This window comes from Capricornis sumatraensis, chromosome 4, assembly GCF_032405125.1.
Source record: "Capricornis sumatraensis isolate serow.1 chromosome 4, serow.2, whole genome shotgun sequence".
In the NCBI taxonomy this organism is placed as follows: domain Eukaryota; kingdom Metazoa; phylum Chordata; class Mammalia; order Artiodactyla; family Bovidae; genus Capricornis; species Capricornis sumatraensis.
Window position 1 is genome coordinate 16,088,893 of NC_091072.1, and position 288,358 is coordinate 16,377,250.

Below are 288,358 nucleotides of genomic sequence, written 5' to 3' on the forward strand. Positions count from 1 at the left end.
AGCACGCCAGGCCTCCCTGTCCATCACCAACTCCCGGAGTTCAGTCAGACTCACGTCCATCGAGTCAGTGATACCATCCAGCCATCTCATCCTCTATCATCCCCTTCTCCTCCTGCCCCCAATCCCTCCCAGCATCAGGGTCTTTTCCAATGAGTCAACTCTTCCCATGAGGTGGCCAAAGTACTGGAGTTTTGGTTTTAGCATCATTCCTTCCAAAGAAATCCCAGGGCTGATCTCCTTCAGAATGGACTGGTTCGATCTCCTTGCAGTCCAAGGGACTCTCAAGAGTCTTCTCCAACACCACAGTTCAAAAGCATCAATTCTTCAGCGCTCAGCTTTCTTCACAGTCCAACTCTCACATCCATACATGATACTGGTGTGTTTTTCCTCTCCATTTCTACAGGTTTAAAATATACTCACACAAAGTATTTTGCAACGTCCACCTCAAAGGATGCTGTCGTTGTTTAGTCGCTAAGCCCTGTCCAACTCTTGAGACCCCAGGTACTGGAGTCCTCTGTCCATGGGATTTCCCAGGCAAGAATTTTCTCCAGGGGATTTTCCCAACCCAGGGATCAAACCTGAGTTTCCTGCATTGCGGGCAGATTCTTTACCACTAGCGCCACCTGGGACGACATGTCAAAGGATAAAGAGCTTCTGCTGCTGTTGCTACTGCTAAATCACTTCAGTCGTGTCCGACTCTGTGCAACCCCATAGACGGCAGCCCACCAGGCTCCTCCATCCCTGGGATTCTCCAGGCAAGAACACTGGAGTGGGTTGCCATTTCCTTCTCCAATGCATGAAAGTGAAAAATGAAAGTGAAGTTGCTCAGTTGTGTCTGACTCTTAGTGACCCCATGAACTGCCACGTACCAGGCTCCTCCATCCATGGGATTTCCCAGGCAAGAGTACTGGAGTGGGGTGCCATGCTCCTGTAAATCACAAAGAATAAACAGAAGATCTCATTAATAATAATTACTGATATTTATGAAAACCTTACTGGATGCCAGGCATAGCCTAAAAGCTTTCAATTGTTCTTATTGGCATTCAAGTTGCTAAGTCATGTCCAACTCTTTGCGACCCCATGGACTGCAGCATGCCAGGCTCCCTTGTCCTCCACTTTGCTCAAAGGCATCTCCACTGAGTAGATGCTGCCATCTAACCAACTCATCCTCTACAGCCCCCTTCTTCTTTTGCCTTCAATCTTTCACAGCATCAGGGTCTTTCAAATGAGTCAGTTCACATCAGGTGGCCAAAGTATTGGAGCTTCAGTATCAGTCCTTCCAATGAATATTCAGGGTTGATTTTCTTTAGAATTAACTGATTTGATCTCCTTGCAGTCTAAGGGACTCTCAAGAGTCTACCAGCACCACAATTCAAAAGCATCACTTCTTCAGCCCTCAATCTTCTTTATGGTCTGAATCTCACACCCATAGATGACTTCTGGAAAAACCATAGCTTTGTCTGTATGGATCTTTGTTGGCAAGGTGATGTCTCTGCTTTTTAATATGCTGTCTAGGTTTGTGATAGCTTTTCTTCCAAGGAGCAATCTTCTTTTAATTTCATGGCTGCAGTCACTGTCCACAGTGATTTTGGAACCCCAAAAAAGAAAATCTGTCATCGCTTCCACTTTTTCCCTTCTATTTGCCATGAAGCGATGGGACCTGATGCCATGTTCCTCATTTTTTGAATGTTGAGTTTCAAGCCAACTTTTTCACTCTCTTCTTTCACCCTTATCAAGAGGCTCTTTAGTTCCTCTTCACTTTCTGCCATTAGAATGGTATCATCCACATATCTGAGGTTGTTGATATTTCTCCCAGTATTCAGTTACCTCCCTTAAATCTCTCAGATACCTTAGGAGGTAAATAATGTTACACTCATTTGACAGGTGGAAAAATTGAGGCTTAGACGATTTGAGTAAGTTGCTCAAGCTCTCACAACTAACAGATGATGAAGCAGTGATTCAGACCAGGTTTGTCTGTTCAAAGTCTATACTTCAATACTATGTCAAATCAATTTTTCACAGGCAGCCCATGAAGAAAGAAATACGAGTGACCAAGAAGCATTTTTTAAAAAATTTCATTGTGATAGTAACCAGAAAGTCAAAACCAAAAGAATAATGATGCATTTATCTAATTTTTTTTTTACTTATCAGGTAGACAAAGACTAAGATTAACAAAGCCTAGTGATAATGACTTTACAGAAACACTGACTCATTCAGGCAGTGTTGCTGAGAATGTAAGTTATCAAACCATCCTGGAAGGTATTTTTTTCAAAATATATAAAAATGTAATTTATGCATACTCCTTGAACATCTCCACTCCCAGAAATTACCTGTATAGGATATTTAAATGAGTATGATAAGATAAAAAGGCACTAATCACAGCATTGTTTTTAAGAGCTAAATAGTGTAAAAAACATAAATGTCCATTTATAAGAACTGCTTCAAGAAATTATGAAATATCCATACAATTGAATAGTACTCAGTCACCTAAAATAATGGGGTTGATCTATATTTACTGACACAAAGATATCTATGAAAAATTGTCCAGTCAAGAAAGCAATTACAGAAATGTATATAAAATATAAATATTTATCATACACACATGCAAAACAGATTTTCTAGAAGGACATTTGTGAAAATGGTGGTAGTGCTTGCTGATTTTTAGGTTATGCAGTCTCCGGGAGTTTTTACTTTATTTTGTGCATATTTATGTATTGTTTGGCTCTCTTTGAAGAAGCTTTATTGTTTTTTTCAACAATAAGTTTATTTCCAAAGGAAAAACAAACCCACATCTTCTATTTTCTAATTTAACATAGTGTAGGATAGTCCTGAACCTGGAACATTTTAAAATATGAAACATTATATAATGGCGAGAACACAGGCTTTGTAATATGACCTCGGGTACAACCTTGCCTTTTACTAGCTTTGTGACTACCTGAACTTTCCTGTTGCCATAACAAATTATCACAAACTCAGCAGTTTGAACAACACAAATTTAGGGACTTCCCTCACGGTCCGGTAGTTAAGACTCACACTTCCACTGGGGGGGACATGGGTTTTGATCCCTGGTTGAGGAACTAAGATACCCCATGCCTCGCAGCCAAATACACACACATATACACACAAATGCATTATCTTACAATTCTGTAAGTCACACCTACAGACTCATTGAGTTAAAATCAAGGTGTTGGCAAGGCTGTTTCTTCCCATAAGTTCTAGGGGAGGGTACATTTCCAGTTATTGGCAGAGCTCAGTTCCATGTGACCACAGAGCTGGCTTCCTTGTCATCTGAAGCTAAGAACAGCTCACAGCTTCTAGAGGCTTCTAGAGGCTGCCATATTTCTTGAAAGCCAGCAATACGGAGTCAAGTCCTCACTCACATCTGACCCACCTTCTGCTTCCCTCTTCCACTTTGAAGGACTCGTGTGATTTGACTGGACCACTCAAATAATAATCCAGAATTATTAACCCACTTAATCCAGAGTCACTCTCCCGTTAAGTCCTTCTGCAGATTCCCTCGTGCTGTACATAGTAACACACTCAAAACTGCCAGGGATAAGGGCATCTTTGTGGAGCCACTGCTGTTATATTGTAGACTACACAGAAGGATTCCGGCATATAAAGCATGCAAGATGGCGCAAGGCATAGAGTGATCAACAGAGACATGTTTCATAGATGTTTAAAAGGCAATGAAGCTCCAGTTCACACCCATTAAAATGGTTATTATCAAAAATAACTTCTAGTAAGGGGAAACTGGAACTCTTGGGCATAGCTAGTGGGAACATAAAACGGCAGAGCCAATATGGAGAAGTGGTCAGTGGCTCCTCAAAGAGGTAAACATAGATTTTAACAATTCCACTCTCAAAAAATTAAAAGTTGGGACTCAAACAAAAAAAAAGTTGGGACTAAAACACTTAGACACCCATGTTCACAGCAGCATTATATAGAATAAGCAAAAGAGAAACAACCCAAGTCTCCATCAACAGATATAAACAAAATGAGATACACACACACACATGCACACACACACACACACTCATGAATATTTTATAGCCTTCAAAAGAAAGGAAATTCTGATATGTATGATAACATGAAAGACCCTTGAGGATATAATGCTAAGTAAAATAAATCAGGCACAGAAGAACAAATATTATGTGCTTCCACTTATATGTTGTACCTACTCAAAGCAAATTCATAAAAGCAGAAGAAATAAGTGAGGTTACCAAAGGTTAAAGGGAATAAGTAGTTTAGTATTTAATGGATACAGAGTTTCTGTTTGGGATAATGAAAACATTCTGGAGACAGACGGTTGCACAACAGTGTGTAAGTACTTAATGCCACTGAACTTAATTATTAACATGATTGCTTGTATGTTGTGTACACTTTACCGCAATTTTTTAAAGCAAGAAAAGGAAATTTTCATTCTACGAGAATGAAATTTAAGAGAGCACTGGTAACAAAAGTTACTGAGAAATCATTATGTGTGATTTGGGCTTTGAAGGGTGAATAGGAGTTCACTGGACAGTGAGTCAGAAGTCTGATTTTATGTCCTAGAACCACAACTTCCTTTGATGTGGCTCTTTTTCTTCATCTGTAAAAGTAAGAAAAGTTCTACCATACACTTGTGGGGAGGATCTCATAACATGCCTGAAGTAGTTTTACAAACTACAGGCTGATTTTTCCAGTATAAATTTACTGATGACAAGTGTTATGAAGTACAATGATGGAAGGCAAGATCTTCGTGTTTCCATTTTCTCAGTTTTGGCCAGCCCAGGATATTTTCTAAAGTTTAAACATGATACGTACTTCTTCCTGTCCATGTGGGATGAAGTCAAGAAAGATATTAGGGCAGAGAAGAAATAATGGTTAAAGAGCAAGGTTTTGAAAGTATGTTCTTATTTTAACAGATGAATAGTATCTAGCCATTACAACTGAGAAACAGGAAGATAGGAAGAAGAAATAGGAGAAGGGATTTAGTATTCGGCTACCAACATATAATATAATACAAATTACATCACTGATGTAGAACTGTGTAACTATACACAAGAACCAGAGTCAATGTGCAAAAGTGAAAATAGTTGTATAGAGATGTAGGGCTGGGGGTCATGCTTTTCTATTTTTTTATTTCATTTTACATTGTTGGATTGCTTTTGCCATAACAAATGAGGACAAGAGAAAAAGTCATACGTTCTTTTGTAAACATTTATCAGCTTGTTTCTCTGCTGACTATTTACCCACCATCCCTGCCTCACCAGCTTCCAAGACGCTCACAGGCCCTGTACCTTTAAGCTCTGGGGGCCCCGAGGGTAGCATTCGCTTCTAGCAATGACAGAAGCTTCCACAGAACTGGAGGATGCTCCAAGGCCCCTTCAGGGTAAAGAGCTGCCGCCTTCTACAGATTTGTGAGTCGGGGCTCCAGGGGATGCTGAGGGCACAGGCAAGGCCATCATGTTGTGTTTGGCTCTGGGCTCTGATTGAAAGGCTGCGGTTTCCAAGGCCCTCGCCCTTGCTGTTCTGAAAGAAAAGGCACTGACTTCAGAAGCCTATGACCCTCTTTTTTGATTTGCTCAGATGCTGGCTGAGTTAATACAAGGACATTATTTCTCAGAGCAGGGTTCCCCCAACAACCTCTGCAGACAGGAGCAGGCCATAAACTACTTTGGCCCCTAAGCTCACGATGAGATCAAGAGGAGAGACGAGGACTAGCAGGTTGATTTGATGCCCTTGTGCCATCTCCCCAGTCTATCAACTTGGAGAACAAAAGAGTATTAGCACCCCCAACATACATGAGAAGCCACAGCCTATAAACAGGAGGCTCAGAATCAGGGAGACGACTCAATTCCACTCTGCAGGCAGAAGGCCACCTGCATAGATAGAGGACCCTTAACCCTGTAGCAACACGGGCTAAGCCTTTGATTCTTCCGACATCGGGACCCCTGTTCCCAAGGTGGCGGCGTTGCAGGTGGGCATGCAGGTTAAATATAAACATGAGGGTGTCCGACTAAGCAGGAAAGTGGAGACCAGACCCACACATCCGGTCTTGTCCCGGTCATGTGGACCACTGCTGCTGGGAAGGATCACCTCTCTCTCAAACACAGGATCTGCTCCCAAGCCACATTCCTCAGGAGCGGTGCCTGCCCCTGGGGGGCCCTTTCCCAAATGCACAAACTTCTACAAAGCTCCCCGAATGCAACAACACTGGTCCTACCTCTGCAAAATGAGAGAGCCATCCAGCACGTATTTGTGCCCTGAATCCCAACAGCACAGAAATCTGCCTAAAAACTGAGCATCAACTGTCCAGGCAGAGAAGCCTAGCATTTTATTTTATTTGACTCAATTATATTCTTTTAGTTTATTCTATTCCATTCTATTCTATTCCAAAAACTCTTTAGACACCAACAAACTGCCCTAGACGTCATTTAACTTTTAGATCAGATTTCCCATTTAAGTCCCCCCGTCCACCATATTTCTCACGTTCAGTCATTTTCCCTTCCGAGTTTCACTGTGTCTGACCCCGGACGGACGCCAGCCTTTCTCCTTGACTCTCCCCATCAGAGCCGAGTCTCAACTTCCTTGCCTCACACCTTCTTTCCTCCAACCCTGGCGACTCTCAGAATAATGTCATGATGTTTCTAACCAGGCCCTCTGTCTGAAATTCACAATTTTAGAACTATGTTATGGAGCCTCTGAAACTGTATGAGAATTTAGGAAGGTGTCTAAAATGATTCATTCCATAGAATTAAAAATCTAGTTTCTGGAAGGAGTCTTCATCTCATGCAATTCATCTCATGCAATTTTATCTTCAAAAAAGAAAATGAACCATGACTCAGCAATTCCACTCCTGGGTTTATATCCAAAAAACCCAAAAACACTAATTTAAAAAGATGTGATGTGCTGTGCTGTGCTATGCTAAGTCGCTTAAGTCATGTCCGACTCTTTGCAGTCTTACGGACTATAGCCCGCCAGGCTCCTCTGTCCATGGGATTCTCCAGGCAAGAAGACTGAAGCCGGTTTTTGGTGCCTTCCTCCAGAGGATCTTCCATACACAGGGGTCAAACCCACATCTGCATATCTCCTGCACTGGCAGGCAGGTTCTTTACCACCTGGGAAGCCCTTTAAAAAGGTACATGTATCCTAATACTCATAGCATTATTTATAATAGTCAGATATGAAAGCAACATAAGTGCTCATCAACAGATGAATGGATAAAGATGTGGTATATATGTATATATATTTATACAATGCAATATTACTCAGCCATAAACATGAAATTTTGCCATTTGCAGCAACATGGATGGACTTGGAACTTGTGAATATAACAAAAAAAGAAGCAGACTCACAGACACAGAGAGCAAACTTGTGGTTACCAGTGGGGAGAGGGAAGCAGGGAGGGTCAACACAGGGGTGGGGGAGTGGGAGAGACAAACCACTGAGTGTAAGACAGACTCAAGGATGCATTAAACAACACGGGGAATACAGCCAATATTTTGTAGTAACTGCAAATGAAAAGTAAGCTTTTAAATTGTCTATTTTTAAAAAGGAAGCAACTGAGGCTAGAAATATTAAGTGACTTACCCCAAATCAGACAAATGTTTGTGCAAAACTAGAAGGAGAGAGCAGTCCTTGCAATCTGTCCCTCCCCAGAGCCTGCATTTACCCATCTACCAGAAAGAGACCAAGCTTCAATACAGAGAAAGTGCCTCTGATATTCTCAAGGCAGTACCCAACAGACTGGGGTGATGAAGGTATTGTGCTTTCAGGAGTGACTGTTAGCACACGGCCCCTAGGGGCCTTTGCTAGAGAACACAGGAAGGAAAGAGCCATTGGATGTGGACTTCAGAGTCCACTAGCTGGGTTCAAACCCCTCCTCTGCCATTTCCTAGCTTTGTGAGCTTGGGCAAGTGCTTTAGTTTCCTGATCTGTAAAAATGGGAAAAGTAATAATCTGATCCCAGAGTGTTGAGGTGAGGATTAAATGAGACAGCTCAAGGAAGAAGTGTTTAATGTGATACTGACACGTAACTTAAAAGAAGTCCTTCTGCCTTCTGCTAATAACCTCCCAATCCCAAAGTGTATTATAGCATATTTATTTTATACACATGCCAAGCCAAGGCTAGTCAGGCTAATGTAAAAGTCTAAGATTCTATCTGATTTTCATGACCACCGGCATCACTCAGTATATTCACAAATGTTCCAGGAAGAAAACATGCACGGGGCACAGCCAATAAGTATAAAAATTGCTAAGTCAAGTTCATTGAAAAATCACATGGTAATTCCCTAGTAATTCTGGGTTAATTGCATATTAATTACCATCTTGTTATAGCATCAATGAGCCATATATTTGATGTGGGAACCTACAGCAGAGATTAAACACTAAAACGAACCTTCTCCGACTGCTGCAGGAAATGATCTCTGATCACTCCATATAGTCCACGTTTTTCAGAAAAACTTTCTATGTTACTGCTTTTTTTGTTTTCTTTTTGGGGGGGCTGCGTTGGGTCTTAGTTGCAGCACACAAGATCTTCATTGCATCATGCAGGATCTTTAGTTTTGGTGCGTGGGCTTCAGAGTGTGTGGGCTCCATAACCACTGGGCAACCAGGGAAATCCCTACGTTACTATCTTTTTTTTTCTTTTTTAAGAGGTCAGTCATTACCCTAAGTGGTAAAGAAACCACCAATGCATGGATTGGCAGACATAAGAGATACAATTTTGATCCCTGGGCCAGAAAGAGCCCCTAGAGTAAGAAATAGCTACCCACTCCAGTATTCTTCGCTAGAAAATTCCATGGACAGAGAAGCCTGGTGGGGTCCATGGGGTTGCAAAAAGCTGGACACGACTGAGCTACTGAGTGCACACACATACACCTTTCAACTAGAGTTTCTTCTAGTGTAAGCATGCAAAGGGTAGCCAATAATATCCACCACCTGAAACCAACTGTTCTCCCCCAAATCCACTGGATTAAAGTCCTTTATGATGAACGCTCTACCCTACTGACTTCTACGGGGGTGATGGTTTAGCAGCTGCAAGTATCTTGGTCCATGCCCCCACCTCCTTCCTGGGCTTGTTCATGTTTTCTGCATTGAAATACGAATCCAAAAAGTAAGTCACATGAGCCCAGCTGGATTTCTTGGGAGAGGAATTATGTATAACAAGACAGTTGGCAAGGTTATATCACTCCATGAAAGCTGTGATTTCCCTGCAATTGATTTCCTAAAGATAACTCACTGTTTGCGTGCAGTGAAAGCTAATTTAACCAGAAAGATGAGTCTCTTCAGAACACCTTGATTGGCAATTGTGATAAATTTCTATAATTACTATTGACTCAGACGAGGATTTTCATTTGTTAAGATGTTGCTGAAATGACAGCCTGGCGATGGTTTAAGAAGAGGAAATGGGAACACCACGTGCTGTTCCCATCGTCACAAAAGAAAACACTGGGGACTCAACACAGGTACAGACTTTAGAGAGTCCTTGAAGACCCCACTGAGTCTCAGAGAGACTTCCACATCCTCCAAAATGGAAAATTCTCATAGAAACCATAGTTCTTAGACCCAGAGAATCTGGCTCGTTCTCTTAAGAAAGAAACAAAGTCGAGGCTGCATCACTACTTCCATAATGAGGGTAATGAAGAGTTAGCATTCAGTCGTGTCCAACTCTTTGCAGCCCCATGGACTATAGCCCACCAGGCTCCTCAGTCCATGCGATTCTCTAGGCAAGAATACTGGAGTGGGTTGCCATTTCCTTCTCCAGGGGATCTTTCTGACCCAGGGATCGAACCTGGGTCTCCTCCATTGCAGGCACATTCTTTCGTTTAAAATTGAATAATATTAACAGTCCAATGTTAGACAATTGGTGAAATGAACTAGTATAAATCCAAGTGACGTCATATTATGCAGCCATTGGTGTGATTTTATGGAGAGTTAAAGACACAGGAAAATGACTGCAGTACGTTTTTCACTTGGCTACACCATGCAGCATGTGGGATCTTAGTTTCCTGACCAGGGATTGAACCTGAGCTCTCTGCACTGAAAGCACAGAGCCTTAACCAAGGAACCACCAGCCAGGGAAGTCCCTACAATCTGCTTTTCAATACAAAAAGTAAAACGCAAAATTACACCTCCAGCGTGAGCTCAGCCATGTGAAAATCTGCATAAAAAAGAACAGGAAGGAAGTTTGCCCCAGAATGTTGACAGTGATGGGGTGGGGAGAGGAGTGAAACAATAAGGAAAAAAAAGAAATTCTACTTTTTAAAAAGTCCACGCTTATAATAAGGGGTTGTCTTAAGTAAGTGGGCTTACTGAAGACAGTCAAATTACCAATTTATCTCCTTCCTAAGTAAAACTGTCTCTTGCTGTTGGGACTATCATCCAAGACCATCTTAACCAGCACTGTCAGCACCACCAAAGAGCTCGCTCATAAATTTGCTGTGTTTCTACATGACACATTCAAAAACCAGACAAGCACCACTCTTCACCTTCTATCATTTCACAAGCTAAGATAATCTGCACGTGTGCTAAATCGCTTCAGTCATGTCCAAATTCTTGTGACTCTACTGACTGTAGCCCTCCAGGCTCCTCTGTCCATGGGATTCCCCAGGCAAGAATACTGGAGTGGGGTGCCATGCCCTCCTCCAGGGGATCTTCCCGACCCTGGGATCGAACCCCCATCTCTTATCTCTCTTGCACTGGCAGGCAGGTTCTTTACCACTAGCGCCACCTGGGTCTACTCTGACATAAAGCATAGACTTCTATATAATTTGACATATAAATATAAGGCATTACCACTATGATCATAATTTCATAATTATAATCATTAATATTCCTAAGTGTGCTTTTGTCATTAATTCATCCAATCCACTCAATAATTCTAGGAGACACAAAGGATTATTATCCTCATTAAAAATGACAAAACTATGGCTCAGAGAGGTCACAGAGCAAAATAATTATTTAAATCCGAATCTCCCATTTCAAAGACCAGGATTCTTTCTACTTCACCGTACTCATGGTGGCTTTACCAACTAGAAGTCCATGTTAAATTGACACATTGTACTGGGATCAACACTTTATGTCTCTATTTAAAAACTGTTTACCGAGGACTTTCTGGGTGGGCTAGTGGTTAAGAATATTTTGATCCCTGGTCCAGGAAGATTCCTCATGCCCATGGAGCAACTAATCCCATGAGCTGCAACTACGGAGCCCATGCTCCAGAGTCCATGCCCTGCAACAAGAGAAACCCACACAATGCAACCAGAGAAAGTCCAAGCGCAACAACAAAGGCTCAGTGCAGCCAAAGATAAAACCAAATAAATTTTTTAAGCTGTTTACCCAATACCCATAGTACCCAGAGCAATCCATGGATTCAATGCAATTGCTGTCAAAATCCCAATGGCACTTTTTCAGAAGTAGAACCATCCTAAAACTCGTAAGGAATCTCAAGAAACCCTGAATAGCTGAAACAGTTTTGAAAAAGGAGGACAAAGTTGGAGGTGTCACAAAACCTACTACAAATGACAGTAATTAAGACAGTATGGTAAAGACAGATTATAGACCAATGGAATAGAAGAGAGAGCCCAGAAATAAATTCTTGCATGTATAGCAAATGATTTTCAACAAAGGTGCCAAGACTGCACAAGGGGAAAGGGACAGTCCCTTCAACAAATGCTGCTCAGAAAACTGGACATCCACATGCAAATGAATGAAGTTGGACCCTTACCTTATACCTTATACAAAAATTAATTCAGAATGAACTGAAGACTTAAATGGAAGACCCAAAACTATAAAACTACAAGAAAACATTGTGGGGAAACGTTGGGACACTGGATGTGTGATGGTTTCTTGGATATGACACCAAAAGCACCATAATAAAAGCTAAAAAAGACAAATTAAAAACTTCTGCACACGAAAGGAAAAAATCAGCAAAGGAAAAATGGCAACCTAAGGAATGAAAGAAAATGTTTGCAAATCATATATCTCATGGAGTTAGTATCCCAAAGATATAAGGAACTTCACCAATGCAACAATTGAAAAAAACAAAACACAATTTTTAAATGGGCGAAGGATTTGAGTAGGCAGCTTTTCAAAGTAGATAAATGAATGGCCATATAAAAGACATTCAGCATCTCTAATCACAAGAGAAATACAAATCAAAACCGCAGGGACTTCCCTGGTGGTTCAGTGGCTAAGACTCCACTTTTCCAATGCAGGGGGCCCAGGTTCGATCCCTGGTCAGGGAACTAGATCCCACATGCTGCAGCTGAGACCTGGCACAGTAAGTAAATAAAATGCCTCTAAAATGAAAATAAAAACCACAATGAGTTATCACCTCATACCGATCAGGATGGTCACTACCAAAAGAACAAAAAATAACAAATGATGGCCAAGATGTGGAAAAAATGGAAATCTTGTTGATGGCAATGTAAAATGGTGCAACCATTATGGAAAACAGAACAGAGGTCCCTCAAAAACCTTAAATTACCACATGATCCAACATTCCCATTTTGGAGGTATACATCCAAAAGAATTCAAAGCAAGATCTTGAAGAGATATCTACACACACATGTTTATCTCAGCATCATTCACAATAGCCAGGAAATAAAAGTAGCACAAATAGCCAAGAGGTCAATCAGCAGATGAATAGATATGGAAAATGTGGTATATGCATACAATGGAATGGGGAGGGGCACAGTAAATTAGTGTTTAGTGGGAATAGAGTTTCAGTGTTGCAAGACGAAAAAGTTGTAGAAATCTGTTGCACTATGATATAAATACACTTAACAGAACATTCACTTAAAAATGGTTTAAATGGTAAATTTAGTGCTGTGTTTTTTACCACACACACACAAAACGCGTGCTTACCATTAATGCTCTTATCAAGGGCTTTTGGTATTTCAATGGGTTTTCTTTGAGTGTTCATTGTTAGAAACATTAAAAGAACTGAAGCAAACAAGCTATTTTGCTTCCTGGTCCAACAAATATGATTTTAATGTGTTAAGAGTTGCAATTGAAATTTTAATTAACTACAAGCTGAATCTACTACATAATGACAAAATATGGGGTTTTATTTGTCCCTCTTGGACAGTTACTTTTTAAAAAAAAATTCTTAACTGTGCTAAAAATATAACACAAAATTCACCATCTTAACAATTTTTGAGTGTACAGTTCAGTAGCATTAAGTATATTCCCATTGATTTGCTGACAGATCTCCAGAATTTTTTTGTTTGTTTGTTTTGCAAAGCTATGATTCTATATCTATTTAAAAATTTCCCATTTCTCCTTTGCTCCAGACACTGGCAATCACCATTCTGCCTCTTCTATCTATGAATTTGACTACTCTAGGTACCGCCTACAAGTGGAATCACACAATATTTGCATAAAGGGCAAATACAATTTTTAAAATATGTGAAATGCTGCCTTGCATCAACTTTTAAGGAACTCACACATTTAGCACTCTGAGGGAAACCAAACGAAAAAAAAATATTTTTTTCAGAAACCAGAAAATATCCAAGGTTATCATATTCTGGAAACTTTCTAGAGGTTTAACCTCTCTGTGCTTGTATTTCCTCATCTATAAAATAGAGACAATACTATTGGATATTATTGGGGATACCTCTGAGGAATACCTCAGAGCACTGTGATGAGAATTAAATGTGTTAATACACATAAAGTGTCTGGAACAGAGGCTAGCACAGAGTGTAAGGTATAGTTCTGGCCGAGGCAGAAAGAGGAAAGACGACCTCAATAGAAGTAGGGTACCTTTATTCAGGCAAGGAGGGGCGGCAGTCGGCCTAAGGACCAGGCTAAGCGCAGAGAGGGATCAGGGAGGCTCCATATTTATAGGGAGGTTTGTGTAAGCAATAACGGAAACAGTAATCAGGTGAGATGTTTTGGGTATACTTTAGTTAAGATGGCATTTGTAGTTGGGCAGGGGGTGATAAGTCTTCTGGGCAGGTGTAGGGGGTGGAAGGTTTCTGGACAGGGCTTGGTAAGTCCCAGATAGATGTAACCAGCCTGGAGAATCAGGGCGGGACCTAAAGTTCTGTTTTGTTTTGTCTGAAGTTAGATGATTCAGCAAGGGCCTTTGAAACTGTTGTTTTCTTTCCTAGGCCCCAAAGACTCCTTCACAGAGTAGGCACTCAACTTATATGAAATATCATGGTTTTTACATATATTCTATCAGTATTGATAATACACCATAATTAAGACACAATACTCTCAAGAAGCTGATAATCTAAGAATTTAAATGTTCTGCATAAAAGTCAGAAAGTGGGAGGAATTTGCCAATTACTATTGTTTAAGAAGGCATTCTTCAAAATATGAACAGAATCAGGAAAATAAAATAAGTAAAAGAATAATTTCTCCAGCTGACAACTGAGTTGGTCTTCAGTAACACAATGATTATTTTCAGATTGCAGCCTGGCCAAGATGTAGGCACTAATATTATTTTGTAGATACAATTAAAAGCAGATCTATTTTCACTGAGGGCAAGAAGTTAACAAATTCTTATCTCTGATTTTGAAATAGCCACACAGGAGCTTGTAACACAACTACCTTATTTGCCTGGTCTAGAGACATACTGAAAATGTTAAATGATTGTAAAGCAATAAGAGTAGTCTTTCTCTTCCTAATGAAATTCTAAAAAGCTACAGTCTGTTGTAATGCAAACAAGCATCTCTGCCTTGGCAGATTCATCACACAGTCAGCCAACCATGGCTGAGAAGCGCTTGCGGCCGGCAATGCTGCCACCTGCTGTACGGAAGTGAAATCGCTTTCCGTGGACGGAAAGAAGAAAAAGATTGCGGATGTCCTGGCAATCTGGAGAAGGCAAGGGCAGCTCACTCCAGTGTTCTTGACTAGAGAATCCTGTGGACGGAAGAGCCTGGTGGGCTGCCGTCTATGGGGCCGCACAGAGTCGGACATGACTGAAGCGACTTAGCAGCAGCAGCTGCAGCCAGGGCAACCGGGAGCTCCTTGATTTGGGTAAAGAGTTCTATGATCCCAGTAGCTCCGCACATTATTGAAGCAGATTATCCTTCTACCTACCTAAACTCACCTGGTGGTTTTGCAAACTTACCCCAACTTCCATGTTTTACTAACTTTGCCTCAAATACAACAACTCGACTTTCAGTTTTTCTTTCATTAACTCAAGATGGGTTATTTAATGTTGAAACACTGTAGCGTCAGAATTTACAATGATAAGCCGCATCTCCTCATATCCCAGGTACAGCCTGTGTACCATTCAGTTCAGTTCAGTCGTGTCCGACTGTTTGCGACCCCATGAATCGCAGCACGCCAGGCCTCCCTGTCCATCACCAACTCCTGGAGTTCACTCAAACTCATGTCCGCTGACCCAGTGATGCCATCCAGCCATCTCATCCTCTGTCGTCCCCTTCTCCTCCTGCTATTATATATAAAATAGATAACCAGCAAGCACTTACTATATATAGCACAGAGACTCTGCTCATTATTCTATAATAACCTAAATAGGAAAAGAATTTGAAAAGATTAGAAATACAAACATATGTGAATAGCTGAGTCACTTTTCTGTACACCTGAAAGGAACACAGCATTTGTAAATCAGCTGTGTGCTGTGCTTAGTCGCTCAGCCGTGCCCGACTCTTTGCCACCCCATGGACTGTAGCCCACCAGGCTCTTCTGTCCATGGAGATTCTCCGGGCAAGAACACTGGACTGGGTTGCTATGCCCTCCTCAGAATCAACTATACTTCAATTAAAAAAAAAAAATAGCAGAGACTTCCCTTGTGATCCAGAGGTTAAGACTCTGTGCTTCCAAAGCAAAGGGCACCGGTTTGATCTCTGGTCATGGAACTAACAGCCCACATGCCATGCAATGCAACCAAAAGATTAAAAAAAAAATAACCTGTGTACACGGGAGTAAGATAAGAAGTGCGTAGCAAACTTCTTCCTCTGGGAATACAAATACGCACTTATTACATATCTCCTTTTAAGTTGTATATATGTATACACCTAGGCATATTGAGTGAGAGACTATTTGTTTAATATGTAGGCAGCAAAAAATAGTTAGGGGACTTCTCTAGTGGTCCAGTGGTTAAGAACTTGCCTTGCAATGCAGAGGATGAGGATTCGATCCTAGGCCGGACAACTAATACCCTACATACCAGGGAGCAACTAAGCCTGCAAACCACAACCCCACGTGCTGCCACTAAGACCTGAAGCAGCCAAATAAGTAAATAAATATTTTTAATCATTTGTTAAATATAGAATGGTCAGATCCTCTTATTGCATCTGAAATGTACACACACTGACCCTTAACTACAATGGACCAAATCAGAGATAGAGACAGGTTTCAGAAAACATATGATATAAGCCAAGTTGATCTTCAGGATTCTAGTCACCTTTTGGAGATGTATTGTCCCCTCTCTCCTCCCTTCCATGCCCATGACCTTCTGATGAGCCTTAGTCGTCCAAGTTGTCTTTCTGAGACACTCAACAAGGCACATTATAAAATCTGGGACCTCTCAAACTCAGTCAGACCTTTCCAGATTCCTCCTCAAGCACCACCCACTACCACCTCATCAAAACTTACTACTCTGGGAACTTCCCTGGTGGACATGTGCTGTGCTATGCTAAGTCACTTCAGTCGTGTCCGACTCTTTGAGACCCCATGGACTGCAGAACACCAGGCCTCCTTGTTCATCACCAACTCCTGGAGTTTACCCAAACTCTTGCCCACTGAGTCGGTGATGCCATCCAACCATCTCACCCTCTGTCATCCCCTTCTCCTCCCGCCTTCAATCTTTCCCTGCATCAGGGTCTTTTCAAATGAGTCAGCTCTTCGCATCAGATGGCCAAAGTATTGGAGTTTCAGCTTCAGCATCAGTCCTTCCAATGAACACCCAGGACTGATCCCCTTTAGGATGGACTGGTTGGATCTCCTTGCAGTCCAAGGGACTCTCAAGAGTCTTCTCCAACACCACAGTTCAAAAGCATCCATTCTTCGGCACTCAGCTCTCTTTATAGTCCAACTCTCACATCCATACATGACCACTGGAAAAACCATTGCCTTGACTAGATGGATCTTTGTTGGCAAAGTAATGTCTCTGCTTTTTAATTTGCTGTCTAGGTTGGTCATAACTTTTCTTCCAAGGAGTAAGCGTCTTTTAATTTCATGGCTGCAATCACCATCTGCAGTGAGTTTGGAGCCCCCCAAAATAAAGTCTGCCACTGTTTACACTGTTTCTCCATCTATTTGCCATGAAGTGATGGGACAAGATGCATGATCTTAGTTTTTTGAGTGTTGAGATTTAAGCCAACTCTTTACTCTCCTCTTTTACTTTCATCAAGAGGCTCTTTAGTTCTTCACTTTCTGCCATAAGGGTGGTGTCATCTGCATATCTGAGGTTATTGATATTTCTCCCTGTAATCTTGATTCTAGCTTGTGCTTCATCCAGCCCAGCGTTTCTCATGATGTACTCTGCATATAAGTTAAATAAGCAAGATGACAAAATACAGGCTTGACATACTCCTTTTCCTATTTGGAACCAGTCTGTTGTTCCATGTCCAGTTCTAACTGTTGCTTCCTGACCTGCAGACAGATTTCTCAGGAAGCAGGTCAGGTGGTCTGGTATTCCCATCTCTTTCAGAATTTTCCACAGTTTGTTGTGATCCACACAGTCAAAGGCTTTGGCATAGTCAATAAAGCAGAAATAGTAGTATTTTTGGAACTCTCTTGCTTTTTTGATGATCCAGCAGATGTTGGCAATTTGATCTCTGGTTCCTCTGCCTTTTCTAAAACCAGCTTGAACATCTCGAAGTTCATGGTTCATGTATTGCTGAAGCCTGGCTTGGAGAATTTTGAGCATTACTTTACTAGCATGTGAGATGAGTGCAATTGTGTGGTAGTTTGAGCAATCTTTGGCATTGCCTTTCTTTGGGATTGGAATGAAAACTGACCTTTTCCAGTCCTGTGGCCACTGCTGAGTTTTCCAAATTTGCTGGCATATTGAGGGCAGCACTTTCACAGCATCATCTTTTAGGATTTGATATAGCTCCATATAGTTCCATCCCTGGTCAGGGAATTAGATCTCATGTGTCTCAACTAACAGTTTGCATGCCACAACTAAAACCTGCCTGCATGCATGCTAAGTCAATTCAGGCATGACTCTGTGCCACCCTGTGGACCCCAGGGGACCTTCCCAACCCAGGGATCGAACCCACATCTCTTATATCTCCTGCATTGACAGGTGGGTTCTTTACCACTAGCACAACCTGGGAAGCCCAACTAAGACCTGCCTGAGAAACCAAATAAATAAATATTAAAAAAAAGAAAAGAAAAAAGAAAGAAAACCTCACACACATACACACACACTAGTCCTTTTGTTTAAAAAAAAAATTCCCCGGTTTTTAATTGCTGAATGATCTGTTTAATTGTTTCTGGCAAATCACATAAACCAAAAGCCAAGTTACTGTAGCTAATTACTTGATACATTAGCTACCCTCAAATATTTGTATGTTGACAAAGGCCTCTGTCAGTCCCATCACTTAATTAAAGGCATGAATAACCGGCAGGATTTTAGGCGCCATGAATACTGACAAAGCCAGCAGGGAAAATACATAGATGGATCAGATGGGGAAAAGCTTTCAGTGACAGCCTTTAAGTCATAGAATATAGACAATGGCCAACTGTCTTACCTATGTCTAGGGGTTTTTAAACACATACACCTGTTTATGCTGTATACCTATATACACATACACACCCACACCTCTAAACACGCGGAGACTCCCCAAAGGAAAGAACACGCCATCCGCCTGTAAACACAAACATCTGTAAGTGTCTGTAGACACTAATCATGCAAGAGATGAGAGGCAGTACCTGGTGGAGTTCGCATGCTCTTTCAAAAACACGATAGCTGCCCTTCACCCACAGTGGAGGGGCCCTGGTAGCAAAGTGAAACATACATCATTTTGGGCATGAAGCATCAGGCAAGTGCCTTCATCACATTGGGTTAATGTTCCATAACTTTTGCTCTGAGCTTCCGCGCTGAAAGCAGGAGGCTGTCCCTATATGTCAACATGGTTCTTTGAAAAGACTTAGATGAAGCAACCCCTCTAAAAAAGAAACCCAGGGACTTCCCTGGTGGTCTAGTGGCTGAGACTCCATGCTCCCTCTGCAGAGGACCTGGGTTCAATCCCTGGTTGGAGAACTAGATCCCTGGGAAATGCCTCAACGAAGATCAAAGATCCCGCATGCCATAACTAAAATCCAGCACCTTGACATAAATAAATAAAAATAAATTAAAAAAAATTTTAATGGATAACTATGTAGAAGGACCCTTTGCCAGATGAGTTTTCTTTACAGTTCCAGCAAAGCCCAGATTAAATGGCATCTCTTATCAGATTCGTATGGTGCTGAGTAATTTCTGAATTTGTTTTCCTAAGCTCAGAGATGGATATTATTCACATATTACCACTCACTATTTGGCCCTGGTAAATAACAATTTGCTCACTAACTTGGAATATATGAGATAGAAATCCTATAATGTCGGTTATGCACTTAAAATAAAATTGTGTGCTCTGAGCTACAAACAAGGTATCTCTGGGGCCCCACAGGAAAATATCACTCTGCACACAGAAATATTTCAGACAACAACAGCATGAACCCCAAAAGCATAAACTCCAAGGTGGAGATCTGGGCCATCATCTGTAACATTATTTACCTGCTACTTACATTTTCTTTGGTTTGGCTGCTGAATTCAAAAGAGCAGGAGAATCCATTTTGGTACGTACATGGCATTTATTATACATCTGCATTTCATTCGGGGAACACAAAGGAAAAGGAACAGGATGCTTGACTTTGAAACACTTAGCCTTGGTATGGTAACTTATTTCTCCAGTCCCCATCAGGCTAAAATGTAACAGTCCAGATTCATACCTTACAGTCGCAGTAAATGTGGGCTCCTAGCACCCACCAGAGACATCACAGCCTGCTGATAGCATTTCTCCTTCAGGGGTGCCCCAGATTTTAAAATTCAGCCTTGACTAAAAAATGTAACTGAAGCCAAAGGCTACAAAACCTAATTAGCAGGATAATGAGCACCCTTGAAAAGAACTGGAAGACAGTTGAATGGGAATTTTGAAAAGACAAAGTATTCTATTGGATACTCCATCTTGTTTAGGCTCCAGGAAAAGCTTGGTGAATATTTACAGGCAACCCATGATAAAACTCTAAGTTAAATGTAGACTTTTGCTGTGACCTGTCAGCATAAAGTTGAGTTTCTATCTGAGAATTTTTCCTAAGAATATCAAAGAACATTCCTATGATATTGAGAGATTTGTTTTAATAGTCCTGGGCAATAAATATTTGTTACAGTATTTCCTACAGAAAACTATTAGAACACTAGATTGCAAAATATTTTTCTCACAGAAGGTTTATTTTAACCATCTACCTGTGACAATCTACTTTCTATGATGTCACTGTTTTCTTACTTCATTTATATATAATTGCATTAGCAGGTCTTGTGACTCCAAGAAAATCATCTCTTTTCAGCCTTTTTCCCTTTTTAAATAAATCTTCTGTATTCTAAAAGTTTTATCTCTCTAAAATAGATTTTAAATTATTTATATTTTAAGTTTTCTATTTTTATTTTGTTTGTTTTCTTCTTATCACAGCTTTGGTAATATTTCTTTTAGTCCTCAAACTAATGAAGAGATATACCTCAACCCAAAAGACTAGGTAACTCAAATTTTTGTTGGACACTAAATATATTGTCAAATATGAATCAAATCCCTTATGATTATATAGTAGAAGTGAGAAATAGATTCAAAGGATTAGATCTTATTGACAGAGTGCCTGAAGAGCTATGGATGGAGATTCGTACTATTGTATAGAAGACAGGAATCAAGACCATCCCCTTGAAAAAGAAATGCAAAAAAGCAAAATGGCTGTCTGAGGAAGACTTACAAATAGCTATGAAAAGAAGAGAAGCAAAATGCAAAGGAGAAAAGGAAAGATATACCCATTTGAATGCAGAGTTCCAAAGAATAGCTAGGAGAGGTAAGAAAGCCTTCCTCAGTGATCAGTGCAAAGAAATAGTGGAAAACAATAGAATGGGAAAGACTAGAGATCTCTTCAAGAAAATTAGAGATACCAAGGGAACATTTCATGCAAAGATGGACACAATAAAGAACAGAAACGGTATGGACCTAACAGAAGCAGAAGCTATTAAAAAGAGGTAGCAAGAATACACAGAAGAACTATACAAAAAAGATCTTCACAACCCAGATAATCATGATGGTATGATCACACTCACCTAGAGCTAGACATCCTGGAATGCAAAGTCAAGTGGGCCTTAGGAAGGATCACTACAAACAAAGGTAGTGGAGGTGATGGAATTCCAATTGAGCTATTTCAAATCCTAAAAGATGATGCTGTGAAAGTGCTGCATTTAATATGCCAGCAAATTTGGAAAGCTCAGCAGTGGCCACGGGACTGGAAAAGGTCACTTTTCATTTCAATCCCAAAGAAAGGCAATGCCAAAGAATGTTCAAACTACTGAACAGTTGCACTCATCTCACATGCTAGTAAAGTAATGCTCAAAATTCTCCAAGCCAGGCTTCAGCAATACGTGAACCATGAACTTCGAGATGTTCAAGCTGGTTTTAGAAAAGGCAGAGGAACCAGAGATCAAATTGTCAACATCTGCTGGATCATCAAAAAAGCAAGAGACTTCCAAAAATACTTCTATTTCTGCTTCATTGACTATGCCAAAGCCTTTGACTGTGTGGATCACAACAAACTGTGGAAAATTCTGAAAGAGATGGGAATACCAGACCACCTGACCTGCTTCCTGAGAAATCTGTCTGCAGGTCAGGAAGCAACAGTTAGAACTGGACATGGAACAGACTGGTTCCAAATAGGAAAAGGAGTATGTCAAGTCTGTATATTGTCACCCTGCTTATTTAACTTATATGCAGAGTACATCATGAGAAACGTTGGGCTGGATGAAACACAAGCTAGAATCAAGATTCCTGGGAGAAATATCAAAAACCTTAGATATGCAGATGACACCACCCTTATGGCAGAAAATGAAGAAGAACTAAAGAGCCTCTCGATGAAAGTGAAAGAGGAGAGTGAAAAAGTTGGCTTAAAGCTCAACATTCAGAAAATGAAGATCATGGCATCTGGTCCCATCACTTCATGGCAAATAGATGGAGAAACAGTGTAAACAGTGGCCGACTTTATTTTGGGGGGCTCCAAAATCACTGAAGATGGTGATTGCAGCCATAAAATTAAAAGATGCTTACTCCTTGGAAGAAAAGTTATGACCAACCTAGACAGCAAATTAAAAAGCAGAGACATTACTTTGCCAATAAAGATCCGTCTAGTCAAGGCAATGGTTTTTCCAGTGGTCATGTATGGATGTGAGAGCTGGACTATAAAGAAAGCGGAGCACTGAAGAATGGATGCTTTTGAACTGTGGTGTTGGAGAAGACTCTTGAGAGTCCCTTGGACTGCAAGGAGATCCAACCAGTCCATCTTAAAAGAGATCAGTCCTGGGTGTTCATTGGAAGGACTGATGCTGAAGCTGAAACTCCAATACTTTGGCCACCTGATACGAAGAGCTGACTTATTTGAAAAAACCCTGATGCTGGGAAAGATTGAAGGTGGGAGGAGAAGGGGACGACAGAGGATGAGATGGTTGGATGGCATCACTGACCCAGTGGATGTGAGTTAGGATAAACTCCGGGAGTTGCGGATGGATAGGGAGGCCTGGCGTGCTGCAGTCCATGGGGTCGCAAAGTGTCAGACACGACTGAGCAACTGAACTGAACTGAACTAAAATATATTGTATGAATATTTGTTATGGTAAAAGCAAATTTTTTTTAAATTTTAGACTCATGTCCCAAGAGTTAATTTAACCGTATTCTTCATGGCCCACTGTCATAATTATCTGTAAAAAGTTCCTTATTTATTTTATATTTACTTTTATTCCCATCCTCCACATAGCAAACAAATTAGTCCCTCTCCACCTCTTGGCTTTATGGTGGTGGATTAGTCATTCAGTCGTGTCTGACTCTTGCAACCCAAGGGCTATAGCTTGCCAAAATCCATGGGATTTTCCAGGCAAGAATACTGGAGTGATTTGCCATTTCCTTCTCCAGGGGATCTTCCCAACCCAGGCTGAGATTCCAGCGAAGCCCTTGGCTTTATAGTGGTGGTTTTTAAGCTGCTTCCCTGGAGAGATTCAGATTGCCTTCAACTCCTGATCTGCGCCTGTTACCAATGGATTGCCTGCTCAGCAAAAGGGAATATGGGCCCTTTTTAATGTTTTTTTTCTGTCAGCTGACACAATATTAAGCCTCATCAGTAAAGGGAGGAAGATGGAGAAGCCATTCAGGAGGAAGGGGTTTCTTTCCCGGCTCTGCTCTTTCATCAGGGGTCTGAGCACAGGCGGGTCCCACGTGAGGGGCTCCTGCAGTGCGCAGTGCTCAACAACACCCTGAGACCAACAGTTTTCCCCAGAACTGTCCCTGGGGACAGTCAGGCAGTTCTGCAGCAGCAGGCCTCCAGCACCCAGCAGACTTCAGGAGGACTGAAGAGTTCGCTAGCACCCTCCTCCATGCAGTTGTGTTGTTTTTTTTTTTAATGTGTTTTTAAATTTAATTTATTTTTTAATTGGTGGAAAATTGCTTTACAATGCTGTGTTGGTTTCCTGTTATACATCAATGCGAATCAGTCATAATTCTATAAATATATATTTCCCCTCCCTCGTGAGCGTCCCGCCCCTCCTGCCTTCCCACCCCTCTAGGTCACCACAGAGCGCTGGGCTGGGACACCTGAGTTATACAGCAGCTTCCTGCTAACTATCCATCTTATACACAGCAGTATATATATGTCAAGGCTACTTTGACAATCTGTCCCACCCTCACCTTCCCCCACTGTGTCAAAAGTCAGTTCTCTACTAGGTTCATCTAGATTCCATATGTATATATACATACACGATACTTGTTAACATGCGATACTTGTTTTTCTCTTTCTGACTTACTTCCCTCTGTATAAGAGGCTCTAGTTCATCCACCACATGAGAACTGACTCAAATTCATTCCTTTGTATGGCTGAGTAATATTCCTTTGTGAAATATATATATATACCACATCTTCTTTACCCATTCATCTGTCAATGGGCATCTAGGTTGCTTCCATTCCAGGCTATTGTAAACATTGCTACAATCAACACTGGGATACATGCGTCTTTGTTAGAATTGAGGTTTTCTCAGGGTATATGCTCAGTAGTGGGAGTGCTGGGCTTTATTCCAAGCAGTTTTGCAGTGGAGAGTTGGCAGTAAGACACCTCCCACCAACAGCTTTGCCCAGCACCCTTGAGGGTAGATTTCTGGAAAACTCTAGAGGACAGATTTCCAAGTTACACTGTCCAGGCCCCACAGTGACTTCTCTGCCATCTGTGAGCCACAGGCATGCCCTCTCCAACAAGGTCTAGACCCCAACCCTGAAAGAGGGCAGGCCCCTCCCCTGGGCTCCTAATCTCAGGGAGCGGGTACGGCTACTCCTTACATCTGCTGCTCCTATGCTCTTTAGTGTTCTCCTTACTTCCCACTAACGAACATCACATTACTCCAATACCCTATCAAAACCAATCCTTTATATTCAATATTCCTGCTCAAATTATTATGTGATTTCTCCTCATTCCCTTGCCACAGCAATTGGTTCAGTCACCTCGAAGTGGTCCAATCACAGTTCATCCCAGGGTATAAATAGGAACCGCAGGAAAGGGATCCATTCTCTCTTTCTCCTCCTTCTCCTCCCTCTCTCCGTCTTTCTTTTCTTCTATTAAACTTAACCTTGAAGTGAGAGTGAAAGTCACTCAGTCATGTCCAACTCTTTGGGACCCCATGCACTATACAGTCCATGGAATTCTCCAGGCCAGAGTACTGGAGTGGGTAGCCTTTCCCTCCTCCAGGGGATCTTCCCAACCGAGGGATCAAACCCAGGTCTCCCGCATTGAGGGCAGATTCTTTACCAGCTGAGCCACAAGGGAAGCCCAGCTTAACCTTGGGTAGATATTAGCCTGCAGTTGCTAAAGACTACTGTAGGAAGCCTGCCAGTAAATCTGACTATAAAGCCAGGAGACAGAGAGAAACCAATTTCTGATGACATTACCTAAAGCCAGCTTTACGCTGGGAGTTTTCAGCAAGATGAGCTAAAAGTCTCCCTTTGGCTTCAGTCAGATGGAGATGGATATCGTGTTATTCACAACATAACTTACCATTTAGAAGTCAGATAGGGGCATAATTTACCAGTCTTGCCAGCTGAGAAACAGCACAGTGAGAAATGATTCAGCAGAGAGGGAGGGACTCAGCTCTCCCTTGGAGTGAATTCTAACCCTCCACATAACCAGACCCGACCTTGGCCTCACCACCTGTCCCTCACCACCCAGGGCAGAGTGTCCCCAGACTTGGACCGGGCAGGATCTAAGCGCATCAGACTTGGAAAAAGTGTAAACATTCACTTCAAAGTCTTCCTTAGGTTTTAAACTTCTCTCTCTCTTTTCTCCATCTCCCTTCCCTTGCTTGAAAATAAAAAAGTAAAAGAGCCGCTGCCAAGAAGGACATTAAATCAAGCAAAACAGAAAAAGGCAAAGAGAGGGAAATCAAAGGGAGAAATTCTGAGCACCCACAAAGGCTTCATTAGGCTCACCACAAAGACAAGCTCAATTTCTTGCTTATTGACACTAACGAGTTTGATGAAAGTCCAACAGCAAAGCCAAGCAAAGCTGCTTGCTCTTACTGGGGGCAGGGGGTGGTAGGGGGTGGTCCCAGGATATCTGCAGCTGCTTGCAAATTGCTGAATTCCACGAAAGGTCATCTTTCTTGATTGGTGTTCATTCCTTTCTATATGCCACCAATCAAGTGCTGGCCAAGCGGATGGCTGCCGCCGGTCCTGACCCGCCATGTCTGCAGCTGCTGCCTCATCCCGGAACTGGTCCACCCTCCCCTGCCTTGAAAATCCTCCCTCCAGGGGTGGCTCTTTAGCTAGAAACCACAGGGGCCCAATGGGTACTTCCTGAATAAATCTATGTGACTGATAAACTGCGCATAGCGCTATGGGAGGGGCTGGGCGAGAAACAAAGAAATGTAACTTAAGGAACAAAATAAAAACAGCTTACACGGTACAAGAACATAGCAAATACAGACAGCGGCAGAGCTTAGATTCAAACTCCCATCTTTATATCCAGAGTTATGTATTCCATCAACATGCTGGCTCTCTGGGGACTTCCCAGGTCCAGTGGCTAAGACTCCAAGTTCCCAGTGAAAGGTGCATGGTTTCCATCCCTGGTCCTAGAAGATCTCGCATCCCTGTGTGGCATGACCAAATAAATGAATTAATTTTTTAAAACCTTGATATCTGCCAAGAAGGGAGGAATCAAGCAAAGAGACTAAGAATTTGGGGAGAAAGAATTAACCATAGCATTGTTTGTTGGTTTTCTCCCACATGGCAAGCATTCAACAAGACATCTCATGTTATATTTCACCTTACTCCTTACAACAGTCTGAGTGAGTGAGTGAAAGTTACTCAGTCGTGTCCAATTCTTTGCAACCCCATGGACTATACAGTCCATGGAATTCTCCAGGCCAGAATACTGGAATGGGCAGCCTTTCCCTTCTCCAGGGGATCTTCCCAACCCAGGGAGTGAACCCAATCTAAGAGTACTCACTTCTACTGACAAGGATTCCAAAGTTCAAAGAGGTGAAACAATTTCACTGAGGTTGTAAGACTTACAAATGTCAGTGAAAGTAGACGTCGCTCAGTTGCGTCTGACTCTTTGTGACCCATGGACTGTAACCCACAAGGTTCTCCTGTCCATGAGATTCTCCAGACAAGAATACTGGGCTGGGTAGCCATTCCCTTCTCCAGAGGATCTTCCCAACCCAGGGTTCAAACCTGGGTCTTCTGCATTGCAGGCAGATTCTTTACCATCTGAGCCACCAGGGAAGCCCTATAAATGTCAGAATCAGAATTAAAACACATTTCTATCCAAAATCCATACCCCTCCAATGCCAAGTAAGATCATCTCTTTCCACTCAAGTGCACCAGAGACTTTAGGGTTGCTTTTGTTTTATGAAAAAAATCCTGACATTGTGCCCGTTTACATTTTTTATATTTTAGAAACCTTGATGTAAATATGATTTAATCCTAGAGAAATGGATATGTCTTTAAAATCTGTTTTATTCTGGATGCATGTTTGGTAATTCAACATACATTTACTGAGAGCCAGGCACTCTGGTAGGTCCTAGAAATGCAAAGACAATTAAGACATAGTTCATTTCTTCAAAGAGTCTGAGACTATGGGAGAAAATGGACAGAAGTGAAGTAAAGGTCACTCAGTCATGTCCGACTCTTTGGGACCCCATGGACTATACAGTCCATGGAATTCTCCAGGCCAGAATACTGGAGTGGGTAGCCTTTCCCTTCTCCAGGGAATCTTCCCAATCCAGGGATCGAACCCAGGTCTCCCACAACGCAGGCGGATTCTTTACCAGCTGAGCCACAAAATGGACAGAGAAATAGACAATTACAAAATAGTGTGCCTACTGCCCTTTAGTTTACAAGTCTATACAGGTCGTCAGGGCAGCCCAGAGGGAGGGAAATTAGCCTGAACTGGGTGATGAGGAAAGTCAGGAAGTATTTCTGGCAAGAAGTGATGTATGAATGGAGGCAATTTGTATGAATCCAGGGTAGCACTATGTTTCATAATCAGACTCCCTATAGCCTTAGCTGACCTTCTTCATTTCCTCCTTTCTGATGCCTGGAATCACACAATGGCAGGATCTCTGCAGCTGTCTTAGACCATGAGGTGACCCTGATGACAGAAAGCATGTTCTATAACATTAGGTCAGAAAGATAGATGTAATCCAAGTGTGTGGAAATAAGAAGCCATCACACCAGCCTGAATTAGCCTGGTTATGAATTTTCTCTTGTGGGAAAGCCCAACATCTTTTTTTAATGCACTGTTATTTGGGGTTTATTCGATCCTAATCCTAGCTAATTCAGAGTAATGTTGATGCTATTCTCAATTAGACACTCTAAGAGGAGACTTCAGCCTAGTAAAGGAGAGAGAAAAGATGGCTTCGATGTAAGACAAGTTCTTCTTAAAGTGTCTGTGAGACCAAGGAGAGGATAAATGCTCAGTAAGTAATAATGGCCATGGAGCTATAGATAAAGAGTTTGAAGGGGATCAGGATTGGTCACCCCAAAACAGGCCACACTGGCATACGGATTATTTTGACTGGAGGAAGTTGATAATCAACAGATGAAAGAGAAATTCTCTGTCCTCCCTTCATCTGCCTAAAAGCAGGGCATGAATTTGCCTCGTGAAGGTGGACGCTCTCCCAGACAAGGCAGAAGACAGCAGCTCGCATCACTGAAGCTGGCAGTGGAGGTGAGTCTGCAGCAACAGACCTCTCAAATAGTCTTTGTCTTCCATTAGTTTCTAAAGCAAGGTGCGCTAAGCTGCTTCAGTCATGTCCAACTCTTTATGACCCTATGGACTGTATCCCTCCAGGCTTCTCTGTCCATGGGGTTCTCCAGGCAAAAATACTGGAATGAGTTGTCATTTCCTCCTCCAGGGGATCCTCCCAGCCCAGGGATCAAACCCACATCTGTTTTGTCTATCTGCATTGGCAGGCAGGTTCTTTGCCACTGGCACCACCTGAGAAGCCCTCCAAAGAACTTACTGGAAAAATCCACTCTAACACGCTACCCCAGAAGATTTACTTCATCAGGAATTCTGGGGATGGGGCCTGATCTGTTTAATAAATTCCACAGACAATCTTGATACATGCACAAGTCTGAGAATTAAAGAGACAAGCTCATTTGCTAAGACTGGGAAGGAAGTGGTGAGGCTAGAGACTTCAAAAGGATGGGAAACTTTGAAAGAACTACTGGGAAGAAAAAGAGAGATTGATTGAGAACTTACAAAAGGATAGCCTGAGATACATTCTGCCAAACTCCAGGTGCTGAATTCTAGTACTGGGTGTAAAGATGGAGTGGGAGGTCCAGTAGGATTTTGACCAAAAAAAAAAAAAACAACAGTGTAATATAATCAATTGCAATAGGGATTCTTTGACAGCATGTATAGGGCCATAGGAATAACTGATGACAAGAAGGCATCCCTGAAGGGAGAGAGAACACTGCTTTTATTTATTTGTTTAAGCCCTTTATTTCTTTTTTTTTTTTTTGGCTGTGCTGGGTCTTTGTTGCTGTGTTCGGGCTTTCTCTAGTTGCTGCCAGCCAGGGCCACTCTCTGAGTGTGGTGTCTCCTCTTACTGCAGAGCATCGGCTCTAGCACGTGAGCTTCAGTAGCTACAGCACACGAGCTCAGTAGCTCAGTAGTTGGGGCGCATGGGCTTAGTTGCTCTGCAGCATGTGAGATCTTTCCGACAAGAGATCCAACCTGTGTCCCCTGCACTGGAAGGCAGATTCTTATCCGCCGTACCACCAGGGAAGTCCAGAACACTGCTTTCAGAGTCCACATAACCTGGATTCACTTCTTAGCTCTGCCACAACCAGCCATGGGAGTTCAAGCAACTTACTTAATCCCTCTGAGCCTGTTTCCTCAACATGGGACTGGAAGCACAACAGCAATATGGAAGCTCCACCTACATTAAATACGGCACATGGAAATTCCTAGCTCAAAACCTGACACGAGAGAGCTAATGTTATGCATTTGTGTGTCAGATTGTGTCATATTAATGTGTGAACCCTGTAACATTTGTTCCTCGATCTTGTCACTTTCTTGGTTCTTCTGGGCTAAGCTGGACTCTACTTAGGTTCTCATTTCAGGACCCAGGTCAGTGAAGAGATCCCAGGATACCCCATAGGCTCTTGGCAGAGAGTGGAACAAAGAGAGTAACCCCATTGAAAGCTTCGGTTTGGGGGCTTCCTTAGCAGTCCAGTAGTTAAGAATCTACCTGCCGATGGAGGAGACACAGGTTCAGTCCTTGGTCTGGGAAGATCATACCTCGGAGCAGCTAAGCCCATGCACCACATCTGCTGAGCCTGCATGTCTACAGCCTGTGCGCCGCAACAAAAGAAGCCACTGCAACGAGAAACCTGCACCGTGACAAAGAGTAGCCCCTACTCGCTGCAACTAGAGAAAGCCTGTGAGCAGCAATGAAGACTCAGTGCATCCATTAAAAAAAAAAAACAAGTTTCTGTTTGGCAGAGAGTGGAAGCTGTTACATCCACCCACACTCCACTGGCAACTCAAGTTATAAGGCCCAAACCAAAGCCAGTCAAACAGGCATGAGACTTCTCAGGAAGACGTGGATGTGTGGAGAAAGAATAAGCAATGCAAAGAATACATTCTATTACCTATTATAATGACTCTGAGGAACTTCTAATGGGATCTGTGGGGCTCTAGTTAAAAGCAAAAGTCAGAGAGCAGCCAGAAGGCAACGTGGTCCCCGCCAAGATGGTAAAGGTTTGCCACGATTCTGGAAACTTAATTCCTTTTGCTATGTCTACATGTTGGTTCTTTCTGATTGGTGACCACCGAAGGTCAGTGTATTCATTTGCTGCCATAGCATCTCACCATTCTGGAGGCTGGAAGTCCAAGGTCAATATCCAAGGTCAAGAAGTCAGGAGGTTGGTTTCTACCGAGGACCGAGGGAAGGTCTGTTCCAGGCCTCACTCCTTGGTTTACAGGTGGGCAACTTCATGTTCACATGGCATTCTCCCTGTATGACTGTCTGTATCCAAATTTCCTTTTTATTAAGGACTTAATAAAAGATCTCTTTTTATTAAAGGACCACCCTACTCCAGCAGGGCTAAGTCGTAATTAATTATGTCTGCAAAGACATCGCTTCCAAAAAAGGTCCTATTCACAAGACTTTAAATGTGAAATCTAAAAAAAAAAAAAAATGGTACAAATGAACTTATCTACAAAACAGAAGTGGAGTTAAAGAAGCTGAAAACAATCTTATGGTTACCAAGAGGGGAAGGCAAGAAGGGATGAATGAGAGATTGGGATAGACACATACACACTACTACATTTAAAATAGATAATTAATTTAAGACCTACTATACAACACAGGGAACTCTACTCAGTACTCTGTAATGACCTATATGGAAAAGAATCTAAAAAAGAAGGGATATATGCATATGTGTAACTGACTCACTTTGTTGTACAGCAGAGAGTAATATAACATTATAAACAAGCTATACTCCAATAAAAAAAAATTTAAGTCCTATCCTAGGCTATTGGGGGTGAGATTTTAATGTATGAGTTTGGAGAAACATAATTCAACCCATAAGAGGCAACAATAAAACCCTCACAAGACCTGGCTTGTTTTCCAGAAACAACAAGAAATTGGACAGCAGTTCTTTCACTCGACAGACTTTCTGGCTGAGAAGCAAACTCCAAAAGTAGCAAATTTTAGCAGCTCACAAAGGGGAATCGTGAACTGAGTCCCCTTAGCACCCTAAACTGGGAACTGCCGTCCCCGGTTCACTGGTGCAAACAGGGCACAGAACACCTTTTGAATGAACTGGTTCTGCAGAGACATGCAGTATTAGTGAGGATTGTCAGCCCAGCGGAATTCACTGTCTGAGATGCATACGTATAATTACCTAAGTTCCTTCTCCCAGAGACCGGGGAGAATCCAGGCTGCCTATTTCAGACCAAATGTGTGCTTGGCTGGTTATCCATCCCAAAGAGACTGAGTGGGAAGGTGGGGGGCGGGTTCCCCACCGTCCTCATGTGTGGTGGTGGCCACAGGAGTCACAGCCGACAGGTGAGACCTCTGCTTGGGGCACCTGAACGTCTCCGTTAGAACTCTGCCTGCTCTCAACACCTGTCTTCCCCCAACCTTTCTTATTTTAATAAAAGCCACAGTCCTTTTTGCACGGCCAAGAACAATGCCTCCGCATCTCCTTCCCTCTCTAGAAAGGTTACTCCTTTCACCGGCAGACAATGGGAGCTCTCAGATGAGGCCTTCTGCCCTTTGGCAGAGTAAATTACCATTTTTCGTTCAGGTGGGATTCACGGCTTCCCCAGTTCTGTCTCTCTCCCATCCTGGTGATTCTTTCTGCTTTCTTTATGAACTCGTGCCCATCTCCTATGCCCACTTGCCTCCTTTCTATACACACACACACACACACACACACACACACACACACACACACGCACGTTCGCATATTATGACCTGTATAAAAAGACATAACCAGGCCGCTCAGAAAGGAGCGACTGCAGCTGCCACGTGCCCCGTGAAAGTCATGCACTGACTGTAATAGACATGGGGGTCAAATTCCAAGCCCCGCCTGGGGGCTGAGCACACACACCTTCTCTTGTTACAGCTCTTCTCAGCATCACGGTCCCCCGACCCAGCCATAGGCACAGGCAGGGGCTCAGGCTGGTCTGCAGGGAAGGAACCGGGCCGGGATCGGGGTGGGGGGGAGGTGATGATCGTCACTCACAGGTTAGATTCAGGCTCCAGACAGGAGAGGGAAGCTCCTGGCCCAGAGACGTGCACCCATCAGTGCTCACAACCTAGAACCACACTGGGCTGTACAGACAGCAGCGTCTGGACAGTGCCTCCCACAGCCAGGGCTGAGGGCCTGGCCTAGAATCCCGCATCATAAAGACAGCATGATAACATAGTCAAGTAATTCTCATTAGAGAACGAGCTTGGGGTTACCAGAGGGGATGGGCGCCCCTTAATAAGAGGGAACCTCAAGCTTTCTTAAGATTTTCTAAAATTATTTCACCTTCTTACTTAATCTATGATATCCAAGCAATTTCATATAGAAAAAATATTATTTTAGATCTATATGCTTTGAAAGATTATTATTATAAATTGATTTAATACACCCTTAACAATATATATTCATTTATTCAGTAAATATAGATTGAGGTTCTGATATGAGCCACACCCTGTGCTAACTCATAAAGATGCATTTTAGCTGATCTCATTTAGTAAATCTGTCATTTATCCCTCAAATTTTTTATATAGAAAAAATATTTGGGGGATGGACATACACACACTGCTATATATAAGACAGATTACCAGCAAGGACCTACTGTATAGCACAGGAAGCTATAGTCAATATTCTGTGATAACCTATATGAGAAAAGAATCTAACAAAGAATAAATTCATGTGGATGGATAACTGAATCACTGTGCTGTACAACTGAAACTAACTCAGCATTGTAAATCAACTATACTCCAATAAAATTAAAATAAAAAATAAAAGTATGTCCTGAGTAAACAAGTTCCCACTGCATAGCACAGGGAACTATATTCAAAATCCTGTGATAAACCATTATGGAAAAGAATATAAAAAAGTATGTGTATATATATATATACACATTTGAATCACTTTGTTGTATAGCAGAAATTAATACTGTGAAGAAAGCTGAGCACCGAAGAATTGATGCTTTTGAACTGCGGTGTTGGAGAAGACTGTTGAGAGTCCCTTGGACTGCAAGGAGATCCAGTCAGTCCATCCTAAAAGAGATCAGTCCTGGGTGTTCATCGGAAGGACTGATGCTAAAGCTGAAACTCCAATACTTTGGCCACCTCATGCAGAGAGTTGACTCATTGGAAAAGACCCTGATGCTGGGAGGGGTTGGGGGCAGGAGGAGAAGGGGACAACAGAGGATGAGATGGCTGGATGGCATCACCAACTTGATGGACATGGGTTTGGGTGGACTCTGGGAGTTGGTGATGGACAGGGAGGCCTGGCGTGCAAAGAGCCGGATTCGACTGAGCGACTGAACTGAACTGAACTGAAATCAATGATACTCCAATAAAATTAAAGAATAAAAGTATGTCCTGGATAAACAACAAGGTTCCTAGCACGGGGAACTATATTCAATATCCTATGATAAACCATTATGAAAAGAATATAAGAAAGTATGTGTGTATATAAATATATATATACATATAAATGTATAAATCACTTTGTTGTATAGCAGAAATTAATACAACATTGTAAATCAACTATACTTCAATGAAACAAGTAATTTTTTTAAGTTAAAAAAAGAAAAATATTTTTGTTGTCAAAATGCTAAACTGGCAACATATCACACTGAAAACTGAATTTATATCAAAATATGTATTCAGATCAGCCCTATGTTAAGCTATTAAATACAGGCAGAATCTGCCTACACTGCCTAAACGTCTGAATTCATTATTTTGCATTAGCATTTGGAGGGGTTTAATATTTGTATGTTTTATTTCTAATTGTCAAGATGAGAGAACGTGATATTTGCAAGTGTTGTTGGCCCTTGAACAGCTCGTGGGTTAGAAGCACCAACCCTACTCAAGTCAAAAACCTGTGTACAATTTCTAGTGGGTCCTCTGCATCCATGTTTCCTCCATACTATCTGACATCCTGCATCCTCAGATTTAAACAACCCAGGATCTTGCAGTAGTGTTGCATTTCTATTTTAAAAAGTCCAAGTACACGTGGGCCCACACAGTTCAAACCCACACTGCTCAAGTGTCAACTGCACTTTTCTGCAAACAACATTTTGAGTATGAAAAGCATTTACTCCCATTGAATGAAAAGGAAAATTGGTATATACCCACCACTCTATTTTCTCTGTTTAACCTATGTTTTAAGCCAGAGACATTTAATGTATCTCTAAAACATTTGATCAGTAATGGAAGAGAACTCAGACTGATGATAAAGATCTACTGGAAAGGAATTTGCAGAAATATTTTCAATTTCTACTCCTAACTTGCAATGTTTTAAAATCTGTGTTCCTTACATTTCCTTTCTTCAACCAATGGCACATTCTAGGAATAGAGTGAATGATAATTGAGACTGAAATCGCCAAGGGCATTCAACTAAGGAATGACCCGTTTGGCCAAGTGGGGAAAAACATAAGGTACTCATTTACCACACACTCAGAAGACCTCATATTGTCCCCCTTTTAAAGGGAAAAGACTGTCCAAATACTATTATGTGTATTTGCTCATAGAAAGTGAAATCTTCTGCTGCCTTTAGTGAGGAGGTCACTGGAGAAGACCTTTGGAAACCAAGCACCTGGAACACTCGGGACGTGGTAACTCACTGGTCCTTTCAGTCCTTCTATAAATGTTTTGAGCACATCCCGTTATATTCCATCCATTATAAGATCTAAATGTGATACTATGGGTCTTGCTTGACACCTTTTGTGATCTTCGCAGAGATTTGGATATGAAATTCAAATCCCTTTGCAAGAAATTCACAACACCCCGCAACGCGAGTGCAATCATTCCAGCAGGCTTTTTGCGGACAGCATTTTCACGTGTAATTCTCTACTTTTGCTGGGATGTATCCCCCAACCCTCTGTTGGGGTGTTTCCCCTTATTTTTTCACTTCATTAACACCTTTATATTCTTCTGAAAGTTCAAAGTTCCCTCTTACTAGGAACCTCCCTGATCACAATAGCTCCTTCCTCCACCCATGCACACTTCCTTTTCTGGAAATGCATTCACAACACTGCCGTAATTCTTGCCTCCCCTCTTACCATAACGACGATGTGATAAGGGATGGCTCCATCCTCATCTTCCCCTCATCTCCACTTAGTTATGGATTTCTGTGGGAAAACCAACCCCAGAATCTCAAAGGCTGAGAACCACAGAGATTGTTCTTACTATTTCTTAGAAGGAGGGCTGGCTGTGGCTTCCCTCCTTGTCTCTGGTTAGGGGTAGAGGAGGCAAGGGAGGTGGCAGGTCAAAGGAACGGTCCCCAGGGGGAACCTACTTATCCCTTGTTAGAACAAGAGAAGTGGGAAAGCAGGAGAAACATTCTGATGGTTCCGAAAGCTTCTCCAGGGGACTGGCACACTGCCCTTTCCAGTCATATTGGCAGAATCAAATCACACGCTAAGCCTGACACAGGTAAGGTGAGAAAGCACTCTCCTCCCAAAGTCACGCACAGTAAACTCCATGACAACAAGCAGAGATGGAGACTCTTCTTACAGGAATGGGGAGAGAAAATCAACAATAATGCTACAGACCAATAGCTTCCTTCTTCCATCTTCACCAGTAGGAATTAAGTCTGTTCGTGGTTGTCTGGTGGAGAAGGCAATGGCACCCCACTCGAGTTCTCTTGCCTGGAAAATCCCATGGACAGAGGAGCCTGGTAGGCTGCAGTCCATGGGGTCGCGAAGAGTCCGCACGACTGAGCGACTTCACTTTCGCTTTTCACTTTCATGCATTGGAGAAGGAAATGGCAACCCACTCCAGTGTTCTTGCCTGGAGAATCCCAGAGACAGAGGAGCCTAGTAGGCTGCCATCTGTGGGGTCGCACAGAGTCGGACATGACTGAAGCGACTTAGCAGCAGCAGCAGCAGCAACATCGTTGTCTGGTGTGTTTTTTTTTTAATTTTGTTGAGGTGGAATTGATTTATAATGTTGTGTTAATTTCTTCTGTACAGCAAAGTGACTCAATTATACGCATAGATGTATACATAAATATAGTCTATCTATATTCTATATATACATATATATTCTTTTTCATATTCTTTTCAATTATGGTTTGTCACGGGCTATCGAATATAGTTCCCTGTGCCATATAGTAAGACCTTGTTTTTTGTTCAGTCACTCAGTCGTGTCCAACTTCTTGCGATCCCACAGACTACAGCCCGCCAGGCTTCTCTGTCCTCCACTGTCTCCTGGAGTTTGCTCAAACTCAGGTCCATTGAGTTGGAGATGCTACTGTTGCTAATCCACCCTATATATAATACATACAGTTTGCCTCTGCTAATCCCATGCTCCCAGTCCCAGATTTCCCATTTTCTTGTGTTGAGTCCCCAGAGACTTATATTCTTTTTCCAGTCCCTCTTCAAAGTGCCACTTTGATTTTATTTCATAGGATTATATTCCTACTTCTCCCGAGACTGGCCATATGAAAGAATTCAGTGTTCCAGCACCTCCTTTACAGTCTCTACAGCCCTTGTATTCCTGCTAAAGTGAGCAGGACAGTTAGAGAAACGGCCAATCGTGGGGAACCGAGCAATCTCAAAGAGCCCCCACCACCCAACCCAGGGTCAACACAGTCATAACCTGACTGCCTTTCTTAGCAGATATGTGGAATCTTCAAAATATCTTTCTGAAGATGAAGTCCCTGGCCCCCGCAACCTTCAGTCTTCTGTCCCAAACCCTAAAATATCAGAACAGTTGGGTTTGGTATGAAGCTAACAAAACTGAAGCTTCAGGGTTGTATTATTTTCCTATGTGGCTGGAACAAATGACCACAAACTTGGAAGCTTAAACCAATGCAGATTTACTCTCTCCCCATTCTGGAGGCCACAAGTCTCAGGTTGGAGTCACTGGGTTCACATGATAGTGTCTGCCGGACCACACTTCCTCTGGAAGACAAGAGGATATCTGTTCTTGCCCCTCCCAGTTTCTGGTGGCTTCCAGCACTCCTTGACTTGTGGCCACTTCCCTCCAGTCTCTGCCTCCATGGGCACATTGCCGTATCTTGTGTCAAATTTCCCTTTGCCTCCCTCTTCTTTTGAAAAAATAATTTTTACTGCCTCATCAATAAGATTTTTTTTTTCATTTGACTGTGCTGGGTCTTAGTTGTGACATAAGGGATCAAGTTCCCTGACCAGGGATCGAACCTGGGTTCCCTGCATTGGGAGCTCGGAATCTTAACCACTGGACTATCAGAGAAGTCCCTGCCTTCCCCTTATGAAAATACATGGGACTGCATTTAAGGCCCACTCAGTTAATCTAGAATAATCTCTCCATCTCACAATCCCTTTTCCATACAAGAGATCAGTTTCTGTGGAATAGATCTTTGGAAGGACCACTTTCAGCCTACCCAAGGGCCCTCACATACACAGGCTGTTCTCCATAACTGGAAGAGAGGATTCCCAGAGGCTCCCCTGGCACCTTGGGTACCTGCTGGAACCCAAGAAGGGGCCCAGTCAAGCAGGACTTGAGAAGCTGAAAGGAACTTTTCTAAATGATCAGCCAAAGACGACTCACTGGGACCACCTGTGCTGGAAGAAATGCTGAAATAATTTTCTATCCATGCTATAGAACTTATAGCATCATTCTTGCCATATAAAGAGGCAACTGAAGCACAAGAGCCAAGCCTGGGAAGACATTTCCAGTCTGTCGCTTAGTTACATTCATAAACGTATCATTTATACTCTGGGTTTGTGAATTGTTTCAACAGCAGTTTTGTGATGATCTGGGCCAGATTGTGATTATTCTTCTCTGGATGGTCCATAGCATCCTGTCTCCCGGTTAGCCAGCCAAATCTTACTGGAGATGCAGCTGTGAAGGGATTGGCAGATGTAAACAAGGGATCCCAAATCCTCAGGTTAATCACAAGGGGTAAGGTGCAAGTTGGGCATGACTGAATCAAGTGGGAGCCCTTCAAACACCCCATGATGGTTCTCCAAGGCTCAGAACTGCGGGGAATAGAAGGCAAAGAACTGGAAAAAGCAGTCCTACATGTTCTGATGCTCAGCTCAGTTCACTCTAGGGACTTCCCTGGCGGTGCTGTGGTTAGGACTGGTTCCTCCAAAGCAGGGGGCGCGGGATTTGATCCCTAGTTAGGGAACTAAGATCCCACATGCTGCACAACCCGGCCAAAAAACGCAAAAACAAACAAACAAACAAACAAACAGGCAGCCTACATGTGGGAAATGAAAAGAAACGAAATAGTCCTCTGATCGCTGGAAGCTGACTGAGCCAAGACTGAGTTGGATCAGAAGATAAAGGAAGCTGAGAAAGAACCTCACAAAGGAAAGAAGCCAGGAGAATCACTCTCGGCCCATTTTTCTCATCAGAAACCCTGCTCCATCCTCAAACTGTTGCATCAGCGCAAAGCCATCCTCCGAGGACCGGATGAATGCAGTTTGAAAAGAGGCCCTGCAGATCCAAGCCTGACTGCCAAGTGGAAAGCACTCAGTCCCAAGAATGCGTGTGTCCCAATGTGTCCGGAGGCTGGGATGCAGTCTGCATCTGGATCTGGAAGCAGTCGCATCTCCCGAGTTCTCCGAAGCCCGCAGGAAGCGGGCGGGATGGCGGAGAGTGTGCCTTGTGGCTGCGGCACCTATTCCGACAGATGTCGCTGTGGTTGGATTATCGCGTCACCCTGGCCTCTGAAGTCTAGGAAAGCACGGCGCTGCACAATGACTCTGCTCTCCTGAATGCTATCTACTCTGAGGACATCAGGGATCGGCCGCGGGTGCTCTGAATCCGGAGCCCTCCGTGGTCCAGTCCACTCCCATTTCCTGCACTTCCAACACCCAGTCCCACCCCGCCTCCTCCAGCAGTAGGGGTGGATGCCTCAGAACCAAATCTAGAACTTCAGGACAACTGGAACCTGGATCTCATTTGAAAGACAAAAAGATATCACAATTCCACGTGCTTATGACTCCATCCTTTTCCTAAATCCAATGTCATGAACACAAAATTGAAAAAAAAAAAAAAAAAACACACAGTCGCCAGAAAGAAAATACCGATTCTTGCCATCTTGTGGTACTTCAAGTGCAGAAAGACAGCAAGGGATGGGACTTGGAGCAAAGGTCATCTTTCAGTTCAGTCGTTCAGTCGTGTCCGACTCTTTGCGACCTCATGGACTCAGCACACCAGGCTTCCCTGACCATCGCCAACTCCCGGAGTTTACCCAGACTCATGTCCATTGAGTCGGTGATGCCATCCAACCATCTCATCCTCTGTCGTCCCCTTCTCCTGCCTTCAATCTTTCCCAGCATCGGGGTCTTTTCAAATGAGTAAGTTCTTCGCATCAGGTGGCCAAAGTATTGGAGTTTCAGCTTCACCATCAGTTCTTCCAAAGAATATTCAGGGCTGATTTCCTTTAGAATGGACGGGTTGGATCTCCTTACAGTCCAAGGGACTCACAAGAGTCTTCTCCAACACCACAATTCAAAAGCATCATCAGTCATTTTAAAGGGAGGAAAAACGCAGTCTTGCGTTTTCAGAATCTTGCCACCAGGTGGCGTGTGCCGAGCTTTTGAAAAAAGAAAAATCCACGATTTTGCAAAAGCGGCATGTATTTTCTTCCAAGTGCAAATAGGAACTTTGCTTTCTAGGAATGTAAGACTAAGCCCAGAAGAAAGGAATTTGAATTCAGGTCCAAGATTATGGAAGCTTTTTTTTTTTTTTTTTTTTTTTTGGCCAGACTTCTGCCTTCTGTTTGCTCTCTGGAACTGTCAGCACTGAATGGAAATCAGTGGTTATACCTGATCCTTCCTGATCAATAAATGGTTACATTTTTCAGTGATAAGTCACCTGTGTTCTCCATGACCTTGAGTGTGGGTAGTGGAAACTACTGTCCACTCTTAAGAGACGAAAGGGTACTGCTTTTCATGTGCCCAGAATATTCATGCTTCAAACAGAAAGCTTTGGCCAGAACTGTGACTTGTGCCTTGCCATGTAAAAAAAGCATTAAGGTTGCCTTGCATTGTAAGATGTTTAAAAATTTACGGAACAAGAAGGGACACTGGAGTCAGAAGTCCTGAATATCCTTTCAGGTTCTGACTCTTAAAACTGTGTAACTTTAGTCAAGTCACAAGATATAAAAGCCTCAGTTTCAATTGGAATTTGCTTATTCTAGGTACCTCATATAATGGAATGATGATACTCATTTTTGTTTGAGAAACCAGGTGAGAAAATGTTTGTGAATCCCCAAGATCTAAGATGCTCAACTTCACTAGTCATTAGGGAATGCCAATCAGAATCCCAATAAGATACTGCTTTACACCTATTGAAAGTGAAAGTGAATGTCGCTCAGTCATGTCTGACTCTTTGCAACCCCATGGACTATACAATCCATGGAATTCTCCAGGCCAGAATACTAGAGTGGGTAGCCGTTCCCTTCTCCAGCGGATCTTCCCAAGCCAGGGATAGAACCCAGGCCTCCTGCATTGCAGGCAGATTCTTTACCAGCTGAGCCACAAGGGAAGCCATCAAAATCCCAGTAAGATACTGCTTGACACCTATTGACACCTATTAGGATGGTGATTTTATATATATATATAAAACAGGAAAATAACAAACATTGCTGAGGATGGAGAGAAATTTTAACCTTTGGGCATTGCTGGTGGGAGTGCAGAATTGGGTGACTGTTGTGGAAAACACTTTGGCAGTTGCTCAGAAAGCAAGACATAGAATTATCATTTGACCCAGTCATTTCTACTCCTCAGAAAAATTGAAAGCAGGAATTCAAAGAGACCCTTGCACATGAATGTTCACCAGCATTATTCACAACCACCAAAAGATGGAGGCAATCCACGTGTCCACCGACAGGTGAATGGATAAACAGAATGTGGTGAATTCATATAATGGAATATTATTCAACCATTAAAAAGGAATGGATTTGGGTTGTGTCATAGCAGAAGTGAACTCTGAAAACATTATGTTGAGTGAAACAAGCCAGTCAGGCACAAAAGGACAAATACTGTATGGTTCCATTATATGAGGTGCCTAGAATAAGCAAATTCCTAGAAACAGAAGGTAGATTAGAGGTTACCAGAGGCTGAGGAAGGAGAAATGGGAAATTATTGCTTGATTATTACAGAGTTTCTATTTGAGGGTAACAAAAAGTTTTGGAAATAGATACTGGTGATGGCTGCATAACATTGAATGTTAATTAATGCCTCTCAATTTTACATGTAAAATGGTTAAAATTTTACACGTAAAATTGTATATATATATTTATTTACCACAATAAAGAAAGTTTTAAAATAATAATTGGGTGAACTTAGGCCAATTTACCATTCAAAATCAAGAAAAGAGTTGGGGATGGTAACTGGTTTCCCTAAAGCAAGTTTTCTGAGAAAATAAGGCAGAAGCTGCCGTTCCCTTTATGACCTAGCCTCAGAAGTCATACACCATCACTTCTACCGCATTCTTTTCTGAAAAATTGGTAAATACAGACCACATCCAAGGAGAGGATAAATATCAAAAAATAAACAAAAAAAAAGGAAAAATATCAAAAAAAATTATGGATAGCTAAAAAAAATATGGCTATATTTTAGTACCACTGCACCTATCAACTCAAGAAAGAATTAATTTAAAAACACAAACTGCTTCCTTCCACTTGGTGAGGATCTTTCCTTTCTCAGTGAAGTGCTCCGAGCAGTCCTAGGTCCTGAGACATTCCCAACATCAGTTATGCTTGACTTTAACAACGTTTATGAGCGGTGTGAGCCCTTTCTCAGCTAGAGGGAAGTGCAAACAGCATTCCTGGCTCAGATGGCCCGGAGTTGAATGTAAGTGAGAAATAAGTAACCAGGTATTACAATGCAGTGTGATGGGTACCATGATAGAACTGTGCTTCTGGGGGCTACAAAAGCACATAAAAGAGATAGCTACACCAGATTGGATAGTAAGAAGACAGAGAAAAACACTTACTGAGTGAGCTCACCTTGGAGTCAGGTTTTAAATGATGAGTAGCTGCTGCCAAGTAAAAAGGCAGGGAAAATAGGCTAAGAGATCCCAGACTCTTTCAATGGTATGAAGATGGGGGGGTGGGGGACAGATATTTTGGAACTTGCACATAATTCCTTGGAACTGGTATACAATAGGATTCAGAGTGTAAAACAGGAAATAAGGATAGACAGGGGCTGGTTTTTTATTTGTTTGTTTTTAGATTTTTTGCTAAAGCTGGTGGGAAATGAGAAGCCACTTTAAGCAAGGGAGACGAATTAAATGTGCACTTAAAGTCACTCTTAGGACTTCCCTGGCAGTCCAGTAGTTAAGCCTCCACACTTCCGCTGCAGGGGGCACAGGTTCAGTCCCTGGTTAGGGAACTAAGATCTTATATATGAGATGATACAGCCAAAAAAAGGGGGAGAGGCACTACTCAATTAGCAATGTAAAACTATGGTTGAAGTTACAGGCAAGGAGAATTTGCCACTCCACCTTGCCTCTTCAGCATGTAGGTTAATAATTCAAGCTGAAAACAATCAAGGCCCTCAACAACAACAACAACAACAAAATTAATCAATAGTTGATCTAAGAAAGAAATGGGAAATTTTAATCAAACCCACCTGAGGATTATAACCAGGGAGACAGTCTTTCAGAAAGCTCTGAGGACTGTTTCATCCATCAGAGGTCAAAGCACAGTTTTGGAGACAAAGGGCTCTGCATCAAATGACACAATGACAGTTTACACAATCCATAGCTGCAGGTGCAAGGCAAGAGTGCGTCATCACAACCTCTTACAAGATTCAGGAAGGGTGTTATCTCCTAAGGAGTTCTGATTAATGCAGGAAGGAGGCCCCAACAAGCAGAGAAAATGTTTATGTTTAAATTTTTCTGACCTTGCCATAAAATATGAACTTTCTTTCATCAGCCCGAATGACTCAGGAATAAACTTTGACCTTCCCTCTTAGCTGCTTAAAGAATTTAAATAGAGGATCTGTTCCTGGACTAAAGTGATCACCAGAGACATCGGCAAAGAATATGAACCAAGTGTGGTGGGGTAAACCCCTAGAGATCAGAGTCCACTCTGGGTCCCACCATCACTACAAGCCCAGCAAACATTATGAACCAAACATCAGCTTTTCCATCTCCATGTGAATCACCTTCCTCCCTTTTGAAGTCCCAAACCACTACCCCCAACAGCCTCCTTTGTCTTTGGTTGTAGATGGTATTTAAGGTGAGAGCTTAGGCCATTTTAGTGAGTTACTCAGTTTCCCTGGATCTCTCACATACATACATGTTATTCAGCTTTTGTTTGACTTTCTCCTGTTTGCCTCATGTCCATTTAATTCTTGGACCAGTCAGAGCATCTGGAAGGGTGGAGAAAAGTTTCTTCCTCCCCAACAGGATAAAGTAGAGGGCATTAGAGTCGTGTGGAGGCTGTTGGGGTCCAAGTAAGAAATAAGGGGGACCTACCCACAGAGTGACAGCGACGGCAGAGAGGAGAGGCGATTTGAAAGATTAACAATACAGAAGTGATGCAATTTGGTGACCTGTAGAGTCAGGTGTGGATGGGAAAAGAACCAAGACAGTCTGAGGAGTGTAGGTTTCAGGATTAGGGACCAAAAGGTAGCCTCATACTAATAAGACAGGAAACAGAACAGGAAGAGAGGGAAGAAGGAAGAAATTAGTTTGGTTTGGAGTATATCGGGTTTGATTGTCCACCTAGTCAAGGCTATGGGTTTTCCTGTGGTCATGTATGGATGTGAGAGTTGGACTGTGAAGAAGGCTGAGCGCCGAAGAATTGACGCGTTTGAACTGTGGTGTTGGAGAAGACTCTTGAGGGTCCCTTGGACTGCAAGGAGATCCAACCAGTCCATTCTGAAGGAGATCAGCCCTGGGATTTCCTTGGAAGGAATGATGCTAAAGCTGAAGCTCCAGTACTTTGGCCACCTCATGCGAAGAGTTGACTCATTGAAAAAGACTCTGATGCTGGGGGGGATTGGGGGCAGGAGGAGAAGGGGATGACCCAGGATGAGATGGCTGGATGGCATCATGGACTCGATGGACGTGAGTCTGAGTGAACTCCGGGAGATGGTGATGGACAGGGAGGCCTGGCATGCTGCGATTCATGGGGTCGCAAAGAGTCGGACACGACTGAGCGACTGAACTGAACTGAAGATAAACACTAATTTGAAAAAGCCCCTCATTAGTTTGGGCTCACTGGGCAGAGACTAATTTGGATTAACAGAAAACTAAATTATGGACTTTATGTGAAAAGTTATGATTGTGTTTTCATTCGGATTTGCTTTATTTTCTTATGATGATGATTTTTAAATTTTGCTTTATTTTGTTTTTATTTCTACTATCTCCAATTTAACCTGCCCTATGGAATCTTCTTTTGTAAACATGTAAGAATTTTAGAATTGTTTGGATTGAAATGGTTATTTCCAAAATGCTTGAAGGTAGTAGAAAACTTCTTTTCCTGCATATTTTTAAAATGTCTCTTTCTAATTGGTTACACAATGATGCATGCACACAGTAAAGTACTGTGCAGCCATTTTAAATGATTTGTATTTTTAAAAAATATTTAATGAATGAAGAAAAAATCATGAAAACACTCAAGACAAAAAGAACCATTTACAAAATAATAGATGCAATATGATTCTACTTTTCATAAAAATATATGTGTACCTATACACAGGGATAACATGGAATGCAAAACAGTAAAATATTATTCAGCCTGTCTCTGAGAGTTGGGATTTTGGACTGATTTTTTATTTTATTATTGTGCCTTTATGCATTTGCCAAATTCAAGGTGATAAATATTTAATATACTAGAGTTTAAAAATTAATATCATTTCCCAAATGTTTGGTCTTATGAATTTATTCTATCCTTACAGTGGCAAACCTTAGAACAAAATAAATTCACTTAATCAGCGGAAGTTACCTTTGGATGAAGGGAATAAGAGTAATACATTTTCTTTACAGTCTTTGGCACTTATTTCCCCATAATGAAAAAGTTCATAATTGCAAACAAATCTTTAAGAGGAAATACTTCTATTTCCTTTCTGTCTCACCAAAGCTTGCTGTCAGGAAAGAATCTGATGTTGTTCAGTGTGAATTTGACACTTCTGCCCCAGAGATATTTGCATTCCCATTATGTTCTCTAATCAAGAAGAAATCCAGAGTTCTATAAAGTTTAGATGTCATGTAGCTTTGCTAACGTACCTCCCCACCAGATTTTCAAAAAACCGTTTTATCCTCAAAGGAGATCGTCTCTTCATGAAGTGACCCTCTGCTTTGAGGGACTAATAGTTCTGTGTCCGTGGTTTTCCCTTTTGTTCACACTTCCTTCCTCTGTTGAGTCTTCCGTGCTCAGTGTGAGATTCCTTGGCTGGTAAAGCCTGTTGGCTGCATGGAGCTACTTATAAGAAAAACCAGAGCAGCCTCCAGTGGTTGAAGACGTGAATTCCTCCCAGGTCTTTTTTCTTTCTGCCAACCCTAAACCCTGCTTTTTGCCTTTTTTTAGTCCCAGTTACTTTACCCTCTCCCAGATTTTCTGAGGCAACCAATTGCAAGACTCCTGATCTATGATGCCCTAGGTCACACATGCTTCGTCAGATCATACATTCTGATTCTTGGTTCAGAAAATGTGGACCCCATGGAAGATCTCCTTCAGTGATTCCAAAATCTGTTTGTGCTTCTTTGTCCCCACTTAAATGAGAGAAGACACACACACACATACACATGAAACATAAATAAGGGAATCAGTGAACTGATCAATTCTCTACAGGCTCAATGCCTGGATGGGAGGGGAGTTTATGGGAGAAGAGATACATGTATACGTCTGGCTCAGTCCCTTTGCTGTCCACCTGAAACTATCCCAACATTGTTAATTGGCTATACTCCAATATAAAATAAAAAGTTAATTTTAATTAAAATAAATTAGTTCTCTATGGTAAGTACGTGCTTGACTCAGGGTGGAATAATGATGTTTATTTGCTGAGCGCTTACTGTGAACGGATGCTAAGTAAGTGCTTTGCGAGCTTTACCTCATTCAATCCTTACAACCAACAAGTCGCAGTATAAATGAGCAAACTGAGACTTCACGAATTTTGAAGTAACTTGTCTACATCTCTGAGGCAGAAAGCCAGGGTGCACGCCGGGTGTCTGAGGCCAATGGAAGCCCCTGGTCTCCCTTTGAAAATATGCTCTTGGCCCTCATGGGATGATTGTGGGGGAGTCTGGAAAAAGCTTCTTGTGCCTCAGGATTCAACTTGAAAATAACCCCTTCAAAACCTGGGAGGCAGAGACCAACTTTGGTCCAGGGAGCATATATGGGGTTAAGGGGAATCGGACAGTTTTAGTCAAAAACATTGCTTTAAAACATTAAGATTTAAAAAAAAAAAAAAAAAAAAACCCGCCTGTTAAGTCTTTGGTTCTTTGTTAATCTATTACATTCAGAGGGGTGAATTGTTATTTCATATATATGTGTGAAATAATGCTGAATGGCAGCTTTGAAAAAAGAACCCCTTCGATTTGCATCTCACTGTGTGTGTACGTGTTTATTCGTGCATGGTATCTGTGTGATATCTGTGAGCCTCACAGTAGCTCTATGAGGTCAACAGAGATTGAAGGCGATATTCATCTGCACCTACAGGTCAGGCACTAAGGCTCCATAGGATTAAGTGATTTGCACAGACAGCAGGAAAAGCCCTTCGAATTGGAACCAGTATTCAAACCCTGCATCCCTTTATTTCCTCCTGCTTGACTATGCTCTGAAAGTCCCCACTGGACACAGGGCCTTTCCTTCCGTCCTTAGGAACAAGTCCTTGATGCCAGCTGAACTGGAAGGAAGTGTCTCAGTGTGAACCACTGAGCTTTGTAGAAGGCCAAGGGTCAGTCTGCTTCCCTCTCACAGATTTTCACACCTTCCTCTTTTTGCTAACCCCCTTTTCCTCCTCTGTTCCCCCCAGCTGCTTTTAAACCATTTGGGAGAGTCCACATATGGCTGCCTTCCAAGGTCCATACAGAAGCTGTACCCACCCGGGCACGTTCCCAAGCAGAACCCTCTACGTACATAAGTTATACCAATGTAGGTGCGGGGAGAAGAGAAAAACCGAGTTCACTTTTCTCAACCACACAAGGGAAGCGCTGAGGTTTCATTACCTCCTTCAGCTGTTCATCCAACACAGTCTATTGCAAAATGTCTTGTCTTCCTAGAAATAACAGCTGAATTTTCCCTTTGAGTGACAACACAAGAGTACCCTGATCCATCTAACAATAGCTAACATTTATTCAAAGCTTGCCACATGCCAGATACTGTTTTAATTGCTTTACAGACATGAATTCATTCATCATTATCAACTCATTCCCTCAATTATTTTGCAATGCTGTGAAACAGCCATGCCCAAGAGGCTGTTGAAGTATGGGGGACAGTTTGCCTCTGCTTTTTAATTCTTGGATTTGTCCCTTTTCCTGTATCTCCATTTAAGTTATTAAGTAGCACCACTCTAGATTTCTGATTTGCTTTTTTTTAATTCCCTGTGGATTTAGAAGCATATGCCGATCATATTGGAATTATATCCAGAGAAAGGTAAACTTGCTTGATAAAGGCATAAAAGTAAATGTATTAACAATAATGCAGGTACCTAGACAAAAATATACTCAGTAGAACTATTTCATTCATTTTAGGCACCAGAGCCCTTATTTTTAACTCTTTTTGTGGAAATAATTTCAAATTTATAGAAGACTCACAAGAATAGTATAAAAAAAATTGTATACATGCTTCATCAAGCTTTCACTAACTCTAGCTGGAATTCCCAGTAAATTCACTGAATATAATTTCTCAGGATCATTGGTAAAGACTGTGGCATTATAAGTGTGTAGTCTGTCATACAGTAAATCTCTCAACTTTCCTCCCCCCATGGATGATTAAGATTCAGCTAAATTAATTTCTGTTATCTTTCCTGAACCTGCCATCAGAAGTACAGTTCAGTTCAGTTCAATAGCTCAGTTGTGTCCGACTCTTTGTGACTCCATGAATCGCAGCATGCCAGGCCTCCCTGTCCATCACCAACTCCTGGAGTTCACTCAGACTCACATCCATTGAGTCAGTGATGCCATCCAGCCATCTTATCCTCTGTTGTCCCCTTCTCCTCCTGCCCACAATCCCTCCCAGCATCAGAGTCTTTTCCAATGAATCAACTCTTCGCATGAGGTAGCCAAAGTACTGGAGTTTCAGCTTTAGCATCAGTCCTTCCAAAGAAATCCCAGGGCTGATCTCCTTCAGAATGGACTGGTTAGATCTCCTTGCAGTCCAAGGGACTCTCAAGAGTCTTCTCCAACACCACAGTTCAAAAGCATCAATTCTTCGGCGCTCAACCTTCTTCACAGTCCAACTCTCATATCCATACATGACCACTGGAAAAACCATAGCCTTGACTAGACGGACTTTAGACGGCAAAGTAATATCTCTGCTTTTGAATATGCTGTCTAGGTCGGTCATAACTTTTCTTCCAAGGAGTAAACGTCTTTTAATTTCATGGCTGCAATCACCATCAGCAGTGATTTGGGAGCCCAAAAATTAAAGTCTGACACGGTGCCACTGTTTCCCCCATCTATTTCCCATGAAGTGATGGGACCAGATGCCATGATCTTCGTTTTCTGAATGTTGAGTTCTAAGCCAACTTTTTCACTCTCCACTTTCACTTTCATCAAGAGGCTCTTTAGTTCCTCTTCACTTTCTGCCATAAAGGTGGTGTCATCTGCATATCTGAGGTTATTGATATTTCTCCCGGCAATCGTGATTCCAGCTTGTGTTTCTTCCAGTCCAGTGTTTCTCATGGTGTACCTCTGCATATAAGTTAAATAAGCAGGGTGACAATATGCAGCCTTGACATACTCCTTTTCTTATTTGGAACCAGTCTGTTTTTCTATGTCCAGTTCTAACTGTTGCTTCCTGACCTGCAGTCAGATTTCTCAAGAGGTAGGTCAGGTGGTCTGGTATTTCCATCTCTTGAAGAATTTTCCACAGTTGATTGTGATCCACACAGTCAAAGGCTTTGGCATAGTCAATAAAGCAGAAATAGAAGTATTTTTGGAACTCTCTTGCTTTTTCCATGATCCAGCGGATGTTGGAAAGTACAGAAATCATTAAAAATGTCACTGAGATGATCAACGTGATATACTATAGAAGTTAACTTAGACCATTTTAGGTGGAAGAAAATTAATCCTGGCTTAAAACTATACTATTCATTTATTCATTACAAGTATTTATTGCTGGCAACATTTGGTAATAGACACACATGATTAGCAGTCCCTTTTTATCTACTTGTATGCTGTAATATGGAGGCACATATTAAGCACATCTTTGACTTCATCAAGGATGGAGGATTCTTCAGTAAACTAAAAGAAAAAAAAAAACCTCTGAATTTCCCTCCGATCTTCCCTCCTGCAGCCAAATTACAGATCATTTAAGATTTTTTTTCAGTGATTGTACTTCATCTTTGGAATCTGTGCTGCTAAAACGAATAAAGAAGATTGACAGGTAAGCATTGTACCCTGCACACAACAGACTTTCAGTGTTTAAGCTAATACTGAATTAACACCAGGCTGATCTAAATTAAATGCTAACTTAAACACCAGGAGGGTTTGACCACTGGTGAGAAAAATGTCAAGACGATCCTCCTCGTTGTGTCTCTCAACCACAGTCCCCTTCGTTCAGCCCAGCACTGGGCATAGCTTTTAAATTTGTATTTATTCATTTATTCACTCAATATTTAGATTGCCAGTCTATTTTCAGAGTGTGGGACTAACAGACACAAACTACTCTACATAAAATAGATAAGCAATAAGGATTTACTATGTAGCACAGGAAATTATACCCAATATCTTATAATAACCTATAATGGAATATAAACTGCAAAAAGCATTTTTTTAATTTTAAATTGAAACAGAAAAAAACCACTGTGTTGTGACAATAAATGATGATTTGAGTACATGCTAAAATCATATCATCCTATCCACCTGAAACTACATTAAGATGTTTAATAAAATAGGAATATAAAGTTATACTTGAAAAGCATCGTGCCATCCCTAATGTGCTATGATTTGCATAGTGCCATGTATGAGTGTTCTTGTCAAAATGTTTACAGACTATCTGCAGCTTCTGGCAGAATTCTAAGTTTATAGAAAATACAGGAATAAAGGAAAAATTCGAATGATACTATGATAAAAGCAAGTCTAGTATGTGGGACATCCTTTAAGACAACTGTGACCCCATGGACCGTAGCCCACCAGGCTCCTCTGTCCATGGGATTTCCCAGGGAAGAAAACTGGAATGGGTTGCCATGCACTCCTCCAGGGGATCTTCCTATCCCAGGGATCAAACCCTCCTCTCCTGCATTGTAGGCAGATTCTTTACTGCTGAAGCCCAAAGACCATAATAAACAAAAGGAATCCATAAACCTTAGTTGGGCCACTGGTTAAACAAATAAGCTATTAAAATTTCTCCTCAGTTGGAGAAAATTGAATATAGACTGTGTACTAAAAGATATTAAAATATCATCAAACTCACCAGGTCTCATAATAGCACTGTGGTTATATATGAGAGTGTCCTTACTTTTAGGGGATATACACTAAAGTATCTGAGTTGAAAGTATTTTGCAGGTCAGTAAATTAGCGAGATAAATGTAAACATATGATTATAAATACTTTATATATTATCTATATAACTATATATAATAGGAACAGGAAATAAAACACATACATATAAATATACGTTTATAATATATACATACAAAAACAAGTAGAAAAGGTAAAAGTGGCAAAATGTTCACAATTGTTCAATTTAAATGGTGGATGAATAGTATTATTTCATTGTAGTTCTCTTTCTTCCTTTTTTTAATGAATAAGTTGCCCCAGATCACAACTGATAACAGACTGCTGCTGCTGCTGCTGCTGCTGCTGCTGCTGCTGCTGCTGCTAAGTCACTGGGGTTGAAACTAAGACAGCACGCTTCCTTTTTCTTTTTCTTAACAATAATATTTTATTTTGTTTATTTATTTTTTTGGCCATGCCACGTGGCATGTGGGATCGTAGTTCCCCAACCAGGGATCAAACCCATGACCCCTGAAGTGGAACTGCGGAGTCTTAACCACTGGACTGCCAGGGAAGTCCCTCATTTTCAAATTTTCTGTAAGTCTGCAGTTTTTTCCGCATAAAATGTTGATGAGAAAAATAGAAAGGGAAACCTCGACCTACCAGAAACTAGAAGGGTGGCACAAAGTAGCTGAAACAGAAGCTCCCACGGGGGTACCGAGATGAGATTTGGACCCTATGAGCTGAGTTTTCAGTGTCTGAGCAGAGACAAGAGCTGAGAGAGAGGCGTGGTAGAGAGCCAGGGGCGGGGAGTAAACTTCCTACCGATCAACAGAACTCGCCACCTCACGTCTGAAGCCAGAATGATCCCCTGACCCATGGCTGTTGCCATCAACAGGAGGATCCCCACAAGACAAGAGCCCTGAGTCTTCATAACACGTTGGGCCTGGACTCAGACGTGAACTGTCTTCTGAAAACAAAACACTGAGACAGGGTTTTGGCTCAACCGAACTAAGCTACCATTCCACAGTTCGATGAGCTAAAACCCACTGTCCAGAATTTGTAATAATGTCAGAAGAATATTCATTGCAGCACTATTCATGGTAAAAAAGAGATTGAAAACCAACCATATGTCCATCAACAGACTGTTGATTGAATATCCTGTGGTATCACTACACAGTGAAATGAGGAGATTATATTTTAAAAGGGAGCCATAATATAACCTAATATTAGAAGAGATGTTCCATCACTTCTGCTGTATTCTATTTACTGTGGAGAGAGTCACTAAGTCCAGTGTGCACTGAATGGCTCAGGAAGATCTCCTGGAGAAGGGAATGTCAACCCACTGCAGTATTCTTGCCTGGAGAATCCCATGGACATGGGAGCCTGAAGGGCTACAGCCCATGGGGTCGCAAAGAGTCGGACACGACCGACCAACTAACAGTTACTCTAATAAGCAATAAACTCAGTTTTGGGAAACCAAGAAGTTATTTGGATACTAATTTGGAAGCCAGCATTCAAAGAGAAGTTAAAGCCAACAAAGAGAAAGGCCAGATTACAGTAAAGGAATGGCAAGAAGACTGGAGAAAAAAGACTTCTCATCAGCAAAAATAAATGCAGAAAGACAATAAAGTAATATCTTTAATGTGCTGAAGAAACATAATTGGGAACCTAAATTTCTAAAGTCAAGCAAAATATCATTTACAAATCAAGGCAAATTAGAAATTTTTTTGACATTCAAGCACTTAGAAATTTACTACTAACTGTCTCTTACAAAAAGAACTACTAAACGAGAAACAACAACAAAAAAAGAATCTAGAAAAGATGAACAGGATAAAGAAGCAAGAGTTGGCAAAAGAATTAAATATGCTGGCAAATCTAGATAAATATTGCATGTGAAAAAAATTAGAATATCAATCATTTTTTGTGTGTTTTCAAAAGCCAGCTGGCATTCCCAGTTAAAACAAGCATTTAATTCTGCTTCTTCCTGAAACCCCACAAAATTGATAGTTGAAAGATTTCTTTAAAAAGAAAAAAAACAACAAAAAACATAAAACCCACCAGAATGAAAAGAACAGGAACTATTTCAGCAGCGACAAAATATTGGATGTGGAAGAGCAGAAGGCAAGTCGGTTGGGGAATATTGGTCATCAATCTGATTTACACATCAGAGCAACCAAAAGGCCAAGGAACAGCAACTCCATATATCTCTGGAAGATGAATTAAAAGCACAGAATGGATTGGAAGTCTTTTTAAGTTAAACTCCACAGACCTCGTATCAATGAAGTCCAGGCAACTGTGCCTTCCCAGAAGAAGTCAAGCTTATTCTTTAAAGTAAAACAGAGGGTCTCTTGATTGCGCAGGTATCAGGCATGTTTGAGCATGGTGGCAGCATACTAAGAACAGACAATGCCCAGGAAACAGGACATTGAATTCCCAGCATGAGAGTAAAAGGAAATCAGTCCCAGAGGAACAGGCTTTCCCTAGTGTTGAGAGCAGCCTAACCAGATGGGGATCCACCAGAAGTCTCCAGAAGGCACTTATGGGACTTGCCTGGGGGCACAGTGGTTAGGGATCCACCTGCCAATGCAGGGCGACAGGGGTTTGACCCCTGGCCCAGGAAGATCCCATATGCTGCAGAGCAGCTAAGCCCCTGAGCCAGGTACTGAAGCCCAAGTGCCCAGAGCCTGTGTCCTCCAACAAGAGAAGCCTCTGCAATGAGAAGCCCTCATACCACACTGCTCAGCCACATCTAGAGGAAGCCTGCATGCAGCAACAAAGACCCAGCATGGTCAAAAATAAAAATAAATAAATGATTTTTAAAAGAAGAAAAGACTTATGAAAAAAAATAATACTGAGAAAATATGCTTACTGACAAGAAATTCAGGCACTTGGAGAAAAGTATGGGGCCAAACTAGTGAGATATCCATTGAAAATTAAGCGATAAAGCAAAAAAATAATTATTAACTGAAGGGAAAACAAAGTGATGCAAGAAAAAAAAGCAATCATAGCAAACAACATGGTTCCCCCATTCTTGGGGGAATGAAATAGCAGAGAAATAAACCCTCAACATTCATAGTGAGAAATAATAGATAATGCCCAAAACTGGAAAATCAAGACACAGCAATATAAACATAATGAGAGATACAAAAATTTAATACTTGAAATTGTTCAGTGTGCTTCCTTAGGATATGGATGGCGGACAATAAGCAGGAGGTTGTTATTTTTGTATGAGTATTGCAGAGTGTGTTGATTCTTTAAATTATGTGCCTTATGTGATTGATGATGAAAACAAAGGAATGTTTTAAAGCTGTATTCAAAGTAGTGGATAATAATAATAAAGAAGATAGGAGAGAAAATGTTTCTAAGGGAAATTAAAATCAAAATCCTTGTGTTATTCAGGGAGGGCACAAAAGTACCAATTAAATTTAGACATTAACTTTCAAATCCACTGAGCTCAATAATGTGAATAATGAACACTAGATAAATTTGCCCAAAGAAAGAAAAGGGGTAAAGAAGAAAGAGAAAGCACAAGAGTTAGAAAACACAAAATAAGATGGTGGAAATCATTTTTTAAATACTATAAATATATAAACAAAAAAATTAAAAATAATGTAAAACACAATTAATATAAAAAGAGTCATTGATTAAAATACAGTTTAATTTTTAATCTAGCTAAAGAGAGTTTATGAGTTAAACCCAAACAGAAGAATTATATGTAAAGATACATTATTCCAAAAAAGATAGATTTTTTTAACTCTTAGAGAAACTGCTCATTGACTAAAACATTTTAAAAATAATAACAATATGTCAAAAATAAAGAAAAAAATCACAAAAAAATAATAACAATGAATTTTTAAAACCCTGTGAACCTTATGTACCTAATAATACAGACTGATACTATACCCCCATAAAACTGACAGAATTAGAAAAAGATATTAAGAAACCCACAAACACGTGGCAGAAAATCATAGTAAACTATTTTTTTTACTAAAAATTCCCTCCCTCAAAAGCTGGTAAAGGGGCTTCCCTGATGGTCCAGTGGTTAAGACTCTTGCCTTCCAATACAGGGGCCATGGGTTCAATCCCTAGTCGGGGAAGTAAGGTCCCACATGCCTTGGGGTGGGGCCAAAAATTAAAAAAAAACAAAGCAGCTGGTAAGAACAAGAGAGGAAATTAAGAATTTAGAATATTTAAAACCTTATATAGAAAGGAAATAAAGAAACCTGTGACCCCAAGCAGAGATTGAGTATTCTCTTCAAGCACTAGTGGGACATTCATTTCCAGTACAAAAGTCTGGACTGATTTCATAGAACTGACATTTTAAATTAATTCACACTGATGGTAGAAAACGCAGAAAATGTAGACAGTTTAAAGAGCAAGACAAAAGTTATCTATAGTCTCACTCTGAGTTCTTTTATTGTTTGGCATATTTCCTTTCAGGCTTTTTCGAAATGTGTTTTCATACATGCTTTTCTTTTTCTTTTTTCTTCTTTTTTTGGTAATAGTGATGTTTACTGTGTATTCCTTTTATATCGTTTGGTTTGCAACTAATGATGCCGTAATTTACCGCTCTAGGACCTATCAGTCTCCCCAGAGTTTCTTTTCATCACAAAATCAGGCTAACGGAACGCACATCCACTCTTCGGGATAAATGTGTGGTCCTTAGAAAAAGGGACTATTCATAGTGATAAGACGTGTCCACCTCTAGGTAAGTCAGCGAACCGGGCTACAGGACACTTTGGTGGACCGATGGAGAAGGAGGGTTTTAGAGTTGAAGCGAAAACCAGATTCTCACGACCCTGAAAGGACCTACTTACTAGCCCTCCTCCCCAGTTCAGAGCCAGCAGCAGCCCTGGGGCAGGGGAAACCAGCCGGTTCATCCCTGGCTAATGCCTGGGAGAACTAACGCCTGGGAGAACTGACACGCCGATCACACGCCGGGACCTGGGGAAGACTGGTGCCAGATCGGGCGGAGAAAGATGCTGAAACAGGAAGGGGGCTGGGAGGATGGAGATCTGGAAGAATAAGCCAGCATCCTTACGGGGCATCTTTCCTCCACTCCGTTCCCTGCCCCGCCTCCCCTCACCGCACACCCATCGCTAAACGCGGTCATACCTGTTGGTGCTCTGTGGCCTGAACCTATCCACGAAAGGGGCTGTTTAAACCTGCAGCCGAGCCCGGGACTGACAGGCGTGGCAGTGCGGAGGGCGTGGGTGGGGGAAGCCAGGTCCGTCTCGACCTGCATTTCTCCACTTACGGCAAAGGATTACAGGGCGTCGAGTGACCCCCGGGGGACTAAAGGCCGCTACCCCCAACCTCCAAAAGCTGCAGAGCCTGCCACCCGGGAGCCACGCCCTCTGAGGGACCAGTGGGGGCGGGGTGCTTGAGAATGCCTTGCTCTGGCTTCCAGCGGGTAATTCCTGTAAGTTCTGCTACATTCTTGGCACAAAATAGGGCTTGATACACTAACTCCTGGGCTTCTCAGATGGCCCTAGTGGTAAAGAACCTGCCTGCAAGGCGGGAGACTTGCACTCTGTCCCACTTGTAGGGAAGACCCCTTGGAGGAAGGCATGGCAACCCACTCCAGTTGTCTTGCCTGGAAAATCCCATGGACAGAGGAGCCTGGTGGGCTACAGTCCATGCGGCTGCAAAGAGTCAGACACGACTGAAGTGACTTAGCACACATGCACACTATTACCATGATTTTTCCTTATGCTACAGTGCTTTGAGGCCCAGGTTTTGGTTTGAAACAGTTCTAGGTTTAAAACCATGCCCAAATCCCACTGATTAGCTATTTGGCTGCTTCAGAAACATATTTCCTCAACTAGGAAATGGAATTAATAATATCTATGTTATGGGATTAAATTAGCTAACAGATGGAAAGCTTTTAACCCAGTAGCACAGAGTCCATAGTTAAACTGTAGCAGTTAGAACTACCATTTAACATATATTTCCTAGTCTTGCTTGTTTTTCCTCCTCTTTGCTCATACTGAACTCTTTCTCCCTCTTTCTCTCTATGTGACTATTTTTTTAGAAGAAGTATTTCTTTAGAAACCACTTGGAAATATATTTCTATCTGCTTTATCATCTCTGTTCTTTTCATCCCAGTGTGGTGAATCCATTCATAACTTCTAATAATGGGAACAGACATTTAAATAAATGTAGCAAATCATGAAGTTACTAGCCCATATGTCCTTTGCTAGAAGTCATTATGAGCACAAAGAAGGAAAAGAACAAATAGAAGTAGATCAAGAAAGGCTTTTGTAGAAGAAGTGACACTTCAATCTCGAAATATAAAATTTTGGCATCAGATAGTCCTGGGATTGAACCCCTGTTCTGGCATTAATTAGCTGTGGGTGAGTTAACTAATCTGGCCAAGTATCAGTCTTCTCATGTATTCTATGAAGATAATAACACCCACCTCAAAGGGAAGTGGGATTAAATGAGTTCATAAATGTGGGAATCCAAGGAATTGATGATAATAAGTTATTGATACATGCTTATTCTCTTTCCTTCCACTCATTACCTGTTGAAACCTCTCCATTACCTTCTTACTAACTCTTTCTTCCATTCTCCACCCCCCCCCCTCCATCTTTAGTTCAGCTGGGTGTCACCTGGAAACATAATAAGCCTTCTAAGAAGTTACCAAGGAAAGTATGAAGCCACTTGAGTTGTAGGTTGACCCCGTCCTCATGAAGATCTTGATCTATGGACAATTTCTATGCTTACATCTGGCCAAATTGTCTATAGTATGCTTTAAAGCATATTTTCCCAGCTTTCTGAGAAAAGTGCAATGCAGGGTTGAAAGATTTAGATCTCAACTAAAGACTGAGATGAAGTTTATCATCTATAACATCTTCTCAACCTACCAACCCTAAAGTCTCTGTCACTTCTAATGAGGTTAGTGTATGACATATGCTCTTTAACAGTTTGATTCAGAACCATTTCTTCGTTTTAATGTTTACTTTTTGTCAACACCATGTGGCATATGGGATCTTAATTCCCCAGCTGAGTGATTGAACCCATACCCCCTGCATTGGACATGAGGAATCTTAACAACTGGACCACCAGGGAAGTCCCCTGTGACCATTCTTTACCAAAGTTGTCCTGAATTGACAAATCCCAATTTCCCAGGAGAGTTTTTGTTTGCAGTGATGAAGATTTCATTTCTTCATGTAAACTTCCATACAAAGAAGGCACAAGGAAAAGGAAGAGGAATTGCTTTTGCTTCTCTAGAGCAGGAAAGACTGCGTAGAAGGGGAATTACCGGCATCCCATGATGGAGCTGACCTGGGGACTGTGTCGCTTTCTTTGACTCAGATTTCAAAGCCTGATCTACTCTCCCTCCAGGAATGGAGTCCGTCCTGGTTTCAGCCAGTAGGTATACCATCTACTCATCTCCAGCCAGGTCCAGCCTAACCTTGTCTTCTTCCTGCCTTCCTCCCACCAGGCAGCTTGCCTGGAGTCTGAGTCTTTTTAAAGCATCACCTGATAACATTCATTACTGCCCCCACCCCCACCCCCATCACACAGTGAGCCAGGTGCTGGGGGCCACAATACAGTCCTTGCCTTCGAAGTGTTTACAATAAGGGGAGCCAACAAGGTACTTAGGGTAGAAAAGCAAGTGAAGCTAAGTATCACCAGAAAGCAAGATGTGAATTTCTTCAGGAACAGAGGAAAAGGAAATTCACAAGGAGCTGAGCTGGTGAGAAAGTTTTCCTGATAAAAAGCCACTGGTGGTTCAGTAGTTAAGACTTCACATTCCCAATGCAGAGGGACTGGGTTCCATCCTGGTCCAGGAACTAGATCCCACACCCCACAACTAAGACCCGGAGCAGCCAGATAAATACCTTTTCAAAAAAAAGAAATCCACTGTACCTTCTCCATTGTGTGTGTGTTGGGGTGTGGGGAGAGCAGGTGGATGAAGGTGCTGCCACCTGTCCAGAAAGCCCTTAAGGACTTGAACTTCCCAGGCAGGCAACCAGGCTGGAACCTTCAGCTCTGGCATGCCTAGGGAGTGCCCTGGGCAAATTACTTAGCCTCTGGATGCCTCCATCTCCTCCTCCCTAAAATGGGTACAATAACAATATCCTCTCCTCTCTCAGAGACTGTGATGAAGATAAAATGAGTTAAGATCTGTGAAACACAGGGTACACCATGCTTAGTAAATATGAATCAGGGTTGGGGACAAGAGTTATTTATGCCATAGTGTTCTGGCGCAGGAGACATGTACAAGTGAGTGGGCATCGTCCTGGAGTCTGTGTAATTAATGCTGCCTGGGGAGGAGCGTGTGTGCTCAAGACACCGTCTGGGACGCCTTACATAATGTCAGCTTTAGGCAGAGTGCCTGTCATTGGCGCAGCTCCGAAAATACACATACACACGAGCATGCCCGCGAGGCGGGGCCGCAGGGGGTGCGGGCTGCGTGGCCCACGCCGCCTGTCCGCTCGGGCCCCCGGGTGCGAGACCGGGTCCCTGCGTGTCGCCGACACACGCGCACACAGACACCAGCCCCGCTTCGACGTGTGTGTCATGGCTTAAAAATAGATGCTAATCCGTCAACCGGTCTGCCAAGCCAGACCGAGGCGGCGGCGGAGTCATGGCCGTGGGGCTGCCTGCGCCTGCGATCCGCCTCCGGGACTGAGACCCGCGCCGCCTCCCAAGGTAGCGGGGCCGCGGCGGGTGGGCTAGGCGCCGGGGATTGGGGCTGGGGGGCGCCGGGCGGGGGACGGGGGCGCTTAAAAGGGGCCTGGGAGCCCGCCGGCGGGGCCCTGCCGGGGCCCCCTCCCTCCGCGCCCTGGCTGTCTCGGTTGGCGAGGGCTGGGCGACAGCCACGAACCTGTTACAACCACAGCAGGGGGAGGGGGCCGCGGGCCCGGGCCCCAGAAGCTGGCGGATGGGGTTGGAGCGTGTCCAGGGACGGAATGGGGAGAAAGCGAGTGCCACGGAGCTCCGGCTACACCTGGGCGGCTTCCCGCTTCCTTTCCACCATTCAGCATCACACAGGCAGCAGCATTCTGTCCCCAGAAAAGGTTGTTTGGGAGCCAAGTGGTGAGGTCTTTAGGCCTGCGGAGCGAAAGTCGATGATGGTAATGGTGATGCTGATGATGAAGATGTCGATCCTGGGGGTGATGGCAGTGATAGTGGCGGTGGGAATGATGGGCATGATGGTGATAGCGCTGATGGAGGTGGCCGTGACTGCTATGGTGTTCTCTTTCTACACTCCTTCCGATCAGCCATTGGGGGGAAAAAACTCTCTCTTCCTAAACAACCCTTCAACAGCCTAAGATCCAGCCTCCCCTCGCCAGTCTTGATCCTAAGACCCCTGCTTCTTATGCCTTGTGAGTGCTGGAGCTCTCCTGGCCCTGGGGGACAGGGGGATTGGGGAAAACTGGGCCCCTGTTGAGACTGTGGGGGAGGGGTGGGGAGGGCAGGGCGAAGATGGCCTCTCACTGGGGCCCTTGCCTTGAGTCCCTGGGGCAGAAGACAGGAAAAGGAGCGGGAGGGGAATTCTTCAGAGCGCCCCACCTTTGCTGAGGGCCAGGATCACCATGCGAGAGGAGGAGGGGTTGGAAGAAGAGATAAGAGGCACTGGAGTAGGGGGCTGTTGCTCCAAGCCCCCCTGCCTGCAGCTCCCAGGGCAAGTTTCAAAGGCTGGCCCTTCCCAGCTCCACAGCTCAGTGCGTGGTCCCACTGTTCACAGAGAGTCAGGCACATCTTCTCGGGCCCTTCACTGAGGACCCCTGTGTGCTAAATAGGGTCACTTGATTTCACCAGCAACACAGGCGCTAATTCCACACTCTGAGCCCCTGGGCCAGGCAGGAGCCCCCATTTCTTCCCTTTCCTGCCTCCTCCAGCCCCTCACCCTCTGCCTCTTCCCACCCACACACCCACACCCACACACACACACACAGTACTCCAGCCCTGCCTGGACCCGGAGAGATGAGGTTTAATCAGTGATACCTGTCATGTTGACCAAGGGAGGCTGCTTTGCCTGTGGCGCACAGATAACTGGCGCTTCTTTCCATGAACCTGGGTCTTCAGCGAGTGTTTTTCAAAAACTTCAGCTTCCTCTTTACTACTCTTCCCCACGCGCCCCATGCCCCCAGCTGGAGTTCTCAGAGCAGGCTGAGGGCTGAGGCGGCAGGAGGGCAGGAAGGGGTTAAAGCAGCCCATCTCCACCACCACCCCACCCTTTGAGGCCGGCAGGGCTGTGTCACGGCCCCAGCTGCTGCTGGCTTCAGACCAACTCCTTCTGGATGGATCCAGAACCTCCCCCCAAACCCCCCTCCCAGCTCCCCAGCCTGTCTGCTTGCAGCCCCAGGCAGATGAGACCCAGACGCGGGCTGGCAAGGCTTCCAGCACTGGGCCCTGCCACCCAGGTGCCAAATGTGTGTGCATGTGTGTGCGTGCGTGTGTGCATGTTGACTGTGTGTGCGGAGTGGGGGCGGGGTGGTGGAGCAGACGCCCAGCAGCTGGGCCGCTGCCTCGGCCCGTAAACAAGAACATGTGACGCTCCCACCTCCTTGCCTGGCGGAGCCAAAGAGCAGGGCGACAGGAGCTGCTGCCGCTCAAAGGAGACGACCGTCCAGAGCGCCCGCCAGACTTCACCGTCCTCCCCCAGAACCTTCTCCCCGGGGGCGGGAAGGGACCCCGCCGCCCCGGACCCGCTCGGGCGTCACTCACACCCCCGCCTCTGCCGGCAGCTGCCACCTGGACACCCGCCCCGCCTCACCTCGCGCACCCCGGGGGCTGCCAGGCCTCCTGCCACCTCTAAGATGTGTCCCGGCAACTGGCTCTGGGCTTCGGTGACATTCATGGCCCGCTTCTCCCGGAGCGGCTCGAGGTCTCCGGTCCGCGTGAGAGGCGCCCTGGAGGAGCCGCCCGCCGTCCAGCACCCCTTCCTCAATGTCTTCGAGTTGGAGAGGCTGCTCTACACCGGCAAGACCGCCTGTAACCACGCCGACGAGGTCTGGCCAGGCCTCTACCTCGGAGACCAGTAGGTACCGGGCCGACTGGGGCCGCGGCTGTGTGTGTGTGCGCGCGCGTGTGTGCAAGAAGAAAGGAGAAGGGTGGCAGAGAGGCGTGGAGTTGTGCTGTTGGTTTCACATTGAGGGTGGAAACGAGGGGGTACCTGGGTAGAGTGGAGGCCGGAGGATTGGGGAGAGTGGACAGAATTACCTACGTGCTAAGTCACTTCAGTCGAGTTGGACTCTTTGCGACCCCATGAACTGTATAGCTCACAAGGCTCCTCTGTCCATGGGATTCTCCAGGCAAGAATGCTGGAGTGGGTTGCCATGCCCTCCTCCAGGGGATCTTCCCAGCCCAAGAATCGAACCCACGTCTCTTAGGTGGGACAGGATTACTGATAGACCCAATTCTGGACAGACAGGCTCTGTTCAAGTAATCGTGTCATTCATTTAGCACAATGCATTAGCATTTTCATATGCCCGTGCTGTGGGCTGGACATCATAGATGACTTATCTGACCTTCCATCTTTGTGCCCTGAAGAAAAGCTATCACAGGGGCCAGGAAAAGTGGATGGTAAGGCGAGGGGTGCCCCAGGTGACATTAATGGTAAAGAACCTGCCTGGCAATGCAGAACGTGTAAGAGACATGGGTTCGATCCCTGGGTCGGGAAGATCCCCTGGAGGAGGGCATGGCAGCCCACTTCAGTATTCTTGCCTGGAGAAGCCCATGGACAGAGGAGCCTGGGTTACAGTCCACAGGGTCACAAAGAGTTGGACTAAAGCGACTAAGCTCATATAACAAAAAGGGGAGGGGTGGACCAAGCCAAGCCACAGTGTATGCAGAGGCTCTGCCAGATGGGGGCGACAGAGAGATGGGAGTCAAAGAGAAAGGAGGCCCTACAGGTCTTTTCCGAGAGCTTTAGAGCCTACAAGGAGTTTTCACAGGCTTTTTCTCTATTAATCTTCACAATAGCCTTGTGAGGTAGGTACCACTATCCCCAGGTTACATAGGAGGAATTGGAAGCTCAGAGAAGCTGGGACTGGCCCAAGGTCCCACAGGTCGTAAGTAGCAGAGCCCAGGACTTAAGAGGTTCAAGTTCAGGGTGTTTTCTGCTCCAGGAGTTGGCACTAGACAGGGCATTCGATATGACCTTGTTGGCATGAGCTGAGGGCTGTGAACCACAGAAACCCTTGCAGGTGACATCCACAGGGTAACCATGGGCTTGGAGTAACTAGCAAAACACAAGAAGATTCTGGGCATCAGAGAGAGTCTAAACGGGAAAGGGACTTCCTGTCCAGTGTTTAGGACTCCCTGCTTCCACTTCAGTGTGCATAGGTTCGATCCCTGGTCGAGGAACTAAGATCCTGCAGGCCTCATGGGACAGCCAGAAAAAAAAAAAAAGAAAAAGTTTTACAAAAATAAAAATAAAGTAATGGGGGAGTGGTGAAAACCGTAGCAATTCAAGGTTACCAGGTTAAATGTGAGCTGCTCCAACAAGCCGTCCGGTGTCCAGATCCTTCCTGCCACGTCCAGACCCATCCACTGATCTCTCTATACCTGAAAGCCTTGGTGTGAAGAAAACCCCTCTCTCCTGAGACGCCCCAATCTTTCTCCAGCTAGATTCCACTGTTGGCAGGTACTTCCTTCCATGAAGTACAAACCCTGTTGATCTTTCTCACAGATCAAGTATTAATAAAATCCTGTGGCCTCCGAGCATCTTTCAATATGTTATCAGGGCTGTGGTTTGCCTGTCTCTCCGTCTTCTCTCCCCCAGGCCAAAAATCTCTCCAGGACTCCCCAGGTTTGCTCCAGGACAAGACTCAGAGTCTTTGCACATCTCAGGTCCTCAGGAAGTGAAGGGAAGGCCTGGAGCCAGTGATGTTGGCCTGGCGGTGATCAGAGTACTGACCGGGGTGTCTGGTCCCACCGTCCAGCCTCACCCCCTCTAACCTCTGCTCCTCAATGCAGGGAAATAGCCAACAACCACCGGGAGCTGCGTCGCCTGGGCATCACGCACGTCCTCAACGCCTCTCACAGCCGGTGGCGAGGGACGCCCGAAGCCTACGAGGGGCTGGGCATCCGCTACCTGGGTGTCGAGGCCCACGACTCGCCAGCCTTCGACATGAGCGTCCACTTCCAGGCAGCCGCTGACTTCATCCACCGGGCGCTGAGCCAGCCAGGAGGTAGGAAGGGAGGGGAGCGAGGTGGAGGGATGGACCCACGGACACTGAGTTAGAGCAAAGCCCAGGGCTCTGGATGTGGGAAAAGAAAGAGAGTTGAATGATGTAATAAGATGCTCAGGAAAGAAAACTCTTCTCTCAACCATCTTTTCAATGCAATCTGTAAAAAGAAGGAAATAATCCCAAATGTCGGGAGAGTGGCAAATTGCCCCTGGGCGGGAAGATTATGGGAGATATATTTTTTAACTGTTGTCTTCTTTACATATTTCTAGACTTTCTAACGATTCTTGCTTTGCCTGTTTTGCTTTAGTGATTAGAAAAAATATATATATATATATTTAAGATATAAAAATATTTTATTTTTTAAAGTAAAGAGGATTTTATTTTAAAAATGTAAGATGTATTGGGACTTCCCCAGTGGCCTGAGACTTTACTCTTCCAATGCAGGGGTGTGGGTTCAGTCCTCAGTTGGAGAACTAAGATTCCCACATGCTGTTCATCGCAGCGAAAAAATAAGAAGATTTTTTTAAATAGGAAAAAAATATATACTGATCACCCACACACACCCCCTCCCCCCAGAATGGATGGGAACCTGAGGAAGGGCCAGGTTAGACACACAGGATTTTCCATGAATGCACTCAGCGAGCTTCTAGCAGAAACTCTACTTGGTACAAAGCTCAGTTTTACATTAATCTTGAGTCTCTCCCTTCAAGCTCTTTTTTTTTTTTTTACACTCTATGTTAGTTATGTTTTAAATATTTATTTATTTATTTGGCTGTTCTGGGTCTTAACTGTGGCATGCAGGATCTAGTTCCCTGATCAGGTCTTGAACCGGGGCCCCGTGCATTGAGAGCTTGGAGTCTTAGCTGCTGGACCACCAAGCACATCCCTCTTCAAGCCCATTTTGGGTTTATAGATGCTGAACTGCTGCAGGTTTTCTGTGTCTTCCCATCTGTGTGCCCCTGTTTGTTGGGATTCAGATTCTTACCATCTCCCCATCTGTGCCTCCAAGCATCTCTGCTTACCTGTCTTCCTCCACGGTCCCCCAGCCGCCTCTCTCCGACTGTCTGTGTTCACAGGGAGGATCCTGGTGCACTGCGCCGTGGGAGTGAGCCGCTCGGCCACCCTGGTGCTGGCCTACCTCATGCTGTACCACCGCCTCACCCTCGTGGAGGCCATCAAGAAAGTCAAGGACCACCGAGGCATCATCCCCAACCGGGGCTTCCTGAGGCAGCTCCTGGCCTTGGACCGCAGGCTGCGGCAGGGGCTGGAGGCATGAGGGGTGGGGGAGGGAGGTCAGGCCAGGCCTGTGGGTCCCTGGATCCCAGCTGGACAGCAGAGGCCCAGGGGACAGGTGGTGGGGAGACCGAATGAACCCATTCTCTCCTTAGAGGGCTGGGACATGGCCCCAGACCACAGCTGCTATCTACTGCGAGGGGGTGGGGAGGGGTTAGCTGGGCAGGGTGACAGTCACCTAGCAGGGAGCTGGCCAGGGAGGAAGGCAGCTAGGGTCCTGGATTCTAGGCAGGGTGGCCCCAGAGATTCAAGGCCCCTTCCCCTCTTTGTGCTCAAGTGTTCCCCTCCCTCTCTAATATGGATCCGCTCTGCCCTGTGCCCCTGCGGGGAGAGTCAGGGAGGCGGCAGGCACGGCTGTGATGATGTCGAGTTGTGTGGGGCCAGGAGCAGAGAGACAGACAGTGATGAGATGGTGAGAAAAGCTAAGAGAGAAGCCTACAGACTTGTTACTCCAAACACGGCAGGAAGAGGTGTGGGAGGCTTGGCACCATGCCCGTGGGTGCTGGTCGTGGCCCAAAAACGGCAGAGGTGCATGACTGCGAGTCTGTCACTGATCACTCGCTTACTGGATCCAAGCGTCTGCAGGAAAAATAAAAATGGTGAAAACGACGCGAGCCTCTTGAATCACTGGCTTGTCTGAGTCTGCAGCTCTCTTCCTGAGGGCAGTCCCTGGCTCCCTCCTAAGGGTCATGGGCCCCCACCAGCCCTAATGCCTCCAGCGGTTTTTAAGGGGGATCATCCCTGGTGGCTCGGACAGTAAAAAATCCTCCTGCAATGCAGGAGACCAGGGTTCGATCCCTGGGTCTGGAAGATCCCCTGGAGAAGGACATGGCAACCCACTCCAGTCTTCTTGCCTCGAGGATTTTATGGACAGAGGGGCCTGACGGGCTACAGTCCATGGGATCACAAGGACTCGGACACGACTGAGCAGCTAACGTTTCCAGTTTTTAAGGGAGTTTTCTCCCAAGTCCGATTCCACATGCCAGCTGTAAGGGATATCTTGTTATTTCCATTTACGTCCACACGGGGACAGCAGAGGACCAAAAAGTCACAGTTGCAACCTGGATTGGGACTCGGCACACTGCTATCTTCGAAGCTTAAAATAGGTCTCTGTTCATAAACTCCAGTGTGTAAGAAATACTGGGGTGGTCCAAAAATCCCGAACGAGGTTTTTGGAAGACACAATATAACTTATTTTCAAAAAGGCAGCTTGCTTTCTATATCAAGTCCCCCATTCTCGTGGAAGAGCAGAATATTAATCTTAAATCAATCCCAGCCCTAAATCATGGGTTGGGTTTTTGCCTCGTGCCAAGAAATTGGAGACGAGGGGAGGAGAGGTGATGTGATTGCTTCCTCTTCTAATCTTTCCAGGCTTTCCTCCGAAGAGGGTAACATAATCCCCCTAGTAAATCTAGTCCAAAAATAGAGCGAACCACCAGAGCGAATAGTATGGTCTTTTTTTAATATTCCGACTGCCAAACTGCCAGCCACCACAGCCTTCTCTTTTTTTTTTTTTTTCCCACCACATCCTTCTTTTTAAAGGGTGTGTTTCCCAGAAATTCCCTGGCAGTCCAGTGCTTAGGACTCTGCGCTTTCACTGACAGAAGACACAGGTTCAATCCCTGGTCAGAAAACTAAGATTCCCATGGCCAAAACAAACAAACAAAAATGGGCGGTGTGTTCCCAGAACATCTGCATGAGTGGAAGAAGGGGATGGAATGTGAAAGGAAGTGAAAAGTACAGGAGAAAAATCACTTAATATAACTAAAGTGTAGACTCTACTCCAAAGTACAGAAACTCAGAATCTCAAAGCTCAAAGACGCCTTCACAGATGAACGATTTCCACTCTCCACAGGCATAAATAAATTGTCTTTTCAATAAGTCACTTGATGATAGTTATCAAGCATTTATTTGCTTGGCCATTTTTTTTTTCTTTTTAACTGAAGCAAAGAGAGATTATTTTGATTTATTTATTGACCACAATGCAAGGCAGATGGGATTTTAGTTCCCTGACCAGGGATTGAAGCCATACCCCCTGCCGTGGAGTCTTAACCACTGGCCCACCCAGGAAGTCCCTTACTTGGCCATTTTTGACGGTTGGGAATCATTACATGTTACTAGCTCTTAGTGTTAGAAAGCTCTTGTTTGACACTTGCATCCCATAACCACATTACAATAGTGGGAAGATGGGGCCAAAAGATCTGACAGCTAGGACCCTTGGCCCCAGCACACAGCCATGAGGGTGTTGGTGACATTAATTTACCTCTCTCCCCTGGCTCTTCTGTCCATGGGAATTCCCAGGTGAGAATAATGGAGTGGGTTGCCATTTCCAGGGGATCTTCCTGACAGATGGACCCAACCCAGGTTTCTTAGGCCTCCTGAATTGGCAGGCAGATTCTTTAACACTAACACCACCTAGGAAGCCATATATATATATATATATATATATACACACACACATATCTCCCATATATGTGTATATATATGCATATGTATATATATCTCCCATATATATACATATATATATTATTATTTCACAAAAGCCATATCGTGGCTCTGGCCCAGGCACTCTTCTGTCTTTGCAGATATTAGGTCATTTAATCCTCATTAAAAATCGTGTGAAGTGATCGCCTTGTCAATGTGTAGAAACAAGGAAATTGAGGTTAAGTAATTTTCCTAAGGATAAAAAATTTGCGTACCAGTGCAGGAGATGCGAGAGACATGGGTTTGATCCCTGGGCCAGGAACCAGATCCCATGAGCTGCAGCTAAGGATGCCACATGCCAAAACTTAGACCCCGCACAGCCAAAGAAAAAACATTAAAAACCTCCTGCATCCAGTTCTCGCACAATGGACCTGTTGGACCCAAGCATAAAACTTGAAAATGAACAGGAATAAACGTGTTCTTGTTAGACACAGCCTGTTCCTCTAACTGGCAGAGCCTCCTGCCCCCGGGGAACGGTGACTCAAGCCTAAGTCATCATCCTCCCAGCCTGCCCCATCCAGTGTCGACTCAAACCCTTGGGGCTGGCCCCAGGGCCCTTGGCGACTCTCGGGAGAAGGAGGAATGTTTGCCTGGTCCTTCACCCTGTGACTAATCCCAGCTGAGAAGCTGCTAAGGGAGCGGCAGTGAAGAGAGAGCTTCTGTTTCTGCGTGCCACGGCAGCAGATGGAGCCAGAAAGCAGACTGGCAGCTGAAAATATCACTGCTGGAGAGCATGCAGCCACACCTCACTGAAGGGCCCCCTGCAAACAGATCCCTTAGAAAAAGGAAGCTTCATGCACTGTTGGTGGGAATGTAAATTGGTGCTGCATTGGAAACCAGTATGGGTGATTTCTTCAAAAAAATGGAACTACTGTATGATCCAGCAATCCTACTCCTCTGTATTTACTGGGGGGAAAAAATGAAAGCATTAATTAAAAAAGACACATGCACCCCAATGTTCACAGCAGCATTGTTTACAATAGCCAAGATATGGAGACAAACTAAGTGCCCATCAACAGATAAATAGATAAAGAAGATGTGGTGTATATACCCAATGGAATGTTGCTGTTGTTTAGTCGCTAAGTCATGTCTGACTCTTTTGTGAACCCATGGACTGTAGCCTGCCAGGCCCCTCTATCCATGGGATTTCCCAAGCAAGACTACTGGAGTGGCTTTGCCAGGCCCCTCTATCCATGGGATTTCCCAAGCAAGACTACTGGAGTGGCTTGCCATCTCCTTCTCTAGAGGATTTTCCTGACCCAGGGATCGAACCCGAGTCTCCTGCATTGCAGGCAGATTCTTTACTGCTGAGCCACCAGGGAAGCCCAATTAAACACTCAGCCATTAAAAACGAATAAAATTTTTCCATTCACAACAACGTGGATGGACTTGCAAGGTATTTTGCTAAGTGAAATAAGTCGGACAGAGACAAACAGTGTATGATATCACTTACATGGGAAATCTAAAAAATAAAGCTACATAGTGAATATAACAAAGCAGAAACAGACTCACAGATCTAGAGAGCAAATTAGTGATTACCAGTGGGGAGGGGAAAGTGGAAAGGAGCACAGTAGGGCAGGGACTAGGAGGCACAAACTACTATATATAAAATAACTGAGTTACAAGGATATATTGTATAGCACAGGGAATATAGCCAATGTTTTATTATAACTATAAATGGAACATAACCTTTAGAAATCGTGAACCCCTATGTTGTACACCTGAGATTTATGTGATATTGTAAATCAACTATGCCTCAACTAGAAAGAAAATAGAAAAAAAAAACATATTTTAAGGAAAAGGAAGCCTGAACAGTAAAAGAGTGGGCTAGATTATGCAGAAAGATAAACCCTATTTATCATAAGTTTCTGTCCTCAGAACTTTTTTATCTTTTTTTTGCAGAAGAAGAAATGAGCAAACAATGGAAAAATTTAGGGAAGAGCCCTATTGATTCTCTAAACCCCAGAATCTCTGAATATATTACCTCTGTGGCAAAGGGTATCTTGCACATGTAATTAAAACCAAAACCTTGGGATCTCCCTGGTGGTCCAGGGGTTAAGAACCTGCCTGCCGATGCAGCGGATATGGGTTCGATCCCCAGTCTGGGAAGATCCCACGTGCTATGAAGCAACTAACCTCTTGTGCCACAACTACTGAGCCTGTGCTCTAGAGGCCTCCGACTGCAACAAGAGAAGTCAGAGCAACGAGAAGCCCGAGTACCAAGACTAGGGAGTAGCTGTGCTCTCCCTGCTCACCACAACAACAGAAAGCCTGTGCGCAGCAACCAAGACCCAGCACAGTCTTTAATTACTTTTAAAAACCCCGCAGCCTCACGGTGGGAAGATTCCACCGAAGTATCCAGTGAGGCCCGATCACATGAGTCCTTAAAAAGCACAGAACCTTTTCAAACTGAGCTGAGAGATTTGTTCTGAGGACCCATTGCTGTCTTTGAAGACAAGGATGGGAGCTGTGGTGTAAAGAATGCGGGCACTTCTAGAAGCTGGAATAGACAAGAAAATGGATTCTCTCCTAGAGCCTCCAGAACAGAAGGTAGCCGGCTGACTGCTTGATTTTAGCCCAGTGAGTCCCATGCCCGTTTTCTGTAAGATAATAAATGTGCATTGTTCAAGCCGTGAAGTTAGCGGCAATTTGTTACAACACCAGTGGGAAACTGATCAAAGCCCTTTGACATGCCGTGAACTCCGCTTGCAAATGCCAGCACTCATCTCTGATTTGGATTAAAAACTGGGAACTAGTAGGATGTCCCTGGTCGTCCAGTAGTTGGGACTTTGCCTTCCAGTGCAGGGGGGTGCAGGTTTGATCCTGGGTCAAGGAGCTAAGACCTCTCATGCCTGGGGGCCAAAACACCAAAACATAAAACAGAAGCAATGTTGTAACAAATTCAACAAAGGGTTCACATTTTTTAAAAAATCGTTAAAAGAAAAACTAAGAATTGGTGACACACAGTCAGGGAGGAAGATGTGTTGGGCAAGGGCACTGCATCACTGAGCAAAACCCACCAGCACAGGGTATTTTGTTTTCCATGCAACTTCTCGATAACCAGGAAATGTTGCACAACATTCAGATTTCCAGTTTCTCTTAAAATGTGGAAAGGCACTGTGGGCCCAAGTCTGCACATGGTGAGTCTGAGCAGGGGCAGTCCCAATGGGACAAGGACAAGCCTGCCCTCCAGTCCTTGCTGCCCATAGCCTTTTTCTCACACTGGATCTGCCTCCCCCCCCCACCCCCCCCACCCCCACCCCCTGCCCTGGAGATTGTTTGCCTCCAACCCTGGGGGTAAATCAACCTTCTATCACTGTGTCCTAACGTCTTACCCAGAAATGTAAGAAGCCTAAGAAGCCTGGGAAAGTCCACTGGCCCTCATCTTCTCCCAATCTCCACCCTACCCCAGCCATTTGGGTTTATTTCTTAAGTAGATGTCTATTTTTTTAATTTTAATTTTATTGGAGTGTAGTTGATATACATTGTTTTATTACCTTCAGGTGTACAGCAAAGTAACTCAGGTATACATATACATGTATTCATTCTTTTTCAGCTTCTTTCCTCACGTAGAGTATGAGTATACTCTTTCCAGAGTGCTGAGTCGAGTGCCATCCAATAGGTCCTTATTGGGTATCTATTTCCTATCTAGTGGTATGTGTGTTTATGCCGAGCTCCTGATTTATTCCTCCCTGCCACACCTTTGGTAACCATACATTTGTTTTTGATATCCGGAAGTCTGTCTCTGCTTTGTAAGTAAGTTCGTTTGTATATATCTTTTAGATTTCACATATATGCGATCTCATATATTGTTTTTCTTTGTCTGACTCATTTCACTCTGTATGATGGTCTCAAGGCCCATCCCTGCTGCAAATGGAATGGTTCACTCTTATCTATTTATTTGGCTGTGCTGGGGCTTAGTTGCGTAGCGAGCAGGGTCTTTAATTGTGGCGTGAGAACTCTTAGTTGCGGTATGTGGGATCTAGTTGCCTCATCAGGGATCACAGCTGGGCCCCCTGCACTGGGAGCGTGTAGTCTTGAGAGCCACTGGACCACCAGGGAAGTCCCTCATTCTTTTTTATGACTGAGTACCATCCCAGAGGTCTGTCTAGTCAAGACTATAGTTTTTCCAGTGGTCATGTATGGATGTGAGAGTTGGACTATAAAGAAAGCTGAGCACTGAAGAATTGATGCTTTTGAACTGTGGTGTTGGAGAAGACTCTTGAGAGTCCCTTGGACAGCAAGGAGATCCAACCAGTCCATCCTAAAGGAAATCAGTCCTGAACATTCATTGGAAGGATTGATGCTGAAGCTGAAACTCTAATACTTTGGCCACCTGATTCAAAAAACTGACTCATTGGAAAAGACCTTGATGCTGGGAAAGATTGAAGGCAGAAGGAGAGCGGACGACAGAGGATGGGATGATTGGATAGCATCACCAACTCGATGGACATGAGTTTGAGTAAACTCCAGAAGATGGTGATCAGGACAGGGCAGCCTGGTGTGCTGCAGTCCATGGGGTCGTAAAGAGTTGGACGCGACTGACCGACTGAACTGAACTGAACATTCCACTGTATATTTGTCCCACATCTTCTTTATCCACTCATCCATCAATGGACATTTAGGTTGCTTCCATGTCTTGGCTATTGTAAAGAGTGCTGCAGTGAACACAGGGCTGTGTGGGTCTTTGGATTATGGTTTTCTTCGGATATATGCCCAGGAGTGGGACTGCCCTGGCCATTCTTAGAATGCTGTTTGTGGGCAGTGGTTACCAGCCTTCTGAATGCACTGGGATTGTTCCTTAAGGTCTCTGCCAAATTCCACTTCTTCTTCTGCAGCCAGCCTGGGAGAAGGTGGCTGACATCCCCAGATCTCTCTGGAAAGAACCTAGGAAGCAGGGAGGGGAATATTTACCCATGCAGGAGCCAGCTTTTGATGGCCATGGACTAAAAGAAAGGACCTCTCTTCTCCCTAGGTAACTTTCCCTATGGCAGTCTGTATTCTTGAGAATTCTGCGAATTAGGGTAGGGAAAAATCAGAGCGGAGAGGCCTGTCCCCTTCCAATCACTGAGGGTCACTCACAAACCAGACCAAAGCTGAGCAAGTGAGAGCCTGAGCTCCTAATCCAGTTGAAGCCAGTGACAACCCAGAAGAGGACAAGAGGGTTAGAAAAAGGGTCAGCCTGGGACGGGAGGCTGCTTGCTCTGAGAATTTCCATGTCTCCATCTGAGGGGTGGACCTCAAGGCTATCTGTGGTATGCTGGCCTTCTGGATCATGCCTTCAGAGCTCCTCTCTTAGACCCCTGGTCCAAGGGTGGGGTGGGGTGGGGGGACCCTCACTTGCCTTAGGAGAAAGGAGAGATACATCACAAGGTCAGAAAAGGGATGAAGTGAAGTGAGGCTGGAGACCCAGGGCAAAGGCTCATTTCATCTTCCTCCACCAATACCTGCCAGATACGAGCCCCCAGCTGCCCAGAAAGACGGAGCTGTGATCCAGCCCAGGGCAGGGAACACAGGTGAGTGATCAGAGCCTCAGAAATAAAAGAACTGGAAGGAGACCAGGAGAACATCTCACCTGGGGGCTTTCTGATCATGCCTTACAGACCTCTAGCGCTTGAAACAGTTTTCTGTGTGCCCACTGATGGGATGGGGGAAAATCAGAGAGAAAACTCCACATGATTCAGACAGATCAGTTCTGTTTTTATATCTCTATTGCATGCAGTGTCTGCTTTTAAATATTACTTAACAAACATTCTGGCATACACACACACACAAATTGAAAACCACCAAGCTTATCCAATCCTTCGTTTTATTTTTAATTTTTAAAGAATAGGTTAGCTAATTGGGAAAAGAATTTGAAAAGAATAGAGACAGGTACCTGTATAACTGAATCACTTTATTGTACACCTGAAACTAAAGCAACATTGTTAATCAACTACTGTTGCTGTTTAGAAGCTAAGTGGTATCCAATTCTTTGAGACCCTGTGGACTGTAACCCACCAGGCTACTCTGTCCATGGTTTTTTGCAGGCAAGAATACTGGAGTGAGTTGCCATTTCCTCCTTCAGGGAATCTTCCCAACCCAGGGATCAAACCCGAGTCTCCTGCACTAAGCAGGTGGGTTCTTTACTGATGAGCCACCATAGTACAATATAAAATAAAAAGTTAAAAATAAAAACAGTTAGCAAACATCATGTGCAATCATCTTCATTTTTGTTTTTAGTTTATTTATTTTGGCCCAGCCATGTGGCATGCAGGATCTTAGTTCCCCAACCAGGAACTGAACCCCTGCCCTTGGCAGTGGAAGCACAGAGTCTTAACCACCAGCCTTGGAAAAGTGTCACTACAAGTCACAGAGAAGGTGCCAGCACTGGGTCGGGCATGGGCAGGGTAGGTTGCTGGGCCTCCATCCACGCAATTCCATCCTTCATGTCCTCCTGTTACTACAGATCTGCCCAGAGCTTCAGGGCGATTGTCTAGCCTGAGACTCCGTTCTTCAGGCTTCTTTGCAAATAGGTGTGACCCAGTGACTAAGCTCTCACCCAATGGAATGGGAACAAAAGTAAAACTTGAATTCCTACAAAGAAAATGCCGTCTTTCCGCTCTTTCGTCCCCTCCCACAGGGTTAGAACATAAGCTACGTGACTGGTCAGTTGGCTTGTCACAGATGAACAAGGAACATATCCTAGCGCGGGGTGGAACAGCGAGAGCGTGGAACCTGGGTCTCTGCATGGTTTTGTGAAACAGAATTCACCTCCTCTCTTTGGAATATTCCTGACACAGAAATAAACAGGAGGGTCAGAGCCCCTGCACTCTCACATCTGTTCCTGACGGTGGCTGTCGTATTTGTCTCTGGCTCAATAACAAATTACCCCTCAGACTCAGTGGCTTAGAACAGCAAACACTGGGTGTTTCCCAGTTCCTGTGGGTCAGGAATTCAGGAGCAGCTGAACTGTGTGGTTTTGCCTCAGGGTCTCCCAAGAGTCTGCAGCCAGGACATGGGCAAAGGCACAATGTCCTTTCACACAGCTGCTAGAGAGACCTCCGTTCCCTGCCGTGGGACGTCTCCACAGGTAAGTGTTCGTGAGACATGAGTTCTGGCCTCCCCAGAGCAAGTGACCAGAGGGAGACAGACAGACAGACAGACAGACAAAGGCAGGAAGAGAAGAAGCAAGAGAGAAAGAAAGCACAGTGGTTTTATGACCCAGTCTCCGGAATCAACGACTGACATCTCTACTTCACACAGCTTGTTTCTAACAAGTACAAGTAAGTCCAGCCCAATCTCAAGACAATGGGAAGTAGGCTCTCTGTTCTGCTGTTGCTTTGTTCTGCCATTTTATTTTATTCATTGGGCTGCGCCGGGTCTCAGCTGTGACATGCAGGATCGTCTTAGTTGCCACAGGTAGGATGTAGTTCGCTGACCAGGGATCGAACCCAGGCCCCCTGCATTGGGAGCATGTAGTCTACGCCACTGCACCACCAGGAAAGCCTCAGGTTCCCCATTTTTAAGGGAGGAGTATTTTAAAATGAATGGATGGGAGTATTTTAAAATGACTGGGCCCTGGTGGTCCAGTGGTTGAGACCTCAGTTTCTAATGCAGGGGGTGAGGGTTTGATCCCTGATCAGGGAATTAGATTCCAAATGTCTCATGATGCAGCCAGGAAAAAAAAAAGAAAAAGTAAAAAATAACCTTACCCTGCAGGTTCTGGTGAAGAATCCATGAAAAACTGTGAAGTGCTGAGTCCCGGGCGTGGCACACCGCAGGTGCTCTGGCAACGGTGCTTGTTTCTCATCCTCTGTTTCATTCTCCAGTCTCCACTCTCACATGTGGGATGATGGTTCCGCTCTGGCCTAGAAGATTCCTTCGTTCCAGAAATCCTAATTCACAGCAGGGCTGTGAAGGATCCCTGGGAAACCAAGCTAGCCTGTTTCCTTCCAGCCTTCTCTGGCACCTAGAAACTTCATCAGGAATGCTTAGGAGAAACCTGGGGAGAGCGTGGGCATCACCCCAGAACTGACAATCCTCTAAGAGAGAGAAAGGAAGCTTTGCTTCCAGGGTCACACCAAAGCCTTATTCTCTCTCTCTCTCTCTCTCTCTCTCTCTCTTTTTTTCTGTTTGGCTGTGCTGCAAAGCATGTGGGATCTCGGATCCCTCACCAGGGATCAAACCTGAGTCCCCTGTACTGGGAGCTCGAAGTCGTAACCACTGAACCACCAAGGAAGTTCCCTTATTCACTTTATTGGATTTCCCAGGTGAGTTGGGAGCTAGGGGCAGCATGTGGGTGCGTGCAAAGTCACTTCAATCGTGTCTGACTCTTTGCGACCCCATGGACTGTAGCCCACCAAGCACCTCTGTCCATGGGATTCTCCAGGCAAGAATACTGGAGTGGGTTGCCATTCCCTTCTCCAGGGAGTCTTCCTGAACCAGGGATCAAACCCAAATCTCTTATGTCTTCCGCAGTGGCAGGTTCTTTACCACTAGCGTCACCTGGGAAGTAGGAGTGAGTGAGTGAAAGTTGCTCAGTTGTGTCTGACTCTTGGCGACCCCATGGACTATAGAATCCATGGAATTTTCCAGGCAAGAATACTGGAGTGGGTAGCCATTCTCTTCTCCAGGGGATCTTCCCAACCCAGGGATCGAACCCAGGGGCAGGGACAAATTGCTGCTCCTGTACTACAGCTAAAGAGTGGACCCCACTTGTTGCAACGAAAGGAAAGCCTGTGCAGCAATGAAAACCTAACACAGCCAAAAATAAATAAATAAAAGGGAAAAAAAGTTGCATCAATCATCCTAAAAACATTCTGGTACGGAGACTTTCAGAGGAAGGCTGGATCTTTTAAGAATTAAATAAGGGAAAGGCCTCGTTAGCCTGAATATATAATAAATAACTCTAAACTGCCTCAAAGAATTAAATATTCTTATGAAAATTGTTCTCTTAAAAAATGAAAAGACTTGGGGAAATATGACAATGTGTCTAATTGTGAAGTATGACCTGTTTATTTGTGGTCAATTATCACTTTTTACTGGGTTTCCCCAGTTTAAAAAAAATAATCTGCCTGCAATGCGGGAGACATGAGAGACTCGGGCTTAATCCCCGGGTTGGAAAGAATCCCTGGAGAAAGACATGGCAACCCACTGCAGTATTCTTGCTTGGAGAATTCCTTGGATAGAGGAGCCTGGCATGCTACAGCCCATGGGGTCACAAAGAATCAGACACGACTGAAGTGACTTAGCCTGAGGACAAATCTTTTTATAACCAGCCATGGTTAGCATTCTCTTCCACATTTTAGGGCTGGACATAGAGGCGGGTTGGAGAAGGCAATGGCACCCACTCCAGTACTCCTGCCTGGAAAATCCCATGGACAGAGAAGCCTGGTAGGCTTCAGTCCATGGGGTCACTGAGTCAGACATGACTGAGCGACTTCACTTTCACTTTTCACTTTCATGCATTGGAGAAGGAAATAGCAACCCACTCCAGCGTTCTTGCCTGAAGAATCCCAAGGATGGGGGAGCCTGGTGGGCTGCTGTCTATGGGGTCACACAGAGTTGGACACGACTGACGTGACTTAGCAAAAAAAAAAAAAAATGGAGGTGGGTGAAAGAGTCTTAGTAAAAGGCGAAATGATGGGATCAAGGTTTCTGGTCTCATGTTCCTCCACAGAATTAGCACTCTCTCCAAAATGCATTTCTCTAGTGCTCACAAGGCCATAAAGTGAACGGGCTTCTAGGGTTTGTAAGAGGATGCTGAAGTGGAACCCTGGAAATGAAGAGTCCCTGACTCCTCAGAAGATTTTCTGGAAGTTCAGTCTTTAGTATTACCTTTCTTTCTTGCTATGGAAGTTTTAGAAACAATTCTACTTCAGACTTCTTCAGACAGACTTGGATGTATTAGCTATCATCTTCTTTACTGTCTCCATTTCATCATCATGAAGTAACCAGACTTCTCTCCTGATTCACAAGAGGCTGGGGCATCATTGGTTGAGGTTGGGGGAAAGGTGAGTTATCTAAACTATACTGATACAATGTGAGAAATCAACTCTTTATGCTTTTTTAAAAAATTAATTTATTTACTTTAATTGGCGGCTAATTAGTTTACAATATTGTGGTGGTCTTGGCCATGCATTGACATGAATCAGCCACAGGGGTACATGTGTCTCCCATCCTGAATCCCCACCCCCCTCCCCCCCACCCCATCCCTCTGGGTTGTCCCAGGGCACTGGCTTTAAATGCCCTGCTTCATGCATTGAACGTGCGCTGGTCATCTATTTTACATATGGTAATATACATGTTTCAATGCTATCCTCTCAAACCATCCCACCCTCGCCTTCTCCCACAGAGTCTGAAAGTCTGTTCATATCTGTGTTTCTTTCGCTGTCTTGTATATAGGCTCATCATTACCATCTTTCTAAATTCCATATATACGCTATATTGGTGTTTCTCTTTATGACTTACTTCACTCTGTATAATAGGCTCCAGTTTCATTCACCTCATTAGAACTGACTCCAACGCATTCTTTTTTATAACTGAGTAATACTCCATTGTGTATATGTACCACAACTTCCTTATCCATTCGTCTGCCGATGGACATCTAGGTTGCTTCCATGTCCTGGCTATTGTAAACAGTGTTGCAATGAACACTGGGGTACACGTGTCTCTTTCAGTTCTGGTTTCCTCAGTGTATATGCCCTGCAGTGGGATTGCTGGGTCATATGGCAGTTCTACTTACAGTTTTTAAAGAAAATCACACTTTTCTCCATGGTGGCTGTACTAGTTTGCATTACCAACAGTGTAAGAGGGTTCCTTTTTCTCCACACCCTCTCCAGCATTTATTGTTTGTAGACTTTTTGATGGCAGCCATTCTGACCAGCGTGAGATGGTGAGATGGTACCTCATTGTGGTTTTGACTTGCAGAAATCAACTGTAAAAAATATTTATTTATTTATTTATTTTTTGCTACATCAGGCCTTAGTTGTAGGAATCTTTCCTTGTGACTTGCCAGCTTAGTTGCCCAGTGGTGTGTGGGATCTTAATTCCCCAACCAGAGACGGAACCCACATCCCCTGCATTGGAAGGTGGATTTTTTTTTTTAAACAACAGATTTATTATATTACCAGTTTCCCTTGTGGCTCAGCTGGTAAAGAATCCACCTGCAGTACAGGAGACCTGGGTTCTATCCCTGGGTTTGGAAGATCCCCCTGGAGAAAGGAAAGGCTACCCACTTAAGTATTCTGGCCTGGAGAATTCCATGGACTATATAGTCCATGGGGTCACAAAGAGTCAGACACGATTGAGCAATTTTCACTTTCACTTTATCATATTACAACTCTGTAGGTCAGAAGACTGACACAGGTCTCCCTGGGCTAACATCAGGGTGTCAGATGGGCTGTCTTCCTTTCTGGAGGGTCTAGCGAGAAACTTGTTTTCCCATCTGGGTTCTTAGGAAGGGAAGAGATATTCCTTACTTCCAGTCAGTTTCCCATTCATAGGCTTGCCCTTCACAGGTGTGCCCTAGAGGCGCCTAGCAGATTTCCTCAATCCATCAGCTCACCTATCAACACCTTTCCCCTGAACCATTAAATAGAACTACTGGGTAAGTAACAACACAACTGTTCTGTCTTTTCAAATCCTCTGCACTCTGCCAAGATGGAGAAAGAAATGGCAACCCACTCCAGTATTCTTGCCTGGGAAATCCCATGGACAGAGGAGCGGGCTACAGTCCATGGAGCCACAAAGGGTCGGACACAGCAGAGAATATGCACGTTCATGTTCAGAGACCAAGACCAATTAGGAAGTTTTTGTAGATGTCCAATTAGGAGATGAAGTCAGCTGGATTTGTACATGATGCCCTTCCAGAATAGCTCAGAAGGAAAAAAAGATCGTTTTCAGACAACTGCAATAAGTAAGTGCTAACCTATTTTTGCAGACTGCTAAGTAATCTTGGCCAGATCCTTTGCTACCATAACCATCATTAAATGCTATTAAATGGCAGAAGACTCATTTGCATAGTCTTATTTAAGTGTTACAAACTCTCAAGAGTCAGGGAAAGTATTTTTCACCTTCCAATAGGACATTAAGTTGAATACAAAGATAAGATTGAGTCATTCTTCTTTGTTTCCTTGCTTGCTCACTGTTTATCTTCTTATGCGATGTAAATCCCAGAACAGGCTTGAGAACATTGATTGATGGCTTTCCAGGGAAACAGTGCTTGTCCCAGAGTAGGCTCTTGGTGAATATATTCTGAGTAAATGAAAGAGAAAGACAGACAAAGTAAGGAAAAAGGAAGCAGAGGAAGAGAGAAATGAGAGGAGAAAGGGGGAAGAAAAGAAAGAAAAAAAAAGGGAGGAAGGAAAAAGGGAGGGAGGGAGGAAAAGAAAGGCAGGCAGGAAGGGAAAGAGTGAGAGAGAAACAGAAAGAAATGATGGAATGTCCGGTAAAAGAAACCATCACATTGGACAGGGAATTAACAGATTCAGTCTTTCTTCTAACTTCTGTTTATTCAACACCTGTGCAGTGCTAAATGCCGAAGATGCTGCCCTTATGATATTGCCAGTGTTGATGTCTGGGTTTGATTCTGCTATTCAGGAGCCTAGAGCCCTGACAAGTCTACCTTAAGCTTAAACTGATGGTGGTTGAGGGGTGGGGGTGGGGGGCAGGCGGAGAGGATAAGATGACAACTAAAGCACTTTTCAGATTCACCTGCTTTAAATCTTGGCTTCAGTCCCTCTTTCTCTTTTTGTTTATTTTGTTTTTAAAACCTTTATTTTTAATAGTCCCAAACTGGAAATAACCCAAAACACCCAACAACAGGTGAACAAAGAAGTTGTGATGCATTCACATAGTGGAATTCTATTCAGCAACTTTATTACTAACTTAATGATTTTATTGGAGTGCAGTTGATTTACAATGTTGTTACTTTCAGATATACAGCAAAGTGATTCAAATATATATGTATGTATATACTCTTTTTCAGATTGTTTTTCCATCATAGGTTATTACAAGATAGTGAGTATAGATCCTTGTACTATACAGATCCTTCTTGTTTATCTAGTTCAGGTATAGCAGCATGTTTCTGTTCATCCCAAAATTATAATTTATCCTTCCCTCCCCCTTTTCCTTTGGTTACCATAACTTTGTTTCTGTGAGTCTGTTTTATAAATAAGTTCATTTGTATTAAATTTTTTTTTTACAGCCGGCATATAAGGGATATGGTATGATATTTGTCTTTCCCACTTCACTTGGTAGGACAATCTCGAGCTGCAATGCTCCCTCTTTCAGAGCGAGCAAAGAAACGTGAGAGCCCGCCACCTAAGACCGCGTCCTTGCCCTCTGGACAGAAATGGGACCACTCCCTCGAACTGGCTTTCTCAAAGAGCCAGAGAAATGCTAAACAGTAACCGATCTGGAGGACGAAAACAAGGTGGCACTAATTGTTCACCTTCCTCCAGGTCCCGAGCGGAGGAGGCTGGCTCGGGGCTGCTCGGGCCCGCGCGCCGCCCGATCTTCTCCGGACTGAAGGTGAAGGGGAGGCGCCCAAGCCTCAGAGATGCTCTCCACACTCGGATGGGGCGGGTCTGCAAGCAATGCCAGGGGCCGGAGGAAGGCTCCCATTGGCTGAGGGCCGGTGACGGGAGGGGGACGGGGGCAGTATAAGGGAGGGGGTGTGCGTGCCCCGTGTCAGTTTCGGAGTCCCTGGCGTCTCACCTCCGTGCGGCGGCGTCCAGGGCGCGCCTGTGCCTAGGGCTATTTCCTCTCCTCTGCCCACCCGGCGCCCCGCAGCAGCCCCCAGCCCCCGGGCCCTTCCTGCCTTCCCTCCGCGGTCCTTAAAGCCGGGAGACTTTTCTGTCTCTTTTCTCTTCTTTCCCCTTTGTGGCTCCAAAAACCCATCGCTGCGAAGCTCCCGACTCCGGAGGGAGTTCCACTTGCAGGGGAAGGGCGGCCGCCCGCGCAGCGCACCGGCCCCTCCGGCGACCCCACAGGCCGGCGCGCCCACCCCGCCTTCCCGCCCCGCACCTGCCTTCGTTCGCCCGAGGAAGCCAGCCGAGAGTTCATTGATGCACCCATTCCAGTGGTGTAACGGTGAGTACCGGGCTTTGGAGGGGTGGGGGGAGCGGGGGCGCAAGGGACGTGGGGCTGGCTGGAGACGAGGATTGGAGGGGGCGCCAGGTTTCAGATCGGAGGGCTCCTTCTCCCTCTCGAGCCAAGTTTTTACTGCAGTGGGACCGACGAGGAGGCGTCCTGGCGCTCAACTCGGCTCTGCGCAGCGCGGAATTTGAAAGGGGGGGGAGGTGTGGAATCCAGGTTTCCCTGGAGGGCCGAGAGGGATCTCTCCGGAGGGCGGGGGTCGTGGGAGCCGAGGGGTTCCCGGCCTCTATGTGGCGGCTTCGCACTCATACCCGCCTCCCTCCTCGCCTTTGTGAGCTCAAACTCTTGCTCTTTGTTGTGGTCGTCGGCGGAGAATTAAATCCGCGCTCGGGCTCGGATCTCCTAGAGGGAGCTCAAGTTCCTGGTCTGAAACTTTGCAGGCTATTTTAAATATGTATACAGTGCAGCGTGCAGGACCCGGCGTGGGGGCGGCTTCCCTTGCGCCTTTGTTAGCTTCGCACCGGCTGCTCGGGGGCTTTGTGCCCGGGGATGACGCCGGATTAATGAGCGTGCCTTTATTGGATTGATAAAGCCGGGTAGATCTTCTGGCGCCTGGCTACCCTTGAATGCAAGGCTTGCCTGGGGATCTGTGCTCACTGGCCCCAAGGCCAGACCACGGTACAAGCTCCTGTGCCTCGGTGGTGTCCGCGCCTCCAGACCCAGTCTCCCCTCCCTCCCCAGCCTGGTTGATGCTAAATGCAACTCACATTTAGGCTTTTTAGCAGTTTCCGTGACTACAGGTTGGGCTTAGGGCTGATTCCTTGTCCAGGCTACCTGAAGAGACGCCCTTCTAAGCGGGTCAGTTCAAAACTTTGGCTGCTAATACCCTCCAGTGACCCTGGGATCTTGACTGCCTTGTTCTAAAGCTTGGAGACTTTCTGGAGAAAGGGGGGAAGGGCGGGCAGGGGCCGGGGGCAGGGAGAAAGAAGCAGCTGGCCTTATCTCTGAGTAGGGTAGGCTGGCTAGTTAGTGGGGTTGGGGGGGGAGGGGCGGAAGAAATCCATTCTTGAGAGCAGACTCTTGCCAGATCTTGCATTAATTATTTCAAGAGGCTTTTGTTTTAAGGCAGGGTTTGGGCAGCCTGTGTATGAGGGGCTCCCATCCCCCTCTTCCTCTAGCTGGTAGGATCTAATTTCCTGAAAATGAACCTAGCTGTGTGTGTGATCGGAGGCCTAGCTGGAGTGGGGGCGGGGGTGGGGGTGGGGGAGGACAGTGAACCCCCGCATCTGGGAAAGATTCCCGTTGGCTGGGAAAGAGAAGCATTTCCCAGATCCCCTGGTCGTTCTTGGCCAGCCCTTCTCTTGACGTCACTCCAGCTCCCAGCCTGCGAGCTGGGGGATGAGACATTCTGATGTCAAGGCTTTCATAGGTCGAGGGAAACAATGGAACAGACTTCAGGAGAAGAACCAAGGTAGCTAGCTGTCAGTGAACAGTAGCCCTGTTTCTGGGCCGCCCCCTTTCATAGATTTTTAGACCAGCAGAGCACTTGCTACTTCATCTTTCCACTTTTTAAAACACTTATTTATTTTTTGTTGATTTATAGTTGACTTGGGCTTCCCAGGTGACTCAGTTGTAAAGAATAATCACCCTGCCAATGCAGGAGACATGTGTGTCATCCCTGGATCAAGAAGATTCCCCTGGAGAAGGAAATGGCAACCCACTCCAGTATTCTTGCCTGGAGAGTTCCATGGATAAAGGAGCCTGGCGGGCTACAGTCCATGGGGTCGCAAAAGAGTTGGACACGGCTCAGTGACTAAACAACAACACAGTTGACTTACTATGTTGTGTTTCTTTTTACTTCTTAAAGTGATGGAGAAAGGACTGTTCTCTGACTCCAGGGAAGAAGCAATCCCTCCCCAAACACCTTTGTGATAAATAATTCTTTCCTTATAAGTTTAGAGAAAAAGCTACACCACTGTCAGCTTTTAACCCAGTGTGTTTTTGTCTACTTCTTTGATCAGAATGCAAGCAAATGGGCCATCTCCTCTTAGCCATGAAGCTCTTCTCACCCACACCTCTTTATCATAGAAAGTCCCAACTCGCTGACTCAGTCCTGGAAAGTGAAAGTGAAGTCACTCAGTCGTGTCTGACTCTTTGCAACCCTATGGACTGTAGCCTATCAAGCTCCTCCATCCATAGGATTCTCCAGGCAAGAATACTGGAGTGGGTTGCCATTTCCTTCTCCAGGGGATCTTCCCGACCCAGGGATCAAACCCGGGTTTCCCACATTGGAGGCAGACGCTTTAACCTCTGAGCCACCAGGGAAGCCCATGACTCAATCCTGGAGCCCCAGAAAGCCTCTTGGCAAGATCAGATGATCAATAAACTGATACACTGCTGAGGCCAGAGTGCCTTCAGAGTGCATACATGCAAACCCTCTGCGTTATCTATGGTTATTGCCATGCAAGGGAACCAAATGAGGTTCTCTGGGACCCTATGGATGCCAGCATACAGCTGAGGAAAGGTACATGGTGGAATTTCCCTGGTGATCCAGTGGTCAACAGTTTGACTTCCAATGCAGTGGATGTGAGTTCAGTCCCTGCCAAGGAACTGAGATCCCACTTGCCTCCTAGCGAAAAAACCAAAACATAAAAGCAATACTGTAACAAATTTCAGTAAAGACTCTTAAAAAAAATAAAAAAGGTACATGGAGAGTCAAGGCAGATGGAGGATTAGACTCTTACAGCATCAGCTGTGGATGAGACAGGGCTGGGGGAGATGTGCCTGGTGGGGAAGAAGCCTCTTTGGGATGGAGGACAGAGTTACCTGGAAGACAATGCCAAACACCGTTTTCCAGAGTAGACAGAAAGTTGTTCCTGCCTGGCCAGTCCACCATGGTGCCTTCACGGAAAAATCAATCTCCTTTGGCCCACAGAGATCAAATATTTGAGCGGAGGGTGAAGAGGTGGTGAGAACTTTCTAACCCATGCCGGAGGCTAAGAAGCAGGGGGTTAGCAAAGTTTAGTAGCTAATTAATTTTTTTCCCAACTTGAACCCAAAAGTCTCTCTGGACAAGAACTACTTTTACTTTTTGTTTCCCCACAATGTCTGCTGCTGCTGCTGCTAAGTCGCTTCAGTCATATCTGACTCTATGCGACCCCATAGACAGCAGCCCACCAGGCTCCTCAGTCCCTGGGATTCTCCAGGCTAGAATACTGGAGTGGGTTGCCATTTCCTTTTCCAATGCATAAAAGTGAAAGTGAAGTCATTCAGCCGTGTCTGACTCCTAGGGACCCCATGGACTGCAGCCTACCAGGTTCCTCTGCCCATGGGATTTTCCAGGCAAGAGTACTGGAGTGGATTGCCATTGCCTTCTCCCCCACAATGTCTAGATCAGTGTATAAGTCAAGTCAGCAAGCAGTGCTTGTTGGTTGACTGGTCACCCGTCAGCTGAGGGCAGTTTCTGGGCAATTTTCCCAAACTTCAGTTTCCTTACTTTGAAGTGGGAGCTTTTGCCAAGAGGACTAGGTCGCCTTGAGAAAAATCAGGAATTACTTATCTGTTAACCAGTTACTAAAAAAAAGCCAAACGTGAGGGTAAGTGAAGTTGCTCAGTCGTGTCCTACTCTTTGCAACCCCATGGACTGTAGCCTATCAGGCTCCTCCGTCCATGGGATTCTCCAGGCAAGAATGCTGGAGTGGGTTGCCATTTCAGTCAAAGTACGAAAGTTTGCTATCCTCAGACCTAGGAGTGCTCAGGTGGGTTAGAACTCTCTGTCTCTAATCTCAGAATTCTATGTTGGTGTTCAGTCGCTCAGTCGTGTCCGACTCTTTGCGACCCCATGGCCTGCAGCATGCCAGGCTTCCCTGTCCATCACTATCTCCCTGAGTTTGCTCAGATTCTTGTCCATTAAGTCGATGATGCCATCCAACCATCTCATCAGTCACACATCTACTATATACCACACTTTCCACAATGGAAATCTTTGTGTCTGTCTTCTTCCCTAGACTGTAATATCATCTAGTCTTTCCTTTTTCTTCAGTGTCTGTCATGGTACTTGTCGTGTAACCAGTGTGTAATGCATGTTTGAGTTAAATGAAGCTGATTCTAGGAACCGTAGGGTAACCTAAGACAGTCAACTGAGACTGCTGGAGCCAGAACATGGGATTCAGGCTGTGAGCGCTATAGAATTCCAGCTGGGGTCTGGCGGCTGGGGGAGGGTGGAGGGTGTGGGGGAGGGTGGGTGGTGAATATCACAAAGACCAGCCTTGGGGGACTTTGGGAAGGGAGAGAGAGTTTCAGGCAGAGAAAGCTGCATGAGCAAAAGTTTGGAGGCAGGTGAAGACCGGGTTGGGCAAGAAATAGAGAGGAGACTCGCTCACCTTGGGTGATGCTGGGGGATACTAAGTTGGGGAGGGAGAGAGAGGACCCAGCACATTCTTGTTTGGGAGGACTAGAAGCCTGAGTTTGGTAGATCATAGTAGAAAAACGGAGTGGGAGGATATGCCAGACATGTGGGCTAAATTAGAGGAGGGACTAGACATCAATTAATAGGGACTTGGAGTAGAACTGGGCTCCAAGTGTGTTTGGAATAGAGACTTGGCAGCAGAGTTGGCATACAGTCTGAAAGAGGTTTGGAGAGGGCTTGTTATATTGGTCACTAGATTGATCTCGGGAATGAAGAGGGTGGAGATGTGTGAGGTCAGAGATGACTACGGTCTTTCAAGTCTTTTGCGGAGTTGGGGTCGCAGCCCTAATTATGGTATAGCGTTCCAAAGTATATCAATGGCTCCTAACCACAATGTCAGGAAAGCACAGGAACCCGTATTGAAGGCCTGAGTCCTCCTCCCCACTCTCGCCACCCACCCACCCCTCCACGGCTTGTGAGATCTTCGTCCCCACCTCCCCACTCCCTTCACCCCTACCAGGGACTGAACCTGTGCCCTCAGCAGTGAAAGTGCAGAGTGCTAACCACTCAACTGCCAGGGAAGTCCCCATAGGTCTTTGAAGCCAGGCCTTCTTAGCTGTTTGACTATTCGTGTTATTTAATGATTGAGTCTTTTTTTTCAAACCCTGTGGAGAGGGCGGGGAGAGTACATTTCATGGTGATGATATTACGAAGGTTCAGTTGGTAGCATGAGATGTGTTTGGCTGGTAGCGTGCGTAAGGGCTTCCCAAGTGGCTCATCGGTAAAGAATCCGCCTGCCAATGCAGGAAACTCGAGACCTTCGATCCCTGAGTTGGGAAGATCCCTGGAGAGGGAAATGGCAACCCAGCATTCTTGCCTGGAGAATCCCATAGACAGAGGAGCCTGGCATGCTGCAATCCGTAGAGTTGCACAGTTGGAAACAACTGAGTGAATGAATGCACACACACACACACACACACAAACGTATGGTGAAGTTTAGCCTTCCTGTCCCAACACTTTCTGAAATTCAAGACTCTGAGGCTTACCTTTCAGATCACTGATATTTGCCTGCTAGCAAGAAAAACCACTCACCTGATTTATGGTTAATTCCTTTTTCTTTTTCCCACTTATAACCATAATAGACAATGTTCTAACCCTCAGGACCAATGGTCCCATGAAGTAGTACGATTGATTTTTCCAGCCCCTTGACAGACAACATCTTTCATTCCTCCTCTTTCCTTGTCTTCTCTGCCACCAGCTTCATATTGAACTTCCCTCTTCCCAGCTGTAACTTGGCTTCCACCATTCCAAATGCTTTGGAGAGATGTGACCCAAGAAAGGAAAATCTTGTCTTTATAGCAGATGTTCTTTGTTTTTCTTCAGCCAGAACCTAATCACATGCCTTTGTTGGTGGTGTTGTCATTTAGTCTCTGTGACCCCATGGACTGTAGCCCACCAGGCTCCTCTGTCCACGGAATTTCCCAGGCAAGGATACTGGAGTGGGTTGCCATTTCCCTCTCTTCTCCAGGGGATCTTCCCTACCCAAGGATCGAACCCCCATCTCCTTCTTTGACAAGCGGATTCTTACCGCTGAGCCACCAGGGAAGCCCAATCACATACTACCCCAACACCAAACCCTGGCAAAAGCGAGGTGATTGTCACCTTCAGATCAATCAAGATTTGCTTCTGAGTCACATGAATGAAGCTTCTAGAGGCCACCTGTGCTTCCCACACTGAAGGGACCTTGTTAAAACGGATTCTGATTCGCTTTGATGGCGGCTGGCCTAAGATTCTGTGTTCTGCAAGCTCTGGGGACGCCACTGCCATTAGCAGACCGCATGGTGAGGCTTTGAGTAGAAAAGGGGAGGGTGGCCAGGAAAAGTGAGCAGTGGCTCCCCCTCCCCCACCCCCGCCACATTCTGGAACGCGGGCCCAGACTCAGAGTGAACAATTTCTATTCTGGTCTGGGTGCAGCCTGGCTTCTGGAGCAGGTGGCTTAATAATGACAAATGACCTTTGCAACTTCGCTTTGCAATTTACAAAGCATATTTCTTACACCATAGTCTTGGGTTGCCTCTGCACTTTGCTTGTTTTCCTGTGACAAAGGGGAGCTTTTCAGCAAGGTAATTTCTCAAAGGTCGCGTAGCTAGGGAGCGGTGGGATTGGAGCCCAGATGGATGTTTCCTCACCTGAGGCTCTTCGTCTTGCTAGTGCACCCTAGGGGCTTCTACCAGACGGAAGTGAGTTTTCCACTTCCACCCATTGCCCGATTCCTTGATCCCCTAGAAGGAGGTGCAGGTTGAAGTATCATGTGTAGGATCCTATTTCCTAGATTGATTAAATCATTTACCCAAGATCATGTCACTAGTGTTAGGACGAGGTTGTAAATGTAAGTCCCTGGAATGTTAATTGGTGCACCCAGTGTGGAAAACAGTGTAGAGGTTCCTTAAAAAACTCAAAGTAGAACTGCCACTTAATCTCGCAGTCCCACTTCTGGGTATTTACCCCCCAAAAAAACATGCATTCAAAAAGATAGTTGCACCCCAGCGTTCATAGCAGCACTACTGACAGTAGCCAGGACATGGAAGCAGCCTGAATGTTCACCAACACATGAATGGATAAAGATGTGGTTCACACACACATACACACACACATATATACACACATACACAGAGACATACACACACACAGACAGACACACAGAGAGACATACATACATACGTAGAGACATGCACACACACAGAGAGATACACACATGCACACACATACACACACACAGAGACATACACACAAAGAGAGACACACATATATACACACACATATACACATACATACACATACATAGAGACACACAGAGAGAGATACACACATGCACACACATATACATACATATACACACAGAGAGATACATACACATACAATACACACACACATACACATATGCACACATACACAGAGAGACAGAGACATACACACATACATACACACACATGCACACACACATACATAGAGACATACACATGCACACACATACATACACACAGAGATACACACGTACACATACAGAGAGACACACAGAGACATACACACACATACACATACATAGAGACATACACACATACGCACACATACATACACACACATACTAACAGGATATTGGGTTGGTCCAAAAGTTCATTTGGGTTTTTCCATACAATGTTTCAGGAAATACCCAAACGAACTCTGGCCAATCCAATATAATCATGGAAAACTACTCAGCCATAAAAAGAGAAGAATGAAATAATGCTCTTTGCAGCAACCTAGATGGACCTAGAGATTATCATACTAAGTGCAGTGAGAAAGACAGATACCATACAGTATCACTTATATGTGGAATCTAAAATATGACACAGCTTGTTTACAAAACAGAAACAGGCACACAGACATAGAAACATAGAAAACAAGCTTATAGTTCCCAAAGGAGGAAAGGAATGAGGGAGGGGTAAATTACAAGTTTGGGATTAACAGATACCAACTACTGTGTATAAAATCAATAGCAAGGACCTACTGCAAAGCACAGTATATTCTATAATAAGCCATCATGGAAAAGAATATGAACAAGAATACATATACGTATATGGATATCTGAATCACTTTGCTGAACATCCGCAGTGAACACAACATTGTAAATCAATTATGCTTCAGTTAGAAAAAAGTAAGTCCCTGAGTCAGAGGCTTGCCATTTCTCGCTGCATCCTTGCTCACGCAGAGTGGCATCAGCCTCAGTAGTAAATTTCCCACTATTGTAACACTTGCCCTCTCCTGTTCTCTGCAGGGTGTTTCTGTGGCCTGGGACTGGTGAGCACCAACAAGTCCTGCTCAATGCCCCCCATCAGTTTCCAAGACCTTCCCCTCAACATCTACATGGTCATCTTCGGCACGGGCATCTTCGTCTTCATGCTGAGCCTCATCTTCTGCTGCTATTTTATCAGGTGGGTGGCTCACTGTCTGACCTGGGGTCTCGGGGAGGGGGAGGTCCAGGAGGTGGCGGCCATAGGTAGGGTGAACCGAACGAGCCTCCTGTTGCAGAGTCACCAGCCTCCAGCCAGGGCTCCTTGCTTTGAGGACAAGACTTAGCCTGCTGTTAGCTGGGCCCCTGAGGCCTGCTGTTTCTGTTTCCATCAGCCTATCAAGTTGTCCAGCACATACAAGGTCAGCATGGATCAGCCTGCATCCCGCCTGCTGGCCAGTTCCTCTCATGTTGCCTAGAATGACTAAGTAGTATCATCAGTGGACCCTCGCCATCTCTCTCCACCCACTCACACCCTCTGGGTGGCCAGGGCTAAGGGGGTATCATTCCACCAGTGGCATGACCCTCTGCCCTCCTGGGAAATCCTGTTATCATCCTTCCAGATGCTAATATTAGCAAGCTGGTGTCTACAGAGCTGCCTGTTTGTACTGCCTCTTATGTTTGAAGGAATAAAAACTGAAAACCATCACTTCTTATCGCATAGGGGTCCAGGGAAGGATTGGAGCTTAGCAGGGCGAGCCAAGCTCCAGGAACTGTTTTCTTTGCTTCTAGACAAGGGAATTGGTGGCTATCTTCTATCAAAAATGTAGGGCATGCCTGGTATTCAGGGTGGAAAATACAGTAGTGTTTCTGAACTAGGGCACCCTATGGGTATTAACAATTCCCCATTGTATGGGTCTGTCCTGTGAACTGGGGAACATTGCGCACCCCTGACCAGTAGAATGTCATGGTTCCTTGAGCCATTGTGATAAAACCAAGCCACACGCCCACACACAGACACACACACAAGCATATGATTACCCAATGCCTGGGTAGACGGACATCAGCTGGGGTGTCTAGTATCTGATCAGATCATCTAAACAGATTAAATTAAGATGAAGGCCAAAAGAGTTTGCATTCCCCACGGAGATATCCTGGTGGGTTTGAGTGGCTCGCCTGGCGGGAGGCTAGAGGGTTAGCAGACGCTTGTTTAGATTCCTCAGGCCAAGGAGCCCCTTCCTAAGAAGGGGAAGTGCCCTGGGGCCCTGCTCTCCTTTGCTTCTTATCCACTGCCTCAGCCCTCCTTTTTTTCTCCAGACTTTAAAAAGTCCCTGGGACTGGAATTTTCCACTTACAAGGCTTTTTGCAGAGAAGGTAGTGGTTTATTTTCCCCTCTTGTACCACTGAGTCTGAAATTTGCATCTCATTAGTAAAGTGAGGGTGTGGGTAGATTTCCGGTATCTCAACACCCCCTTGCACACCCGCCCGCCCCTTTCCCCCAGCTGAAGTTTTCTTCCTCAAACTTTTCGTCTTCCTGACCAACAACCACCTCGCTCTCAGCATATGAAGCAATATATGCAACTCCCCGGAGACGGAAGATGGAGGCATACCCAAGATTTATGTGCGATGCTGGCAGGAGGCTGTAAAACCAGGCTGTGTCTGGCCCCTACACACACAAACACATGCATGCATGTACATCCCTGCCAGGCTGCAGAGGTGGTCAAGAGAGGAAATTCTACAAAATCACTCTGAGCCAGTAGGTGGGAGACCCAGCTTCGTTTCCCAGTTCTGCAACTAATAGGTGTGATCTTGGGGTTTAACCTCCTCTTTGCCCAGGACTTCCTGGTGTGCCAGGCACCGTGCTGACCACCTTGTGAAATGTTCATCTTCTTAGTCCTCAGAACTGCCCTCCAGTTTCAGTATTAGTCTGCTTCATAAATGAGGAAACTTGTGCTCAGGCGGTTAAAGAGCTGCCTGAAGTCCTATATCCGGAAAGATGGTGAGATGGGCTTGTCTGATGACGGTTAGCGAGGGTCTTTCGGATTCCAGATGTTGGCCTTCCCAGATTCTTATTCCTTGAACGGGATCATCTGGGGCTCCCGTGGCCACCCGCTTGCAGCCAGACACCGTGGTGCTGCAGAAGAATGGGCTGGGAGCTCTGGGTACGGAGGGTTTATTTATTTATTTTTGCTTGGCTGGAGTTGGTGACCACATGATACCAGAAGCTTTCCCCCCGCTGCGGGGCTGCTTGGCGCCACCTGTTTTCCTTCTGCAGTCATCTGCCCCTTCGCCACCCCGCCCTCAGTCCTACAGCCCAAAGCCGGTGTGACCCTGGTGTCTCATAGTTCCCCAGCCTTGCTGGTATGTGGCAGCCTGGGAGCGCCTATATATAGAAAGACACACAAGCACAGAAGCCACTTCCTCTGCCTGCGTCTCGGTTTCCTCCTCAGCCAAAATAGGCCTGTGACCCCCCGCTCCCGACCTGCTGAGCTCATCGGCCCAACTCCCCCTCGCTCCATCTTCCCTGAACCCCCCCCCCGCCGCCCGACCCACCAGGAGCTAATCTCTGCCCTACACAGGATGGAAGGGGCCCCGTGAAGTACAAATCGGGCAGGAAAGAAATGACTCTTTGCAGGACTTGCCCGCATTGTTTGTTGCAAAAGGGGAAAAGCCAGGAAGCGCCCACTGGCAGTGGCTTGAAATGGGCTCATTGAATTCAGGGTATTTTTAGCTGCTTCGCTCACCCCAGCAGCTGAGAAGGCCACCTGTCCCTAGTTGTTGGCGCTCCCTCCCTGCTGGGATGGCCCAAGATCTCTGCTTTTTTGCTCTCGTTTTCCTTGCAACCCTTTTGGCCCCGTTTCATCCCAACCTCTACCTTCCTGAGATGGAAATCTACAGGCAGAGTGAATCTAGAGCGTGACTCTGAAGCCTTCAATGTTCCAATTGATGGTCCGGGACTCTCAGAGTCAGCTTCTGGAGAATCCTTGGGTAAGACCATTAAATGGAGCCAGACAGACAGAAGGGCCCCCCAGGCATCTTTCGACAGAGCAAGCAGAAAGGCACTGCGCCTACTGCGTAAGTACTGCATAAGGGTAGCCATGCTGCAGGCGAAGTAGGCGAGGCTCCGGAGATGTGACATCCCCTCTTTCTGAGCCAAGAAGCCGGCAGGCTCCTCGCCACTTCCTTATTCACTCTGTACATACCAGCTAAAAGAGCAGCAGTCTCTCCCTCAGAAGGCAGCTCTGGGCAGCCTGACAACAAGAGCACGCTTCTTCTTCCCCAGATGAACCCAGTGTCAGGCAGGTGGCCCTTGATCTTTTAAGTGCATCCTTCGTTTTGAGTGCATCCTTCCCTGCCCCTCTCATTTAGAAGCAGGGACGCAGATGCAGATGTGTACAGGAACGTGTGCAGGTAGGGGTGGAACAGTGGGAGCTCTGGTTAGACCGTCAGCCCGTCCCTCCAAGGACCAGAAACCCCCCTGCCCATGAGGGCGGAGGTTAGGGTCAGGGGCCAGGCAGCGGCGGTGCTGCCTTGACCTCAGCCCTGAGGCAGAGGAACACTGGCCTCACCTGTCCCCTGACCTCCTGTTAGGAGCCGTGGAGGTGGAGGCTGCCGGATCTTATCTGCCCCCAGCCTGTGCACCAGGCTTTCTGCATCCTCCTTTGCTCTGGTTCCAGCATCTCTGCGTTGCTCTTGGAGCATCTTACCTTGTACCCTCCCTTCAATTAAGGCTAGTCATCGAAGAGTCTCTTCCTCTAAATCAGGCCAGCATTTTTTTTTTTTTTCATAAAATGCCAGCTATTACAGGCTTTGTGAGTCATATGATATCTGTCTGAACCACCCAGCCCTTCTGTACAGAAGCAGTCATAAAGTATAAGTGTGGCTGTGCTCCAGTAAAATTTTATGGCAAGCACTGAAAGTTGATTTTCATATAATTTCCACATGGCATGAAATATTCTTTCAATTCCTGCTTTCAACCATTTATGAGTAAGCACAGTTCTGTAACCAACAAGGCCAGCACACAGAACTCTGCTCAGTGTAACGTGGCAGCCTGGATGGGAGGGGAGTTTGGGGGAGAATGGGTCCGTGGATATATATGGCTCAGTCCCTTCGCAGTCCACCTGAAGCTATCACAACATTTGTTTGTTAATCTGCTATACCCCACAACACACTAAAAAGTTTAGTTTTTGTAAAAAAAAGAAAAAATACAGAGCTTCCCTGGTGGCTCAGTGGTAAAGAACCTACCTGCCAGTGCAGAAGACACGGGTTTGGTCCCTGAGCCGGGAAGTTCCCACGTGCCGCGGAGCAGCTAAGCCCGTGCACCGCAACTACTGAGTCTGTGCTCTAGAGCCTGAAAGCCGCAACTACTGAATCCACGTGCTACAGTTGCTGAAGCCCACGCACCCCAGAGCCCATGCTCCACAACAGAAGCCTGAGCATCCAACCAAAGAGTAGCCCCCGCTTTCCCGCAACTAGATAAAAGCCCTCGAGCAGCAACAGAGCACAGCCAAAAATTTAAAATAAATAAAAGTGTATATATAGGAAAGAACACTTCTTCACTTCTGGGCCTTATGAAACAAATGGTTAGCTGGCTTTGACCCTCAGGAAACCATGATTGGCCCACGTGGTCTTAACCTGGTGGTTCTCTGATGTCTTCTTCCAATAACACAAATCTTTGGTAGAAATGATTCCTGGGAGAGAAAACTCTATCTGGTCCCCAGGTACAGGAGACCATAGAGCTCCCTGCACAGTGCAGAAGGTTTCTCTCACTGAAAATAAAACAGAAAAAAAAAAAAAAAGTTATCAGTGCATCATCTTGGTCTTGGCCATTGGCACAGTAAGCCATTCAGAAAGTTGGTGGCTTGTTGATTGAAAGGGTGTTTCCCAAAACCCCATCCTATGCCCAGGAGCAGGGTGTGTGCCCCCTGAATGTGAGGCTGGCCACAGTTTGTGGTAAAGAGCTCAGGCTGTGTCATCAGGTCGAATTTGGTGAGAATCCAGGCTCTGCTGCCAGGCAGCTCTGAAGTTTGAGCAAGTTACTTAGCTTCTTTGGACTCCGTGTTCTTTGTCTGCCAAGAAGCACGTCTCTCCCTCTGGAAGGTGTTTGAAATCGATGAGCACGGATATGGATCTATATTGCTAGATATCAGATACGGATCTATATCTGTAGAGATCGACGCCTAGCAAATCCCCCATCACAGTTATGCTCCTGCCATTAGTAACGGCATGTTCTGGCCATTGTGTTCTGGCCATTGAGAGTCCGGCTGTATGCAGGCCACCAGCTTGAAACAAAAAGAGGAAAACAAAGAAGGGATTGCCTGTGTTGCCCTGGTGCTGTGAAGGGGGAAGCGTGTGCTCTGCCTCCAGAATACTTGTGTTCTCCTGGTGGAAAATTCCCCAGGCTCAACAGATGTTTTCCTGCTGCCCAGGCTTGGTGGAAATAGCCCTCTTAAGAGTGTCTACCTTCTGGGACTTCCCTGGAAGTTGAGTGGTTAGGGCTCCTCGCTTTCGCTGCTGAAGGGGGCAGGTTTGTCCCTGGTCAGGAACTAAGATCCCACAAACCACGTGGTATGACCAAAAAACAAAAACAAAACTAACTTTTGCACACTCAGCAAGCAGATGGTTGATCTGTCTAGTTGGGGAGCCCAAAGGAAGTGACCTGCCAGGAAGGAAGGTGAATGAACTTTTAGGGTGTTCTGTCAGAACCCCCACCCCCAGTTGAGGGTAGGTGACAGTGAGTTTTGAGGCAGTTGAACCTAAGAGTCTGAGTCCTTACCCCACGCTGGTGACCTGCAAAGACTTCTATGCATATTCCGTGTCTACGGGACGCATCTCCCCACCCCTAGAAGGAAGTCCCAAGCCACCGGCCTGTCTCCTGCTCTGAATGGCTGTTTGTGCAAAGACATAATGGCTTCTTCTCTTCCCTCTTTCTTGCTCCCCCCAGCAAACTCCGGAACCAGGCACAGAGCGAACGATATGGATATAAAGAGGTAAATAAAGTCCTTATTTTGTCCTGAGACCTCTCCCCGCTCCACCACTACTAGCCCAGATAGAGATGGCCGGGGGAGGTGGAGGGAACAGGGAGGGGGCAAGATGAAGCTGGCCTGTTCTCCCCTCGTGTCTAGGGAGAGCGAGGGTCTCCCTCGGTGGAGCTGGGGGCTCCCTTCCTCGGCTGATACCACCTGGCCCCATGTTTGGTTTCTTCTGACCCCAGGTCTCCCCTCTTTTTTCCAAGGTGGTGCTTAAAGGAGATGCCAAGAAGTTGCAGTTATATGGGGTGAGTGCCCTGGGATAGCACACGGGGTGCCCATCGGGTAAGGCAAACCTTCTCCAGGTCTGAAGACCTTTTTAGGAACCTTCTTAGTCCCTGCCTTCTGGTCTCCTTGGGCCAAATTGAAGACACATCCCAGGAGGTGATCAATATGCAGAATCTGTTATGTCTGGGACTGGCGCAGGCAGAAAACAAAGGGGGTCACCAAAGGGTTTGGGTACATGGTGACCTGTGACCTCAGGAGTCCTGCTAGACGTGATCTTAACAGGGAGGGCAGTCTGACCACCCTGGGCCAGACTTCTCTAACTTTCCCAGCTCAGTGCCCCCATCTGGGTCCGAAAGGGGTCCCCTTTGTGTGTGCTCTGTCCTGGCGACTGTGGGTCCAACCCTCTAGTTCTCCCCTCTTCCCCTCCATTCCCCTGCACCCCATCACACCCACTTTCTGGGGCCCCTCAACTCCCAACTCTTTTAGGACTAGACCGTTTCTTCTTCCTTTCCCACCTGCACCTTTGGGGTCACCTAACTCATGTCCCTAGACTTCTGTCCATAACCACAGGCACTCGTGCAGAGAGCGTGTGTGTGGTTGTCTGTGTGTGGGAAGAATCACAGGTCCCATCACGCACAAGACTAGCCTGGATATGGCCTCATTTCATCTGTCTCTTTGGGGTCCATAGTCATGATGTCCCCAAGTTCTGATATTTCTTAAGCTCTCCTCCAGAAGAGGAAATTCAGCTGGGATTGAGGGGCTAATATATTAGGATGCAAGGCTGGCTTTAAAGAATGGAAACCATACACCAGACCCCCCTCCTTACCTCTAGTTATGGATAAGTGCCCCCTGGTCGAAAGTCCTCGGCTAGAAAGACTATTAAAAAAAGGATGAAATAATGCTATTCACAGTAACGTGGGTGGACCTAGAGATTGTCATGCTAAGTGAAGTCAGACAGAGAGATAAATACCATGTGATAACACTTACATGTGGAATGTAAAATATGGCACAAATGAACTTATCTACGAAAGACAAACAGACTCACAGACACAGAGGACAGATTTGTTGTTGCCAAGGGAAAGAGGGGTAGAGGGGCGGATTGAGAGTTTGGGATGAGCAGATGCAAACTGTTATATGTAGGATGGATAAACAACGAAGTTGTATTATATAGCACCGGGAATTATATTCAGTACGCTAAAATAAACCATAATGGAAAAGAATATGAAAAATAACATGAGTCACTCTGCTGCACAACAGAAATTAACACATTAATAACAATTAAATGCTTTTTATCTGTATTCTCTGGCTTGGGAGCCACTAGCCACACTGTGGTTGTTGAGCACTTAAAATGTGGCTGCTGTGACCGAGGAACTAACCATTTAATTTCATCTACTTGGGTCAGTTTGACCCTGAAGCAGTCCGCCGTGGATTGTGGCTGCCACACGTGTCAGGGTTAGCTCTCTCTTGGGTGCAGATGGGGTGATGTGACTGAGGATTTGGGCGGGGGAGGCTTCTCCCCATCTCCTCTCACACGGCTCTCTCTTCCCACAGCAGACCTGTGCCGTCTGTCTGGAAGACTTCAAGGGCAAGGACGAGCTAGGTGTGCTCCCGTGCCAACACGCCTTTCACCGCAAGTAAGTGTCCAGGTGCCCTGGAGCAAAGAAAGCAGGGAGCATCTTCTAGAGGGGGGCTTCCCAGGCGATACAGTGGTAAAGAACCTGCCTGCCAAGAAGGAGACTTGGGTTCGATCCCTGGGTCGGGAAGATCCCCTGGAGAAGGACATGGCAACCCACTCCAGTTTTCTTGCCTGGAGAATCCCATGGTTGGAGGACCCTGGCGGGTTACAGTCCATGGGGTTGCAGAGTCGGTCATGACTTGGAGACGGAACAATAACAACAGTCTTCTAGAGGCTGAAGTCCCTGCCCTTCCCACACACCCCTTGCTGATGCCCTGCATCCTGTCTGCACACCAGGCAAGCCGGAAGGGTTAGACCAGGGCAGGGATGGAGAGGTTCTTGTCTTGAGAAGCGGCGGGGCTCTATGAAGGGGCAGCCGGAGCATGCTGGTATCTTCTTCTTAGGGAGTAACAGGTCGGCTTTTGCCCGCAGGTGTCTGGTGAAGTGGCTGGAGGTGCGCTGTGTCTGCCCCATGTGTAACAAGCCCATCGCTGGCCCCTCCGAGGCCTCCCAGAGCATCGGGATCCTATTGGATGAGCTGGTGTGAGCGCTGCCTCCGTACCAGGCTTGAAGGAGACCTCTAGCTTCGTGGGTGCCTGGTCCTTCCTTGCATCCATGGTGAACAAGACTGACGGGTGGTGAGGGTCCCGGTCACCTGCAGGGGAGGGGATGCCGGGCTGGTCTTCCACCGTCAGGGTGAGACCAGACTCACCCACTTCTGCCTCCCGAAGCCTTCCTCCCTGTTACCCCGTGCCGATGGCCTTGCCTTGCCGGGACCGGACTCTGCCTGCGTTGTCCCTGCTCTGGGAACAGAAATCCACTCCTGTTTGGCCAAGAACTTGGAGCTCGCCCTGCCTTGAGGGCTTCCCCAAGGAGGATGAGCTGCCCTGACCTCGAAGAAGGGGTGCGATGAGCTGTGCCCCGCCTGTGATCCCCCCCACCTCCTTGCCACAGCTTCCCGAGGAAGGTTAGAAGGCAAGGGGGGAGAGACGGAGGAACCAGGTGCCTCCAGTAGAAGCCAAGGAGGCTTTGTAGGAAATGGGGAAGTGCGTGGACATGCAGAAGAGTCAATGTTTACACGGGACCTGCAGAAACAAAGGCTGGCTGGCCTGCCTGCTGACTACAGCGGGAGTGGGGGGGTGCTGGGGGGCAGCCCCAGCCCTCTCTTAGCATCTGAGGTGCTTAATCCATTCACTGTTCCTCGGTTGATCTCAGAGCTTCCTATTCCATGTTGGGGTTTGAGCGCCCCTCCCCACCCCTCCCAGAGGAAGGGCTTTTTCTACACCCAGGTGGATTCCCCAAGGGTTTTTTTTTTTTTTCTAAAGGAGCAAAAAAGGGCCTGGGGATGAGGGGCTGTCTGAAGGTTAAGGTTGCAACGGACACCCTCTTTTCCTTTGTAAATAGTATTTTTATACTTCATCCTCACCATCTCAGGCTTTATACATGGAATCCCCCAAATGGAAGGACTGGGGGCTTTCTCTGTTCCTCCCCCCAAGTGGGTGAGGGTGGGGAAAAGGTATGTATTTAAAGAAAATTAAATTTAATAACAAGTTTCTCTAACCTCCTGCCTGTGGTTGTGGCTTGTGTCTGTTGGCCCTTTGCTTCCAACAGAGGAAACAGAATCCTCCAGCAGCGCCTTCCCGCTTCCCCTGTGCTCAGAGCAGATGCACACACAGAGGTTCCTAATCCTTGCCAAGGAGAATTGGTATTAGGTTAGTATCTGTCTGGGCTTCCCAGGTGGCTCTGTGGTAAAGAATCTGCCTGACAATGCAGGAGAGATCCCTGGGGCAGGAAGATCCCCTGCAGGAGGAAATGGCATCCCACTCCAGTATTCTTGCCTGGGAAACCCCATGGACAGAGGAGCCTGGCGGCCTACAGGCCATGGGGTCCCAAAGAGTTGAAAATGATTGAGCAACTGAACAAGCATGTAGTATCTATCTTTTTAGCATAGGTTAAGACTAACATCCGGAGAAGGCAGTGGCACCCCTCTCTGGTACTCTTGCCTGGAAAATCCCATGGATGGAGGAGCCTGGTAGGCTGCAGCCCATGGAGTCACTAGGAGTTAGACACGACTGAGTGACTTCACTTTCACTTTTCACTTTCATGCATTGGAGAAGAAAATGGCAACCCACTCCAGTGTTCTTGCCTGGAGAATCCCAAGGATGGGGGAGCCTGGTGGGCTGCCGTCTCTGGGCTCGCACAGAGTCGGACACGACTGGAGCGACTTAGCAGCAGCAGCAGCAGCAGGACTAACATCAATGTGCTTGAAAACCTGACTGAGCCAGGCTCACTCAAGTGATCTCTAGTATTTTTTTTTAAGCTGGTGTATGGCACCAGAGCATTCCAGCTACCAAGACTTGTCATTCATAGAATAGTGCTTGTAACTCACTGAGCTCTTTAGAAAAAAAAAAACAAAGCCTCTATGCTACCATAAAGGCTTGATTTCTTTTGCTGGTAAGACTGGCTCAGACGGTAAAGTGTCTGCCTACAATGTGGGAGACCTGGGTTCGATCCTTGGGTCGGGAATATCCTCTGGAGAAGGAAATGGCAACCCACTCCAGTACTCTTGCCTGGAAAATCCCACAGATGGAAGAGCCTGGTAGGCTACAGTCCATGCGGTCACAAAGAGTCCGACACGACTGAGCAACTTCACCTTAGCTGAGAATCACTGACCCATCCCAGCCTGCACCACATCTAGAAATACTACGTTGTTAACTTTTTAACAAATTTTATTTATTTTTGGCTACGCGGGGTCTTTGTTGCTGCACGTGGGCTTTCTCCAGCTGCAGCAAATGGGGCCTGCTCTTCATCGCAGTGTGTGACCTTCATTAGCTGCAGGCTCGGTAGTTGTGACGCATGGGCTTAGTTGCCCTGAGCCATGTGGGATCTTAGTTATCCAACCAGGGATGGATTCCGAGGCCCTGCATTGGAAGGGTGGAGTTTTAACCACTGGACCGCTCCCTTGCCACTTCTTGCTTCACACTCAGGGTAACCACTGCTCCTTAGAGCCTCTACCTGCTGCTCATTGCTACCACACTCTACGGGGTTGGATCTTTTCTTCATTGAGAGCATCACTTTCTCTAGTTCCGCCCACTTGCTGTAGTACCGTGAATACAATGTATTTCTGGAGCAAAACAGGAGTCCTCCCCCTCACTCTTGCCTTAGCCTCCAGGTGGATGCATCAAGAGAAGGAGGTGGGAAACGAAGTCTCCAGGTAAGGGGTGGAGGGCAGTCTTGACCTCTCCTGCTCCTCTCTCCCCACCCTGGCTTCATCTCAAGGAAAGCTCGTCAGGGTTGAAGTAAAACTGGAGTGCCAACACGGGAGTGTCTGTGTTGCCGATTTGCATAGCATTGTCCTGAAGTCAAAACAATGCTAGGAATGGTGAGGTATGACCTTCATGGGTTCCACGCAGCTTGGTAGGATGGTGCTGCAGCAGACAGATGGGAACGCTGGCTAGTTTTTAGCTGATCAGATGGGATGTGATCAGTAGCTGATCACCAGCTAAAATAGTCGCAGGTCCCAAATCCATAGTCATAAGTGTGATCTTGTTAGTTCAGCATTTCTAGAAGATGTACTGCCTGGGCCAGGCACTGTGTCAGATGTTGCCGGAAGACAGAACAGCCCTGGCCTTGGGGGAGGGCATAAGTGCACTGTAATTTGGGTCAGGAGCTCGTCTGATAGACCCTTAGCTTAGACCCTGGTATGGAAGTCAGTACAGAGGTGCCTGCAAGGAAACGGTCCTCAAAGTGGGGCTTGCCAGTAACGTGGAGAAAAGAATACAAGGGTTAACCACCTGTGGGTGCCGGAGACCACACCATCCATGTGAAGTTGGGGTGAGGGAAGGCTGGGGGTGAGAAAGGTCTCTGTGCTAGAAATCTGGGACTCGATAGCCGAAGAATCCTGAAGTTTCTTTATTTTTTTTTTTTTTTTTTTTTTTTTGTTTTTTGAGTAAAAAACATCTATGAGTTATCATGCTCTTTATTTCTTACAGTTGGAAAATGCTTCCTAATCAGGATTCAACATTGTATACAGTTTTTAAAAATGTTTCTAGATACATATTAGTAAAAGAATCTGGCCAAACATTTCTTGTCAGAATAATCCTAAGAGTTGGAACTAAAAAAAAAGAAAAAAAAACTGGTAAAAAAGGAAGAAATACTCAGACTCTACAAATATCTTCAGATTTTGTCTTTAAATGGGAGAAAAATTTTAAAACAAACAAAACAAACATGGAGCTTTCTGAAAGATCTTTAATAAGGTACCTTGGAAACTCAATTAAAAAAAAAAAAAAAAGAAAACCAGGTTGGTTTAACTATTACAGATGTTTCAGTGCAGCTCCAAAAGTCTTTATAAATACAGTCATTTGGAGAGGTGGTCCTGGTCCTGGATCAGTTTATTCCTTGTGTTTCTGAGAACAGTAAGAAGGGGAAGAATTGTGATGTTGGGAATACGCTGCTACTCTACTGCTAAGTCACCTCAGTCGTGTCCGACTCTGTGCGACCCCATGGACTGCAGCCTACCAGGCTCCTCCATCCATGGGATTTTCCAGGCAAGAGTACTGGAGTGGGTTGCCATTACCTTCTCCGCTGAAGTTTCTTTAAAAATCTGGGCATGGGGCTTTCCCTGGCAGTCCAGTGGTTAAGACTCCTCCCTTCCAACCTGGGATCCGTGGGTTCAATCCCTGGTCGAGAAACTAAGATCTCCAATGCCGTGTGGCATAGCCAAGAAAAAAAAAAACCTGGACATCAGTTGGCAGCAAAGTCAATGGTTTTCTAATCTGAGCACAAAATATTCATGGGAATTACTGTGCTGAGTAGTTCCCATTACTGAAAATTTGTACCCTAGATGTGTTTCAAGGAGTTAAAATAAAGAAATGAAGCTGAGTGATACATACCAGGATTATGACTTCAGTGAGTGTATGTATCTATGGTGAGCAAATACCATCCATCAGTCAAAAGATAAGGAGCACTTACCTACCAAGTTCTTTCACAAAATACGTTTTGCTTTTCTTTCAACGTATACCCCTTTGAGTTTGGGATCAGGAAAGGAATGTTGAAAGTACATAATTTCGTACTCATAATTACATAGATACAAGCATCAAAACCAAGACACAGACTTGAATCCTGCATATCTAAGCATCCTTGATTTTCATGCTCTGCATAACTTTGGTAGCAGATTGCTTGCTATGAAGATACTCAAAAGGAGCAGGTGTTTTTAGCTCCTGGGCTGATGCAGTCGTGGAGGACAGCAACTCCAGGTCACCATCAAATGGTTTGTGGATGTTTTGAAACTCTGCAATGGATTGCTTCTTTTACAGAAATCTTATAGATCCACCATTGATAAAATGCATAATTAAACTCGGAGCAGAATTTGAAAAACACTGACTTGGATGGGATGTCCTTGCATGGGCTGACTGATGTTGATGAATTGTGCCCTCCCATCCCCCTCTCTCCCATCAGTTCTCCCATCCGCACTGGCCCTTTCTGCCTTCTCACTGGGTCCTTTGATGCCTGCTCAATTGCGCCATGTTTCCCCTATAAACCTAACATAACCCCTGCCTTTCACTCTGCCACTCTATTCTGTCTCTCTGGGCATCAAAATAACACCTGGAGTGCCCTTGACCATTATCACTCACAGGTAAAGCTTCTTTTAAAGCCATACACATGGTTTCAGAGGGACAGATGTGACCGAATTGGGGGCAAAAGGATAAACGGATGACTAGTCATCAAGCTTGTACAGGAAAGTCATTCATGGGAAAAGAGGCAAGCTGTGTACCGTGCCCCAGGCCAACAATGGCATTCGATTCCCACTGATCTGATTTTATAAAGCATCATAGGCTTCCTCCTTGATAAACTGGCAGACTCTAGACAGGGAGGATGCCATCGATGTCACCTTCGTGCTTTGTCATAGCCCTGGATCCTGTCTCCATATGACAGTCTCAGCTGCAAACCAGAGCCTGTCCTGGGCAGACAAAGGGGAAACAAACAGCACCCGGAGGCCCAAGATGACGGCCTCTGACCAGTCACCACCACCTGTCAGCTCCCCACTGGTACTGCAGCCCAGCCCAGCACATTTCTTTTTGTCCATGCCTCTCAGCTTATGGGATCTTAGTTCCCAGACCAGGGATCCAACCCGACCCCTTGGCTGTGAAAGTGCAGAGACCTAACCACTGGACCCCAAGGGAATCCCCAGCACATTTTTCTTATCCATCCTCTCTTCTCTCTCTTTCCTTTCTTTCTCCCTCTTCCTCTGTTTGAGGCTTCCCTGGTGGCTCAGATGGTAAAGAATCTGCCCGCAATGCGGGAGGCAGATTCAATTCTTGGATCAGGAAGATCCCCTGGAGAAGGGAATGGCAACCCACTCCAGTATTCTTGCCTGGGAAATCCCATGGACAGAGGAGCCGGGCGGGCTGCCGTCCATGAGGTCACAAAGAGTCAGATCTGACTGAGTGACTAACACTTTCCTCTCTTTCCCCTCTTTTTCTCCATCCCAGCCTCTTCTCTGGCATGACACAGAGCCCCAGAGCCATCACAGAAGCCTCATGATGGGCCATCATTGTCATCAGTGGTTCAAAAGATATACCAGTTCTGAGGGGTTGATAGCCAAATGGTTGTGTGAGCAACCCCAGGGACCAGCTCTGAGTTTCTATATATTTAATATTACATGTGTTCATTAAGTCTCAAGAAGGCAGCTGATAGCCTCAAAGATCCATGGTGATGCTGATAAATTAAGGACATAATGCAATGTGAGAGAAGCCAAGAAATCCAAACCCCAAAAAAGGAAAAACCAGGCTTGCTTCAGTGGGAGACCTGGATCTGGAAACACAGTGGCTGTCAAGTTGGGCATGTCAGAAAAAAAAAAAAAAATCCTTACAAATCCAAAATGCAATAGTGAAGCTGTACACAGTCCGGGACTCATCCTCCCAGCCTTCTTCAGTATTGAGCAAATCTCTCTGGGATTACTTTGCTCATATTTTATGTCTGCGCAAAACCAAAAAAGCTATAAAAAGGACCATGAGAAAAAAGCTGGAGTATTTTAAGTGTGGATGGATAAAGACCAAGGGGCAAGAACTTAGTGGTGACATTCAATATTATGTTGCAACTATGCATCTCTATCATGGACTCTGATGTTCCAGAAATGTATTGTTTTAAGTTATCCTTGACCCCGAGCCACCAATTTTCTCCCCATCTGCAGTGCTTGCCTTCCTCCCCAAATTATTCATGAATCAGTCTCACACAGATCAACCCCTTCCCTCCATCCTTCTGAAAAGATGATTTAACCACAGAGATGTCCATTCTCCGGTCCCCAGAGACCCTGCCTCCATCACTATCGGTGTCCAGTTTGTTGCATGTGAAGCTTGTTGGGATGTTGAGAGCACCGTTTGTCCAAGTCCCACATAGCGGCCTTCACGGGCACCATCTCTGGAAGCTACCTGGGAACGAAGAGGCAGGTTCCAAGTAACCTTGGAACTGGCCACTTTGATCCTTTCCAGGCTGAAGAGTCAGTTGTAGAATGAGTCACCTGCATTCCACAACAAACATTTTGCTGTTTCTGTTTTATCCCATATCTATCCGTCTAGCCTTTGTTCATGTGCTATTCAATTGCATTTCAAAGCAAGCTTCAAATACCAGTACACTTTAACTAGAAAAAATTTTGACCACACCCTGTGGCATGTGGGTTCTTAGCTCCCCAACCAGGGATCGAACTCTTGTACCCTGCATTGAAAACAGAGCCTTAACCATCAGACCACCAGGAAGTCCTCAGATAGCAGCATACTTATATTAAGTTGTATAGCCAACTTTTTTTTAAAACAAGTGAACTGAGTATAATCAGAAATCTGCCTTGCATATGAAGAAGATAAGCATTTTCTGAAAACTGGTAGATACATGGTGGTGAATGACTCTGACTCAGGCTGGTTTGAGAAACAACTCAGATATGAAATGATTTTATATTGAAAATGTGATCGTGGCCATAAAGGACCTTTCACTGCCTCAGGTAACATCTCACCTTGCTAAATTATACTCTGGGTGTCCAGGCAGAAAGAGAGACAGGACTATGCATCCAAAGTGTGAGACATCCTTCTCCTCCTTCACATGTTAACCTTGCTTGCACAGTTACCCATGGAATATTCTCATTTTGGACTTTTTCCACACCCTAAATTTAGCAAGCTAGAATTATCTTTAAGGCGCCACTTGAAGCAACTCTTTTGAAAGGAAGAAGCTAGGGGGTTGGGGGGTGCGGAATTCTGCATTTCCTTGTGGTTAAGATGCCGTGGTCTCAATTTAATTCTTCGGCCAAGACTCAGACTCCTCCTTTATTGTATGCTGAGGATAGAGCAAAAACAGTCTTGCAGCAAATTCATTACAGGTTTGTAAGATTAAAAACGTATACATTCAGATTAAGAAACAGGCCATGCATTCTAGGCTTTGTGTGTTCTGGCCACGGTGCACACTGAATTGAATAATTGCCTTAAGTGTGCCAGGCAGATTTCATTATTTAAAAGGAATTCTCTGTCTGAGTTTTTAATGCCTAAGAAAGTCTTTAAAAGGAGATCTAAGGACTTTTTCATTCATATACTTTGAAACACAAAAATCTTCATATAAAATCTGTTTGTTTTTTTTTTTTTTCTGAAGTGCGACGTGCCTATAGAATAAAATAAATTAGAAGAAATTTCTTATAGCCTGGCTGACAATGCAGGAAGCTAGCACAAATCAAGAAAGAGCCGTTTTGAAGGAATGAGTTTTGCTCATAGTGATTTGTTTTAAAAGGGGTGAGGGCTCAGGGGTTGAGAAACAAATGGTTGCCTGGCAAGAGTCAGTGATGAACTGGGGCTGTGTTTTAGGAAACCAGGGGTCCTCTCCCTTCTGCTCCTCATTATGAGGTTAATTTGTTGAGTGGAATAAACAGAGCCAGCACCGGAATTCAAAGAATGGGTTTTAAACCCAACTCTGCCTCTAATTAGCTGGGAGGCATTGGCCTTATTTCTTACTCTCTTTAAGCCTCGCTTTTCTCCTCTGTAAAATGGAGAGCGTGGAAAATGCCTGGGAGTGTGCTTAGGAAGAGTACACAAAAGAACGTGTAATGAGGCTCAAAGTCACTTTCAAATGTAAGCTCTTTATGTTTCTAAAGTCAAGTTTCCAGATAAGGGGACCAAGAGATAGATCTCTCAGAAATGAGAAAGTCTTGTGGATTTCTCCGAGTTGTCCTGATGATACAGCATCCTTTACAGAGCATAGACTGTTGCAGGTGCTGCATTCATTTTTTAAAAATCGGGGTATATTGCTTTACAATGTCGTGTTAGTTTCTGCTCTACAGTGAAGCGAATCAGCTCTTCGTATATATATATCCCCTCCCTCTTGGACCTCCCCCTACCACTGCCTGCCCCATGCCGCCCCTCTAGGTCATCACATAGCTGAGCTCCCAGTACTATACAACAGGTTCCCACTAGCTAGCTATTTACTCGTGGTAGAGAATCCCAGGGATGGGAGAGCCTGGTGGGCTGCCGTCTATGGGGTCACAGAGAGTCGGACACGACTGAAGCGACTTAGCAGCAGCAGCGGCAGCAGTGTGTATGTGTCAACCCTAATCCCCCAGTTCACCCCACCCTCCCCTTCCTCACTGTGTCCATATGTCTGTGTTTCTATTCTTGCCCTGCAAATAGGTTCAAGGGTTCCATTTTTCTAGATTCCACATATATGCGTTGATATACGATATTTGTTTTTCTGCACTCATTTTGTATAGAGAAGATTTGCTTTACTTCACTGGGCATAGCTGAGACCTATTGAATGTGCCACTTATAGAGAAGTCATATGGATAATTGTACTTAGAGTCACATGTTGAAAAGTACATAGATCAAAATTTTCCTCTTTATTCAACTGCCAGTGCATATTGAGTGCCTCCCATGTGCCAGCCATTGTACCCTGCGCCAGCCCACAAAACCAATACGGTCCCTACTCCTAAGACACTTACAGTCTAACGGGAAAGACAGAGACAAGGCAAACAGAATAGACACACACAGCAACCAGGACAAAGTGTGCGGTGCCTTCCCAGATGAAATGGGCCCGGGGTGTGGAGGGGAGTCCAGGAAGGCCTTTCTGAGCCCAGAAGAATGACAAGAGGGAGAGAAAGACCAGACAGAAGAGGGTACGCAAGGACTTGGAGGTTAAACAGGGCTTGAGTTATTAGCAAATCCAGTGTGGTTGGAGCTTCATGAAAAGTCGGGGAAGACAGTATAAAATGAGGTTGAAGGGACTCAGGGGTCAGATCACGTCAGGGCCCGGGTGAGGAGTCTTAATTTGTGATCATGGGATTTAAGCGCAGAAGTGACTGACTTGAGGTAATGGTTCAATGGAGATGCGGTGCTGCATGAACGAACGCCAGCGGCCAGATGGGAGGGAGGGAACAAGCCAGGATGACCGCCAGGTTTCGGCCTAAAGGACTTGGTGGGTGGAGGGTTATTCAAAAGGAGCGAGATGATGGAAAGAAAAGCTTTGGAGAGGAGGATTCAAATTTTAATTTAGAAATGTTAAGTTTAGGAAATTCCCTGGCGGTTTAGTGGTTAGGACGCTCCACTGTAGAGGTCACAGGTTCTATCCCTGGTCGGGGAATTAAGGTCTCCCAGGCCTCCCGGCCGAAAAAACCAAAACACAAAAACAGGAGCAGTGCTGTAACAAACTCAATAAAGACTTTAAAAGTGGTTCACATTTGAAAAAAAAAGAGTCTGCGCTTCCACTCTAGGGGGCATGGGCTGGCTCTCTGGTCAGGAAACTAAGATCCTGCAGGCTCTGCAGTCCAGACAAACAAGAAAGAAAGAAATATGTTTTTTAAACAAATTTTAAATTTACCCACGAGACCTACAAAAGGAGATAGAAGGAGGTAGAGATTTGAGTGTGTGATTCTGAAGGTCAGCGGTGGGTATGGACATCCACAGTGGGGTTTGGACACTCTAACCCTAACCCACTGTGTTGGAGGTTGTGGGCAATATGAGATCACCTGGGGAGAGAGGGTCGGTGATGAAAAAAAAAAAGATACCTGATGAATTCTGAGAAACTGGAGACTGTCAAGACCAGGAAAAAGCAGATGATCCTGGAAAGGAGTGACAGAGAGACAGGAGGAGGAACAGGAGGGGTGGGCTCCCCATAAGCAAGAGAAGACGGTGCTAAGGAGAGGAAGGTCAAGAGCTGGGTGTTTCTTAGGAATCAGGTAAGAGGGATGTGAAAGTGTTCACTGAATCTGCCCGTGAAGGGGATGCTGATAGCCTGAACAAAAGCAGTTTTGCTGGATTTAGGGGGGTGCAGGCTTGGGTGAGCATCTTGAAAAGTGAATTGAGAAGCAAGAAAGAAGCTATTGTTAAAAAAACGGAAAAGAAATAAGCGGATCTAAATGTATATCAAGTTGGTCACATAGCCATAAAGAAAAGGAAATTTATTCCAAGTGACTGGCATCTTGATGGCAGCTGATTGATCAGGGTGGTGGTGGCTGAAGGTTGTGGTGCCTGTGGAAATTTCTTAAAATAAGACATCAGTGAAGTGGGCCACATCGATTGACTTCCTTTCATGAATCATTTCTCTCTAGCAGGCACAGCTGTTTGATAGCAATCTATCCACAGTAGCACCTCTTTCAGTACTGGAATCCGTCCTCTCAAACTCTGTCCAACTAAGTTTATGTTGTGTTTTAAATCCTTCGTTGTCACTTCAAGTTTTCACGGCATCTTCACCAGGAGTAGCTTCTATCTCAAGAAACCATTTTCTTTCCTCATCCATAAGGAAGCAACTCCTCAACCATTAAAGTTTTTTTTTTTTTTTTTTCATGAGATTGCAGCAATTCAGTCCCACCTTCAGGCTTCACTTCTAATTCTTTGAGAATCACCAAAAGGGGATGCGGAGAGACAAAGGGAACAAACGCTGTTAGAAAAACAGGACCGATGGGCTTGCTTGACGCAAGCTTGCCACAAACCTTCAATTTGTAAACAAAGATACTATCTTCAAAGTGAAATTAGAAATTAGAAATAAAACTAGAAAATTACCATTTTGCAAGCCCTAATAAAGCAGAGATCATCTATGGCTGCTAATGCCACCAAGGGAGAGGCTGATAAGGAACTTTATGTCAGATATTTCTCTCTTATCAATAATAGTGGGAAGTGACGTGCCTCCTGCAATACAGTCAGGACACAGCCCTGCCCCCCAAGACTGATCCTGGCTGTAGTCCTGCCTCTAGGTCTAACTAGCTCTTCACAGGAAATGGGGGCGATAGAGGAACAATTTAAAAGACGCCAAACAGAAGCAGTCTGCCAAATTCAGAGCTCTGGTCCCTTTACAGGAAGAAATGGTCCTTCTTCCTCAATGGCTTTTTATTTTTTGTAAAGAGAGACAAGTATTATAAAGTAGTAAAAACTTAAGGGAGACAACCAGATGTGAACTTTTCATAATTAAAAAAAAAAAATCTGAGTGAATGTTCAGTGGGGAGTTGGCGACAACAGGAATAGGTTTGTTGTTTTCTTTTTTTTTGTAAGGTATTTTGCTGAGGGACTTTCCCGGTGGTTCAGTGGTTAAGACTCCACCTTAAGACCACCTTACCCACTGAAGGGGATGCAGGTTTGACCCCTGGTAGGGGAACTAAGATCCCACGTGCCATGGAACAACGAAGCTCACGCGCCGCAACTACTGAGGTGGTGAGCCCCAGCTAGAGTCTGTGCACAGCAACGAATGATCCCACAGACGCAACGAGGATCCTGAGTGCCCCAACTAAGACCTGGTGCAGACAATAAACAGACCTTTTGCTAAGCAGAGAAAGAGGGTAGCTCCAGGGGAATATGGCGTCAGGGAGGACGGTTTAGCAGTGGAATAGAGTGAGCCTTTTGGAAACTAATGGTAATGATGGAGTAGGGAACATAGGAAGGTCATGCCATTGGAACGAGGTCCTCGAGGAAAAAGAAGTGAGCGGGATCCACACCCTTGTGGAAGGAACAGCACGTGGGGAAGGTGTTCTTTGATCACATACCGCCTTAACAAAAGAAATGATTGTAGACATATTATACTGAGAGCACAGGAACAAAAAGGAGGCCAAGTGAACCTAAAATTTTAGGAGGGAGAAAGGTATATAATTGGAGATGCTGTGGGCTCATATCATAGTGAAAGTCAATTCACTTAGTCACATTTTCAACGTGGCTACAACTGTTACTTTGATGGATGTTCCATGTTTATGGGCTTCCCTGGTGGCTCAGACAGTAAAGACTCTGCCTGCAATGCCAGAGACCTGGGTTCAATCCATATTTACAAGACTCTTTTGCTTTATAGTTCTCTGTAATGTTATGTTATGTTTTTTTCAGTAGTCATGTATGGATGTGAGTTGGACTATAAAGAAAGCTGAGTGCCAAAGAATTGATGCTTTTGAATTGTGGTGTTGGAGAAGACTCTTGAGAGTCCCTTGAACTGCAAGAAGATCCAACCAGTCCATCCTAAAGGAGATCAGTCCTGAATATTCATTGGAAGGATTGGTGCTGAAGCTGAAACGTCAAGACTTTGGCCACCTGATGTGAAGAGCCGACTCACTGGAAAAGACTCTGATGCTGGAAAGACTGAAGGCAGGAGGAGAAGGAGACGACAGAGGATGAGATGGTTGGATGGCATCACCAACTCAGTTGTCATGAGTTTGAGCAAGCTCTGAGAGTTGGTGAAGGACAGAGAAACCTGGCATGCTGCAGTCCATGGGGTCAAAAAGAGTTGGGCATGACTGAGCGACTGAACTGAACTGAACTGATACTACTTCAAAAGAATTTTTGTTCATTAAGAGCCATTTGGTGCTTGTTCTACAGGTTTTATGAACATATGAACTTTCAAAATAATTAGTATATTCTTAGTCCAAGAGTTATAGTCATAACCAATGTTAAAATTTTTATAACCTTATATGCAAAAGGATATAGTGGTTGCCTCACTCTCCGTGGGTATTCAAGGGTTTAAATATTATATTATCATTTTCTATTTGGCCCTATAAGCAGAAAAGTTTCTCTGCACAAGCAGTAATTATCTTACAGTGTGTTTCAGAATCCTATTATTAACCATGTTTAGACCATCCGAGCCTTGAAAGACATAGTTGGAATACAGTCAAGCTGTAATCACATCAGCTTTTCAGTTCAGTTCAGTCGCTCAGTCGTGTCCAGCTCTTTGCGACCCCATGAATCACAGCTCGCCAGGCCTCCCTGTCCATCACCAACTCCCGGAGTCCACCCAAACCCATGTCCATCGAGGCGGTGATGCCATCCAGCCATCTCATCCTCTGTCATCCCCTTCTCCTCCTGCCCCCAATCCCTCCCAGCATCAGGGTCTTTTCCAATGAGTCGACTCATCACATGAGGTGGCTAAAGTATTAGAGTTTCAGCTTCAGCATCAGTCCTTCCAGTGAACACCCAGGACTGATCTCCTTTAGGATGGACTGATTGGATCTTCTTGTAGTCCAAGGGACTCTCAAGAGTCTTCTCCAACACCACAGTTCAAAAGCATCAATTCTTCGGCACTCAGCTTTCTTCACAGTCTAACTCTCATATCCATACATGACCACTGGAAAAACCATAGCCTTAATTAGATGGACCTTTGTTGGCAAAGTAATGTCTCTGCTTTTGAATATACTATCTAGGTTGGTCATAACTTTCCTTCCAAGGAGTAAGCATTTTTTAATTTCATGGCCGCAGTCACCATCTGCAGTGATTTTGGAGCCCAAAAAAATAAAGTCTGACACTGTTTCCACTGTTTCCCCATCTATTTCCCATGAAGTGATGGGACTGGATGCCATGATCTTCATTTTCTGAATGTTGAGCTTTAAGCCAACTTTTTCACTCTCCTCTTTCACTTTCATCAAGAGGCTTTTTAGTTCCTTTTCACTTTCTGACATCAGCTTTTACACTTAGTTTAATAAACGGGAGCAAAAACTTCATTTTCACTTCAAGTCATCAGACCTATGGTCCTGGAAAACCTGAGAGGCACTACTAAATGTTTAGCCACAAAATCCCTGGAATTTACTGCATTCTTCCATTTCTCTTTAAAAGAAAGGTTTAAAACTCGAATCTCTTTATATACATAACCACATTCATACATAATTTTACTTAAGTATATAAATATAATCACATATATGCTTTGTAAAAAGATGTGGTCATTTTTTCCCCTTTCTGTTTTGGTTTTCTTAAGCTCATGCATTTTCCTCTGCTCCTTCTTTACCCCATGTCAGCATCCATGGTCATCTGTGCAGAGACTCTGGGATATAGACTGGCATATGTCTTCCTTATGCAAGCATTCTAAGACCTAAAGGCATTAACTTTAATGCACCGTCTGATAACTGGGAGATCATGCCATCTCTTGCATCTTACACTCGCCACTGCACAACACCTTGTGGAAACCCCTCCTGCCTGGTCCTCTAGTTTAGCTCTAATTCATTCTTTTAATAAATGGCTGGGGAATTCCCCAGTGGGGATGTATCTTGACAAACGTTCATTTTGTCTTCAGGGTTTTGCCTTACAAACAGTCACACAAGGAACCTACTTGTTCCTTTGTGGTCTTAAACCCATATCCTTATATAGAGTTATTTATATTTGATGGAGTCTCAAGACTACCGTTGCCACTGAATTCAGTTAGTCTTTCAAGGGGTGTTGCCAGATTGCTTTCCAAAAGCTGGGGGAGGAGAAAGAGTTGAGGAGAGGGAGGCAACGTGGACAGCATACCTACTCCAAGGAGTTAAGTTGTATAGATTGAATGAGGGGACAGGTGGAGAGTAAAGACCAGCCCAGTTGACATTATTAGTTCTTTCCCTAGAGACTGGGGGCTCCCCACATCACCACCTGGGCTTCTGTCGAGGGGGCCCATTCACAAGGTACACAGTAGTAGTGACGTTCCAGGATTGGATACCACCTCCCAGAGTGGGGGTCTACAGAGGAAAGGAAGAGCCAGGAAGAGCAAAGGCTTGGGGATTTATCAGATCCAGTTTTAATCGCATTTTACCACTTTCCACTGCGAGATCTTGGGTAAGTTTCTAAACTTTGAAGTTTCAAAGCTTCAGTTTCCTCATCTGCAGGACGGGGATAATGATGCCAGCCTCATAGGGTGACTGTGAGGAGGAAACATCGGACTTGAGGCCCCGAGCAGAATGGCTGGTGCCCCCTAAAGGCGCCACTTTTTCTCAAATGCCTTCCTTATAGCTCATCCTCCAGCAGATGAAAAGCTGTTGAAGGCAAGAACTTCCTCAAATTCACCTCTGTATCCTTTTTTAAAAAGTGTCTATTTCTATTTTTTAACCGAATGGCATGTGGGATCTTAGTTCCCTGACCAGGGATCAAACCTTCATCCCTTGCATTGGAAGCACAGAGTCTTAGCCACTGGACCACCAGGGAAGTCCCAAAATTTTTTATTTTTCAAATGTGCACCACTTTTTAAAGTCTTTATTGAATTTGTTTCAATATTGTTCTTTGGTGTTTTGGTTTTTTGGCCGAGAGGCATATAAGTTCTTAGTGCCCCGTGTGTGTGTGTATGGGTGTGTGTTCAGTTGTGTCGACCCTTTGCAACCTCACGGATTGTAGCCCACCAGGCTCCTCTATCCCTGTAATTCTTCAGGCAAGGATACCCGAGTGGGTTGCCATTTCCTATTCAAGGGGATCGTCCCGATGCAGGGATCAAACCCATGTCTCTTGCGTTTCCTGCACTGGCAGGTGGCTTCTTTACCACTGAGCCATCCGGGAAGCCCTTGACCAGGGATCAAACTCACACCCTCTGCTTTGGAAGGCAAAGTCGTAACCACTGGACTGCCAGGCAAGTCCCACATCTTTGCATCTTTACCTATCCAATCCTTCACTTGGTTTTCTCTCCTACCAACTTCTTTAAGGTCTTTTGCTCAGTAGTGTGTATGTGTGTGTGTGTGTGCGTGCATGCACACTCACGCTCAGTTGCGCCTGACTCTTTGTGACCCCATGAATTGTAGCCTGCCAGTCCCCTCAGTCTGTGGGATTTCCCAGGTAAGAATACTGGAGTGGGTTGCCATTTCCTACTCCAAGGAATCTTAATGACCCAGGAATCAAACCCAAGTCTCTTGCGTCTCCTGCATTAGCAGGCAGATTCTTTACCTCTAGGGCCACCTGGGAAGCCCCTAAACCAACACTGATTAAAATAGGAGCAACAGCACATCTTTTATGGAAAATTTCAGACTTACATTAGAGAGGCTGGTAAGAACACCCACGATCCACTACCCAGATTCAACATGTTGGTAATCTTGTTTCATCTCTCTCTCAATCACTTCTGCCCACCACCCCTCTTTCTGAAGTATTTCAGTGTGAATCCTAGATATCAACTGATATCAGTTGTTCATGCACGCATGCTCAGTCGCCTCAGTTGTGTCCGACTCTTGTGTGAATTTCCAGGTGCTGTTCTCAGAGTATGATCTGGAGCCCCCTGAGGGTTCCCAAGACTCTATTAGGAGGTCTGCCAGGTCAAAACTATTTTTATAATAATATTAATATATTGTCTATCTTTTTCATTCTTATTCTTTCATGAAAGTATGATGGAGTTTTTCAACAGACTGGATGTAGCAGCAGATCTGAGAATCCAGCTTTCTCCTATTAAACCAGATATAACAGCTGAAAATATTTACAGAAATGTTTACCTAAAAATGTGGGTTTCCCTGGGGGCTCAGACAGTAAAGAATCTGCCTGCCACGCAGGAGAGGAGACATGGGTTTGATCCCAGGGCTGGGAAGATCCCCTGGAGAAGGAAATGGCAACCCACTTCAGGATTCTTGTCTGGAGAATCCCATGGACAGAGGAGCCTGGCAGGCTGCAGTTCATGGGGTTGCAAAGAGTCAGACATGACTGATCAACTGGCACTTTCACACTTTTTCACTTTTTACAAAAAGGTAAAGATTTCTACTCTTCTTGATTTTCGTTTTATCTTGACAAATAGAATTGATTTTCATGAAAATAAATTTTAGTTAACTTATAATGAATGGGGTTATTATTGCCATATTTTAAGCAATTCAATGGATATATGAAAATTTTGTCAGTTTTCATTTCTTGCATAGAAAAATATATCTATCAAAATACTATCTAACATAAAGAAAAGCAACGTGGAATCCTCAATACTTTTTAAAATTAGTTTTTAAATTGATATTTAATTCACATACCATGTTGCTCAGTTGCTTCAGTCGTGTCTGACTCTTTGCAACCCCGTGGACTATAGCCTGCCAGGCTCCCCTGTCCAGGTGATTCTCCAGGCTAGAATACTGGAGTGGGTTGCTATCTCCTCCTCCATCACATACCATAGGACTGGCCATTTAGAGTATATAATTCAGTAGATTTTAGTATATTTACAAGTTGGGCAACCATTACCACTAGTTAATTTTCGAACATTATTATCACTCTAAAAAGAAACCCCATGGCTCTTAACAGCCACTGTCAACTCTCTGTTCTCCTCAACCAGACTTTTTTTCTTTTTTTCTTGGCTGCACTTAAGAGGCATGTGAGATCTTAGTTCCCCCATCAGGGATCAAATCTGTGCACTCTGCATTAGAAGCACAAAGTCTTAACCCCTGGACCACCAGGGAAGTTCCTCCTCAATCCCTTTATGACTTCACTGATGTGTCTACCCTGGACATTTCATATAAATGAAATCCATCAGTTCAGTTTAGTCGCTCAGTCATGTCCGACTCTTTGCGACCCCATGAACCGCAGCACGCCAGGCCTCCCTGTCCATCACCAATTCCCAGAGTTCATTCAGACCCACGTCCATAGAGTCAGTGATGCCATCCAGCCATCTCATCCTCTGTCGTCCCCTTCTCCTCCTGCCCCCAATCCCTCCCAGCATCAGGGTCTTTTCCAATGAGTCAACTCTTCGCATGAGGTGGTCAAAGTACTGGAGTTTCAGCTTCAGCATCAGTCCTTCCAATGAACACCCAGGACTGATTTCCTTTAGGGTGGACTGTTTGGATCTCCTTGCAGTCTAAGGGACTCTCAAGAGTCTTCTCCAAAAGCGCAGTTCAAAAGCATCAATTCTTCGGCGTCTGGCTAATTTCATTTAACATAATGTCTTTAAAGTTCACTCATATTGCAGCAGATATCAAAACCTCATTCTTTTTTATGGTTGAATTGTGTTTCATTGCATGTACATACCATGTTTTGCCAGTGGATGGGCTTTTGTTTTCATTTTTGGCTATTATGAATAATGTTGCTAGGAACATTTATTTGCATCTCAGGTTTTGAATGAATACATGTTTTTAGTTCTCTCGGCTACATACCTAGGAATAGAGTTTCTGGGTCTCATATGATTACTTCTTTGCTATTCTATATATAGGGGGCTTCCCAGGTAGTGCTAGTAGTAAAGAACCTGCCTGCCAATGCAGGAGATGTAAGAGATGTGGGTTCAATCTCAGGTCAGGAAGATCCCCTGGAGGAGGGCATGGCAATCCACTCCAGTATTCTTGCCTAGAGAATCTCATGGACAGAGGAGCGTGGCAGGCTACAGTCCATAGGGTCATGAAGAGTCAAGACACAACTGAAGCGACTTGGCATGCACGCATGCATGCAATCTAACCATCAAACTGCTTTCCACAACAGCTGCACCATTTTACATTTCAACCACCACTCTGTGAGTGTTTCACCATCTCCACATCCTTACCAAAATTTATTTTCAGTCTTTTAGATTCCAGTTATCTTTGTGAGTATGACTCAATAATTTTTAAAGCGTGTAAAGGCTTCTGACGCTAAAAAATTTGAGCACTGCTTTACTAACAAATAATTTTTAAAAAAACATGAAAGCATTTTTATAAATAACAAGTTCATAGAAACAGGACAGATGGGTGATTGCCAGAGGCGGAGAAGGGGGCAAACGAAATGGGTGAAGGCGGTCAAACGGCATAAACTTCTAGCTTTGAAATAAATATGTCCTGGGCATGTAATGTACAGCATGGCGACTATAATTAATAAACATTGTATTATCTATTTGAAAGTTGCTAAGAGAGTACATCTTAAAAGTTATCACAAGAAAAAACATTTAACTGTGTGGTGATGGACATTAACCAGACTTCTTGTGGTGATTATTTTGCAATACATATATTGAATCATAATGTTGTATAGCTGAAACTAATATGTTAAAAAACAAACATAATAACACTATCAAATTAACAATAATTCCACAAAGTTGTGTATACTAGGATAATCAAATTTGCCTGGGACAGACCCAGTTTACACCTTTGTACCAGCATAACTATTAGCAGTGTCTCCTTTAACTTCAAGATACCCTGTTTAGATGACAAATTATATGAACGCCCTGTTACAGAACTATGCTCAAATTTCCCCAATTGTCTTAAATATATTTTTTACAATATGTTTATTGAAAAGAAGATACAACATTGCATTTGATTGAAGTGTCTCTAAAAACTATATCAATTCTCTCTTCTATATAATTTCCTTTGTGCTAGTTATTTATTGAAGAAACTAGATAATTTATGAAATTTCCCGTATCCTTAGTTCTGCTGCTCATATTGACTTGGTGTTTTGATCTATTTCTGTGTCCTCCATGTTTTTTGCCATTTCACGAAGTTAGATCTAGAAGTTTGATTAGATTTAGGGTCAGTTTTTGTGCAAGAATATTTCATAGACCATGTGTATTTCCTGTTGCATTGCATCGAGGCACATAGCATCTGGTTGTCTCCCTTTCAATGATGTTAAGATAATCAGTGGGTTCAGGTTTTGTTAGCTTGATCCAGCCATTATAAGTTTCCCATCAGTGTTCCTCTTCATAATTCCAATAGCCACGAATGATTGTTGCCTAGTCCCAGAGTTTCATTAGGAGCTGTGAACAGCAACTTCCTAATTCTACTAGTTCTGTGACATTTGCTGCCCTTACAAACTATCTGGGTACCCTGAAATCTGTAGTAGAATGAACGCTTGCTTTTTTCCCCTTTTACCAATTTTAAAATAAATATTTAGTTCCTTAGGTGATATAAGCATGAATGATGAGAGATTTTTATTTTACTTTTTAGTATTACTATAAGTGAATTCATGGACTTGTGGATATTAGATGTGTTTCAATCCATTAGTCATTATTATTTTTTAAGTCCAAGTTGTTCCATCTTTGGCCAAAGGGTCCCCCTTCATCCTTGCTCTTGGGTTCTTTTCACATAACTTCAGTAGTATTTGATGGCTACCTTGCTTTCTGTCATTATAAAATACCTCAAGCTCATCTTACAATCCTTGCCCCAGTTCTAACATCAGTCATTTCCTCAAGGAATCCTGGCTACTCTTAGTGGACAATGGCCTTTAAATTGTGAATCTGGACACAAGAGCTGCTCATAACCGTTGGATTATCATTACTTATTGACCTTTTCAGTGAACACAGGATATATTTATTTTATAGAATAAGAAAAATTAATGATTAATCATACTACCATTGGCGATTCAAATATTCACTTATGAAATTTACACCTAACTTCATTGATTTCATACTTGCATATCTTTATCTTTCACCAAAGATCTGGTTTCTAACAACATTGACTTCTTTGCTACTTTATATGCACAAAATATGTAAAATATACATGCAACAGCATCTAAATAACGATACCAGTATTATTACTAACAACTACTGTTACTGAATGCAACTTGTTTTTTTTGCCATTCTTTTCTGTTCTTAGCTATATCACACTAAGGATATACAGCCAAAATCATCAGTTTTAAAGTCAGTTTCTTATTTTTTCATGTGGTTATGCCAGTAACTTGGAATATACTTTGATTCATGGCGTTTTTTCCCTTTGTAGGAAGTGCTTTGTCATTTTCTTTTAAAAATAATTACGTATTTACAAGATCCCAAAGTCAAAACTGAGTATAAGACCTGAGTAGATCAAAAGAAGTCTAGCTTCCACATCGATGGTTTTCACCTTGTCCTTTTAAGTAGCCCTTTTTAAAAATTAGTGTGCAGTTTCTTCTTCCATTGCTGCTTTTAAAAAATGTCAGCAAACGCACCACATCTCTTTTAGGAAATAGGCAACATATACGTGATGCATGCTTTTGTTTTTTGACCGAACTGCACAGCATGTGGAATTTTAGTTCCCCCACCCAGGATGGAACCCACTCCCCCTGCGTTGGACATGCAGTCTTAACCAATGGACCCCAGGGAAGTCCCTCAGCCTTGATTTTTTTCACTTAACAATAAATCCTAGGGTTCGGTGGCCTCCACAGAGATGGTCTTCATTCCTTTGTTCAGCTGCACAGACCTGCATTGTGTGGATGTAAGGTGCTTTATTCAGCCAGTCCTCTGCGGATGAACTTGTGGGTTCAACAAACATTCATTGCATGACTAAATTGTGCCAGGCACTGGAGATAAAGCCATGGTCTCTGGCCTCCGGAAACTCAGTGTGCAGAGAGGGTGAGCTCTTGCAATACAAGTACTTTCCTCATAAGGAATTAACTTGGATCCACTTAACACAAGGGGAATGTGGAACAGAGCAGACAGGGTCTAGCAAAGGAGGGGTACAATAATGGTCTGTGGATTGCCATCTTGCTCCCATAGGGCCAGGATCTGATATGGGAGAATCCCCTTGGGAGGACTTTTTAATCAATGTTGGATATTGCTAAGAAAACCATCAGTGCCACCAATTGGTCAGAGAAAAGAAGGTCGGGTGAAAGGGAGAGTGCAAGGGTCCTAACCATAAAGTTCCCCTAAAAGGAGGAAATAAAAGTTAATACAGAAGCTGTGGTTTAACAATAAGAACTGACACCTGTATTAAATTTACAAGAGACTAGGGATTGCTCTGAGCCGCGTATATTTAACTTCTTTATTTCTCATAACATTCCTAAGAAGTAGGCAGTATTACAACCCACAGAGAAGTTACTGAAATTTTGGCCAAGGTCAGGGGTGGCGGTTGGGGGAGGAGGGGGTTGGAAGCAGGAAAGAACTGCAGACAAGATCTACAGATAGGGTGTTCGGTGCTTTTGAACTGCGGTGTTGGAGAAGACTCCTGAGAGTCCCTTAGACTGCAAAAAGATTAAACCAGTCCATCCTAAAGGAAATCAATCCTGAGTATTCATTGAAAGAACTGATGCTGAAGCTCCAATACTTTGGCCACCTGATGCGAAGAACGGACTCACTGTAAAAGACCCTGATGTTGGGAAAGACTGAAGGCCGGAAGAGAAGGAGAGAACAGGGTTGGCATGGTTGCATGTCCTCACCTGCTGGATGCACGTGAGTTTGAGCAAGCTCTGGGAGTTGGTGATGGACAGATACCTGGCGTGCTGCAGTCCATGCGGTAGCAGAGCCGGTCAAGACTGAGCGATGGCACGACAAGTAGTGCCCTGTCCACGGCGGAATGAAAGTCCTTCGTTTCCCCTCATCCTAATCACGCTCTGGGGATCGGAACCTGCCCTTGACACCGTCCCACGCCCCAAGATCTGCCTCAGGACGGCCTAGGGGCTCAGAACCCAGAGGAATCCGAGAGACCGGAGGCGACCTGATGGGCACACCGCGGAGACTAAGCCGGCCCTCGGGGCTGTGTGGGTTTGCGCAGCGACCCGAGGCCTCCCTCTAGAGGCGGCCCAGGAGGCTCTCCGACACCCCCCCCCGGGTGTCCGCGGCGCGTTTTTCCGTGCGCGCTCCCTCCCCCGCCTGGGCACAAACGGAGTGTGCTTCCCCGGATTCCTACTGCACGATGGAAGTTACGGGAAATCACCCGGCAAATTCCCAGACCGGCCCCTGAGAAACGCGGGAATCAACTTTCACGCCGGGAACCCACTGCGTCAGTGGCCGGCGCTTTTCCGGCAACTTCGGGTGGCGGCCCCGCCCCGACAGTCGCGGGGACACAGGCGGGCTTGCGACAGATGCCCTACCCTCGCAACCCTTCAACGTTCCCTGCGGGTGAGTTTCCCCAGAGAACTGCGACTACGCGCGCTAAATGTCTCTCAAAAGTGGACGTCAAACCAGAATAAAAACAACAGTGCGCGTACTAAATATCTAAAAAGCATCAACCACAAAGACACAACTAGCTCATAAGACTTTCTTGCAATTATAAATGATCCTCTTAGTTCACGTCAGACGGGTAATGTGCCGGTGTCGTAACAAGGTTTGTGGGGAGGCACATGTCACGCAGTAGCGTGAACACCCAATCATCACGCTCATGAACTACAAAAGGATCGGCTTCAGTAGTCGATTAAGGCGCTCCAGGGACGGGCCCACTAACTTTTCACGAAGGATGACAGATGTAGGGATTATTTATTTATACTTGCATATAAAATCCTGTACATTTTATCACCGTCACCGACATTCCGTGTTATTTCTTTTGTTTCTACCAGTAGGCGGGAACAGAAAGAAAAGATCTAAGGGGGGTTATTCCCCATGCAAAAATCCTCCTCACGGCTCCACCCTTTTTGACCCTGGGACGCCATTGCTTTACGATCGTCGGTCGTGAAATGACGGAGCGTTGCCGCGGTAATGGCGGAAGCTAGACTTCTGCTTTGCGGCAATGATGTTGGCTGAGTCGGATCTTGACACGCCCAGGCGCGCTGGAAGGGCTTCAGGTAACGGTGGCCGTGTGAATATCATGCGTATAGGGTTTATTTCTTAAACTTTTTTTTTTTTTTAAGTCTTCAGAAAGGCAAGAGTAACTTCCGTTTTCCATTTTGGGAATCAGACTCTGTTACTTCCAGAGAGACCTCTTCCCCTCATCTTTTCCTTTATATCTTTACTCTTCCGCCCGTTAGACCGTCTCTCCCCGCGGTCCTCCTAGACGTCTCACCGTTTTATTTGATTTTTTTTTTTTTTTCTGTGCTTTTCGAGAATCCTAGCCCCCGAGGTGATCTTTCCTCCCGCTCTGTAGCGGATCCCCGGCCGCCTCCGTCCGCGTTCTCGGTCTGAGGGATGGAGCCTCACGGCCCTCGGGAATCCCCACCTTGGGAGGGTTCTTCCTTGCCCGGAGCATGGCCTTCCTCCGCCCTCGGGCAGGCCTTCTCCCAGATCTTGCACCAGTTTGCCGGCCAGGAATCCCGACGGGGCAAGGCCAGAAGTGCAGCTCTTGAGGACCTCGCTGCTCTGCTTGAAGCTAAAGAATGTGATCGGTTATTTGAGGGGAGTGACGCCTCGCTCCGTGGAATGCCCGAAATGCTGGGGCACGTGGCAAAAGCCCTAGGGAAGTATGCAGCCCCTGCGGAGGAGCCGGAAGGGAGAGGTGACCGCCACTCCGAAGTGGCGGAGAAAGCGGTGGCAGTTGCGTTACTGTTTCTTCAGCTCTTGAGGAAGGTCGAGGCCGCCAAGAATTCCTTGGTTTGCCCTGCGTGGAAGACAAGCCTCCGTCCCTTGGCAGGACCCATCTATGTTTTTGCGGTCACACACAGCTTGGAGCAACCGTGGACCAGCCCAAGATCTCAAGAGGTCGCTGGACAGGTGCTCGCCTTATTGCTTCAGGTCACTGAGTGTAGTTCTGTGGCTGGATTCCTCCACGGAGAAAATGAAGACGAGAAGGGGAGATTTACTGTGATCATGGGGCTTCTCAAACCCGATTTGAATAAGTGAGTACTCTTGCCAGTAAATGCCATCAGCCTAATATTTTAGAAGGCTGGAGTTCAAAGGAGTCTTGTTTTTTCATCACTAAGATGAGGTAGTTTAATAGCAGGTCTCTTAAGGCCCAGAAAGATTGTGATTTGCTATAAAGGACATTAAGTAGGTAGTGGCAAATTCGACATTAGAACCCAGGTCTTCGAACTCGATTTTCCAGTCCTGACAACTGCCCAGCAATTGGAAGTTCTGTCCCATTTATTTAGAGTTAACTTTCTTTAGTTAGGTGGGGTTAGGGAGTTGGAGATTTAAAGGTAAGGTTTTAATTTAAACTGAGGGCTATTGAAACTCATCGCTGTTTATTAGATGTAGTAGTGATGTTTGGTGGCTCAGCGGTAAAGAATCCGCCTGCCAGTGCAGGAGACGCAGAAGACACAGGTTCGATCCCTGGGTGGGAAAGATCTCCTGGAGAAGGAAATGTCAGCCCACTCCTGCATTCTCGCCTAGGAAGTCCCATGGACAGAGGAGCCTGGCGGGCTACAGTCCGTGGAGTTGCAGAGTCGGACACAACAACTAAACAACAACAATGGAGTTAAAAGACAGTTTTGAGGCAGTCTAGTGCTGGTTTTTATTGCTTTGGAATAGGACCGGTTTCATTGTTTGTAATATAAAGATAACATTACTTGTTACACTGTGTTTGAAGATTGGTTGAGTAATGTGTTACTTTATAAGTTATAAATTACTGTTTGAATGTTGAATCATTTGCTCCCTTATAGTAATAATAATGTTACCGAAGGCGTTTTCTTTCCACCTCTCTCCCTTCTGAAGACTTTCTCACTATAACCACCACCACCACCACCACCATCACCACAGATTCTTTACATAGCTGTGGCTGTAACTGGCTCCTTCTCCTTGGATATGCTTTAGGCCCAGAGCCCTGGTAATAAATGTATTTAGTGTAAGTTCTGTAAGTTACTTTGATTTAAATCTTAAAAATGTATGTTATAACATCAAGTTACCTTATGTGGGACATTTTTTTTTCAAGTCCAAGAAAATATATTGAGCTTCACCGGGACACCATGTCACTTAATGTGGTTTCACATTTCCATTTAGGGACTCCTGGAAGAATAACCCAGCCACCAAATACGTTTTCTCATGGACTCTGCAAAAGGTCACTCGACCCTGGCTGAGCCAACATCTGGAAAGAATACTTCCTCCATCATTGCTCATCTCAGATGACTATCAGACTGAAAACAAAATCCTGGGTGTCCATTGCATCCATCATATTGTGCTTAATGTGGTGAGTGACCTCCGCTCTCTGGCGTGTGTATTGACGGCACAGACTGAGTCTTCTTGGCCATTCCTCATTCATGATATCACCATTTTATTGTTGCTTGTATTTATATCTTTTATTCACTATTAATGCTGTTATGTGACTCAATTCAATAATTTATATTTTTGCCTATATTTTCCTCTACCAACCTAGTAGCTTGTGAGGTGAAGTGAAAGTCTGTCAGTTGTGTCCAACTCTTTGTGACCCCCATATACCATAGCCTGGCAGGCTCCTCTGTCCACGGGATTTCCCAGGCAAGAATACAAGTAGTTTGTATCTCAGAGGTGATATATATAAGAAACATAGACCATTGTCAGACTGAAGAACCAGACTTTGACTAATTAACAACTGACTTTCAAGGAACAAAAAATTGAGAAGCTGAAAGGCATTATACCCAAATGTGTAACCTATTACTCAAGGAAACTTTTTTCTTCTGTGTATTATGGAGCTTTTGAAATATACACAGAAATAGAGTAGTGTAATGAATCCCATGTACCATGTTCAGTCTCAAAATTTATCAACATTTTGCCAGCCTTGGGAAGCTTTAATTGGGTAATTTGTCTGATTGCAGCCAGCTGCTGACTTGCTGCAGTACAACAGGGCTCAGGTCCTCTACCATGCCCTTTTCAACCACCTGTACGCACGGGAACACCACCTCATTCAGGTAATTGTAAGATTTGCTCATAACGCTAAGTCTAAGCTTTCAAATTTGAGTAGAAAGTGGCATTATGTGAATAAGAATAGTTGGTAGCATTTTTCTCTTTTTGGAAGGTGGGGATGATAACTGAGAGCCAGTAACAAGTTGAAAGTACAGGGATAGCTGGACTTCCCTGTTGGTACAGTGGTCAGGAGTCTGCCTGCCAATGGAGGGGACACAGGTTCAATCCCTGGCCCAGGAAGATCCCACATGCTGCAGAGCACCTAAGCCCATGCCACAGTCTCTGAGCCTGTGCTCTAGAGCCCTTGGGCTGCAACTACTGAAGTCAGTATACCTAGAGCCCGCGCTCCGCAACAAGAGAACGCAACCTGATTGAAAAGTGAGTTCACTGCAATGAAGAGTAGCCTTGGCAGTCTGCAACTAGAGAAAGCCCTTGAGCAGCAACAAAGGTCCAGCACAGGCAAAAATACATACATTTAAAGAAAGAAAATGGGGATAGCAAATAGCTAGTGAAAATGGCTCAGTACCAAAGAGGCATCCATGTTTCTGAGCCTGCACAGAAAAGCCAGTGTTTTGTCTTCATCTGGGTCAATTATATATCACTTGGGGGCAGTTTTATGTCTGAAAAAGTTCTAGTTTTAAAAAAGATTTCTTTTTTTGGTAGTCTCTCACCTATTTATGAACAAGAGAGAAAGACGGGTTCTTTTCCTCCCTCTGCCCTCTGCTTCCTTTTTTTTTCTTTTTAGCCACATGGCTTTTAGGATCTTAGTTCCCCCCACCAGGGCTTAGACCCTGGCCCCAGCAGTGGAAGTGCAGAATCCTAACCACTGGACCACCAGGGAACTCCCGAGTAAGTTCTATTTTTATTAAGTGTCCTTCCTTCTGGGCTGCTTTTATATCAGTACAGACATGGGGAACTCTGTAAGTTGGGTAAGTGTCATTTGCTGTTTCATCCAGTAGACACTGAGTACCTATTGTGTGCCAGTAACCATTGTAGGTTCCAAGATTGAACGAGTCAGGCAAGGTTTCTGGCTTTAAGAAATCCTTTGCAGACACATTTATGTAAATATATACACTGTAAATATAAACGCAGTAGAGAGTAATCAAGGTCTGTATAAAATGCAGTAGGTGTTTAGCAATAGGCAGCTAACGAGGTTTGGTGGTATTCGGGTGTTTTAAGAGGATCTGGTAAGGAGGTGATACTTGCTTATAAAGAATGAGTTAGAATTTCTGGGGGATATTGTGTGGGGAGAGGTGCCGAGACCATTCTGAAGTCAAGAAACAAGTTACATAAAATTAGAGTTAGAAATAACCTTGTTTCTTATTTTAGGCCAGATAGTCTCCCTCCTCCTACCTCAGCCTGCCCCTTTCTTTTTAAAATATTGTTTTAGGTTTTGAGAATCTAGACTATCCTAAAAGCCAGGAAGGTTAGGGCTCTTGGAATGGTGGTTAAAAAGTAAGAGAAAAAGCAAAGATCCTGGGAGAGCTAAAAGGGATTGCATGGATACTGAAACTTCAGATAGGTTGGTCAAAACTGGATACAAATAGAGTCATCTTAGATTCTGTTTGGGAGAGGTCTTATAGTAGGTATTATACTTGTAAATATCAACTTAGGTATTTAGTGACAATAGACTGAGACTCCTAAATTCGGGATTAAAGTCTTAGCTCTGCTCCATTTTATAGATTAGCAAAGAACAGTCCTAGGAGATTTTAACTTGAGACTGTCTGATGGAAATAAAGAATGTTTAAAAAGTTTGAAAATATAAAGTAATACATTACACTTATTGTATTATTACTAGCGTCTTTTAGAATTCTATGACATGGACACTGAGGATGGTAGATGAGTGGAAGCTGCAAGAGAAATCACTGAGTGTTATGACTACCAACTGGTGAACTACAGCTCCTTTCTCTTCCTTCCTCCTAGGCTGTGCTCCTGTGTCTGCTGGATTTATTCCCCATCCTGGAGAAAGCCCTGCACTGGAAGGGAGATGGGGCCCGACCCACCACACAGTGTGACGAGGTCCTGCAGTTGATCCTGACGCACATGGAGCCCGAGCACCGCCTTCTCTTACGTAGGACTTACGCGAGAAACCTACCAGCTTTTGTGAAAAGGTGAGTCCCTGAGCAGCTGGGTCTGGCCATTCTCAACTTCACTCTTCATCACATCTTCTCTGTTGTCGTTAGGTTGGGGATCTTAACTGTCCGGCACTTGAAAAGGCTGGAGCGAGTCATCATTGGTTACTTGGAGGTATATGATGGACCCGAGGAGGAGGCCAGATTGAAGATACTGGAAACGCTAAAACTTGTCCTGCAGTATACTTGGCCCAGGTATGACAGCCAGCAGTCAGGTGTGCTAAGGGGCAAAACTCCACCCGTACTCCCTGCAGAACTTGCCCAGATGTATGTTCAGTACAAAGTATTAAGGACATGCTGTACAGATGAATACCTCCCATTTTCTATACCAGTTGGACTTTAAACTGTGAGAGTGGCATTGACAAGATATACACTCAGTTCCTTCAGGTGGACCTCTCTCTTTACAAGGCCTGTTCGCAGTGCTACAGTAGACATACGTGACTTTGTTCACCCTTTGGTTTCTTAAGTCTAATTTAGAACAGAGCACTTCCAGCACATCACTGAACATGTGTGATCAGGAGAATGTTGATTTGGGATACATTTGCTTAGCATTCCAACTCTGGTTCAAGGGAGGTATCATGAACAGCAAGCTGGAACCCAAACACATTGAGTCTGCAAAAGGCTGTCTTGCAGGAAACGTTCAGTTGCTTAGTCATGTCTGACTTTATGACCCCATGGACTGAAGCACGCCAGGCTTCCCTGTCGTTTACTATCTCCCATAGTTTGCTCAAACTCTTGTCCGTTGAATCACTGATACTATCTAACCATCTCATTTTCTGCCACCCAATGCTCCTTTTACCTTCAGTCTTCCCCAGTATCTGGGCTTTTTCCAGTGAGTCTGAATGAGATAACAAGACTTAATTGGGCACGAGTCCCAGTATCTTAGCAACACGTATGTTTCTGTTCTGAACTGTGTTCTCTCATCTCCTTATAATGTACCCCAGAATCACATTTGTACCCAGGCTGCATTTATTTACTTACTGTCTCTCTCCTCTGCTGAACTCGAAGCTCCAGGAAGATGGAAGATCACTTGAGTATACCGAGAACTCCAAGATTTACTCAGAACCTGGTATTGTTTACTGTTTAGTCACTAAGTCATGTCTGACTCTCTTGCAACCCCATGGACCCCTGCCAGGCTTCTCTGTCCATGGGATTTTCCAGGCACGAATACTGGAGTGGGTTGCCATTTCCTCCTCCAGGGGATCTTCCTGACCCAGGGAATCCTCCTGAGCCAGGAATTGAACCCAAGGCTCCTGCATTGACAGGTGGATTCTTTACTACTGAGCCACCAGGGAAAGCCCAGTACCAAGTACATGGATATTTCAGAAGTGACTGGAATAGATGAATGAATGAAACTGAATCAATACAGATACTAAGTAGAAGAAGTCAAGAAAATGTGGAGAGGTCAGAAAACAAATGTGAAGTATAGAGGGGGCGAGCTCTGGGGAGTGGAATGCAGAGCCGACTGTGTTGAAAGAAGACAGGTGAAGTGCTGAATAGCACCATTATTGGAAACCACTTAATGGTTTTCAGACCAAGATGAAGGGTGTAAACTTTTCTTCTCCCAGTCACATTTCTGCCCAGAAATGTGGTTTATTTTTATTTCCACACTACAAGTTAAATTTTTCAGCTTCCTTGGGGCTTTTTAGTTTTTTAATTGTGGTTAAAAAATACATAAAATTTACCATTTTCAATTGTATGATTCAGTGGCATTAAGCGCATTTACGACTTTACGTAATCATCATCATAAACATTTTTAGAAAGGCAAAGCAGAAGTAAATAGAGACAGGGCCTAACTGGTGGTAATCTAGGATCTAGCATTAAAGTGACAGAAAAGTTAAATCAACACTGAGTTTTCAGAAGCCAAGCTTATTTGCCTCACTGTATCTTTAACCTCCGGGCCAAAGACCACATCCAAGCTAAAGAACTGTGGGCCGTTTCCTGTTCTCTGGCCAAAAGTATAGGCCCCTGGTAGGGAGGGCCCAGTTCTCCCTTTTCAGGAGAGCTGTTTCCTAACAGTAAAACCACCAACTTCTGGAGGGCAGCCACGTGTTCTTGGGCATGCCAGCGTGTCAGGGTGTGTGGGCAGTGTGCTGTAGAGAAAACCAACAGGCTTGGAGTTCAGAAATCTCGAATCTGGTCTCTCGTTCTGCTTCCAGCTTTATGGTCTTAAACTTGGACTTCAGTTCCTTGCTTTATGAAATGAGGGCTTTCGTATCCCAGATCCCTTTTTCAGTTTTAATATCCTGATTCAGAGTATGAATACCATGTTTCTTCTTGATTCCAGAGTCTCCTGTAGACTTGAGGTCTTACTGAAGGCTCTCTTGAAACTGATATGTGACATAGCAAGGGATTCAAGCCTCACACCTGAGAGTGTTAAGAGTGCCTTGTTAGAAGAGGCCACCGACTGCCTGATTCTCCTGGACCGCTGTGCTTCGGGACGGGTGAAGGTAAGGGACCGTCCACTACTTGGTTTCAGTGAGGCCTTGACATCCTCAGGGAATTTCTGTGATCGTTTCGTGCCTGACCAAGTCTGTAATTGGACATGGAAGGTTCTAGTCTCTGCCTCTGAGTCTTTTAGCCTTCAGCAGAGTTTGATCAATACCTTAGTCTCCCTTTAAAGCTATTCAGAACTTTTAAGATGAAAAGGCAAGAGCATCAGTGGATGCTTCTGGAGCTAGGAGAGAGAATGGGCAAAAAGATCATGATCAAGAGTTTGCAAAATGGTAATTCTGTTCTAGTGGTCCGAATGAAAAGAAAAAGTAAAAATAATGGTCTGTAATCCACTAAGGAATAATTTAGGTAGAGTAAGTAATTAAGGTAACAGATGTTTCCCGTTTCTCAGAGGCAACGATGTTTTCCACATACTTTATTTATCCATGTGGGAATTCTTCCTTTGGTCTCATATTCCACAGAAGTTTACTTTTCCAAGCCATCGCATATAACAGCTGTGTGTCCATGTATACACAATTTATAAATCATTGTCTCAAAATCTTCAATTTAAAGTTATAGGCAGCGTGAAAAGAAATTAACATCCTAAAAATATTGAGGGATACTATATTCATCTTGGCTTTTTAACCTCAAGCAGTTTTCAAGCCTTAGATCTAATCTGCTTCATGGTGGCTGGCAGAAAGCTGCTGCTTCGTGAGCCAGTAGGACATTTCCAGTTCCCAGCATTAACACCAGTTCCGTGAACTGCCCCTAGTGTCATCAGTTCTTTCCTTCTTTGAGTCTGATACCAAGAAAGAACCACTAAGGTGAAGTAACAATCAAAAACAACAAGCCTGTTTGGTTTCGCGTTTCAGGGTCTCCTGGCTAAAATCCCCCACAGCTGTGAAGACAGTCAGGTGGTGAACTGCATCCGAAGAGTGCAACAGCTTTCTGAAGGCGCTCCCTGTGACGCAACTTAAGGACTTGTATTACTTTCCTGAAGAGGAAAGGATTGTCTTTCTCTTCCAGTTGTTTTCAATGGAATTATTTCAGGCAAAAGGTATATTTATACTAAACATTATAACTTAGACCTTCTCTTTCCTTCTTTTTAACTCCCACAGAAGTAGGGAAAGGAGAATGTGAACAAATGGAATCTGGACATTTCTAAATAAAGGGGTGGGGGAGGCATGCAAGGGGGAGGATGCCAAGGAAACAGGGGTGAGTGGGTAACACTTAAATTTAGAAATTCTTATACCCACAGACTCCTCCCTTATGCTTCTTGGGCTCAAGCTGTTACCTCAGCACATGTCATGTAACAATGCTATAAAAATATTCACAATTTAGGCTTTTATCCACTCCCTCCTTGCTCCACAGAACTAGCATAAATATTAAAAACACAAATATTGTGTTAAAAAACAAGAAGAAGAGCAAAACCCAGAAGTGTTATGTGTTTAAGATGTAAAAAAGGAAGATGTTCAGTCCTCTTTACAAGTGTCTGATGGGAAGTCACGTGGTTCTGGCCTTGGCCACGGGCTCTGTCTCTTGCTCGTACTCTATCTCTACGTAGGCTCTTTTCCTCCTCAAAGGCCCTTTCAGAGGCGTTTTGCCTTTGTGTTTGGCATCAAGGGCTTTTTCTTCTTCTTCACTGGAGGATTTATCATCCTGATCTTCATCACTGCTGGCGTCCAGTTTATCCATATCCTAACACGTGAAGGGGAAAAAAAAGACACTAATTCATTCCCCAAACTCCCGTCTCTGTTCTATTTAGAACTAAAATTAGATAATTTACCTGTTCTGTGTGATCCGAACTTCCTCCCCCCCATTTTTGGTTGGAACCAAAGGACAGTTTTTTATGCATGAACCTCACCTCAAAATCACTTATGTCACTCTCATCCACTTCATCATCTTCCACAAACTCTCTTTTGCCCACATCCTAAAATAAAACTAACCATTAGGTTCAGGATACATAATGAGAATTCAGCTTAGACATCTAGTTTTATTCTTTGATAAGTACATCAGTAACAAAAACACAATGAGAGAATGGTTACTAGGCAACTAAATCAATTTCTTTAGGGATATCAATTCTCATGCCTGATTTAAATCATCAGAGATAAAACATCCTCATTTTAATTGGTTAAAATCAGTATATAGGAACAAACAATTCTTCATAATTGAACTAAAACTGTTCATTTCAAATATTAAAAACTAGATTACTAATAGGAAAAGTCTACCTGTGTCCCTATGCGAGTCTCCTGCGAATCAATTTGTTAAATCTGCCCCTTTCCCAAAAATACTATCACTTAAGTACTTCCTGTATAGTAACAGTAAGATTAAACCCTTGGTAAATTTCAGTAGGTTCCTTAATGTTAATAAGGACTCTTTGTCACCTTGTAGGAAAAATTTTAGAACACTACTAAGTAAGATTAAATTGTCAACATGTAGTTTACTGGCTGAACTTGGAGAACAAAGAAGCCACTACTGAACCAAATTAATAAAACATGATAGGAAATGAGTGACCAGGTTAACTATTTTTGGTTTAGAGAACTAAAAATGATATTCTCTATTACATAAAAATAGATCTAATCCTATAGATTACTGCTTGACCGAGCAAAAACACAAAGCTTACTTCTTCATCTTCTTCATCATCTTTTTCCTCAGCATCTGAAGAGTCACTCTCTGCCTCCTGCTGTTCCAGGGCCTTGTCGAAGGCGTGAATGGGGAAGTTGTAGATGTCACCATACTGAAGAAAAGAAACATGGGTCAGCTTTTGCCATGTTTGACCTTGTGCTTCAAGTCCACTGTCCAACCAGCATATTATTTTTCTCAGTGATAAGTAACTTCTATCAAGGACAGACGCCAGATCAGTTAAAATTTAGTAGTATATAAAACCCATGGATTGAAACAAATGTAGTTTTACCAACAAACAGGAAATAAGGTTTAAAAAGCATATTTTATTCATATTGTCTCTTTAAGTGACATTCATTTTTCAAAAGAGAATAAAAATTCATTTTAAAGAACCTTAAAAGACTAGGATGAATAAGCAGGAGGATCAAAGCTGTGTGGCTTTTGTAGAGACCTGGAATTGCTGTGTTTGGAGGAGTTGGGAATAATGGCAAAAAATGAAAGGTCTCCAAACTTGAGTATCAGGGGTTAACTGCAGTAGTTTACATGCTTGCATTACAAGCCAGAGCCAATATGATACTTATTTTATTCCAGGAATAAAATCGAGGTCTAAGGCTCTTTCTAACATCTTTAAAAATAAATCCCATTTCCAACTAGTCCCATTATCTCCTAGCATATTACCACCTAAAAAATAAAATCTGTACCCCAAAGTTTCTAGCTTTCTCACCGTATCCTGTTTCAGTCTCTCCAGCAACTCTTTTTCGATGGCATTGTCCAGCTGAGCAGCTATTAGTGCCTTTTCCTGTAAGAGAAAAAGAACAAACCCATTTACTTCATTAGTACTCATTGTTCAGCCTGTAGAAGGGAAGAAACCAAGTTTTTATGGGAAAGATGTAATTGCCTTTTCCCTCTTGCTGTAACAGAACTTCTGCTTGTCTAACCAGATAGATATTTTCCTTGTCAAACCTTGGAAATCTTTCGACTTAAAAAATTCCTATGGTTTTATGAATAGATTTCTAAATTAAATTCTAACAGAGTCTTTGGTAAAGCAAATTGGTATACAAATATTTCAGAAATTTAGCAATCCTGAAGCAAGACTGTAAAAGCTGCAAAAAAGGAACAGAGACCTTCACTCATTTACATTTTCTAAAGCCATAGATACAACATGTTAGAAAAGAAGATAAAAAAATCTGTTCCTTTTCCTGCTGTATAAATCAGGGAATTATATTAAATATCCTGTGATAAACCATAAAGAAAAAGAATATTATATGTGTAACTGCAGCAGTGCTGTACAGCAGAAATTAACACAATACTATAAATCAGACATACTTGAACAAAATAAATCTCTTCCTTTAGTGATTTCTTATAGGTGATGATACATGGTATCTCTATCTTTACAAAACTGAAACATAAAAACCAAAATGTAGCCTCAATTTACCTTTTTCCCCAAAGAGTGCATTAAGATGATAGTGGAAATCTCCGAGGATGTTAGCCTTACACACTGAAGCTATGTTACAGTGAACAGTGCAGAGGATCAGTTACAAAGGAGCTGGGGGCTCACAGAGCAGTGAAGAGGTTATTGTGATGTTCTACATTTTTCTCTAAAGTGGGTGCTTACACCTCAGAGGTGATCTACGGAGATGTAGGAACCAAACGCGCAAAACTTCTGTAAATATTTTTTCTTTAAAATACTACACACAGAGTATGAAAGTGGTGATCTCATTCAGATTCTTGCAGCATACAGCTATTTGGTTGAGTTTGCTTGGTTACGTGGCTCTATAGATGATAGTGAATAGTTTGCAATAAGATAGGCAGTAGTTATATATGCTGGTTATTTAATGGTTTAGCACTTGAGTCACAGAACTTAAAGAACCATGCATTTTTCTCACACAGACACACACACATCGTTCAGATTTGTCATTTTCTAAGATAACAAATGGCTGTCAGTGGTATGTAATATAAAGAAGTTTTGACAAGGAAGATGAAAACTAGCCACATTTAAACAAAGGTGTCTGCATAATTGGTGGTGGAGAATGAAAAGTGAACAGCAAGTACGAAATGCAGGCACTCAACAATACCCTCCTTTCTCTGTCTCTGAGCTCTATCACCTATGACAGCCCTTAGGGGCAAATTTTACTTTGCTGAGACCTTCACTACATCACAAACTATTATTTAAATATATCTACAGCACAAGTGTACATGTATAATAACATTTGTAAATAATATATTGGGCAGCAAATGTTCAAAAATTTTATTGATGGAGTGATCAAAAAAGTTTGGAGACCAGTGACTCAGGCTTGAAATGCAGAACTCTATGTGATTAATGGAAACAAAAGCATCAAGATTACTAAAGCTGCTTCTTGATAGGATATGACAAATGATGAGGTACATGTTTGTGGATGTAGGATGAGCAAAGCAAATACTTAAACTGACTGAAAATGTGAACCTGTCAGGAAGACCTAATTCCAGGTCTTAAAAGTGTAAGAATGTTCAGTCTGAGTGAGGTCCCATGAGGCGGACAGGGAGACTGCTCTCTTCCACAAAGGCTGGAATTTCCTGACTAGATTTTCCACGGTTGGCACAATATTACCATCACTGTTGACTACTTCAGTAACAAAGCTGCCTAGTTTAGTTCAGAGAAACAAATAATCTCAATCCCTTACCAGCAATTTCAGAACCCCCAAAGCTCAATATGGGCTTCTCTGGTAGCTCAGGTGGTAAAGAATCCACTGACAATGAGGGAGACCCTGGTTCAATTCCTGGATTGGGAAGTCCTAGAGAAGGGATAGGCTACCCACTCCAGTATTCTTGGGCTTCCCAGGTGGCTCAGATGGTAAAGAATCTGCCTGCAATGCAGGAGACCTAGGTTCGATCCCTGGGTTGGGAAGATCCCCAGAGGAGACAGCAACCCACTCTAGTATTCTTGCCTAGAGAATCCCCTTGGACAGAGGAGCCGGGTGGGCTAAAGTCCATGGGGCCACAAAGAGTGGGACACGACTGAGTGACTCAGCACAGCACAGTGCTCAATTTAGAGGTCTAATATGACCCAGACTGGCATGAGGCTACTTAAAAGTTTTTTTCAAAAAATTCCACCTACCGTAAATTTATCTAGTGAAACACTGTTATATATCACTGTACAACTACTAGTGTGTGTGACTAGAATACTCAAAATTAGCTGAGAGTAAAATGTAAAATATAAGACGGGCAACACATAACAGGACTCTTAAATCTGAAATCCCTGATTCAAAAATTTCAGACAAGGAGCTATGAATCTCTGTTGAAGGTCTTCTTCCTGTTTCATATTACAAATGTCCCTGAAGCACCCACATTTTATCCAGCCCTGAGAGTCATAATCTTCAGATACAGAATACCAGATACCATATGCAATTAACACTGTTGTCTATTATTAGGGCGTGAACAGTTCACAAACAGTGGTGACTGAACGGTTCTCATGAGCCCTGCTTATACACCCCTACTCTTCAGTGAATATGTAGACGTTGTGACTATCAGAACAATAAGTTACCTCTCTTCGTTTTTCCCTCCGCTCCACCTTCTTACTCAAAGGAACAAGTTTTCTCCTATGGGAAATAAAACACATGATCAGAAAACACGTTCCTTTATTTAAAAAATGAGAAGAAAAAAGGACTGGAATTGATTTTGTAGGGCTCACCTCAATATAGCAAGATTATATACTAAAATATCCTTGATAATGCTATAAAGTCAAGCAATTTTACATATATTTGACAGACATGTTTCACATACATGGCTGTTTTTGTTTCTTTAGGCATTCTGAGATCTCTGAGGGCATTCACAACGCTGAAGATTAACGCTTCTGTACACTACAAGAAAAGAACTTTCTAGAGAAGTGACATCTCTAGCTTTCTCTGCAGGTCACAATGAGAAAGCATTAGGGCTATCACTCCTTAAAGAAGGCATGCAATTAATCGTGTGGATTTCATATCACTTTTAAAAGTTAGTTTTCAGTGAACCCAGAGTGAAGTTCTTACACTCATTTTAAATTCTCTAATTTTAGGATTCCCTCAGAGTTATAAAGACAATTTTCTGAAGCTGATTTTCAGACAGGAAGGGGATAATCAAGCTGTACTATACGCTTTTAAAATCCTGCAAAATCAAAGGGCACAATTTTAATTTGTGGTAAAACTGCTGCTGGTTAGCACTTCATTAAAAATTACCCAAAGCTGAACTTAAGAGAAAGCATTTCTAGAGGTTTCACCATCTCTCAGCTTTTATAATATGATGCATGCAAGGACATTTAAAAAATGAATGATCAATACTTACTGTCGCTTAAGTGTAAGTTTTCGAATTCGAATTAGATACTGGGTGATCTTGGTGAATCTCTGCTTACATTTGTGTCGAATGAAACGGGGCCAGTAAATTAGGTTTTCATCTATTTGCTCCAGTGCTTTCTCATAGTTTTTATGAAGCCGGACCTGTTGAACAGATTAACAGAAGCATGATGAACGAGGATAAATGATCAGGTCTTCACTGTTAATGACACCCATGGGGCCTCTTAGAGGCCTTAAACTCCAGGAGTTTAAGGTAGATGTGGTCAAGGAAGAGAGAAAAATCGTGTGGCCTTTCTGCTGTTGCTCAATGGTCATGGTAATTTAATACCCCAAGTCTTACCCGTTCCCAGAGACGCCTGGGGAAAGCTGCTCGCTCTATAACCTTCATATACAAGTAGCACTGTCCTGCAGGATACAGTAAATACTTTTGATTATTATTTGCAGAGAGACTAAAGAGCATCCTTTTAAAAGCTGCCGAGTACTTCTCATGAAGCTAAACCTGAGGAGTTACCTTTCTCTTCTTTGATAGTGGCATACTGACTGTTTGCCAGGGGACAGGATGACCGATTACACAATCCAGTCAGGCTATATTCATTTCTGCAGAAACTCTGAGTCTTGGTTCTAGAATAAGAGGGAAAGAACCAAAATTATAAGATGGGTTACCAAGAGGGTAACTGAAAGAATCTCTGTTCAAGCTGAAAATCTAGACTCACCTTATTTTGAAAGAACAAAATTGCTTGTTTCCTAGTGTATCCCAGATAACCTGTAAGACAAAAGTAGAAATTCATTTCAATTGCTCTCACCTAACAGACGCCACATTAATCCAAGAAAACAATGCCCTAGGGCAGCGCCCTGCTTTACTGAGGAATGAGGACAAAGGGCTTTGTAAAATAGTCTGATTTATTTGTTATTTTACACAAGTAACAGATTCTTACAGGAAAAGTAAATACAAATTAACAATAACCATAACCTTACTGCCCAGAGATATAATTTCATTAGTATTTTATAAATAGTTGTATGTTACACCAACTAATATGCCTACATGGATATTTTGAACCATATGAGTTTGCAGTATGTATATATAAACTATATATATATATATATAATAGTAACTTTCCTTTTTTACTTAATATGTTCATTATCCATTGTGAAAGGCTGCACAGTACTAGGTTTTTAGGTATACATTCCATGATTTTATCTCATTGAGGACAAGGAAGATCATCTACCGTCTTCCACTAACTCGTGTTCTATATTCATTTGGCACTGAATGTACACTTAGTAGTTACGTAAGACACTGATATTTCAAAGTCCTGACACACAGGGGGTACTCAAGCACATGCTGAATGAAGGGAGGTACAGTCCTTAAAGAGTGTTCTCTAGTTAGAAAGATACAAAACATCGACCAGCAGTCGTTGCTAAATACCACAATAGAGGTGTATAAGCACCTGAGAACCTTTGAGTGAGCTGCCTTGAGGAGCTGGGAAAGGGCTCTAGAGAAGTTAAAGGGAAAAACACAAAGAAGTGCTAAAGAATGAAACATTTTTGGAACCTTATGGGACCTGTTTGGTGAGGGACGGTAGGAAACAGGTACGAGGAAAAGAAACTGGAAAAGCAGGAGCTAGTTCTGGTGTGTTGCTTTAAATATCATCTCAAAGTTGAAGACTCCCAAACTGTCATCTCCTAGTCAGACTTCTAAGCACCAGATTCATATATACATCCAGCTGCCTCCTTGACATCTCTGCTTGAATGTCTGAAAGGCCTCAAACACATTAGCAGGTCCAAATGGAGGTTCCAATTCCACACCTCTCAAAAGAATACCTTCCCTAGTCTTCCCCACATCCATAAACAGAATCACCATTGAACAGCCTGTTCAAATCTGAAAGCCCCTTGATTTCTTCCCTCTCCTCATCCCACCATAACCAAGTCTTGCCAGTTACACTGATAAAACAGATCTCAAGCCCATCCACTTCTTTTCATGACCGGTACTACCTTAGTTGAACCGACTTTCATCACGCTGTAGTCCCCTTGCTTTCATTCCTTCCCTCCTTTCATAGGACAGAAAAGTTCACAAATGCAAGTCAGATGTCATGTCACATTAAAACCTTTAAAACACCTCCTTCAAGACTCTACATGATCTTGTCCTGCAAAGACATCCAGCTTCACTACCTTTCTTCCCTTGACTCCTGTAACACAGTCACACGAATGTCCTTTACCACATTCCTTCTTCCGTACCTCCAGATCTTTGTACTATATTGTTCCTATGGCCCGGATTGATTGCTTTTCCCTCAGCCCCCAGTGGCGGTTCCTTCTCATCTTTCAGATCTCGGCCGAGATATATTCTATTCAGAGAAATCTTCTCTGATCCGAAGTGGTCTCTCATCACTCTCTATCACCCCGGTGTTTCTTTCATAGTAGTACTACACATTTCAAATGTATTTAATTCGTTCACGTGTTTACTGTCTCCCCTGCCAGAGCTCCAGGAAAGCAGAGGTCTTTTGCCTGGCTTAATAACAACCAAATTGCCAGTAATTACTACAACGCCTGGCACACTGTAGGCTATTGAATATATTTCATACAAATAATGAATGAACCTAGGATGCTTCCAAAATTATGACGCGGGCAGAGTGGAGCAAAGGTAAAGGAAAGACCTAACACAGGGAAAGCAGGCTGAAGAGTAACGCGCACGTGGATGAAAAGCACGCTTAACTTTGCTATCTAAAGCTCACCATACCGTCCCCCACGCCGGCACCCACCCCTCGCCCCGCCGCCTCCCAAATTCCGAGGGGCCACATGCAAAAGCCTCCCTTGCGAGGCACCAAGGGCCGTTTACACCGAACCCGGGGGCTGAGGTGCGGTGTGCGGTCCCCTGAACCCCGAAGGACCCGGGTAGACACGTGAGAGCCCCACGCTCGGAAATCAGGGCTCTGGAGGCCTCGCTTCCGGAGCCCCAAGAGGCTAACGGGTGGATCTTGAGTCTCCTAAAACAGGCGAGACACCCGGTGCAGAAAATCTGGGTGGCAGAGCATCAGGACTCACATCGTCCGACTGCATCTCGTCAGCAGTTCACCAGGTAGAGCCGGGTCAATTGAAGGGAGCAGCCATGCTGCTTCCGGATAATCACTTCCGCGAAGCCCAGTCTCGCCTATCGCGAGAGTTCTGATTTCGCGGCCTTGCAACAGCGGCTCCTGGCGGTCTGACCTTCGCGCTCGCTGCCGAGTCCCCGGGCTGTCCCCGCACGCTCGTTCCGCCGTTTTCTCGTCCCCGGCTGGCCTTGGGACTGTCAACCCCTTTGAGGGTCCGTGCGAGGCCGCTCCTGAGCCGGCCGATTCCGATGTGAGAAGACGGGGGACGCCAGGAGCGCCCCCTGTCGAGCCCGCGGTTTGTCGGTTCTCTGGAGAGTCGGCCGCCGGGACTTGGAGGCGGGCTCGGGCTGCGCGCGGGGCGGTAAGCTAGGCTGTCGCTTCCTCGCCCCGTCTGTGGACCTCTGACGCGGTCTTTTAAGACGTAAAACCGTCTCTTCCGCACTTAACACGCATTTGCTTGGTGTGGAATTGGGTCCTGACTTGAAATTCATGCATCAGAGGATATTTCAAGAGCAACAGGTTTTTTCCACGCTCTTTCTTTTGACAAGGAAAGAAGAAAATCTTCATTAGTTCATACCGTTTTCCAAAAGGTCACGAAAAGAGTAAGAAAGGCACACGCTCAGAATAAAGATGGTCCTTGATTTGCATACCACGTTATAAAATAATTCAATGTGTCACAAATAGTATAACTTCGTTGCATGCAGATGAAAACCAGGAATTGGAACCATCCTGTTAGAACGCATTGATATAGCACTGGGTTTTGAAGCCAAACTTATAAGAGGATAAAAACCGACTTCAGTTTACTGGATATTTGGGCGAGAGTCACTTAACCTTTAGCAAACTTAGGAGTATGCACGGTCTAGAGGTATTACAATAGGGAAGAACAAGTCTGACTTCATATTGGATTCCACCCCCACCACGTCTCTATTCCATTGCTCTTTTTACTCGTCAATGACTAAAAGGATGTTGCCTATAGCCTGAAATATACAGGCTGGCCCATTCTCAAGGGTCAGACCTTTAAAGGTGTAACACTTTCCCATTCATATAGAGAGAAAAAGTTGCAGAACAGAGAATAACACTTCTCTTGTTGGAGACTCATGGGAACATCATGACCTGACCCACCTTGACAGCTTAAGAATAAAAGATTTTGGCACCAAAAAGTTTGCACCAACCAACCTAACCTTCCCTTTTTATAAAAAAGGCCTGAGTCCTCTATCTTCTCCATTGTCGGCTTTCCAAATAAAACTGCTGTTCCTTGCTTCAACAATTAATCTTTTTATTCATTGGCCTGTCTTGCAGCCAGCAGTAAGAGCTTGGACTCAGTAACAGTATGTTAAAAGTATGGTTTACATTGCTTCCTAAAAAACAGTGATCTTTCTTACTAGCCTATTGCCTTATACAAGACTGGTTTAGAGACCAGAGGAAAGTCATACTATAAATACACATACCCTTTTATGTTAGTAAAATCGAGTATAAAACAATGTGGAAAAACTGAAAAGCTGGATATTACCTAGACTACACTTACCACCTGGACTACAGCACTCTCTCTGTATTAAGTAGGAGAAATCGTGTGGGGTTTTTTTTTCAAGCTTTTTATCTTGTATTGCAAGAGACCCCGTTTAATTCCTGGATCGGGAAGATCCGCTGGAGAAGGGATAGGCTACCGGCTCCAGTATTCTGGCCTGGAGAATTCCATGGAGTGTTTAGTCCATGGGATCGCGGAGTTGGACAGGACTGAGAGACTTTCACTTTTGCTTTCATTCTTCCCCAACCCCCCTACCCATCCAGGCTGGCACACAGCATTGTGTAGCGTTCCATCTGCTGTATAATAGGTCTTTGGTAATCAGAAATGGTGTCTTTTTTCTCAGTTTGGTTTCGTATAACACTGTCGCTGCTCACCACCACCGGGTGAGTTCTGTGAATATATTTTTAGCTGAGGTATAATTAACATGTATTAATTTCAGGACTATAACATAATGATTTGATGTTTATGTTGCAGAAGAGTCACCACCTTAAGTCTAGTTAACATTTATCACTATACATAGTTACAAATTTTCTTCTTGTGATGAAAAGTTTTTATTCTTTAGCAATTTTCAAATTTGCAACAGTGTGATAAATTATCAATACCATACTATTTATTATATATACATACCATGCTGAATATATATGTATATATACATATATGTGTGTGTATATATATGTCCCCTCCAATCATTTCATCCCCACCCCACCACCCCACCACCCCACCACCCCACCCCTCCCCTCTGGCCACCACCAATCTGTTCTCTGTAGCTATGAGCTCTGTTGTTTTGTTTTTAGATTCCATATATAAGTAAGATCATAGGGTATTTGTCTTTCTCTGGATTAATTCATTTAGCATTATGCTCTCAAGGTCTATCCATGTTCTTGCAAATGTCAGGGTTTCATTCTTTTTATGGCTGACTAATACACCATTGTTGGAGAAGGCAATGGCACCCCACTCCAGTACTCTTGCCTAGAGAATCCCATGGACAGAGGAGCCTGGTAGGCTACAGTCTATGGGGTTGCAAAGAGTCGGACACGACTGAGCGACTTTACTTTCACTTTTCACTTTAATGTACTGGAGAAGGAAATGGCAACCCACTCCAGTGTTCTTGCCTGGAGAATCCCAGGGATGGGGGAGCCTGGTGGGCTGCTGTCTATGGGGTCGCACAGAGTCGGACACGACTGAAGTGACTTAGCAGTTAGCAATACTCCATTGTACATATATATGTATGTACATATATGCCGCATTTTCTTTTTAAATTCATCCATCAGTAGACATGATTGTTTCCATACTTGGTTATTGTAAATAATATTGCAATGAATATGGGAGTGAGTCTATCTTTTTGAGTTAATGTTTTCATTTTCTTTGGATAAATACCCAGAAGTGGAATTACTGGATCATATAAGTGGTTCTATTTTTAAATTTTGGAGGAACCTCCATACTGTTCATGGTGACTGCACCAGTTTACATTCCTATTAGCAGTGTTCAAGGGTTCTTGAACATTTCTCCACATTGAGCATTTCTCTACATTTTCACCAACACTTGTTATTTCTTGTCTCTTTGATAACAGCCATTCTAACAGGTGTGAAAAGATACCTCATTGTGGTTCTGATTTGCATTTCCCTGATGATTGGTGATATTGAGCATCTTTTCATTTACCTGTGGCCATCTTGTATGTCTTTGAAAAAAATTATCTGTTCAGATCTGTCCATTGTTTAATCAGATTGTTTGTGGGTTTTATTTGCTACTGAGTCATATGAGCTTTTTAAAAATATATTTTGGATCTTAACCCCCTATCAGACATATGATCTGCAGATATGTTCTCCCCTTTAGTAACTTGCCTTTTTGCTTTGTTGATGGTTTCCTTTGCTATGCAGAAGCCTTTTTAGTTTAATGTGGACTCGTTTATTTTTGTTCCTGTTGCCTTGGCTTTTGGTGTCAGATCCGAAAAATCAGCACCAAGACTGAGGACAAGGAGCTTACTACCTATGTTTTCTTCTAGGGATTTTATGATTTCAGGTGTTACCTTCCAGTCTGTAGTCTATTTTGGGTTGATTTTTGTGCATGGTGTTAGACAGTGGTCCAGTTTTGTTCTTTTGAATGTGGCTGCCAGTTTTCCCAGCACTGTTTATTGAAGAGACAGTTCTTTTTTCATTCAATGTTCTTTGCTCTTTGTTGTAAATTAATTGACTGTATAAGCATGGGTTATTTCTGGGCTTTCTACTCTGTCCCATTGATCTGTGTGTTTGTTTTCAAGCCAATAACATACTGTCTTTTATTACTATAACTTGGTCATATAGTTTAAAATTGGGAAGCATGATGCCTCAAGCTTTTTTCTTTCTCAAGATTGTTGTGGCTATTTTGAGTCTTTGTGATTCCATACAAATTTTAGGATTGTTCCATTTCTGTGAAAAATCCTATTGAAATTTTGATAGGGATTGCATTGAATCTATAGATTTCTTTTGGTAGTATGGACATTTTACTAATATTAATTCTCCCAGAACACAAGTACAGAATACCTTTCCATTTATTTGCATTTTCTTCAGTTTCTTTCATCAGTGTCTTACAGTTTCAGTGTACAAATCTTTCACTTTCTTGGTTAAATTTATTCCTGAGTATTTATTCTTTTTGGTACTTTATCCTATCATATTCCCTACACAAATATTATTATACATTTACGTAGTTTTTTTTTTAATGTCCTATAATCTTAAAGCTCTATGTGTAAAGAAAAAGTTATGGAATGAATTATCATTGCAATTAGTATTAATAGAAATTTGACTTAAGACACCGCTGTCTTTTCCAACATGTCTCATCTGTCCCTTAAATTTTCTCATAGTCAGTTAAGAGATTGCCCTTCTTTTAAAATTCCTTGTTTCTTTATTTTTGGCTGCTCTGGGTCTTTGTTGCTGGGCGAGGACTTTCTCTAGTTATGGCAATCGTGGGCTACTCTCTCGTGACAGTGCAGGGGCTTCTCGTTGCCGTGGCTTCTCTTGTTGCGGAGTGCGGGGGGTCTAGAGCACACGGGCTTTAGTAACAGCAGCTCGCGGGCTCAGGAGCTCGTGGGCTTCAGAGCTCCAGGTCAGTAGTTGTGGTGCATGGGCTTAGCTGTCCCTCAGCATGTGGAGTCTTCCCGGACCATATTTTTTGAGCAGAATATGGGCCTGATCTGGTTTGTGACTTGAAAAGATCACCCTGGCTTCATATGGAGGCAGGTGTGGAAACAGGGAACCTTTGGGAAGGTACTGCAGTAATCACGAGGCCGTGATGTCGAGCATCTTTTCATATACTGATCTGCCATCTCTATATCTTCCTTGATGTGTCCAGGTCTTTCACCCATTTTAAAAATTGGGTTGTTTGCTTCCTGATTGTTGAATTTTAAGAGTTTGTTGTATATTTTGGATAATCAGACTCTATCACATATAACTTTTGCAAATATTTTCTCCTAGTCTGGACTTGTCTCATTCTCTTGACCTTTATTATCTTTTAATGTTCACAGGGTTAGTAGGCATGACCCTTCTTTTACTTCTGATGTTAGTATTTTGTGTCTTCTCCCTTTTTTACTGGTTATCCTAGAAAAGCATTTGTCAATTTTATTGATCTTTTCAAAGAACCAGCTTTTGATTTCCTTGATTTTCTGTTAATTCTCTGCTTTCAATTTCATTGATTTCTGCTCTAATTATTATTATTTCTTCTCTTCTGCTTACTTTGAATTTAATTTGCTACTCTTTCTTTAGTTTCCTACAGTGGAAGCTTAACATATTGATTTTAGATGTCTTCTTTTCTAACATTCAATGATATAATTCAATGTTACAATTTCCCTCTAAGCATTGCTTCTACTGTATCTCATAAATTTTGATAGGTTATATTTTCATTTTCATTTGATCCTAAATATTTTTATTTCTCAGATAATTTTTCTTTGACCCATGTGTTATTTAGAAGTGTGTTCTTTAATTTTCAAATATTTGGAGATATTCCAAAATACCTCCAAATATTTTAGAATATTTCTATTACTGATTTAATTGGTTTCTACTGTGATCAAAAGCCATAGTTTGTATGATGTCTGTTCTTTTAAATATGTTACAATGTGTTTCGTGTCTTTTGACATATATACCTGTCTTTTGATGTACATACATATGCATGTTTCCTAGCCGTATACCTTCGAGTAAAATTGTGGATCACAAAATGAGTGCATATTTGGCTGTAGTGAATACTGACAGACAAGTTTTCCAAAGTGGCTGTAACAATTACACCCCACCAAGCACTCACTAGGACTTCCCTAGTGGCTCAGACGGTAAATCGTCTGTCTACAATGTGGGAGACCTGGGTTCAATCCCTGGGTTAGGAAGATCCCCTGGAGAAGGAAATGGCAATCCACTCCAGTACTACTGCCTGGAAAATCCCATGGACAGAGGAGCCTGGTAGGCTACAGTCCATGGGGTCACAAAGAGTCGGGCACGACTGAGCGACTTCACTTTCACTTAAGCATGCACTAGAGTTCCATGTGGTCCACAGCTCGGCCTTTGCTCTGTGTTATGTTTTAAATTCTGTAGCCATTGTGGTGGGTGTGTAGTAGTGTCTCATTATAGTGTTAATTTGCATTTCCCTGATGACTAAAGCAGATAACAGAGGTGCTGGGCACTGGTGCTCTCAGGGCCTGGAGGAGAGTGAGGCAGGCCCTGGGCAGCAAAGAGCAGTCACTGTCTGCAGATGTGCCCAGGAGGTGCATGACTCTTAATCCCTCCTCAAATTTTTATCCCTAGACACTCACCTAGTCCTGGCCCTCCCAAAGTCTGAAAAGACCCCTCTAGGTTTATCCCTTTCGGTCTAGACTAGGCCAAAATAATTTTAATTGGATTCTCTGAATTTAGAAGTCAAGTAACTAAAATCACTTTTTCTTCCCCAGTAAAATAGAGCTAAGTGATCTTCCTGCTCAGTCTACCAAACACTGACAGCTGATGAAAGGTACCGAGGCCTCTGCTTTGCTTAAAATGTTCTCAGTTTTCCTGGATAGGTGACTTTGAATGAGCTTCGATCAGAGTTTGAGAAGCAAAAATCCCTGGTGGCTCAGTGGTGAAGAACCCTCTTCGATCCCTGGGTCAGGAAGATTCCCTGGAGAAGGAAATGGCGATCCACTCCAGTATTCATTCTTTCCTGGGAAATCCCACGGCCGGAGGAGCCTGGCGGGCTAAAATCCATGGAGTCACAAAAGAGTCGGACACGACTTAGCGACTAAAACAACTTGCTTTAGAAGAGGATCTTGGGAGCCTCCTAGGAGCTTTCCAGAGGGTGGAGCGCCTGGGACAGGCAAGGGAGGGGCCGGTGGGTGTTTCCCGGGCAAGGAGGTCCTGCAGGCTTTTAAACACAGCATCCGCGCGAAAACCCGGATCTAGGATCGTCAGGCCTGGACGCACTCAGGGTTATTATCCCTTCTTCCAAATCTCCTCCCCGAGTTTTCGCTCGAGCTGCGGCTGGGAAGCGAACCGAAAGTGAAAAACCGCGGGGCTGCACCCGGGCGAGCGCGCCTCCTTCTCCGCGCTGCGGTGAGTACCATCTTAAGGGTCTTTCCTGAGCGATGGCTTGGTGGGAGCAGGGTCTCGGTGCGGAGAACCGAAAAGAGACTTTACAGAGGCGCGCCGAAGCTGAGACTCTGCTCGCCGAACTCACAGCCCTAGGGAAACCTCTTTGTGCCCAGAAGGGAGTGTGTGTAAGACGAAGACGGAGTTCTGTGCTGAGAAAGTGTCCCCGTCCGCTTTGGGAAACCTTGGGCAGCCAGGGACCCTCCCTGAGGTGCAAACCCATCTGGCTGCTGAAAAGCACAGGTGGGAGGGAGGTGATGTGCAGGGGCCTCGGCGAGAGCGGGTTCCCGCGCTCCCCCCCACCGTCCCCGCACCCCCCAAGGAAGGTTTCGCATCCCGCCCCGTCTGCCACCATCTTCCCAGCCCCACTAACTCCAGAACCTAACTCCACCTCTGTGCGCTGTGAACAGCTTCCTTCTCCCTGTCTTGACTCAAGCATCACTTGTTGCTAGAATTGTGTGCTGAAGTAGGAACGAGGCTGGCTGTCCAGTTGGGGAGAGCGTTGCCTGTTTAAGGCAGAAGATGCCCTGGGAAAACCCCGGAACTGCAGGCTTTGCCTACGATATGCAAGCCATTTCTTAAGTATTTTGGTACCCGATTAGCATCCTCAGAACACATTTTATGTAAGCTATGGAAGGAACATTGGCGTGATTTTAAGACGTTTCCTGGGACTCTTTTAATGATTCTATAATATGTAGCAAATGCCACGCAAAATGACTGTTTTTCTTAGCACCATGGCTCCAGCAGGCTGCCGGCTCCAAACCCCCAACACCACCAACAGAATCACCCCCTCCTACCCCCCTCCGCACAGCGGTCTGAGATAGTCGGGGAGAGTAGTATTCATGTCCCAACTTGGATTGTTTATTTCAGTTAAGGGCTACGTGCAGTTTTGAATTTGGCAAGTTGGTCTTCAGGACCTCGTTCTCCTTTTACGTCCTCCATTTACTGAAGATGAGACGCCCCCCTCCCACCCCGACACGCAGGGCCACTCGTGGGCGTTAGTGACGTCATTCTACAACTGGGGCATTGTTTCTCCTGCCCGGCCCACGTGGTCTCTCTAGAGAGGACCTGGATCTTGCCTCTCTGTCTTGAATAAGCAGCCCCGGGTATTTGCACAATGAAGTGGCAGAGACACCAGTCTAGCCTCAGCGTTAGAACTTTCTCCCTCTCCTGCCTGAAGCCAGAGGCAGTGTCCTAGCCCGGCTGCATCTTTTAGGTCAGCCCCTTTTTTGGCCTTGCTGTGGTGACTCTTCATTTGCTGCTTTCCTGCTAGATGGCAGTGTGTAACAGTGAATTTAAATACACAGTCTCAACTGTTACTGTTCTTGTGGCTCATCACTCTTCAGTTTAAAAAAAAGTATTTTTCAAGTTTTTTCTTGCAAACAACATATTTGAAAAAAATTTCGAACCAGAATTAAAGTTAGGAAATAAAGAAAATGAACATATTGTTTGGACAAACAATGATGTTATTCATGTAAGTGTAAGCATTGCTCAGTTTGCAGGCATTTCCAACCCATATTTAAATCCTTTCTAAATTTGGAATGTATAAAGTTGATTTCAGGTGCTCTGTGATGACCTACCTAGATGGGTAAGAGAGGTTGGGGGTGGGAGAGGGGTCCCAGAGGGAGGGGATATATGTATGCTGCTGCTGCTGCTGCTGCTAAGTCACTTCAGTCGTGTCCAACTCTGTGCGACCCCATAGACGGCAGCCCACCAGGCTCCCCCATCCCTGGGATTCTCCAGGCAAGAACACTGGAGTGGGTTGCCATTTCCTTCTCCAGTGCATGAAAGTGAAAAGTGAAAGTGAAGTAGCGACCCCATGGACTGCAGCCCACCAGGCTCCTCCATCCATGGGTTTCTAGGCAAGAGTGCTGGAGTGGGGTGCCATCGCCTTCTCCACATGTAGCTGATTGACTTCATTGTGCAGCAGAAACTAACACAACATTGTAAAGCAATTATACTTTTTAGAAAAGAATTGATTTCAGTATGAAATCCAGTACCTATTTCACATACTAGCATTCTATTAACACAATAAGGATTTGTAGTAGAGTTCTTGACTGTGAATTTTTTTAAAATTAAAAACAATTAAGTTCATCCTTATTGACAGTATTTTTCAGATATTTATTTACTTCAAAGTAAGATCTCAGTTTTTAAAAGTTAATGCTGAATTAGTCAAAAGGAGAATGAAGATCAAGTAACCCTCAGTTGTCATATAGAAATATTTCTTGTTTTATATTTCCAGAAATCTTTAGATTGTGATGACTCAGCTTGTCCCGATTACTGTCTCTTTAATTGATTGATTTTTCTTCTATGGAGTGTTCCTGGGCACTGTTCATGAGATCAGAGAACTTAATTTTGGGATAAAGATCCTCAGAAGATTATTTGTTCCAGCTCTTTGTTTTGAGGCACGTGAAGTATTAGCCAGATTTTATCATGTTATTTGATTGTTTCCTCACTCATGATTATAGGAATGATCAAAGCAGCTGAGGGATTTTTAGTTCCTATCTTTGCCAGGAAGGAAAATTTTTACAGAATAACCAGTAAGCCCTCCTGGAGAAAGAACAGTTATAAAGAACACCTTCCAAGGAAAAAGAAGCTCAGCTCTTAAGTGTCATACAGAATCTTCCCAATAGTGGACCACCCCCCTCTTCCATTTAAAAAACCTATTGTTTTTGAATGCTTCTGTTTGGGTCTTCATGTCAGTCTTTTTATTTAGTTCTTTAGTGGGTTTGTTTTTATCTAGAAACTAGACCCACTAAGTGAGATTGTATTAATACTGTATACTTTGAGTGCTTCAGTTTGTGTCTGGAATTTAAGAATTTAAGAATGGCATCACTTTCAGGAATAGAAGAATGAAGGTGCTCATGCTACCGCTTCCATCCTCCCATTAATCTTTCTTTTTTATTAATACAGTCTTTTTTTTTAGTTGAAAAGTATTTATTTATTCGGTTGCTCTGGCTCTTACTTGTAGCATGCAGGATCATGGAAGTTCTTTAGTTGCCACATGCAAGATCGAGTTCCCCAGCTAGGAATTGAACCTGGCACCTCTGCATTGAGAGTATGGAGCCCTCGCCACTGGACCACGAGGGGAGCTCCTAATCACCAGTCTTGATTCCATCAGCTGCCAGTATCTCTTTCTCTCTCTTGTGATTCTCTGTCTCTCCTGCACTGTGTGCTTGGTCCAAGAGGATGACCCTCCCAGACAGAAATCTGTAAGGCAGAGCACCACCCAAAAAAGAAAAAAAAGCTCCACAAAGTATGCAGTCCATTAAAAAAGAGTGAAGAACACATTAACACAAATAAGTGTTAATCAAGAAAATGGGATGAAAAGGGAAACTGTGGAACCACCACGCCGTGCTCATCAGGTGCCCAGGGGACAGTCTTTCTGCTAATTAACAACACTGGTCCACTGTTTTGTGTGTTTGGTCAACTTTTTAATGTTTAACAGTTATTTTATTTTCACCCAATAAAGCAGCTTTAAAGAGTTGCCTAACCTCCCCCAGCATTCTGTCCACTGATGTAGTAGAAATAAGCACAATGAATGGCCCTATATCGTCTGACCTGGCACTAGGGTGGAGTAAGGCTTCTCAAAGCAGGTAGCCTTGAATGCCCAGAACGGCTCTGGTAGGGAAAGAGGTATGGGTGTTGTAGGTAGGGACCAGAGCACAGAACAAGAAACTATATTCCAGGAACAGCTAGAACAAAGCGTTTGTCAGGTAGAAGGTGGAGGAGTAGGGCAGAGTCCAGAGACTCTTGTTTTCTGAGCTAATGAATTTGGTCTTTATCTTGAACTCTTTGGCATTGAAATCCATTGATGGATTTTAATCAGAGGAGAGATACCCAGTCTACATTCCAACAACATCTCTGAGCTGAGTGGGGGATGCTAGCAGTTCAGAAATCCTAGTTATCAGACTTTTTATTTTTTATTTTTATTTTTTCCCACACCGAGAAGCATGTGGCATCCTAGTTCCCCAACCAGGGATCGAACCTGACCTAGAAACACAGTCTTAACACTGGACTGCTGGGGAAGTTCTTATCAGGCTTTTGGAGTCACCAAGTAGGAATAGATGTGGAGTGCAGGTGAAGTCAAGTAGAGTCGAAGGCAATGAGTTAAAAATTGCCTGGAGCTTTGTCCAGAGGTCCTTAGACTTTACTATCTGCCTGCCATGTCATCTGTCTTTCCCAGGACAGCAGCCCCTACTTAAGGGATGCTCCGAGGATTTTATACATTATGAAATGAAAACATCTTGGAATGTATTCATTTGAAAAATGACACTTTGGTGTGAATAACGTGTCTGGTAATTAGACATATTCCTTCAAAAGACTTTCCCTGGCATAACCTCAAACTCAGTTAACAGTTGATTATTAACGCAATGATTTCCCTGGTGACTCAGACGGTGAAGCGTTTGATCCCTGGGTCGGGAAGATCCCCTGGAGAAGGAAATGGCCACCCACTCCAGTATTCTTGCCTGGAAAATCCCATGGACAGAGGAGCCTGGTGGGCTACAGTCCATGGGGTTGCAAAGAGTCGGACAGGACTGAGCAACTTCACTTCACTGTTAACCCAAATAACCCACCAGTTACTAGAGGAGAGAGGATCTGAGACTTCCCAGATCTCTCTGGTGGGTGTCACCCAGGGTTGGCTTCTCATTTTCCACTCAGGACCACAGGGCAGAAATCACTGGAGTCCCATGGCTGAAGCCCTTGACCCAAACCGGGGACTGGCCCTGCATGGCTGGGGCCGTGTGGGAAGCTGGCATCCTCAGGCTGCTAATTCACTAAGACGTCTAGTCTCCCTCCTGTCCATTTTAATTCAACAAAAAGAAGAGAACATGGAAATGATTTGGGACTGAAAGTGTTGCTGTGTTTGACGGGACAGCCCCTGCAGGACTATGCGGTGGTGACTCTCAGCTCCAGACCCCTCTCCAGGCGGCAGATGGCCGGCCCCAGGCCATGTGCACGGCCCGACGATGCGTCTCAGAGCTCAGCACTTGGGTCAGGCGGGTCGGTTAGTGAGTCCACTTCACCTGTTATCGACCTGGCTGAGCAAACACACACTGCTCGAGCCTGAGAAGGGGTGTTCTGGGGGTGCTCTCTTAGAAGTGAGGGTCTGAGATTCACCCTGAGGGCAATGAGGAAACAGAAGGGAGCTTTCTTCTTGGGGTCTCTTTGTCTTGGAGCTTGTCGGCCTTCAGGGTGCTCTCTGCAGGTCCATCTGTCGCCCCCAGTCGGGGAACCGCTGATTTGATGACAGACTCCCGGGTAACTCATGCCCTATGTGTATTAGATTGATGTGCCCCAAGGCCTGGTTGGCTGCTGCCTGCTCTAAATCATCAGACCATCTACCCTAGCTGATTCTGTTCTTTAGTACTGGGTGTTTACCCACACTTCAGTCCTTGAGACCGTACTGTGTACATCTCGTTTGGGAGCTATGACCTCTATTGAGATTCTTTGGATGAAAGGGATTTTTGTAACCTTAAATTCTTCTGGCTTGATTTGTGAAAAAGTGAAAGTGTTAGTTGCTCATTTGTCTCTGAACCTTTTGTGCCCCAGTGGACTGTAGCCCTGTATTCCATGGCTACTCTGTCCATGAGATTCTCCAGGCAAGAATACTGGAGTGGGTTGCCATTTCCTTCTCCAGAGGATCTTCCCGACCCAGGGACTGAACCTGGGTCTCCTGCGTTGCAGGGGATGTTTTACCTGTTCAGCCACCAGGGAAGCCCAGAATGAGAATGAGAAGAGCAAACGTTTATTGGGTATTTCTTTTGTGTCAGGCTCTGAAATAAGTGTTTTACCAATTTTATCTCATAGAATTCTCACAGTAACTCTCTAATTGGGCACCTCTATGACCTGTATTTTGGGAATTGAGTCGTGGAATCACAGACAGTCTGAGGAGTTGAGATTTGAATCCTGGCAGGCTGACTAGAGCCCGTTTTCTTAGACCCTGTGGATTGTAAAACTTCTGCGGATGAAAAAAAAAAAAGAGCTTTTGGCTGTCTCAGAGACCAAGAGTCATTTTGTTGCTGAGGGGAAGAAATAGCCTGGACTTAAAAGTTGATCAAGGTAGATGCGTGAGAGGGGAGGACACCTTTAAAACCAAGGTTTTAAAGCAGAATTCTGCATCACTTTTGTATTTCTCATTGGATCTTCAGTTCCATATCTGAGAGGTATACAGTCAGATCTTAGGACCAGGTCCTTGGAGCACCCTCTTCCTCTGAAATGTGGATCCTTGCTCCTCTGAACTCCACGGTGTGGTTTGCTCAGCATGTTTGACTTCAGGGAACCCCAGGAATAAGAGGCATTCTGTGGGACTATTTAGTTCATTTGAAAAGCTTTTGGAAAAGACCATCCATTTCTGATGGATGGACACCTTATTTCAAGACATCCAGAGAACCATATTGCCCGCACAATCCACTGCTTTAGTGCACTTGCTGTAAAAGACTAAGCAAATAAAGCAGTAACCTAAATTCCTTATGTTGTGGCTGAAGTGGTTTTCCCTGGCGGGAACTGAGGTCAGTCAATCATTTGCCATTTCTGAGCAAAGCCTGAAACGTTTGTTCTTTCCCTAATTGTTACAGGACTGAGTGGACAGTCACAGCTATTTCTGCTCCACTTGTCTGTTCTTTTGAAACTTAGATGAAAGGAAATGATCACATGTCAGTGACTTTTGGAATTCAAGTCTGATGGCAAAGAAAATTAAGTGGAAGCATCATTTTAGTCTCGTGACCTGATTGTCGATCTCTCACTCTCCTCTAATGGACTGTATGACCTTGAGCAAGTCTCTTCACCTCTCTGGTCTTAGTGTCCTTATCCATGAGTGAGGTGTTAGGTCTAAATGACCCCAAAGATTCCTTTTAGTTTTAAAGTTTTTCGTTTCTACACTGCAGCCCTGCAAGACTGCATTAATAAAATCTCCTGTGCTAAGGCCAAACTGTTGTTCATTTGTTACAGATATTTTTTGGATGTCTTCTGGTTTAAAGAATCCCCAGCTGCTCTGATGATAGCTTAAGAAGACTGCATGCTGTTCCCTTTCAGTGCCAAGCCAGGCTCCCTCAGAACCTCACATCTCAGTCCTTCATGGAGCCCGGGTCCCAGCAGGAATGGCAGCGGAGGAAATTGGCATGCAGATGGTTCCTCCACGTGAAGTTGTCTTGGTCTGCGGGCCGACTCGAGAACACCTGGTAACCAGGCTCGCCCTCTGGCAGTCACCCAGGGCAGGGCAGCATGGTGCGGATTCAGAGGGGGCAGCTTCTGGCATTTTGCCTGTGCATCATTGCTACTGTCTTTCTGCTCATCACGCTCCAGGTACCAAGAGCTTGGGTCGTGTAGTGTTGATTCCTGGGCCTCTTCCCCTACCCCCACCCCCATCCCATGCTCGCCAAGGACTTTACTTTTTGCTTCGTCTCTCAGGGTCAGGATGTTCTCTCTAAGGCAAGAAAAATACTTTCTTTTTATAACATATGGAATTGAGGTTTAGTGAGTGGATGTGGTAGGTAGAAACAAGATCAGTGAGTTGGGAAATCAGTTTGTGACTCGCAGGATCCTAGTTTTAAGATTTTTTTGGATGTGGACCATTTGTAAAGTCTTTGTTGAATTTGTTGCAGTATTATTTCCTGGTTTGGACCAGGGATCGAACCCACAACCTCTGCATAGGAAGGTGAAATCTTAGCTACTGGACCACCGGGGAAGTCCCGGAGTCCTGGTTCTAGAAGAGCCCTGTCTGTCTTGTTGGCTCAAGACAACTCTGAACAAAGACGCCCTCAATATATCCATGAGCACTGAGTAACAGCCCAAATCGTACTACTGATGGCAAACTGCAGTTAAGATCCAGATGAAGGTTTAGCTTGGATGACTTCCTCCCAAGTCATGACCCCTTCTGAAAGATGCCATTCTTGAAGAAGCAGTGACTATTCCAAGAACAACCTAGTTTGTTCTGCAGAACACAAACGTCAGCATTAATACATTTGTTGGTAGTAGGGTGAATGAACTGAAGCATTTCTTCAGTCCTCCCATTTATCTCATACGGTTGGTTCTTCTGAACTTCATTTGCTGATTTCAAAGTAAAATAAAAATCTCACAGTGAAGGTAAAAGTATAAATATGAGTTCAGATTTCTTAGCCCCCACTTGTGTCCCTCATGTCCGTTTCAAAATCCAAAAGGACTTTTAAAGATTACTCGTGGATGTGAGTAGTCACATCCAGGCCTGATGGAGACAACAGTGTCCTCTGGGCATTTTATTCTGGAGGATTGCCCTTCTCCTTGATTAGGACTGAGTGAATATACCATCACTTTGGCAGGTAGTCTGTGCTGTTTCCACCACCTTCCCCTGCCAGGTTGAGATTCTGGTCAGAGCAGACCCCTGGCTCTCATTGTGTCTCTCTTGGAGGTAAGGATCTAGGACCTGCTTGAGCTGGAAAGGCTGCAGTTTTCTGCTTCATTCTGTGGGAACTTATGAGAAAGCTTTGATCTTACTAGACATTTGGCCTCTTTTCCGGGCTTGAGGAATGCCTGTGTACAAGTTAAGAATTTTGCTTTTGATGTCAGAATAAATTACCATGCTTTTGGTAGGCATGTCATCTCTAAGTTTCCAGAATAGAAGAGGTAGTGGCGTGTTTATTGGAGCTGAACCTTCACCTGGATCTTGATTGCAGTTTGCCATCGGTGGTCTGATTTGGGATGTTACCCAGTCCTCATGGATACATTGAGTACTTCAACTGTTCAGCATTGCTGTAATACTATTTTTATTTGAACACTATAAAATGAACAAATATAATGCCTGTATATTTAGTGTCATAGTCTGTGCACAGGTTGGAAAAGAATTTCCAGACACGAGGCAGAATGAGAGGAGAACAGTTTATTAGAGTGTGAGACACTGTTAGACAGTGGGCAGGTTCAAGGGGAGCCGACCCCTTTTGTGGTCTCCACAGTGCAGGAGACCTGGGTTCGATCCCTGGGGTGGGAAGATCCCCTGGAGGAGGGCACGGCAACCCACTTTGGTATTATTCCCTGGAGAATCTCCATGGGCAGAGGAGCCTGGCAAGCTATAGTCCATGGGGTTGCAAAGAGTTGGACATGACTGAGCGACTAAGCATAGCACGGCACAGCCAATTTTTATAGCCTCAAGACAGAAAAATTCCTGCTGGAAGGGTAACATGAGATATTGGTTAGGATGCTAGAGGGTAGGTATTTTTACCTAATATAAGGTCAGGGGGGCTCCTGGCAATGGTTGCTATGGTGCTTAATCAGTTCCAGAGATGACCTTGGTGCAGGGGTCCACATCTGTGCCCTTGGTACAAGGCTGTACACCTGTGACCTTGGTATCGAGCTCCACATTTAGGACCGTTCCTGTTTTTACTGGCTTGTAAGCTAGGCAAGATGAAATAATTTGCCACGTAGGTAGGGAAAAGGAAGGCTAAATTAAAACAAAAAAATCATGTCATGAATCCTGCATTAGTTTGCTAGGGCTGGGATTTCTTTGGAAGGAATGATGCTAAAGCTGAAACTCCAGTACTTTGGCCACCTCATGTGAAGAGTTGACTCATTGGAAAAGACTCTGATGCTGGGAGGGATTGGGGGCAGGAGGAGAAGGGGCCGACCGAGGATGAGATGGCTGGATGGCATCACAGACTCGATGGACGTGAGTCTGAGTGAACTCCGGGAGATGGTGATGGACAGGGAGGCCTGGCGTGCTGCGATTCATGGGGTCGCAAAGAGTCGGACACGACTGAGCGACTGAACTGACTGACTGACCATATATAAAGTACCAAAGACTGGGTTGGGTGGCTTACACAACAGGAATCTATTTTCTCAGAGTTGTGGAGGCTAGAAGTCAAGGTCAAGGTGTCAGCAAGCAGGGCATTTCTCTGAGGCTCCTCCTTGGCCTTGTGGGTGCTGTCTTCTCCCCGGGTCTTCACATGCTCCTCTTCCTATACTTCTCTGCTTCCCTGTCTCCTCTTTTTATGCAGACACCAGTCATTTTGCATTAGGGCCCACTCTGATGACCTCTTTTTAACTTAATTGCCTCTTTTAAGACCCTGTCTCCTAGGTCAGTCACATTCCGAGGTGGGAGGGGTTAGGGCTTCAACATATGAATTTGGCCAGGGGGCCAGGGGAGGGGGCACAGTTCAACCCATAACAGATTTTATAACATGATTAATAATCTCAACTTGAAAATGTTTTTCATTGACCTACAGTTAAACTAAAGCATTGTGTTTCTCTGGAGGAAGTCATTCATCTGAGCCACTGTTTTTGATTCACATTTAACTATATTTTGTGTATAGTATCTGTAAATTCTTTGGGTGTATGGTATCTTTACTTTTTTTTTTTTTTGAATTTTATTTACCTTTCAGTTGCACAAATAACTGATGAAATCATTTTACAGCAAATCTAAGACATATTATTCCACTTGGACTTTCTTTAATGTGATTCTCTAACACAGGGGCCGCCAATGTCTAGGAGCTGATGCCTGATGACCTGGGTGGAGCTGATGAAATAATGATAGATATAAAGTGCACGATAAGTGTAATGTGCTTGAATCATCCCGAAACCATCCTCCCCCCAGTTTCCTTCCCCCAGTCCGTGGAAAAATTGTCTTCCATGAAATCGTTCCCAGGTGCCAGAAAGGTTGGGGAACCACTGCTCTCACAGATGGGAACTTTAAATTTAGTATAACCATATGACTGTTGTCATACTCAGCAAAAGTAATATTACTCAGGACCATCTATGTCTCAGGCCATATTAAAGTTTCTCCAGTTATCTCAAGAAAACTTTTAACTGGTTGATTTGAATCTGGAATAAACAAATCCACATTTTGAATTTATCTCAAGTTTTGTGGATTTTTTTCTATAAAAGTTTCTTCTGCCCCACATTTTATTCCATGTCATGGGTTTGTGGAAGAAACTAGGTCATTTGTCATTTTGAATTTCCCAGATTTTTGATTTGGCTGATTTTCTCCTCATGGTTTTGTTTAATATGTTCCTCTGTGCCCTGTATTTCTTACCACCTGGTACTGATGTCTGAGGCAAAACATTTTTTAAAAAGCTGTTTGGTAGGACAATCTCTCCTTGAAGCAATCCTTGTTATTTGAATATGACCTTATGCCTTGCACAGTAGATGTTGATCAGAAATGTGGAGCAAAATTTGTCTTTGAAGTTATACCCATGATTTTCTCAACGTGATTCTTTAAAGTCGCTGGTTGTACATTTGCAGGGAAAGGCTGAGTGAAAGTATAGAGCATTTGTGGCTAAAGTCAACACTGTTCCATCACGCTCTGGGGAGCAGCCATCTTATTGCTGTGCCGTGCTTAGTCGCTCAGTCATGTCCACCTCTTTGTGACCCCATGAACTGTAGCCCACCAGGCTCCTCTGTCCATGGGATTCTCCAGGCAGGAACACTGGAGTGGGTTGTCATGCCCTCCTCCAGGGGATCATCCCACCCCAGGGATCGAACCCAGGGCTCCCGCGTTGCAGGCGGATTCATGAAAGTGCCAGGGACACTGTTGGCAAGGGTTTTTGGTTTTCAGTGACAGTTTTACTGTTCTAATGATGACTTCAGTGTCACAAGTGAGCCATGCTTTTCTCCAAGGCTAATAGAATTCTTTCCTCCTTTTGGAATACTGTGTGGCTTTTTGCCAAGTGGCTCTTAATAGTTTTTTTGGCCTTGGATCCCTCAGAGAATCCAGTGAACATTACAGACCCTCCGTCACATCAGTGGGCAGGGGCCCTTTTCTGACACCAGAGGTAGCAAATGCATAAAGAAGACACCACCCTTGGCTGCTGAGAGTGGGGCCTGAGGGCCAACAGATAGTCTCTTCTGTTGACTGGTGGAAAAGTTAATACACGCAAATACATCTTCTTTTAACTGCTTTATTCTTTGCACAGTCTGACTGTTGTTTTTTTATATATGATGTGGACCATCCCCTACTTTTATACTGCTCTTTCTAACATATTTTGTAATTGTTAGAAATATATTATCTTTTTTTTGTAATGTATTACATTTGTTTGTATTACATTTGTTTGCCATCTGAATATCAAACCTTAAAGTCTGATGAAATGGCAGCAATTTTGCCTCTGATTTTACCTGCCCACCCTGCCCTCCAGATTACTTTGATTGATGGCCTTGCTCTCCAGAACCCTGACTCTCGGTCTCTTTTAAAAATTTACTTATTTGGCTGTGAACAATGTGCTCAGTGGTGTCTGACTCTTCACAACCCCATGGACTGTAGCCCACCAGGCTTCTCTCTCTGTCCATGGGATTTCCCAGCAGGAATCCTGGCGTGGGTTGCTATCTCCTTCTCCAGGGGATCTTCCTGACCCAGGAATTGGACCTGCGTCTCCTTTGTCTCCTGCATTGGCAGGCAGACTCTTTACTCCTGAGCCACCAGGGAAGCTGTACCAGGTCTTGTTAATAGTTGTGGCATGTGAGATCTTCGATCTTTGTTTTGGCAAGCAGGATCTTTAGTTGTGGCCTGTGGGATCTAATTCCCTGACCAGGGATGGAACCTAGGGCCCTTGCCTTGGGAGCATGGACCACCAGGAAAGTCCCCAGACTGTCTTGAAATACATAAAAAACATGGTTTTAAGTGAGAAGGAGCCCAGGACTATGCCATCTCCATGCCGTGGTGGATATTATTGGACTTCCAAGGTGGCACTAGTGGTAAAGAGTCTGTCTGCCGATGTAGGAGATATAAGTGACATGGGTTCCATCCGTGGGTCAGGAAGATTCTCTGGAGCAGGAAATGATGACCCACTCCAGTATTATTGCCTGGAAAATTCTATGGACAGAGTTTTAAGTGAGAAGGAGCCCAGTACTTAGGCCGTCTCCATGCCATGGTGGATATTATTACAAACATAAGACCCATGTTATGACACCTTTGAAAAGTGAAAGTGAAAGTCGCTCAGTTGCATCCAACTCTTTGGGACCCCATGGACTATAAAGTGCATGGAATTCTCCAGGTGAGAATTCTGGAGTGGGTAGCCCTTCCCTTCTCCAGGGGATCTTCCCAACCCAGGAATTGAACCAGGATCTCCTGCATGTCAGGCGGATTCTTTACCAGCTGAGCCACAAGGGAAGCCCCATGACACCTTTAATTGTACTAAAAGGAAATCAATAGGATTTTTATAATTCACTTTCCCCAGAATGTAATCTCCAGCATTAGCCAGATAATAGCCCTGACTCCTGCAGGTTTCATTAAGAGACACAACCACTTCTGGATTCTATATATGCCTACAAAATGGAGAAGAGATGTATCTGTTAAGTGTTTAGTAGAGAGACATGTCCTTGTTGGTCGATATTTTGGAGGCTATGTCTCTACCCTAACCCCCAGAAACTGTGACGTGTTATTTTACTTGTCTAAAAGAAAGAAAGTGAAAGTCTCTCAAGTCGTGTCCGACTCTTTACAACCCCACAGACTATACAGTCCATGAAATTCTCTAGGCTAGAATACTGGAGTGGGTAGCATTTCCCTTCTCCAGGGGATCTTCCCAACCCAGGGATCGAACCCAGGTCTCCCACACTGCAGGCAGATTCTTTACCAGCTGAGCCACCAGGGAAGCCCAGGAATACTGGAGTGGGTAGCCTATCCCTTCTCCAGGGTATCTTCCTGATGCAGGAATTGAACTGGGGTCTCCTGCACTGCAGGCAGATTCTTTACCAACTGAGCTATGAGGGAAGCCCACTTTTGTCAAAAGGGACCTTGTGTGTAAGATTACAGTGACACACCTGGAGGTGAGGAGATAACCCTGAGTTATGTGTGCAGGCCTGGAGGAAGCACAGGAGTCCTTAACAGAGGAGGCTCTTTCCTGGCTGTGGTCAGAAAGTGAAATGACAGAAGAAGGGTCAGAGAGATGCAGCATTTCTTTTTTTTTTCTTTTAATTAAAAAAAATGTATTATTTATTATGGCCATGCCGTGAGGCATGTGGGGTCCTTATTCCCCTACCAGAGATCAAACCCATACTCCCTGCAGAGGAAGCACAGAGTCCCAGCCGCTGTACTGCCAGGGAAGCCCCAAGAGGCAGCATTTCTGATTCCAAAGGTGGAGGAAGGGGGCCACGAGCCAAGAACTGCGGATGCCTCTGAAAGAAAACCAAGAAATGAATTCCCTGTCCAAGTTTCCCGAAAGGATTGTAGCCCTTCCAACACCTTAATTTTTTTTTTCTTTATTTTTTGATGGGACTCCACACACTGAATGGAAGACTTTAGAGGGCAGGGAAGGAAGCTGCTAGGGCACAGAGACACAGGTAAGAAGTCCCTCCAAATGGGGGTGGAGTGCCCGCCACCCTGCCTTGCCCTGAACATCTGCCTCCAGGCCCGTGGCAAGAGTCCAGTCCATTAAGAGTCCAGCCCATTAAGAGTCCAGTCCATTAAGTAGAGCGTGCAGTCCTAGCACTTGGAGTCTCCTGTCCTCATCGGTGAAGTGCCCAACACCTTTTAGCCCAGTGAGATCATTTCAGACTTCTAACCTCCAGAACCAGTTTACTGTTGTGATAGTAAAGCTGTATCATTCTAAGTTGCTCAACTTGTGATAATCTGTTAGAATACCAATAGGAGGCTAATATGATGCTAAATCAAGTTTGATCCCTGGGTTGGGAAGATCCCCTGAAGTAGGAAATGGTAACCCGCTCTAGTCTTTTTAGCCTGGAGAATCCCATGGACAGAGGAACCTCTTAGGCTACAGACCGTGGGTCCCACAGAGTCAGGCATGAGTGAAGTGACTTAGCACGCATGCACTCAAGAAGCTAAATCCTCACGATGCATAGGAAATATGCAGAAGGAAATTGTAAACAGTCTGACACTGGTAATAGGTCATCATCTCTTTTAGGTCGTGGTTGAGTTGGGAAAATTTGAAGGCAAGAAGTTTAAAAACTCTCATTTGAAAGATGGACGTGCAGAAATGGAAGCAGAGCCTCTCCACCTCCGTCCGTTCTTTAAGAGAGGAGGACCGACCCTGAACAGGAAGAAGACATTGGCAGCTGACAGCTTCCCCATCATGCTCTGGTGGTCCCCACTGACCGGGGAAACCGGAAGGCTCGGCCAGTGCGGGGCGGATGCTTGCTTCTTCACCATCAACCGGACCTACCTCCATCATCACAGGACCAAAGCCTTCCTCTTCTATGGTAGGTACGGCTTCTGCCTTTCTCCGTGTTTGCTGACATCCACCTCCGAAGCTGAGTTACTACTTTTCTCCCAAGGAGGACATGGGGGCTCCCCTTGAAAGCTCATTGCCTGCCTGAACCCCTACACTTGCCCCAGAGAAGGCCTGAGCATTGAGCCAACACAATAAATATGCGAGCTGCACCAGCAGACGGGTGGTGGGCCGGGCCACCTGGCATTTATTATGGGGGGGAAGAACTGTTTCTTCTCACCTTTTCACAGTTGGGTACCACGCTCACTGGATTTGGTATTTAGGAACTGGGTATCGGTTACACCGCTGATACCAATTCAGAATATCATCTGTGATAACGGCCAGGAGGCTTTGATTACCATAACAGATGTGTCATTGGACACACACTCAGCACAGTATCTTTTATTTCACTAGTCAGAAATAAAAAGAGTGTTCCACATCAGCTTTCTACAGCAAGTTGGTATTCATCCCTCCCCCAGGCTGATTATATGTCATGCTGGGATTGAAGGGCCGCCAGACCCAGCCAGGTGGAGGTGGCGAGATGCCAGCAGCTGTTAGAAATATGGAACTCTTGGACGCTGAGTGATGGTGGGTGTGGGGGAATACAGATTAGCAAGCTCGAGGGGATATAGGCAAGATTAGTCACTTACGTTAGGAAGTCAGTGCAAGGACAGCTGCTTTAGAGTGGTGTGAATGTGTGTGTGCCTGTGAATGTGTGTGTGCCTGTGAATGCGTGTGTGTGAGTGTGGTGGTGCTGGCTTTGGAGTGGCAGGACTGAGACTGGGGTGTAGGGCTGAGTCATCTTCAGTGTTCTGCCTAACAACAACTTCAATAAAGCGGAAAGTGGCCCCAGCAGGAATCAGGTGGTGTGTGGGCCCTACAGGTGGCCAGGGCTCCAGAGCAAGGGGGTGCTTCTGTGGTGGCTCAGTGGTAAAGAACCCGCCTGCCAATGAAGGAGATGCAGGAGATGCTGGTTCGATCCCTGGGTTGGGAAGATCCCCTGGAGGAGTAAAGGGCAACCCACTCCAGTATTCTTGCCTGGGAAATCCCCTGGATGGAGGAGTCCGGTGGGCTACAGTCCGTGTGGTCACCAAAGAGTCAGACATAGCTTAGTGACTAAAGAACAAATAATCTCTAATGGTGTTTTGAGATAAGGCAACATTAAATGTATGAGTTTAATTTTCCCAATTTTAACAGAAGCCCCTAGACATATTTCAGTAAGACACAAAAATATATAGGTAATGTATATAGAAAACCTACTACGTAGCTTAAAAAATAAAATATTACAAGTAAAATTGAAAGCTTCTATGAGCCCTTCCCTGACCCCATCACATTCCCTTCCCTCTTACCCCAGAGGGGATCATAATTCTGAAATTTGTGTGTGTGTGTGTGTGTGTGTGTGTGTGTGTCTGTGTGAGCTTAAACAACATAAAGCATTATTTTGTATGTTTTAAAAATTAACTACATAGCATGATAAGTTAACTTTCTATATCTTGCTTTTTCTCCTACATGATTTTTGGAGGCTTATTAATGTGTCCTTATAGCTCTAGTTCACCCATTCTACTGTTGCATAGAATTCCATTGTATTTATCACACTTCATTTAACCATTTTCCTGTTGTTAGACATTTAAGTTGTTTTAAAAGAAAACTTGCTTATGGAAATAGAGACAGAGAAGTAGAGAACAAATTCATGGATACCAAGGGGGAAAAGAGGAGGGATAAACTGGGAGGCTGGGGTCGACATATATACACTATCAGTACTATGCATTAAGCCTTGTGTCATGGCTCAGATAGTGAACACTCTGCCTGCAGTGCAGAAGACCTGGGTTCGATCCCTGGGTTGGGACGATCCCCTGGAGGAGGGCACGGCAATGCACTCTAGTATTCTTGCCTGGAGAATCCCCATGGACAGAGGAGCCTGGTGAGCTACAGTTCATGGGGTCGCAGAGTCAGACACAACTGAGCAACTTTCACTTTCGCACACTTTCACTTTCACATAACTAAGGTAACGAATGAGAACATATTGTATAGCACAGGGAACTATTCTCAAAGCTCTGTGGTGACCCAAATGGGAAGGAAACCCCCAGAAAAGGAGATATATGTATACATATAGCTGACTCACTTTGCTTTACAGTGGAAAGTAACTCAGTATTGTAAAGCAACTATATGCCAATAAAAATGAATTAAAAAAGTAAAGCAAAACCTTGCTTATGACAAAAAATACTACAATAAACCATCCACGTACATGGGTGAGATTCCATGAGGACTCATACCCAGCAGTGGAATTATTTGGTATGAATTTACATTTACTGAATATTTCCAAACCAATATCCAGAGCGATCACATCACAGTCACTATCTTAAATACTTAAAACTTTTAACATGTTATACATGCACATATAGCTCCAGTATTTCCAAGTAACGCACTAAGATTGTGACTTCGTGGTTTTTCCGTTTGGGGGCATTATATATTGATTCTTACTATGGAGGATGAGGATTTAACTGTCCTTCTTCACCCTGCTCCTCCCACTCATTTCCTAGCCCCACATTCTTCCTCGAAAGTTATATCATCATTTTAGACAAACATCTAGTTTCTACATCTTCATGTAGTCACAGTGAGCCATGGTTTAAGATACTAAGATTTCTTTTGCTGCACAAATTGTTTTCCCTGGAGAAGCAACAGATATTCTTTTTTTTTTTTTTTTTATGTGGACCATTATTAAAGTCTTTATTACAATATTGCTTCTGTTTTATGTTTTTTGTTTTTTTTTTTCGGCCTGGAGGCACATGGGATCTTAGCTTCCTGGCCAGGGATCAAACCCGCACCCACTGCACTGGAAGGCAAAGTCCCAACCACTGCACCACCAGCGAAGTCCCCAGATATTCTTAGAGAAGCATCTCCCAGAGATTCCTGACCTGTCCACTTGAGCCATCATCTTTTCTGTCTGGTGCCCAGGTACTGACCTGGCTGCCCGTCACTGCAGGGATTTCCTCTGTTTCACTCATGTGTGGGATTTTCTGTTTCTGTTATGTCTTATCTTCCTCTTTCTTGGTTTGTGTCTTTATTTATTTATTTATTTGGTGATGCCGTAACGTGCAGTGGGCTTCCCAGGTGGCCCTAGTGGTGAAGAACCAGCATGCAATCTCAGAAGACATAAGAGATGCGGGTTTGATTCCTGGGTCGGGAAGACCCCCTGGAGGAGGACATGGCAAGCCACTCCAGTGTTCTTGCCTGGAGAATCCCATGGACAGAGGAACCTGGCGGGCTGCAGTCTATGGGGTCACAAAGAGTCAGACACAACTGAAGTGACTTAGCACGCACGCAGCATGTGGTATGTGGGATCTTAATTCCCAGAGCAGGGATCGAACCTACCTCCTCTGCAGTGAAAAGCACAGAGTCACAAGCACTGGACCCCCAGAAGTGCCAGTCTGTGTCTTTATTTCAGTGTGTTCTGAGAAGGGTTCATGGAAGGCAAGTTTTTCAGGGACTTTGTATGTGTAACCATATGCTTATTTTACCCTTACGTTTGCTGATGCTTTTGCTCAGGACAGAATTCTAGTTTGGAAATTCTTTTCTTTCTGAATTTTTAAGACACTGAACCCCTGTCTTCTGACTTCTAGTGTTACTGCTGAGGAATCCAGAGCTATTTTGATTTCCCATCCTTTGTAGTGTGCCTTTTTGTTCCCTTCTCCTTTTTCTGGAAAAATATAGAACCTTCACTTTGTCACCAGTTTGGAAATTCAGTAATGAATTTTCCACTGATGATGATGATTATTATTTTTACACCAACCTTTAAAGTGTCATTTGAGAAGATGAAAAATTAACAAAAATAGGCTTATTATTTAAAATAAAGTAAAATATGAATATAAAACAGTGTTAAGTGTGTATGTGTGTGGGAGTCAGAAGAGGTCTGCCTACGTGGAATTAAGACTTTGGTATTCTTGACTCTGCTGACAGGTCACACAGAAAGAATATCCTGGAGTACAGGATAAAGTGCTGATGAAGAAGGGAAAACCACTACAGGGGGATACATTCAGGCTTGAAATGTAAGGTGAATTAGACAAAACTTTTCTGAAAGGTCAATAATCAATGATCTTGAATTACTAGGGAAAATATCTGAAAGTTTACAAATTACGCGGGAGTTACTCTGTTGAAATCATAAACATCATCACAACACATAGTATTTTACCAAATTACTGAGTAGTTGGCATTCTATCTGAGACATTCATGTTAAGAAATTCAGTAATGGTTGCTTTGCTGTTTGTCTGTTTCCTTCTGTTGAGGTGAGCACTCACATATCTGGTTGCCAAGAAGCCTGGCGTGCATGCATGCTGTTGTGTCTGACTCTTTGAGACCCCCATGGACTGTAGCCCACCAGGCTCCTCTGTTCATAGGATTCTCCAGGCAAGAATACTGGAGTGGCTTGCCATGTTCTCCTCCAGGGGATCTTCCCCTCCCAGGGACTGAACGCTTATTCCTGCAGGCGGATTCTTTACCACTGAACCACCTTTGTATATACCATAAGAGAAATGTCAGCAAGTCTTGTGGGATTTCAAAGACGGGAGAGAGTACATATGAGTGGAAGGATCAGGAAAGGCTTCATAAGATCTTCATAAAATAGGGGGAATTTGAAGTGGGACTTGAAGGAGAATGGAATTGGATTATATTGGGAATGGAGGACATTTCAGTATGAAAATCAGCAAGAATCGGGGCATGGAGTTAAAAAATTATGGGTAATATCTGAGGTTACAGCAAGGAGATCGGATGACTATAGCTTAGTTTCCTGTAAGAGAGAGATTAAGATTGAAGGGTATACTGAAACCAGAGCATGGAGACTCTAACTTTGGCTTAAGATTTTGCATCAAATTAGAGGCCAGTGTTACGGAGCCAGTGAAATAGAATGGCCTTTTAGAAACCATCTCAAGGAGACTTCCCTGGTGGCCCAGTGGTTAAGACTCTGTGCTTCCACTGTAGGGGGTGTGGGTTCAATCCCTGGTTGGGGAACAAAAATCCTGGATGCTATGCAATGCGCCCCCCAAATAATAAAAATTATTTAAAAAACCCAACTCAAATGTAGCACCTGTATTTATAATTCCCCTCTATTAGATGTAGCTTCTCTTCTCTAAATGTCTGTAGGCATTTTGTATCTCTTTTTTATGTTGTTTCATTGAGCCTCTACAACATGTCGGGCACAGCAACAGTAATGGGGAATAAAGAAGAAAAATAAGGTAATGATATTTGCTTCTGTCCTATATCATTTCTTGCACGATAGACTGTGAAGTTCTTTCTTTCTTTTTTTATGATGACAGGGCAGCATCGCCCCATCTTTGTGTCTCCCCGTCCCTCTGTACGAGCACAATGCCTTGTGCACATTTGACACTCAGGAAACAGTCACAGAGACTTAGAGCCCAAAAGGACCTAGGAGTATAACCTCCTCTTTGTACAGGCGGGGAGACTGAGGCTTGGGAAGGGTAGGGATGTGTCAAGAGACACAGAGGTTAACAGCCAGGAGTTGGGCGGAGAACCAAGGTGCCCTGATCCGATCCTGGGCTCCCTCCCCCAAACTGTATGTGAATGTGTGCTCGTGACTATAATAAAACCTGGATATTTGGACTTGGGGATTGCTTACAGTATATAGTTTTAACAGATTGGATTAGAAATTCAGTTCTTTAATAGGGTCTGTTGAGCAAAACAGATTGAATACAGCACACTTTTTCTGTCCGAGGCTTCCGAATTCTAATTAAGTAGGTCACTGAAAACTGCAGATGGGACTCTGGCTCAGCAGGATTGAAGAAGAAAAGGTAGGAAAATGATTCAGGTATCAAAGGCTGACCTAATTAATGGAAATGGAAACTCGAAGGATTTTGTGACCTCAAAGATTTTATGAACCAGAATTTTTTTTTTTTTTGAAAGATTTTATTTCTATTGGCTTGGGAGACTGACCTAAGAAAACGTTCCTAGGATTTATGTCAGGGAATGTTTTGTCTGTGGTCTCTTCTCGGAGTTTTATGGTGCCGTGTGTTACATGTAAGTCTTGAAGCCATTTTAAGTTTATGTTTGGAAGCCCACGTTCTTTATGTTTCTTGCTGATCCTTAAGACCTCATTCAGGGGGTTTTCGCCATCCCCTAACTGGAAACTGTGGCAGAACTCTTACTTTTGTACTCATTCTCAGGGAATGGATAATTGTGTGGTCACTTTCAGTTGCAAATACAGTTTCAAATTTAGTAAATGGAGTGTTCAGCCCCATGGCCATGCCTAGGGTTACGTATTTTTGCATCCCCAGCTCGGACCTCTCTTAGTTCAGTTCAGTTTAGTTGCTCAGTCGTGTCCAACTGTTTGCGACCCCATGGACTGCAGCACACCAGGTTTCCCTGTCCATCACCAACTCCCAGAGCTTGCTCAAACTCATGTCCATCGAGTCGGTGATGCCACCCAACCATCTCATCCTCTGTTGTCCCCTTCTCCTCCTGCCTTCAATCTTTCCCAGCTTCAGAGTCTTTTCCAGTGAGTTAGTTCTTTGCATCAGGTGACCAAAGTATTGGAGTTTCAGCTTCAGTATCAGTTCTTTCAATGAATATTCAGGACTGATTTCCTTTAGGATGGACTGGTTTGATCTCCTTGCTGTCCAAGGGACCTCTGTCATGCTGCCGCAAGCCTGTGATGCTTCTCCTTCTGCAGGGCAGGTCTTTCCTCCCTCTATCCTCTCCTCACCTCCTTCGTCCTGCACTGTCTGCTTCGTGGAGCCTGGCAGCGATGCCATGAAGACAGTGAGGAGAATTAAGCAGACAGGATATTTCTTACTTGGCCGTGTGGCTTCATGTCCTGTGAACTCAACAAGTGGCTAGAGAGGATGGCCTTGACGGGGTGTGGCAGATGATTATACTTTTTCTATTCTGGGCCCTTTTTGTGGCATTTCGAGTTTTCCCGCTGGAATCCTGGCATTTTCAGTGTCCTTTTCCAGGAAGTTTCATCTCTGCTTAGGGTACTCATGTGGAATGGCTTCCTAGCTCCTGGGTCCCGCAGCGCATCCAGCTTCTTTCTGCTGAGCTGTGTCTGCCTAGGGCTCTTTGAGGACCCAAGACTCGCCACGTGCTCACATGTGTCGGTGGGAGGAGCTTCGGGGGTGTAGGCAGAGCACAGCACAGCTGTCCCCCTTTCCTCTGTCATGCAGGCAGATCACCATTCCCGGGTGAGACATATCGGAGAGGCCGGTCGGACCTGATCCTCACCCTCCTGAGTTCCTCAGGTAGGCACTCGTCCTCTGTGTCTCCAAACTTCAAGGACATATTTCAGATTTCTCTAGGGAGGTCTGTTGGAGCAGGATTTTCAGAGCAGGGCAACAGGCCTCTTCATGGAAGCGCCTTATTCATCTCCTCACAGGCTCTTCTCTCACCCCTTTCTGTATTCGTGACCTTGCTGAGGAGTCCATGAGTTGTAGAACAAGCTCTCCTTCATTCCCTCTGTGAATTCTGCCACTGGGGATGTCTGCACTGTACAGAGTGTCCCTGAGACTTCGTGAGTAATGCATCTGTGAACCGTTCTCAGGGGTAATTTCTGCTGATATCAGCCATTATGAGTGAATCCTTATTAGTGGTTTTTCTCTGGAGGTTGATTTTCCTGTGTGTGTGTGTGCGCGCACGTGCGCATGCACGCACGCGTGCTCAGTCATGTTGAACTTTTTGCGACCCCATGGGCTGTAGCCTGCCAGGCTCCTCTGTCCATGGGAATTCTCCAGGCAAGAACTGGAGTGGGTTGCCATTTTCTCCTCCAGGGGATCTTCCCTACCCAAGGGTTGAACCCAGGTCTCCTGCATTTTTGCCTCTGCGCCACCTGACTTTTCTGGGCCCTGCCTATTGAATGCAGGTAATGGTAACTGCTTTTGCCAGATTAATATTTACTTAGGAGGTGGAGGAAGAAATGGACTTATTTTGGACTGTGTGGACAGCAGCAACATTGAACATGGAAAAGAAGCTTGTAACTGAGTGATAGATCATATGTGAGTACGACGTATGTATAGATATGTATAGGTGTACCTACCTGCATAGGTACATCTTTGCCGTAATCAAGCCCCATGTCCAAACTGCTATGTATAAAAAAAATAAGCTACGAAGATATACTGTCCAGCACAGGGAATAAGGCCAATATTTCATAATAACTATAAATGAAGTATAATATATGAAACTTGAGAATCACTCTGTTGTATACCTGAAACTAACATGATATTTTAAATCAACTATGTCTCAGTTAAAATAATTGACTTTTCATTTTTGCTTGAGCAAATAATTATCGCATAATCTTTCCAGAAGGTAAACCCATTCTCAGAGCTCTGCTCAGACACCTGCAGCGACCTCCCATCTTGTTAAAATTCCAGATCCTCACCATGGACTCTGACTCTGCAGGCCCTGCCGGCAGCTCTCTTGTACCCTTTGTCACATCAGTGGGAGATGATGGATTATCAATCTTACTAGAAAATCCTCAGTGTTGTGGTGTCACTGTCCATGGTTGGAAAGCAGGGAAACCAAAACCTTGGCCAAAACTTCAGCCCTTTGGGTAGGAGTTGTGAAAGTTTTATTGATCATTTATGTAATAGAAAGTGTGGGTAGTTCTTTCACATTCATTACTATCTCTAGGAAGTTGCTGCAAGTGATACGAGAATGGGGGAGAACCGAACCAAAATTTAATTCTCTGCCACTTAAATTTCTAAAGCTTGAGAGTTTTTGGTCTTACTTGTTTTGCTGTGGGTGAGTGGTTCCCAAACCTAGCTCATCCTAAGATCATAGATGCACAGACTAACAAACAAACCCCTAAGCCTCTGGGCCCCACTGCAAACTTACTCAGAGTCTCTAGTGTTAAAGATTCATGATCTGTCAGCTGTATATCAATTTGTCCGCAAGGAAGATTGGCTTGAGAAGGATTTTGCAGGTTGTGGGGAGGTGTTAGAAGGTGTGGAGAGGGTTGGCACAGAGATTTTGAAACCAAACCAAATGAAAACAAAACAGATTTTCAAAAAAGAAAACTTGGCAGTAATGCACAGATTTGGCACAGCCGTAAACAGTGTTTATACTTGTAATAATGAACGCACTTGATAGACACTTAATCAGAAATGGATGAAGAGGGAAGACAAGTATGTGTGTGAGGGGATGGGAGAATTAAATCTATACCTTCCATAGTAACAAGACAATAGGTATTATCTAAAACTGAAAAATCAAGAAATAGCCCAGTGAATGTATTATTTAGATATTTTTGAAATGCAAATACAGAAGAAACACCTGAAAAATCGAGGTGGTGACTTTTGGCATGTGGAAATAGGTTATGCCGTGGTAGCACCCTGCTCTCCTGTGTTACTGTCTTGATAAAACTATTTTACACTGAAAGCTATATGTAGGTATTAATTCGATATCAATAAAAAGTGAATTAACAAAGACATTTTGTCCCAGGAGATAGTGAAGCACAAAGATAGTAAGAACAGCTATGAATAAATTATCCAAATCCTAGACTTTTTTTGCTTTCTTAAGATACCTTTCAGGAAGAGTGTTCATTATGCAAAGACATTAATATTTTACAGCTAAGGTACTCATTTCCTTCCATCAAGAAATTGCCTTTTCGTGTTATCTGATTTTCAGTCTTTCCAGCTAAATAAATCAGCCGAGTTTTGCTGGAGTTAGTCTGGTCTAAGGACAAAGGCTGTCGTGAGGGTCATAATGTTTAGTTGTAAGAGTTGTCTTGTCAGGACTGGGAGCTCTCTCCCCCTTGTTTCTGACTTAGCTTTTTTGACCCTGTCCAGTCTTTGAGAGCGTGTGATGGTATAAAGATGAAAGGAAGAACAGAAGGGACTGAAAATCGGAAAGCGCTTCTTGGGTTAGATTTACAAATCTGAAAGGAGGCGTGGGAGTGACAAGTGCCAAGAGCCAGGCCTTGTCCTGCTGGAGGCAGCGGACAGATTGCATCACTGCAGTTTCAGCAGTTTGGGCCACTGGATATGCTGGTGCCCATCCAGTTCTGGGCTGATTCTCTGCCACCCAGAAATCCTGTGAGACCAATCTGGCAGTTCGTTCTTCAGAGCAGGCAGCCACATCTCTCATGGGCCCCCAAAACAAAACCAGGCAGCTTTAATGGGTAAGTTTTCTTGCTCTTAAAAATTAAAAGAAAAAACAAACCCAGAACAGCTTCAGCTGGAGAGGAAGGGCAGCAGAAAGTGTCTTTTCGCAGAGTTTACGTTCACAGTTTGATCCACCCCATCTCAGTAAGTTCTAGGGCACAGATTAGAGTTTTCTGGCCTTGGAGAAGTGGGTGGTTGGGGAGATTCATGTGCCACTACTGTATATAAAATAGATCATCAGTAGGGACCTACTGGATAGCACAGGGAACTCTACTTGACACTGTGTAATAACCTACGTGGGAAAAGAATCCAAAAAAGAATAAATGTATGTATAACTGAATCACTTTGCTGTACACCTGAAACTAACACAACATTGTAAGTCAAATATACTCCAAAATCAAATACAAATTTAAAAAAAGGAGAAAAGAGAAGAAGGAAAAAAGAACAACCAGTGTCTGTCCATCTCTTAGCTGGCTCTGTGTTATATTGTTGCGTAAGCTGGAAATCTCCTGAAATATTCAGCATTTTCTTTATTAGTGACAAAGTCACCTCTCTGAAGGAAGAAAGTAATCCACTAGGGCTGATAATGGAAATGAGGACAAAGAGATGTATTTTAAGAAATAAAATACATCAGTCATCAGTCGTGTGTGCTAAGTCGCTTCAGTCATGTCCGACTCTTTGCAACCCCATGGACTGTCCATGGAATTGCTAGATATTTAGATAAGGAGTAGAACACTGGACTAACTTAAGGTTTGGATGTGTATGAATAGGCCACGGAACTCCATTGTTTCAGGAAATCGTGTGCTACATGTAATTTGGGAGAATTTGAGACTATCTCAGGATATATTCCTTCCTGATGCTGTAAAGCTGGGATGGAAGAACCATTTTTTTATGTGTGGCACTGTGCTGGCTGCTGGGGTTATAGTGGTTCCATAACCTGGTTCTACAAGCTTGTCTGCAGCAGGGTTTGCCCTCATGGGGCTTAGTTGGTAGCTGTTGTTTAGTCGCTAAGTCGTGTCTGATTCTTTGCGACTCCTGTGGACTGTAGCCCACCAGGCAAGAATATGGAGTGGGTTGCCATTTCCTTCTCCAGGGGATCTTTGTCGACCCAGGAATTGAAGACGAGTCCCCTGCATTGACAGACGGATTCTTTACCACTGAACCAAGAGCTTATGAGTTTGGTAAATAGGATGCTACCAGGCAGGGACAGGCATGTTGGCTTGAGATGGAGTGATCAGGGAAGCGTCTCTGAAGATGTAACATTTGAGGTTGAATCTTGAAAGATGAGAGGAATCATTCCTGTGACATGGAGGGAATTAATTTCAGGGAGGGGGAACTGCAGATGAGAGGGGAAGGAGTTTGATATGATGGAAGGTCAGAAAGAAGGTCACTGTGCTGGAGTCAGTGTGTGTGTGAAGGAGGATAGTACGAGATGAGATTGGAATGGGAGACGGGGCCCAGGTGAAGTGATGGGGCTGCCTAACAGAGTGAGAGGGCTGGATTTGTTGTAAGGGCAATGGGGAAATGGCAGAAGGTTTTAAGCAGGGGTGCTGTGCTCTGATTTTTATTTTGTTCTGTTCTGAGATGTGCTTTGAAAAGAGCCCTGTGGGTTCTCCTTGGAGAGGGGATTGGAATGTGAAAGTAGAAGCAGGAAACAGTTTCTGTGAAATAAGTGGAAATGCTGCAGCTCTGTATTAGAGTCAGAATTCTCCAAGCCAGGCTTCAGCAATACGTGAACCGTAAACTTCCAGATGTTCAAGCTGGTTTAGAAAAGGCAGAGGAACCAGAGGTCAAATTGCCAACATCCGCTGGATCATCGAAAAAGCAGAGAGTTCCAGAAAAACATCCATTTCTGCTTTATTGACTATGCCAAAACCTTTGACTGTGTGGATCACAATAAACTGGAAAATTCTGAAAGAGATGGGAATACTAGACCACCTGACCTGCCTCTTGAGAAACCTGTATGCAGGTCAAGAAGCAACAGTTAGAACAGGACATGGAACAACAGACTGGTTCCAAATAGGAAAAGGAGTATGTCAAGGCTGTATATTGTCACCCTGCTTATTTAACTTACATACAGAGTACATCATGAGAAACGCTGGACTGGAAGAAGCACAAGCTGGAATCAAGATTGCTGGGAGAAATATCAATCACCTCAGATATGCAGATGACACCACCCTTATGGCAGAAAGTGAAGAGGAACTAAAGAGCCTCTTGATGAAAGTGAAAGAGGAGAGTGAAAAAGTTGGCTTAAAGCTCAACATTCAGAAAACGAAGATCATGGCATCTGGTCCCATCACTTCATGGGAAATAGATGGGGAAACAGTGTCAGACTTTATGTTTTGGGCTCCCAAATCACTGCAGATGGTGATTGCAGCCATGAAATTAAAAGACGCTTACTCCTTGGAAGAAAAGTTATGACCAACCTAGACAGCATATTTAAAAGCAGAGACATTACTTTGCCTACAAAGGTCCTTCTAGTCAAGGCTATGGTTTTCCCTGTGGTCATGTATGGATGTGAGAGTTGGACTGTGAAGAAAGCTGAGTGCCAAAGAATTGATGCTTTTGAACTGTGGTGTTGGAGAAGACTCTTGAAAGTCCCTTGGACTGCAAGGAGATCCAACCAGTCCATCCTAAAGGAGATCAGCCCTGGGTGTTCTTTGGAAGGACTGATGCTAAAGCTGAAATTCCAATACTTTGGCCACCTCATGCGAAGAATTGACTCATTGGAGAAGACTCTGATGCTGGGAGGGATTGGGGGCAGGAGGAGAAGGGGATGACAGAGGATGAGATGGCTGGATGGCATCACCGACTCGATGGACGTGAGTTTGGGTCAATTCTGAGAGTTGGTGATGGACAGGGAGACCTGGCGTGCTGTGATTCATGGGGTCGCAAAGAGTCGGACACTCCTGAGCTACTGAACTGAACTGAAGTGCTTTAGGGTGGGAGGCAGGGGAGAAAGAAATGGGTAGATCTGAGATGTGATTTCAAGATAGACTCGACGTCCTGATGTCTTAGTGGTACCTATTTTCATTTATATAGGTGTCCAAGGAGCAAAATTCACTGTACACATTCGTTTAACTCCTCGGCCTCTCAGATGCTTAGTTCAATCTTGTGTTACCAACTTACCACAACTGTGATGCATAGAAAATGCTCTTCATTTCCTTCCTGATACGAAGAAAAAAAAAGTAAATTATTGATCACTAAATATTTTGCTTCCATAAGCATGTAAATATTTAATCCTTAAGCTTATTGACATCTGCATACTTTATTGAGTATAGGAAAGTACTGACGTCTGAATTTGACATTCAAATCACCGCGGTGTCCTTAGTTGCTCAGTTGTGTCCTTATGGACGGGAGTCCACCAGGCTCCTCTGTCCATGGGGATTCTCCAGGCGAGAATACTGGAGTGGGTTGCCATGCCCTCCTCCAGGGGATCTTCCCAACCCAGGGATCGAACCCAGGTCTCCTGCATTGCAGGCGGAATCTTTATCATCTGAGCCACCAGGGAAACCAAATCATTAGTGACTATATATTTCAGTTGCATGTGAGGCGCAATGATTAAAATCTAAGTTGTGCAAGAGTTGTCATATAATTCACAGCCAAAACCTTTAACGTCTAAAAATGTGAATACAGATTCATTAGGTTCATTTGTTTACTGATGAAGCCATTAGCATTTGATCAGTAAATGTAGGAGGAAAACATGGAGTGTTACTTATATGAGTCATGCCCCGCCTCCCTAGTGTCTTAAATCACCTGGAAGAGTTGAGAAGAAAATACAGCATTTTGTTTTCCACAGCGTATCAATTCAGTGTCTCTGGAGATGAGATCTGGGAACCTGTGCTCTTTACCAGCTTCCCAGGACGTTATGATGGGGCCAGACCAGGTGGACGGGTATTGGGGACAGCTGATCTCCTAGGTGGCTACCACCACTATCATTTTATGACTTAGTAAAAAGTCTCTAGGTTCCATCATGAGAATTTGTAGGTGTCCTTGCTTTTCTATCCCATTGTCACTTCTGTACGCCTGTGATTTACTCGATGCTTAGTCTTTGGTAACAGAATATCCAATTATAACTCGGTGCCTTTGGGAAAATAAGCTCCTCTCCAAAGACATCTGCCTAGTGACAGAGTTTTCAAGAATGTTTTATGTTGAGACTGGAAAAGCATTTGTAATTGAAAATGTGGATTTTGATGGTTCTTTCAAAGGAATTATGCAATTAGGGCATTCTTTTAGTCACATGGGCACAGTTTAGTCTTTAGGAAGCACTTAGTTGTTGGACCAATACAGCATCTGATGATGCCTGAAAATGTTAGAACCAGGAGCTTCTGCTTAGAATCTGGTTTTTATTATTTAGCTGACGCTGAGCAAAAGCATGCATCCTGGAGGGCTGAGATAGAAGTTTTTCTCGATTGTCTCCAGCCAGCAGTGCACAGACCCAGAATGCACAGCCTCTCGGGGAGAGAGGAGAGGCTTCTGTGTGTTTCTGTAAAGCTACTGAGTAAGGCTGGCTGGGGAAGAGGGGGAAGATGTTCAAGGTCATTTGACTTAGCTGTCTGCTGCAGTGCATGTATTCCTAGGTTCCTTTAAAACTATCCCTTTACATTTTTCATTGATCAATGCCTGTAAAGCTCCTAATTTCAGAGACTGTTGGGAGTGAGTCTTGGGACTAGCATGGCCCGTATTCTCTTTATTCTCAAGTCCATTAAACTCTAGTTTTTATTTTTCACATGTGGCATCAAGCAGCTTGCAGGCTTCCTAGTTGTCTTGTAGTTTAAAGTGAAGGCGAATTCTCTAATTTCTGAAGTCGCCTACTTTCAGCCTCTAAATTCAGTTTTCCAAACACTCCCTGGTTGGGTGGCCAATATCTGGAGAGGAGTTGAAAGCATAAAGAAACGAGCATTTTTTTTGTGTGTGTGCTCTTTATTTTTTATTTTTTTACTTTACAGTACTGTATTGGTTTTGCCATACATTGACATGAATCCGCCACGGGTTTGTTTTTTTATGGCAACCAAGTGACTGCTTGGTTTTTCCTTATCCTATAACTTTGATCACTTTAGCCAGTGCTCTGTCTTAATTGACATCTGGTACCAGGACACCATGGTGCCCACACAAGTAGATGATTTTCTCAGTTTCAGCTTCAGCATATGAAATGATGGATGGTAATGGTGCTGGTGGTGGAGGGTGGTGTGTTTCAGCACACGGAAAAGAGTTGCTAGGCTTAGATATAAACTAGATTCTTTCTTTCTTTCACCCCATGTGGCATGCAGGATCTTAGTTACCCAACCAGGGTTGGAACCTGTGCCCCCTACAGTGGAAGTTAGGCGTCTCAACCACAGAACCATCAGGGAAGTCCCTAGATTATCTCTTTCATTTTAGCAGAGATCAAGTGTTTCACCTTCTTTTCCTCTGCCCTCATACCTCTTCTGACTTACTTACTGGCCAGCATTTTCGCCCTTGTCTCCTCTTCCTCATTTGCTTCCTTCGTTTCTGGCATGAACTATAGAAAGAATCTCTTTGTAATATCCCATCATGCTCTATTTTGTATCACTTTGTTCCTTGGGAGAAAGAAGTTGAAAGTTGTCTTACACTAGCCAAACAATTATTAAAAACACAGACCGACAGGAAGAACTTCTCTGTTCATGACCAAAGGCAGCTCAGTTTTATATATTTCCTTATTTTGCAGACATGATGTGGCTTTCTTTTTTTCCTGGCAGAGAGGGGGTAGGGTGAGCTATACTATAATCAAAGTATGTACCCCACATTGCTTGAGAAGCTCTGTGGTGGAATGGAAAAGCCTGGGAGTTGATGGTCAGTAAGAGCTGGGCTGAATTCATCTCCACTACTTGTGAGATCTGTGATGTTACAACTGTTACAATCTCTTTAAGCTTCTTGTTTGTAATATGAGAGTAAGTCCAATTTCTTTGAGGTTTTTGTGAAGTTTTAAGATAATTCATGTATATTGCATACCGTGTTGCCTGGGGCATGGTAGTTGCTCAATAAATAATGACAGAATTATCAATACAACCTGAGAGTTACTGTAATATTTATTTATAATATTCTTTTATTATCCTTTTGAGATCTGTGGTTTCTACAGGGGTGTTCCCTTTCTCATTCCTGATATTGCTAATTTATATCCCCTCTCTCTTTTTTTAGCCTGACTAGGGTTTATTGGTGTTATTGATCTTTTCAAAGATCTGGCTTTTGATTTTATTGATTTTTTTTCTATTGATTTTGTTTTCAAGTTCATTGATTTCTGCTCTAATTTTTATTATTTCTTTGTTTCTACTTACTTTGGATTTAATTTGCCCTTCTTTTTTGGTGGAGACTTAATGTTATTGATTTTAGATGTTTCTTCTTTTCTGTTACATACATTTAATGCTATGAAATTACCTCTAAGTACTTCTTCCTCTGTATCCCACGAATTTTGGTAAGTTGTGTTTTCATTTTCATGTGTTTTAATTTTTTTTTTTTTCCATTTTAAAGTTTCTTCTTTGATGTGTTATTTAGAAGTGTGATGTTTAATCTCCACATATTTGGGGATTTTTGTTACTTTCTGTGCTTGACTTCTAGTTGAATTCCATTGTGTCTGAGAGCAGACATGGTATGATTTCTATTCTTTTAAGTTTGTTAAGATGTGTTTTGTGGCCAGAATTTGTTCTTGATGAATGTTCCATGTAACCTTGGAGAAGAGTGTGTATTCTCTTGTTGTTGGATGAAATAGTGTATAGATGTCCGTTATGTCCAGCTGACTGATGGTGTTGCTTTGTTCAGCTACGTCTTCACTGACTTTCTGCCTGCTGGATCTCTCCATTTCCAATAGAGGGGTGTTGAAGTCTCCAGGGGATAATTGTGGACTTGTATATTTCTCCTTGCAGTTCTGTCGGTTTCTGCTTCCTCAAGTTTGGCAGTCTGTTGCTAAGTGTACACGCTTCTATGATCATTACCACGTTTATATTCAGATAAGCAAATAGAAAGCTAAAGAGCAATAATAATAGGGTTGTAACAGATTAAACTAATAGAGGTTTTGGGGTAAAGATTTCTTTACTTTAGAGTAGATCATTGTCTCTCTTGCTGGTCCAAATCATATAATCTGTTTTGGGGGAGAATAGAAGTGATACAGAAGGAACGCTCGACATTTTTGTTCATTGTTGACTTTCGTAACAGGATATTTTCTGTAAGAGAGTAAACAGCCTTCTGAAGTCAGACTCTTCTCTTGAGGACAGTTTTCTAAATTGTTTTTAGCTCCTGCTTTAACATAGCAGGAATGAAGACTAGAGGGCTCAGCTCACATTTCTCCTGTTGAGAAGATCATCCTTCCAGCTGTGACATCTTGGTCACAAGTCCTGCTGCTCCTTGCTGGGAGGAAGGGAGTTGGTGGGAAAAGAACAAAGAGAGGAGAGGAGGAAGATGGAGGCAGGGTTTAAATTGTCCTTACCAACCCCCAAATCATGCCTTGGGGTCAGATTGTGAAGAGGAACCTTTAGAAATATCTTGATAAGTTGAGGAAACCACAATGACCAGCAGGTCTCAAGCTAAAATGTGGAGTTGTTCACTGGGCAAGGCAGGGGGCCTCTGTATTCTCGTGGTGGATGTCTCCTAATGGGGAGCTGCGAAGTGCATGCCAGAAAAGGCTGCAGGTGGATGCTTAGCCAAGGCCCTGTAGTGTGTGTAGTGGAGATGCAGGTGCGGGGTGACCAGATGTCCCAGTTTGCCCAGGACAGTCCTCTTTTCACCTACAGGGCCAGCATCCTCTCCAATCATTACTTTCTGTTTAAAAATGTCCTAAATGTACCATCAAAGATGTGGTTATCCTCAGGGAGGTGTACCCCCGGAGAGCAGAGAGGAGGGGCTGAGTCATCAGTGGAGCATCCCCGGCCTGGGCGGGGCTCCTCAGGACCAGATCGTGGGCTACACCAGGTGCCGAGGTTGGCTGCCCCAGCAGCAGGATGTCCACTTCAAGGTCAGAGAAATCAGAGGACACCACACAGGTTCCAGGGCATCTTTTCCCCCGGCAGATATGGTCCTGGAGAAGAGGAGGCAAAATCTGAGAAATTGACAGGCCTTTTTACCTGGAGAGAATGGGTGGTACTTCAGAGGACTGTTTTAAGTTTCTTCATTCGTTTGGACCGAATCCACTATTTTCCCTTTATGCCCAACGGATGGGGATTTAGGCTCAAACCTGGATTAGTTGCACAAGAGATACACTCCATTTCCTCTGCAACATCTGAACTACAGGGTGTGCGCACATTTTGCAACCTGGTCACTGAACCTTTTCCTACAGCTTCTTTGCATCCTTGCTGTGTTTTCTTGCCCAATGTCTCTAAAGGTCTTTAGACAAGATCATTGTAAGCCCCATAGCTAGTGCTCGAAGTTTCCTAAAAATAATTTAGTACCAAAATGGAATAGATGCAGTTCCCATTTTTCAATGCTTGCCATTCAATGCTCATTCAACACTGTCCACAGACATCGGCAGTGCTTCTTGTGTGATTGGAGGTCACCTTTATCTGCAGCCCCGTTAGGAAGATCTTCAGCATGCACCCCCATGTCCATAGCAGTACTGTTCACAATGGCTAACGCATGGGAACAACCCGAATGTCCCTTGAAGGAGAAGTGGATAAAGATGTGGTACATATATACAACAACATACTACTCAGCCATAAAGAAGAATGAAATGATGCCATTTGCACAGCACGGTTGGATCTAGAGATAATATACTAAGCGAAGTCAGACAGACAGAGACAAATATGTGATAGCACTTGTATGTGGCATCTAAAATATGACACAGATGAACTTATCCACAAAATAGAAAGACTCACAGACAGAGGACAGAGCTGTGGGTGCCAGGCAGGGGGCGAGAGAGGGGTGGAGTGGGAGTTTCAGGTTAGCAGACGCAAGCTATTATATAAAGAATGATATTGAACAGATAAATAATAAGGTCCTAACTATTTTATAAAGAATGATATTGAATGGATAAATAGCAAGGTTCTAACTATTGTATATAGGAGAAGGCAATGGCAACCTGCTCCAGTGCTCTTGCCTGAAAAATCCGATGGATGGAGGAGCCTGGTGGGCTGCAGTCCATGGGGTCACTAAGAGTTGGACATGGACACGACTGAGCGACTTCACTTTCATGCCTTGGAGAAGGAAATGGCAACCCACTCCAGTGTTGTTGCCTGGAGAATCCCAGGGACTGGGGAGCCTGGTGGGCTGCCGTCTACGGGATCACGCAGAGTCGGACACGATTGAAGTGACTTAGCAGTAGCAGCAACTATTATATAAGGAATGATATTGAATGGATAAATAACAAGGTCCTAACAAAGGTCCGTCTAGTCAAGGCTATGGTTTTTCCAGTGGTCATGTATGGATGTGAGAGTTGGACTGTGAAGAAGGCTGAGCACCGAAGAATTGATGCTTTTGAACTGTGGTGTTGGAGAAGACTCTTGAGAGTCGCTTGGACTGCAAGGAGATCCAACCAGTCCCTTCTGAAGGAGATCAGGCCTGGGATTTCTTTGGAGGGAATGATGCTGAAGCTGAAACTCCAGTACTTTGGCCACCTCATGTGAAGAGTTGACTCATTGGAAAAGACTCTGATGATGGGAAGGATTGGGGGCAGGAGGAGAAGGGGACGACAGAGGATGAGATGGCTGGATGGCATCACCGACTCGATGGATGTGAGTCTGAGTGAACTCCGGGAGTTGGTGATGGACAGGGAGGCCTGGCATGCTGCAATTCATGGGGGTCGCGAAGAGTCGGACACGACTGAGCGACTGAACTGAACTGAATTGAACTATTTTATAAAGAATGATATTGAATGGATAAATAGCAAGATCCTAACTATTATATAAAGAATGATATTGAATGGATAAATAGCAAGGTCCTACTAATAGCACAGGGAATTGTATTCAGTATAATGGAATTATACTCAATAATTCTGTTATGGTGATAAACTACTCCCTTTCCACTGAAACAGCTCTTGCTGACTTGTCAGTGACATTTCTCTTGTCAGATCCTCCAGATTAAGTAAGATGGAGGCCTTGTCTAGTCCTTGTCCGTACTTCTCAGCAACATTGGATGTCATTAACTATGTCTTCCTTTTTGAAATATTCTTTTTCTTGTGCTTTTTCAACCCAGCATTTCTGTTTCTTTTCTCCTTTGCCCTTGCAAGACCCTTTTCTAGGTAGCCATTAAACATTAGAATCCATCAGTGAAGGTTGGACCTTGATAATAAGAGAGCTACTGACATCATAAAAAACAATGTTGGAATCCAGATTTTGTTTTTGGGCTCTAAAATCATTATAGACAGTGACTGCAGCCATAAACTGAAAAGACGCTTGCTCCTTGGAAGAAAAGCAGTGACCAACTTAGACAACATATTTAAAGGCAGAGACATCACTTTGCTGACAAAGGTCCTTATAGTCAAAGCTACAGTTTTTCCAGTAGTCATATATGGATGTGAGAGTTGGACCATAAAGAAGGCTGAGAGCTGAAAAATTGATGCTTTCAAATTGTGGTGCTGGAGAAGACTCTTGAGAGTCCCTTCAACTGCAAGGAGATCAAACTAGTCAATCCTAAAGGAAATCAGTCCTGAATATTTATTGGAAGGACTGATGCTAAAGGTGAAGCTCCAATACTTTGGCCACCTGATGCAAAGAGCCAACTGATGGGAAAAGACCCTGATGCTGGGAAAGATTGAAGACAGGAGGGGAAAGGGATGACAGAGGATGAGATGGTTGGATGGCATCACTGACTCAATGGGCATGAGTTTGAGCAAGCTCCGGGAGATGGAGAAGGACAGGGAAGCCTGATGTGCTGTAGTCCATGGGGGTCACAGAGTCAGACATGACTGAGCAACTGAACAACAATCAAGACTCATCCAAGGCCCTTTCTGTTCCTGACTGTAGACTTTCTCCCTGGCCTGGTGGTCCCCAATCCCATCAGCCTAAGTGCCTGCTTCTTACAACAATATTTAATTTTAAAAATATCATGCCTTCTCTGTAATATAAAGAAAATAGCTTTGTATGTAATAGGTATTTCAGTATGTGTGCTTGGCCATACGAAGGCATCACGATGTAGCCACGTGCTAAGCCTCTGTGTAGAATCGTCAGTTGTGAACATGGGTGGCTCCTTGTGGAGACTCTGCTTCGTAGACGGACAGAGGGCTGTTTAACTGGCACTCAGTTACCTCGAGCAGTGATGCAGTCTTCTGAAATGGTGAGTAGGTCAGGGTAAAGACTAAACAGTAGTACGATTTCCCCTTAATTTACATGGTTCTTACACTGGAAATTCAGTGTAAATTGAAACTAGGCACGAAATACAAGCTTTGGTGTGTATACGGAAGATAAAGTTGGATTCTAGGCTCACATAATTAAAAACAGGGTTTTAACCTCCATGGCACGTGGCACACAGGACATTTCTTCTCTGCGAACCGCGCTGCGCTTTGCAAGTTGTCTGTCATCCCGGGTTCCCCCTGTGAATGGCAGTTCGCAACCCCTCAGTCACTGTGAGATACCCGCCCCTACCTCCCTTTCCCTGGAAAATTCCCACCCCCCTCGGGAGTCCTGCTCAGTAGTTGAGAACTACTGGCCGGGGTAGGCCCCTCCAGGACTGCAGCCCATGTTCAGATAGCACACAGGCCCTTGCGCCTTCACTCCAGACCTCTCTTCTGGACTCCGTATCTGAATAACCGATTGTCTGCTTGTACCCATTTTATGGGTCACAGACTCACCTCCAGACTCAAATAGTGGGTGCAGTGTCCATCCGTTTACGCAGGGCAGGGAAGTAGGGGTCCTTGGAGACCTGTTCCCCTTACCCTCTGTAGGAGTCCAATCCATCATAAAATTCTTTTGATTCTATTTCCTAAACATGGAAAATAGTTCCTAAATGTTTTCTCAAATCTTTTCATCCTCCCAGGTTCCATCGTCACAGCTTTACCCTAATCCACTGTAACTCTTACCTGGTCCCCCAACAGTGGCCTCCAGCCCACCCAGCTGCGTTACCCACCCCACCTTCTCTGGCTACGCTGATTTCCCTTGTGATCCCTCTTACCATAGATCTTAGAACACCTGACTGGAATGTTATAACTCCCCTTAGAACTGGAATGTTCTGACTCCCCTCTGGAATGTTCCTTCTCCCTCTTTGTTTGTTTATTCCACTCATCTTTCCATCTCAGCCTGGGTCACTACCTCCAGGAAGCCCTCCTGGACCTCTCTGACAAGGTCAATTCCCTCTTAAGGGCTCTCATGGGATTTCATGACAAGTTGAGTTCTGGTCTTTCGTTGATTTACGTGAGTGGCTGATAAATGCTGGCTTTTCCACTGTATAGTGTAGGCTCCAGGAACACAGAGGCATTTCTGATTTTGCACATCACTGTATCTCTGATACTGGCCACAGTCCCTCCCACACAATAGGCCCTCAATAAATAACTGAGCATTCCTGAAACTTGATTGTTTGTGGCCAGAGTGGGGACCAGTTCCGTTCTATGACAAGAGGGGGCAGCAGAGAGCTGCCGGAGGAGCGGCCTCGGGTTTGTCTTTTAGGTTAGAAGATGCCCTTTGTCAGGCTGTTTTAATCGGGAGTAAAGGGGAAGCGAAGGGGAGAACACCTAAGTGGAAACGGAGAAGAAAACAGAACAGATTATCCAGAAGAGAAGTGGAGCCCCAGGGAGAAACTTGTAGCTGGTGTTCGGTAGACGAGCCTGGGGCGGGGCTGGAGTGGGTAGGGGATCTCTGATGTGACTTGGGCAGATCTGTGGTTTATTACTCCTCAGGAGGCCTCTCTGGGGTTGGAAAGATTCCTGCTCCAAGAAACCGAGAACCTCTGGTGATGCAGGTGGAGGCCTAAAGCAAGGAGTGAGGCCAGTTTCTTCCTGCTGGTGTGGCTTTGTTTAGAAGCTTGTGATGCGTGGTGGTCATTTCGTCCCTTGAGTGGGAGATGGGACTGATTGGGGGGAAGGGGGAGGAACCTAGGGCTGCCTCCGGACACGGCAAGAGGAAAGGGGGGAAGCTAACATTTGCCAAGTACTCTCTGCGTTACAGGCACAAAATCGTCCTAGAAGGTCTGTCTTGTCCTCATTTGAACGATGAGGGTGCTGTGACTCAGAGTTATGATAATATGCTCCAAGTCATATTCAACGTACAGCTAAACTGAGTTGTTTTTTTTTTTTTTTTTTTTTTAATTCCTAACTCCCTTGGCTCAGAAACCCACATTCTCTCTCAGATACTCTGGTGACTTCTTGAAGACTTTGGCAACAGCCTTTAAAAAAAAAAACTTCTTGTGCCTAAAGAGAAGCAGACAGAGCCTTTTCATGGCACAGATTATGTGTCGTGTTGGTAGAGTCAGTGTTTATACTAGAAACTATTATCCCTGTTTATGAACTTGTTGACTTTCGGGAAAGCAAGTGTGCCATAAATATAAAATACTGCAATTTAATCTCTGTGACATGATGGAGCTCCACTCAGCTTGGGGGTAATCATTCCATGATGTTCATAAGTCAAATCATTATGCTGTAAACTTATACAGCGCGGTGAATCTATCGTATCTCATTAAACTGGAAGAAGAAAAAGAAAAAGCAAAAAATTTGCAGTGTAACTGACAGGTTATGATCTACAATTGCCAACAAAGAACTCAGAATCTGAAATGTCCAAGTTCTGTATGGCATGTTTGTGAGGGGCAGAAGTTTTGCAAGGATTATCATTCTGATTTTCCATGGGTGGGTACAAATTCATCATCCGGTGCTCTTGGTCAAAATGTTTATCAAGGGAGTGCTGATGGGGGACATCCCTTGGTTAAGACTCTGCCCTTCTACTGCAGGGGGTGCAGGTTTGACCCCTGGCTGGGGTACTAAGGTCCTGCGTGCAGCTCCAAGTGCCCCCACCCCCTCAAAAAGGGATACCGATGTAGGAAATAGGATCTCTGCTCATGGGTTAGGAGCTAACATCAGAATGACCTTGAGCTAGGTAAAAAAAAGTCTGACCTTGAATAGAGCTGTTGGAGGAGGAAGATTAGAAGAGGGTGCTTCTCTGGAGAGCCCGGCCCACGCTGCTGTAGTGCTGACACAGCAGGATCGAACACTCAGGTCCAAGAGCATGCTTCTGTGATCAGCAGAGCGAGGGTGGGAAAGGAGGGGGCAGCCACTCCAGAAACAGAAAACTGTTGGAGTTGGGGGAACCACAGGGCTCCCTCCCTTATCTAAAGGCAGAGGATCAAATCTTGGAACTGAATATGTGTCGAGAGACTGACACGCAGTGTGTCAGTGTTTTGGCAAGGAAAGGTGGGTGATTTTATCAAGGAGTAAATAAAAGTTTAGGAAGAAAGTGCATTCTTTTCATTGCAAAAGTGTGAAAAGTGAGTGTTCCTGGGTTTTGTTTTTTTCTTTTGAGAGGGGATGGAGGGTGTCAAGGGGGACCTTCCATCATTTACTCTCTCCATTTTCTCTCCAGAAATGATTTTGATCATATTCTCTGTGTTGCCTTGTCCATATTCCTTAAATATTTGGTTTAAAGCAGTTATTCATGACAACAGTGAACACTTGCATATGAGACACTTCATTCCTCCAAATTGCCCACAAATAGCAAAATGAGTTCTGCAATCAGTCACTTGCTGGACTTACACATTGCTTTTTGAGCATCTATGTGTGAGACTTCTGTCAGCATTATATTTGATTTTGTAGGCATATACCCTCAAAATATTGAGGAAATGGCAAACATATAGATTCATTTCCCCAGTTGAATAAATAGTTGTTAAGAATTCAGGACACATTTCCCCATTAATCATGACTAGGTTCCAGGACCCGCCTATCAAAACCTATTGAATCCATAATGAAGCCAGACTATAAAACTAATAGTCCACACCTGATTGGGTCCTAGAAATAGGAGACTTACTCCATGGAGAGGCTAGAAGATCCAAGATTAAGAGAGCATGTGACATTTGAAAATTTAAGTGAATTTAAGAAATCTGTCCTGAATGGAAGGACTGATGTTGAAGCTGAAGTTCCAATACTTTGGCCACCTGATGCAAAGACCTGACTCATTGGAAAAGACCCTGATGCTGGGAAAGATTAAAGGCAGGAAGAGAAGGGGACAGGAGAAGATGCGATGGTTGGATAGCATCACCGACTTGGCCACAAGTTTGAGCAAGCTCCAGGAGTTGGTGATGGACCGGGAAGCCTGGCGTGCTGCAGTCCATGGGGTTGCAGAGTCAGACACGACTGAGCGGCTGAACTGGCTGATAGTTTATAAAATTTGAGATGATTTCCCATGACTGGACACTAGAGGGCAGTATGTACAGTCAAACCTCATAATGAAAACAGCTATTGAATTCTTATCATTTCTAGTTATGCTTTTTTATGTTCAGATGTCACCCTTAATTTTTAATTTGCATTACATAAATAATGGGAAGAAGATATTGAAATTATGTACAACTATAACAAAAAATAACTTATGAGGATAAAGAGTTTTGTTTTTACCAAAGCGAAGGTGAAATCGCTCAGTTGTGTCTGACCCTTTGCGACCCCATGGACTGTAGCCCACCAGGCTCTTCTATCCATGGAATTTTCTAGGCAAGAGTACTGGAGTGGGTTGCCATTTCCTTTTACCAAAGTAATGCAGAAGCAATTTAAAAAATGAGATAGTATTAAGAGATGTTTAAGAAAATTTTGGGCTCCCCTAGTGGCTCAGACAGTAAAGCATCTGTCTGCAATGCAAGAGACCCGGGTTCGATCCCTGGGTTGGGAAGATCCCCTGGAGAAGGCAATGGCAGCCCACTCCAGTATTCTTGCCTGGAAAATCCCATGGAGTGTAATTTATTTACAATGTTTTGTTAGTTTCAGGTGTACAGCACAGCAAAGTGAGTCAGTTATACATGTACATATATCCCTTCTTTTTTAGTTGTTTTTTTTTTTTTTTCCCATATGGGCCATTACAGAATATTGAGTTGAGTTCTTCTTAACGGCTGTTTATTCAACTGGGTAAACGAATCTATATGTTTGCCTTTCCTCAATACTCTGAGGGTATATGCCTGGGGTGTACAGTAGGTCCTTATCAGCTATTTATGTTACATATGACAGTGTGTATATGTCAATCCCAGCCTCCCAATTTACCCTTCCCCTGCCTTACCCCTTGGTACCATGTTTGTTTTCTACATCTGCAACTCAGTTTCTGTTTTGTAGATGAGTTCATTTGTTCCCTTTTTTAGATTTCGCATTGACTGCTGTTGTATGATATTTGTCTTTCTCTGAATTAACTTTTAAGTATGACCGTCTCTAGGTCCATGTGTGTTGCTGCAAATGGCGTTATTTCATTCCTTTTTATGGCTGAGTAATAGTCCACTGTATATCACATCTCCTAAACTTTTTAATTAAAAAAAGTTCTCTTTCCCTCTCCTCTGTACTTCTGTTTCCTGTAGCTTTCCTGGAATTTGTGTTCATATTTCTAAATAATATGTGCATACTTGTATTTCTTGAGATAGTTATTTCGTTTATTTTTAATGACATCAGAAATCATTGTTTACTATATAATCGTTAGAATTTTAAGTTTTCATCTTTGCACTTTTCATCCGGCTTCAACAGTCATCAGTCTTCTCCAATTTGTATTTGACCATCCCCACATTTCTCTTTGCCCTCCTAACTATTTTAAATAATTTCTAAGCACTAAATCATCTTACATTTCCCTTTTGGATATTTTTACCTGGAGCTAATAATTGTCTTCAAATGATTGCTTAATTTTTATTAATTATCATTTACTTTATTTTAGCAGTTTTCCATAGATATATATACCTATCTATGTAGGTAGAATGTTTGTATGTATAAAACAAATGAATTTTAGGTACATAAATAAAGTTTACCATTAAAGGGTCTGTGTAGGGCAAGTTTATCCTCCTTCAGAATTTTGGAAGATTTGCACCAGTGTTTTCTAGAAGTCCACTGTCATTCTTATTCTTTTTCCTTTGTAAGTGAGCTTTGTGACCAGTCAGTCACACAGGCTCATTTAATTAAGGGACATTAGATTTCTGATTTTGGTACAGTTTTCTGTGTTTGAAGGAAAGATACCGTAAATATTGTACTAACTAAGAACACTCTGGAATTGGGTTCACCTTCATATTAGGTTATTACCTTTTTGTATCTGGTAATATTTTTCTTCCCATTCCTTTGTAAATAACCAGTGTTCTAAAAATTCATAGTGATGTTTTTTTTTTTCCCATTGGGATGGACTCTTAGGCCTGTGATTGGCTGGCCAGTATTTTCTATCTTGCTTTGCGTGGCTCTGAGGTTGGAGAGTGAATTGACTGGATCAAATGGCCGTTCCAGTGGTACAGTCATTGCTATGTTTTTGAGGACTTTTTAAACTTCATGCTGGTGTACTCTTTATTCCCAGGGCTTCACTTTTGCTTTCCTTGGTTCTTCTATGTCTTTGAAGATAGGTTGAAGGCTTCTTCAAGAAAGTAGCTTGGTAATGTTGATTTTAAAGGTCTAGAGTTTTACTGCTGGTGGAGGATTTTACTGTCTTGGATCTTTAAAGATAATGAAGATGTGTAGTCAGTAAGGATGGGTTTTAAGTGTGATACACTGTTGTTTAGGGCTTCCCTGGGGGCCTCAGTGGTGGAGAATCTGCCTGCCAATGCAGGAGACACTTGTTCGATCCCTGGGTTGGGAAGATCCCCTAGAGAAGGAAATGGCAACCCACTCCAGCATTCTTGCCTGGGAAATCCCTTGGAGAGAGGAAGCTGGCGGGCTACAGTCCACGGAGGCGCAAGAGTTGGACATGACTGAGCGACTAAACACTTAATCATTGCTCGAATGTTAACTGTCAGAACGGTTCCCTCGGCCTGTAGAACACCCACGAGGAGGTGTGACCCGATGTCCATCCAGAATTGGTTGGAAGCGGTTAAATGCCTGTTCTGAGCTGTGAACCGCGAATGCTGGTCGAGTACAACTAAGAGTTTTGAGCTTCAAGAGTCTCTAATGTGCTTAGTGAGGTTCACACGTGCTTTATTTAGAGCTGGTCATGACATAGTCCTCTAGATAAAGGGTCCTAACCTTTATCTAAGGGACCTAAGGCCTGATGATCTGAGGTGGAACTGATGTAATAATAATAGAAATAAAGGGCACAATAAATGCAATGTGCTTGAATCATCCCGAAATCATCCCCTGCCCCTCCCCCCAACCCCCGCCGCCAACCAGTCTGTGGAAAAATTGTCTTTCATGAAGTCGGTTCCTGATGCTGAAAAGGTTGGGGACCGCTGCTCTAGATTACTCCCTCTTCGTTTGGCCTGTTATTGTTTTAAACCCCAAATGAAGATTGTCTAAAGTCTCCTTTTCTGATGAACTAACAGCGCTGTGCAGTTTTTCAGTCTGAGACAGAGCCGTTCTGTAAGCGCATCCCCTTCAGCGTATCTGCGAGGGAGCAGATTAGTAGAAATACTACTCCATGGTTCATCTTGGCCTCGTTCCAGCTGTGCTGTAGATGAGACACTACTTCGGCATTTCCCTGTCTCTCTCCTTCATCCTGATTTTGTGTTATCCCCTCTTAATTTTCTTATGTACCTTGGATCAGCGAAAGTGCTATTGTTCTCATAACGTCATTCACCGATTCTAATCCTCTCACTCCTTTCATGCGAGCTCAAAGATATCTCTCTGGTGCCATTATTTTTCCTGAGCACTAGCTCCAAGTTACTGGGGGAGGATTTATTTTCAAGGCTTGGCACCTGAATGGCCTGGACTGTAAAACCCAGCCGCTATCCACGGCTCGTTATTAGACGGGAGGGGACCTGAGGATATGGTAGGAAACCTGAGTGAAATGGGGTCCGGGGTGGTCATCAGCGCCAGGCGGCTGGCCCGAGGGGTCCACCTGGACAGATGATGCTGCGCTGGGGCCCCTGCATGCCCGCTCAGCTCCAGGACTGTCTCTCATGTTCCCCTGGGGCCAGGATCTCGGCTGTGGACCAGACTTCATTACATACCAGCAGATGGGAGAGTCAACCCAGTTACTTTCCATTTCCCAGTCGGGAAATAATTCTGGGAAGACGTTTGGCTCTGCGGGTGCAGCGCGAGGAGCCGCTTTACTGGCTAGCAGGAACCAGCAGATATCTGGCACATGGCAGCGTACATGCACGCACACACCCGAGGCTCAGGCGTCTCTTATCCCTCGCCAGGTACGGAGCAAGTGGGAGAACTTCTGGCTTTTTGCTTGAGAAGTTTCCAGTGCAAGTTCATGGGAGCTCCAGCCGGCTGGACTGCTGTCTCCTTCCCCGTTCACCACCAGGAGGCAGAGCCTCCCCTCCTGTGGGCCTTGCAAGGTCATAGCTGTCTCAGGGCTGTCCAGCAATAAGGCAGAGTCCATCCATTCCAGCCTCAGATGCCAACAACTTGTAGCGCCTCCCAGGTCTCTGGGCCTCGTTAGAATCAAGGAAGAGACAGAGAACTGAGAAGTGATGGTTTCCTGGGAGCAGGGCAAGATAATATTCTAAAAAACCAAATACTCGAGGTTGTGAAGGGTAGGGTCACTTCATGATTGGCTGAAGGGCACCGGTTTGACTTCTCTGGTCCCCCTGAGGTACCCCATCCCTCCATCCTGAGGGCCTGTGCCTCCATCCCCTAGTATCTCGCCAACTCTCAGATGTTTCCTCGAAGTGAGTAGATAAGACCTCAGGGTCAGAACGGAGACCACCTCCTGAGCAAAAGCCACCTCACGCATTTTCAGTAGATTAGGTTCCCATAGTCGGGATTATCTCTGTTTATGTTGGGCTGCCCTAGTGCATTGTTCAGAAGGCACTCAAATCTACCCCGCCTCCTTTTCTATTGTGCCCCGGGTCTTCTAGTCTTTCGATGAGTTCATGGTTATAACAACAGCAAAACACTGCAGAAAGGGAGAACAGTGGCCCTGCTTTTCTTTCGATATTTCCAGAGAAGGAATCTGTACAATTTCCTGTAATGGAGGGCTGCACAAGCTCGGAGTGATTTTCGAATTGATTTTTCACAGGGATTGGGGTAACAGGCTGCTGCCCTAGCTTCCTGTAAGTGTAGAGCTGAGAGTGACCCCGGAACTTCGACCTTCCTCAAGCTTCAGGGAGCGCTCCAACAGCATCCTTAAAAGATGTTGCTCCGGTCTATCCTGCGTCCTTTGGGTGATGGAAGATCTGGCTCTTTTTTTTTTTTTTGGCTCCGCCACGCAGCATGTGGGATCTTAGTTCCCCCACCAGGGAGCGTGCTTGCACCCTCTGCAGCGGAAGCGCGGGGTCTTAACTGCTGGACTGCCAGGGAAGTCCCTCACTCTTATTTTTAAAATCAGCTCATGTCATGTATACACTGCTGCTGCTGCTGCTAAGTCGCTTCAGTCGTGTCCGACTTTGTGCGACCCCATAGACAGCAGCTCACTAGGCTCCTCTGTCCCTGGGATTCTCCAGGCAAGAATACTGGAGTGGGTTGCCATTTCCTTCTCCACGCATGAAAGTGAAAAGTGAAAGTGAAGTCGCTCAGTCGTGCCCTACTCTTAGCGACCCCGGGTATAAAATAAATAGCTGGAGGCAAGCTGCTATATATAGCTCCGTGATGACCTGGGTAGGGGGGATGGGGGTGGTTAGGGGAGAGGTCCAAGAGGGAGGGGATTTATGTATCCACAGAGCTGATTAGTTTGATTGTACAGCAGAAACCAACACTACATTGTATAACAGTTATACTCCAATAATAAAATAGAAATAAAGTCTTGGAAGGTTAAGTTTACATATAACAAATGCACACATTTTAAGTCAGCAGTTGGTTGCAACTTAGTTAAGATATAGAGCATTTACCCACTCCAGAAAATTCCCCTGTGCCTTCTGTAAGCCAGAATCCATGGGATTCTCCAGGCAAGAATACTGGAGTGAGTTACCATTTCCTTCTCCAGGGGATCTTACTGACCCAGGGGTCGAACCCAGGTCTCCCACATTGGAGGCAGACGCTTTAACCTCTGAGCCACCAGGTAAAGACCTGGCTAAACCAGGTAGTTCCTAGGGTACGGGATTTTCACTGGTAAAACTGGAGATGCTCCAGGCAAGTTGGGATGAGTGGCTTACTCTAGCTTCTGTGCTAGAGACGGTGAAGAACGTTCGGCTGCCAGGGGAGGGAGCATCTAAACAGCAGACGAAGGGCAAGAAAAAGGGACATGTTAGGCTTCTTCACCTTGAATCTCAGCTCCAAGGACCTGGCTCCAGGAGAACCCTCTGCAGGCCTTGCAGTTGGAGGGTTTGCTGGGTTTGTGTCACTTAGCCGGTTTCAACTGATTTTTTAAAATTTTGTTTATTTTTAAAATTTTTCATTGGAGAGTAATTGCTTTACAATGTTGTGTTAGTTTCTGCCATACAACAACATGAATCTGCCATAAGTATATACATATATCCCCTCCCTCTAGAGCCTCCTTCCCCCCGCCCCCACCCCCATCCCACCCTTCTAGGTCATCACAGAGCCCTGAACTCAACTGATTTTTGTAAAAAAATATTTTTTATAGTTTAGTTCCTTATTTTATTAAGGACGTGTTATGTTTCATTACTTTTCTACTTTCCAGAATACTCCTTTAAGAGCTCCAGCACTGCCAGCATTTAATCCTTTACAATGTAGTCAAAAATTGTGAAGCCCTATTGAAAGCGCAAAGATTAACATTAAAATAATAATAATTATTATTATTTCAAGATGCTTGGTTTGATGGGCTCCAGCTTGATTATTTTGATGCGTTTAATTTTAAAAATCCAACCACTTTTCGACTGAATTACAAGGCTCTGGCCTAAGGTGGCTTCTCTGAGGATGTGTGCCAATCTCTCGTTTATATCTGAAGTAATTCATTCACTGGATGTTAGCTGAACACGTTCACTAACACGTTGATGGTCAAGGAAGCTGTAATCTGCCTGCTTTCCTTTTGGGGCAGATGAAATTCCTGGCAGTTGACTGAGTCACATAATTTCCAACATAAATTCTGAAATATAATGCTCTTGTAAGCACACTGGATTCCAACGGAAATCTTTCGAAAGTAGCACTGGTGTGAGGTGGCAGTTCTGGGCTCTGATTTGGGAGCCTTTATGTGCTATACAGAATTTGTGAGGCTTTTTAATGCTTCTCTTCAGAGAGGTGTCTCATTTTTTCCCTTAAAAAAAAAAAAAAAGAAAAGAACCCTTTTGGCTCTGCTGTGCAGCATATGGGATCTTATTTCCCTGACCAGGCAGGGATCAAACCCTTGTTCCCTGCCTTGGAAGCTTGGGAGTCTTAACCACTGGATCACCAGGAAAGTCCTGCCTTTAATTTTTTTGGTTTTCAAAATGTACACAATTAAGGCATGAACAAATCACTGACGCAATTTAAACAATAAATATAGCAAGCGAAAACATTCAACCTTACTTTCTCAATCCCTTCCCTGTTAGATTTTCCTTCTAGAATTTTTATGTATAATTGAATTCAGCCTGTAGTTTTGTCTGTTTTTTTCCTTAAACTGAATCATACCATAGATATATATTGTTTTTTTCCATTTAAACATGTGTTTTAAAGAATTTTTTTCACATTAGACTATATCAGTTTACTTCATTATGTCTAAAGTTATGTTGATTCAGTAGTATGGCAGTACCTACATTTACTTAACCATTCTCCTGTCCATGACTATTTAGGTTGCTGTTTTTCTGTTACATTACCACGAACATACATTTGTCTTTGCCCATATGTACTCTTACTACTCTAGATATTTGATAATGGAGTTATTGTGTCAATGGATAAATTAAATTAAATTTTGGTACACACTGCCAAATGGGCCTCAACAAGGCTGCACCAGTTTCCCCTCAAAGTTTAAATTCTTTTAACATGTGAAAATTTTGAAACAAAATGAAAATGGATAATTAAATTTTGCAAGCTCAAACAGTAAATTGAGAATTTGCTCTGTTTTCAATAAAATCTTATTTATTGCTTATTTATACATCTGATTTGTATAAAGCTCAGAAAAGACTTTAGACACTTGGCTTATTGATTTAACTTGCCAGTTATCATCTCATGGAGTTTGCATGAGCTCAGGATTAGAATGAGTTTTAATCATTTTCCATGACCGACTGCTAAGATGTTTCATTAGAATAAACACTAATGAAAATGTGGTCAGCATGGAATTCTGTAGAGCTCTACCTGTGGAGCAGGAAATGGCAACCCACTCATGTATGCTTGCCAGGATAGTCCCATGGACAGAGGAGCCTGGTGGGCTACAATCCATGGGGTCACAGAGAGTCACACACAACTGAGCCGCTGGCCGTGCACGCACGACCTCCGCCTGAAACATCTCCTGTATGGAAACTCAGCTAAGAGCCTAGTTCTTTAGTATTTCCTTATGATCCCATTTTAAAAATGTATTTATATTTGGTTGTGCTGGTTCTTTGTTGCTTGGAGGGCTTTCCCTAGTTGCAGTGAGTGGGGTGCTCTCTAATAATTGTGGTGGTTTCTCTTGTTGTGAAGCACCGGCTCGAGGCATACAGCCTAGGCAGTTGCAGCTTATGGGCTTTAGAGCTGGGGCTCAGTAGTTGGGGTGCACATGCTTAGTTACCTTGAGGCATGTGGAATCTTCCCGGACCAGGGATTGAACCCGTGTCCCCAGCATTGGCAGGCAGACTGCCATCCACTGTACCAGACTAGGGAAGTCCAGTATTCCATGTTTAATTTTTATAACTCACTAATCCTTTCTCAAATCATTGGCTCTGTCAGTTTTTTGGGTTTTTTTGCAAAGAGTTAATAACTGGATGCTAAAGTGTTACAAAGACTTTGTTATTATTATTATTTTTTAATGAGTGGTAGTATCACTAGTCTACCATGAAGTGTTGTCGTAAGTAATTAAAATAAAATTGCTCTACTTGTCAGAGCAAATGAGGCAGGAGAAAAGTCCTAAGATGATGTAGTGATTCTTCTCATCATTTCATCTCTTTCTCCCTAACTTAATACGTTTATGTTTACAGAAACCTGTTGACCTCATTGGGTGGTGATGCAAGTCATGAAATCAGACGTCTAGGATTGTGAACTGAAATTCTTGTTTGCTTGTGATGGGACTGATATATTAATAATTTGCCAATGACACTTGTATGAAAGATTTCTTTTTTAGAATTCTCAGTGGTTCCACATTTGAGCTCTATTCCCTTGACACATGCTTGTCGTTAACACCCTGTTTCTTTTTTTAAGAAACATTTATTTGTTTATTTTTGGCTGTGCTGAGTCTTTGACTGTGCAGGTTTTGTCTAGTTGCAGCAAGCAGAGGCTACTCTATAGTTGCACCGTGTGGGTTTCTCAGTGTGGCGCCTTCTTCCGTTGCAGAGCACAGGCCCTCAAGTTTGGGCTTCAGTAGTTGCGGTGCACAGGCTTAGTTGCCTTGCAGCACGTGGGATCTTCCTGGACCAGGGATAGAACCCCTGTCCCCTGCACTGGCAAACAGACTCTTAACCACTAGACCACCAGGGAAGTCCCAACACTGGATTTTTACTTTTACTTCTTTCTCTTTCACTACCTCTTCTTGCCCAAATAAGCTCATGTAAAATAAGACCAAAATGTATTTATATTTATTTCCCAAATATCTTTGAGTACCTGCTATATCCAAGATACTATGTTAGGTTCCACAGCAAAGATGAAATAAGACATGGGTCCTTGAAAGCCCCTCTGTCTACTGGGGGTGCTGTGCAGGTGCTCACATAATTATAGTTGAGTGTGAGAAAAGCTATAGTTCAGGCCTATACAGAAGACCATGAAATAATTGAATAGGGAAGAATGAAATGAGTAGGGCAGTTCCGAAAACTCATCTTTCAGATGTGTTCTCCTCCTCAGGTCCATTGGCAGTAGCAATTTAGCCTGTTTTAGAAAAAGAGCAGAAGGAGCATTGTTCTTTTTCAAATTTAACATCTCTGAAATCAGCATGTATTTTGCGTTTCTGTTGTTCAGTCGCTAAGTCGTGTCCGACTCTTTGTGACCCCATGGACTGCAGCACGCCAGGTTTCCCTGTTCTTCACCATCTCCCGGAGGCTGCTCAAACTCATGTCCGTTGAATCGGTGACGCCATCTGACCGTCTCATCCTCTGTCACCCTCTTCTCTCCCTGCCTTCAGTCTTTCCCAGCATCAGGGTTTTTCCCAGTGAGTGCATTTCCAGTCTTCCTTCAGTCCATGGAGCATCACCAGTGATGCAGCTGAGACAATCTGTGTAGGCATGTACTATGTAGGCATGTCCTTCCGTCTGGCATGAGGGGACCACTGCAGCTGGTGGATGTTTCCATCCCCAAACCAGCGAAGGGTCATTTGAGGAAAATATGAGTTAAGGGGGTGTCAGAAACCTTTCTTTGACAGCTTCTGGTCACATCGAGAAAGCATCGGCATCAAAAGTTGGGAATGGGTGTCAGTGGTTTGGGAGAAAAATCTTGGAGACAGTAGTGGAGCATTTTTTAAGCAGTCTGTATTGCCAGCAACCTTTTTTTCTTTTTAACTGAGTTGTATTTGACTTGCAGTGTTGTATTAGGATTGCCAGCAGTCTCAACGGTGCAGAACAAAATAGTGTGTTCAAAAAGAGACTTCAGAGATTGGAAAGTGATTCAGAGAGCTGGACTCTGTGAAAGTGTGTTAGATACTTAAATTTTCACCTCTATATTTCTCACAATATTAACAGGAGTGATAGGTGATAAAAAATGTATGAGAAAATCTGAAAGGGTTCTTTCAGTAAGTATAAATAAAAATTCTCAGTATGTGGAAGCATTGTATCAAGAGTTTAATTGGAAATATTTTTCTTTTCTTTATTTTTGGCATACCTTGTGGCAGGTGGATCAGGGATCAAACCTGTGCCTCCCTGCAGTGGAAGAGCAGAGTCTTAACCATTGGAGAGAATGTCTAATGTCATTGGCAGAAAAGTCCCAAAATATTTTTCTTAGTGACACAAAAAATAATAGTAAATCTTATAATTTATTTTTCCTGGATGCAATTAAATGTGACTCCCTTCCTTCCTTCCCTAGTTCCTCCCATCCATCCTTCCATGTTTAAAAAGTCACACACGTGCGCACTTGTATGTGTGTGTATGTGTGTGTGTGTGTGCTCAGTTGTGCCCGACTCTTTTCGACCGCATGGACTGTAGCCTGCCATGTTTCTCTGTCTGGGCAATTCTCCAGGCAAGAATACTGAGTGGGTTGCCATTTCCTTCTCTAGAGGATCTTCCTGAGACAGCAAAACCACGTCTCCTGCATTGGCAGGCAGATTCTTTATTGCTAGTGCCGCCTGGGAAGCCCTTTTTATAAAATGTGGAACATAAACACAGGAGAGGGATCTGGGTGCCTAAGGGATGAGGAGGAAGATACTGTTTCTTACATAATCTTATGTTCACTTCATTTTAATTTTTATGAAAGCCATACATATTCCAAATTAGACAGCGAGTTGCTATCTCCTGATGTTACCACTCAAGACTGTTATCTGGCTCCTTTGGTTGCTACCACCAGATCTCTAAGTATTATAACATAGGGCATGCATGCTGTCACTGAGCTGTGTCTGGCTCTTTGAGACCCCATGTTCCTCTGTCCATGGAATTTTCCAGGCAAAAATATTGGAGTAGGTTGCCATTTCCTCCTCCAGGGGACCTTCCTGGCCCAGGGATGGAACCTGCATCTCCCGGGTCTCCTGCATTGGCAGGCAGATTCTTTACCACTGAGCCAAGTGAGAAGCCTAAGTAACACAGGGATATTGACTATTTCATAATTTTTCAGCGTTAGGCATTAACTTCTGACTCTATCTTGGAAGATCAGAATTTATTCTTTTACCTCTTATTGCTCAACACACACATACACACTTCCCTTTTAGTATCCTTGTCTTCCACTTTTATTATTGTATTTGATAGACCAATACTCACCATGCATTATATAGCCATCCAAATGATATTCATGGATGAATCAGTATACTGATTACTTTTCTTGTTTACCCTGAGTTAATAATTAGATTTTTTTTAATTGCTTGATTTTTTTTGATAGAAAAATTCTTTAATCAAAACAAGTTTACATGTTGACACTTGTGGCTTAACTAGAATAAATTTGTCCAAGTTTAAATTGTGTAAGTACCAAACGGATATAATAGCCAGAGTTCCCTCCAAACAGTGGGTCCTAGTTCCATTATAAGACCTCTCAAAAGCAAAACTCCAATTACTGAAATGATTCCAAGTTTTCATAAAGATGAAAAACAATTACCCCAGAGGTCAAAGCATGCAATGCATGTCACACGCAAACACTGGTATTAAGCCTTTTCCTCTGTATTCCTAGTTTTCAAACATGAGAAGCATCTTTTAAGCTACTGCAAAGCACCAGCTGGCCTAGTATTCAGAATATCTTAGAAATGCTGTCTGTTAAGGTTGTTCTTAAATTTTGTGTTAACCTTGGTTCACTCTCATTTAGTCCATATACATGAATATACAGACAACTTCTTTACTTTTGTCTACTGCCTCGGAGTAACTAGCTTTTTGCAATCCTGTCACATGTATGCATTAGAAATAAAAATTCCCTTCTCATACAGCCATGTTTTCAAATATGTTAGTTTCCTTATATAGTATTTATCTTTATTTACTGAAAAAGCATTATGGATTGCATTTTTTCCAATTAAAAAAATACTTAATGACTTCTTTAATGAGTGGGACTTTTAAAAAAATTCAGAAACTCGAGACATTTCTCAAAAATAAACTTTTATCATTTAGTTTTCAGTTTCAGCTACTACTACCTGTAAAGGATCTTAAATGGTTGAACCCTAAAAGCCAAATTCATCCCTACGTACACTACTGCTTACTGCAGGAAACTGCTGTGACTTTCACTGACTTCTCAGCCACAAAACTAAATTACCTTCAGAAGTTAACATGAGTTTCGCACCTCCTAGAACTGTCAGTTCAATGTCAGTTGGGTATCTAGCTGTCATACAAAAAGACGTACAGACTGCACATTGTTACAAGGCAGCAGGATAATGTAGCACAAGGTAGACTGAGATTAAAATCAACTTTGGATAAAAGAAAGGAGGGAGTGAGTACTTGTATGGACGTAACATTTTATCAACCATAAAAATGCTTAAATTCTACAAAACCCACAACAGTGAAAAGACAGTCTGGTAAATCCAACATTTGTAAAAAAACTGTGCACAAAACCCATAGTATCTGGGAAAAGAGGAAAGGTTTATACAAGTAGCAGTTTTAAAAATGTAACTTTTTTCTACTATCAATTACACAGTAACATACACACACTAAATGAAAATATACTACAACCAATGTCTGGAAGAGCAGTTTAACATTTCCTAAATGAACTTCCCCTCACATTCACTGTATAATGTAGCTGTTAATATTGCACAAAGTACAATTAGCAATGTTTAGTCACTTTTAAACAAAGATAAGGAGATTACTCCCTCAAAACAAGCTTCAAACATCAAAACCTATGCTTCCAAAATTTAAAACTTTCAGCAGTCTAAGTATTTCAAATGAAGACCATTGCAAACTTCTCAAATGTTCTTTATATTCCAGGTATGTCAACCTAGTTATCTAGTTTAGAATCTTTCAGAGATATTGCAGTCTTTCTCTCTTCACTGGATGCTTTTCCGTCCTATTGGCCTTGGTTGTCTTTGCTTTCATCGGTGTCTCCATTGTGTTGCGGTTGATTAGTGTCTTGAGCATCCGATCCTCCATTTAGAGCCTTTGAACCTGTTTGTTCCTTTTCTAGCTTTTTGTTTGGCCCTTTCTTCCCTTGATCTTCGGTTTTATTTGCTTCCTCATGCTGTGTTTGTTCGGCAGGGGATTTGTCCAGCACTTGTGTGATCACAGAATCTCCTTCACCAACCAAAAACATGTTCTTAAACTTGTTATACAACATTGCAGACTTTTCCATGATAGCCTGACTTTGAATTGCTGTACTTTTTGTAGCATTGTAATCATCTCTGTGTGTTTTTGAGCTTGTGGCATTGTGACCTGAAGTGAAGCTTGTTCATCCAAGGCCTCAATACATCCGTTGACATCAAGATTATCAATTTCGAGTGAATTGTTAATTTCAGCATGTATCCTTTGAAGCTGCGAATCCATTGATGTTTCTCTTCTCCACTTTCTTAACTTCTGGCTTCTTTCCTTCATCTTTATTATGTTACTCAGTTTCCATTTGCTATTCTTGCTTGCCTTTTCTATCTGCGGCTTCTTTCTCCTGTTGTCCTTTGAGCATATCCCCTCTATGAGCAGTTTCAAAGTTTCTTCCACCTTTCCTCTTCACCTTCTTGATCATCTCCTGCCTCTTCAGGATCAGAGGTTGATGTAACCCCTGTTTTGGCGAAATCTTTCCTTTGTGATTCAACTTGCTTTTCCCTCTCTTTTTTTAACCTCTTTTCTTGGCTTTTCTTCTTCCTTCTGGCCTTCTTCATCCTTTTTAAGCTGTTTTTTATGTTGTTTTTCCTCTTGCGCCTTTTTCTTCCTTTTGTCTTCTTCAGTTACCTTGCCACTCTCTGAAGGACAGGGCTGCTTTGCCATTTGGGGTCTGCCTCTTGGTTCTGGAATCTTGCCTCTGTAGCTGGAGGCTGTCCTCTCTGACTCACTTTTAGGTCAGCAGATGCTGTTCGGCAGGCACTACTCCGGCCTCCTCAGTTTCTGCTTGTTTTTCTGCCTTTCTCTTCCTCCCTCACCCCGCAGCTTTTGGAGGGGTTATGTCAGTTGCTTTGGTAACATTCATTGCTGGTTTTTCCTTCATGTTCGGTGTCTTCCTGTAAAAACACTTGTTTCTTTTTCTTCAACATCAGATGACGGATTTGACTGTTTAGCTGATGCCTGTTGACTTGAAAATTTCACTTTCGGATTGTTATCCATCTCCCATAAACCTTCATTAAAGCCTTTTCGTTTATTTGGTTTGCCGTACTTTTCCTTATTTCCTGAGTAAGGAAATACATCCTTTGGGCCTAAAAAAGCAGTCTTATGAGTTCCAAAAAAGAAAATCGGTAGTTTGTTTGTGGGTGGTTTTACAGCTCCGTCAGGAACTTCATCTACTCGAGCTGGTCAGTGAGGATAACCTTTCACCTTGACGAAGATGAGGTCCCAGGTTTGAATTCGCAAGTCATGGTTCAGCGGCGAGGCGGAGGCTCCGAAGCCCAGGAGGTGCGGCGGCGAGGACCGCGAGGGGATCCCGGAGGGCGGACGGGGGCCGGAGCTCCGCAGGCGGGAGGCGGGGAGGATGCCTCGGGGTGCCGGCCACGCCTGCCCGCGTCCACGCTGCCTGCATCACCGGCTGCCGCAGAGGTGTCTCAACCGCTCCGAACAGCAATCGCCGCCACCGCTGCCCTGCTTGATTTTTAAAAAAATGTAATTATCAGAAATTCAGCTTTCAACTGTCTGACCGGTCAGAAGTAACTATTCCTTTCTTTTTCCTGCCCTAGCTGTTTGTGTATTATTCTATGTTGAATTTGGACGGCATCACCGACTCGATGGACGCGAGTTTGAGCAAGCTACGGGAGTTGGTGATGGGCAGGGAAGTCTGGCATGCTGCAGTCCATGCGGTGGCAAAGAGTCGGACACGACTGAGCGACTGAAATGAACGTTGAATTATGCCTTCCCTGGTGGCTCCGTGGTAAAGAATCCATCTGCCAATGCAGGAGACCCGTCTGCCAATCCTGGTTTAGGAAGGTCCCCTGAAGTAGGAAATGGCAACTTAACTCCAGTGTACTTGCCTGGAAATCCCATGGACAGTGGAGCCTGGCGTGTTGCAGTCCATGGGGTCACAGAAGAGTCAGACACAACTGAATGAGCAACAACAAGAAATGTTGAATTACAGCTAATGGTTTAATATTTATGTTTATAATCATAAGATACCTGAGACCTATTTGGTTCATGTTTGAAGCCACAGAGTTTCCTACTTAATGTTTTCCAAGTAGGAGGGTTCGGTAAAACCTTGCTCTTTTAGGAGTGGCTGGGTTTCTCTGAGTTAGTGGTGGTATCTCCTGTCCCTACGTACGTTGCCTTCAATAGTGGGATTCAGAATGTGGGGCAAAGAAACACCTGAATGTGGGTTTAATATCAGAGAGTAAATTCTTCACATGCCTTGAGAGAGACCACAAGCCCTAACCAGGGCCGTGAAAGCTTCCTGTTGAGGAGAACTTTCTGGAACTTATCAAAGTGGCTGTGCTATCAAGCCCTGGTGACACCAGCTCCTGTCTCCCCAGGCAGAGGGCAGAGCTTTGGCTGCACCTCACAGTGTTATTTCTGCTCCGGTTTCTCCTTGGTCTTCACAGAACCTAATCCTCACTTTTTCTAATTATTACTGGGAAAGGCACTGAATTTCTTTTTTTCACTTAGATTTAGAAACTGTCCAGTACTTAAATTGGCTGTTAAGCTTATTGCAGACAGCTGGGGCAGGGAGGTAGCAATTGTAATAGTTTATCTCAAAAACTAAAAGTTGTTTGAGCTTTATGATTTAATCCAAGGCAGGAAATGAGAACAAACTCAGTGAGGTCACTGGAAGTTTAGCTACAGCTGAGATGATTAACAGTAGGTGTGATTTATGAACTATTGCAGTCTCCCACAATAACTATATTTTGCTCATTGTTTCATTAGCTTTTATATCTTTTGGCCATAGAAGTGTTCATTTGTGATGGATAAAGGCTCTTTAATAAAATCTTTTATTTTATTAGAGCAACAAGAAAGTCTTTATCTCTTTTCAGATTGTGCCAAACATACAGCAAAGAAGATTTGTAATTTGTGATAAAACTTAGAATATGGTCAGGTAGAGTTTCCTGGAAGATCTTCACTTCTACCTCATCATTCTTTGTACTGCCTAGGTCATCAGTAAGCCTGGCGTGCTGCCGTCCATGGGGTTGCAAAGAGTTGGACACGACTGAGTGACTGAACTGAACTGAGGTCATCAGTATTCTGTCTATTTTTATTAGCAACTCAGAGAGAGACTTTTCTACATAGTACCTGAATGAAGAATGTGCTTTTGATTTCCAGTAATTTGAGGGTTCCTTTCTTAATGGGAGCCTCGTCTTCTGATTTTATATTTTCTCTTCTTAAATAGAAGGCTTGCATTTTTTCTGCCTCCACGTCCTCACCAGATGGAATAAGAGATTAAACAGAAAGGTGGCTTTCTTAGGGGAAAATGGAAGCCTGGGAAGTGGTAACAAGGGGGTAGAATTGTGAAGAAAGATAGCATTTTTAGAAAAATCAAGGAGAAAGAAACCAAGGGAAAACTCGGAGCAAAACTTGGAATAAAAGTTATCATCAGATAGAAATCTCAAGTTTTGGAAACAGACTTATGTATTAATCATAGTCTGATAGGAATAAAGATTATCTTAGGCATTTCAAACAATAGGAATTTTTACAGGAATTGATTACAGAGGGGTTGAAGGATCAGTAGAGGACAAGAAGAGAGAGGAAGGCTGTGTAAACTGTGTAACTGCAGAGAACCTTGGGTCCATTTTGGGTGGAAATCATTTAAAAAATGGCAAAATCTTCCACGTACATGATGTTTTGTTCCTCATAGGGATTCCAAGGGAAAATGAGCATAAAAAGCTATTTATTGGTCCGTCTTGTAAAAGCTTTAGGAACTGCTCAGATCTCTGGGGCTGTACACTGGGCCGCAACTCCTAGGTATTCTGGAGTCCTGTGTTGGAGCTAAGATTCCAAATATCTGTGATGTCGTTGTGATGTCATTTCTGTAGCTTTATAGTTGGCCTTTTAAAGTGTGTCATGTGCCAAAGGTTATAACTCCAATTCTGTGCACCTGAGATCTATTTTTAAAAAATGAAGCGTTATGCTCAAAGGTAGAACACCTGGCTTACTGTAAGAGCTTGAAGCCAACCTTGGTGATGACATTGATGGAGAAAAAGAAGACCCATAAAGGAACGGGTTTCAGAGCAAGATGGCTAATTTAGTCAGAGCCCCGTACTTTGTGATTGTCTCTGGACTCTCCAAGCAGCATTTTTCTGAATGCTGCTAGATATATCGTCTAAGCTTAGGGGAACAGTCTGGATACAGTACACATTTAAGATCCATCAGTAACTAGGTTTAGTTAAAAACCTCAGTGGAGATGGAACAACAGTAGTTATGTAGACCTGTTTTAGAATAAATCATTGAAAAAGGAGTCATTTTTAAGGAAAAGTGCTAAAAGGAAGTGATCACCCTCCAGTCACTCCTCTTCCTCCCCAACCATATTGGGTGTCGCTGTTCAGAGGTTTTAAGTCCAACTTTGTATCCTTGCGGAAGACCTAGGTTTGATCCCTGGGTTGGAAAGATCCCCTGGAGAAGGGAAAGGCTACCCACTCCAGTATTCTGGCCTGGAGAATTCCATGGACGGTGTAGTCCTTGGGGTCGCAGAGAGTCGGACAGCACTGAGCGACTTTCACTTTCACTTTGTATCTTTGGTTTAAGGAATAGAAAAGGTACATCAGGCATCTGTGTAGTTCAGAGCTTGAATTCCAGCCTCCCAGTAACCGTGCTTGAAGAGGATCATATGCAGCGTGAATCTGGATACTGAAATGTTTATACTTGCTCAGGAAGAGTCTGTGTGGTCTTCCTTGAGCTGTCCCCCTTCATGTGGGGCAGAGTCCGCAGACCAAGGTCACTTGCTCACCTGTGCTCACAGAGCCCATGCTTCCTGGCTGAGCATCACACTGCACACACCAGGATCCCAGGATCCCTTGCCCCCAAGGCCAAGGTGGAGTCCACTTCCAGACCTTGCACTGGGCTGTTCTCTGCTTTATCCTCCCAAGGTCAAACTGGGCTGCTAGTATGTACTCCTGGGCTTGATAGACGGCCGGGGGTGACTGCAAACGTGTGGAGTGTAAAAGAAAAATTTCAGAGACTTCCCTGGTGGTCCAGTGGTTAAGACTCCCTGCTTCCAATGCAGAGGGTTTGATCCCCAGGTTTGGGAACTAACATCCCACATGCTGCACAGTGCAGCCAAAAAAAAAAAGAAAAAGAAAAATTCTACACTAGACAGTTGTTAAAAACAGCAAGGAAGATTTTATTGGAGTTACTCTAGTAGAAGAGAGAGACTTTGGTATAGAACTGAGCTCAACTCCAAGTCCAGCAAAGACAGCTGGGGACTGAGAGCCAGCAAGAATGAGGAGTCAGCAGAGAGAAAATGACTAAGAGGACAGCAAAGGCAGGAAGATTCTTGCTAAACTGGCGTAACAGGGTTCTTGCTAAAGGCAGACTCTAGCCAATGAGTGTGGGGATTGAGAAACTTGTTCAGACATTGAGGGTCCAGGGTCGGGGTGGGGGGTGTGTCTCACTAAACCAACAAGCAGGATTCTTTGCTGCAGCTGGGCTCTGTGGGCCAAGTCAGGGTGGCTGGCCAAGCTTGAGTGATGAAAAGAGCGCGCGTGATGGAACTTGGCCTTGCAGATTGAGGTCAATTTTCAGTGTCGATGTTTGCAAGATCCCCAGAGTGTGGGACAGAGCCAGGGTGGAAGGAAGGGGATCCAGGCACCACTGCCTTCTAGTCTGGAACTCTTAGGAGCCTGAGAGTCCTGAACTTGAACCTGGCCTTCAGCTGCAAGTTCCTTTGAGGGACTTGAAAGGTGGGGCAGAGGTGTTTTGGTAGGGGCTCTTTCAACCGGGGAGAACACTTACGGACGACACACTCATTGCTTCCTGAGGCGGCTGGTCAGTGGGAGACAGAGAGGGAGAGACCCCCGAGGAGGGAGAGCAAATGGGTGTTTCCTCTGTGGTGTCCTGAGTGAATGGAGGGCAAGGTCTGAGCGAGTAGGTGAGGGTGAGTCAGCAAGTGAGGAAGAGTTATCTCTCTTCTCCTCTTGTCGTGCCCTGCCAAGCCCCAAAGAGAATCGTGGTTTGTCGTAGAGAAAGATGTTCATTTTGAATAGATGTTATCCATGTTTGGCGTGAACTGTTGCTTTGCATGATTTAAAAAAAAAATCATGAGTTGTGTATGTATGGTAAAGGTAGAAGACAAAACATTTAACAGCCTGTTAGATTGATTTATAGCCTTGAAATATTCAGCCATATGGCGGGTGGGACTCTGTTTGCACTCTTGCCTCTGGCCGTGCGCTGTTAGGCAGGGAACTGCAAAGTTATTGACTGGCCTGCAGCACAGGTTCAGTTCAGGGTGGTCTGAGAGATTTGCATGCTTAGAGGTAGAATGCACAGATGCCTAGCTGAACGTGTATCATCGAGAGAGGTCCCTAAGCCCCGGGCGTGTTAGGAACTGGGCTGGGCAGCAGGAGGTGAACAGCAGGCGGGCGAGTGAAGCTTCCTCTGTATTTACAGCCGCTCCCCATTGTTTGCATTATCACCTCCTGTCTGCTCAGCAGCAGCATTCGATTCTCAATTCTCGCAATTTACAGAGGAACTTGAGTCCTACTGTGAACTGCGCATGTGAGGGCCCCAGGTCATGCACTCCTGAACAGGATCATCCCCAAACCATCCCCCCTTCCCCAATCCATGGAGAAATTGTCTTCCACAAAACCAGTCCTTGCCCAGCAGTCAGTATCTTCCAGGAAACCAGTTTTTCCCAGTGTCAAAAACATTGGGGACTGCTGGGCTACATGACGTAGAATTGATGTAATGGTCAGGCAAGCAGACTCATGAAGAGAGATGGTGGGAGAAGAGAGGAGAACATGGGTCTGGAAGTCGGGACCTCTCCCAGAGTCCCTCTAAAGTGGCAAGAGCCAGGCTGTCTGCAGAAGTGTGTGTGCAGTATTTTTAGGTAACCGGCCGAACCTTACAGAAAATAAACAATCTGATAGGGCCATGTGGGTAAGTCTAGAAAATTCATGTGAAATGAATTAGCCATGGACTATGCAGGTGATAATATTATCAGGGAGCCCCTTCGCCTAAATTGTTTTCCTCCGCAGTTTTAGATCCTTCTATTGGGGTCTTTTTGCAGGATCACATTTTATGGGCCATACCACTTTACAGTAGAGGTCCTTTTTTTAAAAACAGGTGACCTTTGGGGGACATTGTGTGGGAACATTTCTGTTTTCTGAGTTAAGGCATGCCTCTTCCCGAGCGGACTGGGTGTAAGCTGGGTCATATTTCTGTGAGTGTCTTGGGACTGCCGAGAGTCGGTTATTCAACAGCATCAGCATTGTAGCGGGGCCAGTAGTCTCTCTGGTCCTTTGCCATTAGCCAGTCTGAAAATTCTGGTTCCCACCAGGGATCTTTAACTTCAAATACACAACTCAAACCAAACTTTCTTCGTAGAGTGGGGTTAGTAACATGTGTTGCCTCTTGCTTTTCCCAGTTTGTGTGGGAATAATAAAAGAAGAGTATATGCCCCTGAAGAAGAAAAAAGAGCACATAAACATTTCCTAAAGGATGATCACCCTGCTTCTCTGCCTTTTCAGATTCAGTCCCCATCATCAGCATCCTAGCACCGTTTGGATTTGACTATTCTAGGGACCTTAGCCAAGAGGAATCACACAGTCTTTTTTTTTTTTTTTTTTTTGGTGACTGACTTACATCACTGAACTCAGCACGACGTCCCCAAGGTTCATCCGTGCTGTGGTGGTGTCCGCCTCCCCTTCCTGTCTGAGGTGGAAGCACCGTTTGCCAGCATGAATTGTATTCCTTTTGCGCTCCTAGTTGTGATTTCCTTTACAGTGCGCTTTAGTGCTGAAGATCTATTTGTCAGCTAATAAAGGGACGAATGAATTAGTCAGTATTCTGGAAACACAAAATAACCCAGAGAAATGGAAGTTTGAATCCGAAGTTGTTACCTGTAAGAGAGCCAGTGAACGTGGCTGTACAAAACTCCTGAACTGGTCACATGCAAGTTAGTCACATTTGTATAGACTTATCATAGTTCAGTTGATTTTCTTTTCTTTAAATACCCCGGTTCCGACTCTTGTTACAGTGGAGTCAGAGCTAAATAACTCAGCTGTTTCCTGACCCACATCCAGTGCGTGTGTGCCTGCTAAGTTGCTTCAGTCGTATCTGACTTTTGTGACCCCATGGACTGTAGCCTGCCAGGCTCCTCTGTCCATAGGATTCTCCAGGAAAGAGTACTGGAGTGGGTTGCCATGCCCTCCTCCAGGGGATCTTCCCTACCCAGGGATAGAACCTGAGTCTCTTAGGTTTCTTGCATTGGCAGGCAGGTTCTTTACCACTAGCGCCACCTGGGAAGCCCAACCCACATCCAAGTACCTTTGAGAAATTGCTCAATACCGCCACTCGCATTGTCGGTTGTAATATCCTCAGAGACATATTTTAGGTTTGTTATGGTTGTAACTTAAGAATTCTTGAGTGTTTACAATGATAAGCTGTAAGTTTAGGGGAGGAGCTTGCCGGGCAAGATGACATATATTTTTTAATCTTCCTCAGAGTATTTTAGTTAGGAAGAATCTCATAAAAGAAAAAAAAACACAACTTATTTCAATGTTGTGTGTGTGTGTGTGTGTGTGTGTGTGTGTGGGTGGTATAATGCAAGGTATAATGAGCCTGGAAGCCCTCACCTCCTAGTTAAAATGAGTGAAAAGCTCATTATAACTGGTTCCAGTTTCATAAGAGTAAGTCTCATTCTTATTACCAGCACACAGATTTAGATATTGGCTGTGACGAGGTCTCAACATGTTTACTTCCTCTTATACTTTACAGATGTAGACAAGCAGTGATGAGAGTCAGGCCCCCTGCACGCTCTGAAGCCCGAGTTGTGTCTTTCTGCTTCCTCACTCAGCAGTTTGGATCTTTGCCGTGGTGACTGCAGGGTGAGGCAATTAAGAGTCGCCCGTGTGCCAGGCACCAGCAGCGGACGGCCCCTGGCGTCTGAGTGCCTCTCTCAGAGCACTGGTGCCTGATCGTTAATTCTGGACCCGCTTTCATCTTATCCATATCGCCTCCAGCCTCTAATCGTACATCTGGATCCCTGCCCTCTGGGCCTGTGGATTGGACTCTGGATCTTCCTCTCCCAGGAAAATGGCCTTGATTCTCTGCTCTGCTTTCTGCGGAAGCTTTATGTTCTAACTCACATTTATCGGTTCAGTGCCCATCACTGGCCACTTGACGAACTTAGAACCTTTGTGAGCAGCTGCCAGTTCAATGCAGTAAATTGCCTTTGTTCTCAGGTTCTCTTTCATGTCCGATGTTTGTCTGTTAACCATTGCTGGCCATCTGACTCTATGTGCCGTTACAGTTCAGGCCTGTGTGCGTGTTCTTCTTATTTGTGTTTTCATCGGGTCTTGGTTGTGTCACGTGCACTCCTCTCTAGTTGTGGTGCTTGGGTTCAGCGGTTGCAGCAAGGGCTTAGTTGCCCTGCTGTCTGTGGGATCTTAGTTCCCCAGCCAGGGACGGACCTGAGTGCCCTGCTCTGGAAGGTGGATTCTTAACCACTGGGCCACCAGGGAAGTCCCCTGAGTATTCTTTTCACTTCTAAAGGACTTGTGTAGTAAATGGCAAGTAAACCAAGATATGACCATTTTTAGATGCTGGTCTTTCATTCCTCCTCATTGAGAATAAAAGCCTATTATCAAGACAGTAATACATAACCCTCAGCAGTTTCTCTGGGCTCAGTATACGTCCTCCAGCATAAACTTCTTTGATCTTTAATTGTTTAAAAGCCTTTCTTGATTAATTGATTTCTCATTGATATACTGTTTGCCCCAAAGAGTATGTGTTTATTTGAGAGGGTGTGCACTGGCATTACATAATTGATTTTTATGAATTCTACCAGAGAATATGTCTCATTTTTTCTGGAAGAATTTATTTGGTGTGTTTTTTCCCCAGTGGATGCTAGAAGATGGATTTTTTTTGTGTGTGTATACCATTTTCTTGCATTAAAAAAAAAATCAAGTCACTGGGCCAAAATATCATCAGTGTCTGGAACACCTTAGAAATTGTGTTATGTATTGTGATATTGTCTTAATTCTTCTTTCTCAGTTATGGAAATTACTTCTTCCTGATTGGGTCTCCACCCACAGTCAGGAAACAATGGTTTACCACATCCATCATTTCTGTCTGCACATTATCATGTTTCAAAGTTTTCCCCAATTAATCCTCTGGAAGCTAGAATCACTCACAATTATAATCCTGTTATGCCTTCTTTATTTCATGATGTGCTTGTTATTTCACATCCATCCTTCAGCGATCTGTAACATAGTGCCATTATCAGCTCTTAAGTCTTTAAAAGCCTCTTATCTACCATTTTGACTAAGACGGATTCACTGCACTTTGTTGAAAATCGATCATTTTGGATTAAAAAAAAAAATCTCTCCCGTGTATTTGTTCTGGCTACTTTTGCATAATTTCCTTTTTTTTTTCTTTTCCATTTAATCAATCTGCCAAGCTGGTTTTCTTTCCCCTTTCTGGCTTCCTTTTTCTTTTCTTTTTTAAGAATTGTCTCTCTCTTCATTTCTCCTTCCCTCTTTGGGTAATGCCTCTGGAAAGAAAAAGTCAGTTGCAGGAGGCAGTGAAATAAATCCTTTAGAACCAGGCTAGGACACGTCCTCCCATTTCTCTTTTCATGAAACGAGAGGGAGGGTCCCTTTCCTTGGTGACCCTCCCTATGAACAGTTTCTAGGGTGAAAGCTTCATGATTTTGACTGTTGGGCACTTAAAAAAATTATTTCTTTATGTATTTATTTTTGGCTGTGCTGGGTCTGTGTTGCTGTGTGTGGGCTTTTCTCTGGTTGCAGTGAGCACAGGCTACTCTCTAGTTGGAGTGTGCGGGCTTCTCATTGCAGTGGCTTCTCCCGTCGTGGTGCACAGGCTCTGGGGCAATGGAGCTTCAGGAGCTGTGCCTCCCAGGTTCTAGAGCTCAGGCTCAGTGTTTGTGGCGTGTGGGCTTAGATGCTTCACGCCATGTGGGATCTTTCTGGACCAGGGATGGATCCCATGTCCACTGCATGTGCAGGTGGGGATTCTTGTCCACTGCACCACCAGGGAAGTCTAACTGCCAGGCATTTTGCAGGCACTGTAACAGGCTTCTTATTTATAGCCTCAAGCTCTTCTGTGTATTAGTCTTCCCAGGTGACTCAAACTGAAACACCAGAATTCTTCTGGACATACTAACATTGTCTTTTTTTCTCCTAGGTACTGACTTTAGCATAGATAGCTTACCTCTGCCTCGGAAAGCCCATCATGACTGGGCCCTTTTTCACGAAGAGTCTCCAAAAAATAATTATAAGCTCTTTCACCAGCCAGTCATCACCTTGTTCAACTACACCGCCACCTTCAGCCGGCACTCCCACCTGCCACTAACCACCCAGTACTTGGAGGGCACGGAAGTCCTGACGTCACTCCGATACCTGGTCCCCTTGCGGTCCAAAAACCACCTCCGGAAGAGCCTCGCCCCGCTGGTGTACGTACAGTCCGACTGTGACCCGCCCTCAGACAGGGACACCTATGTTCGAGAGCTGATGACATACATTGAGGTCGATTCCTACGGCGAGTGTCTGCGAAACAAACCTCTCCCTCCACGGTTGAGCAATCCAGCCTCTATGGACACCGATGGCTTTTACAGGATCCTTGCCCAGTATAAGTTTATCCTTGCTTTTGAGAATGCGGTGTGTGACGATTACATCACTGAGAAGTTCTGGAGACCTCTGAAACTGGGGGTCGTCCCTGTGTATTACGGATCCCCCAACATTGCAGACTGGCTTCCAAGCAATAGAAGTGCTATCATGGTATCAGAATTTTCTCACCCTAGAGAGCTGGCGAGTTACATCAGAGCGCTGGATCAGGATGACAGACGCTACCAGGCCTACATAGAATGGAAGCTGAAGGGCGAGATCTCCAATCAGCGACTTCTCACCGCACTCAGGGAACGGAAATGGGGGGTGCAGGACGTTAAGCAGGACAGCCACATTGACGCATTTGAGTGTATGGTGTGCAGCAAGGTGTGGGATAACATTAGGCTCCAGGAGAAGGTAAGTGGGTCCAGGTTTGGCAGAGAGGTGCTGGGATGGCCGTCTTGATGTTCTCTGCTGCTCTGCATTCTTCTGTTGCAGCTGCCCCATCACTGGTCCTCACTTTTATCAGAGAGGCCAGGCTCTGCGAGAAGGATGGATATTTCATTTCTATTTGAGGACTGCCATGAAGTTTACTAGTCTGTCCTGAAGGCTCTAAATTCTTCTTTACTCTTTCTTCTGGAGGTTACCACACTACAGGTGCTGGGCATTGATGCACAGAAGCTGCAGCAGAGACATGAAGGCCAAAAAAATTTTTTAAATGGCAAGTTCTGAATCTCATCCACATTTTTAGTCCTTCAGCCCAGTGGTCCCCAGCCTTTTTGCACCAGCGACCAGTTTCATGGAAGACAATTTTTCCATGGACCAGGGGACAGCAAGGGGAATCTTTTGGGAAGACTCAAGTGCATTATATTTGTTGTGCACTTTATTGCAATTATTATTGCATTGTAATATATAATAAAATAATCATACAACTCACTGTAATGCAGAATCAGGAGCCATGAGCTTGTTTTCCTGCAACTGGAAAACATCTCAGGGTAACTGGAGACAGTGGCAGCCACTCCCCAGGGCTAGCAGCACCGCTTCAGCTCCACCTCAGATCATCAGGCATTAGATTCTTATAAGGAGCACCCAGCCGAGATCCCTCGCAGGTGCAGTTCGCAGTAGGGTTCACGCTCCTGTGAGTATCTAACGCCAGTTAAGTTGGTCTAGTCAAGTGCCGAATCACTTCAGTTGTGTCTGACCTTTTGTGACCCTGTGGGCCATAGCCCAGACTCCCCTGTCCGTGGGATTCTCCAGGCAAGATTCCAGGAGTGGGTTGCCGTGCCTGCCTCCAGGGGATCTTTCCAACTCTGGGATCAAACCTGTGTCTCCTGCATTGGCAAGCACTAGCGCCAGTTTACCACTAGCGCCACCTCAAGAGCTGACCTAAATTTGGGTTTGCACAACTTCTCTGGTAGTCCAATGTTTAAGACTCTGCCTTCCATTACAGAGGTGAAAATTCCATCCCTGGTCAGGGAACTGAGACCCCACATGCCACGGGGTGTGGCCAAAAAAAAAGGGAAAAAAGAAAGGTTTGTGTTGTTACTGTTACGTTTAGTGCTCTACAGCTTCAGATTATTCCAGTATTTATAATTACAATAATCAATGGTTAAATATCATCAGTATTAACTATGATAGTTACCTGTACTTACAGTGGGACCTGGCGCTAAGTGGTTTTTCTCAGCCTTTCTCTCTCACCCTCAGCTTTTGTCAGGTCCTGTATTGCTGGGTCACAGAGGAGGTCTCCCTTCTCTTGCCCCTCCGTTGGCAGTAAACTGCTGTGGCTTGTTGCTCAGCGACTGGCTCGAGGTGTGGGCAGGGTGGGCTCTTTGTTTTCTCGGCAGCATCAAGCTTAGGCAGGTTTTTGCATTCCTGGAACTCAGGAGTGAAGCTTTCTCAGTGTTCTTGCCTATCCTTCAAGCCAGACTCTGCTTTGTATCTGTGGTTGGTTTGGATGGAAGAGGGTTCTGTGTCCCTTCAGGGGTAGGTGACCTCTGGTATCATGGTGGGATCCTAGGTCCGGATTCATTTCCAGCCTCCCCCTAGACCATGAGACAGGTGAATTTTGCATGGGGGAGTGGTAGATTTTCATCCCTTGGATCTGAAAATGAAAGGTTTTCTCCTGCTTCTTCAGTGTCATAAGGCTTTTTCTCCTTGTGAGGGAAGGTTCTGGGGAGATGGAAGGGGCTTCCTGACATTCCCCTCCCTGCCCTGAGCCAAAGAAGGAGGCTGTTTCCAGTATTCTGCCCTGGCCCCAGTCTCTTCCTGGGCATCTGATGGAGGTGCATGGAAAAAGCTTTGGGGACTTCCCTGGTGGTTCAGTGGTTAAAAATCTGCCTTGCAATGCCAAGGATGTGGGTTCAATCCCTGGTCTGGGAACTAAGATCCCACATTCTGTGGAGCAGCTAAGCCCATGTTCCCCCTGCATGCAACTAAGACCCAATGTTGCCAAATAAATAATAAATATTTTTTTAAAAAAGAAAAGAGCTTTTGAGTGAGTTTGACCTCTTTTTTGGTGTAACCCAGCTATTCCAAACTAACATGGTGGCCCATACTTATAAGGATTTGATAAAATTTTAGTTGATTTCTTGTTACCTACTTTGCGGTAGCCACCTCCTCCTCCTGTGTTCAGCAAAAGGTGAAGTTGATCCTGTGTCCATCTTTCCTGAGACGAACACGTCACTTTGGGATTCAGGTCACTTGGTTGTTGTGTGATCTCGGTTCCCTGATGAACTCAAGAAGAGTTATGAATCTGTAGATCATTTGACTTTTTCCTTATTGTTAAAGTAGGAGCCATGTTCTCCTTGGAAGCAAAATATTTATTAATTGTAGTTTAAGAACGGCTTGTTTTTCTGTCTAGGACTTCAGCTGGAAAGGCAATTCGGGATGCTGGAAGTTAGTTACTACTAAACATGTCATAACTATTTCATCAGACACACTTTCTTCAGGTCGCACTGTGAGACATTTCTGGAAGAACACTAGAGCTGAAAGAGTCCATTTCACAAGATTCCTTTCTCTATGATGTCACCTTAAGTGGAACTTTATCCTACACCATTGGAAGAACTCTCAGGTGGGCAGGCAGGGAAAGAGGGTATTACTACTGACTTTCTCATGTAGACAGTTACACAAGGTTAGGGTTGGGAAGGCCACTGACGGTTGTGTGGTCAGTTCAGATGAAACTGGTGTTTCAAATATCACGACCAAGTCATCTGCTAATTTATGTTACATTTCCAGGGCTGGTGATTTCACCATTTTTTAGGGTAGCAAATCTTATCTTTTGTTAAATTTCTACAGTTATACCGGTCTTTGTATTGAACCAAGACTTCCGCTTCTATGGTTCTTTCTTAGCTACCCACTTCTAACTCTAATGCAGGGAGATACAGCTTTGCATATGTGACCATCAGTCAGGAAAGATGAGCAATGGCCTTTCCAAAGCTGTTTTGAAGTAATCGATTGGGGTCCTCCTTATTTGATTCTGGTTTTGCTCCAAATACAGGCTCTCCCCAATCATGAACTCTGGCTGTAGTAACCCGAAGTTTGAGCCTGCATCTAACCCTTTGAACTCTGAGTTGGTATTTATTTGGCAGTGCCGGGTCTTAGCATGCAAGAAGGATCTTCATTCTGGCATGTGGAACCTTTAATTGTGGCATGTGGCATCTAGTCCCTGATCAGGGGTCAAACCCAGGAGCATACAGTCTTAGCCACTGGTCCATCAGGAACGTCTCTGGGTGGGTATTTAGACTCCCCAGATTGTAAGTCTTAGTGTTTTCTTGTGGTTTGCCATTTGGATTCCTGTTCTGGTTTTCTGTGCTCAGTTTTGTCTTGGTAAAGAATCCTTACACTTGTTCCAGGCTCTTGGAAGCCAACTCCATGACCATCTGTGAGTAGTTATTGAGAAGAGGGAATTTAGGCAACCCTATCCTTCATGCTCTACCAAACAAGTTAGTTCACTCTTCCACTTGTAATCTCTTTAGATGCTTCAAAACAAGCCTTATGTTCACTCAAAGTCGTCTCTTTTATAGGCTAAACATCTCTAGTATATTTCAGATTGGCTTTTCTGCTCTTCTTTCTAAATTTGGTATGGATGAAGAGTAATCATTGCAAACCTGACTATTATCAACTCTAATATCTTCAGTTGTTCAGTTCAGTCGCTCAGTTGTGTCTGACTCTTTGCGACCCCATGAATCGCAGCACGCCAGGCCTCCCTGTCCATTAAAATTTTTTTTAGGACTTCCCGGGTGGTTCAGTGGTTAAGACTGCTTCCAATGCAGAGGGCGTGGGTTTTTTCCCTGGTTGAGGAACTGAGATCCCACATGCCACGTGGTATAGCCAAAAGATAAAAAAAAAAATTTAAGAAAGAGATATATAGGTACATAGGTTATCAATTAGTTCTGCTTATCAATTAGTTCTGCAAAGTTAATAAAACAAAACAATCTTCTACTTCTTTTTTCTTTTCTCCTTCCCTAGAAGGCAGCCACTTACCACCAGCCATGTGCTGTACTCAATCATGTCCGACTCCCTGAAGCCCCACGGACTGAAGCCCACCAGGTGGCTCTGTCCATGGGATTTCCCAGGCAAGAATACTGGAGTGGGCTACCATGCCCTCCTCCAAGGGATTTTCCCAACTCAGGGATCGAATCCCACGTCTTCTGCGTCTCCTGCATTGGCCAGCAGATTCTTTACCACTGACGCCACCTGGGAAGCCACTTACCACCATACTTAACAAATTATTTTGGTTATTACTCAATGTTTTGAAATAACATGCTCTCATACACAATTTTTTTTTAATATCCACTGTTTATATGATCATGTAACTTATGTAGAAATGAACCATTTAGTACATACTATGATTTATTTCCCTTACCTGTACAGCTTTTGGTTTCCCTTGAGTTAATGATTGTCTTATTTCTTGTTTGTTTATTTTATACTTTTACATAACTAATTCAATCCTTGTTAATTGTTTAAACCTCCTTTGAAGATGTTCAGCTATACCAGGCATTCAAGTCATTTCATCTTGTTGAATAAATCTCTCCTGGAGACTTGTGACATGTGTTAGGTACATCTGGTTGCCCTCTACACTGTGTAGAGACCACTCTGAGATCTCCCATCCCTAGCATTTTGGGAATTGCCTTTACTGTCTTTTTCTTTTATGTTGACACCTCTGTTTCCTGTATGTTTTTCTCCTTTTCTCTTCACTTTCTTTTTATTTGGTTGATTGTACCCTCATCCTAAACGATGATGCTATGAAAGTGCTGCACTCAATATGCCAGCAAATTTGGAAAAGTCAACAGTGGCCACAGGACTGGAAAAGGTCAATTTTCGTTTCAATTCCAAAGAAAGGCAATGCCAAAGAATGTTCAAACTGCTGCACAATTGCACTCATCTCATACACAAGCAAAGTAATGCTCAAAATTCTCCAAGCCAGACTTCAATGGTACATGAACCGTGAACTTCCAGGTGTTCAAGGTGGATTTAGAAAAGGCAGAGGAACCAGAGATCAAATTGCCAACATCCGTTGGATCTTCGAAAAAGCAAGAGACTTCCAGAAAAACATCTACTTCTGCTTTATTGATTACACCAAAGCCTCTGACTGTGTGGATCATAACAAACTGTGGAAAATTCTTCAAGAGTTGTGAATACCAGACCCACCTGACCTGCCTCCTGAGAATCTGTATGCAGGTCAAGAAACAACAGTTAGAACTGGACATGGAACAACAGACTGGTTCCAAATAGGGAAAGGAATATATCAAGGCTGTATATTGTCACCCTGCTTATTTAACTGATATGCAGAGTATAGCATGCAAAGTGCTGGGCTGGATGAAGCACAAGCTGGAATCAAGATCGCTGGGAGAAATATCAGTAACCACAGATATGTAGATGACACCACCCTAATGGCAGAAAGTGAAGAAGAAGTAAAGAGCCTTTTGATAAAAGTGAAAGAGGAGAGTGAAAAAGCTGGCTTACAAGTCAACATTCAAAAAACCAAGATCGTGGCATCTGGTCCCATCACTTCATGGGAAATAGATGGGGAACAATGGAAACAGTGAGAGACTTTATTTTTGGGAGGCTCCAAAATCACTGCAGATGGTGACTGCAGCCATGAAATTAAAAGACTCTTGCTGCTTGGAAGAAAAGCTATGACCAATCTAGATAGCATATTAAAAAGCAGAGACATTACTTTGTTAACAAAAGTCCATCTAGTCAAAGCTACGGTTTTTCCAGTAGTCATGCATGGATGTGAGAGTTGGACTATAAAGAAAACTGAGTGCCGAAGAATTGATGCTTTTGAACTGTGATATTGGAGAAGACTCTTGAAAGTCCCTTGGACTGCAAGGAGATCAAACCAGTCAATTGTAAAGGAAATCAGTCCTGAATATTCATTGGAAGGACTGATGCTAAGCTGAAGCGCCAATACTTTGGCCACCTAATGTGTAGAACTGACTCATTGGAAAAGACCGTGATGCTGGGAAAGATTGAAGGCAGGAGGAGAAAGGGACGACAGAGGATGAGATGGTTGGATGGCATCACCAATTTGATGGACATGAGTTTGAGCAAGCTCCAGGAGTTGGTGATGGACAGGGAAGCCTGGTATGCTGCAGTCCATGGGGTCACAAAGAGTCGGACACGACTGAGCAACTCAACTGAACTGACCCTCATATAGCTTCTTGACAAAGGATGTATGGGGGGTGTCTGAAATGTCTTTATTTGAGTCTAACATTTAAGCTGTAGTTTAGCTGAATGTAAACTACTAAAATGGACATTAGTTTTGTTTGTTTTTTTTTTTTTTTGTTTAGAATTTTGAAGGCATTTTGTTATTGGCTTTCTTAAAAAAAATTTTTTTAAACTTTTGAAAGGATTACGGATTGATAGAAGGGTTGCAAAGATAGTGCAGAGTGCCAGAATTCTGTTCTAATGTTAATATTGTACATAACCATGCACATGTGTCAACACTGAGAAACCAATATTGACTGTTAATACTACAATGAACTGCAATACAGGCTTGAGTCCTATTTCTCCAGCTTCTCCACTCACATCCTTTGTCTGTCCCAGGATCAGATCCGGGATACCAGATTGTAGTTGCTCTTCATGTCGCCTCAGACGCCTTCAGTTTGTGACAGTTGTGCTGACATTTTTGAAGAAGATTGGTCAATATTCTGCAGAATGTCCCTCTATAGAGTTTCTCTGATGTTTTCTCATGTTGACACTTGGGTTTTGGATTTGGGGGAATAAGAGCACAGAGGTGAAAAGGACTTTCTCATTGCATCGTATCAGAGGATGAGTGATATCAGCATGATGTGTTACTGGTGATGCTCTCTTAATCACCTGCTTAAGGTGGTGTCTGCTAGGTTTTTCCTCTGTGAAGTCACTAATTTTCTTTTTCCACTGAGTGAGTCAGCAAATGCAGCCCACAGTCAAAGAGAAGGGAATTAAGCTTCACCTCCTTGGGGGAGGAATATAAACTAATTTGAGGATATATATATATATATATTTTTAATTAATTAATTATTTATTAATTAATAAACTGGGTCCTAGTTGCCACATGTGGGGTCTTTGATCTTCATTGCAGCATGCAGGATCTTTAGTTATGGCAAGTGGGATTTAGTTCCCTGACCAGGGATTGAACCCAAGTCTCTTGCGTTGGGAATGGAGTCTTAGCTACTGGACCACCAGGGAAGTCCCTGGACATATACTGAAATCACCACAATAGTTAGTAAATATATGGGGGGAGATATTTTGAGGCTATGCAACTTTTTTTTTTCTTCTCTTTAAAGTTGTACTTACTAGTGTTAATACTTATCAGTGACTTTCAGCACTGCTTTTTAACTTCCAGTGTTACTGTCCAGAAATCCAAAACCATCCTAACTTCTGACCTTCTGAATTGACCTTTTCCTCTTAGGGAGTTTGTAAAGTCTCTTCCTTTTCCTCTGTGTTCTAAAATTCCATAAAAATGTACTTGGGCGTGAATGGGTTGGAGGATTGAATGAGAGCATCTGTGAAGCCCACCAAGCAGAGTATCTAATCCAAGTGTGTTCTGTGCGCCCAGTCACTGTCATGCCTGACTCTGAGACTCCATAGACTGTAGCCCCCCAGGCCTCTCTGTCCACGGGATTTCTCAGGCAAGAGTGCTGGAGTGGGTTACCATTTTCTCTTCCAGGGGATCTTCCCGACCCAGGGATCGAACCCACACCTCCTGCATCTCCTGCATTGGCAGGCGAATTCTTTACCTCGGAGCCACCTGGGAAGCCCATTAGTGCACAGGATATTCTCAATAAATGTTAGATACTTTCTTTCTCCTTTTAACTCTTCAGCAGTGTGACTATGGAGACTCCATGGAGTGAAGGTACTTGCTTTAGGTACTTAGGGAACATGAGACTTGTGCTAACTTGCATTTTTCATTCTTCCCTCTTTCTCTCAATGCAGGGCTTACCACCCGAAAGATGGCAGGCAGATGTTACCCACCTGAGCTGTCCAGAGCCTACAGTGTTCGCTTTCTCACCCCTGGCCCCACGTCGGCGCTCTTTGCGAGAGATGTGGATACCAAGCTTCCAGCAATCCAAGAAAGAAGCCCGGGCACTCAGGTGGCTGGTTGATAGGAATAAAAACTTTTCAACTCAGGAGTTTTGGGCCCTAGTATTCAAGGACTAATATCCAAAAGGTATTAGGGTTTTACTTTCTAGATTGCCTTGCTGTTTGAATATAATAGCTGCTCTGTTGACGATCCATTAGGATGAGAATAGATGGCTGCAGTACTCAAGTGAGCTCTGTCCAATGATAGATATGAATTACCCTTAGAGGTCGCTTCTCTATTTTTTATACTAAAAAAAAGCAAGGATTGGGTTGGCCAAAAAGTTTGTTTAGGTTTTTCCATACCATCTTATGGAAAAACCTGAGTGAGCTTAACATTTCTTACCAAATACTAGTCACCTTCAGAGTGCATCTCGATGCGTGTCCTTGCCGTCCTTTGTGGAAATTCACCTGCTGCAGAGTGAATGTTTTCCTTGCTGCGAGGAACGAGGTCCTGCAAAGAAGGCAGAGGTGTATAGCTGCGGGTTCTTCCACTCCCCTCGCTGTCTGCATCAGTGGGTATTTGGCAAGCCCGGTGTCCTGACGCTTAGCATGAACGGGAAATGCATTAGAACTTGGGCAGTGAGAGGTGCCATCTGCTGATTTCCAGGGGCGCGAGTGTGTCGTGAAGGCTGCATGGCATTGATGCGCTGTTGCTTCAAGTCTATAGTTCGTAGTACATCTCTGTCTCCCCCATGCTCTCAGCCACCCCTCCTGCCTTGCTTATCATCACTTTGCCCTGTATCCTCCCTTGTTCCTCTCATGAAGTCATGCCTCCTCCTTGGATGTTTTGAGCAATGAGTTGTTCCCCGAGGTCCCATGTTCCACTGAGCAGAATAGTACCTCGAATCCTATGAGCTGGGCTGGATGGTCTGTGTGTTTGCATCGTGGTGAGAGTACGTGCCTGCCAGCACTCCTGTGGTGTGGAATCTGACTTGTCTTAGGGTGATGTACAACCTGTGGTGGGCAGCCCTTCATTTTGGGAGCATCCCCCTTCATTTCTGACCCTGTCACAGAGGAGTTTCAACTGTCTTGTCTGGAGCTTCTGCTGGAGCTTCATGAAAGACAGGGAGAAAACACGAGCTCCCATTCTCTTTTCTTGGGAGCCTGGGAAGTCTTCTAGATGACACTCGAGCCTGTTGCCACTTGCCGTGTGCTGGCTTTGTAGTGGAAAGACGTAAGCTGCAGAGGACAGGAAGGGTCTTGGTACTCATGTGCCTGACGTGGTACAAGGAGGAAGCTGAGGAAGGCACCCTTGCACCAGCTGCCCATTTATCACAGGCCGGTGTCTTTTGGTGCCTGCCAAGGGCATCTCCTGTTCGCAGGTCTGTCTCTGGCCCTGCCAGAGAAATAAGGATGAAACCAGAACATTCTTTAAGAGGCAAGAGGCGTCACAGGGCTTCTCGCCTAGGACTGGGTTCTTTCCATCCCAGCTCAGCCATTAACTAAATATGATTTTGAACAAAGCTCTTGACCGCCCTGGGCCTTCGTTTTTGTGCCTAAGAAGAACACATAATTCTAACGTCATAGATCTTGAGTTCCTTCTGATTACAGAAATGGGAATGTTTGAGAAACTCCGAGGGAATATGGAATGATGAGCTGTGAGTCCAGAGGAAGAAAAACCTGGTTACAGTGCCCCTCTTCGATGTGCCATCTTCATCACCTTGGCCAAGTCACTTGGTCTTTTAAAGCTTTGGTTAGCTCGTGTGTCATGTTTGCTGTCTGTGCAGTTGTTGTTGTGATAATTAAGTAGGTTTGTGTTCCTAGAACTTCCCTGGTGGTTCAGTGATTCCACTCTGCACTTCCAGTGCAAAGGGTGCAGGCTCAATCCCTGGTCCTATGAGCCACGCAGCCAAAGAGTAAAAATAAATAGACAGATACTTTAAAACAGACAAATAAATAAATAAGTAAATAAGCTTGGGAAGTTATACAGCCAGCCGCAATAGGCCATTAGGAATACTTGGAACTTTACTATTACAAAATCCTTAATTTAAAAAAAAAAACTGATTGAGTAGGTAATTAAAGATTTTAGAGACCATCAATGTAGGTAGCAAGTGACATTAATGGTTTTAAAGCAAGGGCATTATCCCAGGAGCCTCACATAAATCGCTTCTCGTATATACAGAGTAAACTATGACAGAGCAAGTTTACTTAATGGTATTCTTGATGAAGTAATAAAAATGACTAATTTTATAAAACCTTGACCTTTGAGTATATGTCTTTTTAATATTCTGTGTGACAAAATGGGGCGTATGTTTATACACATTTGCTGTACACCAATACACACAACAGGAATCTCAAAGAAAAGCACTTGTGTGATTGTTCGAGTTGTGAACTGAACTTTTCCATAGAAAACCGTTTTTGCTTAAAAGAATGTCTGGCAAACTGTGGTTGTTCAGTGATGGATTTTTGTTAGTCATCTTCATGGGAATGTAGTAAGCCTGTCACTTTAAGAGACCTGATAGACTTTGTTGCCAATGATAAAACTTCAGCTTTCAAATGAAATAACTTCATTTGTATAATTTCTCTTTAGATTCCTCATATAAGAGATAGCATATGATGTTTCTCTTTCTCTGTCTGATTTGCTTCGCTCAGTTTGACAATCTCTAGGTCCATCCTCAGTGCTGCAGATGGCTTGATTTCTTTCTTTTTAATGGCTGAGAAATATCCCCTTGCATATATATACCACATTCAAATTTTGAAAATGAATTTCCACCATTTTGAACTTGACACCTTCCTGATGTTGGAGACGTTGCTTAGGAGGCTAACAGATGTTACTTCTGACATTGAATGGCAACAGAGATGATGGTGTGTAAAGGTGTTTTTAGTTTATTTCTTTGTTTTTATGACTCAAAGGAAGAAAGCAGTAGTATTATATTCTAGAGAGATAGGCATTTGTTTTAAATAATATTTTTTTGGTCAAAGAGTTCCATCAGTGAAAGTAGAGTTTACAATGGATATTTTAAAAATGACTGTCACTTAAAAACTGAGGTGAGATAAAAGGTAATCAGAGCTTTCCATGTGGGAAATAAAGCCTTTGTTTTTTCAATTGGGAAATTTTAAAAAAAATGTTTAAAAAACAAGAAAAATATTTTTAAAATATATTGAGGAAATCATTATTTGGGTCACTCAGTGGAGAAGGCAATGGCACCCCACTCCAGTACTCTTGCCTGGAAAATCCCTGGTTGGAAGAGCCTGGTGGGCTGCAGTCCATGGGGTCTCACAGAGTCGGACACGACTGAAGCGACTTAGCAGCAGCAGCAGCAGCAGCAGTATGTCAGGCTGCCTGGAATTTATTACTTTACTCAATATTTTTTTTATCGTGCACTTAATATGTGCCAGAAATTATTCTGGGCCAAGAGTACAGCAGTGAGTGAAACTGATAAAACCCTTGCTACCATTAGAGCTTACCTGCTAATTCTAGGAGTGGATGAAAATAGAAACGCCTTAAGAAAATACAGATCACTTCCAGGAAGTTTTTGTTCCTTTATTCTGTTAGAGCCCCATGAGATGGAGTTTACTTCCTGAATTTCTGCTACTCTATTTGAAACATGAGATGTGGTATAAACGGATTGTATGGATAGGAGTGTATTAAATGTGCTGTATTGACAGGATGGTTCAAAGTACTGAAGGTTCGACTTTGGAGTGAGTTGGGAAGTCTGGAAGCAAATCCTTTCTCTGTTTTTTTCATTTTTTACTCCATTGTTTTATTCCTGTTTCCTAGAAGAAGAGGCATTTGTCCTGTTGACATTGTGGGAAGAATAAGAACTGACTTGGGAATGGCAGTTAACAGGAGTGAGCTCACTGGGCAAGCAGTCCTGCGGTGAGGCTGAACTCCATCTGTTCACCTGCAGGACAGGGTCTGGGGCAAGTCAATATTTACTTAGTTGCAGCACCTGACAAAGTTTTACCTTCCAAGCTGCATTCAGTCATTGCGTATGGAACTCATACACCATTCATAAGAAGACTCATTTCACCACTGAAATAATATCTGCTAGTCTGAAAGAATGCAGGTCACTTCGATGAACATCTTTGAGTAGTATAGTATAATCACAGATTCTACTTCCTGTTTTCGTGGTCTAACCTCTCATCTTCAGCATGTCTTTAGCCTGGAGGTGATGAAGTGGAAAGAAGAAAATGAAACACGTCTTCTCTGACACCCCTTCCCTGGTTCGTTTGTTTGTTTTTGCAGTAACTCTAGGGATGCCATTGGAAATATATTTTGATAATCTTTTTTCTTTAATTGAACTATAGTTGGTTTACAATTTATGTTAATTTCTGCTGTATAACCAAGTGACTCAGTTATACATATATATTCTTTTTCATATTCTTTTCCATTATGGTTTATTACAGGATATTGAATATAGTTCTCTGGGCTCTACAGTAGGACCTTGTTGCTTATCCATTCTATATATAATAGTTTGCATCTGCTTATCCCAAACTCTGAATCCATCTCTCCTCCATCCCCTCCTTCGTGGCAGCGAAGTCTGTTCTCTGTGTCTGTGAGTCTGTCTCTGTCTTCTGCATAAGTTCATCTGTGTCATGTTTAAATTCCACATATAAGTCATATATGGTATTTGTCTTTCTCTGACTTACTTTGCTTAATATGATGATCTCTAGGTCCACCCATGGTCCTGCAAATGGCAGTATTTCATTCTTTTTCATGGCTGAGTAATATTCCATGTCTATATGTGTGTGTGTGTGTGTGTGTGTGTGTGTATGTGTGTGTGTGTGTGTGTGTATGCATATATTTATAAGACATCTTACATCTTCTTTATCTCTTCAGCTGTTAGTGAACATTTTCGTTGTTTCCATGTCTTGGCTATTGGCAGTAGCGCTGCTGTGGATATGAGTACATGTATCTTTTCAAGTTATTTTTTTTAATCTGAATATACGTCCAGAAGTCGGATTGCAAGATCATATGGCACCTCTGTTTGTAGTTTGAGGAACCCCCATACTGGTTTCTATAGTGGTGGCTACATCAGCAATGTAGGAGGGTTCCCTTGAGAAAAAAAAAATTTTTGAGATGAGGAAGGTGGAAGCTCATTTTAAAAGACATGTGCTTTTACTTCACCTAAGCTAGTGAGGCAGGACATAGTAATTATATACATGGCTTATTAATACTGTGTCCCTAAGAAATGACAGATCCAACTTGAAACCCAAGATTGTGTATCCGCATTCTTTTTGCCTTACTCTGTCTTCTCCCATGGCAGGACAAAGAGGTTCTTTGTCCTTTATAGTTCTTCACTGCAATTCTTTCCAGTGGCTTTGAAGAAAAGAAAATGTCCCTTTCCCCACTGATGTGGAAAGATCTAGTTCTATCCTTATAGCCTTTAAAATAGGTATGGAATTCTTGACTAGTGGAGGGGAGCTTGCGTCATTCTTATAAGTCAATCTGTTTCCTCTTCAGAAATGTTCTTGCGATATTGGAGTTATAATCTATTTGCTTTGTGTGTATTGGGAACTGAAACACTTGGGAAATCTCATTGTGTTATTGTTCAGTGAGTAAGTCGTGTCCGACTCTTTGCCACTCCATGGATGTAGCCCACCAGGCTCCTCTGACCCTGGGGTTTCCCAGGCAAGAATACTGGAGTGGGCTGCCATTTCTTTCTCTAGCGGATCTTCCTGACCCAGGGAGCAAACCCATGTCTCCTGCATTGGCAGGTGGATTCTTTACCACTGAGCCACCTAGGAAGTCTGCAGGAAAGCTCATATGTTGGCCTCAAAACTTACTCCCATCTTTGGGAAGGCTTCAGTTTGCTGGTATTGTGCCTGATTTGTTAGAAGAGACTCATGCAACTCTGTTGACATGAGTCCTTTCTCTTTCCTGTTGTGAGAACTGACAGAGCAAAGCTCACCAAAATAATGATGTGTTTACAAAGGTACCATTCATCAAGGCTATGCTTTCTAATTTGAGGCTTATCCAAAATTTCCTTTAGTTTTCCAATTATAAGGGATAATGTGGCTTCCCCCAAATTCTGCCCCCATCATTTGGAAAAGCAGTACCTCCAACTAAATTTTATGAGAGGCTCTCACATTTTCAAAAAGTGAAGGGGAATGCAGACGACCAGGAACAGAGGGTATGGGCAATGAAGGAGAGGTGGTGCGTGCAGTTTCAGAGGAGATGGTGAAAGAGCATCAGGCTGCTGAGGCCAAACTGTACGTTGAGGCTGCCGCACATGGTCCTAGTTCCAGAGAAAAAGCCTTTCTACAGGTTTCTTTACCGAGGCCAGGATCTCCGTTTTGATTTCAGGAAATCCCCAAACAGGAAATGAGATGTTGCAGGCTTTGGGCTTCGGGGACAGACTCACGAGAGAGATAAATTTCAGCAGTCTAAAAACTGCTCTTCTTGGCTTCTGAGGACATGCAGCTGAGCCAAGGTGAACCCCGCTTCCTCCTCCTGTCCATGTTGCTGGCTCGAGTGCCTGGCATCTATCTCAGCACCCATCACCCCAGAATCAGTGTTCCCTACACAGCCTACGTTCCTCCCCTTGACATGGGAATCTGCTCACCTTGCAGAAGCCTGGAACAAACTGGTTATTCATGGGCATCTTTAGGAGAAAACAACCCAAATCTCGTGTGGACTGGGAAGAGTCTGTCTTGGCAGGCGTGGGAGGGGGGCTGCTGTAGAACTCAGGGCTGAAGCAGTCTGACCTCAGCGCTGGCAGCCTCTGCGATGACCTTGGAAAAGACCTCATGTCAACTTGATCAGAACCTCCAGACAAAACACGTGCGTTCAGCCAAACATTTGAATGTTTCCGATGTTTGACTGTTTGCCATCACGTGGAGACAGTCTTCATGGCGCTAGACTTTGATTTGAACCTCAAAGAAAGCAGTTGAGAAGGGGTCCCTCTCCACTCCCATTTTCTCCTTTTCCAGCACCCCTGTAAACAAACTATGGGATTGTAGTTGGGCCATGCAGATATATCAAGCTCTCATATGATTCACATATTACCTAGAAGACAGTGGAGGTGGGTTTAGGATAATTTGGAGATGACTGGAAAGTGGCTCTAAGTCTGGGACCTTGACCATGTCACCAGGACGTGCAGATCTTTCACGATGCTGTTCTCTGCGTCAGGGCTCACTGCTTCCCAGTGAAACAGAGAGTGTGGTCTCGGGTAGTGCCCAGCTCCCCTCACGTCTTGCGTTTAATGTGTCACAGATTTCTGCAGGGCATTGCCCAGTGGGATAACTGATTAATCTGAGATCGTCATTAATTGTTTGATGCCTGTTATATGGGATGGGAGGGTGGTTTCAGTGTAGATATAATTTGAGAATAGCCAGAGATGAGTGACAGCATTGCTTGTTTTCTCATCTCCTGTGGACTTCAGATCTTCCAAGTGAGCCTGGCAATTATCTAAGGAAGAAAAGAGTGACATGTGGTTTTTCCCCACGGGGGCTTTTATTGTCCACTGGGGTCCCTGTGTTTACTGCAGCTCGAGGAAACCATGGCAACCATATTTGTCTCTATTTCCTCTCCCCTTGATGCTTCTGGTTCCATCTGTTCAGTACTCACCAAGGAAGTCAACATTTGGTCTCTTTTCTCATTATAAATAAAAGTATGCTTATATGAGTTTGTTTTGTAAGAAATACAGAGGAAAATAAAAATGGGAAAATGGTGTGTGGCTTGATAAATTGTTCGATACCTTCTCTACACCTCCTCTTTCTTAATTTTCACTGACTTGTGACATGTTCATTTGATTTGTCAGAGGGTGCCTTTGTGGTGTGCAGAGATACAAAAAAACCCTGCTTTGTAGGTATCTATGTCTTGTTGATGAAAAAAAAAAAGCCTCCTCTGTTTTCAGTCATGGTGGCGCGCCTCTAGATCTAAGCATATTCCTTTCACTTCCAAAATCGCAGAGGGTGGCAGGTGGTTTTGACTTGTAAAGCTTTCTACAAGCTCTTAGGGTCGTGTGGCTCTTTGATGAGCCCTGCACAAGAAGACAGTAACTAAGAGGAAGAAATATATGGCTTCACTCCAGTAGGACATCAGTGGGATCCTTTTTTTGTGGTGTAGGATGCCTTTTATGTTTGAGTCCCACTGATGGAATAGCCCAGGACAGAGCCATCCTAGGTCAGGTGTCCTGGCTTGTATCTAGCGTTCCCTTCGCTATTAACTACCTTTGTGACCCTGAGCAAAGCATTTTACTCATACAAACCCCAGTTCCTTCTTATGTAAAATGAAGCAAAGCTAGATGACATACAAACCCCCAAAGAGCTTCAGAATGGCACGATTCTGTTTCATGGCTGAGCACTAAACGCTGTTTGATGACTTTGTGAGTTTTCCTGTCCTGCTCCTTCAGTACAGTTTTTGCCTGCATGCTGCGGCTCCGGCCCCTTGATCTTAATGAAATGGAAATCAAGATCTTTCCTCATAAACCTGTCTGTCAGATCACTGAAACTACACATCTGAGCATCCTCTCTCTTCCTTCCTTGCCCCCTCTCTCCATGGCAACACTTCCCACTTAGTGATCTATTCCTTTATCATATTCGCATCAGTCCCTTCCTTCTGCCACTGTTTTGTGGAGCACCCCACCAACCACAGTCTACTCCCCCCAAATTCAGGCACTCCACGGATCTCTTCCAAGGTCACGCCCCACATCCTTCCATCTGGAAGCTCAAATGACACTTGCATAACCTTTCCCCAATTTATTTAGATGATGTCAGCTTTGTAGTCTGCTCACTTTGGGGCCTTTCTTTCAAGAGAAACTTTTTTCTTGTAAATCAAACATTCTGTAGCTTAATATCCTTTCATAACCCCTCATTCCCTTTGGGATACAGACTCTTCTGATACAGCCCTTACTTGACTTTCCAAGCTCACCTCTTAACGTCTCACCTGTTAATATGCCCCTGTGCTCTGTTGTACCAAACTAACTATATGTTGTCTAAACACTCCATGCTTTCTCCTCACTTCTGCATCTTTGTATACACTGTTTTGTTTCCTCTGCTCCAATATCAATTTGATGAATCCCTACTTACGCTTCAACCCTCAGCTCAAATGACTTCCTCATGAAGCCTTCCCTAATACCCTCAAAGATTACTATTATTGTCTCTTCTTTCCCTTCATTGCACAATGCACATTTCTCCTTGTAATCACCAAGATTACCCTCCAATGTAGAAGAGGAGGGAACAGGACAACCCATTCCCCAGCTGGTCTTAACAGTTGACAGGTTAAGCTCATACTACATGTATGCCCATCCCCATACCTGCAGGGAATGAGGAAGAACACACTGAAGAGTCTTTGACCTTTGGGTCTACCTTCTAGCTTATTTAAGAGTTTCAGTGAGGAAGTGATCTATGCGAGTCCCTCCTGTGACATTTCATTAGGATCTTCCTCTCTGGTTTCTCTCAACTGGTCTGAGACTTAGCATCTTTACTTTTTGTTCCACACTCAGGGCCCTGTTTCTTCTCTGCAGGTGAGTGTCCTTGCACTGCCAAGCCATCGGCTGGATGCCATCCCAGCTGGAGGAAAAGAGGCTTCCCTGATGTTCTGGACTATGTAGCATCTGTAACTCCATAGGCATGTTCTGTAGATTGTCCTGCTAAAATATCATCTGCCTCCTGTTCCCTTCTCTCATCCTAGTCTGATAGGCATCTGACATCAGAAGGAGAAAAGTCAGATGGGAAAAACCTATCCTACAATGTCTATAAAGGACTTCCTGTATAATCATTTTACATGTTTGTCTCCTGCAGACTAAGAATCTCTAAGATCAAATGGTGTTTTTGTATATATCCCTAGTGCCTAAGAAAACTCAATGAATGAATCTCATTTATGAATTTGAATACTGTTTATACACACATATTGGCAAAGTTAATGATTTATAAGTAGCATGTTCTTCATTTAAAACTTGCTTATGAGTGAGTTAAATTATGAACATCTACAAATATGTTTGAATTTAAAACATTTTCCATTTAAAATTTGCAAAAAATGTTGGCAGTGTTTTCATGTGCTGATACTTCTAATTCAAGGCATTGGCCTTTAAAATAGAAATTAAAGGTAAGCTGAGATAATTAATTTGAATAATTAATCTGCCAAGTCTTATTGCTGCTGGTGAACATATATGTATATCAGTTCAGTTCAGTCACTCAGTCATGTCCAACTCTTTGCGACCCCATGAATCGCAGCACGCCAGGCCTCCCTGTCCATCACCATCTCCCAGAGTTCATGCAAACTCACGTCCATCAAGTCGGTGATGCTATCCAGCCATCTCATCCTGTCGTCCCCTTTTCCTCCTGCCCCCAATCCCTCCTAGCATCAGGGTCTTTTCCAATGAGTCAAATCTTTGCATGTATATGTATATCAGTTCAGTCGCTCAATTGTGTCCAACTCTTTGCGACCCCATGAATCGCAGCATGCCAGGCCTCCCTGTCCATCACCATCTCCCAGAGTTCACTCAAACTCACGTCCATCAAGTCGGTGATGCTATCCAGCCATCTCATCCTCTGTCGTCCCCTTTTCCTCCTGCCCCCAATCCCTCCCAGCATCAGAGTCTTTTCCAGTGAGTCAGCTCTTCACATGAGGTGGCCAAACTACTGGAGTATCAGCTTCAGCGTCATTCCTTCCAAAGAACACCCAGAGGTAGGCAATATTTGGAGAATCAAGGGAACATTAAAAAGACCAATCACAGAATAACCAATCACAGAAAATGCAACCAAGTAGTATACACTGTTTTCTTTAGCACATTTGAAAAGGAAGTTGGGTGTCAGTTCAAAGTGCTGGTTGCAGAGATCAACCTTGTTCTCAGGGGGTGGAAAAGCCTAGATGGGTCCTCTTGTTTCTGTACAGATGGTGACAGGTCCAGGGGAAGGGACACCTGAAAATCATCTGGCTTTTGATGAATGTTTGTTGAAGAATAGATTGTATTGCTAGGTGTCAGAAAGTTGGGTAAAGTATTCAAGAAGTCCTTTGAAGACATATGTGCCTTTTAAATGCAGATAGTGTACTGTAATTTTAGATTTTATGGAGAGATCGCACTCTATCAGGGGTCAAAATGTCTTGGCAGAAATATAGATCAGTAGAACAAAATAGAAAGCCCAGAAATAAATCCATGCACCTATGGAGACCTTATCTTTGACAAAGGAGCCAAGAATATACAATGGAGAAAAGACAATCTCTTTAACAAGTGGTGCTGGGAAAACTTGTCAACCACCTGTAAAGGAATGAAACTAGAACACTTTCTAACACCATACACAAAAATAAACTCAAAATGGATTCAAGTTCTAAATGTAAGACCAGAAACTATAGAACTCAGAGAGGAAAACATAGGCAGAACACTCTCTGACATAAATCTCTGACTCTGACAGCAAGATCTTCTGACCCACCTCCCAGAGTAATGGAAATAAAAGCAAAAATAAACAAATGGAACCCAATTAAAAGCTTTTGCACAATGAAGGAAACTATAAGCAAGGTGAAAAGACAGCCTTCAGAATGGGAGAAAATAATAGCAAATGAAGCAACTGACAATTAATCCCCAAAATATACAAGCAGCTTGTGTAGCTCAATTCCAGAAAAATAAATGACCCAATGACAAAATGGGCCAAAGAACTAAACAGACATTTCTCCAAAGAAGACATACAGATGGCAAACAAACCCATGAAAAGATGCTCAACATCACTCATTATCAGAGAAATGCAAATCAAAACCACAATGAGGTACCATTTCTCTCTGGTCAGAATGGCTGCCATCAAAAAGTCTACAAACAATAAATGCTGGAGAGGATGTGGAGAAAAGGGAACCCTTTTAACACTGTTGGTGGGAATGCAAACTAGTACAACCACTATGGAGGACAGTGTAGAGATTCCTTAAAAAACTGGAAATAGAACTGCCATACGACCCAGCAATCCCACTGCAGGGCATACACACCAAGGAAACCAGAATTGAAAGAGACACGTGTACCCCAGTGTTCATCACAGCACTGTTTACAATAGCCAGGACATGGAAGCAACCTAGATGTCCATCAGCAGACGAGTGAATAAGAAAGCTGTGGTACATATACACAATGAAATATTACTCAGCTATAAAAAAGAATGCATTTGAGTCAGTCGTAATGAGGTGGATGAAACGAGCCTATTATACAGAGTGAAGTAACTCATAAAGAGAAACATCAATACAATATATTAACGCATATATATGGAATTTAGAAAGACAGTAACAATGACCCTATATGCAAGACAGCAAAAGAGACACAGATGTAAAGAACAGACTTTTGGACTCTGGGAGAAGGTGAGGGTGGGATGATTTGAGAGAATAGCATTGAAACATGTATATTACTGTATATGAAATAGATGACCAGTGCAAGTTTGATGCATAAAACAGGGCACTCAAAGCCAGTGCCCTGGGACAACCCAGAGGGATGGGATGGGGAGGGAGGGGGAGAGGGGTTCAGGACGGGGGACACGTGTACATCCATGGCTGATTCATGTCAATGCACGGCAAAAACCACTACACTATTGTAAAGTAATTAACCTCCTATATAAACAAATTCAGTTCAGCTCAGTTCAGTCACTCAGTCGTGTCCAACTTTGCGACCCCATGAACCGCAGCACGCCAGGCCTCTCTGTCCATCACCAGCTCCCGGAGTTTACCCAGACTCATGTCCATTGAGTCAGTGATGCCATCCAACCATCTCATCCTCTGTCATCCCCTTCTCCTCCTGAACTCAATCTTTCCCAGCATCAGGGTCTTTTCAAATGAGTTAGCTCTTCACATCAGGTGGCCAAAGTAGTAAATTTAAAAAAATGTCTTGGAAGTTTTCTCTAACCAACCTTTCTTATGATGACTTTTGCTTGCTTTGGGTGACTAACATTCATATGGGATGTGTCTTCTCTGCTTTTATATAATGTATGTTTATATGTTTCCTTATTGATGTGCTTGGTCACCTAGTCATGACCAACTCTTTGTGACCCCATGGACTGTAGCCCACCAGGCTCCTCTATCCATGGGGATTTTCCAGGCAAGAATACTGGGGTGGGTTGCCATGCCCTCTCCAGGGGATATTCCCGACCCAGGGATTGATCCCAGCTCTCCCACATTGCAGGTAGAATCGTTACCATCTGAGCCACCAAGGAAGCCCATATTTCCTTAGGATATTCCCACCCTGTAGCTCATCTACTATGTTATCTTATCCTAAGGGTTCATGTCTTTGCATTCTCTATAGCTCAGTATAAATCTATGTTTCAAACATTTTTCCTATGGCTGTCTTGTGATTTGATTCTCAGAACAACTTTGCAAAGTGAACATAGTATTAACTGATTTTTTCAGATGGAAAGACAGATGCAGAGTGTTGAGTAACTTATCCAAAGGTACACAGCAAGTTAAACGGCTGAGTCCAGATACATTAATAGATCAGAGTTCATGATCATTCTGCAGTATGCTTTTAAAGAAACAAAATTATTCCAGAGGATGTACTTAGAGATCCTTTAGCTGACAAAATGGACAGGCAGCATTTTTTGGCGTCATGGGATTGTTGTATTCCTGTTCATGCATGGAGTATATAACCCAAGGCTCTGCTTTTGATTGGTGATTAAGAGAGATGGGTTTGTTGGAATCAAATTCTCAGATGACAGAAGATGATGGACATCCGTTGATCTAGAAGTTTTTTTCAAAAGAATAAGGTAAGTATTCCAGAGAGGAAATTTAGCTCCCTAGTAGGCATTTTGAGTGCTACTTGGAGTTTTTATCTTTTTCTTTCCCTCTCACTGAGTAAGGGGCTATTATTTTTAAATGAGTTAAATACCAAGTTCTGTAATTGCCTGATTACTATCATCTTTCCTCTTTTCGCTCCCCACTGCTCCCCTGACATGAGGCTGACACTTCCTTCGGGCACTCAAAATTTCATCCCTTGAAAATGGAGTATAAAAACGTATTAAAATATACCACACGTGGTGATTAACAATCAGAAGGAAATCACCCAGATCCTTGATCTCAGACTTATTTTTTTCAAATGCTATAAATCCAACTTATCTCACATTCACGCTTCTTTGAATTTTAGTGTCTCAATCACCCTATGGTAAGATTGCTCTCTTCTTCAGGGTAATTAAATAAAAAGATGAAATTACCGAGTATATTGCACCCCTTTCGATAAAATAGGTTAATATCAGAAGAATTTTCTTTCCTGAATCAACTGCAAATATGTTTTTAATACAAACTATATTAGTCCTTAAGAAATCTGTTGGTGCAATAGAATACTCATGAAAAAGATACTCTTTTTGGCTAAATTATGAGCACCAATTGCCTTAGACAGTTTCACATTAAATATTTATTTAGAATCTTCTTAGTTTTCAGCTCTTTATTTCTGGGGACCACATAGCATATTAAGAATATAAAAATATCATAAAAACAGGCCATAAATGAAATTACCTTTAGCTACAAACTAACATCTATTTAAGAAAGTAAATTGTACTGATCACTGTTACTGAGCAAAGGGTTTGCAGACTGTCTCCAGGATAATTTGGTAGCTGCTATCTTGGGTTGTTTTCTGTCCTTTTGATGTGTGTCTGTAGTCTCTGAAACATCTTTGATTTTAGTTGGAACATCCACTCTTGTGACGCTGAAGCAGAAGAGCTCATTTGCTTTTCTGCATCACCACCTTCATCTGTGTTTGTTTTGCCTCCGCGAGTGAAGGGGGAAGATCAGGGCATTCTTCTCTCCCTCCATTAGAAGGATGTATTTCAGTTTTCATCTGATTAGCTGCTGTAATGTGGAGCTTTCGGTGCCTGCCGATAAGATGGGGGACTGGCAGTGACAAGGGCTCTGGGAAGCTCTCAGAAGGCACACTGAGAACTGTGATCATGAGTTTCACTCAAAAGATCAAGTGTCAGGCTTGCTCACCCCATCCTCAAATCCTTGCTTATTCATTAACCATCACCATGTGGTTACTCAGGGAGGTTATAGTGAGGCTTCAGACAGAGTTTCTGAGTCTCAAGGCACATGGAACCAAAAGAGCCAGTAATGAATTCAAATGTCTTAGCCCAGTGTATTCTCAGGGCCACAGGGTTTAAGCAGCAATCTTCTTTCCCTTTTAAAAACACGAAAGTGTCAAAACCTGAAAATCTTAATTTGACTCTTTATTCCTGGAGTTTAGGCTCCCCTGGTGGCTCAGTGGTAAAGAATCCACTTGCCAGTGCAGGAAACATGGGTTGGATCCCTGGGTCGGGAAGATCCCCTGCAGAAGGGAGTGGCAACCTACTCCAGTAGTCTTGCCTGGGAAATCCCATGGACAGAGGAGCCTGGTGGGCTACAGTCCATAGGGTTGCAAAAGAGTCAGACCCAACTTATTGACTAAACCACCACCACCATTCATGGAGTTTAGTGATCTCTCTCTCTCTCTTTTTTTTTTTTTGAGAGCATTTACTTATCCTAAAGTTCTATTTTATTGTTTAATTTTATTTTTATTATTTATTTCTGGCTGCAGTAGGTCCTTGTTGCTGCGTGCGGGCTTTTCGTTCTGGGAGCTTCTCTGTTGCAGAACACAGGCTGCAGGGCCTGTGGGCTTCAGCAGTTGCACTGCGTGTGCTTAGTCACCTCATGGCATGTGGGACCTTCCTGGACCAGGGACTGAACCGGTGTCTCCTGAATTGGCAGGCGGATTCTCAATCCCTGAACTACCAAGGAAGTCCCTAGTGATCTCTTCGATATTAGCAGGGTAAAAGAACTAACAAGGAAGATGGAACCTGTTATTTCTGGAAACCTGAGAAGACTCCTGTAAATTCACAACACGATGGGGGCTGCTGATTTTTGTAGGCAAAGGACTCGAAGGTGCCAGCGTCACATTTTTACATCTCTACTCTGCCGCTTCCCAAAATATGAGTGAAGAACACCTGTACTTCTTAAAATAAGGCCAGAGAGTGTCTGAAAACTTTAGCCTGACTAGCAAGATGATGAATATGAAAGAGATTCTGTTCCACATTTTTGAAGTTGAGTATTTTCTTTTCTAGAATGCTCTCGCCTTTTCCCTAGGACAGTTCCAGCATCAAGAAAGCTGTTTGTGAGAAATAAGTACACAAGTAAAATCCCTTCCTCACAAAGAGAAAACTCATGGACTTGAAATCCCTGGTCAGTTACTGCTGAGAGCAAGGCTGGACTTTGTAAAATGGAAAAGCCAGATAATAAACTTGGGGTCTGGCTGTCTCTTACTTCTCCTATCAGTAAAATAAAAGAGTTATGCACTTGGTAATTGTTAATACCTCTTTTGGTTTCAGTATGCTATGATTGGTGAGGCAGCATATTTCCATTTAGAAATGGCAAATATTAAACTTGCATATTGCTATCCTTACTGGTTATATTCATGGCAGACTCCACTAATTAACTGTGAGAACTTTTCCTGCCAACCTTGGAATTCTAAGGCCTCAGAATCCTTTTATCACAGAATTTCAAGCATCCACTATCCATTAGATGAAGACAGAACGTACATGCCATTCCAGATAGAGTGAGCAGGGATGTGGTGACAAGGCGGGGGACTGGACAGAGATCTGGTCCTGAGTCCGCTTATATACTTTCGTGTAACCCACAAGAGGGCAATTAAATATTTCAAAGTAAAATTTGATGTAGGTTTTTGTGTGAAAATAAGTTTTCATTTCTCTGGGATAAGTGCCCAGAAATGCAGCTGTTGGATCATATAGTAGTTGCATATTTAGTTTTTAAAGAAAATTAGCAAACTTTTTCAGAGTGACTGTAACGTTCCCATCAAATACTTATGAATGATCCAGTTTTTCTGTATCTTCAGCAGCATTTCGTGTTCTTGATTTTTTAAGTTTTCACTATCCTGATAGGTGCGTAGTGAGGTCTCATGGTGGTCTTAATTTGCATTTCCCAGTAGCTAATAACATTGAACACCTTTCCATGGACTTTCTTGCTGTCTCTCTCTCTCTATATATATATATATTTTTTTTTTTTTGCTGTGAAATGCCTCTTCATGTCTTTAGCCCATATTCTAATTGGATTGCTTCCTTTTTATTGTTGAATTTTGAGAGTTTTAAAATATATTCTAGATGCCAATCCCTTTGTTGTGTAAGTCGTTTGTAGTTTTCTCCCACTCTGTAGCTTGTCTTTTCATCCTTTTTAACAGGATTTTTGCAAAGCAAAATTTGCTTTGTTTTTGCATTTATCGTTTGTGCCTTTGTTTTTTAATTAAGTAAGTAATTTTACTTTTGGCTGTGCTGGGTCTTCGTTGCTGCGTGTGGACTTTCTCTAGTTGCAGCAAGCGGGGCTACTCTTTAGTAGCGGTGCTTGGGCTTCTTGGCGCAGTGGCTTCTCTTGTGAAGCGCGGGCCCTGTGCACACGGGCTTCAGGAGTTGTGGTGCACGGGTTCAGTTGCTCCGCAGGATGTGGGATCTCCCCAGATCAGGAATCCAACCTGTGTCCTCCGTATTGGCAGGTGGATCCTTCGTCACTGAGCCACCAGGTAAGCCCTATAGGTGCACTTTAATCAAGTTGAGGAAGTTCACCTTATTTCCTATTTTTTAAAAATTAAAAACAATTTAAAAGTTAAAAAAAAATTGTTCATGGGTTTTGAAGTTTATCACATGCTTTTTCTGCATTGATCACTATGATAGTGTCATTATTTCCTTTTTAGCCTGATAGTATGATGAATTATACTGATTTTTTTCAAGGATTGAATTATCCTTGCACCCCTGGGTCATAGCCTGCTTGGTCGTAACATATAATTTAAAAATATATTTATGAATTTTATATGCTAGTATTTCATTAAGAAATTCTGTGTTTACATGCATGTGGGATATTGGCGACAGTTTTATTTTTTATTTTTTTCTTTTGTGCTCTGTCTGGTTTGGTATCAGAGTTTAACACTTGTTTCATAAAATGAATCAGAGAATATTTCCTTCTCTTCTATTTTCTGGATGAGATCATGCACCAGAGTCTGAGCTCTTCACCCTCGTTTCCCTTTTGGCAATCTTGTCATTGCCTCAGCGCCCCTGCCTTGCCCCCTCCAGGCCCCTGCTACGTCCACTGTTAGGCAGAGCGATTTGTCTGAGTTCTTTCCTCACATTAGGGATAATTCTATATTCTACTGTGATTTCTATGACATCATCTGCCATTTTTTTTGCTTGGCACAAAATATCTTAGGTCTTACGTCCTAGAGTATTCTCCATGCTCCCTGAATCCTTTTCTACGTTATCCTGAAACCTCCCATCAGGGACCCCATGCCGTGCTAGAGCTGGCTCTTACTGGCTCATGGGAACCAGTGCTCAAACTTCTAGGAACTTTGTGAGCTGGTTTTTAGAAACAGTCACTATTTATATAACCTTACAATTAAATGATTTAAAAACGAAGGTTCAGAACACTCAAAATTTTTATCACTTTCCTGATTTTTTTTTTGCAGTGTCCTGTTACCTATACTCTTGAGGTTATTTCCGTCTATTTTATCTGCACAGTAGAAACACTGCAGAGAGGTGGGCTAACGCACATCTTCCCAACCTCACAGTCAATGATGTCACCTCAGTAACTTGAAACTGGTCACAGTGGGAGCTTTTCTATCGTTGAACCTGAAAAATTTCACAAATTCAAAGCTGGATGTATTGCTTTGTTGATCACCTGGATTCAAGAAAATGATGGCAGAATGTTACCAGTGCAGATTAAACTTAAAATTGTGTTATGTCTTAACCTGTTATATTATAAGTCGCCCCCAAATTGAAGAAATAGTCTTCCAGAGTTCAAAGCTACCATCCAGTTCCACAAAAAGTTCACTGTCATGCCACTAGCAAATGAGAGATGTCCTCACGTATGTTTTTGTTGCTTCGGTAATTTATTCATTAATATAAACAAAAATACCCACCAATATTTATGTCAGAACTAAATTCATCCCATCAATGACATGAATTGAATTTTGCTAAACTGCATACTAAGCAAGCATTTTTCCAGAGGCTATTTTTGTGAAAACATTGTCGAATTGCACTTATAGATTAGCAACCAATATGGGTTTGGCAAAATACGACAAAGAATTCTGTAAGAATAAATTTCTATACAGAATTGACAACGTAACCTGTTATTGGTAAATCATGGGTTGCATATCCTTTGTATGAGTGAAATTTATTGTATTTGTGTGTATTCACTCACTTATTTTTTTCCTGGAGCTTTTATCAATATAATACAGTGAAGACCTTAACCCTTATAAAGATATTCCTTTTTTTCTTATCAAGGTATTTCTGACATTTTGTTTTAAAGGATGCTTTTATCGCCAGAAGTTGCACTTCAGGCAAAGTTATGTGTGAAAAAATTTGCTCACTTGACTCAATTCTTCTTAGCCTTAAAATGTAATCCACCAATCTACCAGCAGGTGTCACTGTGGTGCAGGGTCACCGTCAGAAGGACTCCAGTTTCGGGCTTCCCGAGTATTGTTGGAGTTGAATTGCTTCCAGTTAAGTTACACACCAAACATCTCCTAAAGTCTCTTTATACAAACATATCTCACACCCAGGTTCTCTGAAAACAGGCGGGACAGTTCCAGAGGCATAATTCCCTGGCTCTGTTTGCTTGCTTCTTTTGCATTTTTAACCCGAATTACCTATATGTTCCAAAAGCCCCAATACCTTCCATTTAGCCCTATTCAGAGTATGATTCATAGACCAGCATCTCAGGTGTTACCTAGGAGGATGTTTGATATATATTATGTCAGACTCTGCCCCAGACCTAGTGAACAAGAATCTGCATTTTACTAATGTCACCAGCGATTTTTATACACATTCAAGTGAGTGTAAGAAACACTAATGTAAGTGACTCGTACATGACAGTTACTGTGAGGCTAAGAACAAGAGGAGAAAATAACTTTCAGTCTCACTGGTCAAGAGAATAGAGTTAGTGTGAAGGAGAGCACCATTTCCCATCTGATATTTTCCTTCTTGCATGTTAAATTGCCTATACTTTTTCTTTCTTAAAAAAAAAAAAATTCTGGACAGATAAACTTTTCTGGATTTCCTGCACAACCCGGCCTCAGCCAACTTCTCCAGTGTTATGTCTTGCCAGCTCCGTTCTGCACGTTGTATTTCAGCCACACTAAATTACCTGCCAATGTGACCTTCTTAAAACTTTGATCTGATCTATTTCTCCACTGCTTAAAGTGGCTTTCTCTTGCTCTTCGGATAGAGATCAAAATTTCTGCTGTGTTATATAAGGGCTCCCAAGATCCAACCCTGTCTGGCTGTGTGTTCTTCCTTAGAATCTCCATCCTCCTTGTACTCAGTGCTTTGGCCTCAAATGCTCACTCTCACTCTCTCCCCTGAGCCTTAGTCCATTCTGCTTCCTCTCCCTGGAATGCTCTACCTGCTACCCCAACTCGTCTATTTCCTAGCTGATACTTTCTTTAAAGAACTTGGGAAGCCTTTTCTTCTAAATCCCTCAGATGCACAAAAGTGCTTCATTTGATGATCCTCTAATACTTGCATCTTTACTTCATGGTGCTTATCATGTCTGTGATGACTATTTCATAGATGTGTTTGTCTCTGGTAGACCGTGTGTCTGTAAAGGAAGCGCGTATGTCTGTTCTGTTCATCTGAAGACTCTGCTGTGGCCGTCAACACCCTGCTTGGTCTGGTCCTTGATCTTTTCGCTCTCACCACCTCCTGTCACTCTCGCCTCCCCGCTTCCTTTGTTCTCGCTGCCGTTCCCCGGTACCTCTCACTGCAGGGCTGGGTCCTCAGTGATCTTCCATGTGGCCATTCCTCGTTTTCTTCAGACCTTGAAGTCTTTTCACTGAACCCCAGCAGAATATCTAGAGGCGGACTGATGTCATGGGAGGTTTGGTGATGTGTCTTGGCTTAGGTCTTGCACGACATTTGCCTTTCGTTGGATTGCTTGTTGTCCACTGATAAACAGGAAACAGTTGATCTGTATTGTACGCACTTTACAAAGATGTGGCTCTGAGCAAAGTTCCCTTTCTCCATGAACATCTGGTTCCCTCCTGAGGTTCGCTGCTCCACAAGCTCAGATGAAGGGTCGAGGTTGCCCTTGTCTTTGGGGAGTAATGTGCTGGGGCAAAGGAGACTTGGACGATGAGGGGACTGAATCATAGTCAGGATTGTTTATTATTATTTGGTTTATCTGTTAAAGTCTGAGAAATGTCTAAGACTTTTTCCTTCCTCATTTCTCATGAGTTTACAAAAATAATATTATTGATGCAAGGGAGAGGCTAAAATGAAGCCAAGCCATCCAAGTTGGATTTTTTTCTTAGCACTTAAAAACAAAGCTGTTGTTTTGAGAACAAATGTATGTCTCCATTCTTTCCTTCATTCAGCTCCCTGCTTAGGGAGCATCCACTCTGTGCCATGTCTTGCGTTTTCTTTTACCGATTAAAATTGGAGAAGGAAATGGCAACCCACTCCAGTATTCTTGCCTGGGAAATGCCATGGACAGAGGAGCCTGGCGGGCTGCAGTCTCTGGGGTCACCAAAGAGTCAGACATGACTGAACGACTGAACACACATACTGATTATAACACCACAACACTCCCTTAGCCCCTGGTGAATTTGTCCTTCAAAGCTTTACAAGTTAACCTGTCTGTTCCTATGGGAAATCCTCCATGATTTTATTCCCTATGAAGAATTCTTCACTTTTTCCCTACCTTGATATGTATAGTTTTATTCACATGATTTAGTTTAACACATAGTTAATTCAGGGCTTCCCTGGTGGCTCAGCTGGTAAAGAATCTACCTGCAATGTGGAAGACCTGGTTTAGATCCCTGGGTTGGGAAGATCCCCTGAAGAAGGGAGCGGCTACCCATTTCAGTATTCTGGCCTGGAGAATTCCACGGACTGTATGGTCCATGGGGTTGCAAAGAGTCGGACACCAGTGAGCAACTTTCACTTTCACTTCATAGTTAATTCAAGAAATATTTGTTAAGGGTCTACCTAGGAAACGTGCCAGGTTCTGGAGTGATGAATGTGAAAAAGCATAATGCCTTCCCCAAAAGGTTCACAGCCAGTTTGGGAAGCCCACTCTCAATGGAGAAGACACAACAAAAATCTCAAACTCAGAAATAGGAAGTATGATGATGTGTCCGGGAAGCAGCCCCTGGCTTGGTATGGCTGGAGTGCAGGTTTTCAGAAGGGGATGAGGCGGCAGCATGAGACGAAGGGTGGAGTGAGCAGCAGCGATGCTGACGCTAACTACGGGCACAGTTGTTTGCCGGGCACTGGGCACAGTAGTTCCCAAGAACACGGAGATGTTGAGTAACCTGTGTAACACCACACAGACTGTTGGTGATGGAGCCAGAATTTGACCCAGGTGTGGTGCAGTGTTGAGAATTTGAATTTTATCATAGGTAAATCATCAGGCCAACAAGCATTGCATGGTCTCCGTCTATGCATGAAACACTTTTCTACTTATTGTGCCTGTCTGTCTTCCCTTGGAGTTTTGATTTCTCTTAGAGATGGAAGCCTTTTTCTGTTCATCTTTGTCAACCTCGTACCTAAGAGAGTGCTTGGGATGAAGCAACCATGTATGGAGTTATCCTTCTTTCACACTTTTCCCATCCTTGCCTTGCTCACAGCAATGCCCTTCTACTAGGGATCTGAGTTTCCTCTAATTGCTAACCCCAGCATCTTCTTCTCTCTTCCTTTTAGAAAAGCTTGAGTATTTGCTGGTGAGAAGATTTAGAAGGTAAAAAGGATTGTTATTCTTTTATTTTCCCTTAGGTCATGCTTTTGTGTAAGTGAATCTTTGGACAGAGAGCGACTAAAACGTTCTTTGGAGAAGAAGGACTCATTTATAAGAAATACCAAAAGCCTAGTGTGCTGATGGCAGATGAGAAACATATTACACCTTAGAGGACAGCCCAAGATGAATACAATGCTTGGCTGCTCACGTTCACTTAAGAGTGAAATGAAAATGCCAAGAACTGGCACTTGCTTCTCTGTGGTTTCGTGTGTGGCACTGGGGACTCCTGGCCACTCACGTGATGCAAGGGGTCATCAGCCGAGCGCTACGTGTGGGATATCAGGAAGCTGCGTCACAGAAGGAATGGTCCTGCGCCCAGGAGCAGAATATGAATAAGGAGTAGTATTAAGGGAAAGGGAACTTCCAAGTTTCTAGAACCTACCTAGAGATATCAGCTTCTCTTTTATTTATTTTTAAATTCAAATTGCATATGTATTAATAATATTGATTCAGAATTATTTAATATGAAACAGAACATTTGGAAAACACAGCCATTAAGAAGAACTAGGAAAGTAGGGATTTCCCTGGTGGTCCAGTGATTAAGACTCCATGCTTCCAATGCAGGGGACTTGGGTTTGATTCCTGGGAGTTGGTGATGGACAGGGAGGCCTGGCGTGCTGCAGTTCATGGGGTCGCAAAGAGTCGGACACGACTGAGCGACTGAACTGAACTGAACTGAACTGAGGGGAACTGAGATCCCACATATCCTGTAGTGTGGGCAAAAACTTTAAAAAAACAAGCAACAGCAAAAAAAAAAGAGGAACTGGGTAAGTAAATTCTAGTATACCCAAACAATGCAATATTACCAATCTGTGTTTTAGCTGTTCATATGTAACAAATGAGATAGAGCTATAGGAAGTGATTTTACAAAGATACTGGTGATGAAGTAGTCAATGAAAATAGCAAGTTGTAGAGCTCCCAGTTGTGTTTATTATTATTTTTTTAAATTTTTATTGGAGTATAGTTGCTCTACAAAGTTGTGTTAATTTCTACTGAACAGCGAAGTGAATCAGTTACATGTATACATATCTCCCCTCTTCTTTGGCTTTCCTTCCCATTTAGGTCACCACAGACCACTGAGTTGAGATCCCTGTGCTGTACAGTTCATAGAGATATCAGCCTCTCTTTTGATACACCTTGTGTGAATTAGTTTTATTATCATTATTTTTTGCCATTGTTATGAAGCTTTTACTAAGGGTCTCCTGGGAACTAATGCCCATGGGAAGTTGTTTTATTTTCTATTTGTTTATTTATTAAAAATGTTCTTTTATATTGGAGTAGTGTTCTTGCCTGGGGAATTCCAAGGATGGAGGAGCCCGGTGGGCTGTGATCCGTGGGGGTCACAGAGAGCTGGACGTGACTGAGCGACTAACACACACAGAGTTGTTTAATAGTGTGATGTTAGTTTCAGGTGTACAGCAAAGGGCTTCAGCTAGACATATACATGTGTCTATTCTTTTTCAAACTCTTTTCCCATTTAGGTTATTACCGAGTGTTGAGCAGAGTTCCCTGTGCTATACAGTACGCTCTTGTTGCTTATCTATTTTAAATATAACCGTGTGTATACGTTCTTCCAAAATTCCCAATTTGCCCCATCCCACCTCTCTTCCCCCAGTAACCATAAATTTGTTCTCTAAGTCTGTGAGTCTTGAGCATTAGGTTTCATCTAAGAAAACTCTCTTGTTGTTTTGTTTTCTGAAAACACACTTGAAAATAATCACGTACTACTCTTAGACCCTCTAGATGGCCTATATTTCAAATTTTCCCATAGCTAAATATGACAGATCTATACCAACCTAGCTTTTCCCATCTTTCCCATTCTGAAATGCTTGCGTAGTGCTAAAAATGTTCCATGTGATTCTTAGAGATGGGAAAGGAAAGAAATTTCTTGGGAATGGTAGGACACTTGACACAGAAATTTAACATGCAGGGCATTCCCGGAAAAGTGCAGAAGGCAGCCATCATGTGCAGCTTCTGGGGGTTGCATACACAGCCTTACAGTCTTCAGAAGAGAAAACTACCTGTTACTATTGTGTCCAATAGAGTCACTAGGCCTTACACAGAATTCCTAAATGTTAAGGGAAATATGACTGTTATCTCAGGTGATGTGTTAATGAGTGAGTTTAAGACCATAAATTGAGTTTAAGACCGTATGAGCTTTGTACCACTGTGCAGTTGTCTGCCCAGCACCTCTCCCGCGGGGGAGTGCCCTCTGCCTAGCTCCCCAGGTCTCGTGGGTACCCCTCTGCCATTCATCGGGTGCTCTTTCCCCTTCACAGAGTTGGGCGCGGGCACACGGCACACAGTGCCCAGCTGTGTTCCACATCGCCCTGGCTATGCTGGTTAGTTCACGGGGAGCCATAGGATTTATCAATGAACAAAGGATTTGACTTTCGTTTCTCTGCCAAGGATGGCTCTGGACTTGTGTAGATTTTGTTTTATTTTTTTAAATAATTTTATTCTGTTGGCTGTGCTGGGTCTTTGTTGCCACACAGGCTTTTCTCTAGTTGGGGCAAGGTAGGGCTATGCTTGGAGAAGGTGATGGCACCCCACTCCAGTACTCTTGCCTGGAGAATCCCATGGATGGAGAAGCCTGGTGAGCTGCAGTCCATGGGGTCGCGAAGAGTCAGACACGACTGAGTGACTTCACTTTCACTTTTCACTTTCATGCATTGGAGAAGGCAATGGCAACCCACTCCAGTGTTCTTGCCTGGAGAATCCCAGGGATGGGGGAGCCTGGTGGGCTGCTGTCTATGAGGTTGCACAGAGTCGGACACGACTGAAGCGACTTAGCAGCAGCAGCAGCAGCAGCAGGGCTACTCTAGTCGCCGTGCTTGGATTCTCATGGTGGTGGCTTCAGTAGTTGCAGCTCCCAGGCTCTAGAGCACAGGCTCAGTAGTTGTGGCGAATGGGCTAAGTTGCTCCACTGCACGTGGGATCTGCCTGGATCAGGGATTGAACCTGTGTCTCCTGCATTGGCAAGTGGATTCTCTACCACTGAGCCACCAGGGGAGCCCTATTTTATTTTTCTAAGTGGAGAATAACTGCATTACAATGCAATTGTATGTTATGTTGGTTTTTGCTGTACAACAGCCTGAATCTGTACACATATCCCCTCCCGCTTGAGCCTCCTTCCCACTCCCCGCATCACACCCACCTAGGTCATCACAGAGCACTGAGCTGAGTTCCCTGTGCTATCCTGTAGCTGCTTCCCACTACTGTCTATTTTACACATAGTAGTGTGTGTGTATAGATATGTATATCTCAATGCTACTCTCTCAGTTCCTCCCATCCTCTCCTTCTTGGGTAGATTTTAGATGAGGCCTTTCCCAATGCATGAAGATGAACAAGACAGACAGGTACCTCTGCCGAGGAGCAGTTGACGCCTGCATCCTCCCTGCAAAAGGGTCTGTGCCCAGCGACCACCCTTCCTCTCAAACTGTCGTGAGGGCCTCTATGGATCCTCCCACACGTGGAGGACTCTGGCCACAGCTGCAGACGTCTGCTTTCTACCTTTCTTCCTTTCGACTCCTATTCTCAGTAAGTCAGCTGCTTTCTTATATTTGTGGACCATGTTAAAACCTCCTTGGATAATATCTCAAGTTCCAACCACGCCACACTTTTCTAGATGGAGATGAATGTGGACATCACTGGGGCTTAGAGGAAAGTCTCGTAGCTCCTCTGAATTCCAGGGAGCTCGTCAGGTGGTGCCGGAGGACTGGCCCCTTTTTGCAAAGCCTCCCCTGGAATTTTTATTTTCCCAGGAAACCTTTCCTCAGTGGGTAAAGAATTTGCCTGCAATGCAGAAGACACAGGAGACGCATATTTGATCTCCTGGTTGGGAAGGTCCCCTGGAGGAAGAAATGGCAACCTGCTCCAGTATTCTTGCCTAAAGAATCAATCCCATGGACAGAGGAGCCTGCTAGGCTAAATCCATGGGATGGCAAAGAGTTGGACACGCCTGAGTGACTAAGTGCACAGAAGAAACCTTTTAAGCTGAGTCGAATGAGTTGATCAACTTTGGAGCCACTTGAGAGAGAAGAGAACAAAACCGCTACTCTTCCGGGAAAAGAAGGAAAGGGCCAATGAGAAGAATTATACCTCTCGCTGCCACCTTCAGCAGGCAGTTAAGATCGCCCTATTGAGTGGCCTCTGCTTATTAATAGAAGGAGTGAAGAAAGAAAAATGGAGTTAAAGTTGCCATGAAGACATGACAGAGCCTCTGGTTTCCAAGATTGGCCTGAAATGAATTAAAGCCAGATTACACCAACAAATCTGTCACGCCGCCCTGCAAACAGGAAGCCTCAGCTGGGCCAACAGGAATTAGTCACGGCACACCCTGGCAAACCCTACCAGACCAGGGAGTGAAAAATCTGCTTCATCTGCAAAAATGAACTCTTGGAATTTGTACAGTGTTTTCCATTCCCCACTTTCTTTTCTCTAAAGGCCGGTCATCAGATCTGCTTGGCTGGCTTCTGCTTCTGCTGTACCATTAAGCGTAGAAATTGGTATGTGAAACGCGATCCCAACTAGCCGTGTGTCTTTGGATTCAGTGACCTCATCTTTCGGGACCTGAGTTTCACCTTCTGCAAAATAATGAGGCTGGCATCTCATGATCCTAGTACTTTAACTCTTTTTTGGAGATTAGAACATAGTGTGTAAGACATTTATTGCCCACCCGTGATGTGCTCATTTGATGATACAAAATGTTGTCGATGAAGTTTTTTTCAAGAGTTTGCAGTGTCTAACCAGCAAGGACCTCCTGTAGAGCACAGGGGACTCTGCTGAATGTGATGTGGCAACCTGAATGGGAGGGGAGTTTGGGGGAGAATGGACACATGTGTATGTATGGCTGAGTCCTGTTCGCTGTCCGCCTGAAACCAGCACATTGTCAATAGGCTATAACCCAAAACAAAATAAAAAGTGTTTTTAAAAAGAGTTTCCAGTGTCTGTGATGTGCATTTAGAAAATGTGTTCTAAAAACAGGGATAAGGTCAACATAACTGAACATACTTAAAAGACATTTAATAGTGTGTCCAAATGGGTTTTTCCCTGCCCCAGAATTGTAGCTGGAGAAAGGTCCTGTGTGCATATTACAAAGACAGTCTTGAGCACATGAGGCCTGTGCTGCCTGCCTAGGGCTTACTGGGAGGGACCAGAACCATGTGGGTCCCAGCCCCACCATCCACTGTCATGAGAGTGGGTGGGGAGGGTGGGGGAGTCTTCGTTGAGTGAACAGCACAGTATCCCAGGTGAGAGACCATTGCCTCCCATTCCTTACCCATTCCTAAAGCCAAACAACAGGGCTTCCAGGAGAATTTGTCTTAAAGATGGGAGGGAACTTGAAGACATGGAGATTGGCCGCTCGCTCCTTGACTGGGCATGTGCCAAGCTGTCAGCCTCCAGGGGCACCCCGATTCTCCTGTCTGTGCCCAGCAAATTTTTCCAGGGCTAGTGGAGGAGCAGACTGGAATCCTAGGGCAGAGCTTACGTTGTCCTTTTCAGTCTCAGGTTTGGAGATGTCCTTAGACCAACAAGTTCAGAGCTAGAGATTTCTGAGGATGAAGGGCCCATCGGAGGAGGCCAGGCTAGCAGGCTTGATGGGTTTTAATACAAGATGTTTGGGGAAAGGACTGGGCAGCTCGCACCTATTCCATTTCTCCATCAGCCTTACGGGGTGCAAAAGAGAGGACTCTGGCAGTCCTGGCCACTCCCCATCAGGAGTGCCAGTTTTCCCTGAGAAGAAGCAGTGAGCCTGCCACATGAGCGGAGAAATGGTGGCACCCTTCTGGATGAGGTCGTCGGTCGTGGAGGGTGCTGGGTGAAAGCTAATCTTTTTCTCTGAATGTCTTCACCTACTTGGCAGCCACCAGCAGTGGACAGACCTAGACTGAGTGAGAGCAAGTTTGGGAAGGGCCCCTTACCACGCAAGGAGACTCTGGTCCACCACCCCTCTCTCTTCCCAACACTTGAGGGACATAAAGCTAGAAAAAGAAGAAGGAGCAGGTGTCTAACGGCGTCTAAACCAGCTGACAAGGCTTTCTGGTCTCTATCAGGTACTGGAAATCTACTGAGTCTGCTCCATGCTGTTAAGGGAGCTACTGCCCAGTGGGGAAGAGGGAATCCACGTAGCCCAAATGCAGGCAGCTCCCGTTCCATATTTATGCTCTGCTAAGCTGAGAAAATTTAAACATTAAGTTAAAGTGTCATGATGGCAAACTAACTCTGCTTGGGAACACTCAAGGATTCAGTCGAATAGAGGAGACAGGCTCCATTAACTTTAGGACAAATACTACTGATAAGTGATTGAGGTAAAATAAAATGCGGGTGGGGGCGGGATGCTGAGGCAGACTGGATGGATTCTGATTGGAAGTGAATGGCTGCTCTGAAGAAGTGACATCTGAGCTGGAAAGGAGGAATTTGAAAGAAGGAAAAAAGGGTGGGCTTTCTCGGTAGAAGAACCAGGATCAATGAGACACAGAGAGCGAAGAATGAGTAATCGGTTCTGATTAGAACAGAGAAAGGGAGGGAGGGAGGTTAGAATTTAAGGCTGTCCCAACTTGCTTCCCGGGTGGCTCTGGTGGTAAAGAACCTGCCTGCCAATGCAGGAGATGCTAGAGATGTGGGTTCACTCCCTGGGTCAGGAAGATCCCCTGGAAGAGGGCATGGCAACCCACTCCAGTCTTCTTGCCGGGAGAATCCCATGGACAGAGGAGTCTGGCAGACTACAGTCCATGGAGCTGCACAGAGTTGGCCATGGCTAAAGCGACTTAGCACAACTTGCTTCAACTCAGTTTTCCAGCTCTAAGGATTGCCGTCTTTATGCTTACTGACAATGAAAAGCCATTGAAGTATCTGAGAACACAGCTTAGAATATTTTAAAGGTATTACTCTGGCAGAGGGAGAGTTGGAGGAAGAAGAGAGCAGAGAAGAGTGGGCATTGGGCAGGATTTCGCAGCGGTTCAGTTGAGAAGTAATGAGTGTCTGAGTCAGCATGTGACAACGAGGATGAGGATCACTGTGGCTCTGAAAGGTAGTGAAAGTCACTGGATGGTGGTAAAAAGCTGAGTAAGAAAGAGTCCAGTACAGCTTCCAGTTTGGTCTGCTACAAGTAGGTGATAAGTGCTATGAAGCATGAGAAGGGAAACAGATTTTGCAGGGGAATCAGGAGACAGACAAGAGAATAATAATGACCAACATTTATTAAGCCCCAGGACTTCCCTGCTGGTCTAGGGGGTGGTTAAGACTCCAGCAATGTAGGGGCGTGGGTTCAGTCCCTGGTCAGGGAAATATGATCCCACATGCTGCATGCTCAAAAGATAAAATAGTAATAATAATTGAAAAATTGTAAACAGTTTACTCATTTTGGGAGTTCCCTGATGGTCCAGTGGTTAACACCCTGAGCTTCCAGAGCAGAGGGCACCGGTTCAATCCCTGGTCAGGGAACTAAGATCCCATGTGCTGCGTGGTACATCTGAAAAAAAAAAGTCTCCACTTGATACCAGCACTTTTCTGAGTGGTTTATACATATTAATTCATTTCATCCTCAAAACAACTTTAAGAATAGATACTAGTAAGTATCACCATCTTACAGATTAGGTTAGATAACAACTTTAGTTTTCTGTGTGTCAAATTTGAGGGACTCATTCGAATGTCAGATGGGTGTACAGTGTGTGTGTGTGTGCTAAGTCTCTTCAGTCATGTCTGACTCTTTACAACCCCAAAGGCCAAAGGCCTGGCCTTTGCCTGCCAGGCTCCCCTGTCCATGGAATTCTCCAGGCAAGAATACTGGAGTGGGTTGCCATGCCCTCCTCCCGAGGATCTTCCCAACCCAGGGATTGAACCGGTCTCTCTTACATCTCCTGCATTGGCAGGTGGGTTCTTTAGCACTAGCGCCACTTGGGAAGCCCAAATGTACGGTAGGGTTTTGGAAATTTCAGTATTGAATTGGGGAGGGGAGTTTTGGCTGGATACTTGAGAGTATTCCATGGATAGTAATCTTTGCATCCTGAAAGTGTCTGGGGGCAGCATGCCCTATTATAAGACTGAGAGAGACCCTGGGAAACCAGGAACTCCACCACGGAAAGAACAGGGAAGAGAGGAGTGTGGCAGGGATGGCTGGCTGCTCACTGTAATCCATGTGTCTTCTTCCCGGGCATGTCTCCCAGGCTCCCTTGCAGCTACGTGTGGTGGATTGCTAGCCAGGAGGATGTGTGAGCCAATGTGATGTGGCCATTATCCATGCAGCCTTTCATGCGGGCTTTTCTGTGTTCCTTTCTCTTCCAGCTGACTGGGCTGGAGACCTCCAGGGAGACTCTCATATGTAATTAGCAAATCCTTCATCAGCCTGGGTCTGTAAGTGACTGCGTGGAGCAGAGCATTCCATACCCTCATCACCAACCAGGATGACTTGAGATTGCACTGGGCTCTTAAGTGAGTAAGGAATACGTGTCTGTTGTGATTGAATCATGTAATTCTGAGTCGACTCTACACTAGATACCTACCCTAACCACAGCAGAGAGAACTGCAAAAGACATTAAGAAAAGTAAGGAGGGAAGCGAATCTATCTCTGTAGTTACCTCTTATGCAGAATTGTTATTTCTTTCACAAGGGAGCATTTGGTTAGTTTCGATCCAGTGACTTCCTTTATTCTAAAATTTGTCACAGAATGAGTGAGAACCTAAATCCTGGGGTGATATTTTTTTTTTAAAAAAACTGTCTTCCCAAAATCCCTTCCCAAGCTTTTGATTGCGTCTGTTGTCACTCTTGAATTAGGAGCAAGTCTCGGGTGAAATTTGTCCCACACAGTGCTGCAGCAACAAGCTTATTGCTTCCTTTCAACCATCTGACTTGCGCATGCTCTGCTTTGTACAGTCTATCAGGAAGGATCCCCTTTCTTTGCAGGCACAGCACAAAGTGAAGGTCAATCAGCGCATAATTGTAGGAACATTGCTGTGTTGAAAGCAGACTTCATTACCCTCCGTAAGTGCTACCTGATATTGACTGAGACATCATAAGGAGAACAAAAGCTTAATGCATCCTGCATATTTTGCAATGCAATGTATTGTCATTACTGTGGAGGATGTATTAGAACTTCGGTTGGAAACGAAGCACCTTTCTAACAGCATTTTGCACAGGAATGTTGTAATGGGTTTTGCAGACACAAAACATACTGTCCAAATCATCAGAACCCACATTTCCTATGTTTTCTATGATCAGCTGCTAAGTCAGGATTCAGGCACATACTTTACTGCACACTGCAGTTCAAGCCACCTGCAAATGTGAACCTCGTGTGTGTGTGTGTGTGTGTGTGTGTAAGTGTGAGCAAGAGACCTGCAGAGACTGGACAGGGAAATGAAATGCCCAAAGGGAACCCTAAATAGACCTCATCCACTTGTACAATTGGCATCCCCAGTGTTAAGATGAACTTGGGTGCCAAAATACTTAACTGTCACTTAAACAGAATAAAGTCCCACATAACAGGAAAACCTCCGTTGGAGGTAAGACCCAGTTCACACTGAGCTCCACGGGAAAGAGAAGGAATTGAATGTGCTCCTCCCTCTTAAGCATATCCAAGAGACAGCCAGTCCCGTAAGTTTCACATCAACCTAGTTTGGCCTCTAAACCAAATCTGCCGTAATGCTATTTGTGGATATAGATTGCTGTCTTTTTCATTACTGTTATCAAATGATGCATCTGCGGCTCAGCTCCGAACTCCTTGACCCTTAAGTGGATTAGATTGCCTGTTGCCTTTGTCCTTTTAGCTTTTGCTTTATCCTCAAATAGTCCACCCTTTCATTCTATGCATCTAATATACAGACATGATTCTGCATGGCATGCATATACATATGCCTGCAAGTCCAATTAGCCTGGCAACCCCAGCCCTTCTGTTTTTTTAAGAGGACTGTGTTCAAATCTCTCATCAGAGTCATCAATCCTCCCCTGCAGCACAGCAGCAGCTGAAACCCTCTGAGGAATGGCATGTCACAAGCCCAGCTCAGGGCTCCTTGTCGAGCTACACTCAGCAAATTGAAGATCATGCTCCCTATTAAGCTCTTGGCTGGTGCATCATGGTAGACTCATTTTCAAGAGCGGCTTACACCCCCCACCCCATATCGTCTTGTGAAAGATAATCACTACTCCAGCCCACAGGAGCTGCAGCAGAAAAAATTAGTTCAGGATAAGTCTTGATGGTATTATTAATGTGAAAACAGATGCTCTTGTAGGACTCAAGAAAAGCTGTGGGGAAACAATTGATGAGAGAGACAAAAGACCAATGAGTCAGTCCTGACTCTTGAAGCCAAGGGATAACGCCAGTGGGCTTCCATGATTGGCCAAACATTTATTGAGGGTCCACCATGTGTGATGTACTATGTTGGGTAATGGGGATGCAGTGGTTGAGTGAAACAAGCATTCTCAGAAGCAGCTACTCAAGGAGCTGTAGAGTTGGGCAAGTAATCATAGTAAAGAGCAGTAGCAATTGCTATGATATGTGCATTTACAATTAAACATTCAGAAGGGGCCCCTAACATATTCTTGGGAAATCAAGGAAGACTGCCTGGAGGAGGTGACATTTGGGTTGCAGCATGGCAGAGGGGTAGAAGAGCTCTTTTCCTAGGAGAGCTCTGGGTTTTTGGCAGGTGATAAAGAATACTTGGTAGCTTGCCTCCACGTGGCCACCGTTAGCTGGATAATCCCATGGGCAGAGAAGCCTGGTGGGCTACAGTCCATGGGGGTGCAAAGAGTCGGACACGGCTGAGCAACTAAGCACAGCACAGTTGCTTTACAATGTTATAAGAGTTTCTGCTGTATAGCACAGTGAGTCAGCAATACCTATACACATATCCCCTCTATCACCAGAGAGCACTGAGTCGGGTTCCCTGTGCCATACCGTAGCTTCTCATTAGTTATCTACTTTATATGTAGGGGCAGTAGAATCCCTCTACTTTAAGCTTCCCAACAAATATTTGTTAAACCATGGCTGAGACTCCACTGAAATCCTCACTGATAACCAGGAAGTATTTCCCCAGCAGACCTTTCTCCCGTATTTCATAGATTCACCTGCTCTCCCAGTGACACCTGAGGAAGGTGTGAGGACACAGTCCCGCTCACCTCGAGACCTCCTCCTCCTGATCATCGGTGTTCTCTTGACTACTTATCCAGCATTCCCTGGTGTTGAGGGGAGGAGTGTGGGAATCATGGCACAAAGAACTGCTTTGCAAAAGCTGCAGGTTGGCTCTGATGGTTAATCTCCCATGGAAACCTTTTGTTTAAGCGATTAAGAATTTGGGTAGAGGGCATTTATAGGGATTAATGGCCAGGTGTTAAAAACCTGATTGCTTACAACCTTGTCAATGACTGTTTATCAGCAGGAAATGACCTGCTTCAAGGTGACTGATAATATTTACTCGGAAAATTAGATGAACAAGGGCACAGGTACATTTTGAGGGATTCAAGGCTGACAGTATAGAGAGGCTGACAGTCTTCTTAGGCAAGACTAGCTTCTGGATTTGCTCGTTGAAGCATTTTGCTCTTGGTTTTACACAGAGGAGCTATTCGTAAACATTCTTTTAAGGGTATTATAAAGGGCTAAAGTCAAGAAATGAGAAACGTATCGGTATCACTGTTGTTCAGATATTTAATGTTCCGCAGGAATTTGAAATTATATGAGGCAATGGAAAGCATAATCAAAATTAGCACCCTGATGCTAAATCAGATGTTGTCATTTCTTACCTGCACGACCGTGGACAAGTCACTTCACTTCTAAGTTTATTCATGTATAAAATGAGGCTTGTGGAAGAAGTGATCCCATAGGTATTCCCAGCCCTGTCATTTTGCAAGTATAGCTGCCGATTATTATCATCTGGAGAAAATTTGATGCAGTCAGAAATACGATATTGTATCAGTGTAATGCTATTTTTTTTCTGAGGCAGCCAAAGAGTTCTGCACACATTGGTCACATGGACTACTTGGCCACCTGCTTGTGTGACTGAGTGGGCTGCCTGTGAAATACCACGCTTCCCACTCTTGCCAACCCTGTCTCAGGACCTGATGTGCCCACCCTCTTGCTGTTCCTCCTGATCTTGTCCATAGAAAGCCTTTGCTATGAAGGAATCAGGAAGGATGATCCATAAGCCCACAATCATTGGGAAGGGTTTACTTCATGGGTGCCAGATGTGGATGAAAGTTCTGAATAATGGAGGAGCTATTGGAGAGAGAGTCAACATGAGTGGAGATACCATAGTATGAAGCCTTTGGGAAATTCACGGGGCTGGAAGAGAAAGATGGGGCCCTGAGGTGTTTGTGCCTCGGTTACGGTGATACTTGGATGGCCAGGACTAAAGAAAGGTCCCTTGTTAGAAAAGGCAAGTCAGGAGTTCAGGTCTCTTTGTGGGGTTCAAATGATGACATTCTTTTCTTCCAAGAACAATCTTCTGCAACCAAGGGCACATTTCGCATTTTGTGCATTGCATCTGAAGCTATAAATTCCATAGGCATTGCGTGGAGCACAGAGACCACTAGAATCACCAGGATTCCCTCAACAGCTCTGTGCAAGAGGTGTTATTGTCACCACTTAGCAGGTGAGGATATTGAGGCTTGCCTCAGATAAATAATGTTCCCAAGGTCATGCAATTGAAGTCAGATTCCATTTTTTGTCTGTCTGACACCAGGACCTGTTAATCACACTCTTTTCTCCCCTCCCAGGGAAAACACAGAGCTGATAATACAACTCCAAATAATTGGCAGTGAACGATGAATTTATGTATTTAATTTTAACTCCAAATGGAAGCTAACCCTTCCACAGTGTCACCATGAGCCCAAGTGCTTTCCACGTGTGACCTCATTTAATGCTCGCAATGTGCCTTGGACACAGCTACTATTATTAACTCCATTTTTCAGATGGGAAAAAGAGTCACAGAGCAGTTGAGTGGCTTATCCAAGATTCCACAGCCAGTAATTGGTGGATTTCAACTCTTATGGCATCAACAATTAATATCTTAGTGCCTCTTTTGATGATGTGTTTCTGTTGATTCTGGAAGTTAAAGAGTAAGAGAGAACACCAAGAAAACCAGTATAAGATTGGAGTGGAAAAGGTTTACCCTGCACACCACATGATTTTGTTTTCATAGGGGGAGCAGGGCAGGGAAAAGGGAGCGTGAATTTTCTCTGTGATCCCACCCTCACCAGAGAGGCTGGAGGGCCGGCACCAGCCCCTTCTCACTCACAGTGGGATTCACCTCTGGCAAGGGAAGCAAAGGACAGAAACATAAGCTGCCATCAATTGATTTCTTTTCAAACATTAGAGAGGAAAAAATAGGCAGATGATAACTCAGCACTTTAAGTCTCTGCGGATTGGGATGGTGTTAATCAAATCTGTAGGATAAAGTGGGCAGCATTAGATGGAGCAGAGTCATGCCTAGAAGTCGTCGTGTGCTGTGTATTCTAACTGCCACAGCTGCTGCCCTAACTGGTTTAATTTTTCCCAAAGCCAGTAAAATCGAGGGGGAAGAGACACCACAGAGTGGGAAGAGCCTGGGGCTGAAGAGTTAGGATGCGCAAACATTTCTTAGCACAGTCTTACTGATTCTCGGTTCTGTATGAGTCTACAGTGCCATACGGTTATTTTTAAAAGTGAGCATAGCTGTGTTTGCACTGTCAGTCATAAAGTACAGAGAATAAAGACCATCAGAGATGATGGTCCTGTTTTACCTGTGTCCACCCAGAACAGGGTACCAGTTCCAGGCACCATAATCGGAGAGGGTACAGTCAGAACGGGCCCCCAGAGCACTTGCAATGATTCACCCCAAAGAGAAGGGAGGATGATGACTGGGGAGGGGCTAAAGGCTGGAAAAGAAGCTGTCCCAAATAGTAATAGGAATTGACCTTGGGCACTGGGGGGAACAACACTTTCCTAGAAAATCAAAAAGAAAAACCTATTGCTACTCAGAAAAACATGTAAAGTTTGTACAATCAAGTACTCTTATTTCAATATGAGCTTTTATTTTTTTAGATGTATTTGGCTGTGTCAGATCTTTGTTGCATCATGAGGGGGTCTTTCGCTGCACGGTGCTGGCTCAGCAGTTGTGGCGCCTGGGTTAGTTGCTCTGCAGCATGTGGGATCTTAGCTCCCCAATCAGGGATTGAACCTGTATCCCGTGCACTGCAAGGCGGATTCTTAACCACTGGACCACAGGGAAGCTTCCTGACCAAGTACTCTTGGTAGCTGCATTTTGCTATTATAACCAGAAGCTGGTTTTCCCTGCTATGCTTTTAAAATTGCACTCCCACCTGACCTCTTTCTCTGTCCCATCTGCCTACTTAAATTTCCTTCTTAGTCTTTATCAACCCTGGGCATGCTTTCTTCTCTTATTTATTTATGATCTTCATTCATTAGAAATTATGCTCACAAGGGTATTCATTGTATATTTTCCTCCTGCTTTATTCTCAGAGCCTAGAATTGTACCTGACACAGAGTAGGTTCTCAGTAGATATCAATTGGGAGAAGGAAATGGCAACCCACTCCAGCGTTCTTGCCTGGAGAATCCCAGGGACAGAGGAGTCTGGTGGGCTGCCATCTATGGGGTCGCACAGAGTCAGACACGACTGAAGCGACTTAGCAGCAGCAGCAGATATCAGTTAATAGCAGGTGTTAATGGATGAGTGAATGAATGGATGAAGAGACATCAGCACAGAAGCAGTGAGATATGGGGCAGACAGGGTGGTTCATGTGTCTCACTGCCTGGATGCTAGAAGCACAGATGACTCAGACCAGGGGAGAATGCGAAGGTCTCATCAGGTGGAGGTTGAATTCGATGATCATCTCTAGACCTCTAGATCTCCAGATCTCAGTAATTTTATGAAACTTCAGGGAGGTGGAGGGAATGGACGGAAATCGCTTTCTGAAGATCTGATATAAGGTATGGCTCTGAGCTGTTGCCACAAACTGGACAAAATGAAGTCTACAATGAAACATAAAGGTTTTGCATTGTGGAGGAGCTTGCCATCAGGGTGGAAAAGGAGCTTTCTTAGTTTGAGTGGTCTTTGGTGCCAGGAGAGATTTTTGAAAATTTTTATTGGGATATAAAAACCCACAAAACTGTTAGTGGAACTGCCCTGCCATAGCTGAAGGTTAACAGTAGGGAAAGGCTGTGCCCTTTCTCAATATTCTAGGGCCGTGGTCCCCAGCATTTTTACCAGGGACTGGTTTCAGGGAAGACAGTTTTTCCATGGACAAGGTGGGGAAGGTTTCAGGATGATTCAAGTGCGTCACCTTTATCGTGCACATTGTTGCTATTACTATGACATCAGTTCCATCTCAGATCATCAGGCATTAGATCCCAGAGGTTGGGGACCCCTGCCCTAGGGAAATCCTTTCTCTTCCTAGCTTCTAGTGGTTGCCTGCCGCCCGTGATGTTCCTTGGCTTGTAGACAGATCACTCCAGTCTCTGCCTTTGTTGTCACATGGCGCTCTCCTTGTCTGTCTTCTGTCTGTGTTAAAACTTCCCCGCTTCTCTTTTGTTTTAACTTTTAATTTTGTATTGGGGTATAGCCGATCAACGATGTTGTGGTTCTTTCAGGTAAAGAGTGAAGGGACTCAGCCATATGCATACATGTATCCATTCTTCCCCAAACTCCCCTCCCATCTAGGCTGCCACATAACATTGAGCAGAGTTCCCTGTGCTCCACAGTAAGTCCTTGCTGTTTATCCATTTTAAATCTAGCGGAATGTACATGGGACTTTGGGATGGACAGAAACTTCCCACTTGTGATAAGAACACTGAACATCGTATCATGGCTGTCCCTAATCTAGTATGCCTCATGCTTTACTTGATTGTATCTGCAAAGACCTTATTTCCAAATCAGGTCATATTCAGAGGTCCTGGGAGTTAGGACATGGATATATCTTTTGGGGAGAGAAACAATTATACTCACTACAAGAAGACATCAAAAACACCCGACTGGGCTTCTGAGCCTTGGATGAATCAATTTTTTCCTGGAAGGTCAAACTTTGCCTCTCACCCTGACTTTGGGGGATGGTGTGTGTAGTAGGAATGGAGAGCCTTTTGTTATCTCCTTCCTGTATTCAAAAATTGCAGGAGAGTTCACCCTCCTAAACTTTTACTTTGTAGGTAAAATAAAACATGAGTGAAAACAAAAACGAATTTCATTTCAAAGTCTTTGCTTGGGTCTTTGCCTAACCAAGGTACAGCTCTCAGGGGGCAGATCTCTCTATAATGAGATTGTAGTTAATATTATGGTTGCTTCTCCTTGGATGGGAAACTGCTGATCGCTTTTCCTCTCCCTTGCCAGTGATTGGCTGTAGCCAATTTGGACTGATGTGATGTATTTATTCTTCATTCATACAACAAATACCTATTCAGCTTCTATTACTGAAGGTAACAGAAGGTAACATCTTTAGAGCCAGATTTCTCTAAAGTGTGGCTGAAAATCCCCTATGTGTAAGGTTGTGGCCTCTGTGAATTATTGACTTTTTTTTTTTTTTACTTTTAGAGATCAGTGTTTAAAAGATGTCTAAAAGGTCATGGAGAAAAATGGAAGTTTGTCCAGAAAATGACAATATGCAGATAACTTTCAGCTGATACACAGGTCTTCGTAACTCTGCTGAAGGTGCTGAGGATATGATAGCAAATAGGGCAAGGCAGAGAATAGACTTGTTTGAAGTTTCTGCAAAGAAAAGCCAGGGTCCCTCTCCCATTGGATATGAACAGGGATCTGTCACTGTCACCGATGCTGAGTTTGAGGGAACCAGCCCTACCATAAAGCTGATGCTTTATTCTTCAGAATAGAGGAAGGGAAGGAATCTCTGATGACATGGTTGAGTAACTGAACTGACCAAACCTTCTATCATGGCATTCTGTATTATGAGAAAATGAGTTATGAAAATAAACATTGCATTGGGTTTGGGTTGAGGTTCCACCTGTTGCCTGCTAAAGCACCTGACACAGGCATTGTCTCTTTCGCTTTTCTTAAGTTCTGCACGGCCTGAGAGCCACAGGAGAGTAAAGGGTTGTAGCCCTGCTCTGTTTAACAACATTCTGTCTTGACTGTGGGTTGTTGTAGGAGACTTTAATTGTCTTTGGAAACAGGAGATGTTTGCTAAAAGTAGAGCACATACGTGGGCCGGGAAGCAAGGCTAGGAACTAGGCTGTGTCTTCAAAGGAACCATGTCTCAAACGCTTGTCTTTGGGGAACTTTTTCTGTAAAGCACACAGCTTAAAACCTCTCCCTTTCTTACAGTAATCCTTTTCAGTGACCTTGAATTCAGTAAAATCTCAACAGCCTTGAGCTAGGGGGGTGGAATCCTGGGAGAAGAAGGAGAGGGCTGTAAGACATATCACCTGCTTGCATTCATCACCTGTGGATCCACCTGATGTTAGGAGTCCAGGCATTCAAGCCAGTGACCAGAGACTCGTGGTCAACAAAAGTCAATGGTCATTCAGTCATGGAGACTCAGGAGGGAGCAGAGCATTGTGAGGAAGCAGCTGCAGCGTGAAACTGACTTATAAGAAATGAGACAAACCTGCCTTTCATGAAATAGAACAGAGCGTATTCACCTTTGAGGGTTAGAGAGATATTGGCATTATATTTACCAAGAATTTAAAGAAGAAAATGAACTATATTTCACACCCCTTACTTTATTATATTAAGACTGTCCCTGTTAGTTTGCATTTCTCATTCTTTGATCTGTGGGCACCATTAGAAGGTCCCTTTCCAGTAGATTGCATGCAGGTATGTCCTGCTTTGTGGTGTGTGCAAGAAGCAGGTGTGCATTTGTGTGAGTGTGAGTGTTCAGCTCTACAAACAGATATTCAGATACTTTAGGAATTTATGTCTGGAGAGATTGACTCCTATCTCCTTTATCGCCCTTTATCTATCTCCTTTAAGACCATCTCAGTTCAGTTCAGTCACTCAGTCGTATCTGACTCTTTGCGACCCCATGGACTGCAGCACGGCAGGCTTCCCTGTCCATCGCCAACCCCTGGGGCTTGCTCAAATTCATGTCCATCAAGTCGGTGATGCCATCCAACCATCTCATCCTCTGCCGTCCCCTTCTCCTCCCACCTTCACTCTTGCCCAGCATTAGGTCTTATTCCAGTGAGTCAGTTTTTGCATCAGGTGCCCAAAGTATTGGAGCTTCAGCTTCAGCATCAGTCCTTCCAATGAATATTCAGGACTGATATCCTTTAGGATGGACTGGTTGGATCTCCTTACAGTCCAAGGGACTCTCAAGAGTCTTCTCCAACATCACAGTTCAAAAGCATCAGTTCTTTTGTGTTCAGCTTTCTTTATGGTCCAATTCTCACATCCATACATGACTAATGGAAAAACCATCGCTTTGACTAGATGGACCTTTGTCGGCAAAGTCATGTTTCTATTATTTAATATACTGTCTAGGTTTGTCATAGCTTTTCTTCCAAGGAGCACGTGTCTTTTAATTTCATGGCTGCCATCACCATCTGCAGTGATTTTGGAGCCCCAAAAAATAAAGTCTGCTCAGAGCCCCCCATCCCCATAATTGTCTTTAGCGTGTGCATCCAGATCTGGGACCTTGTCTTATTTATTCTGTCATGTTTTGATTGTAAATGTGATCACTCGTCTGCCATTCCCTTCTCCTCTCCTCTCTTGTTCAGTCCTATCTCCTTGTTCCCTGTGTCTCTATTTATCCCTAATAAGAATGGCATACACTTCAGTAACAGACAAACTGGCACTGACATTTTTGCTGTTTCTGAAAAATATGCAGAAGAAAATTCCTACACACTAGAACTTCTATTAGGAGAATTTGTTGTTATAGAAGAATTATTGTAACAAAGAAAGAAATGACAGGGGTGAGGGGGCCAGAGACGCTGCTTTTATTGACGTATTTGTTTATTCTTTTCAATATCTTTATTCTTTGTGTTTTCCCTAGTGTTTTTCTTGCTTTTTATTTCTTGCTTCAGATTTTGTTGTTGTTCTTCCAGATTTTATCCTGTGTCTTTTTACCAAAATGCTTTCTTAACACATTTGGCTGTTGCATTAGTTTGCTAGGACTGCTGTAACAAAGTACCGCAAATTGGGGCAGCTTCAATAACAGGAATTTAATGTCCCGCCATCTGGAGGCTAGAAGCTTAAGATCAAGATGTTGCAGGACTGATTTCTTCTTAGAACAAGAAAGTCTGTCCCATGCTTCTCTCCCTGTTTCCCAAGCTTTGCTAGAAGTCTTTGGTGTTCTTTAGCTTGTACAGCATTACCCTATTGTATGTTTTTATCTTCCCATGGAGCTCTCCCTGGGCACGTGTCTGTCCAAATTTTCTCATTCACAGGTCCTGAGAGTTATATATCAACCTATTTTAGGGAGATACAATTTAACCTGTAACAGGTAGCTTGTGATTAGTCACAAGACCCGTTTCCTATGGGGACCCAAACAGTGCCCAACTTTTTTCTCTACATGTGAGCAATACATCAGGGATCTCTTAGGGGCCATCCAACTCAAACATTCTACGGTTCTGTTGGTCAGAGATAAAATTAAGGTCAAGTCATGAGCCGGGTCAACAGATTCACATCAAAGTAGTGATGCTTACATGGTCACAGAGTTATAGTTTTGGAGTAAAACTCTCCTATCCTTTCCTATTTTTAATCCTCTCAGGCATAGAGAAGGCATTGAAAATAAAAGGATAAATCATATGCAGAGTGGGGACTGGTGATTAAGCAGGAGAATTGAGTCTTGAAGACCTCCCTTAATAGTAGAAATGCAGACTTCCCTGATGCTGGGAAAGACTGAAGGTGAGAGGAGAAGGGGATGACAGAGGATGAGATGGTTGGATGGCATCACCGACTCAACATGAGTTTGGGTAAACTCCAAGAGTTGGTGATGGACAGGGAGGCCTGGTGTACTGCAGTCCATGGGGTTGCAAAGAGTCAGACATGACTGAGTGACAGAACTGAACTGAACTGAACTGGTGGTCCAGTGGTTAAGAATGCACCTGCCAATTCAAGGGACACGTGTTCAATCCCTGGTCTGGGGAGATCGCACATGGTGAGGGACAACTAAGCCCTCACGCCGTAACCTCTGAGCCCGCACATCCTAGAACCCCTGCTCCACAAAAAGAGAAGCCATTGCAATGAGCACTGTGCACTGAAATGAAATGCAGTGTGCGATGAAAGCCTGTGCACTGCACCCAGACAGTAGCCCGAGCTGGCTGCAGCTGAAGAAAGCCCATGCGCAGCAACAAAGACTCAGCATGACCAAAAAGAAAATTAAGAAATAAATTTTAAAAATAGATACACAGTAAGAATTCCATGGACAGAGGAGCCTGGTAGGCTGCAGTCCATGGGGTCATGAAGAGTCGGACATGACTGAGTGACTTCACTTACACTTTTCACTTTTATGCATTGGAGAAGGAAATGGCAACCCACTCCAGTGTTCTTGCCTGGAGAATCTCAGGGACAGAGGAGCCTGGTGGGCTGCTGTCTGTAGGGTCGCACAGAGTTGGACACGACTGAAGCGACTTAGCAGCAGCAGCAGCAGCAGCAGAAAGTAGTAGAAGTGCTTGAAAGCATGTTGACTTAAAGATGGAACCATTCCTTTAAGTGGCCATGGACTTAAATTTTCCCCTGCTAAGTAGCTGATTGGCTTTATTTGTAACTGGGACTTGGCTGAAAAAAAATTTTTTTTTTTTTTTTTTTTACCCATAATCACTCATGGCAGATAGATGGGGAAACATTGGAAACAGTGGCTGACTTTATTTTTGGGGGCTCCAAAATCACTGCAGACAGTGACTGCAGCCATGAAATTAAAAGACACTCCTTGGAATGAAAGTTATGACCAACCTAGATAGCATATTCAAAAGCAGAGACATTACTTTGCCAACAAAGGTCCATCTAGTCAAGGCTATGGCTTTTCCAGTGGTCATGTATGGATGTAAGAGTTGGACTATAAAGAAAGCTGAGCGCCAAAGAATTGATGCTTTTGAACTGTGGTGTTGGAGAAGACTCTTGAGAGTCCCTTGGACTGCAAGGAGATCCAACCAGTCCATCCTAAAGGAGATCAGTCCTGGGTGTTCATTGGAAGGACTGATGTTGAAGCTGAAACTCCAATACTTTGGCCACTTCATGTGAAGAGCTGACTCATTTGAAAAGACCCTGATGCTGGGAAAGATTGAGGGCAGGAGGAGAAGGAGACGTCAGAGGATGAGTTGGGTGGATGGCATCACCGACTCAATGGACATGGTTTTGGGTGGACTCTGGGGGTTGGTGATGGACAAGGGAGGCTTGGTGTGCTGCGGTTCATGGGGTCACAAAGAGTCGGACACGACTGAGCAACTGAACTGGACTGAATAACCTAAAGGATAATATATTTTCAAACTGTGATCAGAGTTCATGAGACGTATTTTAATTTACTTTTTGAACTTACACCATTTGTAGCTATTTAAATTGCAGCAAAGTATTTTTTTAGAGAGAGTGCACTGAGCAGAGGCTTAACTTAAATTTTTTTAGTATCACTATATATGTATGCCAAGTGTAAGCTCGACTGAGGATATATAATTACTTGGCTGTACCCTATAGTAATGTTCAACGTGGTGGAGAAAGTTGTTATTTTTAGCATCCTGAATAAGGAAGTTTTCCTTTCTTAGCCTCGAGTCTTCCCTGCCACATCCACCCCAGTTAACCTTGATACATTATTGATGTATCCTCAATATTCAGTTTCTATATATAATTTTTAACCAATAAAAATTTTAAAAAGATTTGAGGTGCATAATTTTATCACTCTGAATTTTGATGTATCAGCCTAGCTTGGCTTCCAACCTCTGCAATCCCTCTTTTCTAAATGACTATGGCCACAGGACCCCCAAACAACTATATGCTGGTCTTTAGGATGAATTCTGGCCTCAAAAGTAGGTTGAAATTATTATTTTTGAGCCCTCATTGTGAGATGAATTTTCAAATGGCTCTAGGTTGCCCCTGGCTTTCTTTTTTTTTTTAAACATTGAGCTATATGAGCTATTTGTATAGTTTGGAAATTCATCCCTTGTCAGTTGCATCATCTAAAAATGTAAATGCTCTTTTAAAATGAGTTATTGTTGTTGTAGTTGTTCTTATGTACCTAAAAGACAAACATTTAGTGACTGAACGCAAGGCTGGCAGTACACTGTCATTCCCTCCCTGGTAGAATACCCATGTGGTGCCTTCTAGGATTCAGTGGTTTTCTCATTTAAACAGGTTCCTTGTTATCCTTAAAGACACCATGGTCTCAGAACAATGTCTGTTTGGTCTTTGAGGTGCCCTGTTTTGGTGATTGAATCCTGATAGTGGAAATTTTCTCCACAGCTAGTGAAAAACCACACCAGAGTCAGGCTATGCCCTATTGAACCATCACTCTTGCAGGAGTTATTTCAACAGAGGTGCTCCTCCTGGGCCAATAAAATAGCCAGGTACCACCTCTTTAGCATATGTGCCACATTTTCAGAAGGGTTCACACTGAAAGTTAAAGGAAATGATAAAGGAAGCAAGTTCAGAGAAGCCATTTATAAGCCAGGGAATGGAATGGTTTCATATATTCAGCTCTTCTGGCTTGAGGATTTAATATGTACCAGGCACTGTACTGGGTGTTGGGTAGAGAGATGAATGAAATAGACATGGTGCCTACACTTTGTGGAGCTCACTATTGGGTGAGTTTCAGGATTGGAGACAGGTAGGCTAATTAGTAGCTAAACATGCTGCTAAGTAGCTTCAGTCGTGTCCAACTCTGTGGGACCCCAGAGATGGCAGCCCACCAGGCTCCCCTGTCCCTGGGATTCTCCAGGCAAGAACACTGGAGTGGGTTGCCATCTCCTTCTCCAATGGCTAAACGTAAATCTGTAATTATAAAATGAGAACATTCAACAAAAAGAATCACACAGCCAGCTGTCATGAAACACAATGGGGTAGGGATCAGAGAAGGCCTGTTTTAATCAGTAATATTTAAGATGCGGCTTGGAGGAGGAGATGGTCATGAAATGAATTCCAGACAGAAAATGACAGAACAACTCTCCAGCAGTGATCATCTAGCTAGTCCAAGGAATTAGAAAGAGGCAGTTTGGTTAGAGTGTAAGGAAGGGGCAGGAGGAGTGAGTCAAATAAAGTGAAGGATACAAGCAGGGGGCCACATCAAGGGAGGTCTTCTGGGTGTAGCACTGAGTTCCAGCATGAGCAAAAAGGAAATGGCGAATGCGCGAAAGAAAGTCGAAGAGGACACTTTGTTTCTTCCTACTCTCCCTTCCTTCCTTCCTCCCCTCCCTTCCTTTCTTCCTGTCTTCTTTCCTTTTTTAATGAGTGCTTACTATGTGCCATACTATATGACTATTATTCTAGTCGCTGGGGTTACTGAGCTAAACAAAAGGGATAGACATTGAACCCTGGTGTATCCAGCTTCCTGGTCAGGAGGTCATCGCCCTAGCCCAGTGTAGCGGGGGCCAGGGGGGCCCTGAGGAAACAGTGGGAGTGAAGATGGAGAGGAATGGGAGGCTCTGACATCCCTCCTTTCCCCCTCCAGCGTCCCCACACGTCCACTCCCGACACTTCCATGACTGATGTTTCATCCAGCTCCTGACTTGGATATCACAGAAATCATTCCTTGAGCTCTCCTTCCTGACCTCTCCCTTACCCAGCTGTTGCCTGCTTCCATGTCTCATTTCCAGAAAATGATGATGATGAGAAAAGCAAGAGAAAGAGACGGCAAGAGAAAGTACAAATCAATACATGAATTAGAACATGAATCAAGTGAAAGGAAAGAAATGTTTGGGGAAAATGGCAGATGGCAGAATGCCAGCATCGGTGTGCCCAATGAAGGAGGAAATGGATGATGTTTTAGGAAAAGGATGGATTAACCCGGTCCACTTGGGAAGATTAGGTGTAGAATTTTAGAAACTCAAGTTCCCCATTAATTTTCTGGTTCTGACACTGATGGTGGACTGAATCTTGGGACTTCTACTTTAGCTTTAAAGTAAATGACATGTATTATTAGAAGGTGTTATAACCTAGAAAGGGGCACTTCCCCAGTGGCTTTCTTCTGTTGTGGCTCCTGAGCACTTAATAATATGCATAGTCTGGATTGAGATACAGTGTGTAAAATACTCACTGGATTTGATGACTTAGTGCAAAAACAGGACTGAAAATTTCTGGTTAGTGATTTTTATATAGATACATTGAAATGATATTTTGAGTATTCCAAGACAAGAGAAATTATTAAAATTAGCTTCACCTATTCTCATTTAGCATTTTTCAGCATGATGGTTAACAATGTAAATAATATATACAGCTCTCATTATGTTTCTATTGGATACTAAATTATAATAGTAACCAGCACTTAGCACCCAGTGTGTTCCAGACCTTGTACTAAGCAGGTTACATGTAATTTTTAATTTTATTCTTCCCAACAAACATAAGGGTACGTACTAATATAGTTCCTTTTTTACAGATGAACAAACCAAAGAATAGAGGGATTAAGTGACTTCTCTAAGTTCACACAACTGGATTGTGACAGCATGGGGATTCTAACACAGCCAGGCTGGCTCCAGAGCCCACACTCACTCACTCCACTGCCTTTCCTCTTGGTGTTCAGCTGAGAGCTGCTTCAGCATCTTACACCAAGCTGATGGGAGTGGGTTCAAGAGATTAAAAAGAAGAGATGGAGAGAAACAGAGCATAAAGCTAACTCTTTCAAGGAGCTTTGCTACAGAGGAGAGCAAAGGAATCAGATATAAGTTGATGGGGAGAGTGGAGTCAACCTTCCTTTTCCTTTTCCAAGATGAGAGAAGGCCTGGCGTGTGAGTATGCTGATGGAAATGACCCAGTAGAGACTTAAAAAAAAATAGATGATGTAGAATAGAGAGGAGAATTTGGGAGAGGTTCTGGAGCAGATGGAGAGCATAGGATCCGGTACCCACGTGGAAGACATGGTTTTAGACAGGAACATAACAAGGTGAGCCATTAACAGGCGGGAAGGCAGGAGATAAGCTGTGGAAGTCTGTGAAAAGTGACTGCTTAAAATTTTTCACAGAGCTCCAAAGAGCTGATCTTTTAAAATTAATTGATTGATTGATTTTCGGCTGCATCATGCAGTGTGTGGGATCTTAACACCCCAACCAGGGATTGAACCCACGCCTCCTGCAGTGGATGCATGGGGTCTTAACCCCTGGATCACCAGGGAATTCCCTGCCTCTGAGTGAAGTAGAAAGTAATGTAATCGGCTGGCAGTGAGGATATTGGAAGAGTCACGGATTTCAGGAGGTAAGAGAAGATTTGGAATAATCTGGGAACATGGGGCAGTGAATGGATTCTAGAGAGTGACAGGCATTTCATAGGGAGCAAAGCCAGAAGCTTTAAGGATAATAAGTGACTGTTTCCTTTTTTGTTTTTTAAATGGGATGAAATTTGCCATCTATTTGGTTGAAATGAGTCAAATGCTGGTCAGATGGGGCTGTTGGCAAAAGAGAAGGAAGGAGATGGTTTTTTAAAAGCTGAGCCAGAGCTGGGCATCAGTGATGAAAATGGACTGGTAATTCATCTCCTTTATTACACTTGTAGTGAATGCTTAACTAGCTCTTAAAAAGAGAGAGAGGGGAAGAGGAAGAGAGAGGGGGATAATGGCACATGGCTGTATTAGAATTTGGAGACCTGGAAAGATGTCACTCTGCAGAATGAAGCACTCTGGCTGTGGCCGTCTGGATTATAGAAATAGATGAACAGCTCCTTAAGTGATCACAGTGTGAAATGAAAAAGCGCTCCCAATGTTCCGCCGGCCCGTCTGTCACATTAAACTTTATTTCCAGGTTTGGAACCTTCAGAGCTTCTAAATAAGAGAGGAAAAAAACACAAAGAAAAGAGAGCCCAGGTGAAAAATGATGACAGTTCGATGATAGGCTGTTTGCTTACTGGGCGGGAAGCCTGATAAACTGAAACCTCTCCCTTATGGTTCCCAGAGAGCTCGACTATGACCGTAAGACACCAAGTAATATCAGGAGGCTGGGAGTTATCAGAAGAACCCAGTCTAATTCTCTCTAGAGAAAACAGGAGTGATGATCACCTTTCATTTACTTGCAGGACTTAGTAAGACTGTATAAGCAGGTTTCTGTATAATGCACAGGCTTAAGGGTATTTCGGGGGCTGAATGCATCATAACATATCTCACACCTTAGTCTTCTAGATTTTCTAAACCTTTTTGTTAAAAGTAATGAAAATGGATGCTATGGGTACCAATGTCTTTAGTCCTTTCACTGCTCTTGTAATCTTGTGCTTAGCCCACAATCTGGCTTGAACAACCTTCTGGGCTGTTAGACTCTTCACCTCAGTCTGGCAGCCTGGGTCGCCAGCTTTGGAGAGGCTGATTGTACACCCTGCTCTAAAGTACTTAGGAAAGCATCTGCTTTTCTTTCTTCTGGAGCAAAAATACGAGCCCATCACCATAGGGTTGGGGTTCATCTTTGTTATCTTTCTGTTTTAAATCAAAAGTATGGAGACTGTCTGCTGGGAGCCAGCGTGAGGAACTCCGCCCATGGCAAAGGTCATGAGGAAGGAGGCTTGGCATACGCAAAGGCGTGATCAAGCCTCAGGAAACCCCCTGTTCCCGAGCATCTAACCCCCAAACCAGAGTCTGTTTTATGCTCTCACCTACACCTCTGACTTTACGGGGGGCTCTCCCCCATAACCGTTTTTCTTGGAGAAGGAGTAAACGTGCAGCTCCAAGGCAATAAAAATTCCTGGGTGTGACAAGAGTGTTTCAGCTTACGGACTGCTCTGAAGGTTATCTAGCCCACCTGTATAGATTTGTCCGGCCACATGTGATTGTTTGCAGCCTCCTAACCTGAGAGGCATGAGATGTTTTAGACTTACTAAAGGCAAATTCTTTTGGGAAGTTAGAAATTATTAGTATAGTGGGTTGGTTAGGAATTACATTGGTGAAGGGTTTTTCATTTGTTGTGTCAATAATTGCTCTAATTCCCTGCTCTGGGTGGGACAAGGATGTTTCAGGTCAAACCTCTCTGCTGACAGACTAGCTTGTGTGACAGGATTATCCATACTCCTGCTACTAGGCACATGATTGTTTACTACCTCTCAACCATAAACAGCACAGAGAGTTTTGGAGTATTTTGAGTCTTAATTAGCACAGGGCTTTTTCTTCTTGTTGAGTCAATGATTGCCACCAGGCCTCCATATCCTTAGGCACCTGGGAATATATTAATCAATGTATTTGGAATATAGAAAAGGAAATACAGTAGTTTTTGATGTTAGCAATACTAGACTTTTTGAGTTAATGGATTTTCTCTTTTGTAATAGATCACTGTGCTTTGTTATAAATCACTGTGTCCTTGCTATGTGAAAATGTAACTTTATCACTATCTTAAGACTAAATAGATCTTAAGGGGAGCATTGGTGAAAGGATTTTCATTTGTTGGGCTGATGTTTGCTGCTAAATCTCCATGTTCCCTGCCCTTATGATGAATATAACTAACATATAGGAGAAATAAGTATTAACCTTTAAGAGTAATCATGTTAACCTTGGGTTAAATAAATTCCTTTCTTGATTGTAACTCACTACACCCTCACCCTATAGGAATGTAACTTTATTTGGAGGGTGGTGCCTGGTTTAAGAAAAAACACCCTTGGAAAAAATAAGTTTTTGGTTATCAGAAAGAAAGGATCATAATATCCCTAAGACCTTTTCTTTATACATTTATGTGAAGCACCTGATTTTGATAAAGGTCAGGACTGCTGACTCCCGCGTGACTCTGTATTCATCCCTATGTGTAACAAAAGGTATATAAGCAAACCCCAAAATAAAGAAATCGGATCAGTTTCTGCAAAGACTGATTCCCCCATGTCGCTTCTTTCTTGCTCCCGTTTTTCTGGCTGAGTTCCCATCTGGAGCATGGATGCTATTCCATGTAATCCAAGTTATTCAGCCTCTTTTCTCCACTGATTCTCCTACTACACTATCTGTTTCTAGTCTCCCTCTATATCTGTAATTAAATAAGTTTTTTCCAGGACGCCGACTCCGTCCCCACCTTCGAATCACCCTGGATCCACCGGGGCTGGACCCTGGCAACTGTCCTCTCACCAACAGCGTGTCCCTGACCCAAGGAAGTAACACATATAAACCACATAGATTCATCCTCAAGTATCAGAGTCAGGATTTGGAAAACTCTTGTTGTTGGATAATCCATGGTTGAAAAATCTACAGGAAAAAAGATTAGGGGGCTGAATTTTCACCTAGAGGCAGACATATTTTCCAAAGTCCTTAATCCTATATATTCAAACGTACAGATAATAAAGAAGTCTAGATAGGGGAATGTCAAAGAGCTTAAAACAGTAATAAAATAGCTGTTAAAATAGTAATAACTAATACTGTACCAAACATGACAGTTGAGTTTTCATGCAGAGATGACTTCTGAGAAGACTCGTGGCTGAGAATAGGGAAGGAGGGAGGGTTACACTGGGGACTAGGAACCCCCAGCAGCCTCTTCCTCCTTCTCCTGGATGTTCACTCTCTGTGATCCTTTCTGGAAGGTGTATCCCATGCTTGTAGCTCTAGCAGAAGGTGCAGTGTGAAGAGCTTGAGGCTCCTGAATGAGCGTTCTCATTTGCTTTGAAGGAAATACATTGGGCAGGCCAACTCATCTCTCTAAAAGAGCTCTTAGCTCCTCTTTACTGGTTTTAGTCAGTCCTTTAACCTCAATCCTTTTGGCTTTTGTTTTTACCTGTGTTCAAAGTGGAGCCTTTGAGTGGTAAGTTTTAATCAATCAATTTCTTTGGAAGTTTTTTTTCTTTTTTCTTTCCAGTATTCTCTGAGAAATGCTTAGCTAGTCACCAGGAAGGATGGGTGAGGGGAAGACGTCTTTTCAACATGAGGGTCTCCACCCACTTCTTCACCATATTAGGTGACAAGGGGAGCAATTTAAACTTCTTCTCTCAGAAAAAGTCACTTATACAGTAGTTGTAGAGTCTTCTTGGCAGCAAACCTTCTTCTAAATGCTTTCATGTATTGTCTCTTTTAATGCTCAATTCTGCTGAATGAAGCAGCTATTGCTTTTTTTTTTTTCAGTTTTACATGTGAAGAAGGGAACAGCAGAGGGGAAAAGTAACTTGCCCAGGATCATATGCTAAGTGGTAAAGAAGGGCTTGTATACAGCCTTCTTCTTCCAGGCCTTTCACTGTTACCTCTCCAGCAGGCTGCCTCCTTATGTAGTATTGTTTACTGCCTCTCCTTGTCATGATCACACACTCCACACTCGTCTTACTCCCCAAACTTCCCCAGTAGTAACATCTCACAGAGCTACCAGATTACAGAGCTGTATAGCACAGAGTCATCTGTGTTCATGGAGGTAATCTATGGTCTGGGGAGAATCGCACAGAAGGGTGAAGGTAGAGGTGAGAGTCCCTCTGACCAACTGGCTTTCACAAGACTGTTTCAGAAGAGAACTTTCCATTGACTTGGAGTGAGTTTTGTGTGATGACCATAATTCACGTGGCTGTGTAAAAAGTATACAAAAGTTAATCCGCAAAATATCTAAATTCCTTTAAGAGAACGTGCAGACTGTTTTATGGGTTACTGTTAAGGTCTGCCCCCATTGGCAACTGTTAATTTTTTAAGAGAAAGAGCACTAGTCAAAGGATCTAATCTACCAGTTTTTGCAGTTGACTTAAGACCTACTTGACCATCTCCAAGGTCACAGAGCAATAATACCAATAATTGACTGACTTCACATAGCATCTACCCTGGCTTTATTTCTTCTTCTTCAAAATGCTTACCTATTTATGTGTCTGCACTGGGCCTTAGCTGCAGCATGTGAGATCTAGTTCCCTGACCAAGGATCGAACCCAGGCCCCCTGCATTGGGAGTGATTAGTCTTAGCCACTGGACCACCAGGAAAGTCCCACTTTGCTTCTTTTTTCGTTTCACTTTTTCCTTATTAGCCTTGTCATACTTTACACATCATACTAAGCCTCTGGCATCCATTCTTTAACAACAAATAAGTGACTCTCTGTTTCATAGCTCTTTTGGAGCATAAAAGAGATAATAAGAAAATGATTTTGAAGTAATGGAGACTCAGTTTATTGTTGTTCCTGTCCCTTAGAATGTCTCTTCTTCCAGTTGGTACCTAACACTTTTTCCTCTCTTTCTTCCCCAAATATTCTATGGTATTTGTTCACATTCTGATGACCGTCCATTTTCCAGGCAGTAATATTGATTGCTCTATGATATAAGGGAATTATTTTATGTGTGCCCATCTAGTGTTTTCATGGTTTCTCCCATTATTATAATAATCTTTCCTGGGGGTTCTTCCTTCTTTCACCCGTCATCCTATTTTCACTTTCTGGAGAATTCTAAGTTATCCTCCATCTTTCTTATTTTGCTTTCATAAAAGGAGGGCGATCAGAGCTGTCTGATGACATTTTAACCATTTTATCTCCATTCACTTACAGAATAAGAATCTTTACTTATTTTCTGTGATCAGAATATAATCAGCTTTTCACCCTTTGGTGATTCAATATTGTTGGGAAATTGTTCTGTTTATGAGTCCTTCACAGGAGAATGCATCCCAGTCAGTGCAATTTTTTGAGTGACGATAGGACAATATAGGTTGAGAAAGCACACTCATCACACACTTTGCCCTTTAAAATTCACAATTTTCCAGAGTGAAATAACACATTGTGTCATTTAAGTCTCAAAGGAAATAAGCAGAAGGGCCATTCCTCACCCAGGCTAGGAAATTGAGATTCCTCTTATTATACCCTTGGTGGTAAAATGTTTAAAAATGCTGAAGATTTTTATAATTTTATTGTGTATCCTCTTAATAAACACAAGGATACTTCTTAGTATTCTAAAAACTTGAATGTTGATAAATACAGATACAGTTAAATGATAGTAAAGCAGTACTAATGAAATCCAATATGCTTGAATTTAGTAAGAAAGCCAAACTGAGGAGTTTCTAAGTGAAATTTTAACAGATCTACTTATTAAGTTACGGGTTTATTCCCCTGCCATGACCTGAACATAATAAGACAGACAAGCAGGAAAGAACAATGCTGGGAAAATATTCAAAACTGTAACCAACGGATGGAAATGAAATTTTGGGTGAGGAGTATGCTGTTTTTGTACACAGAAGTAGAAAAATAATGTGCAGTTGGAACTTGTATACTGTTATAAGCCAGTATTATTTCAATAAAAAATAAATTTAGAGAAATGTGACCGTGGATGCTTCCTAAGGGTAAGGAAGCTGCCTTATTAGTTGAGGATTTTGACTGTGTCTGGCCTTTCTCACAAGGCCAGTGTCAATGTTGGCATAAATCTCTTTTTAATGGAGTGATAGGAATCTGGTTCTCAGGGGTTTAAGAGGATATACTTCGGTCATGTGTTCGTATTCATGGAGGTTAATTAATGTTTAGACAAAGCTAATCTTGTTAATAGAATTGTTCAGCCCTTTGTAAAACGAGGACACTGAAAACGTGTCATGTAGAGCGCTTTGGAGTTTGCACAGTCATTGGACTCAGAGCAATACCTCAGTTTCGTGGGGGTTTTTATAGAGAGGTGTTCTTGCTCCATCTTACCCTCTTGCTCGTGTCCTTTCCTCTCCCTGTGTGTGCGTGCTGAGCAGCTTCAATCGTGTCTAACTCTTTGTGATCCCATGGACTGTAGCCCACCAGGCTCCTCTGTCCATGGGATTTCCCAGGCAAGAATACTAGAGTGAGTTGCCATGCCCTCCTCCAGGGGATCTTCTTGACCCAGGGATCGAACTCACATCTCTTGCATCTCCTATATTGGCACATGGATCCTTTACCATTAGCACCACCTAGGAAGTCATATTTAATGTATATGTGTGTGTTAGTCATTGTGTCATGTCTGACTCTTTCTGACCCCGCCCACTTGTAGCCAGCCAGGCTCCTCTGTCCAGTGGAATTCTCCAGGCAAGAACACTGAAGTGGGTTGTCATTTCCTTCTCCAGGGGATCTTCCTGAACCAGGGAGTGAAACTGGATCTCCTGCACTGTAGGCAGATTCTTTACCATTTGAGCTACTAGGGAAGATCAGTATATATGACCTGTCAGGCGAGTGTATGCTCCTCGGTTCTGTCTCATCACAACAAGGATTTGGAGTGACGGACATTAAAGCCCTTGGCACGTCACAGCTCTCGGGTCTCGGACAGACCGTGTTATAGCTCTTCGACAAATCAGTGTTACAGCTCAACTGTATTTAGAAAATAGCAGGAGAATCCGTCCTCAAAGCGTGAGGGCATGCCAACCCAAAGACGTGAAGAGAAGAGAGTGGAGGAGTGCTCCAGCTCGCGGGGGAGACACAGAGGGAGAGAGAGCCCTTTGGCTCCTCTTTTTATATGTTTTCCCCTCCCCCTGGGCCTGCCCTATGCAAATTGGGCTGGCCAGGAGCGCTGTGTGTTCTACCCGAAGTCCTCATTCCTGTCCTCCGACCTTCCTTTGTTCTCTTTTTGCTGGCTTTTCCCTTCCTTGTCTTTTCAGTTCAGTTCAGTTCAGTTCAGTTGCTGAGTCGTGTCCGACTCTTTGCGACCCCATGAATCGCAGCACGCCAGGCCTCCCTGTCCATCACCAACTCCCGGAATTCACTCAGATTCACGTCCATCGAGTCAGGGATGCCATCCAGCCATCTCATCCTCGGTCGTCCTCTTCTCCTCCTGCCCCCAATCCCTCCCAGCATCAGAGTCTTTTCCAATGAGTCAACTCTTCACATGAGGTGGCCAAAGTACTGGAGTTTCAGCTTTAGCATCATTCCTTCCAAAGAAATCCCAGGGCTGATCTCCTTCAGAATGGACTGGTTGGATCTCCTTGCAGTCCAAGGGACTCTCAAGAGTCTTCTCCAACACCACAGTTCAAAAGCATCAATTCTTCAGCGCTCAGCTTCTTCACAGTCCAACTCTCACATCCATACATGACCACAGGGAAAACCATAGCCTTGACTAGACAGACCTTAGTTGGCAAAGTAATGTCTCTGCTTTTGAATATGCTATCTAGGTTGGTCATAACTTTTCTTCCAAGGAGTAAGCATCTTTTAATTTCATGGCTGCAGTCACCATCTGCAGTGATTTTGGAGCTCCCCAAAATAAAGTCTGACACTGTTTCCACTGTTTCCCCATCTATTTCCCATGAACTGATGGGACCGGATGTCATGATCTTCATTTTCTGAATGTTGAACTTTAAGCCAACTTTTTCACTCTTCTCTTTCACTTTCATCAAGAGGCTTTTAGTTCCTCTTCACTTTCTGCCTTGTCTTCTAGCCACTGCCATTTTGGACTCCTGTTTCCTATTCTAACTACCTAACATGACACATATATACTACATACACATTTATACCATATATAATCATATATACATATGTTATGGGGTACTCTTTCTGCCCCCTTCTGATGCCTATGTCAGAAGCTTTCTCTATCTCTTTTATACTTTAATAAAACTTTATTACACAAAAGCTCTGAGTGATCAAGCTGCTCTGGCCCCGGATTGAATTCGTCTCCTCCAGAGGCCAAGAATCCTGGTGTCTTTTCGTTCAGCAACAACCTTTCATCTTGGGGCTCGTCTGGGATCCTTCAGGACAAGGTAAGGATGCTTGGAGCTCTAGTTCTTTGTTCTCCTAGCAAACATATTTTCTGTTGTACTTTACTAACTCTACCATGTGCTTGTGTGAATGAATGAAATACCCTGTGCGAAGCAAGTGAGGACCCCTGCTCTGTGGTTCCACAGTGATCTCATACGGCTTATGGCAGAAACTTGTCGGGGGTTTATACCGACCTGCCAATGCCAAGTGGAGAAGGCCATGGCAACCCACTCCAGTACTCTTGCCTAGAAAATCCCATGGACGAAGGAGCCTGGTAGGCTGCAGTCCATGGAGTCACGAAGAGTTGGACACAACTGAGCGACTTCACTTCACTTTCACATGTTATATATAAATATATATGATACTTATATGTCATGTTTATTTGTCTATCTATCTTTCTTTCTGTGTATCTATCTATGGGAATACCAGACCACCTGACCTGCCTCTTGAGAAATCTGTCTGCAGGTCAGGAAGCAACAGTTAGAACTGGACATGGAACATCAGACTGGTTCCAAGTAGGAAAAGGACTACATCAAGGCTGTATATTGTCACCCTGCTTATTTAACTTCTATGCAGAGTACATCATGAGAAACGCTGTACTGGAAGAAACACAAGCTGGAATCAAGATTGCTGGGAGAAATATCAATAACCTCAGATATGCAGATGACACAACTGTTATGGCAGAAAGTGAAGAGGAACTAAAAAGCCTCTTGATGAAAGTGAAAGAGGAGAGTGAAAAAGTTGGCCTAAAGCTCAACATTCAGAAAACGAAGATCATGGCATCCGGTCCCATCACTTCATGGGAAATAGATGGGGAAACAATGGAGACAGTGTCAGACTTTCTTTTTTTGGGCTCCAAAATCACTGCAGATGGTGACTGCAGCCATGAAATTAAAAGATGCTTACTCCTTGAAAGAAAAGTTATGACCAACCTAGATAGCATATTCAAAAGCAGAGACATTACTTTGCCAACTAAGGTCTGTCTAGTCAAGGCTATGGTTTTCCCTGTGGTCATGTATGGATGTGAGAGCTGGACTGTGAAGAAGGCTGAGCGCTGAAGAATTGATGCGTTTGAACTGTGGTGTTGGAGAAGACTCTTGAGAGTCCCTTGGACTGCAAGGAGATCCAACCAGTCCATTCTGAATGAGATCAGCCCTGGGATTTCCTTGGAGGGAATGATGCTAGAGCTGAAGCTCCAGTACTTTGGCCACCTCATGTGAAGAGTTGACTCATTGGAAAAGACTCTGATGCTGGGAGGGATTGGGGGCAGGAGGAGAAGAGGACGACCGAGGATGAGATGGCTGGATGGCATCCCTGACTCGATGGACGTGAATCTGAGTGAATTCCGGGAGTTGGTGATGGACAGGGAGGCCTGGCGTGCTGCGATTCATGGGGTCGCAAAGAGTCGGACACGACTGAGCGACTGAACTGAACTGAACTGATCTATCTTTGATCTATCTTTTTCCTGTAGTGAAACATTTGGGCTTGGTCCTTTAACTATGAACTTTGATTTGGAACTGTAGCCTCTCCAGTAATGCCTCTTTGTTACGCAGATTATTTGAGAGGAGGGACAATTAAGGGCTTGACTCTGGAAGAAACTTTGATCTTGCCCTTAACTTCCTAAAATAATTTGCATAGAGGGTCTGTTCCCAGAGCAGAGCTACCCCAGATACTTCAGTAGAAAGTATGGACTCAGTGTGGTGGGGGAAACCCCTAGAGATCAGGGTCCACTCTGGGTCCCACTGTCTCCGCAAGCCCAGCAAGTGTTTATTTACCAAACATTTGCTGCTCCATCTCCATGTGAATTTCCTTCCTCCCGCTTGAAGTCCCAAACACCTACCCTCAACAGCCTCTTTTGTCTTTAGCTGAAGATGGTGTTTAAGGTGAGGGCTTGGGCCATTTTGGTGAATTGCTGTCTTTTCCCGGGTCTCTCCCATGGATGCATATTACTGAGTCTTTAATCTGTCTCATGTCAATTTCATTCTTAGACCAACTAGAATCACCAAGAAGGGTAGGGAACAACCTCTTCCTCCCCAGCTGATGAGAGATGGACCACTGGGCTGGGACTCAAGTTCGGGCACTAGGAGGCTCTTTGCAGTCTAACTTGTCTCCTCATCTTCGCTCCTGACAGCTTTCCTGTCTCCTGCCCCTGATGAGAGCAGCCTAGAGGAAGGGAGCCCAGGCAGGTACCCCTTCAGGCTGAAGCAGGTGAGTCACCTAGCAAAGCCGAGTGAAGCCTTGAGAGGATGCTACTTGGGCCAGAAGAACCTTGGGGTAAATAGGTCCCAACTGTGCCTGTGGACCCCAAGAGGGGCCACCAGACTTCCTCGCCGAGGTGAGTTATATGGTCAGGAGGGCAGATTCAACTGAATGGACCAGGTCCCACCTGGTGATAAAACAGTGTCCCAAGGGCACTAACCATGCCCGCTGGGTGTGTGAGTCTGAGGGGCAGAAAAGGTGGGCTGGGGAGTCACAGGCTGGAAATAGAATTAAGTTGTCCTGAAGAACAGGCTCCCAGAACTGGGAGACTCCCTCATTTCAAGAGGTCTGTGCCCTTGGCTGGTCCTTGGGATCAACCCCGGCTGGGATGGGTCTCTTCCTGCTCAGCAATGTGAGCCCCAAGGGGGTTTTTCAACTAGGACACAATCACCACCGTCCCCCTCCATCTCCCCTTACCCAAAGCTCTTTGCCGGATTATATGCTATAAACATTATAATCACATTAAGTATTTTACTTGTGAGACTACCTATTGTACCTATTTTAATAACAATAAATCTGGCCGAACATTTATTATGCCCAAAGGGTACCTAATGCCTTGGTAAACCTTCCCTCTCCTATTATACTTTCTGTTTTGTCCCTCCCTAATATGGGAAGCAAGGTGGTTGTTTTGCAGACTCCGGTATTAGTTAGAAACTTAATTTTCTTTAAGCATTTGGAAGATTATAGTTGATGATAGTGAATGATTTTTTTCCCTGAAAATTAATATCTGCCATGGAATTGAATAATAGATAAGCACCGAGATGTTCAGGATAAGAGCGGTAGAAACCTCATGGTCAGAGGGAGGGCCTGCCTGAATTAACAATTGCTCTTTTTCTGCCCTCTGCTTCCCCAAGTAAAGAACTTGCCTCCCTATTTTGTAAAACATGAACTTGACCCCTAGGCAGTTGATTGGAACTTGAGTGGACCCTGACCTAAGACCCAGAGAGAGGTTTAGTTCCCACAAGGACTTACTGGTAAGTGGCCTTCCTCTTGTCAGAGCAGAGGTATGCTGGAAAAGCTGATTGGAAGAGACAGAATGAAAGAGACCTGAAAAATCAGAGCATCAGTAGAGACAATGAGGCAGAAAAGAGACCAGATGTCTCCTTAGTCCCTTTCTAAATCCAGCAGCATTCAAATCTATCCGGAGGTTTTGTGATCTGCCACTGTGTTCAAATAACCAAGTCCGTCCATTTTCATGCTGTGGGCTTCCCAGGTGGCTCAGAGGTTAAAGCATCTACCTGCAATGCGGGAGACCTGGGTTCGATCCCTGGGTCGGGAAGATCCCCTGGAGAAGGAAATGGCAACCCACTCCAGTATTCTTGCCTGGAGAATCCCATGGACAGAGGAGCCTGGTGGGCTACAGTCCACGGGGTCGCAAAGAGTCGGACACGACTGAGCGACTTCACTATTTTCATGCTTAAGCTCGGTTGAATCCTTCAATTCATTTCAGTTATTTGCTGCCAAAGCAGCGTTAATGAATTGAGTCAATATTCCGGTGAAACTACCATGACCATGGGTGTCTGCTGCTGTGGGGGTGAGGGTGGGCCCAGGGGGGCACTGGGTCTTTGCTGCCAGGTTTCAGACTGTCCCATTTATCACATCTTGTGCTTCAAAGTGTGTTTTGCCTTAAAGAGGTTCTTGAGAAGCACAGCCATTGACCTTGGGCTCCCCGAAGCCAATAAGGCCCAGACACATGAAACCTAAGAAAAACAACAGCTTTCTTTTCACAAAGTCAGTGTTGCCTTGTGTTTTTAGAGCCAGAGGCTTGATTGTGCCTTTGGGGCCTGACAGTTCTTTTGTTTTGGAAAAACACCCTATAGGTTAATCAAAGTTAGAGCCCACATCCTGTGTTGGACTGGAGACAGGGAGGTGCTGAACTGGGCTCTGTAGTTTGGTCAAAGGTTGTGTTCCTCAGGGGTAAAATAGCATCCCCGAGGATACGTGTGAGAAGAGGCTGGCTGGTGATGGCAGGGGAAGAAAATACTTGCTTTCCTTTTGTTTCTGTTTTCCTCTGTTCTGGGTGGTGGGCCAGACCCTCTGACACCAACCTGCTTGGGTTTGAATCTCAGCTCTGCCGTCATTCAGGACCTAGTCAGGAGGCATAACCACAACCAGGAGAATTTCAGAGAAATTTCACAGGAAGAATTATCAATCAGGCCAAACGGTGTCAACTAGGTGACTGATAGGGTTTCACAGGGGTGGCAACCCAAAGAAGTAGCTGTCACCACTAGGCCTGAGGCCATGAAGAGAAGAGGCTGGAAGAGTTAAAACTTAAGTTGTTAAAGGAGGAGCCCCGTGGAGATGGAAGTCGGACTTCTGAGGACGTCTGCTCCGTGTGTCTTGGAGTCTCTGAGTTGAAAGGAGGGGCCCGTGGGACCCAGCTTTCCTAAGAGCAGGTGCTGGTTGTCTATTGCTGGCCCCTTGGGAGGTGGGGGCAAAAAGGGAAGGTTGTCCTGTAAGCCTTGTATGTGTGTGTGCAAAATCCTTATGCTTTTTAACTCCCTTATGCTTTTACCCAGCTTTCAGCCAAAGGTGATTGTAATGCTGTGTGAAAACCAGGTCTCAGCTGTGTTTTGGAATTCATGGTTGAACCCAATACCATGCTTGGGCAACACATGATGGAGATCAAAAGTCGCTTGACAAGGCTGGTTCTAAGATGGCTAGAGGTGAGCTGTGGAGGAGTGCAGCTAAGAACCAGATCCACATTCAAGAGTTTGGGATTAGCAGACACAATATATAGTTTATATAAAGAGATAAACTGCAACATCCTACTGTTTAGCACAGGGAACTATACTCAATATTTTGTAGTAAATTATAATGAAAAATATGAAAAAGAATATATATGTATATATTTGGGTAACTGAATCACTTTACAGTACCCAGAAACTAACACAAATATTGTAAATCAGTTCAGTTCCGTTCAGTTCAGTCACTCAGTCGTGTCTGACTCTTTGCGACCCCATGAATCGCAGCATGCCCGGCCTCCATGTCCATCACCATCTCCCAGAGTTCACACAGACTCACGTCCATCGAGTCAGTGATGCCATCCAACCATCTCATCCTCTGTCGTCCCCTTCTCCTCCTGCCCCCAATCCCTCCCAGCATCAGAGTCTTTTCCAATGAGTCAACTCTTCACATGAGGTGGCCAAAGTACTGGAGTTTCAGCTTTAGCATCATTCCTTCCAAAGAAATCCCAGGGCTGATCTCCTTCAGAATGGACTGGTTGGATTTCCTTGCAGTCCAAGGGACCCTCAAGAGTCTTCTCCAACACCACAGTTCAAACGCATCAATTCTTCAGCGCTCAGCCTTCTTCACAGTCCAACTCTCACATCCATACATGACCACAGGAAAAACCATAGCCTTGACTAGACGGACATTAGTCGGCAAAGTAATGTCTCTGCTTTTGAATATACTATCTAGATTGGTCATAACTTTTCTTTCAAGGAGTAAGCATCTTTTAATTTCATGGCTGCAGTCACCATCTGCAGTGATTTTGGAGCCCCACAAAATAAAGTCTGACACTGTTTCCACTGTTTCCCCATCTATTTCCCATGAAGTGATGGGACCAGATGTCATGATCTTCGTTTTCTGAATGTTGAGCTTTAAGCCAACTTTTTCACTCTCCTCTTTCACTTTCATCAAGAGGCTTTTTAGCTCCTCTTCCTTTTCTGCCATAAGGGTGGTGTCATCTGCATATCTGAGGTTATTGATGTTTCTCCTGGCAATCTTGATTCCAGCTTGTGTTTCTTCCAGTCCAGCATTTCTCATGATGTACTCTGCATAGAAGTTAAATAAGCAGGGTGACAATATACAGCCTTGACGTACTCCTTTTCCTATTTGGAACCAGTCTGTTGTTCCATGTCCAGTTCTCACTGTTGCTTCCTGACCTGCATACAGATTTCTCAAGAGGCAGGTCAGATGGTCTGGTATTCCCATCTCTTTCAGAATTTTCCACAGCTTATTGTGATCCACACAGTCAAAGGCTTTGGCATAGTCAATAAAGCAGAAATAGATGTTTTTCTGGAACTCTCTTGCTTTTCCCATGATCCAGTGGATGTTGGCAATTTGATCTCTGGTTCCTCTGCCTTTTCTAAATCCAGCTTGAACATCTGGAAGTTCATGGTTCACGTACTGCTGAAGCCTGGCTTGGAGAATTTTGAGCATTACTTTACTGCATGTGAGATGAGTGCAACTGTGTGGTAGTTTGAGCATTCTTTGGCATTGCCTTTCTTTGGGATTGGAATGAAAAGTGACCTTTTCCAGTCCTGTGGCCACTGCTGAGTTTTCCAAATTTGCTGGTATATTGAGTGCAGCACTTTCACAGCATCATCTTTCAGGATTTGAAACAGCTCAACTGGAATTCCATCACTATACTTCAATTAAAAAAAAACCAGAAAATAACAACTTTAGGAAGGACATAAGGAAAAAAGGCTATATCCAAAAATTATTCAACCGAATTTACTGGTACTGTCATGGAAACAAAACTAAGCTCAGCATAGAATAAATTTTTTAAAATGGAAAAGCAAACAACCCTCTCAAAGCAATTTTACTATAGATATGGGAAAATGCTAACATGATATTGTGCAAAAAAAAGAGGCACATGAAATTCCTTGTGTAGTATGATCTCAAAATTACCCAGAAGAAAACTTGATGGACATATATTAAAATGTTAAAATGATTAATTTTAGATTACAATATTATGTATATGTAAGACTATAGCCACCAATGCAATGGACATGAACTTGGGCAAACTTCGGGAGATGATGAGGGACAGGGAGGCCTGGTGTGCTTCAGTCCATGGTTGAAAGAGTCGGATATGACTGGGCGAGTGAACAAGACTATATTAAATCAAAAAAGAAAGAAAAAAAGAACCTTTGGGCATTCTGGTAGCAGGAAAAATATGAAAGCCATTAATAGAAAACTTCTGTGATAAGTTTGAGGAAGAGGAGGCTGTTTTCCTCCAGTTAAATTCTATGAGGATTTTTTCCATGTGGAAATTTCATAAAGAGGAAATAAATAACATCTCTAATACCTTATGTATAGATTTATACTTATATTACAAAGAAAAATGATTCATTAATAGAATACTTGGAATAATTTATGTTGGTTTATTATTATTATTATTTTTGGGTAAAGGCCTTTCATAAAAACCAAGAGCATAATGTTAAGAGTGAAAGTCAATGAAGGTTAAGTCTGGGAGGAACCACACTGCAATAAATAGGTAAATTTTTGAGTGGTTAACCTGGTCCAAGAATAGATCCTGAAGAAGCATTGACTTAACCAAGGTCACAGAAGATGCTAATGGCAGAGCCAGAATTAAATCTTGTGACTTGATTTTTCAGCCTGACCATGGTACCCATCCGCCTACCTAGCCCAGAAGAAGAAATATGTAACTGACTTAGCATCTATGGTCAGCATCCATCACTGACTTCAGCCCCGATCCCAAATGGCCTACTAATGTATACTCACCCACTTCCCCCCTTTATATCAAACTGCTTTTTAATTTCAAACCCTATCTTTCTTTGGATGAGTGCACATTTGTGTGTGTGTGTGTGTGTGTGTATTTGTTTGTTTGCGTACTTGCGTCTCTTACACTAACTAGGCTTGAAGACATTCAAACAATATTCGGTATCCAGGTTTTAGCCCCAATAGGCCAAACTGCAGACACTTGTGTTTCAATGATTAATGGAGAGAAATTTATGTTATAACTGATGGGAAATTTACAAGATGCTTTTAATATAATTAAAAGTAATGTCTCTATTGGCTTTTAACTCTTCTCCAGGCCCAGTATTGGCTTCTTTCCAGAACTAACACATCTCATCCAGCAACTGGAGAACACGTTTTAAGAAAAAGAAAAAACCAAAAACTTCCATCTTTGAATTCATACTTGATTGACCAGAGTGTAGTTTGTGAAATTTAATATTATGTTACTCTGTCATGAAAGATCACTGGGTTGCTTCTATTAATATTTCTTTAAAATCCAGAAATATTTTAAAGCACGAAGAAGCAGAGAGTTTTATCTAAACCTGTCTCTTTTTACAGTCGAAGAAACAGAATCTAGGGAGGTTACACCATGTCTAACCACTAATCCTGTGATTTTCTTTTTCTTTTTTCCTCATTTTCATTTGAAAAATAATTTTTGAGTGTCTATTATGTGTCAGATGGTGCAGTGCCTCCTAAAGTTAAAAGCAAAAGCCTTGGTTCATAGCCTTAAGAAATAAGAAACCAGGGGAGCATGTTTTAATGTTTTAATGAACATTAATCTGTTTTTTAAACATGTTTTTATTGAGATATCGTTGACATATAACATGTTAGTTTCAGATGTATAACATAATGATTTCATATTTTTATACATTGGGAAATGATCACCACATGAGTCTAGTTAACATTATCACCATATATAATGTTGACTGAAAAAATAAAACACATAACCTAAATATTGAGTGTTATTTTTTTTTAATTGAAATTGAAGACTTCAGCCTGGGACACAGCATTTTAAATAATTCTGAGACTGCTCTGAAGAGGAAGGGCGGGGGGAGGGGGAAGCCAAGATAAATAGGGTTTTATGCAAACAAACAAGAAAACCAGGCAGTTGGAACCTCCAAAGATTACTGTTAATAAAAGAAAAGCAGATACCTCAAGTTAAGGAATTTAGCAATGAACATCAATCTATTATAGCATATGTTGCACTGTTAATGTTATATTCCTAGATTTATAAAAAATGAGGGAATAGGGAAATTTGCCTGGGCAGTCAGGAAACTTTTCTAGAATGGATGATGTTTTATAAAAAGGTAAGCAGGACTTTTTATGATGTATCATAAAAAGGTAAGCAGGAATACACCTACTTTAGAAACAAGAAGAGAGTAAGGCAGAGGAAATGAGGCGTATAGGATAGGTTTGTGCTCACCTGGGAGATACCAAGGACTGGCTTAATCTGTAGGGAGTGACTGAGGGTCAGATCGAATAGGTCAGCTCTGACATCATTGAGGAAGACTTTATAGGGCCAGCTAAGTTCCATAATCTTTATTCTGCAGGTAATGGAAATCTATTGCATAAAGTTAGGCAAGGAAATGACATTCTACACTTTCACACGGGTTTGCACTTGAGAGGAGTAACTGGGAGCACTGGAGGGAGGAAGCTGGAAGTCGAAATGATGAGATAATGAACTCGGCCAATAGGGGTGCGCCTTACAGAGAAGGAGGAGGTACTTATGAGCTTTGGATTGGCAGGATGATACACCTTATGATGTATCATCACCTTATGATGGTGAGAGATAAAAAGCAGGGAGCAAACAAGGAGGAAATCGAAGCTTCTGGTTTTGAAGTTCGAGTCATGGCGATGCCATGTAACTAGGCTGGGACATACGTGGAAAGGGTGGTGGGGAGAAGCTCGCATGCCGTGTTAGAGCTATTCAGCTTACCCACGGTGGGACATTTAAAGGGAAGATACGCAGGAAGCAACTGGAAATCTGTGTCTTAAGCGCAGAAGAAGAGTCTGGGTTGGTGTGGTTGATCTTGTAGTCTGTTAAGAAGATGAGAGTTAGGTAAAGAGAATGAAGAAAAGGACTCTAAGAATAAGCCTCTGGGGGATTACTGGACGAGAGGAGCTAGTACAAGACGTGGTTCGGAAGAGTAGTTTATGTGGTAGAAAGACGATGATGGTAACTGTGTTGTTACCATGCTTTCAGTTGCTATTAACAAAGAAACTCAAAATGACGGTTATGATAAAGTAGATTTATCTGTTCATTTAGTGACAGTGACAACCCCAAACTCCAGAGGTAAGTAGAACAGGGAACAGATGTTTTAGTCACAAATCCAGCTCCATTTCTTTCTGATTCTCAGAAAGGTCCTCCCATGAATGTCAGATTCATCCCTGGACTCCTAGGAAGATTACTGGGGCAACGTCTGATTTCCTATCTATGTGCAACTGAGATCCTTTTACCAGCGGCTCTATCTCAAAAGGGAGGAAACTTCTTCTCCAGACTCCCATCAGTCTTGCAGTGACCTTTCATTGGATGAATAGATCTGTTCTTGAGCCAGTCTCTCTGGTCGGTGCAATTTCATATTCTGGTTGCATTAGGCTTGGATTTCTGAACTGATCACTTGCTTACCAAGTAGAGATTGGGCTGACTTCCGTTAGTGAGGGACTCATTGATTTCTCTTTTGTCTCACAAAGTGCGAGCCTGCTGAAACCAAAGACAGTGAAGTGGAATGATTATTAGGCAAGTGGATGCCTGTTAAGAGGGGGCTTCCCCGGTGGCTCAGATGGTAAAGAAGAATTTGCCTGCAACGCAGCAGACCCAGATTCACTTCCTGGGTTGGGAAGATCCCCTGGAGTAGGAAATGGCAAC

The 288,358-nt window shown here is 43.8% G+C and overlaps 5 protein-coding genes, 1 non-coding gene and 1 pseudogene across 7 annotated transcripts; 4 read left to right on the top strand and 3 right to left on the bottom strand.

Annotated features, from left to right (window-relative positions):
- Window positions 1–59,611: 59,611 nt before the first annotated feature.
- Window positions 59,612–65,440, top strand: DUSP26 (dual specificity phosphatase 26). Its single transcript, XM_068972093.1, has 4 exons — window positions 59,612–59,674; window positions 61,717–62,009; window positions 63,950–64,164; window positions 65,241–65,440. Exons 2-4 carry the CDS (start codon window positions 61,789–61,791, stop codon window positions 65,438–65,440), a joined length of 636 nt encoding a protein of 211 aa, XP_068828194.1. The 5' UTR covers window positions 59,612–59,674; window positions 61,717–61,788.
- A 16,282-nt stretch (window positions 65,441–81,722) lies between these two features.
- RNF122 (ring finger protein 122) lies at window positions 81,723–99,551 on the top strand. 2 transcript variants are annotated; one of them, XM_068971273.1, is made up of 6 exons: window positions 81,723–82,017; window positions 90,246–90,402; window positions 96,145–96,190; window positions 96,436–96,477; window positions 98,009–98,091; window positions 98,565–99,551. In XM_068971273.1, the coding sequence occupies exons 1-6, from the start codon at window positions 81,993–81,995 to the stop codon at window positions 98,677–98,679; spliced, it is 468 nt and encodes a 155-aa protein (XP_068827374.1). In that variant the 5' UTR covers window positions 81,723–81,992; the 3' UTR covers window positions 98,680–99,551. The 2 variants fall into 2 exon arrangements, with proteins under 2 accessions (XP_068827374.1, XP_068827375.1); XM_068971274.1 differs by having other exon boundaries at window positions 98,012–98,091.
- Window positions 99,552–122,174: 22,623 nt separating this feature from the next.
- LOC138079441 (small nucleolar RNA U13) lies at window positions 122,175–122,279 on the bottom strand. The gene has a single exon (XR_011144909.1). It is a non-coding gene; the product is annotated as a small nucleolar RNA U13 (small nucleolar RNA).
- A 360-nt stretch (window positions 122,280–122,639) lies between these two features.
- TTI2 (TELO2 interacting protein 2) lies at window positions 122,640–131,293 on the top strand. The gene is made up of 7 exons (XM_068969826.1): window positions 122,640–123,649; window positions 124,749–124,935; window positions 125,540–125,632; window positions 127,551–127,738; window positions 127,811–127,954; window positions 130,047–130,209; window positions 131,065–131,293. Exons 1-7 carry the CDS (start codon window positions 123,003–123,005, stop codon window positions 131,167–131,169), a joined length of 1,527 nt encoding a protein of 508 aa, XP_068825927.1. The 5' UTR covers window positions 122,640–123,002; the 3' UTR covers window positions 131,170–131,293.
- On the bottom strand, window positions 129,385–140,228 carry MAK16 (MAK16 homolog). Its single transcript, XM_068969827.1, has 10 exons — window positions 140,155–140,228; window positions 137,832–137,881; window positions 137,630–137,739; window positions 137,459–137,523; window positions 137,111–137,262; window positions 136,335–136,389; window positions 133,539–133,613; window positions 132,816–132,929; window positions 132,057–132,122; window positions 129,385–131,890 (listed from the first exon to the last, which is right to left on the bottom strand). Exons 1-10 carry the CDS (start codon window positions 140,167–140,169, stop codon window positions 131,696–131,698), a joined length of 897 nt encoding a protein of 298 aa, XP_068825928.1. The 5' UTR covers window positions 140,170–140,228; the 3' UTR covers window positions 129,385–131,695.
- A 14,238-nt stretch (window positions 140,229–154,466) lies between these two features.
- On the top strand, window positions 154,467–223,562 carry FUT10 (fucosyltransferase 10). The gene is made up of 4 exons (XM_068971073.1): window positions 154,467–154,607; window positions 162,122–162,416; window positions 212,503–213,338; window positions 221,343–223,562. The coding sequence occupies exons 1-4, from the start codon at window positions 154,527–154,529 to the stop codon at window positions 221,565–221,567; spliced, it is 1,437 nt and encodes a 478-aa protein (XP_068827174.1). The 5' UTR covers window positions 154,467–154,526; the 3' UTR covers window positions 221,568–223,562.
- Window positions 201,026–202,583, bottom strand: LOC138078945 (PC4 and SFRS1-interacting protein pseudogene; annotated as a pseudogene).
- Window positions 223,563–288,358: the final 64,796 nt, after the last annotated feature.

Excerpts from the sequence above, each read along its gene's own strand:
- MAK16 (XM_068969827.1), bottom strand. Across the intron at positions 132,930-133,538 it reads AGAGACTGAAACAGGATACG|TATGGTGACATCTACAACTT; the intron begins GTGAGAAAGCTA and ends TCTTTTCTTCAG. Across the intron at positions 132,123-132,815 it reads ATGATGAAGAAGATGAAGAA|GATGTGGGCAAAAGAGAGTT; the intron begins GTAAGCTTTGTG and ends GTTTTATTTTAG.
- TTI2 (XM_068969826.1), top strand. The coding sequence starts at position 123,003 with ATGGAGCCTCACGGCCCTCGGGAATCCCCACCTTGGGAGGGTTCTTCC. Across the intron at positions 124,936-125,539 it reads ATCATATTGTGCTTAATGTG|CCAGCTGCTGACTTGCTGCA; the intron begins GTGAGTGACCTC and ends GTCTGATTGCAG. Across the intron at positions 125,633-127,550 it reads GGGAACACCACCTCATTCAG|GCTGTGCTCCTGTGTCTGCT; the intron begins GTAATTGTAAGA and ends CCTTCCTCCTAG.
- DUSP26 (XM_068972093.1), top strand. The coding sequence starts at position 61,789 with ATGTGTCCCGGCAACTGGCTCTGGGCTTCGGTGACATTCATGGCCCGC. Across the intron at positions 62,010-63,949 it reads GGCCTCTACCTCGGAGACCA|GGAAATAGCCAACAACCACC; the intron begins GTAGGTACCGGG and ends TCCTCAATGCAG. Across the intron at positions 64,165-65,240 it reads GGCGCTGAGCCAGCCAGGAG|GGAGGATCCTGGTGCACTGC; the intron begins GTAGGAAGGGAG and ends CTGTGTTCACAG.
- FUT10 (XM_068971073.1), top strand. The coding sequence starts at position 154,527 with ATGGTGCGGATTCAGAGGGGGCAGCTTCTGGCATTTTGCCTGTGCATC. Across the intron at positions 154,608-162,121 it reads TTCTGCTCATCACGCTCCAG|GTCGTGGTTGAGTTGGGAAA; the intron begins GTACCAAGAGCT and ends CATCTCTTTTAG. Across the intron at positions 162,417-212,502 it reads CAAAGCCTTCCTCTTCTATG|GTACTGACTTTAGCATAGAT; the intron begins GTAGGTACGGCT and ends TTTTTCTCCTAG.
- RNF122 (XM_068971273.1), top strand. The coding sequence starts at position 81,993 with ATGCACCCATTCCAGTGGTGTAACG. Across the intron at positions 90,403-96,144 it reads TTCTGCTGCTATTTTATCAG|CAAACTCCGGAACCAGGCAC; the intron begins GTGGGTGGCTCA and ends TGCTCCCCCCAG. Across the intron at positions 96,478-98,008 it reads AGAAGTTGCAGTTATATGGG|CAGACCTGTGCCGTCTGTCT; the intron begins GTGAGTGCCCTG and ends CTCTTCCCACAG.